Consider the following 245,639-nt stretch of genomic DNA (forward strand, 5'->3'; position numbering starts at 1 on the left):
GGTACAGTGACCACTGAAAACACCTCAGCACTTCCCAAACTGTCCTGTAGGGGTCATTACGATCCCTACTAAGAACCCCTGGTCCCCTAGAGAAAACCTCGACTTGGCCATGTATGTGTTACTCATCCACCCCTCCCAGTAAGCTTAGGAAGTCAGTGTTGTTATTCCCTCTCCTAAACTAAGAAAATCAAGCTCAGAGACGTTAAGCAGTTTGTCCATGTTTACACAACTGGTAACTGGGGGAGAAGGCAAGATTGAACCCAAGTCTGCTTGTCGCCAAAGCCCATGTTCCCCAGGGGACCCCTTGAACTGCTCTGCACCTTCAAAGCTTGGGTGTGCAGACAGAACCACGACCCAGACCCTCTTCCTCAAGTAACACCCCATGAGGCTGTCTGCCCCACACACCACAAACAGACCCCCAGAGACACCAGCAGGTCCAGATCCAGGAGGTGCCAGAGCGTCTCTGCGGGTCCCTCCTCCCTCCATGCCTTCGTCCCAGAAGAGCAGAGAGCGCTGCAGTATCCAGCTGGGATGCCATGCCCTTCACTTGGAATTCACTTGACCTTGAGTAAGACTTTGAAGAACAACCGTTCGGCAGGTACAAATGGGAGCTGACAAGTCACGGAGGGGCCAGCATGGGATCAAGTTCTCAACCAGGAGCTCCCTGGGCTTGGTGGAAGAGGAGGGCGGAGGGGCACTGGCTCTGTGTGCGCCTATGCCCCCTGCTGGTGGAATCGCGGTGGACTTCTTCAGGGAGTTGGGTTCAGCTGCACCTGGGGTTGTATGAGAAAACGCACAGCCCCGTTGCGTTAGTCCCAGATCCCCCAAGAAGCCATCACCAAGGGTTGTGATCAAATGCCCAAGGTCTTTATTTGGGGAAGTGATCATGTGAGAGAAAATAATGAAGGAGCTGGAGACTCTGAGAGTGTCTCCAGGCCACCGTGCAAGTCTGAACCTGAGTGAAGGAGAGAGGGAGAGTGTGAAATGGGGCGTCCTGGACAACCCCCCACCCCGTCCCACCTACCACCTGTCAAGTAGTCCTTGGAAAGTTCGACAAAGCCATCGAGGAATCCTGCAGCCTGTGTCTCTCAGGAGTGGGTTAACATCCCTACCACAGTCAGTCATTGTTTGGGAGTTGGGGGCATCGGGGGCTTTCTGCTCTGACCCCAAGGACCCCTCCTACAACACACACACACACACACACACACACACACATAATCCATTGGGTTTTCTAGGCTCTTCCATCAAGCCTCAGATGGTAAAGATACTGCCTGCAATGCAGGAGACCTGGGTTCAATCCCTGGGTTGGGAAGATCCTTCTGAAGAAGAGCATGGCAATCCACTCCAGTATTCTTGCCTGGAGAATCTCACAGTGGGGCTGGCGGGCTACAGCCCATGGGGTGGCAAGGAATTGGACATGACCAACAGTTTCAGTTTCCATCAACTCAGTGTCTTGACTCTGGCAGATTTTCCTTTTCCCGGTGTTGGTAAGGAGATGACAGGAGTGCGTAGGAGGAGGAGGAAGAAATGAAGGGAAACAGCCCCCCTGTCCAGCAAGAAAAGCACATCCACAAACCAGCAACCCTTTCCCTTGCTAGCGTTGGTGGCCTCCCACTTTGGTGTACTTTGAGTTCAGTGTGCAGTGAGAATGGCGGTCTTGCCCACTGTTTGTGGGTTTAGGAGAAACGTCTGGGCAGGTGTGACTGTGGTCACCCTGGAGGCTGGGGTAGTGCACTATGCAGGGCTGCTCAGCAGAACTGGGTGCCTGGTGATGAGCAAACTGGAGTTAGGGAGCCAGGGGGACGGGGAAGTGATTAGGGAGGAGGCCCCTGCATGGCCCCAGGAAGCAGGTCTGAGGGCTTAGCCATCTTGCTGAGCAGGAAGTGTGCTGATTTGTGACAGATTTGAAGGGGAGGAGAGCATCAGCCAGGATGGAACCCCCCAGGGCAGCCAGCCCTTCTCTCCTCTGGCTGTGTGCACGATGGGACCCCACGTGCAGCTCTGGCCTCAACTAGACCTGCTGGGGCCTCTGTGTTCACCCTAGGACAGCCTGGCCTTGATCATTCCAGAGCAGCCCAAGGGCTATGAGACCTGGAGCTGAGTCCTCGCTGTGCGAAACTTCCTTCTGTCCTCCTCATGACTTCAGCCTCTCTGTCATCCTGTGCTCTCTGAACCCAGTGACTAATGCACAGAAACCTCCCCAGGAAGAGCAAGGCCAGGTGGACTCCGAAATGGAAGCTAAGCCAAAGGCATGTGGTTTGCAATTTGGGTGGCCCCTTGTCACTGCCTGTGGGTGCCAGAAGAGAGAGCTGAGGTCCAGGGAGAAGCAGGAAGGAGTGGGTGAGGAGAGATGGGGAGAGATTTCTCACTAGACTGGGAGATCCAGGAGGGCAGGAACCAGTTTTGCCTCATGTCCCCCTGGCAAGCAGCTGGCATGTAGAAAGCACTTGCTTTAATGTTGATTGATTGATCAATCAATCACTTGATTGATTTTTGGACAAGTTCATCTAGAGGGGCTGTGCAAAAGATGGGGAGAATGGGGTTGGAATGAGAAGAGCTAGTTTTCTTCTCAGGAGAGACATGGTCTCTGGTTGAAAATGACAGGAGAATCTTTGTAGAATGGCTGTTCTTTTGAGAAATCTAAGCAGGGGCGTGGGAGGGATCTAGAGTGGGCACTGCCAGGAGGGACCTCCAGCCAACCTGGCAACGCAGCCAGTCACTAGTGTCCCATACAGCAGTGAAGGACGTGAAGGCTGCTTCTCTGGGGCGTGCTGTGTAGTCATTTCCCTCTGTGTGCTTGCCATGCACACACTCTTCACAGGGGATGCCACACGGTCCAATATGGCAGCCACTAGACTTGAAGCCTGGCTGGACACAGCTGAGAGGTATCAATACAATAACTATACAGTACACCTGGATTTTGGGCTTTCCAGGTGGCTCTGGTGGTAAAGAACTCGCCTGCCAATGCAGGAGAAATAGATGCAAGTTCCTGGGTCAGGAAGAGCCCCTGGAGGAGGGCATGGCAACCCACTCCAGTATTCTTGCCTGGAGAATCCCATGGACAAAGGAGCATGATAGGCTATAGTCCATGGGGTCACAAAGAGTTGGATATGATTTAACGACTAAGCACGTACCCACACCTGAATTTCACTGAGTGGTGGTCTGAGAAAAAACATTAACTGTCAGGTTAATACTTTTTCATATTATGTTGAAATGATATTACTTTAGATATATATTGGGTTAAATAAATTATGTTGTTAAAATTAATTTCACCTGTTTCTTTTTACTTTTAATGTGGCTATTAGAAATTAAAATTATGTGTGTGGCTTGTGTTATATTTCTCCTGGACAGCATTGCCCAGCACACTGCTTCACATCTTGCTTTTTTCCCACGTTGTGGAAATTGTCCCAAGCCAATACATATGAAGCTATCTCATTCTTTCTAATGGTCTCATCGTATGTAATTGCATCCTATACAACTGAATGCAGAGTTCCAAAGAATAGCAAGGAGAGATAAGAAAGCCTTCCTCAGTGATCAAAGCAAAGAAATAGAGGAAACAATAGAATGGGAAAGACTAGAGATCTCTTCAAGAAAATTGGAGATACCAAGCGAACATTTCATACAAAGATGGGCACAATAAAGGACAGAAACAGCAAGGACTTAACAGAAGCAGAAAAGATTAAGAAGAGGTGGCAAGAATACACAGAAGAACCATACAAAAAAGGTCTTAATGACCTGGATAACTACAGTGGTGTGGTAACTCACCTAGAGTCAGACATCCTGGAGTGTGAAGTCAAGCGGGCCTTAGGAAGCATTATTATGAACAAAGTTAGTTGAGGTGATGGAATTGGAATTCCAGCTGAGCTATTTCAAATCCTAAAAGAGAATGCTATTAAAGTGCTGCACTAAATAGATCAGCAAATTTGGAAAACTCAGCAGTGGCCACAGGACTGGAAAAGGTCAGTTTTCATTTCAATCCCAAAGAAGGGCAATGCCAAAGAATGTTCAAACTACCACACAATTACACTCATTCATTTCACAAGCTAGCAAGATAGTACTCAAAATTCTTCAAGCTAGGCTTCAGCAGTATGTGAATTGAGAACTTCCAAATGTACAAGCTGGATTTAGAAAAGGCAGAGAAACCAACATCAAACTACCAAATTCCATTGGATCATAGAAAAAGCAAAAGAATTCCAGAAAAACATCTCCTTTTGCTTCATTGACTACGCTAAAGCCTTTGACTATGTGGATCACAACAAACTGTGGAAAATTCTCAACGAGATGGGGATACCTCACCATCTTACCTTTCTCCTGAGAAACCTGTATGCACATCAAGAAGCAACAGTTAGAACCAGACATGGAACAACAGACTGGTTTAAAATTGGGAAAGGAGTATATCAAGGCTGTACATTGTTACCTTGCTTATTTAACTTACATGCAGTGTACATCATGCGAAATGCCAGGCTGGATGAAGCACAAGATGGAATCAAGATTGATGGGAGAAATATCAATAACGTCAGATATTCAGATGACACCACTCTTAGAGCAGAAATTGAAGAAGAACTAAAGAGCCTCTTGATGAAAGTGAAAGAGGAGAATGAAAGAGTTGGCTTAAAACTCAACAACAAAAAATGAAGATCGTGGCATCTGGTCCATCACTTCATGGCAAATAGATGGGGAAGCAATGGAAACAGTGATAGACTGTATTTTCTTAGGTTCCAAAATCACTGCGGTTAGTGACTGCAGCCATGAAATTGAAAGACGCTTGCTCCTTGGAAGAAAAGCCATGACAAACCTAAACAGTGTATTAAAAAACAGAGACATTACTTTGCCAATAAAGGTCCGTCTAGTCAAGGCTATGGTTTTTTCAGTAGTCATATATGGATGTGAGAGTTGGACTATAAAGAAAGATGAGTGCTGAAGAATTGATGCTTTTGAACTGTGGTGTTGGAGAAGACTCCTGAGAGTCCCTTGGACAGCAAGAAGATCCAACCAGTCCATCCTAAAGGAAATCAACCCTCAATATTCAATGGAGGAACTGATGCTGAAGCTCCAATTCTTTGGCCACCTGATGCAAAGAACCAACTTATTAGAAAAGACCCTGATTCTGGGCAAGATTGAAGGCAGGAGGAGAAGGGGATGACAGAGGACGAGATGGTTGGATGGCACCACCAACTCAATGGGCATGAGTTTGAGCAAACTCAGGGAAATGGTGAACAATGAGGAAACCTGACATGCTGCAGTCCATGAGGTCACAAAGAGTAGGACATGACTGAACGACTGAACAACATGTACAGATGTGAGAGTTGGACCATAAAGAAGGCTGAACGATGAAGAACTGATGCTTTTGACATGTGGTGCTCAAGAAGACTCTTGAGAGTCCCTTGGACAGCAAGGAGTTCAAACCAGTCAATCCTAAAGGAAATCAACCCTAAATATTCATTGGGAGGACTGATGTTGAAGCTGAAGCTCCAATACTTTAACCACCTGATGTGAAGAGCCAACTCATTGGAAAAGACTCTGATGCTGGGAAAGACTGAGGGCAGGAGGAGAAGGTGGTGACAGTGAATGAGACGGTTGAATGGCATCATCGACTCAATAGACATGAGTTTGAGCAAACTCCAGGAGATAGTGAAGGACAGGAAAGCCTGGCATGCTGCAGTCTGTGGGGCCACAAAGAGTCAGACACAACTGAGTGACTGAACAACAATAGAAAGAAATGAAGCACTGATACATGCTACAGTGTGAATGAACCTTGAAAATTTATGCTGAGTGAAAGAAGCCAGATACAGAAGACCACATATTGAGTGGTTCCATTTATGTGAGATGGCCAGAGAATAGGCAAATCCATAGAAATGAATGATTGTTTGGGGTTGGGGGAGAGAGGAATGGGGAGCAACTTCTTAAGGGGTACAGGGTTATTTGGGGAGCTGATAAAATATTTTGGAATTAATGGTGATGGTTGCACAACACGGCAAATCTACTAAAACCACCAAATCGCACACTTTAAAATGGTTAAAATGATGAATTTTATCTCAATAAGAAAAAGAAAAAGAGTAGGTTTGGGATGCAATGCTTGGTTTGGGAGAGGTGAATTTGGAGTGTCTGAAAGATATCCGGGGGAAATGCCCAGGAGAGAGTTGCAGCTTTCAACTCAGGAAAGAGGTCTCAGGTGGTTACCCACACATAGAGCTACAGAGAAGCCATTTCAGCCCCAAGATGCTCTTCTTCTGGCCCATCCTAGGGACCCCGCTCATGGTCCACAGTCTGTGCCCACGGAGACAAAGGTCAGGTTACCCATCATGTTAATCACTAGTCTTCTTTTGATGTAGATTTCTTATTTTCACACGAGGCCAAGTGCATGCACAAAATGACATATCCCCTGCATTGGCAGGTGAATTCTTAACCACTGGGCCACCAGGGAAGTCCCCATCATCAGCATTTTTATACAATACTTTCTGCAAAAGGCACAGTTAGGGTGGTGGTGAAAAGATCAGTGACTGCTAAGGGGAATGGAAAGGAGGGGCAGGAGTTGAGTAGTTGAAACCCTGGGTTTTTTTAGGGCAGTGAGACTGTTTTGTATGATATGGTTTGGATACATGACACCAGCACATGAGAACACACTTTGCAGCACAAAGAGTGAACCTTAATGTGTGCAAATGAAAAAGTAGCCATTCAGGAGGTTAGGAATCCCAGGGCAGAATGCAGAATGTGACAAAACAATCTAAGTGTATTACAAATGTGTGAGACAATCTCAGTAAAGGGGGTGGAGGAAGCGGTGCTGGCATGAGGAACTCTGCAGACGAGTTTAGCACATACAAAAGAAGCTGAATACCAAGTTGTTTCCCGTGAGGGTACAGGTTAACAACTCTGATGCATACTGGCATTGAGCAATAAAGTAAACAGTGATGACAGCAACCAGGTGAGAGGTAGGAATGCGAGGTTACAGGTAAGCAGAGGAAGAAGCTAGATTGATCTGTGGAAATGGATTGGCATTGGAGACATCAGCATGAGTTCATGTTTAGCTTCATATAGATACAGATGATTCTATACAAAATATTTGTATATGTGTATGTATGCGGGTCAGTATATACCCGTATTTGCTTGTTCCTTCAGCTAAGAAATACTATGGTAGCAATGGGAAAATCTAGCATCAAGATCTTGGTTTCTAATGCCATTTTCCAACAAAAAGGAGCTTGGGCTCTTTGGAGAAATGACTAATTCTAGGACTCAGGGAAGAAATACAAAAGATGAACTAGAGCATCTTGTAGAAATGCAGAAAGTGAGGAAGTGCCCCTCAACAGACGGATCAATAAAGAAGATGTGGTGAATACAAACACACACACAAGGTGGAATGTTACTCTGCCATAAAAAAGAATGAGATCTTGTCATTTGTGACAACATGGATGGATCTAGTAGGTATTATATACTAAGTGAAAAAAGTCAGAAAGAGAAAGACAAATATTTTATGATTTCACTTATATGTGGACTCTTAAAAACAAAACAAATCAGCATAACTAAACAGAATCAGAGTCATAAATACAGAGAACAAACGGGTGGCTGCCAGAGGAGAGGGTGGTGGAAAGGGGATAAGAGAAATAGGTGTGGGAGATTAAGGGGCACACATTTCTAGTTACAAAATAAGTGAGTCACGGGGATGAAATGTAAAGTATGGGGAATATAATCAATAATAATGTAGCATCTTTGTATGCTGACAGATGGCAACTAGATTTACAGTGATGATTATTTTGAAGTAATATTGTGCTACATGCCCACCAGGAACTGACATAGTGTTGTGGGTCAACTATACTTCAGAAACAAACTCATAGAAAAAAGATCAGATTTACGTTTACTAGAGGTGAGGGTAGGGATGGAGAAAAGGGGAATTGAAAGAAGGTAGCCAAAAGACACAAACTTCCAGTTATAATACAAAAAAGTACTAGGGGTATAATATGCGTACATGCTAAGTCACTTCAGTTGTGTCTGACTCTTTGCAACCCTATGGACTGCAGTCTGCCAGGCTTCTCTGTCCATGGGGATTCTCCAGGCAAGAATACTGGAGTGGGTTGCCATGCTCTCCTCCAGAGGATCTTCCCAACCCAGGGCTTGAACCCACATCTCTTATGTCTCCTGCATTGGCAGGTGGGTTCTTTACCATTGGTGCCACCTGGGAAGCCATTTACTATATATAAAATAGACAACCAACAAGGACCTACTGTATAGCACAGGGAACAAATTACAAGATACTCACTACCTTGTAATAATCTACAATGGAAGAGAATGTTAAAAAAAAGAAAACAAAAGAAATATTTATATATATGTATAACTGAATCACTTTGCTGTATATTGGAAACCAACACAGCATTGTAAATCAACAATACCTCAGCAAAAATCTAAAAACAAACAGCTTCTCTGTCAAAATGCTGTGAAAAAAGTGAGAGTGTTAGTCGCTGAGTCGTGAGTGACTCTTTGCGACCCCATGGACTGTAGCCATCCAGTCTCCTCTGTCCATGGAGTTCTCCAGGCAAGGACACTGGATGGGTAGCCGTTCCCTTCGCCAGGGGATCTTCCCAACCTAAGGATTGAATCCGAGTCTCCTGCATTGCAGGCAGATTCTTTACCATCTGAGCCACTAGGGAAGCCTATCAGTTCAGTTCAGTCGCTCAGTCGTGTCCGACTCTTTGTGATCCCATGAATCACAGCACGCCAGGCCTCCCTGTCCATCACCAACTCCCAGAGTTCACTCAAACTCACGTCCATCGAGTCGGTGATGCCATCCAGCCATCTCATCCTCTGTCGTCCCCTTCTCCTCCTGCCCCCAATCCCTCCCAGTATCAGAGTCTTTTACAATGAGTCAACTCTTTGCATGAGGAGGCCAAAGTATTAGAGTTTCAGCTTCAGCATCAGTCCTTACAATGAACACCCAGGACTGATCTCCTTTAGAATGGACTGGTTGGATCACCTTGCAGTCCAAGGGACTGTCAAGAGTCTTCTCCAACACCACATTTCAAAGGCATCAATTCTTCGGCACTCAGCCTTCTTCACAGTCCAACTTTCACATTCATACATGACCACTGGAAAAACCATAGCCTTGACTAGACGAACCTTTGTTGGCAAAGTAATATCTCTGCTTTTCAATATACTATCTAGGTTGGTCATAACTTTCCTTCCAAGGAGTTAGCGTCTTTTAATTTCATGGCTGCAATCACCATCTGCAGTGATTTTGGAGCCCAGAAAAATAAAGTCTGACACTGTTTCCACGGTTTCCCCATCTATTTCCCATGAAGTGATGGAACCAGATGCCATGATCTTCGTTTTCTGAATGTTCAGCTTTAAGCCAACTTTTTCACTCTCCACTTTCACTCTCATCAAGAGGCTTTTTAGTTCCTCTTCACTTTCTGCCATAAAGGTGGTGTCATCTGCATGTCTGAGGTTATTGATATTTCTCCCGGCAATCTTGATTCCAGCTTGTGCTTCTTCCAGCCCAGCGTTTCTCATGATGTACTCTGCATATAAGTTAAATAAGCAGGGTGACAATATACAGCCTTGACGAACTCCTTTTCCTATTTGGAACCAGTCTGTTGTTCCATGTCCAGTTCTAACATTTGCTTCCTGACCTGCATATAGGTTTCTCAAGAGGCAGGTCAGGTGGTCTGGTATTCCCATCTCTTTCAGAATTTTCCACAGTTTCTTGTGATCCACACAGTCAAAGGCTTTGGCATAGTCAATAAAGCAGAAATAGATGTTTTTCTGAACTGTCTTGCTTTTTCGATGATCCAGCAGATGTTGGCAGTTTGATCTCTGGTTCCTCTGCCTTTTCTAAAACCAGCTTGAACATCTGGAAGTTCACAGTTCACATATTGCTGAAGCCTGGCTTGGAGAATTTTGAGCATTACTTTACTAGCATGTGAGATGAGTGCAATTGTGCGGTAGTTTGAGCATTCTTTGGCATTGCCTTTCTTTGGGATTGGAATGAAAACTGACCTTTTCCAGTCCTGTGGCCACTGCTGAGCTTTCCAAATTTGTTGGCATATTGTGTGCAGCATTTTCACAGCATCATCTTTCAGGATTTGGAATAGCTCCACTGGAATTCCATCACCTCCACTAGCTTTGTTCGTAGTGATGCTTCCTAAGGCCTGCTTGACTTCACATTCCAGGATGTCTGGCTCTACGTCAGTGATCACACCATCGTGATTATCTGGGTCGTGAAGATCTTTTTTGTACAGTTCTTCTGTGTATTCTTGCCACCTCTTCTTAATATCTTCTGCTTCTGTTAGGTCCATACCATTTCTGCCCTTTATCGAGCCCATTTTTGCATGAAATGTTCCCTTGGTATCTCTAATTTTCCTGAAGAGATCTCTAGTCTTTCCTATTCTGTTGTTTTACTCTATTTCTTTGCATTGATCGCTGAGGAAGTCTTTCTTATCTCTCCTTGCTATTCTTTGGAACTCTGCATTCAGATGCTTATATCTTTACTTTTTGCCTTTGCTTTTCACTTCTTTTCTTTTCACAGCTATTTGTAAGGCCTCCCCAGACAGCCATTTTGCTTTTTTTGCATTTCTTTTCCATGGGGATGGTCTTGATTCCTGTCTCCTGTACAATGTCACGAACCTCCATCCACAGTTCATCAGGCACTCTGTCTATCAGATCTAGTCCCTTAAATCTATTTCTCACTTCCACTGTATAATTATAAGGGATTTGATTTAGGTCATACCTGAATGGTCTAGTGGTTTTCCCTACTTTCTTCAATTTAAGTCTGAATTTGGCAATAAGGAGTTCATGATCTGAGCCACAGTCAGCTCCTGGTCTTGTTTTTGCTGACTGTATAGAGCTTCTCCATCTTTGGCTGCAAAGAATATAATCAATCTGATTTTGGTGTTGGCCATCTGGTGATGTCCATGTGTAGAGTCTTCTCTTGTGTTGTTGGAAGAGGGTATTTGCTATGACCAGTGAGTTCTCTTGGCAAAACTCTATTAGCCTTTGCCCTGCTTCATTCCATATTCCAAGGCCAAATTTGCCTGTTACTCCAGGTGTTTCTTGACTTCCTACTTTTGCATTCCAATCCCCTATAATGAAAAGGACATCTTTTTGGGGAAGCTTATAGAAGTTCCCAAACGCCTCCTCTCAATTCCTGTTTTTACCTCACCGTGAGGAGGAAGAGCTTGTGGACTACATTTTGGGAAGTGCCCATGTAGACCTCTCTGAGCCTCAGTCTCCTCTTGGGTGACATAGGACAGTAATTCCCTTCCCAAGGATTGTCATGAGGGAGGGTTAAGCAGGTTCTCCTGGAGAGCATAAAGCAGGCCCCTAACTAAGGGAGGCTTTCTCTCTCTCTCTTTTAAAAATATTTATCTATAAATTTGGCTGTGCTGGGTCTTTAGTTGGGGCATGTGAGATGTAGGAGTCTTAACCGCTGGACCACCAGGGAGGACCCGAGGGCAGCTTCCTCATGCACTCTGCAGGGCCCTCGAGGAGGCATCCATTCTCTGCCTACATCCCCCAAGCCCTGTAGCTGCTCCCACGCCTCCCACCCTCCAGTTCCCCCTTCCCAGATCCAAGAGGGAGGTTAGGGAAGGGACGCTCCCTCCTGGATGTGATGTGACTCCAAGGTACAAGAACCAGAACACAGAAGCGCCTTGACAACCAGCCCATTTCCAATACTCGTTGCCACCCTGCTCTCACTCTATGTCTTTGCTGTGTCATTTCTCCCTTCTTTCTACCCGTTTCTGCCTCTTCCACCCCATTTCAAAGACTCTGCCATCTCCATAGTTTCCTCCTCTGGTACAGCCTCGAAGCCATCTTTCGTTCCCTCCCTCCTGTCTACTCCCAAGCTTTCTTTAATTGCTGGTTGTCACTCTGGGCACCCAGGATGAGTCAACACTTGTTTTCTGTATACCTGCTCCCATGTGTGGTCCCTCCCAGGGGGACACAGGTGAACGCTCCTGCCAGCCTCTGCTGCTCCCCAGCCTCAGCCCCCACTCACCACCTCCCACATCCCCTCCATTCCTCTTACTTAGTGACTCCCTGGACCTGGGTGCTTTGTGGACGGGTGCTTGTGTGTATCCCTAGCCCCTGGCACCAGAGCTCAATGGACCTCCCAGACTTCCCATCACTTGCAGCCTGCCTTGAGCCACCTTCACTTAACTTCCCAGTCTTTTGTGCATCTTTCCAGCTTCTGCTCTTGAGCCAGCCTCAACTCGCCCCTCAGACCCCATTCTTGGCTCTGCCTCACTAGCTATGAGCATCTGTGTTGCATTGTCCTCCGGGCTGTGCTATGGTCAGGAACACTACCCAAACTGGCCTGAGACTTTTTGCTCCTCTAGGACATGACAAGTGTGTGTCCCTGGTGAAGGGATTTGCAGACTGTCTTGGTTTTCAGGGCTGCACAGGCCTCACTTTGTTCTCTCTCTGCCAGGGAGCCCTCTCCTTTCTTTGCCTGGCTAATCTCTATAGTCTTAAAAGTTTCAGCTAAGGCATCACTTCTTACAGGAAGCCCTCCCGGATATGTGCTTTCCTGTCAGGCTGGCTCTGCTGGGAATGCCGGGAGGACAGAGACCATGTCTTTCCAAGCTAAAGCAGAGCCAAAACTTAGAAAATATTTGTCTGCTGAAGAGAAAATCACTTGCCTGTAGTTTACATGGCCCTTGACCTCACATCTCTCTGGGCCCACCACTCATTATCTTTTGAAGAACAGCTTCTTTGATTACATTTGTGGTCTGTGGGGCGGGGTGGGGACACTTTGGTTTTGTGATAGCCATGAAAATGCATTGCTCAGCTCTCCTGCTGCAAGAGCATAACTGACTCACAACCCAGCTTCTGCCCCTTTGTGCCCACCACCACCTTTGCCCAGAGGCCATTCCTTCCCCCACCCCCAACCCTAAGCTGCTCCCAGCCAATGCCTGAGCACCGTGAGGGTATAACACAGGCACATTTCAGCAAACTATGGGGCTTCTCCAATGGGGGACTCTGACCAGAGGACACCCTATTGGCCTGATGGGAACCTTCTGTGACCTACGACTCTTCCTACTCAGTCCTCCTTCCTTCCCTCTTTCCCTGCCTTGTGGTCTGAAGGCTGTTCTCACCCTCTCTGGTTCCCTGCCTGTGGTAGCCAGTCACCAAGATAGCACCCGATGATCCCCACCTCCCAGGACTGTCGGAAACACAGTCCCTTCCCACACTGTACTAGGGTCGGGCTGTGTGACCAGCAGAATATGGCACAAGTAGGTCATTCCTGAGATAAGGCAATAAAAGGCTCTGAAGTTTCTGTCTTGGTTGTTCTCTCCCTATCTGTCTCTCAAATCACTCACTCTGGGGGATGCCGGCTGCCATGTCATTGAGCAGCTCTAGCCTGAGCAGTGAGGAGTTGAGGCTTCCAGGCAATAGCCACCTGAGTAAACCTGGAAGCCTTCAGCGGACTATGGCCAGGGCTGATAGTTCAAGTTCAACCTTCCGAGAGGCTCTGAGCCAGAACCACCCAGCTAAGTCTCTCCAGATTCCTGACCCTCAGAAATGGTGTGAACTACCACATGCTCATTGTTTTAAGCCACTGAAGGTTAGAATAATCTGATCTGCTGTAATAGATAACTATTATACTCCCCTTCCTTCAGAGGTGTTTCCTCCAATTGGCCTTTTGCATGTCTAATCCTGCCATGGCATTAGCTCTTTACAGGACTAAAGCAACATAGGTGTTGTTGATAATAAAAGCAGGTAACAGTAGTGGACACGTCTAATCATGTATCATTTTAGTTAATCCTCACAACAATCCCATGAGATACTATCACTGTCCCCATTTTACAGATGAGGAAACCGAGGCACTGTGATGTTAACTCTTATGAATGTGGAACGAGAACCTAGAAGAGCAGAAAAGAGCTATGGTTCCTGCAGGGGCCACTATTCTAGGTCAGCTGTGTGACTCTGGACAAGCCAGTTCACATTCTGGGCCTCAGTTTCTTCATGTCAACCACAAGGGTGCAGAAATACCTGGTCTTTGAAGTCCCTTTTAAGAATAACAATAAGGTATCTCTGGAATTCTGAGAGTTAGACTAATAACAAGTATGTGTAATAGGTAAGATCATACTCACAGATACACATACATGTGTACATATACAAATAAATGCGCCCGAATGTCAGCCGGAGCCATCCTCTCCTTGGAGTCTAGAGATGAGGTTGGATCACGTCACATATGCCTCCCGCATCGAGTTCAGCGCTCCACCCAGACACTGAGAACCCTTCAGCGGCTGGGGGTCGGGGCGGATGCTCTTGTGCCAGCCCTGCCACCCTCTGACCCCTGCTCCAACTTCCTGCCTGGTGGCTGTTGGGGCTCTACTCAGCAGTTCTGCTTTTTCCTCTGTCCCTGTGCCAACCCAAATGTGAAACAAAGCCTTCCTCTCCTTGATCCTGGCTTCGTGCCCCACTCTCCATGAGCTCCCCCACCCCCAGCCCAGAACACTGACTGTGGTCTCCAGGCTGCTGGGCTCACTGCGCAGCAGACAGCTGCCTGTCACAGAGGGGTAGGCAGCTTCCTGTCACCTGCCGCAGACCTGCAGCCCACCCCACCCCATCCCCAACCATCCAGGTCTCCCCTTCTTGCTCCACAGATAAAATACACGATGCTCAGTTCAATTTGAATTTCACATGAATGACAAATAATCTGCAGTAGAAGTATGTCCCCAGTACTGCGTGGGGTATAGCAAAAGTTATCTGTTGTTCATGTGAAATTCAAATTTTACTGGACGTTCTGTGTTTCTATTTGTGAAATCTGGCTTCCTCTCCTATTCCAAGGCTTCTCTTTACCCCTCTCTCTAAGATCACTCCTGACACTCCAGATTCTATTCATTATGTAAGTCAGGGCGATTTTGGCGTCCCCATCCTCAGGCTCAGCCCAGGTCCGTATCTGTGTTTCTAAAGCCCTCGAGGACATATGCTCCCTTATTAGCTCAGTGCCGTTTGTGGTTGTTTTTCTTTCCTTGGATTCTTTCAATCTGGTTCTTCTAAACAGCACTTTCACCCCTTGAGTCTGATATAGAAGTCACCTTAAACACAAAAAGGCTTCCCAAGCTGTCATCAGGGTATAAAAGGTCTGTCAGAGCCTTGACAATGCAAACCACACAGATAAAGAAAGAATTTACCAGCAGAAACTGGTCAATAAGGAGAACAAGGAAGCACCCCCATAAATACCTCAAGAAGCTGATTGGGGTGGGGCAGCCTGATGGGGAGGGAAAGGCCCTGTGGGCAGGAACACAGTTCTCTACTTCCTAGAAACCATCACCAGCATTAGCCATCAAATAGTAATAGGGAGTATGGGGGAAACAGTTTCATGGTTAAATAAATTTGGAAAATTTATTGTAAACTTGTTCTTTTCACAGCCTTGAATGGGTCAACACACACTGTGAGTTTCCAGGAAGGGTGTGAAGTATTCAGTTTTCTCCAAATGCAGTTTCTTTACAAGTCCTTTTTGTGAGAGCGTTCTACTTTGGGAAATGCAACCTTACACTCCCCTCTCCCCTAATTCTGATCCAAGGTACTTAATTTGAGTCTTCAGATACCCACAAGTTATGAAGGAAACACCCTCTCATAAGACCCAAGTGTTCTAATCCTTGCAAAGGGACGGCCCCCACTGAAGATGAGCAGATCAGAACAGGGAGAATAAATCAATAGATATCAAGCGTTTAGCCACATTGGGAGTTTTATATTTTCAGTTAACTAAGTGATATTTTGGTTTAAATATCAGGTGTCCTCCAACGGATGTGGTTAGCAGGAATCATTTCCCCAGAGGCTGGGACACTGACAAGACTTCACCCTTGGCTACTGGGCTGGGAGGATAGGTCGGGCCAAAATGACCAGCAGGCTCCTTGTCGCCTCCCATGGAGCACCTTCCAACTCTAGAGCTATGGACTTTGGAAACTGTGGATCTTTCATAACTGTTAAATTTGCTGAGGACCTAGGAATCAACATGGGTGGGCCATCTTAGCAGTGGGCAAAAGGCCAGCTAGTGACTTGAGACATATGAAGGAGAAAAGTGAGAAAAAGGGAAAGGATGGGAAAGAAGAGGAGATATGAGTCAGAGAGGTGCATGATCAGACACAGACAGAAAATTTGGTAGGTGCTTAACACAGCAGGGCAGTGGGGAGAGGAGAGGTGTGGGAAACAGGAGGGCAGAAGAGCCAGGCTGCTGTGAACTGGGCTTCAGAACAGTTTCAGTTTCAAGCCAGGAGAACAAGCCAGGAGGAGACGTGTATCCTAGCCCAGGAAGGCTGAGGCTGTGGGTCTGCACAGCCACATGGCATTCTCCAGGGGTGGATAGAGTGCAGAGGCCCTTCTTGCAGGGAGGCACCTGCTCTGAGCCTCACCAGGGAGAAGGGGCATGTGAGGGCCTGACTGGAGTGCTGAGTGATGGCCAGAAAACAGAACTGAGCAGTCAAAGCCTCCCATGCTCCATCTTCCCTTTCATAGGCCATGGCCCTGGTCCTGTTCTTCTGACCCAACCTGATTATCAGAGAGGAGGGAGCTTCTTATGGGCCTGTGGAGACTGGCAGGACCCCTCTCCAGGGAACCCCCCACTTTTGCCCCCACCGCTGCCAGGATACCATGCTGCCAATTCCATTTCCTCTGCCTGGCCCAGGGGCCTGTGCCCACAGCCACCTCCCTTCTGCTTGTGACATTCCCACCCTGCACCCCATTCCCCACCCAGTTCTCAAGACAGCCCAGATTAAAACTGAATTGGAAACACTCCTTCACTTCCTTGTTCCTCTTGGCACAGGGGTCACTGCTGTCCGAGCTCCAAACACCTGTGATGCCAGCACGCTCCGGAGTCAGGGAGCCGACTCAGAGTCCCACAGCGTCCGAGCTGAAAGGAGCTACAGCAACTGACTAATCCAACCTCGCTTCACAGACAGCAACCTGAGGCACAAGGTGGGAGCAGCTGCCCACAGTGACACAGTGGTGAGACTGTCCAGGTTTCGGTATCTCCACGACCTCCCCGAACCAAAGCAGCACCCCACAGAGAGCTCCTGTCATCAAAATCCAGGGCTTATTTTGTCTAGCCTCCTGCCTCTAAGGCGTTGATGACAACAGGGGTTGCTACTGTGGCATAACCTCTGGTATGTGCAAGGATGACCCTGGCTGCTCATTGACAAATCCCGTCCGATGCTCCCTCCTCAGGCCCTAGCACTGACTTAACGTAGGCCACTGAGTAAATGGTGTTAATCTAAATAAAAAGGTAAAATGAGGTAGGATAAAAATGATCAAAAAGATGAGTTTTTTAAATCATGAGTTTTTTCAAGCAGATGAATTCCAATTCAGGACATTCATGGGCAAGAACATAAAGAAGGGAGAATTCGGTTAGCATTTGTTAAAAAACAAATGGAGACCAACTTTGAAAACTGGAGCAGCAATTTGGAGCAGACAAAATCAGTACAGTCATATAAACAAAGTTCAAGTCAGCTTAGATTGACAAGGTCAGAGGTAAATATTGCTTCCCATTCTATTGGGTTCTTTTGACTAAGATGTTTAAATGATTTGTAAGCATTAAATTAAAGGCCACTTTGGTGGATTCAGTGTCTATAGGGAGTCCAGAATTTTGTTTAAAAACAATTTGGAGTCTGCTGTAGTAATCCTGAACATATTTAGCAGGCTTTTGGATGCATATCTGAATTTTGTTCAAATTTAGAGAAAAGCCCTCAGGGTGTCAAGATGTAACCTTTTGGCTATGGTACAAGCTTGGTCGTATAGAAGAGTTGGTGGTTGACTTAATTGGAATTCTAGAGCTTTTTCAGGGCTTTCCCAATTAGCAATTTTCATGCAATTCTGGACTTGACTTTCTCCATCAAGGATGTGGACTAATTGACAAAGATCAGAGAAGCTAGGCTAATAAATTTGAATTGCAATACTGAATTCTTCAGCAAATCTATGAGAATCCTCAGTTATCTTGGGAAAATCTTTTACTATAGCCCTAAATTCAACTTTGATCCATGGGACTTGAGAAATCCTCAGAAGGATAAATTAAATACTTAAAATTAGACCTTCTGAGTATTTTAATGGAAGTATGATTGATTTACAGGGCTTCCCTTATGGCTCAGCCGGTAAAGAATCCGCCTGCAATGCAGGAGACCTGGGTTAGGTCCCTGGGTTGGGAAGATCCCCTGGAGAAGGAAAAGGCAACCCACTCCAGTATTCTGGCCTGGAGAATTCCATGGACTGGAGAAGTCCACGGGGTCACAAAGAGTCAGACACGACTGACGGACTTTCATTTTACTTCACTTATGTTTGATTTATAATGTTGTGTTAGTTTCAGGTGTGCAGCAAAGTGATTCAGTTATATATACATACTTTCTTCAGATTATTTTCAATTATCAGATCAGATCAGATAAGATCAGTCACTCAGTCGTGTCCGACTCTTTGCGACCCCATGAATCACAGCACGCCAGGCCTCCCTGTCCATCACCAACTCCCGGAGTTCACTCAGACTCACGTCCATCGAGTCAGTGATGCCATCCAACCATCTCAACCTCTGTCATCCCCTTCTCCTCCTGCCCCCAATCCCTCCCAGCATCAGAGTCTTTTCCAATGAGTCAACTCTTCGCATGAGGTGGCCAAAGTACTGGAGTTTCAGCTTTAGCATCATTCCTTCCAAAGAAATCCCAGGGCTGATCTCCTTCAGAATGGACTGCTTGGATCTCCTTGCAGTCCAAGGGACTGTCAAGAGTCTTCTCCAACACCACTGTTCAAAAGCATCAATTCTTCGGCACTCAGCCTTCTTCCCAGTCCAACTCTCACATCCATACATGACCACAGGAAAAACCATAGCCTTGACTAGACGAACCTTTGTTGGCAAAGTAATGTCTCTGCTTTTGAATATGCTATCTAGGTTGATCATAACTTTCCTTCCAAGGAGTAAGCGTCTTTTAATTTTATGCCTGCAGTCACCATCTGCGGTGATTTTGGAGCCCAAAAAAATAAAGTCTGACACTGTTTCCACTGTTTCCCCATCTATTTCCCATGAAGTGATGGGACCGGATGCCATGATCTTTGTTTTCTGAATGTTGAGCTTTAAGCCAACTTTTTCACTCTCCTCTTTCACTTTCATCAAGAGGCTCTTTAGTTCCTCTTCACTTTCTGCCATAAGGGTGATGTCATCTGCATGTCTGAGGTTATTGATATTTCTCCTGGCAATCTTGATTCCAGCTTGTGTTTCTTCCAGTCCAGCGTTTCTCATGATGTACTCTGCATATAAGTTAAATAAGCAGGGTGAAGATATACAGCCTTGACGAACTCCTTTTCCTATTTGGAACCAGTTTGTTGTTCCATGTCCAGTTCTAATTGTTGCTTCCTGACCTGCATATAGGTTTCTCAAGAGGCAGGTCAGGTGGTCTGGTATTCCCATCTCTTTCAGAATTTTCCACAGTTTCTTGTGATCCACACAGTCAAAGGCTTTGGCATAGTCAATAAAGCAGAAAGAGATGTTTTTCTGGAACTCTCTTGCTTTTTCCATGATCCAGCAGATGTTGGCAATTTGATCTCTGGTTCCTCTGCCTTTTCTAAAACCAGCTTGAACATCAGGAAGTTCACGGTTCACGTATTGCTGAAGCCTGGCTTGGAGAATTTTGAGCATTACTTTACTAGCGTGTGAGATGAGTGCAATTGTGCGGTAGTTTGAGCATTCTTTGGCATTGCCTTTCTTTAGGATTGGAATGAAAACTGACCTTTTCCAGTCCTGTGGCCACTGCTGAGTTTTCCAAAGTTGCTGGCATATTGAGTGCAGCGCTTTCACAGCATCATCTTTCAGGATTTGGAATAGCTCCACTGGAATTCCATCACCTCCACTAGCTTTGTTCGTAGTGATGCTTTCTAAGGCCCACTTGACTTCACGTTCCAGGATGTCTGGCTCTAGGTCAGTGATCACACCATCATGATTATCTGGGTCGTGAAGATCTTTTTTGTACAGTTCTTCTGTGTATTCTTGCCATCTCTTCTTAGTATCTTCTGCTTCTGTTAGGTCCATACTATTTCTGTCCTTTATCGAGCCCATCTTTGCATGAAATGTTCCTTTGGTATCTCTGATTTTCTTGAAGAGATCCCTAGTCTTTCCCATTCTGTTGTTTTCCTCTATTTCTTTGCATTGATCACTGAAAAAGGCTTTCTTATCTCTTCTTGCTATTCTTTGGAACTCTGCATTCAGATGTTTATATCTTTCCTTTTCTCCTTTGCTTTTCACTTCTCTTCTTTTCACAGCTATTTGTAAGGCCTCCCCAGACAGCCATTTTGCTTTTTTGCATTTCTTTTCCATGGGGATGGTCTTGATCCCTGTCTCCTGTACAATGTCATGCACCTCATTCCATAGTCATCAGGCACTCTATCTATCGGATCTAGGCCCTTAAATCTATTTCTCACTTCCACTGTCTAATTATAAGGGATTTGATTTAGGTCATACCTGAATGGTCTAGTGGTTTTCCCTACTTTCTTCAATTTCAGTATGAATTTGGCAATAAGGAGTTCATGATCTGAGCCACAGTCAGCTCCTGGTCTTGTTTTTGCTGACTGTATAGAGCTTCTCCATCTTTGGCTGCAAAGAATATAATCAGTCTGATTTCAGTGTTGACCATTTGGTGATGTCCATGTATAGAGTCTTCTCTTGTGTTGTTGGAAGAGGGTGTTTGTTATGATCAGTGCATTTTCTTGGCAAAACTCTACTAGTCTTTGCCCTGCTTCATTCTGTATTCCAAGGCCAAATTTGCCTGTTACTCTAGGTGTTTCTTGACTTCCTACTTTTGCATTCCAGTCCCCAATAATGAAAAGGACATCTTTTTGGGGTGTTAGTTCTAAAAGGTCTTGTAGGTCTTCATAGAACTGTTCAATTTCAGCTTCTTCAGCGTTACTCGTTGGGGCATAGACTTGGATTACTGTGATATTGAATGGTTTGCCTTGGAAACGAACAGAAATCATTCTGTCGTTTTTGAGATTGCATCCAAGTACTGCATTTTGGACTCGTTTGTTGACCATGATGGCCACTCCATTTCTTCTGAGGGATTCCTGCCCGCAGTAGTAGATATAATGGTCATCTGAGTTAAATTCACCCATTCCAGTCCATTTCAGTTCGCTGATTCCTAGAATGTCGACATTCAGTCTTGCCATCTCTTGTTTGACCACTTCCAATTTGCCTTGATTCATGGACCTGACATTCCAGGTTACTATGCTCTTTGCATATTGCTCTTTGCAGCATCGGACCTTGCTTCTATCACCAGTCACATCCACAGCTGGGTATTCTTTTTGCTTTGGCTCCATCCTTTCATTCTTTCTGGAGTTATTTCTCCATTGATCTCCAGTAGCATATTGGGCACCTACTGACCTGGGGAGTTTCTCTTTCAGTATCCTATCATTTTGCCTTTTCATACTGTTCATGGGGTTCTCAAGGCAAGAATACTGAAGTGGTTTGCTATTCCCTTCTCCAGTGGACCACATTCTGTCAGATCTCTCCGCCATGACCCGCCCATCTTGGGTTGCCCCACGGGCATGGCTTAGTTTCATTGAGTTAGACACGGCTGTGGTCCTAGTGTGATTAGACTGACTAGTTTTCTGTGAGTATGGTTTCAGTGTGTTTGCCCTCTGATGCCCTCTTGCAACACCTACCATCTTACTTGGGTTTCTCTTACCTTGGGCGTGGGGTATCTCTTCATGGCTGCTCCAGCAAAGTGCAGCCATTGCTCCTTACCTTGGACGAGGAGTATCTCCTCACCGCCGCCCTTCCTGACCTTCAATGTGGGATAGCTCCTCTAGGCCCTCCTGTGCCCGCACAGCCACGGCTCCTTGGACGTGGGGTTGGTCCTATAAGTCTCCATTATAGGTTTTTACAAGATACTGAATATTGTCCTCTCTGTTATACAGTAAATCTTTGTTGCTTATCTAATTTATGTATAGTAGTTTTTATCTGTTAATCCCATAAGAAAGCCTAATTTAAAAGGGAGAGTTGTAACAGGCTCAGCTGGTTAGTTTTAGCACTAGAGAAGAAAGGGAGCTTGGATAAAGGCAGGAAGTTAGAAGAGGGCAAAGACAGATGCTGAGGAGGTAGAGCAATGGCATTAGGGGAGACTCTGGTTGGTGCTGCTGAGAAAGAGGCCTCAGATGCTTTTTAAAAATCTGTGCTAAGTGAACTAAGTCAGACAGAAAAAGACAAATACTGTATAACATCACTCTTATATATGGAATGCAAAAAACACAACAAACTAGTGAATATTAAAAAAAAAAAGAAAAGAAAAGAAATGGACTCACAGATAAAGAGAATGACGAACTCGTGGTTACCAGGGGTAGACTAGGGGAGGGAGGGCCAAAATAGGGATAGAAGATTAAGAGGTACAAACTATGATGTATAAAATAAATAAGCTACAAAGATATATTGTGCAACACAGGGAATGTAGCCAATATTTTATAATAACTATAAATGACATTCAGTTCAGTTCAGTTGCTCGGTCGTGTCTGACTCTTTGTGAGCCCATGAACCGCAGCATGCCAGGCCTCCCTGTCCATCACCAACTCCCAGAGTTTACCCAAACTCATGTCCATTGAGTTGGTGATGCCATCTAACCATCTCATCCTCTGTCGTCCCCTTCTCCTGCCTTCAATCTTTCCCAACATGAAAGTCTTTTCAAATGAGTCAGCTCTTCACATCAGGTAGCCAAAATATTGGAGTTTCAGCTTCAAAATCAGTCCTTCCAATGAACACCCAGGACTGATTTCCTTTAAGATGGACTGGTTGGATCTCCTTGCAGTCCAAGGGACTCTCAAGAGTCTTCTCCAACACCACGGTTCAAAAGCATCAATTCTTCTGTGCTCAGCTTTCTTTATAGTCCAACTCTCATATTCATACATGACTACTGGAAAAACCATAGCCTTGACTAGACAGACCTTTGCTGACAAAGTAAATGTAGTATACCTTTAAAAATTGTGAATCACTATGTTATATACCTATAACTTACATAATGTTGACATCAATTATCTCAGAAACATAAATCTAAAAAAGTTTTAAAATCTCTGTTCAGTTATTTGCTTCCACTAACTTAGAAATACTATTTTGTAAAGAAGCAATTTTAGAATTCTGAATACTTTAGAAGCCTTTAATTATCAATTAAAATAGCTTTTCCATTCATATTGTTCAGTTCTATTGACAGAGTCAGTCTTCTAATTTAGTCCATGGAAAAACAAGTCTGGGGAGATCTAAGATTCCTCATAATAGTCATTGAAGTTTTAAATTATCTTTAGTAAGTTTGGTCTATTTAGTCAAAAATGGTTCTTGAAGGAGGGCCACCTTCAGAGCGCTCAGGTGAATGGGATCGCATATCTCAGAGGTTTTCTTCAGAGCAAAAGAGCAAAAAAAATTTTCTAAATAGCCTGGAGGGGGTGGTTTCAGCGCTGGGAGTTGTATTTCGTTTCACAGAGTGACTTTCATGGGGTTTTCTCTCTCTCTCTTTTTTCATGCCTGGCAGACAGCTTTTGTCCCAGTTGTTTGACCCGTGACCAGGGGTCCCTTGTTGCATGGAAATTGTCTTGCAATTGGCAGGCCACCCAATGTCAATGTGACCTGCTCATGACCAACTTATCCCCTCATGGAAGTCTTGCTTCAAAATAGATCTCATAACAAGGGGCAGGAATGCTCTAGCAGTTTATTTGCTTGACCTGTTCCCCCTGATTATTTATTTACTTATTCATTCATTTATTCATTCATTTTTGCTCTCAAGAATTCCAAAGGATTATACCAAAATTCTAGTATGCTTCTAGTAAGAAACCAGAGCGTACTCACCAAAAAAGGGCAAAGTATTTAAATAGATCCCAAATAAGATCATAAAGTTGGAGCGCTCAATCAGAAGGAGGGGAGACTCGTCAAACTTGAAGTCACTGGCAACTCTTGGAAATGAGACACGCTTCTAGATTTTGAGGTCATCATCCTTCACAGGTTGTACCCTTTGGGTCTTATTTCTGATGCCAAGGAATGTTGACTTAAATAAAAAGGTAAAACAAGGAAGCTCAAAATTGTCAAACTGTTACTGCTACTGCTAAGTCACTTCAGTCGTGTCAGATTCTGTGCGACCCCATAGATGGCAGCCCACCAGGCTGACCCATCCCTGGGATTCTCCAGGCAAGAACACTGGAGTGGGTTGCCATTTCCTTCTCCAATGCAGGAAAGTTAAAAGTGAAAGTGAAGTCGCTCAGTTGTGTCCGACCCTCAGCGACCCCATGGACTGCAGCCTTCCAGGCTCCTCCATCCATGGGATTTTCCAGGCAAGAGTACAAAATTGTCAAAAGGACGAGTTTACTCCAGAATAGCAGAAGCGTTGCAGTTCAGGACATGTAAACTGTAGCAAGCGGCAATCTGCTGACGGTTTGGAGTAGTCTGTATTTATGGGTAGGGGATGCAGAGAGGGGAATATTCATTTAGAGTTAGCTAAAATAAAAACAGAGACCAGCTTTGAAAATTCCTTGAGCAGACAAAGCCAGTCTAGTCATTCAAAGCTCAGTTCAGCTCATTTTGTGAGACCAGCCTGACCTGGGTCATCTCTTCTTCGGGCCTCAGGAAACCATAAGCAAAATTTCCCAAGGTTGCTATGAGGCAACTCCTGATCAATTCCCTATCATTTAAGAAAAATCCAATATTACCAGCCATCTGTTAATCAGGCACTTATGAAAAATCAGTTTCTTGGTCTTTAAGTTTTATTTTTCTGAGGGCACTTGCATGAGATTTTACATGTTATAGCTTCAGGTTCCATTACATTGATAGATTGAAATTTTCACAATAGATTCACCTTGGTGAGCCGCAGTATATTCATTGAGAAAGGAGAATAGTCTTGACTCTTCCTCTTCACAGTGGTTCAGTATTTGTAAAGTCAAAATGAAATTCAGATGCAAAAGTACTTGGGGAAGGAACATGTGAGGCCCCCATAAGATGATGGGGAAAGGAGATCTGCACTGTGGCTCTGCTCAGGCTCTGTGGCTGCCTGGCCCCATCCACCTCCAACCCACAGATTATGGCTGACCCATTCCCTCATCTGGGGAGTTCTTCCTTCAGCCCTCAGTGAGCCCGCTGGACACCACCTTCCTTTTAGGAAGACGTAACATCAAGGCTGTATACTGTCACCCTGCTTATTTAACTTATATGCAGAGTACATCATGAGAAACGCTGGGCTGGAAGAAGCACAAGCTGGAATCAAGATTGCCAGGAGAAATATCAATAACCTCAGATATGCAGATGACACCATCCTTATGGCAGAAAGTGAAGAGGAACTAAAAAGCCGCTTGATGAAAATGAAAGAGGAGAGTGAAAAAGTTGGCTTAAAGCTCAACATTTAGAAAACGAAGATCATGGCATCTGGTCCCATCACTTCATGTGAAATAGGTGGGGAAACAGTGGAAACAGTGTCAAACTGTATTTATTTGGGTTTCAAAATCACTACAGATGGTGACTGCAGCCATGAAATTAAAAGATGCTTACTCCTTAGAAGGAAAGTTATGACCAACCTAGACAGCATAGTGAAAAGCAGAGACATTACTTTTCCAACAAAGGTCCATCTAGTCAAGGCTATGGTTTTTCCTATGGTCATGTATGGATGTGAGAGTTGGACTGTGAAGAAAGCTAAGCGCCGAAGAATTGATGCTTTTGAACTGTGGTGTTGGAGAAGACTCTTGAGAGTCCCTTGGACTGCAAGGAGATCCAACCAGTCCATTCTAAAGGAGGTCAGTCCTGGGTGTTCTTTGGAAGGAATGATGCTAAAGCTGAAACTCCAGTACTTTGGCCACTTCATGCAAAGAGTTGACTCATTGGAAAAGACTCTGATGGTGGGAAGGACTGGGGGCAGGAGAGAAGGGGATGACAGAGGATGAGATGGCTGGATGGCATCACCGACTCGATGGACGTGAGTTTGAGTGAACTCTGGGAGTTGGTGATGGACAGGGAGGCCTGGCGTGTTGCAATTCATGGGATTGCAAAGAGTCGGACACGACTGAGCGACTAATCTGAACTGAATGTCCCCTGGTTTGGAAATCAGATGGAACTGGGTTCAAATCTGTGCCAGCCAGCCTGCTGCATGGTCTTGGTCTTGGTCTCAACAGCTTCCCCTCCTCTTAGAAGCCCCACATCCTTCAGATGGTGATAGGATCTACATTTGTACTCCTAGAAGTGTCCGCCTCTGGCCACCTTCCTCAGCATCACTCTCGGAAATAGGTAAAAGTGCAGGTGCTTTGGCTGAGACTTGGTGGATGGTGGGCTCCAGAGCCGACCTTGAAATCAGCTCCCCCAGGAAATCCTTATCCCTGTAAAGTTTGAAAACCTGAAGAATCTGATTCCTATCAGTTATCTAGCCTCATTCCACTCATCTTCCTGCCTTGGCCCCAATCCCTTTGGCCTTCTTTCAGATCCTTGATTAGGCCAAGTTTCTATATACCCCAGGGCCTTAGCACATGCCATTGCTCTGCTCACAGCTGTCTTGCCCCACCCCTCCTCTCTGGCTAACTCCTGTTCCTCTTTTAGCTTCTGCCTGCACCCTCCACACCGGCTAAAGTAAGTGCTCCTGCTGTATGTCCCTAGACATTCTTTGTACAAAACACTCTCATTGGTCTTTAATTTTTCCATCTGTAAAACAGGGCAAGAACACCTACTTCAAGAAGTTTCAGTCATTAGAGATAATACATCAAAATGCCAAACACAGTGGATACTCAATAAATCATATCTTTAAAAAATAGGTAAAAATGTTCAGAAAAATTAGATAACCAGCACAAAAGAGCTGGTTACCATCTGCAGATGTCTTCTGCTCAATGCTACTAGTGCCCCTCCAGGAAGAAGGGTGTGCCCCAACTACATTCTTGTAGGCCACACAGAGGTTCCCTCTTCCCTGGACTCTGGCTTATCCAGCTCTGTCCTCTTCACGGCTGCCACCCTGTTGTCCTATCGCTCTGTATCACTCTGTCCTGGCCGTGTCCACCTCTGGCCACCTGCCTCAGCATCACTTTCGGAAATAGGTAAGAGTGCACGTGCTCTGGCTGAGACTTGGTGGATGGTGGGCTCCACCAGCCTGGCTTCTGCACCACTTGCTCAGGGTCCATGGTCTTCACAGGTTGGATCAGGTGGAGAGAGGAGACCTGGGTGGCCTGAAGTGCTCGGAGGGCAGCTGGAGCCCGTGTGCCATGGGGACCCCCTTATGACCCATGAAGCGAGCAACTGAGGTGAAGGCAGTGGCTCAGAGGCTGCAGTTGTAGCTGTGACCAAGTGACTAGACACCAGGGATCTGCCGGGTTTTATTCTCTGGGGGTCTCCCATGCACCCGGCACAGAGCTGGGCACACATTAGGTGTTCCCTTAATGATATTGAATGAATCCATGGATTCATTAATGAGGAAAATGGCCTGGCATGGTGGCCTCAGTCCTGGGAAAGGAGAGTGTGTGTGTGTGTGTGTGTGTGTGTGACATTTTAATGGACCAGGGGGTAGAGAAAGGATGACTTAAGATGGAGGGAAGGCAAGGGCCTCAAAACTGGGAGTGGGGTTTGTTAAGGAGATGAGTAAGGGGAGGCAGGCCTGGACTCAGGATGACTTGGTGGCTGCCTTCAAATGTCTAAAGTACTGCTCGGGAGGAAGGAGCTAGCGGGGTGATGGAGCAGGATGAGAAGCCAAAGTTCATTAACATAAGGAAACTGTCTAAACTTTGTACTGTCAATCACCAGCACAGAGGTAGTGAGTTCCCAGTCACTGGAAGGGCTCAGCCAGGGCTGGGCAGGGCTTGGTGGGGCTACTGGAGAGTAGTGTCTCAAAGCTTTTTCTTTCCAAACAACAACCCACATAAAAGTGTAGTTCATGTTGTAGTCCTCAGCACAAGCACGCACAGTTTTTTAAAATGCTAGTCCCGACCCACTGCACTGGCATGAGGCCCAGTGCTCAGCACAAGCCTTGGGGAAACATCACACTCTTTGGTTGCAGGGTCATGTCAGGTCTGGGATCTGTGGCTGCCTTCTCAAGGAGTTCTAACTCCTGTTAATATCATCAGAGATGAACTCATTTAAGAAGATAAATCTTCATTTTAAAAACTCACAAAACATTGGATTTCCCTGGTGGCACAGTAGATAAGAATCAGCCTGCCAATGCAGGGGACACAGGTTCAATCCCTAATCTGAGAAGATGCCACATGCCCCGGAGCAACTAGGCCGTCCGTGTGCCACAACTGTTGAGCCCATGTGCTGAAAATGCTGAAGACTACGCACCCTAGAGCCTGTGCTCCACAACAAGGAGTAGCCACAACTAGAGAAAGCCTCGTAGCAACGAAGACACAGTTCAGCGCAAAATCAGTCAATCAATAAATTAAAGAAACAAAACAAAAACTCACAAAATGTTTATTCTTTTCTTATAAAAGAAAGCCAGCTTAACTGTTGACTATACCAACAAGCAAAAAGAGTAAAAGTAACCCACTTCTCAGAGAATACCAATGTTAGTATTTGGATGTATTTCATTTCAGGCTTTTTTTCTTCACTGTAGATAGTTCTTTTAAGAAACTTTTGCAATAACATGGCATAAACCATCTTTTTCCCTGATTGCTGTATATTCTTTCACCAGATTATTTTTAAAGACTGCATTATATTCCACTGTACTACTGAGTCATAGGAACTTAACAAAGTTTTCATGGTCATCCATTAGGCAGTTTCCAGTTTTTGCTATGTACGTATGTCTTAGTATCTTTGGCCTGCGATTTCATTTGGATCAATTCCTAGAAGCGAATTTTGAAGAAGAGAAGTAAAGTCTTAAGACTTTCATTATGTATTAACAAATTGCTTTCAAGAAATATATCAATTTATAATCCCAAGAGCAATTATGAATGTGTGTTTCCCCATAAGCGCATCAATCCTGGCTATTGTCATTTATTTCAAATCTTTACGAATGTGATTTTTTTTTTTTAAGTGGTGTCTTATTTTGATTTTGCATGTCTTTAAATACTAGTGGGATTGAAAACCTCTGTGTATTTCTTAGTTTATTCATGCACTTTGTTTCATCTTTATTTTATTTTAAAGTATCATTACTTTGTAATAAATATATTATAAATAATATTTAACATATAAATAGTAAATACATATTTTTATTAACATATATTTTACAACCCATGTATAGGTCAGGAGATTACAGTTTGGGACTTCCAAGATGGTGTAGTGGTAAAGACTCCACCTGCCAGTGTAGGAGACTCAGAGATGTGGGTTTGATCCCTGGGTCAGGAGGATCCCCCCGAAGAAGGAAATGGCAACCCACTCCAGTATTCTTACCTGGAAAATTCCATGGACAGAGGAGTCTGGAGGGCTACAGTCCAAAGGGTCACAAAGAGTCAGACATGCAAAGAATCGAAAACACACACGTACACATTTTAAATGTACAAATATTATGCTTATATTTTAAGGATATCTTTCAAAATGTGCAAATATTTTTCTTTAGTTATTTATAATTGCTTTGCAAATTGATTTATGCTTTTCGTTTTACATACAGGGTTAGCCTTCTGTTAAAATATTGCAAAATGTATTTGAAATCCAAAATGATGATATTTGGGTTTTGCATGTTATTCTTCCATCCTCGCTGCCCCCTCTGCCTCCTCCCTCCCACCATGCACACTCCAGAAGAAAATAAATGAGAACTCCTCATGGTTGGTGAGCTTTATCTCATTTTTTTCTGCCACTCTCCAGGTCATAGTCAGATTATGACCATGCAGTTAAACAGAAGGGTCATGGGAGAAAAGGCAACTGTGGATACTCTATGTCCTGGATTACTTGTCCCTATAATCGCAAACTCACCCATGCTGGCAATTCTGGCCCCATTCCCTTCCTGGGCACAAAGCCTGGCATCCTGACTCTGCCCACGTGGGACCGAGGAACCGAGGGATCGAGGAGCATTGGCCTGCATTCCCCCTGGTGTCCTTCATTGGCTACCCCCATGGGCTCGTCGAGAAGATTCCAGGGTGGAAAGGCCTTTCGGAGCCTTGCCTCTTGGGCCAGGCACAGCCTCTTGTGTCTGGGATCTGGCCTCTCTCAAGCTGCCAATACGCACCTGCCATGCCAGGCTTGACCTCTTCACCGCACGGTTTCTTCCACTCCGAGAAGAAGCTATAGGTGCTTTTGCCATTGGAGGAGGTTAAGTAGCAAAAGTGAAAAGCTGTGGAGAGAGACATACCTGCATTCTAAGTCTGACTCTGGTCCCTGTTAGCTGCAAAATCTTGGACAAGTTGGTTAACCTCCCTACCCAGAGTCACTTATGTAGTGTGTTATTGTTTAGTCACTCAGACTTTTTGCGACCCCATGGACTGTAGCCCACCAGGTTCCTCTGTCCATGGGATTCTCCAGGCAAGAATATTGGAGTGGGTTGCCATGCCCTCCTCCAGGGGATCTTCCAGACCCAGGGACTGAACCTGTATCTCCTGTGGCTCCTGCATTGCAGGTAAATTCTTCTCTGATGAGCCACAAGGGAAGCCCTGGCTGGGCCTTAGAAGGGAGAAGTTTTCATTGTTTATGGATACTCTGGGACACTTGAGAGTTTACCATGTGGGGTACAGGACGGCAGACTCTGGGAGGTCCACCATGCCCCTCAGGTAGGCCAGGTCCTCACTACTTACTCATGGGAATCTCTCCTAGGAACCACCTCCAAGTTAGAACTGTGAAGGTTTTATGAGTTATTACCTTAAACGTTAGAACGGTGCAGCTATAATGTTTGTCTCAGAAATACTCATTTATTTCAGTGCATTGATATATGAGGGAACGAACTGAACCTACTGCAAACTTCACATTTGCAGAGGGATTATTTCATCTTTGGGAAACACTAGGAGAAAGCAGAAAATCACACCCAGATGAACCAAGCCACCTAGGATTATAAAACACACACATGGCCACGCCGCAGACACCTCCAGCTCCCTCAGGTTACCACATCCTTCCCCATCTTGTATCAGATAACTGACACCCTCCACCATTCACTATAACACACAGCGCCATGTCCAGGAGTCAGCATCCCTTCCAACACCTACACCCGGAAGCCAACTTCACATCTTTCTCGAGGAAAAGCGCTGTTCTTATTGTAGTACTAATGAATTTCTTGAGCTTTCCAGGTGGCACAGTGGTAAAGAATCTGCCGGCCAATGCAGGAGATGCAAGAGATGCGGGTTTGATCCCTAGGTCAGGGAGAAGGAAATGGCAACCCGCACTGGGATTCTTGCCTAGAAAATTCCATAAGCAGAAGACCCTGGCTGTCTACAGTCCATGGGGTCACAGAGTCACACACGACTGAGTGACTGAGCACAGTGAATTTCTTAACCATTCAACGTGCAAAACTATCATTTTTACTAGGTGTATTTTTGTGTGTCATTGACAAACTTTTTGAGTGTTGTGCCCCAACCCCATTTCCCCCATAAGCCCTGTGAGTTTTATTCCATGATTTTGCAGAGCACTGTGATTTTTAGTATAGCCAGGACTGACTACATAATTTGTGGAGCTCATTGCAAAATGAAAATGTAGGGCCCTTTGTAAAAAAACTAAGAATTTCAACATGATGGCAGCAGAGCATTCAACCAAGCTTAGTGCCCTCCTAAGCCTGAGGTCCTGTCAGCCTACACAGGGAAATACCCATGAAGCCAGCTCTGGGTGTAATAGAACTGACTATGCTAGCATGTGGCTGTTGTTTAGTTGCTAAGTTGTGCCTGACTTTTGCGACCCAACGGACTGCAGCACACCAGGCTTCCCTGTCTTCCACTGTCTCCCAGAATTTGCACTGACTCATGAATTTGAGTCAGTGATGCTATCTAACCGTCTCATCCTCTGCCACCCTCTTCTCCTTTTGCCCTCAATCTTTCCCAGCATCAGGGTCTTTTCCAATGAGTTAGCTCTTTGCATTAGGTGGCCAAAGTATTGGAGCTTCAGCTTCAGCATCAGTCCTTCCAAAGAGTATTCAGGGTTGACTTCCTTTAGGACTGACTGGTTTGATCTCCTTGCAATCCAAGGGACTCTCAAGAGTCTTCTCCAGGACCACTGTTTGAAAGCCTCAATTCTTTGGCACTTAGCTTTCTTTATGGTCCAACTCTCACATCCATACATGACTACTGGAGAAACCATAGCTTTGACTATATGGACCTTTGCTGGCAAAATGATGTCTCTGCTTTTTAATATGTTGTCTAGGTTTGTCTTAGCTTTCCTTCCAAGGAGCAAGTGTCTTTTAATTTCATGGCTGCAGTCACTGACTGCAGTGGTTTTGGAACCCAAGAAATGAAAATCTGTCACTGCTTCCGATTTTCCCCTTTCTATTCCCCATGAATGATGGGACTCGATGCCATGATCTTAGTTTTTTCAATGTTGAGTTTTAAGCCAACGTTTTCACTCTTTTCTTTCACACTTATCAAGAGGCTCTTTAGTACCTCTTCATTTTCTGCCATTAGAGTAGTATCATCTGCATATCTGAGGTTGTTGATATTTCTCCTGGCAATCTTAATTCCAGCTTGTGATTCATCCAGCCCAGAATTTCTCACAATGCATTCTGCATATAAGTTAAATAAGCAAGGTGACAATATATAGCCTTGATGTACTCCTTTCCCAATTTGGAACCAGTCCATTGTTCATGTCGAGTTCTAACAGTTGCTTCTTGACCTGCATACAGATTTCTCAGGAGGCAGGTAAGGTGATCTGGTATTTTCATCTCTTTAAGAATTTTCCACAGTTTGTTGTGATCCATATAGTCAAAGGCTTTCACATAGTCAGCGAAGCAGAAGTAGATGTTTTTTCTGGAATTCCCTTGCTTTCTTTGTGATCCAACGAATGTTGGCAATTTGCTGTCTGGTTCCTCTGCCTCTTAGAAACCAAGCTTGTACATTTGCAAATTCTCAGTTCATGTACTGCTGAGGCCTAGCTTGAAGGATTTTGAACATTACCTTACTAGAATTAGAAATGAGTGCAATTGTGCAGTAATTCAAACATTCTTTGGCACTGTCCTTCTTTGGGATTGGAATGAAAACTGACCTTTTTCAGTCCTGTGACCACTGCTGAGTTTTCTAAATTTGTTGACATATTGAGTGCAGCACTTTAATAGCATCATCTTTTAAGACTGTAAATAGCTCAGCTGGAATTCCCTCACCTCCACTAATAAGTGGTAAGTGTTCAATAAATGTTGTCATTCCTATCGTGGTTTCTTTAATGTGTAAGCTATTTTCACACTCTGAAGTAGAAATGCTATAAAGACCCAGTCATTTATTCATCCATTTGACAAACATTTATTGAGAATCAGTAGGAGTCAGGCACTGAGACCTGGGGGAACTTGAATGTGTCACCTCACTAAACCCAACGGAATGGAAAGAGCCAACAAGCTGGGCCAGTAGGACTTGGGCTTCCCCTGGTGTTGGGTGTTGGTAGACAATTCTCCATCGGTCTCTCCTGTTTCTGCAGGTCTCAGGAGGAGCAGAGGCGCTAACAGCCTTTTGTCCTACACCAGCGGACCCCAACCTTTTTGGCATCAGGGATGGGTTTCATGGAAGATAATTCTTCCTCAGACCAGATGGGGGGTGGGTGGTTTCAAGAGCATTACAGTTATTGTGCACGTTGTTTTTGTTATTATATCAGCTCCACCTCTGATCATCAGGCATTAGATCTTGGAGGCTGGGGACCCCTGTTCTACACTATCTTTTCAAGGATGTTTACAAAGTGTGAACAGCGTTAGAAGGCAGAGGTAACGTCTCCCTCTGGGAGACTCTTCTGGGACAGAAGCTGTCCAGTATAATCATGAGAAGGTCTGCCACGGGGGAAAGGTTGAGCAGGTTTTCTTGAAGCCCCTAAAGAGACTGGGATTTCCTAAGATTAGAGCCCTCAGCACCCACTCAGGCCTGCCTCTGCATTGCCCTGTGGGACTGTGAGCACAAGGCAAGCAAATGTGAACAGGAAGTTCAGGCTTCCTCCTGCACCTTGAGTCATAGAGTCCTTTGTCTCTGACCCAGGAGTCTCCTGTCTTCTGCCTAAATCCATGAGACTGTGCAGACCAGTCCAGGAGGGACCAAGAGGAGAGACCAGGCTGGGACACGGACTCCTGGGAAATACCTGAGCAGGAGGGCATGTCAGGGAGCTAAGGTTTGCCTGGAAAACAACCTCAGCAAAGATCTGATGAATAAGCTTCAGCTGAATCCTGAGGCACTGTGAGGACCAGCCAGGGGGAGAGGGAAACCGGAGAAGTGGCTGCAGGAAGAGGGGAGCGGGCAGGGATCCCTGGGGCAACTTGAGGAGGGCTTCCTCCTCAGCAGGCAGGCGTGAGCCGCCTGGAGGTGCAGTCAGAGCTTTCTGATTGGGGGTTGGAGATGGCAGCAAAGCCAGTGAGGAAGGGTCTGCGGTCTCAAAGAATCTTTGGGCATCAGAGGGAAGTTGGGAGGGAGTCAGGGCCAAGTCTGTTCCCACGGAAAGCGCCTCCTCCTAGAGATGATGACTTTCACAGCCTGGTCCCCACCCACCATCTCTCTCTCCCTCCTCTTCACGAACTCAAAGTCCTCCATCCCAGGAAGAAAACAAGGAAACCCCCAAACGCAAGCACCTTCTGCACAAACCCCCCTCGCCACCCCAGCTCCCAACATGGGAGATGGTGCTCCTCGCAAAGCTGGCTGCTGAGAGAGTCTTCAGGGCTTCTCAGCAATCCCCCTCCTTCCTCAGAACTTCTCAGCAATCCCCCTTCTTTCTGAACCTCCTCCGATTCAGGGCAGTTATTCCGGGTTCCAGCCAGGTACCCAAAGGACTTCACCTACGTTCTAGGAAATGTGGGTGAGTCAGCTCGAGTACTTCTCACGTTTCTCATAGGACCATGCAGGCTGGCGGCACCAACGGCCAACATCTTGTAGGAGCTCTGGTTTCATTGCCTCATTTATTCTTATTACCACTCTTTTCACCTGCACACCTGGACTGCATCCACAGGGGCTGGACTCCTGATCTGCCTCTGTCAGAGGACCATCTTCCTGTGTGCTGGGGTCTCTCCCCACAGGGGCCCTTCCCCGTGGTTCAGTACTTCAAGGTCTGGCCTCAATGCCAGATGCATCCAACCTGTCCATTTGCTCAGCTCTCCTGCTCTGAGTGAAGTGAAAGTCACTCAGTTATGTCTGACTCTCTGTGACCCCATGGACTATACAGTCCCTGGAATTCTCCAGGCCTTCTGGAGTAGGTAGCCTTTCCCTTCTCCAGGGGATCTTTCCAACCCAGGGATTGAACCCAGGCCTCCCGCATTGAAGGCAGATTCTTTACCAGCTGAGCCACAAGAGAAGCCCAAGAATACTGGAGTGGGTATCCTATCCCTTCTCCAGTGGATCTTGCTGACCCAGGAATCGAACTGTTAGGGGAAGCACACTGACTGAAACCACCCACCCTGCCCAGGCACCATAGTAACTATTTGCATGAGTTGTTTTATGACAGGAGGTTCTGGTAAGGAACACGGAACTAATAAACCACCACCAACCGGAAGAGTTCAGGAAAGGTCAAAAGGAGACACCACCTGTCCGACCACCTCCCAGAATCCTCCTCTCTGGCATCCATCTTGGCTGAACAAGGTGTGCACCACCAGGAAGGACTCTGAGTCAGAATGATTGGCTAAAGACAACCAGGCAACTAATCCCATCACCATAAAACCCGAGCCATGTGGCAGATCTGTTCTCCTGGGTTCCCTTACCCTACTGCTCTCCACCTGGGTGCCCTTTCTCAATAAAATCTCTTGCTTTGTCAGCACATGTGTCTCCTCAGACAATTCATTTCCGAGTGATAGACAAGAGCCCAGTTTTGGGCCCCGGAAGGGGTCCCCCTTCCTGCAACAGAACCGGGGTCTCCTGCATTGCGGGCGGATTCTTTACCAACTGAGCCATCAGGGACACCCTTAAGAAGTACTCCTGCTTTGTCCTCTCCATTGTCTCCTTACTTTCTCCACTGCCGTACTCGTCTGATGAAAGGCTGTCCTTTAGGTCCTGAGTTTGTTTTTAAGGCATTGGTCATTTATACGGAAACACACACTCACAAATATGGATAAAACACAAGTGAATTTTAATTTTGCCTCTCGTTCCTGCCCAGGGCTGGTGGCAAAGGAAGAATAAGGATTTGGGTTTCATGTTCCTTTTTTTTCCCCCTTTGCTTCCTGTTTATTTTGGCATCTATAGTGACAACAGTTATAAAATGTGTTTTAATTAAATACTATAAAGCAATTAGAAAGAAACAACTTGCTTGTTTTACTGGTAGAAAATGCTTCAATCAAAATCTCACCTAAACTCAGACACATATGTTTGTTGTCTGCTTGATCTCTTCACTTGAGTATCGGTACCTCCCACCTCAATACAGGCCCAGACTAGAATGACTGGAGGGCTGATTTGCCAGGTACAGGCTCCATTTATGTTGTTGTCCCAACTGCTGGAGAAGACTCTTGAGAGTCCCTTGGACTGCAAGGAGATTAAATCAGTCAATCTTAAAGGCAATCAACCCTGAATACTCATTGGAAGGACTGATCCTGAAATTGAAGCTCCAGTACTTGGGCCACACGCTGCAAAGAACTGACTCACTGGAAAAGATCCTGATGCTGGGAAGATTGAAGGTAAGAGAAGGGGGCAGCAGAGAAGAAGATGTTTAGATAGCATCACCAACTCAATGGACTTGAATTTGACCAAATTCTGGGAGACAGTGGAGGATAGAGGAGACTGGCGTGCTGTAGTCCATGGAGTTTCAAAGAGTTGGACATGACTGAGCGACTGAACAGCAATTCAGCTGCTCCAATGGTGCCTCCATGTATTTTCACATGTGTGCTGGTCTGAACAATTATAATATGGTCACCCTACAAAAAAAAAACTCATGTTCTCCCCTCTTACAACCTTCCTCCATGCCTCCAACTTACTACTCCACAGATGTTCCAGTTCTCGGTTACTGGCGCCACCCTCCTTCCTGTGGCTCAAAGTGGAGGACAAGAATGACCCTGTCCCAACAAGTCTTGTGGATTCTATCTCTGAAACCTTTCCCCAACGAAGCACTTCCCACCTCCCTGCAACTGTCTCTCTCCATACACCATCATCTCTTGCCTGGGCTCTACCATGAAGCCTCCTCTCTCATCTAGTCTCGCTGCTTCAAAACTTGGTTTCCATACTGTTTGAGTCAAAAGTCTGATCATGTCATCCCTGCCTAAATCCCTGCAATGGCCTCTCATGGGCCTTAGATGAGGAGTACCAAAAGGAGCAGAGGGTTAGGGAGATGAGCCCAGTGAACCGTGAGTTTCAAGTATTTAATCCTTTAGGCAAACTATAGTGATCTTTACTTTGATGACACAGGGTGAGGGGTGCGGTGGGTCCTCTGAAAGCCAAATCCTTGAGTGCCTGCTCTTGGCAGAGGGGCAAAGTAACCAAGGGCAGTGGCCTAACTGTCCAAAGGGACCAGTGGTTAGGGTTTGGCTACCCAGACATGTTAAAAGCAGTCAGATAGGGGCTCGCCAGGCAATAACAGTCATGAAACCTTTTAAAGCATTTTTAGAAAGCCAATCTCACACTTAAATTAGGCTAATAAAATAAGTATAAATAATATACACCATTACATCACATATCATAATAATTTAATGATTAACAATATATATTATTTATCAGAAGACATTGGAGCCTACATTTGAAGTCCCAACATACACGTTGCATCCAGGACCTGCAACGTTTCACTCCTCTGTGAGATAGCCTAGTGTCAGAATAAGAAAGTAACTCTCAAAAATATTCTTCCAGGACTCACCTCTTCCATGCCCTTGCATATTATGCTTCTTAATAGCTGGATTCAATATGATTGCTTCTGATTCTCAGAACCTCATTCTCTCAAACAGGCCCCTCTCTCAGCCTCTAAACCATAGTCCTTGAAGCACTTACTGACTTAAGCATAATCACTGCATAAAATGACCTTATCTGCATATGATGAACACCAACTCACTTGATCTAGCCCAGGTGACCATCTCTCAGTTTACCAGGACCCTGGTGGGGATGATAACCACAGGCTTATAAGCCCTGTGGCTGGGCTTGCCCACCTCCATGCCCCATCTCCCTTCCAGAGCAATTCATACAGAAAGAATCATACTATAGGCCTTTCACTTCCATGAGCTGGCCTCTCCACCCAGATCAACCTCAGACTCTCGCTAGAAACAACCTTTTGACTCTGTTTCTACGTCCACCTGCCCTGTGGGAGACAGTAACATTTGCTGAGAATCTTCTATGTGCTGAGCTCATAGGAATGATTATTATTATTCCCACTGTGCATATGGGGAGACTGAGGTTCAGCTGGGAAGCAGCTTGCAACTCCAAAGTCCTTGCCCTTTCCCCTGGAGCACTCACTCTGCCTTGGGGGGCTCACATCCTCCTTCCTGAAAGGAGAGCAAGCTGGTGAGTAACTCTTCCCTCAGGCTTTTCTCTTGGACCTTGGGTCTTTTGCAGGCCTTGCAGCCACGAGGGGAGCAGACTTATCAATTGCAATCCTCTTGCCTCTCTCTTCCTCCTTTGTCCCAGGGTTTCAGGGCTCCAGAGAGTATGTGTGGGAACTGAAGGCTGGGGAGAGAGAACATTCTAATCACACCTAAAGAAGTAATTGCAAGGGAGCCGGGCAAAGTGGGAAGTTATTGTTCCCCATCAGGGGAGAGTCTGGGTTTGTGTAGGTGAAAGGGAAAGTGTCTGAGTCTAACTCTTCCCCACCCTTGGTGAGCAGGGTGTCTGTGTTGAGGCGTGTGTGGGGGTTACCCTGGGGGATAGGGAGTTGGCTGACTAGCCCAGTTGTGGAATGCCCAAGGACAGGGTACGGTTGTTTTTTTAACATATATTATCCTGTTCCTTGCCCACCCTTATTTTCTTCTTCACGTTCAGGAAGTGTGACAACTTCACTCAGCTGTACCAAGCCCACTTTTAAGAGTGAGCACAAGGCTGAAATTGCGGTATGGAGGAGGGTGTGGTCAGCTCAAGGGGGCCCTGCTCTCCTGCTCGCACCACTTTCCTGGGCAGTGGAGGGTGGTCTTGGCATAGCAGGAGGCGGCCAGACTGGGAGCTCCTGGGGCTACTGCCTGCCCACCCCCTCCCCTGGGAAATTTGATCTGGCAATTAGTCCTGCCCTGCCCATTTCCCTGGGTCACTCAGCCATGGCTCAGTGGCGACAAGAACAGGCATTTGAGGATTTCCTGAGCCAGCCCAGGGGAAGTGGGCTCACCTACCAGGCTTCCCTGCAGAGGCCGTGATCTGTTAAAATGTCCCACACTTACCCTAAGGGCTTCCCTGGTGGCTCAGACAGTAAAGAATCTGCCTGCAAGGCAGGAGACCCGGGTTTGATCCCTGGGTTGGAAAGATCCCCCGGAGAAAGGAATGGCTACCCACTCCAGTACTCTTGCCTGGAAATCCCCTGGACAGAGGAGTCTGGCAGGCTATGGATCTGGATTCTTTAAATCCATGGGATTCCAAAGAGCCAGACGTGACTGAGCGACTAACACTTTCACTTTCACATTTACCCTGGACAAACTTTCTTCAAATAGGTTGTTACTGGACTGGATAAGTGTCCCCTCCCAAACTCAGGTCACCTCACAATGTGACTATACTTGGAAATAGTCTTCGTCTATGACCACACCACCCTTACAGCACTGGATCTCATCTGATCTCAGAAGCTAAGCAGGGTTGGGCCTGGTTAGTACTTGGATGGGAAACAGTCTTCGAAGATGTAATCAGCTAAATTACACTGTGGTCATACTGGATTAGCATGGACAGCACTCCAGTGACTTTTGTTCTTATGAGACGAGAAAACAGAGACACACAGATGGAGATGGCCATGTAATGGCGGAGGCAGAGATTGGGGTGATGCAGCTGCAAACCAAGAAATGCCAAGGATGCCCTCAACCACCAGCTGGCAAGGAAGGATTCTTCCCCAGAGACTTTGGAGGGTGTGTACTCTGGCCAACAACTTGATTCAGGCTTTCTGGACTCCAGAGGCAGGAGAGAATACATTTCTGTTGTTTCAATCCACCAAGTATATGGTCCTTTGTCACGGCAGCCCTGGGAAACTACCGAAAGAAAGAGATCCTCTTGGATCTTTGTGTGGGTGCTAAGTCGCTTCAGTTGTGTCTGATTCCGTGACCCTATGGACTGTAGCCCACTAGGCTCCTCTGTCCCTGGAATTGCCCAACAGACTCCCAGATCTCCAGGCCGCAAACTCAGAAGGCCTGCCAGTAAATGCCCCTCCCCCATGTCTAAACCCTCTAGACTGTGACCCCGTGAGCTAGGGCTGTATCTTGTTCATCTCAGCATCCCCTGTCGCAGGTGCAGTGCCCTCCACACAGGTTCACAGGGTAACAGGGCTGTTGGAGTGCCAGGCTGACCCTGAGTTTTGTTGTTTCCACTGTACCCCAGGGTGAAGGGCTTGCTGGGGTTCCCAGGCTCTGCTCCCCTTCCCTCCCTTTGACCTATCCCTTGAACTTCAGTTAGCTCCTCTCCCCAGGGAGCCAGGGAGGAGAGGACAACACTTCCCAGCTAGATTTTGCTGCAGGACTACTTCCATTTTCTTCTGCTCTGACCCTTGGGTTAATTTCCCCCACCCCATCCCCTGCTTTTTCAAGTTTCTTCTGGATTACTTTCTCTAGAATATCACCTCTGTATCAAGGCTCAGGTATTCATGAGAGGCCCGGCAGCTGGCCCTGAATCAGGGCTGGGAGCTCACCCCAGGAAGGCATCCTTGAGGGACTTTGTGTGTGTGAGTGCTAAGTCGCTTAAGTTGTGTCTGATTCCTTGCAACCCCATGAACTGTAGCCCACCAGGCTCCTCTGTCCCTGGGATTCTTCAGGCAAGAATACTGGAGTGGGTTGTCATGCCCTCCTCTAGGGGATCTTCCTGACTCGGATTGAACCTGCCTCTCCTGCAACTCCTGTATTGCAGGCGATTCTTTACCACTGAGCGACTGGGGAAGCCTGAGGGACTTGACCTGTTTCCCAATCCACCGGCAGAGTCTTTAATCCACCCATGGTTTTAGCTCACCTGAGTAATGATCTTATTTTATGGTTGGTTTTGCCTCTACCATTAAACCCTCAGCATTAGAAATTTAATGGGCCCTGAAGAGTCGGACACGACTGAGCGACTTCCCTTTCACTTTTCACATTCATGCATTGGAGAAGGAAATGGCAACCCACTCCAGTGTTCTTGCCTGGAGAATCCCAGGGGCAGCGCAGCCTGGTGGGCTGCCGTCTATGGGGTCACAGAGAGTCAGACACGACTAAAGTGACTTAGCAGCAGCAGCAGGTGTCCAAGAATTCACTCACACCATGTAGATGTAACTAATTCACACTAATTGAATTCCTGCTGTAGAAAAGGAAGGTCAGAGCAGAGTAGATAAATATACCAGTCCTGATTCTAGTTTAGGGAAATGAGCTTAAGTATGAAATCACACCAGTCAATCTCACAGAAGATCAATCCTGAATACTCACTGGAAGGACTGATGTTGAAGCTGAAGCCCCAACACTTTGGCCACCTGATGCGAAGAGCTGACGCACTGGAAAAGACCCTGATGCTTGGAAAGGGACAGGAGAAGTAGGGGGACAGGGAAGCCCGGTGTGCTGCAGTCCATGGGGTCGCAAAGAGTTGGACACGACTTGGTGACTGACCGACAACAATGAGATCATCTGCATTTCTTGTAATAGGGACAAGTAAATGGCCCAAGTGTCCAACATAATTAAATACATTATATGGCAGTCCACTCAATGAAGTATTATGCAGACATAAACATGTGTGCAAAGTGTTTCATAACAACAAGAGGAAATGCTTAGGTTTAAAGTTGCATGGTCAAATAGAATCCACAATCATCTACGATGTGATAGATTAAAACTATATATATGAGCTATTCCTGGAGAAGCATCCAGAAATGTATCAGTGATTAAGAGGAGTTTTTCAAACATATTGATGATGTTTTTCTTATATTTAAAAAATATTCTCCTTATCTGGTATCATGAGCATATATTACTTTCATAATGGGGGGAAAAAACCCAGCAATGGTAAACTTTATTTTAGAAGTCTTTAAGGCCTGGTGTCTGTGAGAACCATGTGTTGGAGGTCTCTGCGGACCATCCTGTCTGAGAGGCCAGGCCTCCATCATTCAACCCCCATAATGACAGCACTTAGTGCTGCCTGTGGACAGAGGTTTAGGCGAGAGGTAGTGGTTCTGACTGGGGTGCTAGGATTGCACAGGACAATCTAATAACCATGGAGGGCAAAGCGCAGAGCAGAGGAGCAATGGAGCCATGGGGACAAGGCCTGCATCCACCACTGACCAACTGCGTGATCTGGGGCACTCCCTTCTCCCTAGGCCGGCGTCTCTTCCGTGATAGAAGGAGTGTGGACCCCATGTTTGCCAAGGTTCTTCCATTTCTAAAATTATCCTGAGATTCTCTTTTTCTTTCAGAAGTTGAAAGGGGGAGCCTACACATAGGTCTCAGAGAGCAAATCTGGACCCTTGGGTGCTGGCTTTTTGAGCACTGTTGCTAGTTTCCAGGCTGAGTTTTCTTCTCCTTAAAGGTGAGTGAATCGATAAATTTAGATTGAGCCTATGTCACTCCTGCCCCTTCACCCCTGCCTGTGCACTCAGCATGGCCCCTCCTTCTTGGGAATCCCAGGTCCGGAAGACATTACTTGGGGAGGCATTAGTCCCCCTCTGCCTCAGAGGGAAAATGAGAAAGGAGCTAATTAGCATGAAAATGCAGGACACTTTTAGAAAAAGGGACTTGAAACCCAATCCTGGGAGAATGAGAGGGTCCTTTGTGTGGCCCAAACACCAGGGCCCCCGCTTTCATCACGGCCTGGGAGCCACGACCTCATGAGCAGAGCTCCCCTTTCCTCACTTTGCGTCACTCCTCTGCAGTGGACTGACGCTGGCACTTAACGTACTCCCTGTGCGGGTCCAGGCGCGGAGAACTCCTCCCCCGCTCCTCTGCCCCACAACGGCATCAGTCCTCTTGGTCTGTATCTTTTGCGGTGTAAGAATCTTTTCCTTACAAACAGGTTTTGCCCTCCTCTGGAGCAGGACTCAGACCCACTAAGCCCACAACCCCCTCACTGAACTGTTGAGTACAGAGCCGTGGACTAACTTTGAGTTGTGCAGGTCTGGGTTTGAAACCCAGCTGAGATGGTCAGTGTCTATACCTGTAAATGGGCCATCTTCTTTCAAGTGAGTGTCTCAGGTTGGGTCCTTCTGGAAGCAAACGCTGAGATGGAGTGAAATGAAAAAGTTTACTGGGGAATAACAACTGTGAAAGGAAAAGGGAGGAGGCAGGATTGGGTGAGGGAGTCAACACAGCTGACAAAACCACACAGTCCCTGTGGGTTATGTGGGATGCTCCGGGGCGCAGACTGCCTATTAAAGGAAGCAACCTAAATGTCCATCGGCAGAGGAATGCATAAAGATGTAGTACATGTATACAATGGAATATTATTTAGCTGTAAAAAGGAATGAAATTGGGTCATTTGTAGAGATGTGGATGGACCTCGAGACTGTCGTACAGACTAAAGTAAGTCAGAAAGAGAAAAACAATATCATATATTAACTCATATGTGTGTGGAATCTAGAAAAATGGTATAGATGATCCTATTTGCAAAGCAGAAATAGAGACACAAAGAGAACAGATGTATAGATACCAAGGGGGAAAGGAAATGGGAGGAACTGGGAGATTGGGATTGGCACATATACACTAATGATACTGGGTATAAAATAGATGACTAATGAGAATATACTATGTAGGCCAGAAGACTGGAGTGGGTGGCCTATCCCTTCTCCAGGGGTCTTCCCAACCCAGGGTTCGAATCCAGGTCTCCTGCTTTGCAGCCAGATTCTTTACCAGCTGAGCTACCCTGTAGTACAGGGAACTCTGTTTAATGCACTGTGGTGACCTGAATGGGAAGCAAGTCCGAAGGGGAGGGGATCTATGTACATGCATGGCTGATTCATTTTTGCTGTGCGGTAGAAGCTGCTGCTGCTGCTACTAAGTCGCTTCAGTTGTGTCCGACTCTGTGCGACCCCATAGACGGCAGCCCACCAGGCTCCTCTGTCCCTGGGATTCTCCAGGCAAGAACACTGGAGTGGGTTGCCATTTCCTTCTCCAGTGCATGCAAGTGAAAAGTGAAAGTGAAGTTGCTCAGTCATGTCCGACTCTTAGCGACCCCATGGACTGCAGCCTACCAGGCTCCTCTATCCATGGGATTCTCCAGGCAAAAGTACTGGAGTGGGGTGCCATTGCCTTCTCCCTCGGTAGTAGCTAGCACAATACTAAAGCAACTCCAATAAAAATTAATTTTAAAGAAGAGTTTTTTCAATGGGAACTATGTTCTCAATATTTAATGATAAATTGGAAGTATGTGTAAGAATTTTTATTAAGCCTCATAACCATAAAATAAAATAAAGGAATCTTGTGGGGCTGGAACTATCCAATTCCTTGCACCACTGCCTTGCAGCACTGCCCAGTCATTGACCTGGGGGTTGCCATGAGAAGTATGTGGTCTTGGCTTGAATGCTGAGGTGCATCTGAAAGAGCTAACAGCTGGTGTTACCATCTAAACACTCTCCCTGCAGCCAACAGTGAATCCATTCTTAAAGGCGCATCTCTGTGCCTTTGAGGAATAACAGTTCAGTATACAGGTGCCCACCAGGCAGAGGATAAACTCTCAGCTCATGTTTTTTTAGCTTTGGAGCCAGACAGACCTAGGCTTGAATTTCAGCTTTGGGATTTCCTGTGTGACCTGGGCAGGTGTGATTCAGGGCAGCTGGCATTCTGCAGTTCTACTTGACCACACAGCCTGAATCGTGACTCAGTAATGACAAGGGTACATATTCATCTCCTGAACCTCAGTGTTCTCAGATGTGAGATGGGGATGATGACATGTATCTTGCAGGGTTATAGGGACATACACAGGGCCTGGCACTCTAGTTCAAGTCTTAAGACTTAATAAATCAGGTTTAATAAATATCTCACTTCCTTCTCCATCTCAGCCTAGGTGCCTTAAGGCTGACCCAGAGCAACTTTATTAGTAAGAGTAACTTTATTAGTAGTGGGAAATGGCAACCCCCTCCAGTACTCTTGCCTGGAAAATTCCATGGACAGAGGAGCCTGATGGGCTACAGTCCATGGGACTGCAGAGAATCAGACACAACTGAGTGACTAAGCACAGTTTTAATAGCATGAGAGTCTATCAGGGAATCACTTATATGGAGGGAAGCAATTTTAACCCCACCCCCAGATGAGAGTCTCCCATTTGGGTAGCTTAGGAGAAAAATCACCTTTAAAGTTCTTGACAGGGCTGCCCATAACCCAGGCTAAGTCTGTTCAAGCCACATCTGTGTCTTCCTTCTCTGTGAAAACATCATAATCTTATCCTTACTCCAACTCACTTATACCCCAAATCCATAGACTATCAACCTAATCTTGGTTTCAGATTCCTGCCCCCAGTAACGTCTAGCAGTCTCCCGGTCAAGGAGGTCTCCACCAGAAAGACCTCAGGGCATCTACTTGCCTCCTCCCTTTTCACTCACCTCTCTTTGTCCCCATCAGACACCTTGGGAGGGGAGAAGGAAGGACAAGCAGATCAAGAAAGGTATTTGTTATGGAAATCTAGAAGTGTCCCAACTCTGGAAAAGGGGTGAGCTGACAGGTGCCTTGCCATGCTAAGTCACTTTAGTCATGTCTGACTCTTTGCAACCCCATGGGACTTGTAGCCCACCAGGTTCCTCTGCCAATGGGATTCTCCAGGCAAGAATACTGGAGTGGGTTGCTATGCCCTCCTTCAGGGGATCTTCCCAACCCAGGGATCGAACCCACGTCTCTTGTGTGTCTCCTCATTGGCAGGCTGGTTCTTTACCGTTGGTGCCACCTGGGAGGCCCAGCTGACAGGTAGCTGGGCTCAGAGGGAGATGAGACAGGAACTGGAAGCAGGCAGGGAGAAGATGAATTCATACGTGCCAACATCCTAAAACCCAAAGGGAGCACTGGAAAGACCTCAGTAGGCAGATGAGCCTGGAAATTCTTTTCCAGTGTCCTCCTCATGCCCTGCTTCCCTCACTTGTTTCTACCTTCAGGGATGACGTCAGGATGAAATGAGGGGGCAAGTGCCCCCTCTGGATGTCTTCACATTTATAAAGCACGTTTCCATGTTTGGGCTTATTTTATTCTCACAACCTTTTGCGTGCCAAGTTGCTTCAGTCATGTCCGACTCTTTGCAACCCTATGGACTGTAGCCCACCAGATTCTTTTGTCCATGGGATTCTCCAGACAAGAATACTGGAGTAAGTTGCTATGCCATCCTCCAGGGGATCTTCCTGACCCAAGGACTGAATTCACGTCTCTTATGTCTCCAACACTGGCAGTTTGGCAGGCAGATTCTTTACCACTAGTGCCACCTGGGAAGCCCCCACAACCTTTTGCATAGGTGTTATTTGACAAAGACTTTTGCATGACTGAACTGTATTCAGCCTCCTAAACCTCCTTCTAGAGCCATCTGTGCACTTTTCTATAAAATTTAGATTTAGCGAGAGCCCTGCCCAGTCAGTTTAGCAAAAAAAAGGCCCATCTTCAATATCTGGTACTCTCAATGTCTGATCAGCTTCCTTATCCTCCACCATCCCCTCAGGTGATATTTAATTACCCTGGTCTGTCTTTCGCCAAAAATTCTGTTAAGTTGTTTTAGCCAGAATCCACTCACCCTCTGTTTTTTCTTAGTAATTTTCTATCCACTGACCCCCCTCCCTGCTTCTTGGCTGTAGCTTTCCACTTGTCTATGATCATTTGGAGTTAAGCCCAGGTCTATACTGAGGTCCCTTTTCTCATATTGCAAGAGTTCTGAATAAAATCTATTTTTTAATAATGCTTTAACTATAGTTCAGTTCTACTTTTTTTTTTTTTTTGACGTAATATCCCTATTTCACAGATGAAGAAAATAAGCCTCAAAGAGGACATGATTTGCCTTGGGTGGCAGAGCTGGGATTCAGGTTCAGGTGTCCTGAGCCCAGTAGAAGTCTTGACCACCACAGTGGCTTCTGGAGAACTCTCTGCACCTCTAGTGCTCCCTGCACTGAGAAGTGGGAGGTTGGCTGCGTTAGGTTGACAACATATCCAGCTCTTACTTTGGTCTAACTTGAATGCTTTTTTCTCCTCTGTAAGTTGGAAACTGTAGTCCAGAAAAATGTCATCAAACAAAACATGTTATGAGTAAATAGAAAGAACTCCTGAGCAAGAACTGACACAGCAAAATGATCAAGAAGGCCAAGTCAACTTTGGTGTCTGTGTAAATTTGTTTCAGTGATATCTTCCTTATATCCGGTCCCACCATTCTATGCTTAAAATTCCTCCTTACCTTTGTGAATTTCCTTCTCCTGGGAAAGAAAGGGATCAACTGGTCCATACGGAGGTGGGGGGACTGTTGGGGGGACCATGCTACTTCTCTGTAGTATTTACATTATACCTGGATGGTCCAGGCTTTTGACTTTGGCTGTAACTGGAATTTCAGCTTCAGAAAGCAAGTAGCCAGCAGGGCGGTGGAGCCTTCCTGGTCCTCTGAGATGGCACCACAGTGTAGCCCTCCACTCCTCTCTGGATGACTCCAAGTTCTGCCTGGGAATGTGGACATGCCGATTCCTCATCCTGGGCTGTGCAGTGGAAGCCTGAGCTTCCTGCTCAGGGACCAATCACTCCACAGATTCCACGCTCAGGGAATCAAATCTGGAGGAACCAGAAGCAAAGGTTCTAGTTGTGGCAAAGAGCAGGGGAAGATCACCATTGCTGTCCTTTGCAGAACCAACTAGCTACCTTCTCTCACCTTCAGATTCTGCCCGGCACACCCAGCTGAGGCTTTCTCTTCCTTCTTAGTTATGCCTGCGAGTCCCAAGAAGTCAAAATAGGTGACTGGAGTGCCAAGGTCTCCAGAAGCAGCCCCTACTTCCTCTTGGGGTCAAAATTCCTTCTCCCTAGGTTCTACTCTCAACCCCACTACCCGCCTCAGATTCCTCAAGCTTGCTTCCCCAGGCTGCCTCAGACTTTAAAGACCCTGACTCTGTTCCACCCTCTAGTAGAAAGAGGAAATCCACCAAATGGTGAGGGTGGACCCTTTTCCTGACATGAAGCAAATATTAAGATTTTTTTTTTAATGTGGGCCACTTTTAAGTCTTTATTGAATTTGCTGCAATATTGCCTCTGTTTTACGTTTTGGTTTTTTGGCCACGAGGCATGTGGGATCTTAGCTCCCACATCTTCTGCATTGGAACGTGAAGTCTCAACCACAGGATTGCCAGAGATCGCCTGACTGAGCAGATATTCTGAGCCCAACGCTCCACCCCACAAGTTGCATATGGGGTACCTCTAATTCCTGCCTCTCACCCCACTTCTTTCCTCCCACTTTCTATGTTTCTTAGGATCTTCTCAAATTTCATTTCTTTTCCTAGGCATACAGCCCCAAACTCAATCCCTCTTGGCTCCTCTCTTCCCTGTTCTGACCTGTTCTGTCTTCTGAAATGACTTAGCTGCTCCTGCTGTGGCAGTCCAAAGTGCTGGCAAGACATGAGCAGCCCAGGCAGAACACCAGGCAGGAGGGTGGGCTCCTCTGTGGGCCCCTCATTTTCAGGATGTCCAGGTTTCTATTCCCCTACATGCCCCTCCCCACCCTCCCCCTACCTGGCTCAGGCTGCCTAGGAATGCAGAAATGGGTGTATTGGTGTTTTTATTCTTCCCTGGTTGGAGAAGGGGGTGGGGACTGAGGAAAGAAAAGACAAGGCAAGGATGATTGGCATGGGGGCCACACCTTCTTTTGTCCTCTTCTGGTACTCTGGCCCCTCAGTGAAACACACCTATTTAAGGCCAGCAGCCAGTGGGGACAGATTCACCTCTGCTCCTCACACCATCGCTTCTGTGCCAAGGACCTTCCTGGGGGAGCGTGAGGGACTCTTTCCAGAGCCATGAGGGGTACCCACTGGAGGAGGCTCCCCTGCGTGTTCCTGAGCTGCTTGTGTTCCTACATCCTTGGGCCAGCGGTCCTGGGTAAGGGCAGCATTTGGGGTTGGGGGTGGCTGACTTCACTGAGCCTCCGAGGAGCTGCGATCTTTCGTGGGGGGACAAAGAGAGAGGCAGAGAGAAGTGAGTGGGCAGAGATGGCACAAGATGAGGGAGAGAGAAAGAGAATGCTAGACAGAGAGGAAGGAGGAAAGAGTCAGAGAGAAGCAGGGAGACGTTGGGAGGAACAGCCTGGCTTGGGGAAAACCCACAGGGAGAACCAGGAAAGCAGAACTGTGGAAAGAGAGAGAAAGTTAAGGAGAGTGAATGACACAGAAAAACAGGAAAGCTCCATGACCAAGCTGGAAGAAAAACTTATAGAAAGATGAAAGGTCAGAGGGAAAGACAAGGGAGAAACAAACAAATGAATCAAAACAAGGTACATACGGAGGGAGGAGGAGGAGACAAGGAAGTGTTAGTCGCTCAGTTGTGACAGACTCTTTGCGACCCCATGGACTGCAGCCCACCAGGCTCCTCTATCCATAAAATTTTCCAGGCAAGGATACTGGAGTGAGTTGCCATTTCCTTCTCCAGGGGATCTTCCCAATCCAGGGATTGAACTGGGGTCTCCTGCATTGCACGCAGATTCTTTACAATTGAGCCACAGGGGAAGTGGTCAATAGCCCATAGCAAAGATGTAATCACAGCTCCCTTGCCTCCTCAGGAGGCCTGAAAAAGACTTCACCTCACCCGAGGACTCATTCCTCATTAGGTGGGTCAGAGGAACACACTGTCTTAGAGATAATGAGAGGTGCAATGTGAGGGATGTGGAAGATTCCATCTTCCTTGCCACATTTAAGGGCTTGGCTAAGAGCAAATGGAACCCCCACAATCTCTACCACCCTCCCAACCACCGCTCATCCTCACTGCTCATCACAGTGAGGAAACAGAGGCCAGCAGGAGCCTGCAGAGTCTGCAGCTACCAGCCATTCAGGGTGTGTTCCTGGGGGGTAGACTGAGGGGTGTCTGTAGAAGTCATGGCCATGGGCAATGGGGAGAAGATGGATTGGATTTAGGGACCTTGGATGTGGTCTTGGCTTTGCCAATGAGTGATCTGGTCCTGTGACCAGTTCCCATTGTATGTCTTTCCAGGCCTCACTTCCCCATGCAAAAAGCAGGGTGGTGGATGGCATGACCTCTGGATTGCTAAGTCCTTAAGTTTTAGCATTCTGTGATTTAAAATCAACACACAAAGATGCTTAGTACCAGCTCTGCCCTCGGCCTTGCATTAGGGTCATCAAGCTCAAGAGGAGCCAGGAAGTGTGTGGAGAGGAGCCTGAAAGGGCAAGAAGTGGGGTGGGAGTGGGCGAGAGAAGACGGGTGGGGAGTGATGGGATGTGAGTGAGGGGCGGACCTTGAAGGTGGAAGGTTGTCCTGAAGCCGCACACAGGTGCCCTGGATCTGAGTCCTGTGCATTGGGAAAGGGCACAGGATGGAACAGGGCCAGGAAAAGAGGGGGAGTGGGCTGGGAGTTGGCCTCCCAGGCATGTGGTGGCGTATCCAGAGGACCTTGGAGGGAAAAGTAGTCTCCATGGGTTGGGCAGTGAGCCCCCCACATCTGCTGGGGTGGGGGCTTCTGGAGAAGTGGGAACTGGTCAGTCCATTTTCTTGGCTCCCTGAGGGGGTGTCTACAGGTGACCTGCCTATGTCCGAGCCTAGGGTCTGCTTCCATAGGGTGCCAGCACCCTCGTCCAGGCCAGAGTCCTCTCTGGAGCAGGTGTCTGAGCCTCTACCCCAGGTTGGAAGGAGAAACACTGGGATTTCCACTGAAACTGTTACAGTGTAAGGGCTTCTGTAGGAAAAAGCCCTGGCTCTTGAAGGGGAAAGGAGAAGAGAAAGGTGGACAGAGGCCGGCTGGATAGGGAGCCAGCAGAGACTTGGTGTCTACTGATGGCTTCTGGTAGGAATGGCTCAGAAGGAAGCCCAGAAACCCTAATTCCACACCCTCTGGCAAGAAAACTAAGTCAAAATAAGCCTCAGTCTCCCATACTCTCAGTGGTCTAGTAAGCGAAGGGCCACCGCCCTCCACAGCCATTGGGAGGTGATGAGGTCCTGTAGCAAGTGCAGGACAAGGAAGATCCACAGTCACCAAGGGCCCCAGGGAAGGACTCTCCTGTCCCCTTCTCTCTAAGAACCACTAATCTATCTAGGAGAGGCCCACCCAACTTGCCACCAGGGGAATCTGAACCCTCCACTGGGGTCTGCCCCACCTTGGGAAACCCTCCCTGTGCTTGGGCACATTCAAAAGGAGAAAGTCCCTGAATAAGAGGTCCTGATAGGAAAATTCATCAACTTCAGGTCAATAGCTCAGCAAAACGTAGAGCAAAAAGCAGGAAGTTCAAACCGAAAGACCCCATGTCAAGTTTGCCACTTACCAGCCCAGGGGATAGGAGGATAAAATATTTAGCTCACAGACGTCATTGGCAAAGTTAGTGAAATGAAAAGGCTCTATTACTCAGGGTAGTGGTGAAGATAAAATAAGGTTGTATCTAGTACAAAGCAGGGGCTTCCCAGGTGGTGCTAGTGGTAAAGAACCCACCTCCCAGTGCAGGAGACATAAGACACAGGTGCGATCCCTGGGTCTGGAAGATCCCCTGAAGGAGGGCATGGCAACCCACTCCAGTATTCTTACCTGCAGAATCCCATGGACAGAGAATCCTGGCGGGCTACAGTCCATAGAGTTGTAAAGAGCTAGATATGACTGAAGTAACTTAGCACACACAGACACAGTACACAGCAGAAGAGAGAGAGGGACCACTGCATTTTTATTTTATTTTAAAATGTATTAAATTATAGTTGGTTTACAATACTGTGTTAGTTTCAAGTGTACAGCTTCAGATTCTTTTCCATTATAGGTTATTATAAGATATTGAATATAGTTCTATGTGCTTTACGGTAGGTCCTTGTTTATCTATTTTGTATATAGTGGTCCATATTTATTAATCCCATACTCCTAATTTATCGTTGTCCCTCTTTTCCCTTTTGGTAACTATAAGTTTGTTTTCTATGTCTGTGCAGCTATTTTTGTCTTGTATACAGGTTCATTTGTATTATTATTTAGATTCCACATGTAAGTGATATCATGTGATATTTGTCTCTGTCTGATTTATTTCATTTAGTGTGATAATCTCTAGGTCCATTCATGTTGCTGCAAATAGCATTATTCGGGACCACTGTATTTTAGAGCTGGGAGACTAGGGCAGAAGGGGGATAGAGGCAGAATGGAAAGGACATTTCCGTTGGCGTGAAGACATTCCCATTCATCTAAAAGACCTTTGAGCTCTTTAAAAAACACCTCCCATTTTCCTGTAGCTTTGCAAGTGTCCACTTGGTTTATTCAGAATGTGGCTTCTTACATGTAAAAAAAAGGAAATAGACCATTTTTTAACACCACACACAAAAATAAGCTCAAAAAAGATTAAAGACCTAAATGTGAGACTGGGCATTATAAAACTCCTAGAGGAAAAAAAAAACAAACAAAGGAGAAACACTCTCTGACATAAATCACGGCAACATCTTTTTTGATCGACCTCCTAGAATAATAGACATAAAAATAAAAAATTAACAAATGGGATCTATTTAAACTCAAAAGCTTTTTCACAGCAATGGAAACAATAAACAAAGCAAAAAGACAACCCACATATTGGGAGAAAATATTTGCAAATGATGTGACTGATAAAGAATTAGTCTCCAAAATTTACAAACAGTTCATGACACTTAACATAATAATAAGAAACAACCCACTCAAAAAATGGCCAGGAGACCTAAATAGATATTTCTCCAAAGATGGCCAATAGACACATGAAAAGATGCTCAACACCGCTAATTATCAGAGAAATGCAAATCAAAACTACAATGAGATATCACCTTACACCAGCCAGATTGGCTATCATCAAAAAATCCACAAACAATGAATGCTGGAGAGGGTGTGGAGAGAAAGGAATCCTCCTACCCTATTGGTGAGAATGTAAATTGGTACAGCCACTATGGAGAACAGTGTGGAAGCGCCTTAAAAAACTAAAAATAGAGCTAACGTATGACCCTACAATCCTACTCCTGGACATATATCCAGAAAAAAAAACATGGTCCGAAAAGATACATGCACCCCAATGTTCCTTGCAGCACTGTTTACAATAGCCAAGACATGGAAGCAACCTAAACGTCCATCAACAGAGGAATGGATAAAGAAGATGTGATACTTATATACAATGGAATATTACTTGGCCATTAAAAGAATGATATAATGCCATCTGCAGTAACATGGATGGACCTAGAAAGTGTCATATTGAGTGAAGTAAGTCAGAGAATGAGAGATAACATATGACATCCCTCAGATATAGAATCTAAAAAGAAATGATACAAGTGAACTTACAAAACAGAAAGAGACTCACAGAAAACGAACTTACAATTGCCAGAGGGGAAGGGATAGTTAGGGAACACTGCTTAAAAACACTGCTATATTTTAAATAGTTAACCAACAAGGACCTATTGTATAGCACATGGAACTCTGCTCAACGTTATGTGCCAACTTGGATGGGAGCGGAATTTGGGGGAAAATGAATACATGTTTATGTATGGCTGAGTCCCTTCATGGTTCTCCTGAAACTATCACAACACTGTTAATTGGCTATATCAGTTCAGTGGCTCAGTTGTGTCTGATTCTTTACAATCCCATGGACTGAAGCACACCAGGCTTCCCCGTCCATCACCAACTCACAGAGCTTGCTCAAACTCATGTCCATTGAGTTGGTGATGCCATCCAACCATCTCATCCTCTGTCGTCCCCTTCTCCTCCTGCCTTCAATCTTTCCCGGCATCAAGGTCTTTTCCAATGAGTCGGTTCTCATTGGCTATATACCCCAATCCAAGAAGGCAATGGCACCCCACTCCAGTACTCTTGCCTGGAAAATCCCATGGACGGAGGAGCCTGGTAGGCTGTAGTCCATGGGGTCGCTAAGAGTCGGACACGACTGAGCGACTTCTCTTTCACTTTTCACTTTCATGCATTGGAGAAGGAAATGGCAACCCACTCCAGTGTTCTTGCCTGGAGAATCCCAGGGACGGGGGAGCCTGGTGGGCTGCCATCTATGGGGTCGCACAGAGTCGGACACAACTGAAGCGACTTAGCAGCAGAAGCGCAGCAGCAACATATACCCCAATACAAAGTAAAAACTTAAAAAACAAATGAACAAACAAAACCCAAATGACACAGTACACTAAAAAAAAAAAAGAATGTGGCTTGTGGCTGCTCAGTTCCTTGCACAGCAAGCTCCTCCACACCCTTGGTTACTGAGCTCTGTTCCAGATGCAGAGGCTGTCCTTGCAGAGTTTGACATATCAGTAATTTATGTCTCCCTTGTCAGGACAGGCCAAGAAACAGTTGGTCTTTTATGTGCTCAAACATGTGGTTTGCTACCGTGTCTGTTCTCTGGTTTTGTGGCATCTCTGAATGCTTCAGAGAGGCACTGATGGAGCCCACCAAGCCATCTCTCCCAAGGACAGGACTGAAGACTTTCCAGGCCATCTCTCCTTCTAGTTCCCACCTTTCACATTCTACTAGGCTGATTCATGGCAAGCAGACACTTGCTCACCATTATGTCCTCATTCCCAGCATAGCACTAAAGAGTTGAGTTGAAATGAACTCCATTTTTGGCATTTCATAGAGCTTTAAATACTCAACATTTTCCTTGAGATTCCAAAGTGGGCCTAGAAACTAGGTGTCTGTGTTTGCACACGCAGCCTCCAGAGTCATGGCCATGCTCCTAATGGAGGGCACTGGCTTGTGCAACAGGAAGCCAGATTCTCCACATGTGCACTTTTCAGGTCTTCATAGACATCTCTGATCTGTATAGAAGCCCCCAACTAAAATTGCTTGAATTTGATAGTGGGTTTGGGGGAATTCAGAACAGAAAAGAGTGAGGAGTTACTCATTCACTTGCTGAATTTTGACTCATGCCAAATGCTCTAGACACAAGGATAATGAAGTCATGGTTTCTACCTCCAAAGCTTGTGTGAGGTCATGCAGCCATAAATCGGGGAGCTGGGCCTAGAAGATGGGCCACTGCTTTAGCACTGTGACACACAAGCTCTGTAAACCAGCCCTGCTCATCAATGGAGGGTCAACAGAAGCACCCACACCTCATGCTGAGATATTCATTCATTCATTCATTCATTCATACATTTGCTAGTTAAACAACTATTTAAGAAGTTGTGCCTGACATTGTTCTAGGGCAGCACTGTGTGAACACAGAGAAGAATGAAACAGCCAAGGCCCAGCCTCCTGGAGCTAAGATCTAGTGTGCAGAGAGTTACAAAATAATTACAGAAAAATTCCTCAAATGCGGTATTATGTTGAACAAGTATTATGATGAGAGCAAAGTAGGGAAACTTCATTTAGATTAATAAGTCCATGAAGCCCTCTCTGAGGAAGTGCTGTGCGTATGAGCTGAAACCCAAGTCTAAGTAATAAAATGAGGTGGAAATTGTGGGAGAGGAGGGGGGAGGAGGAGGAGAAGGGAGCATGAGCCAGGCAGGGGAAGACGTGCAGAGTAAGGAGAGACCTTGGCCCTTAGGAGTACTTGAAAGAGGTGGGCAGATTTGGATGAGGTAAGACCTTGTAAACAGTGAAATGGAGTGTGGATTTTAAGGAACTAAGATGGGCAGACATGGGATTCCCAGGTGGTGCTAGTGGTAAAGATCCTGCCTGCCAATGCAGGAGACGTAAGAGATTCGGGTTTGATTCCTGTGTTGGGAAGATACCCTGGGGGAGAGCATGGCAACCCACTCCAGTATTCTTGCCTGCAGAATCCCACGGACAATGGAGCCTGGCAGGCTACAGTCCATAGGGTTGCAACGAGTTGGACATGACTGAGGTGACTTAGCACTTAGCACAAGATGGGCAGACAGTACAGGGTTGCAGGTAAAGCAGTGATATGATCAGGTTTGAACTTTGTAATGGCTGCTCTGGATTCCTGGAAGGAAATGGATTGGAAGAGGGCAAGGGTGAATTGGAAACCAGTTAGGAACTGGCTGTAGGAGTCCCAGCAGAAAGTGCTATGGCTTGGCCTGCTGGTAGCAGCAAAGATCTGGGAAGGGAGTGGGTAATTATAAAATCATCAGCAAGCTGACCTTCTGCCCTAATAAGGACATGGTCACAAGGACTGCTGCCTTTGCCAGGCTCTCAGGGCTTCCCAGGTGGCACCAGTGGTAAAGAACCCTCCTGCCATTGCAGGAGATGCAAGAGATTGGGTTTGCTCCCTGGGTCAGAAAGACTTCCTGGAGGAGGGCATGGCAACCCATTCCAGTATTCTTGCCTAGAAAATCCCATGGACAGAGGAGCCCGGTGGGCTATAGTCCACGGGGTTTAAAAGAGTCAGACATGACTGAAGTGACTGAGCACGCACGCGGGACTTTGTAGAGACCAGGACAGCAGGCAGTGCAGAGTGCCTTTTATTGAGTTTAGATACTGGGCTAACTATTTTACATACAGTACCCTTTGGTATTACTAGCATCTACCCTCATCCCACTTTTAAAAATAAGGACCTCAAGACTCAGAGAGGTCAAGTAACTTGCCCAAGTCACATTGTGAATGTTGGTCAGTTTGACTCTGAAACTGACACTTTATACATATATATGTATATTTATATTCATGCTCTTTTTATTATGGTTAATTGAAAGATCATTGACCATAATTTCCTGTGCTATTCAGTAGGATCTAGTTGTTTATCTATTTTGTATGTAGTAGTATGTATCTGTTCGTCTAGTCAAAGCTATGGTTTTTCCAGTGGTCATGTATGGATGTGACAATTGGACTGTAAAAAAGCTGAGCACCGAAGAGTTGACGCTTTTGAACTGTGGCATTGGAGAAGACTCTTGAGAGTCCCTTGGACTACAAGGAGATCCAACCTGTCCATCCTAAAGGAGATCAGTTCTGGGTGTTCATTGGAAGGACTGATGTTGAAGCTGAAACTCCAATACTTTGGCCACCTGATGCAAAGAACTGACTCATTGGAAAAGACCCTGATGCTGGGAAAGATTGAAGGTGGGAGGAAAAGGGTACGACAGAGGATGAGATGATTGGATGGCATCACCAACTCAATGGACATGAGTTTGAGTAAACTCCAGGAGTTGGTGATGGAGGGAGGCCTGACATGATGGAGTCCATGAGGTCTCAAAGAGTTGGACATGACTAAGCAACTGAACTGAACTGAAGGTGTATCTGTTAGGCTTCTCTCAGTCTTCGCTCAGTCAGTAAAGAATCTGCCTACAATGCAGTAATTTGCCTGCAATGCAGGAGAACCAGGTTTGATTCCCGGGTCCAGAAGATCCCCTGGAGAAGGAAATGGCAACCCACTCCAGTATTCTTGCCTGAAAAATCTCATGGACAGAAGAGCCTGACGGGCTACAGTCCGCGGGGTCACAAGAGTCGGACACAACTTAGCCACTAAACCACCACCAGTGTATACCTGTTCATCCTAGATTCCTAATTTATCCCTCCCCTCTTCCCCTTTGGAGACCATAAGTTTGTTTCCATGTCTGTGAATCTGTGGAACCCACACTCTTAAGTACTCTGTGGCCTTGTCTCCATTGACTTGTCACTGTCAGCCTCAGAAAGGACCTTGTTAGGGGGCATCAGAGGTACCGTGTTTGTCTGGAATCACAGCTAAAACAACCAAACACTGAATCATAATAGCTACTACCATATCATTTTCCCACTTCATTCTCTATTCCTTCAAGTCAAAGACCAGATTTCTTAAGCCTTTCTTCCCTTTCCTCATCAGTAAATGGAGCCACCTTCTTAGAGCTGACTGAAAAAAAATTATGTCAATAACATCAAATAGAATCATTTAGAATTCATCATTATAGCTGGCTTCAAAGCAAGAACTTTGTCTCTCCTTTCCAACTATACTCACTGAAGTCATATCCCAAACAATGCCTATTGACCACCATTTCTTCACCTTGGATATCACCACAAGTTATTTAATCTAATGTCTCCCAGCATCTGGTGTGGCAATACCAAGTTTACCCTGATGATAATTCCAGAAGCTCTGGAACCAAGTCAAAAATTGTCACAATCCAGCTTTGACCATCAGCTTACCAGCACCACTCCAGCTTTCTTTTTCCCCAATGCCCCCATCTCCAGCTTCCACCATCTTGGTCTTGGAGCTCATCTCTCCCTGACCCCCACTAAGGCAGGCACAGCTTCCTAGCCTACGGAAGCCTCAGGAGTCTGGCTACCTTTTGCCACAGCCGTGTTCACACTTCCCGGACTGTGGCCATTGTATTGTTCTCCTCCTGGCTCCTGGACCACTGTGACAGTCACAGGAGAAATAGGTGCCGTTTAACCCTCTCTCCAACCTCAGCTGAAGGAACCAACCAAGGGATGAGGATACCTTGAGTTCATCCATTCAACAGAAGTCTGTGAAGTAATTCCTGTACACCAGGCATCATTCCAGGCCCTGGCTCTATCATGAGCTCAGTCATCCTAAGGGCATTTGGAATTAGCATCTTTCCTCATCGAATTCTAGGAACAATGGAGGAAAAATACCCAGCAGACACAATAGTGGCCACAGTTTCTGTTTCCTCTAAGATAACAGCAAGAACACGAACCACAGCCACCAGTTCCACGGCCACAGTTCCTAGAGCAGGGATTCCAGTGGCCTTCACATCCTTCATCTAACACCAACCCATCACCTCTGAGGGACAGCTTTGGAAAGTCTTCAGCTATCAAATCCTGACCACAGAGGGGCAGAAGCCTGAAATCACCCCCAACAAAGAAGGCTCTCAGAAATTTCAGCCTTTAGTCGCCAAGAATGTCTGAGAGGACAACATCCTCATCCTTGACCTGGGAAGCGCAGACCCAGCTCTCTGTGAGCAACAAGTCATACATCCTCGTTTCTCCTCTGTGAGAGGGACTGCGGCTGCGTCCGCATGAGCACGGGGGCTGTGCCCCTTCTAGAGACTGACACACGCACAGATGGCCCAGGCTCCCTGCACAGGACAGCAAGGCGAATGGTTCTGTCTCTTTCCTCCAGCTTCTACACACCTTTCAGGGCACTGCTGCCCATCGGTGAGTCAATTTTCTCTTCAGGGTGAATCTTGCCATTGGGTGATTTCCTTGGCTCTCCACTGCCCTAGGCATAGCTGGCAAAGATCCCCACAAATCAGGAAACAAGAGCAGAAAACTGAAACTTTGTGGGTGACACGCTGGAACAGGAGACTCTAATCAACTCACCTCATAGTTAGCAAGTTTTCTAAAGGTTCAAAAGGACACAGCCCTGTTTGACAAGATTTTTCTCAAAGGAAGAATATATTGGGCCGTTCTCGCTCATCCACTGCCAACGGGACTATACTTTGGCATGACTTTTCTGCAAAGAAATTTGGCAGTATGTATTAATGACATGGGGCTTCCGTGATGGCTCAGACGGTAAAGAATCTGCCTGCAACGCAGGAGACCCTGGGTTCAATTCCTGGGTCTGGAAGATCCCCTGGAGAAGGAAATGATTACCCACTCCAGTATTCATGCCTGGAGAATTCCATGGACAGAGGAGCCTAGCAGGCTACAGTCCATGGGGTTGACACGACTGAGTGACTAACTCTTTCAGCTTTCATTAATGACATGAAGACTTTTATAAGCATTAACCAGTCATTCTACTTACAGAAATTTATGTTGAGGAAATGAGCTGAACAAAGAAAACAAAACAAAATGTCATTCAGAAAGATTGTCATCAAAACTTTGTTTATAATAGCAATACACTGGAAACAGGCTAAGTGTCCAACAATAAGTTAATATGGGAATATTATTTGATATAAAAATGATGTCCAGTGTTCCACAAGGGACGCAGACTCTCTCTCTCTCTTCCCTCCCCCTCCACTCCCAACACACTAGTAACACATGGAAAGAACACAAAGTAAGGTTTATTAAGGAAAAACTTACAAGCAAAGGGTACATGATCCTTGAGCTCCCATTATTTCACAGAGAGGTTGTTATTGCAGGACACAATGGAGGAAGTGCTCTAGGAGAGAGACCTGCCCCAGTGCTACTGCTCTTTGTAGGGAGATGGGAATGGTAATAATGCAGGTATTCAGGTTGATGGAGTGGCTTTGTTAGTAAAGGGAAGCCTCCAGAGCCTAGTCAGTGTTTACCTACTACATCCAAGATCTTGCTGTTGACCTTAGCTGGCCCAATCCCCCTGAGCCAGCTTTTCCAGGCCTACAAACAGAGGAAGACAAAGAACTGCCATCCAAGATAAAAAAGGTCTGTCTTTCTTCAGGGTGTCTGCACAAAGAATAAAAGCATGAAGAAATGCTTATTATATCAGATGAAATTTTTTAAAAGAATGCAGTTATATATACTAGGTAACTATGTATTTTTTAAAGCATAACAATAATTATAGAAGGACACATAACAATGTGATTGTCTAAAGATTATGAGGTTTGGTCTTTGAAAGATTTGTATTTTATAATTTTTATATAATGAGTATGTCTTCTTTAATATATTTCAATATCATTTAACTTTGTCCATAAAGATTAGCCACATCATTTGTTAGATTTACTCTTCGGTACTTTATATTTGTCACTAAAAAAACACTACCACCAAAAAACTTTTTTTTTGCTGATGTATGGGTCTTCCTTACTGGATCATATGGTAATTCTATTTTTATTATTTTTAAGGAACTGCCATACTGTTCCTGCCATACTGACTATATCATTTTATGTTCCCACCAACAGAGAACAAGGGTTCCAATCGTCCCACATCTTCATCTGCAAACAGGGATAATTTTACTTATTTCTCATTCCAATTTGGATGACTTTTAATTTATTTTTTTTTCTTGTGTAATTGATTTGGCTTGAACTCCCAGTACTTATCTTGGACAAGTTACTTATTAAGATTGAGTCTCAGTCTCTAATTTGTAAAAGGAGGGCACTTAACTAGATCTCTAACATAGCCTGTTTCTTTATAATTTCTTCCCTTTCTAGAAGTACTTTTAATAGAACAAGTTTTCTATATGATAATCTTTTATTTACACAAAAGTAGATACTGGCTAGAATTTTATTCTATTAACTGTTGGATTCTTCTCAATATTTATTAAATTTTGTATTGCTTGACCTTTGGGCTATAATTTTTTGTATTATACACCTTCCTTGCAGGTTCAAATGGTAAAGAATCCACCTGCAATACAGGAGACCCAGATTCGATCTCTGGGTGAGGAAGATCCCTTGGAGAAGGGAATGGCAATCCGCTCCAGTATTCTTGCCTAAACAATCCCATGAACAGAGGAGTCTGGAGGGCTATAGTCCATGGGGTTGAAAGAGTCAGACACGACTGAATGACTAATACTAATATCCAGTACTGTGTTGAATAGAAGTGGCGAAAACAGGCACCCTTGCCTTGTTCTTGATCTTGGAGAGAAACACTGCAGTGTTTCACCATTGAGGATGATATTTGCTATGGCATTTTCATATATGACTTTCATTATAATGATGTAGTTTCCCTCTACTTCTAGTTTGTTGAGGCTTTTTATCATGAAAGAGTGTCAAATTTTATCAAATGCTTTTTCTGCATCAGTTTAGATGATCATGTCATTTCCCACCTTCATTTTGTTAATATGATATATCACATTGATCAAGTTTCTTATGTTGAATCAATATTGCTTTTCAGAAATAAATCTCATTTGGTCATGGTGTATAATCCTTTTAATATACTGCTGAATTCAGCTTGCTATTGTTTTGTTGAGGATTTTTACATCAATGTTTATAAGCAATATTGTCATAAGGGATATCATTTTCTTTTCCTATAGTGTCTTTGCCTGGGTTTAGTATCAAGGTAATGCTGGATGTTAGAAAGTAGTCCTTCCTCTTCGATTTATTGGAAAAGTGTGAGAAGGATTGGCGTTCTTCTTCAAGTGTTTGGTAGAATTTACTAGTGAAGCCATCAGGTCCAGTGCTTTTCTTTGTTTGTTCAATCTCCTTACAAGTTGTATGTCTATTTAGATTTTCTATTTGTCCATAATTTAGTCTTGATAGATTTTGTGTTTCTAGGAGACACATTGATCATTTTATTTAGGTTATCCAGTTTGCTGGTATATAATTGTTCATAGTAATCGCTTATAATCCTTCAAATTTCTCTAGAATTGGTAATAATGCCCCCATTCTTATTTAGTTTTAGTTTTAGTAATTTGAGTTTTCTTTCTTTTTTTCCCTTTAGTCAGTCTAGGTAAAAGTTTATCAATATTGGATCTTTCCAAAGAACCAACTTTTAGTTTAATTAATTCTCTCTATTGTTTTTCTATTCTCTATCTCATTTGTTTGCTCTGATCTTTATTATATCTTTCCTTGTGTGCTTATTTTATCTTCCAAAAAACCAAGTTTTGGCCTTATTAATTCTGTTTTCAACTGTTTTTCTATCACTAAACTCTGTTCTTAATTATATTGTTCATTCAGCTTTCTTTTTCTTTTTTATCTTTCTGGTTTTTCTAGGCCATCTTTTCACTGAGGATTTCAGGTTATGCAGAAGATACTCAATTTATAGAAAACATTTCTTATACATTATCTGGCATTTGCAGGTTTTGTAAAGGCTTATCTCTTCTGTCATTTTGCTGGAAATGGAGCTGCACTACTTCAATGAACAAACAAAAACCTTTACTTAAGAATTTGGGTTGTGCAATCATAAAACTTTTGCTACTGATATTGATTTTAACAGAGGTGATGCAGGTTCTGAAAAGGTTTAATTGCTGCTAAGTTGCTTCAGTTGCGTCCGACTCTGTGTGACCCCATAGACAGCAGCCCACCAGGCTTCCCTGTCACTGGGATTCTCCAGGTAAGAACACTGGAGTGGGTTGCCATTTCCTTCTCCAATGCATGAAAATGAAAAGTGAAAGTGAAGTCGCTCAGTCATGTCTGACTCAGAGACCCCATGGACTGCAGCCTACTAGGCTCCTCCGTCCATGGGATTTTCCAGGCAAGAGTACTGGAGTGGGTTGCCATTGCCTTCTCTTAATTGCTGAGAATCTATAATAAGTTTAGTAAGTTTGGTATGTAAATAGCTTCTGTCTGGTGACTCAAAGCCAAATGACAGAGTATTGCTTTTGTTTATGTTCTTAGGGAAATATAATGTCTGATGATAATTGCAGAGGTATGTCTTCCAATCCAAACTAGAGAAACGGAGTTTTGCAAATTTACTGAGGAGAGAGCAAGTATAGAATATGGAGTCCTATAAGCAAGTCTACTCATTATTCTGAATAAAGGAAGTCCCTTTTTACTTATTTATTTTTTTTAATTTTATTTTATTTTTAAACTTTACATAATTGTATTAGTTTTGCCAAATATCAAAATGAATCCGCCACAGGTATACATGTGTTCCCTATCCTGAACCCTCCTCCCTCCTCCCTCCCCATACCATCCCTCTGGGTCGTCCCAGTGCACTAGCCCCAAGCATCCAGTATCGTGCATCGAACCTGGACTGGCATCTCGTTTCTTACATGATATTTTACATGTTTCAATGCCATTCTCCCAAATCTTCCCACCCTCTCCCTCTCCCACAGAGTCCATAAGACTGTTCTATACATCACTGTCTCTTTTGTTGTCTCGTACACAGGGTTATTGTTACCATCTTTCTAAATTCCATATATATGCGTTAGTATACTGTATTGGTGTTTTTCCTTCTGGATTACTTCACTCTGTATAATAGGCTCCAGTTTCATCCACCTCATTAGAACTGATTCAAATGTATTCTTTTTAATGGCTGAGTAATACTCCATTGTGTATATGTACCACTGCTTTCTTATCCATTCCTCTGCTGATGGACATCTAGGTTGCTTCCATGTCCTGGCTATTATAAACAGTGCTGCGATGAACATTGGGGTACACGTGTCTCTTTCCCTTCTGGTTTCCTCAGTGTGTATGCCCAGCAGTGGGATTGCTGGATCATAAGGCAGTTCTATTTCCAGTTTTTTAAGGAATCTCCACACTGTTCTCCATAGTGGCTGTACTAGTTTGCATTCCCACCAACAGTGTAAGAGGGTTCCCTTTTCTCCACACTCTCTCCAGCATTTATTATTTGTAGACTTTTGGATCACAGCCATTCTGACTGGTGTGAAATGGTACCTCATAGTGGTTTTGATTTGCATTTCTCTGATAATGAGTGATGTTGAGCATCTTTTCATGTGTTTGTGGAAGTCCCCTTTTAAAGTTGAAGCAGATTGCTCAGATAAGTGCTTAATAAATACTTGTGGAACTGAAAAAAAAGAAAATTGAAGCAGAGTCATTTTGGGTGAAGTAGAAACCCAAGGACTTTCTAACACAGGTCTGCAGCTCAATCTGTGCATTTATCCATACCAGCTTAGAAGCATGTCACCTGTAATTAGTTACTATTAATAAATAGTAGGTGAGTCACTTTCAACAAATTAGAGCTACAGGGTGAGTCACTTTTTAATTAATTAGAGCTGATTCATAGTCACTCTCCCTCACTTGAAAGTCAAAGTTTTATTGAAGTATAGTGGACTTAACGATGTTGTATAAACTTCTGCTGTACAGTAAAGTGCCTCAGCTACACATATATATCCTTTGCCATTATGGTTATCACAGGATATTGAATATACTTCCATTTACTATACTGTAGGAACTTGTTTATCCATCAAATCGCTTTTTTAAGAAGAGAAAGTGGGGAAGATCTCCTGGAGAAGGGAGTGGCAACCCATTCCAGTGTTCTTGCCTGGAGAATCCCATGGACAGAGGAGCCTTTCAGGCTACCACCATGGTGTTGCAAGAGTCAAACACAACTGAGTGACTGAGCACAAACACACATTCACAGTTGACAAAATTACTTCTGAAGCCTTGAATGAATGTCAGAGCACTCAGCACCTAGAGGAGTGTTTTGAGAGGGCCGAATCCTAACCACTAGACCACCAGGGAGCGTCTAGAGGAGTGTTTTGAATCTGGCTAATCATGAAAAATCCGTCCCCTTCTCGTAAGTATTTTAAAAAAACAGCTATTCAAAAGGGAGAGGATATATATAGATATCTATGGCTGATTCATGTTGATGTTTGACAGAAAACAACAAAATTCTGTAAAGCAATTATCCTTCAATAAAAAAATTATTAATTAAAAAAAAAAAAAACTGGCTATTTTCCCCTTGGAGAAAAGAGCTCTTTTCAAAGAAAGAGTAGTGTCTTAGCCTTAATGTTCATGTTTCTTAAGAGAACATCTCCTGATTAATGGGAAAAGTATTTCTGTAAAGAACTAAATACTGCAAATTTACTAAAACTGGATTCATTGTTGTATACAACAAATTGTATTGGAAAAAATTTATTGTCCACCTAAGGGTTAAATCAAAAAGATGTTAGCTCTGTGTTTTTTAAAAGAAAATTTTTTTTTAAGTTAAAGGTAGTTTGGGTGAAAAAATCAGATAATGTACCTGAACTAATGTAAAATATAAAATGAAATTACATTGTCATCAATAAACTGCTACTATTATTCCTCTGTCTTTAACACTGGGTATAGACTTTTGTTGAGAGTATCTATAAAAAGGGCCATCCAATGACTTTTATGGGCCCTAGGCACTTTTGTCTTCCTGGGCTTCTTCCTCTGATTAAAAAAAAACAACATTAAAAGCTATATTTTATGACTGTGTTGGACTAATGCAATCAAAGGTGGATCATTATTACATATTCATTATTATTATATTGATTTTTCCCCCTTCTGATTGAAAAAGAAAGTAACAGGAATGTATCCAAAAGTAGCTTAGGCCCGGCTCTGTGCCTCACCTACTTGCCCGCCTGCTGGCAATTGTAAGGCAATGGTGCCTTGAGAAACAGCTTGCTGAGGTTGGTCTGTTTTCAGGACCTCCCACGTGATTTTACAAATAACCAGAACTCATATTACTCCCAGTTAAAAAGAAAAGTAGGGACAGTTCTGGATTGTAGGAAGAGGGACCACCCAAAAAGATGACAGTAAAATGAAATAAAAAATATATATCTGAATATAAGAGAGTCCTCCCCCCGAAAAAAAAAAATATTCCAGAGAAGAGCGAGTCACTTATACACTTGAGTCCTCATAAATTCTCTTGTATTATTAGGTGCACTCCCAAATGATTTGGGCTTCCCTGGTAGCTCAGTTGGTAAAGTATTTGCCTGCAATGCAGGAGACCCTGATTTGATTCCTGGGTCAGGACGATCCTCTGGAGAAGGGATAGGCTACCCACTCCAGTATTCTTGGGCTTCCCTGGTGGCTTCCCAAATACTTTATACTGGTAAACAAAGTCATGTGAGACAGTACAAGTAATTGACGTGTGCTGTCAGCAGTACATATATCTAGTCATATTAGGTATTCAAATACACAAGTTCATAATGTTTCCCTTTTCTTGCTTTTTGAAGAAGGTCCTGATGGGTCAGCAAAATTCTTGGGTGTTTGAGATGAGATACAAGAGAGAAAGGCTTCCCTGGTGGCTCAATGACAAAGAATCCTCCTGCCAATGCAGGAGACATGGGTTCGATTCCTGAGTTGGGAAGATACCCAGGAGAAGGAAATGACAACCCACTCCAGAATTCTTGCCTAGGAAATCCCATGGATGGAGGATCCTGGCAGGCTACAGTCAAAGGGATCCCAAAGAGCTGGACATGACTTAGCAACTAAACAACAACAATGAGAGAGAAAGAAAAGAACTCAAGATTGTCGCTGGTGGGGGGGGTGGGTGGAGGCGGGGAGTGAAAACTTTTTAGAGATGGGATTAGGAGACAGGTGGGAAGGAAAACTGAGAGATGAACACTAGGTTAAGGAAAAGAAAAAGAGGCTATGAAAAATACAGAAGGCTATTCATTTCCTTTATCATGTTTGAACAATATTTGTATAAGATATGCAAAATTTTGAAATTTTGTGATTGAATAAACAGTGTGTGTATTTTAATTAAAACACTGTTCTAGGATGGAAGCTCATGTAGCTTGGCTTCCATATAAGCCTTATATGGGGAAAGTTGGAGTGTATTGAGCCAATTTCAATGAGCAAACCCAGAAAATTTATGGTAATGGAGAAAATGTTAGCACAAAGACATTCGTTGCAGTATTATTTATGACTAGGTGGCACAGTATTGGTAGAAATCTTGTTGTTTGTTGTTTAGTTGCTAAATCATGTCAAACTCTTTATGACCTTGTGGACTGCAGTCCACCAGGCCTCCCTGTCCTTCATTATCTCTCGAAGTTTGCTCAAACTCATATCCATTGAGTCAGCGATGCCATCCAACCATTTCATCCTCTGTTGCCTCCTTCTCCCCTGCCCTCAAACTTCCCCATATCCAAGTCTTTTCTAATGAGTCACCTCTTTTCATCAGGTGACCAAAATATTGGAGCCCCAGCTTCAGCAACGGTACTTCTAATGAGTATTCAGGATTGATTTCCTTTAGGACTGACTGGTTTGATCTCCTTGCAGTCCAAGGGAGTCTTAAGAGTCTTCTCCAACACCACAGTTTGAGAGCATCAGTTCTTTGTCACTCAGCATTCTTTATGGACCAGCTCTCACATCCATATATGACTACTGGAAGGACCATAGCTTTGACTCTATGGACCTTTGTCTGCAAAGCGATGTCTCTGCTTTTTAATATATTGTCTAGGTTTGTCATAGCTTTCCTTCTAAGAAGCAAGAGTCTTTTAATTTCATGGCTGCAGTCACTGCTGCCAATGATTTTGGAGCCCAAGAAAATAAGATCTGTGATTTTGGAGCACGAGAAAAGAAATCTTAGACATGGTTTAATAATTAATTCTGCAGCCATTCATTATGAAGCACTGTGATATAGAGTGCTACATGTGAAAAATAATTGTATTATAAACTCCAACATCACAGAAGGAAACTCTCTTGTCTCATGAGTCCTTGTATCTTATATTTACAGGCACTGCCCAAACCCAGTGGGCATCTTTGACAAGCAGAAACTGTCTGACAAGCAGTGTTACTGAGGACCTGTCCCCTTCCAGCATCAGCCACACACCTCCCACATCATCAGAACTGATGACAGGAACAACCTCAGCCAACATCACTGTAGGTCAAGCAAAGGAAATATCACCCTCTGATACTAGCAGCTTTGATCCAGTCACCTCAGCAGTCTCAATAGCAGCTGGAGGAAAGAGACAATCAAAGGCATTTTATTCCAGTTCCACTACTCAAAACTATCAGGCTCAGCTCAGAAAGACCAAGGAAGAATCCCAAACCACCACCACCACAGAAGTGAGGCAGTCATTACCTTCATCCACTTCATGTGGACATGCAACACAATTGAAAACTACCCATGGCAAAACAATCTCTTCAGTCTCATCTGGCATGAGTCACACGCTTACAACAAAATCAAAAATGTTGACAGCACCAACCTCAACAGACAGAACGTTCTCCCCATCAAATGTAAGCAATACATCTCCAATGACATCAGCATCTTCTCAGAACCACCAGACCCCGAGCATGAACACCACCAGAGGAAAACAAACCACCACCATCACAGCTGTGAGAACATCAACTGTCTCATCATCAACACGTGCACACAGATCTACAGAAGGCACTTCCCAGAGGATATCTCCTTCAGGTACAACAACCACTTCATTCCTACCCCATGTGAGGTATACACCTACAGTAACATCAAAAATATGGAGAACAAAGTCCTCAGCAGACACCACTGTAGGAAGCCCGAGGAACACATCACCAACTCTACCGAGACATATCCATCCAGTCTCCACAGTGTCAATGACAACTGGACCAGAGAAACAATCAACCTTACCCCCTTCCACCACTTCTACTGGGAAAACATCAGCATCTTCTCAGAACCACCAGACTCCGAGCATGAAGACCACCAGAGGAACACAAACCACCACTATCACAGCAGTGAGAATATCAACTGTCTCATCATCGACACATGCACTCAAATCTACAGAAGACACTTCCCAGAGGACATCTCCTTCAGGTACAACAATCACTTCATTCCCACCCTATGTGAGGCATACACCTACAGTAACATCAAAAATATGGAGAACAAAAACCTCAGCAGATAACCACTGTAGGAAACCCGAGGACCACATCACCAACTCTACCGAGACATATCCATCCAGTCTCCACAGTGTCAATGACAACTGGACCAGAGAAACAATCAACTTTACCCCCTTTCACCACTTCTACTGGGAAAATATCAATGTCTCCTCAGAACCACCAGACTCCAAGCATGAAAACCACCAGTGGAACTCAAACCACCACCATCACAGCTGTGAGAACATCAACTGTCTCATCATCAACACATGCACACAGATCTACAGAAGGCACTTCCCAGAGGACATCTCCTTCAGGTACAACCACCACTTCATTCCCACCCCATGTGAGGCAAACACCTACAGTAACATCAAAAATATGGAGAACAAAAACCTCAGCAGACACCACTGTAGGAAACCCGAGGAACACATCACCAACTCTACCGAGACATATCCATCCAGTCTCCACAGTGTCAATGACAACTGGACCAGAGAAACAATCAACTTTACCCCCTTTCACCACTTCTACTGGGAAAACATCAGCATCTTCTCAGAACCACCAGACTCCGAGCATGAAGACCACCAGAGGAACACAAACCACCACTATCACAGCAGTGAGAATATCAACTGTCTCATCATCGACACGTGCACTCAAATCTACAGAAGACACTTCCCAGAGGACATCTCCTTCAGGTACAACAATCACTTCATTCCCACCCTATGTGAGGCATACACCTACAGTAACATCAAAAATATGGAGAACAAAAACCTCAGCAGATACCACTGTAGGAAACCCGAGGAACACATCACCAACTCTACCGAGACATATCCATCCAGTCTCCACAGTGTCAATGACAACTGGACCAGAGAAACAATCAACCTTACCCCCTTTCACCACTTCTACTGGGAAAACATCAATGTCTCCTCAGAACCACCAGACTCCAAGCATGAAAACCACCAGTGGAACTCAAACCACCACCATCACAGCTGTGAGAACATCAACTGTCTCATCATCAACACATGCACACAGATCTACAGAAGGCACTTCCCAGAGGACATCTCCTTCAGGTACAACCACCACTTCATTCCCACCCCATGTGAGGCAAACACCTACAGTAACATCAAAAATATGGAGAACAAAAACCTCAGCAGACACCACTGTAGGAAACCCGAGGAACACATCACCAACTCTACCGAGACATATCCATCCAGTCTCCACAGTGTCAATGACAACTGGACCAGAGAAACAATCAACCTTACCCCCTTCCACCACTTCTACTGGGAAAACATCAGCATCTTCTCAGAACCACCAGACTCCGAGCATGAAGACCACCAGAGGAACACAAACCACCACTATCACAGCAGTGAGAATATCAACTGTCTCATCATCGACACGTGCACTCAAATCTACAGAAGACACTTCCCAGAGGACATCTCCTTCAGGTACAACAATCACTTCATTCCCACCCTATGTGAGGCATACACCTACAGTAACATCAAAAATATGGAGAACAAAAACCTCAGCAGACACCACTGTAGGAAACCCGAGGAACACATCACCAACTCTACCGAGACATATCCATCCAGTCTCCACAGTGTCAATGACAAGTGGACCAGAGAAACAATCAACCTTACCCCCTTTCACCACTTCTACTGGGAAAACATCAATGTCTCCTCAGAACCACCAGACTCCAAGCATGAAAACCACCAGTGGAACTCAAACCACCACCATCACAGCTGTGAGAACATCAACTGTCTCATCATCAACACATGCACACAGATCTACAGAAGGCACTTCCCAGAGGACATCTCCTTCAGGTACAACAACCACTTCATTCCCACCCCATGTGAGGCATACACCTACAGTAACATCAAAAATATGGAGAACAAAAACCTCAGCAGACACCACTGTAGGAAACCCGAGGAACACATCACCAACTCTACCGAGACATATCCATCCAGTCTCCACAGTGTCAATGACAACTGGACCAGAGAAACAATCAACCTTACCCCCTTCCACCACTTCTACTGGGAAAACATCAGCATCTTCTCAGAACCACCAGACTCCGAGCATGAAGACCACCAGAGGAACACAAACCACCACTATCACAGCAGTGAGAATATCAACTGTCTCATCATCGACACGTGCACTCAAATCTACAGAAGACACTTCCCAGAGGACATCTCCTTCAGGTACAACAATCACTTCATTCCCACCCTATGTGAGGCATACACCTACAGTAACATCAAAAATATGGAGAACAAAAACCTCAGCAGACACCACTGTAGGAAACCCGAGGAACACATCACCAACTCTACCGAGACATATCCATCCAGTCTCCACAGTGTCAATGACAAGTGGACCAGAGAAACAATCAACCTTACCCCCTTTCACCACTTCTACTGGGAAAACATCAATGTCTCCTCAGAACCACCAGACTCCAAGCATGAAAACCACCAGTGGAATTCAAACCACCACCATCACAGCTGTGAGAACATCAACTCTCTCATCATCGACACATGCACACAAGTCTACAGAAGGTACTTCCCAGAGGACATCCCCTTCAGGTACAACAACCACTTCATTCCCACCCCATGTGAGGTATACACCTACAGTAACATCAAAAATATTAGGAACAAAAAGGCCAACAGACAACACTGTAAGAAACACAATAGACAAATCCCCTTTTGTAACTGGAAGTTCTTCTCCATTCACTCCCAAAGCTTCTACACCATGGCAGTCATCAGTACAATCTACTCCTTTCTACCAGTTCTTCAACTCCACAAACATCTATGGTTTTCCATCCTCACTAAAGCAAAGACACAAAGACCACAGGATGGCCCTATACTAAAAGTTCAATCTCTACAGATGTTTCTTATGAGATATTTACTCCAGATAAAACAATAACACTCACTTCTCCATCCTTCAGTGACAGCCACACAACTCAGTCAGAAAAAGAACCATTGTCAACACCAGTAGCTGCCAGTACATTGATCACAGAAAGAGCATCCACCTCCCCTGCTAGTATTTCTTGAGTTACATCTGAAGTCTCAACAGTAGAAAACAGGAAGAACTAACCACATACTGCTGTCTGAGAATATCTCAGTTAGCATTTTCCCAGACTCACTGGACACGAGGGACAGAGACCACTGGGGGTATTCTTATCAGCAGCTCAAGCTCCAGTATGACTCAAACCTTCAAAACAGTCATGTTTGTATCTCCTTCATCCAAACTGTAATAGTCCCAACAAGGCAGTCAACCCCACTGTCTACCAGCATCTCTCCTCAGGAAGCATCAGCTATTTCTCAAATAGTTTCCACACAAGGCACACAGACCACACAAGAACCCCAAACCATGAATTTATTCTCCCCCATGATGAGCACAATCAAAATAGCCTCATCTGCAACTTCATTCAAACCAAGTGGACACTCAACCTCCAAAAGTGTTCTTCAGGGTACATCCACTGCAGATGAAGTGACAACCTTCACCCCAGCACCCTCCAGGGACAGTCACACAACTCAGTCTACCACCACTATCACAGGACTGTGCACAGCACCAACCCACCACGACACCGCCCTGGGAACCTCAGTTGGCACCTCACTTTCCATAACAAGCACCACTAATTCTTTATTCTCTCAATCAGCCCCTGACCCTGCAGTCACCTGGAGCTCCGCCACCCGATTCACAAGTCACCCCACTCCTCTGTCTGTTACCAGCACTTCTCCAACAGTCACAGGCTCCACCATGAAGGCTGAGACATCAGGTAGGGGGACTCTGGGGTCTTGGTCTCTTACAGTAGCCCAGTTAGCTCAATTCAGCTCAGAGGAGTGCCTGAGAGAGGACGTGAGCTAGCACTCCCAGCTGGAAGTCAGGTCCATGAGAAGATGAAGTCAGTGGCAGGTATGGTGAGTCACAGGCTCACCATCCCCTCTACCCCAGGAGATAACTGCTTTTCTGCAGGGGGTGGTTTGGGGATGACCAGAACACAGGTTTCTAGCTGTCTCTCCCAGCTCCTAAAGTCTGTGACTCTCTTAAATTTTACTACTCTCTGACTGTCACACCCACTCCAGTCTTCTTTCCTTGCCTGCCCAGAAAAAAGCACAACCTCACAGAGGGCAGACTGTGGGGGAAGCACAGCATCACTACCCTCAACAACCTCCCAGACCCTTACCACCTCCACTCCTGGGACTTCTACAGGTACCCACTCCACAGCTGCATCAGTCCCTGTTAACCCTGGGAAAGGCAAGTGATTCCATAGAGCTAGAGCCTCTCTGCCCTGGGAGGAAGAGGATGGAGCTAGACGTGGTGGTTGTAGTTGTGGCAGCTGGATTGTATCTGCCAATGACGGCCCTTGTGAGTTGTTGGGGGTTCTGTGGATCTCTCCACTGCTCCATCTGGGTCATGGGAAGTCCAGCTGCTCTCCCTATCCCCTTGATAGGGATGGGTAACTGAGTGTTTAGTCTCATCCTGCTTGCTCACAGACTATGTTGTTTCAAATCAGAAGAGCCCTACAGCGGACAATGCAAGAGCATCAGAGTTGGGTGCTGAGGGCTGGCTTTGCACATGGTGCTGGGCTAGGAGCTAGAGATACAGAAATGACCAAGGGGCTGTTTAGAGAGAGACATATCTTCTGCCTCAGTAGATGCCATTAGAGGAACAAACCCAGGATATTAGGTGCACTTATTGGAAGGCCCTAAGGGAATGTCAGGGGTGGATTCAAGGTGAAGAGGAGGCTTCCTGGAAAGAGTAAATAGGAACTGGGGAGAGGAAGTGCCCCATGCAGACAGGAGGGCCTAAACAGCTGGAATAAAGGCATGGACAGGAAAAGCAGTCCTGGTGTCACCTGGGGAGGAGATCCCCAAAGAATTTGGGGTTACCAGAAATAAGGTGAAAAGTGCCGAGAAGCAAGGCTGATGTGTGAGGGAATCTTGTAGATAACAGATCCTGTAGATGCCATCACAGCTGGGGTCAGGAGAGCGGTGTAGGGCTTCCCAGGTGGCTCAGTGGTAAAGAATCTGCCTGCCAATGCAGGAGATGCAAGAGACTTTGGTTCAATCCCTGGGTCGGGGACATCTCCTAGAGTAGGGAATGGCAACCCACTCTAAGGTTCTTGCCCGGAAAATCCCATGGACAGAGGAGCCTGGCAGGCTACAGTCCATGGGGTCATGACCCCATGGGGTCATGGCAGCCTACAGTCCATGGGGTCAGGGAAGGCTTCTTGGAGGTGAAATGCCCTACCAGCCTTAATGACTTTGGGGCCCTTGAGAACTTCCTGCTCCTCTTTGTACCGGCCCAGGTGTTCTCCTCTTCCCCTACGGGCCAAGTGCTGGAGACCGGGAGTTTGTCAGGAGGACCGTGGACTTCACCTCACCACTCTTCAAGCCCCAGATCGGCTTCCCCCTTGGCTCCTTGCTCTGGGATTCCCTCTACGTGAGTCCCCAACTGCAACCCAAAGGACAGGACTCACGACCTGCATTCCACAGGCCCTGCTTCCCCTCCAGGACTCAAAGATGGCCCTGTGCCCATGAGCAGCTATGACTATGAGGCTTGTCAGGACCTCCTATGTCTCTGCTGCTGGCTCTGTTTACACACACTATCTTTAATGACAAGGCACCAGCTGAGGAAGACAAGGAGTGAGGCTATACCCTGCCCCCTGCCCCCTGCCCCTGCCACACACACACATGTGGACAGAGTGTTGTCACCTCAGTAGAGAGGTCCTGGGGCCCAGTAATCTCTCCACCGTTTTCATGGCCCCCCACCCCTGCCCTTTTTTTTTTTTTTTTTTGAGTAGGAAGCCCTACTTGGGGAAACTTGACTGATGCTGTTCAAATTTTCTGTAATTATTTTCCTGGTTCCTTGGTCCAAGTACTTCATGTCTCATAGAAGAGGGCTGAATGGCAGTTTTGGCCCTCGACGAGGGGGCTGAGCCAGGACACACTGAGAGAGCCACACGGTGATGCAGTGAGAGTATAAATTCTTTCAGCTCTAACTGATATGGCACAAGCTTCAGGGGCGGGGCCCAAGGGGATTTACCCAGAGGCCTCTGCTCTTTGGTGGGCTGGTCTATGGATGGGTCTGCCACTGAAGCAGGACAAAACCTACCACCTTAGGAAGCTCTTAAGATGTGAGGACTGGCCTAAGAATGAAGAGTTTTTGTGGGAAAACTATGTACCGGGGCTCTCCCAGCAGGCAGGGGGATGAGACCATCCATTTCCAGGGGTTGTTGACATCTCCAAGTTCTACCCTCACGAATCCCAGGAGCTGGCCCAAGTCTGGGATGCTCTCTCCCTGAATGCTAATCGGAGGAACCTTTGTGCTCAGTTCACAGATAATGGCCAAATCATTTTCCCGAAGTCAGACTACCAGATTTTCTCCTACCCCAACCCTCCCCTTAGAGGCTTTTCAGACTGGGACTCTGTGGCCATGGTGGCTCCATTCTGGGATGATGCTGATTTCTCCAGCAGCCGGGGAACCATATTTTACCAGGTGGGCCTTTCAAAGCTCAGCACACAGGGTTCTCCAGCAGCCAGCAAGGAGAGACAAAGGCCTGTGTGGAGGGCCTTGCAAGTGTTCCTGCTGTCAGAACCTCCTATCAGGGGGTGGGAACTGAAGCTTATATGAGGGTGGGGAGGAAACAGATTAGGACACAACCATGGGAAGGCTGCATTGGGTGGGTTGGCCATCCACTGTTGGAATGAGGTTGCAGGGGGTTCCTCCTAATAAGGCCGAGTCAAGCACAGCCCCTGCGTGTGCTCCTGGGTTGGGTTAATGATTCCACTCAGAGAGAGCTCTCAGTGTAGTGAAAGCTACTGCAGGCAAATGCTGATCGTGCCCTGGCCATGGACAAGACACTGTAGAAGGTCCAAATGTGGAGAAGCACACACGTGTCTTAAAGAGCCTCTTGTTGGACCCAGAGAGGTACAAGTGGATGCAGGTGGTTGCACCATCAGAGCCAGTTTATGCTAAGAGATGCACAAGTTCAAGTTAGAAGACTTGGGTTTCTGGCTCTTGACTATCCACTTCATAACACCCCATGTTTCCCTGCAGATTGATCTTCAGGTCACTAACTGAAAACACAAGCCTGGGAGGGGGAAGGATGGGAGACATGGGTGGACTAAAGTGAGCAGAAAATGGGGGTCCCTCAGGAGTACTGAGATGGGATCCTTATTTCCTTTTCCATATCTGCCTTCTTTTCCTAGGAATATGAGACTCTCTATGATGACTACAACACACTAGTGCAGAAGGTGGAGTCTTCAATTAACACGTTAACAAAAACCGGAAACTACAAAGCCAGATGGACGCTAAAGATCACTTGGGTTCATGTCCCTGCCTATCCTGCCCAGGTGACCATCGGGGTGAGTGGACCAGTGGGCAATGTCCTGTGAACCACCTGGAAGTCAGGCATCCTAGAATCCTAAGCAGGGACCACTTGTCTAAACTCCTCTCTGAGTCAAGGACAGATGGCTGATTAGAGCACTTCCCTCCCAGCCCACCTCTTTGCCTCCCTATCCCCCATCCCCACCACCTCCAAAACCCCCTGCTCTGTCTCCTGAGCACTTACCACATGGCAGGGGTGCTTCGGGGCTTTGCTTACATGCCTCACAGCAGCCAAAGCACTGGGTATTAGAAGACTGAAACATGGAGCATGCAATAAGTAAAAAGTGGCTGTGCTAAGTCACTTCAGTAATGTCCGACTATTTGCGACCCTATGGACTGTAGCCTGCCAGGTTCCTCTGTCCATGGGAGTCTCCAGGTAAGAATGCTGGACTGGGTTACCATGCTCTCCTCCAGGGAATCTTCCTGATACAGGGATGGAACCCATGTTTCTTATGGCTTCTGTATTGGCAGGCAGGTTCTTTACCACTAGCGCCACCTGGGAAGCCCCCCAAATGGCTGGCTATTGGCAATATTATATGGCTCAATCTAATGTAATTATCCACATATTAGAGATGAGAAAGATGATGGTTAGAGAGGTTAAGCAACTGCTCGAGGTCATCCAGCTAGCAGATGACAAAGCCAGGCCTGGAACCAAGGTTTTTCTGTCTCCAGACTCTGGCTCATGACAGAAAAGCATCCAGTGGAGAGGGGCCATGCCTCGTGCTCCCCCTAGCCTTCCCTCTGGGGCCTCACCACTCTGACAGTCACAGAGTTCTTCCTTGTGTCTGGTCTGAAGTCACCCATTTCTTCATTGGCTCAGCAAGTTCATTGCTTACTCACTGTGTAGAAGCACAGTGCTCGAAATTTGCCTTCAGAGAATCTCCAGTCTCACCTGCATAGTTCCTCTGTGCTATTCAGGATGATGGGACATTTGGACGATATCCTTAAATATCCCAAAGGAAGCTCAGCAGGCCTCTCTCAGCTCTCTGAGGTCTTGGCTAATCTCTCTGGTTGCTGAAGCTTTCTCAGACAGACCCTCTTCTAACAGGATTCCAGCCCAGAATCCTTTACCTTTCCTCACTGGAAAGAAGTCACAAAGAAGGCAAATCCACCACAGCAGGTGCTTTGACAGTCAGAGTGCAATCTCTGCAAAATTCCAAACTTGCCTGTATTTAAGCCCATGCCTTTGCTCTCAGAGGTCAGGAAAAGGTGATGTGGGTGTCAGAGTGGGGGTGTGGGATGGGTGATGGGACATCCCAGATCTCTCACAGGCATCCCTGTTTGTCTCCAACCAACCCCCAGACCAACACCTACCAAGCCATCCTTTCCACGGACGGGAGCAGGTCCTACGCCCTGTTTCTCTACCAAAGTGGTGGTATGCAGTGGACTGTGACCGGGCGACCAGGCAACCCTGTCCTGATGGGCTTTTCCAGGTAGGACAGGGATGGGCTGGCAGCCATGAGCAAATAATGGGAGGTGGTGCAGAGCAGGGCTTGCACTGCACACACACTCTGTCCCCCAGAACTGGGCAGGACTCTTCCTCGCCAATGCTTCTGACTCACGCTGATTCTGGTTTCCACTTCTTTTTGTTTCAAATGCAAAGATCCCGCTTCACCCTGCCATTCCCTTTCCTATCCCAGTTCCGTGCATGGTGATAATAAATCCCAGAGCTTTGACTTCTAGGATTTCCATTGACATTAGCTGACCACTCTTGACTTGTCAAGTATCAGTCAACATTTATTACACCAAGTACTTCAGTTCAGTTCATTTCACTCGCTCAGTCGTGTCTGACTCTTGGCGACCCCATGAATTGCAGCACGCCAGGCCTCCTTGTCCATCACCAACACCAAGTACTTAACAGGCATTATTTCATTTGACAATCACAACCACCCCATGAAGGAGATACTATTTATTATCCATTCTGCAGGTAAGGAAACTGAGGTACAAATGGATGAGTCATTGCCCAAAGAGCTGGAAAGTAAGTGGCAAAGCAGAAAGTTGAATACAAAATATAAGGCTGAAATCTGCCTTTCTGACTTTATTAAAACTTTTTATTTTATATTGGAATATAGCCAATTAACAATATTGTGGTAGTTTCAGGTAGACAGCAAAGGGACTCAGCCATACATATACATGTATCCATTCTCCCCTAAACTCCCTTCCCATCCAGGAACTCCCATCTAGAGTTCCCTGTGCTATACAGTAGGTCCTCATTGGTTATCCATCTTATATATACCAATGTGTACATGTCGATCCCAAACTCCCTAACGATCCCTTCTCCCCATTCTTCTTCCCTAGTAACCGTAAGTTTGTTCTCTAAGTCTGTGAGTCTGTTTCTGTTTTGTAAATAAGTTCATTTATATCATTTCTTTTTAGATTCCACGTACAAGTGATATCACACAATATTTTTCTTTCTCTGAATTATTTCACTCAGTATGACAATTTCTAGTTTCTGATGGGCTGAGAATTAACCTCTCACCCAATGGCACCAACAGCTTGTGTGGTCAGTGGCAAAGAGGGAAAGCAGAGAGATGGATGAGCTGTGGTTTCGGACATGGGTTCCCAAGTGTGGGAATGGCTCATTCTCTAACACAATAGTTTTCAACCATGATGCATGTGCAGTTGGTTGTGAAGGTCCCATGTAAACTGTTACTGGTAATTGCTGTAGATGCCTTTCTCCTAGAATGTGTTTGGGATTGTCCCTGTAATTACACTGCTTTCACTTGCTTTTGAACATGCCCTGAAGGAGAAAGGACTGGAATTATCTAACTAGCTAGGAATTTCCCACCATTCTGAGGGCACCCATGGAAGGTGTCATGCCCATGTGCGTCATCTGTCCCATGTCAAAGAGGAGAAAGGATCCGAGTGGCTGCTCTGAGGCATGACCCAGAGTCTGCAGGCCCCACTCTGGGGTTTCCTCCTTCCTGGAGCAGGGTTTAAACACCGTCCCCTGGGCAGGGGGGTGGGGTGGGGTGGGGGTGGGGTGGCACACACATTGTCCGGATCCTCCTAACTCGAAGACTAGCTCTTAACCTGCACCACCAACCGTCCCCTATACCACCGCCTCTCCGACACCTAGTTGAAGGGAAACTAACAGGAAAGAGGCCTGAGATGTTGCTTTCAACCCATGTCTCAGGACCAGTTCACTGCAGTTTGTGCTCAGATATGAGATAAATTAGGTCCTCCCACCCCTCCCCCATCTGCCTCCTCCCCAATCCTGCTTAGCACAGGGGATCAGTGATTCTGGCTGGCTGCCTGACCAGCTGGCTCGATAGCTGACGGGCCAACTGATAACTAATGACTGGCTGGACCGAGGGGGTGGCTGGCTGATTGACTCGCTGGATGAATGAGCAACTTGCCAACTAAGGGGAAGGACTCTGTGTGTGATGAAGGTCAGATATTCTTTTCTTTGCCCACAGTGGAGATGGGTATTTCAAAAACAGCCAGTTGACATTCCATCCAGTATGGGAGAAGTATCGTCCAGACCAATTCCTGGATTCCAACTCAGGTAAAAGCACCACTTATCAGACTGGAGGGACTCAAGTCCTCTTCTGTCTCCCACTCCGTATGCCGTGACAGTCCTCAAAGGGCAACTCCCGTGCATGTCCACAAAAGGGTGTTTCCATACCATCTGACCTCCCACAGCTGGGATCTGGCCTGGGCACTGCCCAGGGAGCAGCATGCCTTCTGCACCCTCTTGCAGTGCAGAGTGTCCTCCCTGGAATCAGCCCAAAGCCAGCAGGACTGAGTGGGGGCCCAGATCCTGGAAGTGAGGACATGGGTATGGCAGGAGGCGGGGACATGAATGGGCAGTTAGGACAAGTCTCCAACTGTCCTGTCCCAGAGCTGGATGAGAACCCACATGAGATCTCTTAATGGATCTACAGAGAGGAATTCCAGGGGGTCTGACATCCATTCAGTCACCATTTATCGAGTACCTGCTGTGTGCTGAACACTGTGCTAAGAGCCAGAAGTATGAAAACATTTTTAAAAAGAGCAACTCTGTTTGCTCTCAAAGAGCTCTCACTTTGGTAAGAAGGCCAGTACTTTAGGCTCCAAGGGCCTCCTCCATGACTTGCACTGCCTGGGGGCGCCAAAGGGAAAGAAATGACAGTTTCCAAAGTGTGATAGAACAGAAGATATTTTAGCATTAGAAATTAGCCATGTGGACCATGAAGCATAAATCCAGTTCTGTTTGTTCTGTGGCAAGAAAGTCTGGTAAACATAAGCCAAGTCAGATCATTGGTGCCACCTGGTGGAGAAAGCTGTACTATGAGCTTGGTGGTGATTTAATCTCTCAGTGGTGTCTGACTCTTTGTGATCCCATGGACTGTAGCCGCCAGGCTCCTCTGTCCATGGGATTCTCCAGGCAAGAATACTGGAGGGGGTTGCCATTTCCTTTTCCAGGGGATCTTCCTGACTCAGGGATTGAACCTGGGTTTCCTGCATTGCAGGAGGATTCTTTACTGACTGAGCTATGAGGGAAGCTCCATCCTATCAGATTAAGGCCCATCTATCCAGATGCCTCTGCTTGTGACATAAGGGGTGCAGTGTGATTGTGTGTGTGTGTGTGTGTGTGTGTGTTGGGGGATAGTATCTGGTGTGTTTCTCCTGATTGCGGAGAAAACACACAAACAGATATCATAAAATGACTATCCTTTTCAAAACCTTATCAAACTATAGTCATCTTGATGATTTCTTCTTTTGTGTGGGAATAAGACCAAAATCTAATACATTATGTCCTATTGAATTCTGCTGTATTCTGGAGCCCTGTTTCTCACTCATGGCAGCTAGGGGGGCAGTAAATAACTTACAGTTAATTACATGTCTGGACTTCCCATGTAGCGCTAGTGGTAAAGAGTCCGCCTTCAATGCAGGAGACGTAAGAGACTCGAGTTCAGTCCCTGGGTTGGAAAGATCCCCTGGAGGAGGACATGGCAACCCACTCCAGTATTCTTGCCTGGAGAGTCCCGTGGACAAAGGAGCCTGGCGGGCTACAGCGCTTAGGGTCGCAAAGAATTGGGCACAACTAAAGTGGCTTAGCACTCATGCCCACAATTAAAGGTCTATTTAAATTTCAAACGCTCTTCAGGGGTTCTTCTCCCAGTTACCTCCCCCCTTTCCAAGGATGGCATCTGGGCACAGGGGAAGCTCCCCCAGTTTCATATTGTTGGAGCAGGTGTCTGTTTCACATGCCACCTTCCCTGTGGCTCCCCAGCTGGCCTCTGAACATTGGCCTCTGTCCTGGCTGCTTTAGCCACTGGTATGTCTGTGCAAGTGTCTGAGCGTGTGGCTGGTGGCATCACTCACTGAGATACAGGGTACATAAGGAAGAGCTGGTCTGGGGGGACTGGAAGAACTGGAGCTTAGAGTAGCAGGCAGGAGGGCGGAGAATGGAATACACTGAAGCTTGGGCCAGGGTTTGGCTCTGAGTTGGGTACAGATGAGGTCTCCCTGCCCAGCACTTGTCCCAGGATCTCACCCTAAGATCCAAGTTTAGGGTTCTGAAGCGCACGTCAGAGGGACCTTTGGGGGGAATCACAGCCAATCTGCATTGGGCCCATCCCTGGAAGACTGTCCAGAGTGCAGGAAGTGGCACACAGAGGATGCACTGATGAGTTTTGCTTGTCCCTAAAGCTAAATAAGAGCCTGTGGCCCCATGTCCTGGGATATCCCCTACTTCCATTGCTTCCCCAGGCCTCCGGGGGCTACAGATCTACAAGCTGCACAGAGAGGAAAAGCCCAATTACCGTCTCCGGTGTCTGCAGTGGTTGAAGAGACAGCCTCAGTGGCCCAGCTGGGGCTGGAACCAGATCTCCTGCCCTTGCTCCTGGAACCAGGGAGTATTGGATTTAAGATTCCAGTCCATCAGCAGAGGTAACAGATCCTTCTGGTCTCTGGCGACACTCCCACCATCCCTATAAGCCCACTCACTCTCCCTCTGGCCGTGCCTGACCTTTCCCTTTTGGGACTCCCTCCGTCCCTCCTCAGAAACACCCCCGCGCAATGGCTGCTGCCACCACTGACAGCCCAGGCCTGAGAGTGTCTGGGCTTGTTGCAGGCAGCAGGCAGCTGTGCAGCTTCTCCTCCTGGCGTGGGGGTGTGTGCTGCCGCTATGGACCCTGGGGAGAGCTACTCCAAGGCTGGAGAGTGCAGAGTCCTTGGCAACTTGGTAAGTGTGTTGGCAGACAACTTGAGCCCGCGTTTTCTGGAGCTCTCTGTCCTTCTCTGTCAGGGACCGGCTTGGGCTCCACACCAGCAGTGGGACCAGCAGCATGAAGCCTCTCGTCCCTGTTTTCTCCCAGCTGCCTCCCCTCCATTTCCTGACCTTGTAAAAACAGGAAGTTTCCAGCATCCCTTCCAGCTGGCATCCTAGGGATTCCTGATTGAGCTCCTCTTGCCCCGTCTCCACTTGGCCCATAGCCCCAGCTGATAGGGGCATCTTTCTAGCGAAGTGGCAGAGGCCTGGTCTGACCTCGTCAACCTGGACCCAGATTAGCAGGCTGTCTGGGGGAAGACATGAGTCATCTCTTGCAGAGACCCTCCAAAGGAGCTAGAGGGGATGGAACGGGGGATGGGGATGGGCCCAGGGGAACATCTGTTCCCTGTAAAGGCAGCAGCCTCCTAGTCCCCAGACCACCAGCCACAGCCTCTTGCTCCCAGCACTTTGAGAGTGGTGGGTCTCAGCCCTCAGCCTTCAAGAAAGGAAGGACCCTGTGCCTGCCCACCAGGGGCTTTGCTGCCCATGTCTCCACCAAGCCCACAAGGGAGACAGTAACTGGTCCATGGCCTAAGGTCGTTGAGCAGAGTGGGATCTGAACTCATGTGGGTCTGACTTCCAAATCACATCCTTGCTGCCCTTATCATCCTGCCCAAACCTCCCAGCTACATCCTGCAGGTCCTCCATCTCTACTAACATGCTGCTCTTCTGCACAGACCAAGAACTGGAGCTGCAAAACTGGTGTTGCCATTTCAACAGCAACCCTTCCTTCTGCGCCCTGTACCAGCTAAGGAGGCCCCCGGTCAGCTGCGCCGGGTACCAGCCCTCAAGTCTTGGTGAGGCTGCTGGGACCTGGCCCTTCCACTTCCAGAGCCCAAGTGGAAGACCAAGGGATCGATACACTCTTGGGGTTTGAACGGGGACAGCACAAGCTTCCTGGGGCAGGACTGTAGTCACAAGGGAAGATGGAGGTGTGTGCAGAGTGTGGCAGAGGAGGGACTTCACCCATGGCCTTGGGGGAGGGGAAGGTGTGGTGGATCAGGGGCTAATGAGGAAGTGGATGGGGTGGGGGCACACAAGTGCAAGAGGAATTTTGGGGAGGGTTAAATGCTCCCTGAGCACCTCCCCAGGCTGAAGTCTCCCAGGCCCTTCTTTCCCTGGTCTGCCCTGCCAATGTGTTAGTTGCTCAGTCGAGTCTGACTCTTTGTGACCCCACGGACTGTAGCCTGCTAGGCTCCTCTGTCCATGGGATTCTCCAGGCAAGAATACTGGAGTGGGTAGCCAATCCCTTCTCCAGGGGGATCTTCCTGACCCAGGGATCGAACCCAGGTCTCCTGAGTGGCAGGCAGATTGTTTATCGCCCTGCCAATGTGGTACCTCCTTTTTTCTAGCCTGGATGGTCGGGGACCCTCACATCACCACCTTGGATGGTGTCAATTACACCTTCAATGGGCTGGGAGACTTCCTGTTGGTCCGGACCCAGGACAGAAACTCCTCCTTCCTGCTGCAGGGCCGCACTGCACAGACACGCTCAGCAAATGCCACCAACTTCATTGGCTTTGCTGCTGAATACCGCTCCAGCAGCCTGCACCCTATCACAGTGAGTTGGAGGTGGGGGCACTCCCCTCACACAATGCCTTTAGCTCAGGGACCTTCAGCTGGAGACTAAGGCCCAGGTGGAAAAAGAGAAGGAGGAAGGGAAGGGGCTAGAGGCAGTGAGGAAGCGTCCTGCCAGAGCAGTGGTTCAAATCAGGAGTTTGGGATTAACAAATACACACTACTATAAATAACATAGGCCTTCCCCAGGTGGCTCAGCGGTAAAGAATCCACCTGCAATGCAAGAGCCACAGGAGACGTGGGTTCGATCCCAGGGTTGGGAAGATCCCTTGCAGGAAGGCATGGCAACCTACTCCAGTATTCTTGCCTGGAGAATTCCATGGACAGAGGAGCCTGGCGGGGCTATAAAAAGTTAGACACAACTGAAGTGACATAGATAACCAACAAGGACCTACTGTATAGTACAGGGAACTCTACTCAGTATTTTGTAATAACCTATAAGAGAAGAGAATCTGAAGAATTACATATATATATATTCTATGTATGTATGTATGTTTGAATTGCTGTGCTGTACACCTGAAACTAACATGATTTTGTAAATCAACTGTATTTTAATATACATAAAGAGTCAACCCTGGAGACACTGGCTTAAGGTCCTGTGAGATTGAGGAAACAACATCCAGCACCTTGTATTCCTTAGAGTAAAATAGGGATAATAATATTACCTACCTCACAAGGCTGCTGTGAGATTTAAAAGCTAATCTCTGAAACGTATCTTGCTCAGAGCCTGGCCCAGGCCAAACACCCTCATGCATGGTAGCTAGCATCACCTCATGGTCACACGCCCCATCACTTTCACCATCGTCCAAGCCCCAGGCTCCTTCCTCTGTTTCCAGCCCTGTGCAGGTTGGGCTGAGGTCTCTGCCAACTCCCTTCCAGGTTCAATGGCTCCTTAAGCCCAATAACACAATCCATGTTCAGCTCAATAACCAGACCATAGCATTTGAGACTAACGGTGAAGATACAAAAGGTAGGCTGGGCCTCTCCTGCCTCCCTGGGCCAGGGTCGGCGGGGTGCCCAGCACTGGGGAGCAGGGTGCTGGGGTGGAAAGGCAGTGGTCTTGGGGCGGAGCAGCATGGTCGTCACCCCACGGTCCCTCCAGCAGCTGTGCCGGAGCAACTTCTTCACTGGAGCCAGGCCTTAAACTTCCCTCTTCATGTCTCTCCTTTCTCTGGGGCCTCCTCCTCAGTCCCCAGGGAGAAGAGGGTGGGATGGGCCGCAAGCATGTCCTGTGAGTGTGCTTCTCCAGTGGGAGAAGGACCGTGCCGGGCATCTCCCAGCTGCTTTCAGTCTCTTCTCTGCATCTTTAAACTTTACTGCTGACAAGTCCTGGGCCTCCAGGGCTCCAACGCTGGCTTTTTCCTCATTTGTCTCCCAACATTCTAGACCAGGAGATCTTCAACAGCTCTGGAGTCATAATGACCCACCACGGCTCCACGGTATCAGCCAGTTTCGATGGTGCTGTGGCCATCTCCGTGCTCGCTATCTCCAACATCCTCCACATCTCCTGCAGCCTTTCGAAGGGGTATCAGAACCACACTGAAGGCCTCATGGGTAAGGAGTGGGCAGCACTCTGCCTCTGGAGCAGAGCTCAGATCCCCAGCCCACAGGCAGCTTCCCATCCAGTGCACCTGCGGACATCCCGAGTACAGTTTTCTTTTCTCAGCGGAGGAGGAGGTGGGACCTCTTCAGCGGCCTTTGAGGCTCACTTCCCAGCCTCCCTAAGCTGCAGGCCTGGGCAGCCGAGGGGCCACTGAGGATGGGCTCTGGAGAACATGGGGCCCAGCAGCCGCCCTTCCCCCACCTCCCTCCCTCCCTTGGGCTTCACACCCTCCTTTCATCCCCACGTTCCCTCCCTTCTTTCTCCACTTCCTCCTTTCCCTGAAGCAGAGGGTAGGCTCTGAGGTTATAGTCCTCTCCCCTCCTCCTGAGCAGAGAGCAGATGCCACCGAAAGAGGCTTCCCAGGCCCCCTACTCCTCCCCACATCTCCCTGTGCCCTGTTGGATACTCCCTGGGGAAGGGAGGGCCACCTCCCAGGGTGGCTGAGTCCTGCTTTGTCCCCCAGGCTTCTGGAACGGCAACCCAGACGATGACTTCAGGATGCCCAATGGCTCCACCATACCGAAAAGGAGCTCCGAGGAGATGCTTTTCCACTATGGAATGACCTGTGAGTCTGGGCCTCAGGGTCTTTGAGCAGATGGGGCAGGTCCCGGGTGAAGGAAGCTGCTGTTCTGTCCCCCTCAGGCCTATGGGAGCGAGACCTCTGTCCTTCATGAGAGAGGAGTAGAAAGGAAGAGATCTGGGGATGCTGGTGCCACCTCAGCTTTGTCCCCTCCACCCCAGATTTGTCCCCTCCATTCCCATCCCACCCACAGTGCTTCAACCTGGAAGAGAAGATGAGGGAGGTGGGTGGCCCTCACTCCCTAGAGCGGGGGTTTCCAGACGTAGAATCTGGAAGTCACTCTGTCCTCCCCAATCCCAAACTATATAAAGCAAGGGTAAGGGGTGGACACAGGTGGCACTAGAGATAAAGAATCTGCCTGCCAATTCAGAAGACTTAAGATACAGGGGTTCCATCCCTGGGTTGGGAGGATTCCCCTGGAGGAGGGCATGGCAACCCATTTCAGTATTCTTGCCTAGAGAATCCCATGGACAGAGGATGAGCTTTAGTCCATAGGGCCACAAAGAGTCAGACATGACTGAAGTGACTTAGCACACAGCACACACAAGTGGTAGACACAACAGAATATAGCTGGAGCCCCACCCTGGTGCCACCATCATTGCATCAAATAATGTGTTTTAGGGAAAATCAACGGAACAAGCCTTTTTGGCAAGAGGGACGACCATTTGCCTTCCAGCTTCACCCCTGTCTTCCTTTCACAACTGCTGCGAAACACATCCCTGAATAAAAATTTGACCTCTTCTTGTCATGGAGATGATCAATGCATCTTTGATGTCCTGGCTACAGGAAGCGAAAAGCTCGGAAATGACACTAGGGCGATATTTAGAATCTACCAGCAGATGAACACTACCCTGAGTAAGTGGTGTGAGGCCTGGGGAGGCGTGTGCAGAGTTAGGCCACAGATAAGGAGATGGCCTTCCATGACACTCCTTTGAGCTACACATTTGTAAAATTTAACAGATTGTTTTGCTCAAGCTATTGCTCTACTCAAACCTTCCCATGACTTCCCAGCTCACTCTGTTCTTAATGATGACCTTCAAAGCCCTATCCAGTCTGACCCCATTGCCTCTCCAAACTCTTCTCCTAGGACTTCCAGCCCCACTCCCTCCACACCACCCCCACTGGCTTCTTTGTATTCCTCAGACATGCCTGGCTCCCTACCAACTCAGACTGCACATGCAGTTCTTTTTGCCTGCTATGCTTTGCCCTAGGCTGCCTGGCAGGCTACCCCAGGTGCCTGGCGCCCCTTACCTCCTTCCAGTTTCTATTCAAATGTCACCTTCTCAGCAGTGTCTTTCTTGGCTAACCTGTCTAAAATTTCACATTCACCCACACTTCCTATTTGCCTTCCCTGTTTTGTTTTTCCTCCTTAGCCTCTATAACTATCTGTTAACAACATATTTTCTAATTTTCGTAGGTATCTTTTTTTATTATTTGTCTGTTGCTGCATCCTCACTACGTAGAACAGTGCCAGCCATAGAGTAGGTGCTCAATAAATATTTGTTAAGTGACTGGCTGAATGAATGAATGAACAATGAAATGGAAATAGCAGGGCTCCAAAACACAGAGGCCAGTGAAAAGGTTACACTCCCTCTCTATTCCTGACAAACACAATGCCGATGACGTTACCCTCGTGGTTTTCAGTCCTCTTCCAAATGTAAAACTCCTCAATAGTCTGAACAACGCTGTCCTCTGATTCACTTCACATTACACCCAGCATAGCACTCTGATCAGGAAAGAACTTGAAATAAATTCTGTCTGGGAAGAAGGTTGGGCAAACAACCACAGCCTGATTTTTCATGGGTTTGTGAGCTGGTGCACAGACTAACTCCTGTTTCTGGAGATGGGTCCCAGCCTGAGGAACGCCTCCTGCAAGCTAGAGGACTGAAAAGAGATGGCCCAGAAGGTAAGGGAGTATCCTGCCTTAAACCCCACATCCCTTCTTTGTGTCTCAGATCAGTACCCACCCTCTATCAAGGGTCCTGATGTGATAAAAGCCTACATGGGACAGACCACAGTGGTTAATTACACCAGCGACGCTAAGGACATCACATTCACCCTCAGAGAAAACTGCACGGACTTCAAGCTCTTTGGTAAGAACACTTGGCTGGGGGTTAGCGGATAAAGTCAGAGTCAAACTTTGGGTAATTTTGCATTATTATATCCTGTGCAACTTCATGTCACTTCTTCACTGGAATATCCAGGACCAGCATTTCTTAGGCATGATCACTATAATTCAAGTGTACACCCGTGGTGGATTCATGTTGATGTATGGCAAAATCAATACAATATTGTAAAGTAATTAGCCTCCAATTAAAATAAATAAATTTTAAAAATAAATAAATTAATTAAAATGATTTCAAGTTTGGAAAAAAAAAAATAGGTGCCCCGCCCCCCATCGCCAGTGAATAGCAGTGATGGGCTTATGGAGATTTGGCCAACTAGCTAGATTGCCTCTGGGCATATACAACTTATTCAAAGATTCATTTCATCTCAGTCTTGAAATATGTTACTAAATTTAAAACATTGCCTATCTATTAAGAGAAGGATATCACATGGAACAAGATTTAAGGAAATACAAAACCTTTATTTGGTCCATTTCTCACTATTTTTCTGTTTGTCAACCGTGTTTACCTCACTTTGTCTCTCCTTGTCTGCTTTTCTGTGCTTGGGCCAAGGAAAGCTTCATCTTTCTTTCGCAGGAAATGGTGTGAAGACTCCAGTTCAGGCCTGTAACCATGATCCGGCTCAAGAGTCAAAGCCCAGAGAACTCCCTGGCAGTCCAGTGTTTAAGACTCAGCTCTTACACTTTCACTGCCATGGGGCTGGGTTCAAACCTGGGTGGGGAACTAAGATCCCACAAGCTGTGCAGCGTGGCCAAAGGAAAAAAAAAAAGAGTCAAAGCTCACAGCAAGTAGCTTGCCTTCTGTTGCCAGCACTAGTTAAGCTGGTGACTGTTCTTTGCTAAACCAAAGCCCTTAGGGACCTTATTCTGAACTCCGAACACGTCTCTGACTCATTTTCTTTCTCTGCACATAAGAAGGGATGCTTTGGCTGCACCCTGTTGCTCTACATGGCATCCTCCCAGGTGTCAAATTAATGGCACCAGGAAATTTTCCCATCCACCTGGCTCCTATCCTGAAGAGCGACGACCTGGAAGTTACACTCATCTGTTCCCTACTATCAGCTCTTCTCAATCTGCTGTTTTCAGGAGACGTTCTTAAAAACACAAGACAGGCTGGATCAGAAGAGTACTTATTGATAAGTAGCAGTGTTTCACTGTAGTCTGCTGTCTGAAGCAGGCTGGCCAAAATTCTAGGAGATGAGGGCAGTGAAATCAGGGCGAGGGTGGGGCTGTTGTGAAGCTGAAGTCAGTTTGGGCTGCAGTTTAGCCTGGGGAAGTGTTGGGAGGTTGGGAGCAAGTGTTGGAAGGATCCTGGCCTTCATCCTCCGTCCCCCTCCTGATGAACCATTCTGGTGCAAGACCAGGCGTCTCTTCAAGGGGCGGGGCAACACCTTCTGCTTGTGGAGTGCTGCCCCACAACCACTGAGTTGGGCTGGTGCCACCTCCAGTTTGGAGTGTAATCAGGACCACCCCAGGAAACTAACCTTGCTCAAGGAAACGCCAGAGAAGATCAGAGGGGTGGTCTGAGAGGGGTGGGGGAAATCCAGCATCCACACCTGAGTTATCAGGCAGCAGAGCAGATGGGGCTCCCAACTCTCAACAGTCTCGTCTTCCTCGGGACAGAGAATGGGACATTGCTATGGACACCAAAGCTGCTGGAACCATTTACTCTGGAGATTCTAGCAAGCAGTGACCAGGGAAGCTTGTCATCTGTACTCAAGCCAAGGACAGTGGTCTGTGAGTGCAAGGCAGAGAGCCAGTGTTTGTACAACCAGACCAGCTGGGTGAACAACTCCTCCCTGGAGGTGAGTGTTAGACAACAGAATAGGGGCGGTTTCCCTGTGGGGGGGAAAGGAAGTAGGAATGGAAAGAATGTTGTCCTTCAGCCCCTTTGTGTCAGGTGTGTGTTGGGAGTGGGGTAGTGAATGGAGCAGATACCAATCTCGGGTCACAAACGTACGAAAGTATAAGAAAGAACTTTCTTTAATGCTTGTAGCTCAACTGAATTTTTATCTCCCAGCTCCCATTCAGCCAGGTTGGTAGGAAACTTCCACCTCAGGCTTTCTTGGAGTTTCCCAGTTGTTTCCAGCTCCATGGTTCTGGAATAAGACAGAGAAGCGTGGGGTAGGAAGGTGCCTATGCAGTCCCTGGGCCTGAGTCTACACAGATCCCAGCTCCAAGGGCCCTCCCCTCAGGCTCCGTGGCTTCTGTGCTTTGTTCAGACAAAAGAAATCTCCTGTAAGTTGGCTTAGGGTCCCATCTGCATAGAAACACTGCATAGCCACTGTTTTTTGGGGGTGGGTCATTTTCACGGTATTGGGAGGAGAAGTACAGATCCCCTCTGATCTTAGTCCCCCTCCAAACCCTTTTTTTCCCCCTCTTCCTCCAACTGAAAGAAGCATCTCTTTAGCAGTTTGGAGAAAATCCTTCTCCATTCAAGTTTCTAGCCAAGATACCTGGCCTAAGTCACGAATTTGGCCCCATCTCTTTTGTTTTTTCTTGTCACTTTTGAGGGGAGCCAGAAAGGAAAGTGTTTGGCTGGCAATACTCCACCACCCACCACCTCTTTCACGTCTTACACATACACACCCTCCTCCTGAGGCATGAGCAGAGAATCCCCACTTGAAGGGACGGAGGTAGAGGAGTCCAGAAGGCAGAAAATGAAAAAAATACAGATTGGGGGAGGCGGGGTGGGAAGGGGGAGAGATTGAAATCCATACAGTATTTTAGATAATCCAAGATACCTAGTCTTGACAGTAGAAAGTATTGAAAAGTTCCATTTCAGGGAGCTTTCGAGCATCATCTAGTAGGGGAGATAGAAAGAGAGACGTGAACTTGCTGAGAATCTGGTTGGTTCCCCTCCCTGTGCCCTTGTTCTAGTTACCGCTTGCTCTCACCGTGCTCAGCACCAAGTCTCCTTCTTGGGTGGGAGTCAGCAAGGGAAGGGAGAGCAGCAAACTGGGGCTTATGTGGGATCCAGTATTCCAGAGATGGGAGAATATTTTTTTAGCCACCATCTTACCCTAGAAAGGATTTCAGGCAAGGGAATTTGCTGTGAGAGGGAAGAGGCTGGGACCCCGGGGCAGGGGCTGGGCACAGAGCTCAGGATGGCCCAGGGAGGCCACATGGCCTGGAGGACAGCCTGCCCTTGACAGGGTCGGGTGGGCCCAGGGCCTGTTGGAGAAGGTGGTCAGTGGATACCAACATAATTAAGACAAGGACTTGGGATCCATGGGTTTTAAGACCAACAGGGTGGGTTACAGCAACACCCCAGAAACCCTTAATGGTCCAGCTCCTTGGCCGCCCAGTGATGAGCAACCCATTCTAGGCAGCGGACTGCAAGTGCGATGGGAATACCTTCGGCCGCTACTGCAACTACTCCAAGGACCCCTGTGACGAGCAGTGCTTCCCGAATGTGAAGTGCATTTCCGGAAAGGGCTGCGAAGCCTGCCCCCCGCACCTTACTGGGGATGGACGTCACTGTGCATGTGAGCTGGGAACAAGGCCTTGGCAGGAGGAGGTTCTGGGGACAAGTGACATCTCGAGGGAGGGCCTAACCATTTCTCCCCACTTTCCAGTGAGTCTTTAGAATGTTCAGTGCAGGTAGGTATGATAAGGAGGTGAGGTGGGTATCATAGGTGTGAAGCTGAAGAAGAGGTTGTACAAGCCTGGGGGAGGGGTCAGAGCAGAGCAGCCTTGAGGCACTGTTGGGAGAAACCCAGGGCAAGAGACTGAAGACGGCCTGGAGAAGGGAGGAGACTTCCAGCAGCATCCGGGGAACCAGAAGCCAGTGGCAGTGGGCCCTCAGGCTCCTGGGGATTTTCAGATATGCTGGGCCCAGGGTCTCTGCATTTCCCCAGTCAGGACATTTGGGGGCAGGGGCTGCTGTGGGCATCTGGCAGCATGGGTGCCTCATCTTCCCTTTGAGTCCTCCTCCCACCATCTGTTCCTTGACCTCTGAGCCACCAGAGTCACTGGGGACATCACAGTGAGGCGTCCACTAAGCCCCTGAAGCGCCCCAGTGAAATCTAGAGACCACTACATATTCAGAGCAGAGACCAGAGAGGGTAAAACCACAGCCTCATAAATGCAGAAAAGGGGACGGAAGTGAAGAAAACGGGCTGGTGGGTTTTCCTGGAAGAGGGTCCTTTCCTGATGGGGAGGGTCTGATAAACACTCCATTCCCTCAGTGGAAGTGAGAGAACCCTTACCTAGCAGAGAAAAAAAGGGTCGCCTGGCAAAGAAATGTCTGGAAAAAGAAGAAGGATAGTTTGGGGTTCAGAGTGGCCCACAGATGGAACATAGTTTAAGTGGGCTTTGTGAGAAAGAAACCTAGCCTGTCCTGGGAGCAGCTTTCCCTGGGCTGGGGCATGCCCGCTGGTGCCTAGTGTGGTGCTGCTGACCTCTTGGCTCCCCCTGCAGCTCTGGAGAAACCCTTCCTCTGTCAGAATAAGTCCTGCCCTGAGGACTACTGCTACAACAACGGCTTCTGCTCCGTCTCCCACACTCTGGGCTGCCAGCCCGTCTGCACCTGCCCCTCGGCCTTCACCGACGCCCGCTGCTTCCTGGCTGGGAACAATTTCACTCCAACCGTCCATCAAGGTTAAGACCAGATCCTCTGCCATCCCCACTTCTCTCGTCTTGGGTGAAGTTGGGGGACTCCAGGGGCCAGGCTAAATCCCTCAAACCCACAGGACAGAGCTCCAGATTTCCCTCAGGTGGTGGTAGATTGTAGGCTATGAGAGCGAGTGGGCGGCAACTGTCACAGCGGGAATCGCTGGCCTGAGCCGTCTGCTGAGAAAAGATTGAAGGTGACCTCACAGCTCAGCACAAGTCAGGGGACCCTTGACCGTAGTCCAGGGTGCACTAGGGTGAGGGTCAGCAGACTTAGCCACTTCTTCTGTGACCTTCTGTCAGCGTAGGATAGTGTGGTCTCTCTGAGCTGGGTAAACCTGTGAGGTGATTATGAATCTGCTTTTCCCATCTCCAGAGCTTCCTTTAAGGATCATCCAGCTCTCGCTCACTGAAGACGAAAATGCCTCCCAAGCAGATGTCAATGCCTCGGTCAGTGCTGCAGGCCAGCTCTGGGTGGAGGGCGGGCCTTGGCAGGTTTAGGCAAGGTTTTAGCCCTGGCTTCTGCCTTCTGAGTTTCAACATCCATCTGGATTCTACTGCCAGAGGAGGCAGGAGCCTCTTGCTCCAGGGAAGGCTGAGGATGAGGAAGGCAGGAAGGCCCAGGATGAAGATTTCCAAGTGGGGTGGAATGGCCAACTCTCAACAAACAGAGTCCGAGGTGACTGGGTCAACACAGCCTCTCCTCCTGAGCATCACTTGGGACCTGCACTTGGATATTATATGGAAGAAACAGAGAGGGTGTTTCACATCAAGGAAACCTTCCTTGACTTCCCCGAGGGACGTCCTCTTCCTGGCTCCCATGCCCTAGTCATTGCCTCACAGGCACAGTAGCACAGTAGTTGTTACTGAGGCTCTCGAGTCCTGCTGCTACTGCTGCTCAGTCACTTCTGTTGTGTCCGACTCTGTGCGACCCCCGTGGACTGCAGCCCGCCAGGCTCCTCTGTCCATGGGATTCTCCAGGCAAGAATGCTGGAATGGGTTGCCATTCCCTTCTCCAGATGATCTTCCCAACCCAGAGATCGAACCTGGGTCTCCTGCATTGGCAGATGGATTCTTTACCACTAAGCCACCAGGGAAGCCCACATAGAATCCTAGCTGGGCTCAAATCCTGGTACTACCACTCACTAGAGCAGGTATAATGATTAGACAAGTTATTTGATCTTCCATCTGTAAAAACAGAAATGATGATAGTTCTTAGGTCAATGGTTTGTATGAAGGTTTAAATGATTATGTAAAGTGCTCGGTTCAGTGCCTAGAACACAATGTGTTAAAAAAGATTGTCCAAATAATTATTACTGCTGCTATTACTACTACAGCACTCTACACTCTGTTTAGTAAAATCTGTTGACATTTGTATACTGAGCCACACTATGGCCTTTGAGAATGGACTGTTCCTAAGTCATACTGATATCCCCTGCACCTGACTGTCCCCTAGGTCTGGCTAAATATAATTGATGTTCATTATACACATGGGGACAGAATGAATGGGTAAGTCAGGAATTAGAGGCAAGTTAGGAGCTATTCACTGAAAGTCCGTCACTCACCAACAAACTTCTATTAAGCAGGGATTGTGTGCCAGTCACCAGACTAAGCTGGGGTGTGGGGATGAAGAAATGATAAGAAACATTCTGGCGGTCCAGTGTCCTCATATTCAAAGAAGGAAATAGGGAGTTCCCTGGTGGCTTAGTGGTTAGGATTCCGAGTTTTCACACCTGTGACCTGGGTTCAATCCCTGGTCAAGGAACTGAGTTCCTGCAAGCCGAGGGGCTCTGCAAAAAAAGAGACAGATATAGAGAGAGACAGGGATGAATAAGTTCATTGAAGTGGGAAGGGTCTCCTCTGTGGACTGGGCCTCACCCTTGCTTCCACTCCCCACCCAACCCCCATCTCTGCTCTAGGTGGCCTATAGACTGAAGAACCTGGAATTGTGGGCCTTTCTCTGGAACAGACAAGTGGATCAAACGTAAGCGGGACTGTCCCTGCCTGGTCCCCAGGTCCTCCCCCAAACTCCTCTCCCCTTGGCCCCTCACTGTGCCCCTCCCGTACAGTAAACCCTCAACGGCACCAGCCTCAGGAACCTCCCTTCGCCACTGGAACATCATCTCTGAGTTCCAGTACCGCCCTGAGGGCCCTGTCATTGACTTCCTGAACAACCGGCTGCTGGACGCAGTGGTGAAGGCGTTCTTACCCCCGGCTCCCCAGATGAGGGCGAAGAGAAGTGGGGGGCCCAGGAACAACGTGGCCTTCCATTCCATCTCCAGGAAGGACGTGAACAGTGTGATGGCTCGTGAGTCACTATCTGGGGGATAGCTCCTGGGATAGGTGAGGGGGTAGGTAGGCAGTGAGAGCCTGTCAGAGGTCTGCAGCCCACACAAACCCATAGCTGAAATGTATTCTACAGTGGGCCACAGATAAGAAGCAAGTCAATTTAGTTTTTTTGTTGTTGTTGTTGTTTGTAATTTTTGAGAGAAATTGTGAACATTTTACCCACTAGCCTTCTAGATTCAAGAACAGGAGCACAAAGTACTATTTGGTGAGTCCCCATGTGTATAATCCCCAGCTGCTGCTTTCCATCGCTGCCAAGGTTTTTCTCTCTCTAAAACTGTTAATGATTTGGTTAAAAGGCCATTGCACTTCATAAATATAAACAAAGACATTCCTTCTGGCTTTGGCCCCCAACTGGAGATAGTAAGTTGAAAGCTGGAGACCTGGCCCATGGGCAGAGACTCCCTTCCTGAAAAAGTGTGACCCTCTGCAAAAGCCATCCCTAATCCAGGTCTGAGTACCCCCACCTGGAAAATGAGATGGGATTTCCGAGGTCCCTTTCAACTCTGACAGCCCCTAATTATGCTGGAACAGGAATAAGATAGGTTGGCAAACTTGCCAGAGAAGGAAAGAAATAGCTCACTCTATTTTTTGAAGTCAGGCAGAGAACTGCCAGGGACTATGCCAAACCCAAGAGAAGCTGCTGTTACTTGGATCAAACAAGAACTTCTTTTAAAATCCAGGCTAAGCCTCTTCCCTCCCAGCGGCAAAAATTTGAAATCCTCCAAACTACTATGTGTGTGTGTGTGTGTTTGGGGATGGGGAGAAGTAGGGTTGGGGATAAGGCAATAACTACTCCAGACCTGATTGAATTTTAGTAGCAAAAACAAAACCCCCACAATTTTTATGATACAAGTACAATATGTTTATTATAGAAACTTCAGGAAACACAGATTAACAAAAAGAAAAAAAACTCACCTATAACCCCAAACCCCAGAGACAAACCCATTTTGTGCATATTCTTTTGAACTTTCTTGTCTGCATAGGAACCTTCACATAAATAAATATCAATTTATTTATTTTTTTATGATAAAAGGATCAAGTCATGCCTAATGTTTGATAACCTCCTCGTTACTCAAATAATTGTGAACATAATGGTTGGATGGCTTCACCGACTGTATGGACATGAGTTTGGGTAGACTCCAGGAGTTGGTGATGGACAGGGAGGCCTGGCGTGCTGCAGTTCATGGGGTCACAAAGAGTTGGACACGACTGAGCAACTGAACTGAACTGAATGCCTTGTCTATTGTATACACATTCCATTTGGTATTTTATAACATACATGCTATATTTTAAACAGAATGTTATACTAATAGTGACCATTTATTGAGGGTTACTGTGTCAGGCACGTACTGAGTACTCTGCATATATTGTCTCATTTAAACATCTAAGCAAGGTAGTTTCCTTTTAAAAATAAGGAAACTGAGGTTGAAAGAGTTAAGAAATTTCTCCTAAATCACACAACTAGTTAGCAGTAGAGTTTGAGTTTCAGTTCAGTCTGGCTGACTTCAAAGCATACGCTCTTAACCAATGCATATCTGGAGCTTATCAGTTGCAAAATATGCTTTGTTTTTGTTAAACAAAGCACCCTTTTTGTTAAACAACTCCATCCTCATGAAACATTGCTGCTCTTATAAACCATGCTGCTCTGAACCTTCATGAACACATGTAGTTTTCCTGTGAGTTCTAAGTATGTCTCAGGATAAGTGCCTGAACATGCAATTCCTCACCGAAAAGGTATAGGCTTGCTGTTAATCGGTTGTTTCCATGTTCACTTGTGTCCTACCCGACAGTGAATGTGAGCATGCTGGCAACTTACTTGCAATGCAATGGCTACAAGGACTACCACCTGGTCTACAGCCCCCAGGGTGGCTTCACCTGCGTGTCCCCCTGCAGTCAGGGCTACTGTAAGCATGGAGGCCAGTGCCAGCACCTGCCGGATGGGCCCCGCTGCAGGTACCTCATGGTGTCTGAAAATTAGGACAATTCCCTTTGCCACTGAGAGAACGGGGATCAGAGAAAAGGGGAGATGGGAAAAAATGTGTGAGTGCCCATGCTGGGTGGAGAATAAAGATAATATATTACCTCTGCAACTCAGACCAGCTACTTGGGGGCAGGGGGGTATTATGCCCATTTTAAAGATGAGAAAACTGCAGCTTAGAGAGCATAAGAAACCCAGTAAGTTAAGTAGCAGGATCCGGGCTCCAAAGCTAAACCCTTACACATGATCTTACTTCTTGGGTGGACAGCCTGCTATCTCCTGGTAGAAATGGAACCCTCTGTCTTGGGTCTAGACCCGGCCCTCCTTAAGATTACCACTCAAGGGTGGTCCTCTCAAACTGGCGCCCTTTGCCCTGTTACTTCATCACCAGTAGTGAGGGGAGCGCACTGAGCCAAAGGCCTGCTAAGGAGAAGGGCAGCGCCACCCGGGCCCTCTTGTCACAAGAGCGCCCTCCCTCTTCGCTCGTCCCCACTGGCAGACACACCCAGCCCGCTCCGCGTCTGCTCCATGGAGAGTTAGGGGCAGGGCTGGGTTTGTGTCTGCGCATGCTCACCTGCGGCCAACCTTTGCAGGAGAGGAGGGATGGGGAGGATCAGCGCTAGCCTCCTCCCCTGCTGACCGCGTCCCCTCCTCTGTCCCCAGCTGTGTGCCCTTCTCCATCTACACGCCCTGGGGCAAGCGCTGTGAGCAACTGAGCATGAAACTCGGAGCCTTCTTCGGGATCCTCTTCGGGACCCTGGGCGCCATCTTGTTGCTGGGGGTCACGGTGTTTGTGATCCTGCGTTTCTGGGGCTCCCGGGCCCGTTTATCCTACCGGCTGGACTCCGAGAGCTGAGGCCTCGCCCCGAACACGAACACGGGCTGCTGTGGCCTAGGATACCTCCGGACCCACCCCAGCTTCACCTGCACACACTTTCAGGCATCGTGCTTTTGGGATACTGGAAAAAGGATGATGACTGATGACGATTCATTATTCTTCAAGAATGATTAATGGGAATGAATAATAAAGTCAAGAGCACACCTTGTCAGTACAGAAGACACAGAGGCTGACAGGAAGAGGTCATAAAGATCTATTATAAAAATAGATGGGTTCTCACACAGACCTACCCACAGAGAGGACACCGACCTACAGAAACATGGCAGTCACATATCAAAGTTGATGAGGTGATGGCTCGAAATTTAAAACCAAAATGCATTTGCGTACAAAACTCTCCAGTTCACTTCTAATTAAAGCCTATTTAAAAAAAATCCCTCTGGCTTTTTGTGTTTCCAAAGTCATGGATTTCATTCATGATTTTCCTCTGATGGCTGAAGGCCTTGGCACAGAAGGTGGAGGGAGCAGAGGTCAACTGGACTCAGTCCTGCTTCAGCCCTCAGTTACTCCATGTTGGGAAGTTGGGTTGCTCCAGCCCAGACTTGGATCTTTTCTTCAGCTTCCACATCACTTTCTTCCCCTCCCCACAACACAAGCCAAGGCCTGGCCCTCTGAGGAGGATGGTGAAGATACCCCAACAAGGAGTATCCCCAACTCTCTCCGAGGACCCCTCCCTGCCTTTCTGGTCTGCTGCTGACTGTGTTCCCTGGAGGAAGGATTGAATCATGACAGCTCCCTTTCCAGGAGCCACTCCATCCTTAGATCTAGGGTCCCCAACCCATGATACCCATTTCTCTTTCCTTTCCTGGGTCCCAGTCAGAGCTTTTGAGCTGCTCCATCCCATAGTTCCTTAGCTTCATTCTGCTTGTTCCCAGGAACCTGATCAATTTCCACCCCATCCTTCTCTCTTAGCAGGCAAAATTTTATCCATATCTGATAGAACAAATCCAGCAACAACCGGTCCACACCTCCTGTGTCTAGAGCACCTCAGTTCCAGCTCTATGCAGACACTAGATAGTTGCCTTTTGGTCTTATCCCAAACCCATAGAGAGAGAGAGAATCTGATTGGTCCAGCTTATGTCAGTTGTCCATCCCTGATCCGAGCAAGTGTAGCCATAGGGTATAAAAGGTGATCACATGATACAAACTTGATGTTCAAGCTCAGACTTGTAGATGTGTGTGAGTGATGTTGAAGGAAGTTCCCAGAGAAGCTAGATCTCTGATCTAAGCAGAGCCTCCAAACTGCTTTTCATTAGAGAATGACTTCTCCCAGCAGATGAAGCTCCTGCCAATATGTACAACGCTGTTGTTTTACCTTCAAATGCCCCATAGTGTAATCAAGTTTCCATATAGAATCACATTCATTTAATCACAGCATTCATGTGTCAAGAATTAAGCACACTGGAATTTCCTAGTAGTCCAGTGGTTAGGACTCTGCACTTCTGCTACCTCCACTAGAAGGGGCATGGATTCAATCCTTGATTGGGGAACTAAGATCCTTTATGTTGCATGGTGCAGTCAACAAAAGAAAAAAAGAATTAAGCACATAGCTCAAATGGGTTCACTGGTGAAATCTATTTAACTTTTCAGGAAGAAATTCTACCAACTCTAAAATCTCTTTCAGAAGATTGAACCAGAGGAAGTCTTCCTAACTCATTCTGTAAGATCAGCATTTTCCTAACAATAAAACCAGAAAAACACATCAGAAGAAAATAAAGTTATACATCAATCTCTCATAAACATAGATGTAAAATTTTCAACAAAATAGTAGCAAATCAAATCCAACTATGAATAAAAGTATTATACACCACAACTGAGTGGCATTTATCCCAGGTCTGCAAGGTTGGTTCAACATTTTTAAATAAATTAATGTAATTTATCATGTCAAAAGACTGAGAAAGAAATCATATGATCATATCCATGCTGCTGCTGCTGCTGCTAAGTTGCTTCAGTCATGTCCGACTCTGTGTGACCCCAAAGACGGCAGCCCACCAGGCTCCCCCGTCCCTGGGATTCTCCAGGCAAGAACACTGGAGTGGGTTGCCATTGCCTTCTCCAATGCATGAAAGTGAAAAGTGAAAGTGAAGTCGTTCAGTTGTGTCCAACTGCTAGTGACGCCATGAACTGCAGGCCTCCAGGCTCCTCCATCCATGGGATTTTCCAGGCAAGAGTACTGGAGTGGGTTGCCATTGCCTTCTCCGATCATATCCATAGATGCAGAAAAAGCATTCAATGAAATTTACCACCTTTTTATGGACTTCCCAGGTGGCTCAAGAGGTAAAGAACCCACCTGCCAACATGGCAGGCATAAGAGGTGTGGGATCCATCCCTGGGTCGGGAAGATCCCCTGGAGGAGGGCAGGGCAACCCACTCCAGTATTCTTGCCTGGAGAATCCCATGGACAGAGGAACCTAGCGGGCTACAGTCCATGGGGTCTTGCAGAGTCGGACACAACTGAAGTGACTTAGCACAGCGCAGCACACAGCATAACACCATTTTATGACCAAAACTTTCAGCACAATAGGTCCTTAGCTTGATAAAACCTTCTTTCTCTTTCTCTCCAAAAAACCCTACAGCTAACATCAAGCTTAATGCTGAGAAACTCAAAACTTTTCAGCTAAGATCTGAAATAAGACAAGGATGTCCCCCTCTAGCTTCTCTCACCTCTAAGGCAAGAATGTCCAAAATCACTGCAGATGGTGACTGCAGCCATGAAATTAAAAAATGCTTGCTCCTTGGAAGAAAAGCTATGACCAACCTAGACAGCATATTAAAAAGCAGAGACATTACTTTGCCAACAAAGGTCCATCTAGTCAAAGCTATAGTTTTTCTATTATAGGTTTTCTATTTTCATATCACATGTGTGGATGTGAAAGTTGGACTATAAAGAAAGCTGAGCACTGAAAAACTGATGCGTTTGAGCTGTGGTGTTGGAGAAGACTCTTGAGAGTCCCTTGGACTCCAAGGAGATCCAACCAGTCCATCCTAAAAGAAATCAGTCCTGAATATTCATTGGAAGGACTGATGCTGAAGCTGAAACTCCAATACTTTGGCCACCTGATATGAAGAACTGACTCATTTGAAAAGACCCTGATGCTTGGAAAGATTGAGGGCAGGAGGAAAAGGGGACGACAGAGGATGAGATGGTTGGATGGCATCACCAACTAGATGGACATGAGTTTGAGCAAGCTCCCGGAATTGGTGATGGACAGGGAAGCCTGGTGTGCTGCTGTCCATGGGGTCACAAAGAGTTGGACATGACTGAGAGACTGAACTGAACTGTCCACCTCTTACCACTACTTTTCAACATTGTACTGGAAGTCCTAATTCAGTAAGACACACACAAAAAAATTTTAAGGTATACAGATTGGAAAGGAAGAAATGAAACTATCATTGCTCGTAAATGACATGATTGTCTATATAGAAAATTTGAAAGAATTTTTTTTAATCTTCTAAAACTATTAACAATAACAAGATTGTAGTATACAAGATGCACAAAAGTCAATTATTTTCCTATATACCAACAACGAATAAACAAAATTAGAAATTAAAAGCACATTATCATGTATATTAGCAACCAGTAGAATTAAAGACTTAGGTATAAATCTAACTAAATATGTTGTTGTTGTTGTTGTTTTAGTCATTGAGTCACGTCTGACTCTTTTGTGACCCCATAGTCTGTAGCTCACCAGGATCCTCTGTCCATGGGACGTCCCAGGCGAGAATACTGGAGTGGGCTGTCATTTCCTTCTCCAGTGAATCCTCCCAACCCAGGGATGGAACCCGCATCTCCTGCATTGACAGGCAGATTCTTTATCACTGAGCCACTAGGGAAGCCCAATAAAATAAGTACAATATCTACATATGGAAAACTATAAAAACTGATGAAAGATATCACAGAACTAAATAAATGGAGAGATACTCCATGTCCATGGATCAGAAGACTCAGTATTGTCAAGAAGTTCTTAATAGCTCTTCCCAGCTCAATCTATAGATTCAATGCAATCCCAATCAAAACCCCAGCAAGATTTTCTATAGATAATGACAAACTGATTCTAAAGTTTCTGTGGAGAGGCAAAAGACCTAGAATAGCCCATTCAATACTGAAGGACAAGAACAGAGGACCTATATTACTCAACTTCGAGGCTTTTAAGCTAAGTACTTTATAAACTACAGTAATCAAGACAGTATGCTATTATTAAAGGAACAGACAAACAAATCAACGGAACAGAATAAAAAACCTTACAAATAGACTCACATGAATACAGTCAACTGATCTTTGACTAAGGAGCAAAGGCAACACAATGAAACAAGATAGCTTTTTAAGATAACAAGATAGCTGGAACAACTGAACATTCACATGCAAAAATATGAATCTAGACACAGGCTTTACACCCTTGACAAAAATTAACTCAAAATGGATCAAGATATAATGTAAAACACAGAGCTGTAAAACTGGACATTAACATAGGAGAAAACCTAGATGACTTTGAGTATGGTAATGACTTTTCAGGTACAACACCCAAGGCATGATCCATGAAAGAAAGAATTGATAAGCTGGACTTCGTTAAAATTAAAAACTTCTGTGACAATATCAAAAGAATGAGAAGGCAAGCCACAGACTAGGCAAAATATTTCAAAAGATAACATCTGATAAATAACTGTCATCCAAAATATACAAAGAACTCTTAAAACTCAGGAACAAGAAAACAATCTAATAGGCAAAAGACCTGAGCATAGACCTCACTGAATAAAATACATGGATGGCAAGTAAGCTATGAAAAGATGTTCAACATCACACATCATTGCTGCTGCTGCTGCTGCTGCTAAGTCGCTTCAGTCGTGTCTGACTCTGTGAGACCCCATAGACGGCAGCCCACCAGGCTCCCCTGTCCCTGGGATTCTCCAGGCAAGAACACTGGAGTGGGTTGCCATTTCCTTCTCCAATGCAGGAAAGTGAAAAGTGAAAGTGAAGTCGCTTAGTCGTGTCTGACTCTTAGCGACCCCATGGACTGCAGCCCACCAGGCTCCTCCATCCATGGGATTTTCCAGGCAAGAGTCCTGGAGTGGGGTGCCATCACCTTCTCTGTCACACATCATTAGAAAACTGTAAATTAAGACAATAAGATTCCACTCCACATGAGAGGCTTCCCTGGTGGCTCAGTGGTAAAGAATCCTACTGCCAATGCAGGAGATGTAGGTTTGATCCCTGGGTTGGAAAGATCCCCTGGAGAAGGAAATGGCAACCCATTCCAGTATTCTCGCCTGGGAAATCCCATGGACAGAGGAGCCTGGCAGGCAATAGTCCATGAGGTCACAAAAGAGTCAGACATGGCTGAGCGACTAAACAACACACACCCATGAGAGTGGCCAAGATCCAGAACACTGACAACACCAAATGCCATAAGGATGCGGAGCAAAAGGGATTCTCATTCACTGCTTTGGGGAATTGCAAAATTGTGCAGCCACCTTGGAAGACAGTTTGACAGTTTCTTACAGAACTAAACATACTCTCACCATATGATCCAGCAGCTGCACTCCTTGGTATTTACCCAAATGAACTGAAAACTTACATCCACTACAAAAACCTATACATGTACATTTATGGTAACTTTATTCATAATTACAAAATTTGGAAGCCACAAATTTGTCTTTTGGTATCAGTTCAGTTCAGTTCAGTCACTCAGTCGTGTCTGACTCTTTGCAACCCCATGGCCTGCAACACACAACGCTTCCCTGTCCATCACCAACTCCTGGACCTTGTTCAAACTCATGTCCATCGAGTCATGATGCCATCCAACCATCTCATCCTCTGTCGTCCCCTTCTCCTCCTGCCTTCAATCTTTCCCAGCATCAGGGTCTTTTCAAATGAGTCAGCTCTTCGCATCAGGTGGCCAAAGTTTTGGAGTTTCAGCTTCAACATCAGTCCTACCAGTGAACACCCAGGACTGATCTCCTTTAGGATGGACTGGTTGGATCTCCTTGGAGTCCAAGGGACTCTCAAGTCTTCTCCAACACCACAGTTCAAAAGCATCAGTTCTTTGGCACTCAGCTTTCTTTATAGTCCAACTCTCACATCCATACATGACTACTGAAAAAAGCCATAGCTTTGACTAGACAGACCTTTGTTGGTAAAGTAATGTCTCTGCTTTTTAATATGCTGTCTAGATTGGTCATAGCTTTTCTTCCAAGGAGGAAGCATCTTTTAATTTCACGGCTATGATACTTGAGACAATGAAATACTATTCAGCACTAAAAAGATATAAGCTACTAAGCCATGAGAAGACAAGAAGGAAAGTTTACGTACCTTATGATTCCTTATGATGTTCTGGATAAAGCAAAACTATGGCATTGGTTTAAAAAAAAAAAAAATCAGTGGTGGCCAGGGACTTAAGAGGGAGGGAAGGATGAATCAGCAGAGCACAGAGGATATTTAAGGCAGGAAAATTACTCTGTACATCACTGTGATGGCAAATGCATGTTATAATACATTTGTCAAAACCCATAAAATATACAACACCAAGAGTGAACGTTAACATAAACAATGGACTTTGGGTGCTAATAATATATTATCATAGGTTCATCAGTTGTAACAAATGCACTCTGATGGGGGATGTCAATGGTGGGGGAGATTGTAAGGTGTTGGGGAAAGGGGCTATATGGGAATTCTCTGTACTTTTGGCTCATTTTTACTATGAACATAAAACTACTCTAAAAAAATAAAATGTATTAACTAAAAAACAGTAAAAATTCATGTTCAGACACCAAACTTCTTCTCCCATTGAGAGATGAAGAAGGAGCAGAAAGACAGAATGTGCATGATGGATGATCCTATCAGAAGCAGCAGCGTTGTCCAAAGCCTAAGAGAAGGTTGGGGGTTTGCCACAGCAGAAGGAAACTCACAGACTGGGAAAAGGGAAGAAGTGGGGACACTGGTAGGAGAGGAGGCATTAAAAGTAGGGTTGCCAGATTTAGCAATAAAATTACAGGAAGCCCAGTTAAATTTGAATTATTTACAAATGAAATTTCAGCATAAAATTCCTGTGAACTATTTTGGACATCCATATATTTTAAAAAGAATTCATTGTTTATCTGAAATTTTACTCTAACTGGTTGTCTTATATTTTATCTGGCAACCTGGTCAAAACGGCTGGGATGCTGTGCATGTAGAGAGAGGGTGTCACGGCAAAGGAGGATGACACCTGGGAAGAACAGGCTTAAATCAAGGACACAGCTGCACGTTTCCATCAACTCCCTGGCTCTGTGATTCTGTCACTTATACACCTGAAATAAAGAACTGATGGGCTCTTCTTCAGGGCTGCAGGCAGAGAAGAAGGAGCAGATCATTTATCCCCACCTCTGGTTGGTGACAGGTGGCTGAGACACTCTCAGTGGGCACTGGGGGTCAAAGGAAGCTGTTTGGGGAGAGGTTTGAACACAGATACCCCTGCCCAGCCTTCCCTGCTCTCAGGAACCTTCCAAAAACTCCCTGTGGGCCTGAGAAAAGCAGCTTTTAATGACCAGGGTGACGCATAATTGATCACTGACAGGATATACCAATGTACTTATTTATTGATACCAAAAACATGCCCACTCATTGGAATTTGGGGTGCATCCATGGGATTAGTTACCATTCACTGCTTTCTGCTGCCTGGTGGCTGGTCCCCCTCACAAGGGATGAAGGAAGGACAGGCCGAGGCAGAGGCTTCAGTTAAAGTCTATCATCAGAAAAGTTCCACCTGCTGTTGTCCTCACCACGCATTGCATTTTTGCCTTCTGAGTCTGCGCTGAGTCACAGGCGACTTTAGACAGGCTGTCTTGTTTAGTCCCCACCCACCTTTGTCTTCATGAAATATGTGGCGTCTTCATCTCGCATATACACACCTTTGAATCTTAAATAATTGGAGAATTTTCTCCAAGCACTGATGGTTCTTGCTGGTTTGGTAACTTCTGCTAACTTTGGTCATTTCCAGTAATTCTCTCTCCTTCCCTCTTTCTCTCTCTTTCACACACACACACAGAAGCATAATTAAACTCTTACACCTTAATTCCTAAATACTTCTATCAATAGTTGATGTAGCCCATATTTTACAGATTTTTTTAGCTTCCGATATTAGAAATCACCACTGTATGTACATGTATGTCCTTATATGTATGTAATTAAGATTAAATTATCCACTGTAATAGGTATCATCTGTTTCAAAGAAAGGAAGAAAAACGATTTTAAAATTGGATTTATACAACAGCAGTGTTATATAAGCTGCTCTCCATTCATGCCTAACTATAGTGCAGCTTAATTATATATTTTTTTCAAATATATCATTAAATTTATCAAATTTAAGAAATTAAATATACATTCTATTACTTCAACACTGAATGCCATTTTCTTACCTTTTAAAGCCCAGTGCTCATATTTCAAGGTCATCTGCTCACATGGCCCATCACCTAAGTCATTCAGCAAATATCTAAGTGCTCTCCATGGCTCTGTGCTAGGTTCTGTGGCTACAGAGATGGGTATTATATGGTGCTTTGTCCTGATTTAACAAAACTGTAAATAAGTAAATCAAGACATAGCATGTTAAGCGTAAAGAACAAATGAAGAGACTAAGAAATTAACTCCTCTTTAGGGAATTTGAGAAAAGCCATCGTGAGAAGGTGCTGGATGGACTGGGCTTCTAAGCATGAATAGGAGTTTTCCTCTCTCTGCTAACTTTAAACCATGTGGGAAGAGACATCTTTGAATTCCCCAAGGTGCACAACACGGTCTTTCTTCTGTTGTTGGTGTTGAACAAATACACTGAGATGAAAGTTTACATTATTTTTGTCCAATCTACTTTGTAAAACTCCACTCTGCAAAAGGAAGCGGGTCAATTAAATACACATACTCCCCTTATTCAGAGTCATATCCTAGTTGTTATATTTCCTTCTTTTACTTAACAAATATTTACTGAGACCCTTTTATGTGCCAGGCACTGTCCTAGACACAGGGATACTGCAATGTATAAACTCTTCATTCTAGTTGAAGAAGACGTAATAAACAAGACAAATAAAGTATGTGTTATGTCAGGTTGTGGTCAGTGTTACAGAGATAAAGCAGAGGAGAGTGGTCAGTTAGACCCACTGAGAAGGTGGGAGAGGCGGAGGAGTTAACCATGTGGATGTCTGGAGGAGAAGCGTTCTAAGCAGACTGAGCATGCATTCAGGACCTGACACATTTGAGGAACAGCAGGTAAGTCAGTGGGGCTCATGTGCAGTGAGCAAGTTCAAAAGGCTGGTGTGCGGCTCATGTACAGTTTTGCAGGCCACTGTAAGAGTGTGGTTTCTTCTGTGAATAACGTGAGGGTTAAGAGCGAAGGAGTGGCAGAGTCTGCCATACCTTATAGAAGGACAGCTCTGGCTGATGTTCCAGGACTAGACAAGGGGTGAAGGGTAAAGGTAGAGACAGGGAGACCTGTTAGGAAGATACTAGTCACCCAGGTGAGAGATGATGTCAACTTGGGCCAGGGTGAGAGCAGTGAAGATGGGATCACATGCTGAGCATATTTTGATGACACTAGAACCAACAGAATTTCTTCATGAACTGGATTTATAATGTGAAAGAAAAAAAAAACCCAGAGAAATAAGAAAGAGTTCCTTGCAATTGACATTAACTGAGATGAGGAAGATGTAGGCAGAGCAGGTTTAGGGGTAAGCTGAGTACTTTGATCTTGGAAATATTGAATATAAGGTGCCCCTTGGTGGAGATCCACTCAGAACCACGCACAAGGAGAGGCTGAACATATACATTAACAATGGTTTTGTTAGATACAACTAGACAACTCCAGACAACCAGAGGTGGGATTTTAGACATGTCTTTCTCCTCCCCTCCTCTTCTCAATTCTTTTTTCTCCTTCCTCGGTCCTTTTGAATTTCTCTAAGCTTTAAAAGCAAGTTTTACTTCTATAATAGAAAAAAAGTCCACATTTAATTTTTAAAAGACAATATGACTTGTGAGTTATGGGGAAGGAATGATTGAGCACTGCTTGTCAAGAACTTGAAATTCAAGTCAATTTACCAAGCATTCTCTGTGATCCTACTCCAGCCCAGGTGTTCTTCCGGGTTCAAGGAATCCTGAGATAAATAGATGTGGGTCCTGATCTGAAGGAGCTCACAGTTCAGCAGGCCTCAGGACCAGTGCTGTAATCAAATTTCAACCCAAGAACCAGAGAAGCATGAAGAAGGGAGGTAGCGGTGAAGGTGCACAAAATTCCTGTACATATAAAGTTATCCCTGAGCCACCCTGAGTATACTTTTAACGCCGGATGCAAGCACACAACAGGTGAAAGATGGGGGATCAGCTCACTCTTTACTGAAGTACAACACATATGCCAGCGGAAGCCCAAGGTCATCTGTGCAACAAGGGGCAGACCCCACCCCCTCCCTACACACTACCCCCAGGCATATGTGAGCCAGGGTCCCACTATTGGGTCTGGGTAAGGCCGTGATCTGCTGATCTACATGGGAACCTTCCAGGTACATGTCTTCACAGTCACATGGCTCCAGATGTGGTGGGGCCCAGGTCACAGGCAGCACTTCTCCCTTCCGCACGCAGCCGTGATGGTTGCAGCTGGTGTTCTTCAGCCACTCCTGACACGCAGCAGGGAGACTTGGACAGGAAACGCAAGCATGTCCAGTTTATGGCTGATCTGGTAGGCAAAAGGAAAAGGTGGTACTTCCAGCCCTTGTGGCCTGTGAGCTCACCACAGGCCAAGGACAGGAAGGGACAGAGGACGTTTGAAGAGGCCAGTAGCACTTCCTGAGCTTCCTGCAGGCTGGACACAGGCTCTGTCATTCCTACCATTTAAATCCCACAGTAACATATATAAAGCAGGGACTTCTCTGGGAGCTCCTGCCTGTCAATGCAGGAGACGCGGTTCCATCCCTAGCTCAGGGAGAAACCTTGGAGAAGGGAATGGCAACCCACTCCAGGATTCTTGCCTGGGAAAATCCCATGGACAAAGAAGCCTGGTGGGCTATAGTCCAGGGGGTTGCAAGAGAGTAGGACATGATTTAGAGATTGAACAACAAAAAACCTTATAAAGCAAGTTATGTGTGTGCGTGGGTGTGTGTATGCACACATGTGTGTGTGCTCAGTAATGTCCAGCTCTGTGCAAACCTTTGGACTGTAGCCCACCAGGCTCCTGTTTCCATACAATATTTCAGACAAGAATACTGGAGTGGGTTGCCATTTCCTCCTCCAGGGGATTTTCCCATCCCAGGGATTGAACCTGCGTCTCTTGTGTCTGCTACATTGCTGGGGGATTCTTTACTGCTGAGTCATCGGGGAAGCCCCATAAAGCAGGTAGTACTAGCCTCATTTTACAAGGGAGGAAAGTAATACGGAGTAACTTACAGAAGTTCACACAGTTAGGAACTGGAGCTCATACTCAGATCTACCTAACTGCAAAGCTTCTTGTTTGACCTCTGAGCTTTCACCAGTAACCAGCTCACAGCAGAAACTGATACCCAACACCTGCATGGCCTGGTTCCTACACCTCAACTGATCTGCTCCCATCTCCACACCTTCTTTCTGACCTCTGAAATAGTTTCCAGTTTGAGGGGTTCAAATCTGACATAACTTTAGCTGATTCACACTTGCTACTTGGATTATCATGTGCCCTGGGAATCTGTCATTTATTTGGCTGTCCCTCTTCAAAACCCCATGCTGTGTTCGTTGTTTAGTTGCTAAGTCATGTGTGACTCTTCTGAGACCCCATGGACCCCATGGACTGTAGCCTGCCAGGCTACACTGGAGTGGGTTGCTGTTTCCTTCTCCAGGGGATCTTCCCCACCCAGGGTTCAAACCTGCATCTCCTGCATTGGCAGGCAGATTTTTCACCACAGACCACCAGGGAAGCCATGTTCAGAGACTTTCTTATGGGAGTCCTAAGGCCCCCCTTCCACTAACAGACCTGCTGCTAAGTCACTTCAGTCATGTCTGACTCTGTGCAACCCCACAGATGGCAACCCACCAGGCTCCCCCGTCCCTGGGATTCTCCAGGCAAGAACACTGGAGTGGGTTGCCATTTCCTTCTCCAATGCATGAAAGTGAAAAGTGAAAGTGAAGTCACTCAGTTGTGTCCAACTCTTCACAACCCCATGGACTGCAGCCTACCAGGCTCCTCCACCCATGGGATTTTCCAGGCAAGAGTACTGGAGTGGGGTGCCATTGCCTTCTCCAACTATTGGGCCCAAATATTCCCTCTTCCCATCATTCCTTGGCAGCAAGATGTGGACATAAGAGTTAGGCTGAGCTGACTCATTCTAACCTTCCAGTGACTCACACCATCCCCCCAAAATACAATCCCAGAATTCCAGCACTAGAAGCTTTGTCCAGGGATCTGGGTTTTAGGAGAATTTTCCCAGCTTCTACAAATACAATCTTGATGTCCATCTAGAGCATACATCTATGGTTTTTTTCCCCTTCTGTCTAGCATGCCTACTTCCTTTGTAGTCTCTCATTCCATTCCATGTGGTTCAGGTCAGGCTGTCGGTTGTGGTAGCCCTTCCACGTCCATGAGCTCAGGCCTTCCTTAGGAGGCACTTGGCAAAGACAAGTGCCTTGTGAATCTGGCGCTGTCACAGCTGCCTTTCCTTACATATGAAAGACTCTGAGGAATGAAGGGAGCAGAGCTAAGAGGGGAAAAGAAAAGGAAAATCCTGATGATTCTGTTTGAACTTCTGGATCCAGCCAGAGCTGAAGCTGGACAGCCACTTCTAGGTTTTTTAGCCAATTCCCTGCCTTTTAAATAAGCTCCCATGCATTAGGTTGCTGCCACGTGCAACTAAAGTCCTGACTATCTGTCCATTAATAACATTAACCTTCTCCCAGGGGCCAGAAAGCCTGATCTTCCTAGGGCCTAAGGAAATTGGGATGAGGGAAAGAATTTTTTTTTTTTTTTAATATAGCAGAGAGGGGAGTTTAGTACTCAGACAAAAACAGGCAGAAACAAAGCCAGGGAGAGATTCTTAGATTTCATTCCTAACACTCCACAAGAAACTGCTGCTGCTGCTGCTGCTGCTGCTAAATCGCTTCAGTCGTGTCCGACTCTGTGCGACCCCATAGACAGCAGCCCACCAGGCTCCCCCGTCCCTGGGATTCTCCAGGCAAGAACACTGGAGTGGGTTGACATTTCCTTCTCCAATGCATGAAAGTGAAAAGTGAAAGTGAAGTCGTTTAGTCGTGTCCGACTCTATCGACCCCATGGACTGCAGCCTACCAGGCTCCTCCGCCCATGGGATTTTCCAGGCAAGAGTCCTGGAGTGGGGTGCCATTGCCTTCTCCACCACAAGAAACTAGACCCTCCCTAATGTAGCAGCAGCTCTTCTGTATCCTGCAGATCTTCCCCAGCATCTCCAAGAACCTCTCGCTCTCCTCCACTCCCCGGCACAAAGAGTGCCTGCTCACCTGATGCATCAGCCTCTCTGCCACGCTGGGATCAGTGAGGTCTTCAGGGGAGGCCACGTTCAGCCTCAGGAGGAGGAAGCCTCCATCTGCGCCTGCAAGTTGAGAACCGTGAGAAGACAAAAGCATGGGTAAGTCATTTCCTGAATCAGGATGTGAGCTGTGGTCTCCAGCTTCTGTCCCTACTCTGTAGATGTGCGCCTATGCTCATGTATAAGTGTGTCTATGTTCACACAGAGTGTTCCCTCTCTTCACTGCAGAGAAAAGATGCCTTCTCTCCAGTAACTGGACCCATCATAATGTCCTCCCAACAAGAGGGAAGAAATGAGCAGTAAAGGCCCCCTCCACATGTGGAGAAGTCAAAAGAGTAGTATGAGGAAGGAGAAATGAAAGTGGATCTAGAATATTCTGAAGGCCTGGGGGCCTTGGATGAAGCTGTTGGGAACGGGGCCAGCCAGAGAAAGGCTGCAGAGAAGCTGGTCTCTGAGGGGGTGTGCTTGGCCAGTTCTTCCAGCTCTAAGGTGGCAGCTGTCTTTCAATCCAGCCTTCCTGACTTAGAGGCCTTGTAGACAACTTCATTCTTTCCTTGAGCCTTAAGCTTTACCTGCCACCTTTTAGTCAATTCTTCCTATCAGAATACTATTGGAATTAATCCAGCAATTGCACTTCTAGAAGTTTATCCTACAGAAAATAACACAACTGAAAAATGTATTATTTACTGCAGCACTGTTTATGATAACAAAAATACTGGAAATGACCTAAATGTCCATCCAGAAAACATGGGTTAAAAAATTATGGTAAAACAAAATACTGAGAAGCCATGCCAAAAGATAGCTTTGTATCAAGAGATCTGTGTTTATCACATGTCGCATTTGCATAAAAAAGAAGATAGATATTGTCTATAGCTATATGATATAGTATCAATATCTATATTATATTGCTGTAATAAAAGGTATCTTCCCTCTTCCTTTTTATGCTTCCGTGTGCATACTGCATGTCCAGAAGAGGATTCACAACAAAGTGATACCATCAGCTATGTATGAAGGGCAAACTGGGTAATGAGGGGACAGCAATATAAGAAAGCCATTTTAAGATGTAATCTATGTACTTATTGAAATTTTAAATCATGTCAATGTATCATCTAATCAACACATAATACATGAAATCTTTTTAAAAGAAAAATATTAATACATTAAGCTTTAAAAATCAAAGCACAACAGGAGACTCTCAGTTTTGGAATCAAACAGACTTTCATTTGGAATTCCACTGCTACTTTTTTAACCATCTTTAAATGTATTTCCTCACTTGTCAGGTAGAGTAAGAACACCCACTCCATAAAATGGTTTGGAAGGTTTAGTTAGAGGAGATAACATGCAAAGCCTGCCGTCAGAGAGAACCTTCAGCTGCTGCCATGCTTACTGGCTGTGAAATGTTTTTATATCACCTCTGCCTGAAATTCAAAAGATATTCAGTAAGGTGGTTGTGATTAATATTTTTATTTCACCTTCCCCAAAAGGCCTGGCAAGCAGAAGATACTGCTGGGATGAGGCATGAGGAAAGATGATGAGAAGTGAAGGTGAAGTCTCCATGCTGACCAGAAGCTTTGCTGACTGCTGATAAGGGACTTCTTCCCTAAAGAAGTTGTTTCAAGGTATAGCTTTCAATTCCCAAATCTTTGTCCAATTTATTAATTGATTTTTAAGCCACTATTTACACTTGCAAGTGCTATTTAATTGCTGTCAGGTCCGACTTTTTGCAACCCCATAGACTGTAGCCCGACAGCCTCCTCTGTCTGTGGGATTTCCCAGGCAAGAATACTGGAGTGGGTTGCATTTCCTTCTCCAGGGGATCTTCCTGACCCAGGGGCTGAACCTGCTTCTCCTGCTTGACACCTGGGAAGCCCCCACCATTTATGTTACCAATCCCATAAACTGCATCCTGCGAGCTAAACTCTCATGGGGTCCCAGCTGCTCAGAGGGCAGCCCCTTGGGCCTTATTTCCACTTGGAGTAGCTCTGGCTGAACCAGAGGCTTTCAGAGCATGAAGGCTATGTCTTTTAAATAAAATTTGGCCCCTTCCTGGTGCACAGTAGTTACTCAACAGTTAACCTCATAGAATGGCAGAACTGGAAAGGACCTCACTGCAACCCCCTCCAGCTACTGGCAGTGAAACTGAGGCTCAGAGGGGAAAAGCCAGGCCGGGACCTGTCCTACATCACTCAGGGCAAAGACAGGATTCCAAACCATTTCTCCACACTTCCAGCACTGAACTTTCTCCATACCCTACCTTAATTCTGCTTCTTACTGGTTTTGTTACTAGAACATCATGAAGAGGTGACATCTGAGACAGGGCTCAGAGGAAGCCTCCAGATTCATTTTTCCTTTCTCCCATCTCCTTAAACACACAGATGCCAAACTTCAAATTCCCGAAGATTACACACGGGGGAGCCACTCACCTGGGGTAATATCTGTCCACCTTGTCCGAGCAGTGCTGGCCGAGGTTGTTGAGGGCTTCCCTCCACCTGCGCTGGCTGTTTTCAAGGTCTTTGCTGAGTCTGTGGTCTTGGCTGAGGTGACGCTTGTTTCTGAGCTACTGTTGGTCGAGGCTGTGATCTTGCTTGAGGAGACACTTGTTTCTGGGCTGCTCTTGGCTGAGGCTGTGGGGCTGCTGTTGGCTGAGGCTGTGATCTCGGTTGAGGAGACACTTGTTTCTGGGGTGCTGTCGGCTGAGGCTGTGGGGCTGCTGTTGGCTGAGGCTGTGGTCTTGGCTGAGGTGACGCTTGTTTCTGAGCTACTGTTGGTCGAGGCTGTGATCTTGCTTGAGGAGACACTTGTTTCTGGGCTGCTCTTGGCTGAGGCTGTGGGGCTGCTGTTGGCTGAGGCTGTGATCTCGGTTGAGGAGACACTTGTTTCTGGGGTGCTGTCGGCTGAGGCTGTGGGGCTGCTGTTGGCTGAGGCTGTGGTCTTGGCTGAGGTGACGCTTGTTTCTGAGCTACTGTTGGTCGAGGCTGTGATCTTGCTTGAGGAGACACTTGTTTCTGGGCTGCTCTTGGCTGAGGCTGTGGGGCTGCTGTTGGCTGAGGCTGTGATCTTGCTTGAGGAGACACTTGTTTCTGGGGTGCTGTCAGCTGAGGCTGTGGGGCTGCTGTTGGCTGAGGCTGTGGTCTTGGCTGAGGTAACACTTGTTTCTGGGATGCTGTCAACCATAGACAGATGGAAAGAAGGAAGAGAGCTCCTGCTGATAGGGGGAATGGGCCCACTGGGTGTGGTGTGTGTGGCAGAAGTCTCTGAGGAGGTGGAACTCGTGGTGGAGGTTTCTTCGGAGAAGCTGTAGACCATAGCTGAGAACCCAGCAGGGGAAGTCACTTTGCTTACTATTGTCGCATCCTCTGTGAAGACTGGAATTATCCCTGAGATACTGATGTCGCTTGTTGTCTCAACAGAGAGGGCTGAGCTTTCTTCCAAGAGGTTCTTGCTGACTGTCACCAAGGTTCCACTTGGGGTGGTAGCCTTGGCTGCTGTCGTTTCCTTTTCTGGGGTGCTACTGAGGATGACTGTGACCACAGGTGTGACTAATTCCGTGGCGTGGGCTATTGTCCAGGTCTCAGCAGAGGTTGTATTCCTAGTAAGGTGTGATTTTGCTTCAGTGGAGTCAGGCAAGGCTGACCTCTCAGTGGGGGACAGGGCCTGTCCTCCTGAGGAGCTGTAATCTATGTGTGAGGTCCCAGGGATGGCAGCAGTTGGTTCTGTTTCCATAACTCTGCAGTTGATCACCTTGATGTTGGTGATGTAGGTAACCAAGGCTTTCGTCAGAGCAGTGATGTCCGCTGACAGGGCTTGTGAGGTGGTGATGGCTGGAACTGAGCTCTCAGAGGAGGCACTGCTCTCTGAGGATAGGGCCTCGGTTTCTCCAGAAGTGTGAATGAATTTCAAGATTCTCTTTGCTTCTTCAGAGCTGTCAAAAGTGCAAAGGTTCTCAAAGACAACTTTCCAGAGCTCACTGCCTGTGACAGTGTCCACTGTGGTCCTTACACGTCCTGCGGGGCTGCCACCTGTGGATGACGTCACCGTGGGAGTAGTGATCACAGCCGTGAACTTGGAAGGCTTTCTTGTCATGAGAGCCATGGTCTTGTCTTCCCTGGCCTCTGCTTCTGAAATGGTGCCGCCTCTGATGAAGGTCTTATCAGAGGTCTGGGTGCTCAGGGTTTGAGTTTCCCAAGAGATGTGGTTTGACACAGAGGGCTCAATGAGGTCAGTAGCCTGAAAGCCTTCCTCTGAGCTTGTCCAGACCTCCGGAGTCACAGCAGGCAGCTCTGTGTGGCCTGATCCACTGGGGCCTGTGTTGGGTAAGAGCAACTCTGTGAGCTGTGAATCCCAGGGCACTAACTTGACACAGGCTCTTAGATTTATCCCTGGGCACTGCTGGGAGGAAGCAGGGAGGAGGGATCATTTGACCTTATTTTTCAACTATATTTTCAAGGAAGAGGAAGCGATATTGGGAACACAGCCCCATGTAGCAGGCATGGAACTGGGATTGCCCTGGCTGAGGTCCTCTGATGGCCCACTTGAGGCAAAGAAGTATGAAGTGAAGTCGCTCAGTCATGTCAGACTCTTTGCGACCCCATGGAGGGTAGCCTACCAGGCTCTGTGATCCATGGGATTTTCCAGGCAAGAATATTGGAGTGGGCTGCCATTTCCTTCTCCAGGGGATTGAACCCGGGTCTCCTGCATTGCAGACAGACGCTTTACCGTCTGAGACACTAGGGAAGCCCTTTAGGGAAGCACTTGAGGCAAGCCAGCCCCCAAATCGAGACGCTTATTGGTCTGAAGCCATCAAAGTGAATGTGTGGCCAGGATCCCAATTCAAGGGGGAGCAAAGAAAAGCAGAAGATCCAAGTGAGCCAAGAACTGTGGAGCAGGAACCAAAACTCTCAGAACTTTCTGAAAGAATCCTTGTTAGCTTCCTATAGAATTTTTTTAGCAAACTTCAGGAGTAGTGGAGGACAGAGACACCTGGCCAATCGTAGTCCATGGGGTCACAAAGAGTCAGACACGATTTAGTGACTGAACAACAACTCCATAGGGCAGAACGTCTCTGCTCGCTTGAATGACCCTCTGAGGTCCTGTGAGTGGAGGGCCAGCAGCCGTTTGTTCCCCAGGGGAGGCTGCAGCAGAATTATTTATGAGCTGATAGATGCCTCTCCTGTCTGTCGAGGGGGAGGGGCCGAGGTATCTCTTGAGGCTGCTGCTGCTGCTAAGTCGCTTCAGTCATGTCTGACTCTGTGCGACCCCATAGGCGGCAGCCCACCAGGCTCCTCTGACCCTGGGATTCTCCAGGCAAGAATACTGGAGTGGGTTGCCATTTCCTTCTCCAATGCATGCATGCATGTTAAGTCGCTTCAGTCGTGTCCGACTCTATGCGACCCTACAGACAGCAGCCCACCAGGCTCCTCTGTCCACAGGATTTTCTAGGCAAGAATATTGGAGTGGGTTGCTATTTCCTTCTCTGATCTCTTGAGGAGGGTTGCCAAATTTAGCAAATAAAAATACAGGCTGCCCAGTTAAATTTGTCAGATAAATAAAGAATAATGCTAATGATAAATATTTTTTAGTATGTGTATTTCTCAGGTAATATTTATTGTTCAGTCCCTCAGTTATGTCTGACTCTTTTCGACCCCGTGGACTGCAGCACGCCAGGCTTCCCTGTCCTTAACCATCTCCCAGAGCTCGTTCAAACTTACATCCATTGAGTCAGTGATGACATCCAACCATCTTGTCTTCTGGTGTCCCCTTCTCCTCCTGCCTTCAATCTTTCCCAGCATTGGGGTCCTTTCTAATGAGTTGGCTCTTTGCATCAGGTGGCCAAAGTTTTGGAGCTTCAGCTTCAGCATCAGTCCTTCCAATGAATATTCAGGGTTGATTTCCTTTATGATTGACTGGTTGGATCTCCTTGCTGTCCAAAGGACTCTCAAGAGTCTTCTCCAACACCACAGTTCAAAAGCATCCGTTCTTTGGCACTCGGCCTCCTTTATGGTCTCTCACATCCATACGTGACTACTGGAAAAACCAAAGCTTTGACTATACAGACCTTGATAGGCAAAGCAATGTCTCTGCTCTTTAATATGTTGTCTAGGTTTGTCACAGCTTTTCTTTCAAGGAGCAAGCACCTTTTAATTTCATGGCTGCAGTCACCATCTGCAGTGATTTTGGAGCCCCTAAAAATAAATTCTGTCATTGTTTCCATTGTTTCCCTATCTATTTGCCATAAAGCGATGGGACTGGATGCCATGATCTTCATTTTTTGAATGTTGAGTTTTAAATCAGATTTTTCACTCTCCTCTTTCACCTTCATCAAGAGACTCTTTAATTCCTCTTTGCTTTCTGCCATAAGGGTGGTGTAATCTGCATATCTGAGGTTATTGATAGTCCTCCTGGGAATCTTGATTCCAGCTTGTACTTCATTCAGCCTGGCATTTCGCATGATGCACTCTGCATAAAAGTTAAGTAAGCAGGATGACAATATACAGCCTTGATGTACTCCTTTCCTAATTTTGAACCAGTCTATTGTTCCATGTCTGGTTCTAACTGTTGCTTCCTGACCTGCATACAGGTTTCTCAGGAGGCAGGTAAGGTGGTCTGGTATTCCTATCTCTTTAAGAATTTTCCACAGTTTGTTGTGATCCACACAGTCAAAGGCTTTAGCGTAATCAATGGAGCAGAAGTAGATGTTTTTCTGGAATTCTGTTGCTTTTTCTATGTTCCAATGGATGTTGGCAATTTGATCTCTGGTTCCTCTGCCTTTTCTGACTCCAGCTTGAACATCTGGGAGTTCATGTTCACTTACTGTTGAAGCCTAGCTTGGAGAATTTTGAGCATTATTTTGCTAGCGTGTAAAATGAGTGCAATTGTGTGGTAGTTTGAACATTCTTTGGTATTGCCCTTCTTTGGGACTGGAATGAAAACTGACCTTTTCCAGTTGTGTGGCCACTGCCGAGTTTTCCAAATTTGCTGGCATAGTGAGTGCAGCACTTTCACAGCATCATCTTTAAAGATTTGAAATAGCTCAGCTGAAATTCCATCATCTCCACTAGCTTTGTTTGTAGTGATGCTTCCTAAAGCCACTTGATTTTGCACTCCAAGATGTCTGGCTCTAGGTCTGTGATCACACCATTGTGGTTATCTGGGTCATTAAGATCTTTTTTGTATAGTTCTTCTGTGTATTCTCGCCAACTCTTCTTAATATTTTCTGCTTCTGTTAGGTCCATACCATTTCTGTCCTTTATTGTGCCCATCTTTGCATGAAATGTTTCCATGGTATCTCTAATTTTCTTAAAGAGATCTCTAGTCTTTCCCATTCTATTGTTTTCCTCTATTTCTTTGCATTGTTCACTCAGGAAGGCTTTCTTATCTCTCCTTGCTATTCTTTGAAACTCTGCATTCAGATGGTATATCTTTCCTTTTCTCCTTTGCCTTTTGCTTCTATTCTTTTCTCAGCTATTTGTAAGGCCTCGTCAGAGAACCATTTTACCTTTTTCCATTTCTTTTTCTTGGGGATGGTTTTGATCACCGCCTCCTGTACATGTAATATGTAAGACATACTGAAAAAGTCATTACCTGAAATTCAAATTTACCAAGTGTTTTATCTAGTAACCCTACTCTCAGAAGGAAAAAGACAAAAGTATATGCACACTTTTGGGGGGTTCTGATGGTTTAAGATGGCCTTTTCTGAGACCTACTGTCCCAGAAGTACCCAAGGACCCTCAGGAGGGCCAGCGCCATTCGGTCATCTCTCCCCAGGATATCAGAACAGGCCCTTGGCTTGTCCTCTTGTGTCTCCCCCTGGATGATGAAGGAACACTGGGCTGAGAGGCAAGAGACTGCGTTCTAGTCATAGCTGTGTTGCCTGCTAGCTGGAGTCTGATGATTTACTGGTGCAAATCCTGACTCTGTCTCCTACCAGTGAGCGTCTCCTACCTGCCTTGTCATGGGGGTGAGCACCAGAGAGGAAGGGGAATACGGAAGCGCTTCCATTGCTAAGCCTTCCGGGGGTCGTTAAGCATCCCTCCCCGAGCATGTCCTCTCAAGGAGTCACCTGAGAGCTCGCGACCTGCTTTCATACAGCGAGAGTTCCAGGCTGTGCCCACGTGCTGCTTATGCGGTCATGGCCCTTGTTCTCACTGCCCATTCGGTGTTGTCTACCTACACACACAAATCACAGTTTTCCAGGGATATACTTGCTTCTCCTCACTTCAGTTTCTCTGAGGCTCCTCAGTCCCCACAGCTGGAGGCAGAGCTTCTCTGCGGCAGCCCACACAGCCCGAAACCCAACCATGGGGTCTGATGCTGACCTCCCCTGACACATTTTCTTCCTTTCTTGGGAGCCCCGTGGTGTTATCCTGGTGTGGAACCTCCTCAGGCTTCTCAAACCCATCACCTGTTTGTCTTCGGGGCTCTTACGACCCCCAAACCAACTCTCTTACCTGCCCAGGGTCTTCTCAAACAGAGCAAAGCCCATCCTGGCCCTTGATAGCTCTAGAGTGCTACAGCTCTCCTGAACCATTTCCTCAAATCAAACTTGGGGAGAGGAAAGCATGTAGACTTTGGACCCAGAATTCGAGTCCCCTCTCCTCTGTTTGCTTGCCGCTTACCAAACTTGTGACCTGGCCAGGTCTCCTGGCTCCATGCCTGCGTTGTCCCATCTGTAGAATGGAGCTTGAGATACCTAATTCACTTGGTTGGGAACACTACATTAAATGTGTAGCACACGCCTGGGAGATAATGAGTGCAGGAGGCAGTGTGGTCCAGTTTAGGCATGATGTGTGGAATAAAATCCTGGCTCTGCAGAGTTACTTCATGCTGGTAAGAAGCCTCAGTCTCCTCGCTTAGGCGGCAGGGGGTAGATGAGGGTAAGAATGTATCTCTCACAGGGTTATTGTGAGGATTAAAAAGCTAGTGACAGGGGTATATACGAAATCTCTGTACCTTCCTTTCCATTTTGCTGTGAAACTAAAACTGCTCTAAAAAAATTAAGTTTCAAAAGACAATGTGTGATAATGATGTGTCACTGTAGATTTCTCAGTTGTAATGCATGTATATTTCTGGTGAGAGATGTTGATAATGGAGGGGGTGGTGAGAAGGTGGGAGACAAGGCTTCTTTAGGAATCATTGCACTTTCTGCTCAGTTTTGTTGTGAACCTAAAACTTCTCTAAAAAACACAGTGTATTTTTACAAAAGATAATGCATGTGACAAGCTTGGCACCATTTCTGTTACAGGTCAAGGTTCGTTCTTTTCTTTCATAAAAGCCCTGCCTCTCTCGGAATCCACCCTCCACAAGCCGCCTGTGACAGTCAGACTTTTCAAACAAAAACACGTTTTTACAATAAGCACCTACTGTATAACACAGGGAACTCTGATGAACGAACATCATGTGACAGCTTGGATAGGAGGGGAGTTTGGGGAGAATGGGTACGTGTATGTGTGTGGCTGGGTCATTTTGCTGTGCACCGGAAGCTATCACAACATTCTCAATCAGCTACACTCCAATATAAAATTTTTTTAAATTTAATGGACTTTTAAAGGAAATCTGTGCTAAAACATTAACTTGAAGGAGAAAGAATCTTGTCAAGCCACATTCTTTGGCTTTAATCAGATTTATCACCAGCCTGCACCTGCTGACTCCCTATTCTTCCCTCCACACATACTCACACCCCACAGGCATAAAGACAAACCCATAGCAACCTCACATTTGCATGGACTGCAGCCTCACACGCACTTAAGCTGACCCTTTGCCACTGTGTACTCTTTATCAATGACAGTCATACTTCAAGTGGGGCAGCCCAGGTGGCTCAGTGTTAAGAATCCATCTGCCAAGGTAGGAGCCGAAGGAGATGTGAGTTCGATCCCTGGGTTGAGAAGATGCTCTGGAGAAGGAAATGGCAAACCACCCTGGTATTCTTGCCAGGATAATCCTATGGACAGAGGAGTCCATGGGGTCACAAAAAACCAGATATGACTGAGAACACACGCACGCAATACTTCAAGTATAGTTTTATGCGTGCTCAGTCGCTTCAGTCATGTCCAACTCTTTGCCACCCTAGGGACTGAAGCCCACCAAGCTCCTCTGTCCATGGGATTCTCCAGACAAGAATACTGGAGTGGGTTGCCATGTCCTCCTCCAGGGGATCTTCCTGACTCAGGGATCAAACCCACATCTCTTATGTCTCCTGCATTGGCAGGCAGGTTCTTTACCACTAGCACCACCTGGGAAGGCTGTATAGCTTTTTGATTGATTGTAACTAACCCAAGAGAGCTACTTTCCCCCACAAAGAGCTGTAGTATAGAAACTCCCACCCAGAGTCAGGAGAGAAGCCTACAGGCACCCTCTCACCTCCTTACCTGCAGAGCTCCTGTGGGCCCCAGCCTCCCAGCAGCAGAAGAAAAGGGGCAGAGCCAGGCACCAGAGAAAGCTCATCGTAGCTGGGATTCTGGCCACCATTGCCAGCAGTTCTGCCCACTCCTCTCACTGCCACCTTTTCCTGCTTCCTCAACCCACGGAGGATGGGCGGGCCACCTGCTTAGGTGTGACTAGCTAGTTTCCAGGATGCAACCAGGTGATCACAAGTGCACAGGCTGAGAGCTGGCAGGCTGTGTGTCAGGACTGACAAGGAGCCAACCCTCCTGCCCCCCTTGACCACTGACTCCTCCTCCCTAAGTTTGAAGATACGGAATCCTTTCTACAGTGACATTCACCCCCTGGTTCCTGCAACCAGGGAAACCATGGCACAAAGTGTTTCATACATGCTCCCCCTTCCCACAAGCTTCCCCCACCACCCTGCCCCCTGTGCATGGGATTTTGACTTCTAGTTAGAGAGACTTGGGTTTTATTCCTAATTCTGGACTTATTACCTCTATGAACATGAAAGTGAAAGTCTCGCGCAATAGTGTCCGACTCTTTGAGATCCCATGGACAGTCCATGGAATTCTCCAGGCCAGAATACTGGAGTGGGTAGCCTTTCCCTTCTCCAGGGGATCTTCCCACATTGGAAGCGGATTCTTTACCAGCTGAGCCTCAGGGAAGCCTTATTACCTCTATGGTCAAGGGCAAACTAAAGAGCTTTCTGAACCTCAACCTCCTGATCTGTAAAATGGGCCTAATCCTTACTTTACTGGGCTGTTTTTTGAGGATCACATGCAATAAAAAGGCTCTAACATAGCACCTACATACTTGGTGTTTATTGAAAACATATACATTTTAAGTGCTCAATAAATGAACCCTGATGTCCACTCGGATCCTCAAGTCATATAGGGAACAGCCCCCTGAGGTTTGCAGGAGACAACTGTCTAGTGTAGGGAAGGACTCTGATCCCTAACATCCTTCTGTCTTTACATCCTGGGATCCTCCATACCAGCCAGAGGCAGGATCCTGTCCTGGGCCAGCCTGTAGGTGCAGGGCAGGGAGCACACACCTTGAAGAAGGGAAAGGGTAAGTGTGCTGGTCTGAGTCCCCAGGCCTGGGAAGGGGGATACTGAGGGTAATAAATGAGGGAAGTTTAGGGATTTGGCCACAAGAAGGGGAATGAGGCTGCAGAATATATTTCCAAATGCCCCAGTGAAGAATCTTATCCCCTCAAAGGGCCCAGGACGTAGGCTGTTATGGCCATAGCCAGAGGCCAGACAAGGTACCTTGGGGGTCTTAGGGCCAGAGTTTTGTGGAGAAAGCAGTTCTAGAGCAGAGGAAAGCTTGTTGGACAAGCATCAAGAAGACAAGCATCAAGAAACCACAAAAATCTCATGGCGGGAAGGAACTTTAAAGTGGAATCCAGAAGGTCTAGGCTCTGTTTCCAGCTCCTTCCTTAATTATGGCCTAGGGGCTGTGTGATCTTGCACAAGTTATTTGGCTTCTATGGGCCTCTGTCATGGCCTCTGAGGTCATCTTGGCCCTGACGGCTGAGGATCTGCTTCCTGTAAGACACTGGCTTCTAGAATTTCACCCTGGGGACTTCCCTCGCAGTCCAGTGGTTAAGACTCCTCAGTTACAATGCAGAGCGTTTGGGTTGGATCTGTGACTGGGGAATAAGATCCCACAAGCCACAAAGGATGGCCAAAATATTTTTAAAAGTAAACTAAAAACAGAACCTCCCCTGTGTTGGGATAAAGGGCTCTGTGGCCTGGAAGGAGAAGGAAGTCATTCTAGGGCACGGGGTGGGGGTGAGGGGGGTGGGCAAGAAGACTCAATGAGAGGAGAGGGGGTCTGTCTGGGACTCAGCCCAGCACTTGGGATCAGGGATCCTGGACCCCAGTTCCAACCACACTGTTAATCTGTAGAGGCTTCCTGCCAGGCTGAGCCCTTCCACCATCCTGCTCAACCTCAGTCCTTCACTTTATAAAATGGGAGAAATGAATTTCCCTTTGGGGGAGTTTAGGGGGCCCTGGGCACAGCAAAGACCTGAATTCTATTTGATCAGATCTAGTAATGGGTCTAGCGGTCTGCAGTCCATGGTGTCTCAGAGTCAGACTCGACTGAGTGACTGAGCATGCACACAGTAATGAGTGAATGATTTAGTATGAAGTTTCACCCTTGAGAAAGCAGGAGAAATTCAGCAAGAATGTGCTACTTTCTGCCACCTCCCTCTCCTCCTGACCCACCTGTCTGCCCCACCCCAGCGAGGAGAGAGACTTCCTCATTCCAGCAGCTGGTGGCTTAAACTACAGACCGAGGTACTCCAGGTACCCTTTTCACCCCCCACCATGGGATTTCCTTCTCTATTTCCTTTTTCTTTTCATCATCTAGTAATCAACAGCTCAGCTCCAGCCCAGTTGCCTATCATGGGATCTAACCAGGAATCTACTAGAAGGGAAGCCTGACTGAATGCTTTCCTGGGTTTTGCTGAATTTTGTCAGTCCATCTTCCTCTGTACCTGGGGGAATTTCCAAGGCTGGACACATGACTGTTGACCTTGAGGCCATAACAGTCTTAACCAGAAAGCTCCTGAGCATTTTATTCAGCCCATTTCAGGTCTCACCCTGAATAAGCATAGGAGGCTAGTTTTATTAGTTTAGCAAACATGTGTGGAACACCTTACTAGATGTCAGACACTGTTTTCGGCACCCAGGATACATCACTGAGTAAAACAGATCCCTGCCCTTGTGGAACTAACTCCCTGGTGAACCAAGAGAGTTCAAACAATAAACATAATAAGTAAGGAATGGTATAGGGATGAATATTATGGAAAAAAGGGGGGGCAAGATAGGTAAGAAGAACCTGGTGTGTGTGGCATGCAGAGATGAGGGGCAGGTTGCAGTATTAAATAACACTATGGGACCTGAGCCATGACTCCAAGTTGGTGAGAAAGTTAGTCAAGTGGATACATGGGGAAGAACACTCTAGACAGCAGAACTGATAGAGAAAGATCCAGAGACTAAGGCAGGACCTAGATCAAGAAACAGCAAAGAGCCCATGTGACTGGAGCCTCATGAGAGAGCAGAGTTGGGGGTCAGGGGAGTAGGTGATAAGGCATGGGTGATAAAGGGCCTTGCCAGCCTTGGGGGCTGTTCTCTGAGTGAGCTGGGAGCAGCCCCTGGGGAGTTTTGAGCTGTGGAGTGATGAAATCTGACTTGGGATTTGGAAGGACCACTCTAACAGCCCTGTGCTGAAACAGAAACTGGGAGTTAGGAGGTTTTGCCCTAGTCCAGGTGAAAGAGGAGGGTGGCTCTGACCATGATGGTATCAGAGGAGGTAGTGAGAGTCAATCAGATTCTGGATATGTTTTGAAAGTAGAGCTGACATGATTTCCTGCTAGATTGATGTGGGCTGTCAAAGGAAGAGAGAAGTCAAGAAAACTACAGATTTCTCAACCTGAACCAATGGAAGGATGCAGTTGTCATTTGGGTCTGGCTTTCTCATCAAGAATATTTAGAACTCCCTCCCTCTCAATAAGCCAGTGCACATTTTAGGGATGAATTCGACTCAAGACAAGGGTATCCAGTAAAGCCTAAGCACTGGCCTGCAAAGGGTCTGATAAAAGAGTTAACCCAGTAAAATGTTCTTGAAATATAAGGTTCTAGACCTGCTAGGCCACTGAGCTATAGCATAGCCCCACAGGCCGCAGCAAACAAGTTCTGTGTTTGTTGGGAGGCAAAGCTTTTTCCTCATCCAACCTGGGTGCAGTGACTGGAGGCCAGTTAACTGAGAAAAGACAGATGAACAGAAGAAAAGACAAAGTTTACTTACACGTGCACCACGAAGCTGTTCTCACCGAAAAACCAGAGATAAAGATTTCTACATCGCCTTTAACAAAGGCACAGAGCTTAGCACTTCTGTGGGAAAACATGGAAGGTACCATTGGCAGTCTATCTCCATGTCAGCTGAAATTGGCTGGAAAGTCCCTTGGACAGGGATTAATGGCAGCTGTATTTTTAGAAGGCTCTGCTTTAGTCAGACAAGAGAAGTTCAGATAACATTTCTTTCTGCATCTTTTGTAGGTCAAATGCTTCCTCTTTCAAATAATCTTTATACTTCTCTGGTGGTCTAGTGGCTAAGACTCCAAGTTCCCAATGCAGGGGCCCAAGGTTCGACCCCTGGTCAGGGGAGTAAATCCCTGCAACTAAGAGTTCCAATACCAAAACTTAAGATCCTGACTCAGTGCAGCCAAATAAATGAATTTTAAAAATATTAATATTTATACCAGCTCTGTGGGTCTGAGTGAGTCCCTGCAGGTACCAAATGTGTAGATAAAGAGAGGTGGGAGGAAGCATCTAAATTTGCAAAGCCCTGAGAACAGACCCCTCTATACCCTAACCCCTATTTCCTTGGGTTATAGCATGGAAACCTCTGTTTCTGGGGAGCCCTCTCTTCCTTCATTTCTTTTATTAGGATACAGTCCACATAGAGTTAGCTCTGCCAATCTCAAGTAGTATACAGCTTGGTGAATTCTTAAAACTCAGCATTCAAAAAACTAAGATCATGTCATTCAGTCCCATCACTTCATAGCAAATAGATGAGGGGAAAAAATGGAAACAGTGACAGACTTTATTTTCTTGGGCTCAAAAATCACTGTGGACAGTGACTGCAGCCATGAAATTAAAACATACTTTCTCCATGGAAGGAAAGCTATGACAAACCTAGACATTGTATTAAGAGGCAGAGACATTCCTTTGCCAACAAAGGTCCATATAGTCAAAGCTATGGTTTTTCCAGTAGTCAAGTACAGATGTGAGAGTTGGACCATAAAGAAGGCTGAGTGCCAAACAACTGATGCTTTCAAACTGCAGTGCTGGAGAAGACTCTTGAGAATCCCTTGAAAAGCAAGGAGATCAAACCACTCAATCCTAAAGGAAATCAATCCTGAATATCCTTTGGAAGGACTTACGCTGAAGCTCCAATAACTTTGGCCACCTGATGTGAAGAGCCGACTCATTGGAAAAGACCTTGATGTTGGGAAAGATTAAGGGTAGGAGGAGAAAGGAGCGACAGAATATGAGATGGTCGGATGGCATCACCAACTCAATGGACATGAGTTTGAGCAAACTTCAGGAGATAGTGAAGGACAGGGAATCCTGGTGTGCTCCAATCCATGGGGTTGCAAAGAGTTGGACATGACTGAACTGAACTGAACACCCAGGATGCATTCACTACTCAGATCAGGATATAGGATGTTGTCAGCATCTCAGTAGGCTCCCTTGTGTCCATTTCCAGTCAATATCCCTCCAAGAACCACCATTCTCACCTCTATCACCATAAAGTATTTCTGCCTATTTTTGAACTTCAAATAAATGGGACTATGCATACATAATTTCTTGCATCTGACTTCTTAACTTTATTCCTGGGAAATTCACCCATGTTGTTGTATATAACAGTGGTTCATTCTTTTTTTGTTTTAAGGTAGTATCCATTGTAGAAATATACCACAATTAATTTTTTCTATTTTCCTATTGATGGATTTCTGGGTTATTTCTAGTCTTTCACTATTCTGAATAATACCACTATCAACAATCTTGTATATATCTCAGGTATGTATACATACACCCAGGAATGAAATTGCTGGGTCACATGTCTAGCTTTAATATACAGCATCAAACAGTTTTCTAAATTAATTGTGCCCACTTATACTACACCAGCAACATATGAGAGTTCCAGTCTCCATATTCTCATCAACACTGGTCTCACTGGTCCTTTTAATTTTAGACATTTTTGTGGACCTGAATTTCTCATTGTGATTTTGACTTACATTACAGGGAGCCCTCTGCTTTCTCAGGGCTTTGCCCAGGTTGTATGCCACTGCCAGGGAAATGACTTTCATGAGAAAGATACTAGAGGGACACAGGGAGGAATGATGGAGGGCTGGGTAGAAATCAAATTTGCATGCACACGTGCACCACCTGTACACTCAACTAACGCGGAGCCTGTGCCGGTACTGGAACATCTGTGGGGACCCTGGCTGGGGTGAGGGATAATGAAGGAGAGACAGGAAAGAATGGGATGGAGTTTCTAGGCATTTGGAAGGAATGAGCACTGACTCAAGAAAGGAGAAAGGGCCTGCAAATCAGCACTGTTGGGCTGTCTATGAGGCCCACAGCCTGATCCCCACTGGAGAGGTCACATTCCATATTGCCCTGAAAAACTCTTCCTGGCAAGGAAAGGACATCTCAGGCTCTGGAGGTGTGGGTGGGGCTCTCCCAAACAGGGTCCAGGGCTGTCTCTCCCTCAGGTTCCTACATCCCTGGGCAGGAAAAGACATCTGTAGCTGGAAGAGCTGAGGCATAAAGCATGTGCTCCATAGAGCCAGGAGGTGGGACAGCTTTCATGCACCATTTCAAGTCCTCTTTGCCTTGCTGCCTATTTCAGCCACTGCTGCAGGGACCAACTTCCCACCAGTGAGCAGGCAGAGCCTTGCCACGTGCCATCTGGCCTCTGTTCCAGGACCTCCCTGATACTGAGGCTTGGGATGCTTCTGGGGGCTATTCAGCTCTCACACTCAGCAGTGAAGAAATGGGAAAATTGGGCCCTGGGGAGCAACTCACGAGCCAAGGGGAATGGGGGCCCACAGACAGATGCTCCCTGTTTCATTGCTGGGACAGATGGTTCTCAGACATGCTTCTTGGAAGGTCCCAAGGATGGAGCAGCCATCAGCCATAGCAGGGGCCAACTGGCTAACACCTTTTGACTGGCTCTCCCTTCTGCTCTGTGCCATTTCTCCTTTCCCCACTACTCTGGATCATGTCCCTAAATAACTCATTCAGGCTCTGCTTTCAGAGAAACTAAACTAAAACAGAGCCACTACCCAATAACTAGGCTCTGTGCTGACAGGGCATCCTATGCTATTATCATTTTCTAGAAGCCAATGTTCGGATTAGCAAAGGTCTAGAGCGAGCCTTGGATGGGGATGACCAGTCATTCTGTCTAGCTGGAACCAAGGTGTGGGAGAGGGACCAGCAGGAGATAAGGCCAGAAGCGTGCCTTGGGTCCATAGAGTAGAGGACTCAGCAGGTCACGCACGGGCAGTTAGCCTTATTCTGGAGACAGTGGGAGGCCAGTGGTGGTTTCTGAGTGAGGGGAACTGACAACACCAGAGTTCTGCTTTGCGGGGTGCGATGTGGTACAATGTGGGCTGGGACCAGTAAGGGCGAGAGGCCCAGTAAGGGGCTGTGACGTAGGACTTGGGCAGTGGCATATGAAGGGGGCAGATGTGAACTGTGTTGTGAGGTAGAATTCAAAATACTTGGCACCTTGCAGAAGAAAACCAGGGCATAGAGATGTGAAAAATGCTCCTGAGCTTTGGAGTCCAGGAGGCTGGCAGGAAGGGCACCAGGCACAGAGCAGGAGGAAAAGCAGATCCAGGAGGAAAAGACAGCTTCAGTGGACCCCAAAGCCAGCGGCATCATTTTTTCTAGTGCTTTGAAATCCTGCTCAAGGAGGCCACTCCCAGTACACCAGAGGAAGGTCCCCTGCCACTTTTGGCGCCGTGGGAAGAGAAGGGGGTGGGCAAGAGGTCACAGGCCTCAGGCCAGGCTATGTCAGGACTCACAGGCAGTACTACAGAGCCCGGGAAGGAGTACTGAGGAGAGAGGCAAGAATTATTCAGTCACAGCACCGCTAGGGTTTTACTTCCTGCTTTCAAGATACACATTTACTATATTTACTGTAACCATCACAAAACAATAAATATCATGAGCCAAATTTCTGTTTTATAACTTCTTGTACTGATTTTATGCACATTTAAACATGTTTAGGACAACAGCAGGTTTCTGTCTTCCTCTGGTTGAACCAACGGGGAAGCAGACAGGGGGGTGGCAGCGGGGAGAGCTGCAGTGCCACTGGGCCCAGTGTTGCAGCCCTGGAGGGCCCAGGGCGGGAGGCTGAGCTCTGCTCCAGGGGCCCTGCTGGTAGAGGGCAGGGGAGGAGTTCCAGGCAGGCATCAGGCTCTCTTCTTGAGTCCCTTCACGGTGATCGAGAGGGGCAGCCCCGGGAGGTTGGTTTGGAGAAACTGCCGGACCTGAGTGAGCAGTAAGTGAAGGCCTGTTCCATTAGGTTTCCCCAAATCACAGTGCTGTCTTGTCCATCTGCCAAGAAGCAGACCTTTGCACAAGAACCCTACAAGGCAAGCTCTAGGATACAGATGAGGAAAGGAAGGCTCAGAAAAGTTAAGAAGGCTGAGGGCTTAAAGTTAGCCAGGATCTGAACCCAGGTCTATCTGGATTCAGATGGACCTGTCCAAGCTCTTTCCATTGTCCTGGATGCCTTTCTTTCTGCCCAATGCTGTAACATGCCAGGGTGGGGGCCAAGAGCTTTCCTCCAATGCTGAGCACAGCTGGACAGATCAGGGCTGAAGCCAAGACTCAAAAGGAAAATAAAGGACAGAGGATGATTTAAGGCAGAAAACGGCAAACCACAATCTGTGGACCAAATCTGTCTTTCTGCCTGTTTTTTTGTATAAATCACAAGTTGAGAATTTTTTTTTTACGTTTTTAAATGGTTGAAAAAAGTCAAAATAAGAATGGTATTTCATGACACATGAGAATCATATGAAATTAAGTGTCAGTGTTCATGGGCAGGAACCCTGGCTTCTACCATAAATCCGTGGTTGCCATGGTGCCCCACCCACCTCAGGCCCTTTGCCCTCTTTGGTAATTGCTCCTTAACTTTGGGTTCTAGAGGCCAGGGAGGCAGGAGCAGCTTGCTGGCCACCCCTTCTAAGGGCATCTCCAGGGCACTCACCATGCTCTGCATCCAGCTTACATCACTTCTGACAGCCTTGGATGGGTTCTCCATCCTCAGCACCATTTGCAGCATCATGCTGGTAGTTTGAGGAGCTGAGAAAACACGGTGAAAGCTCCTGTCCTCATCCCTGCCTCCCACCCACTCCTGTCTGCCCTCAGAAGTCTACCCAGGAAGGGTCAAGAGGCATCTATACTGTAGGAGAAGCAGGGACCGTTAAGGGGAGCCAAGCCACCCTTATTTCCCCACCCTGTTCCCCAACCACCAACAGCTGAACCTCTCCTTGTGGGACCCAGAAAAGTAGCTCAGGGAAGAGCAGCAGGTAGCGAGGAACAGTGGGCAAAGAAAGCTGGGAGGAATGTATAGGCCCTTTTGACATGAAATGGACAAAATGTCAGGATCTTGGGAATGTCAGGGACCTTAGGAATCACCCAGTCCACACCCTGGCCTTGGCCTGAAGTATAGGCAAGGGCTTGCCTCTGTCAGTCACAGCCTCTAGCTCTCCTGGGGGTGGAAAGGAGCCTGCATGTGCGTTCCTGGGCTTGCAGAGGGCATGGTGGTCTGGGCAGCAGTCTGGTACCACATGGAAGAATTCATCACAGTAACAGCTTCCTCTCCTGCACTGATGATCCATTCCAATGCGGCAGAGGGGCTGGGATTGGAAGCAGCTGCCTGGAGAAAAAGGGATGTTAAAAAGAGACAGATTGGGCTTCCCTGGTGGCTCCGTGGTAAAGAATCCACCTGCCACTGCAGGAGACACAGGTTCGATCCCTGGTCTGGAAAGATCCCACATGCAGTGGAACAACTAAGCCCGTGTGCCACAACTATTGAGCCTGTGCTCCAAAGCTGGGGAATCACAACTACTGAAGCCTGTGCACCCTAGGGCCTGTGCTCCACAACAAGAGAAGCCACCACAATGAGAAACCTGTGCACCACAACTAGAGAGCAGCCACCACTCACCATGAGTGAAATCCAGTGTAGCAATGAAGAGAAAAGCCAGTGTGGCAATGAAGAGAGAAGCCAGTGTAGCAATGAAGAGAGAAGCCAGTGTAGCAATGAAGACCCAGCCCAGCCAAAAATCAATCAATAAAAAAATATTTTAAAGAAATAGATTTAACAAATAGTGCTGGGACACTGGATATTCATATGCAAAAGAATGAATTTGGACCTCTACCTCATACCATATACAAATGTTAACTCAACATGGATCACAGACCTAAATGTAAGAGTTAAAACTATAAAACTCTGCATGTTGTCATGAGCTTGGATTAAGCAGTAGTTTCTTAGATGTGGACTTCCCTGGTGGCTCAGATGGTAAAGAATGTGCCTGCAATGCAAGAGACCCGGCCAGGTTTGACCCTGGGTTGGGAAGATCCCCTGGAGAAGGCAATGGCAATCCACTCCAGTATTCTTGCCTGGAGAATTCCACCAAAACCACAGTGACAAAAGAAAGAATAAAGTAGACTTGATCAAAATTTAGAAGATTTGTGCTTCTAGGGATACTGTCAAAAAAGTGAAAGGACAACCCATGGGATGAGAAAACATCTGCAAATCATATAGGTGATAAGAGAATTTTATTCAGAGTATGTAAGAACTCTCACAAACTCTATAACAACAAAGACAAATAACCCAATTTAAAAATGAACAAAGGATAGAGGCTCAAGAGGGAGGGGATACATGTATACATGTGGCTGATTCATATTGATGTATGGCAGAAGCCAACACAATATTGTAAAGCAATTATCCTTCAACAATACGTGAATTATGTACATGAATTATGCTTCAACAGTATGTGAGCCGAGAACGTCCAGATGTCCAAGCTGGATTTAGAAAAGGAAAAGGAAAAGGATCCAGAGATCAAATCGCCAAATTCCACTGGATCATAGAAAAAGCAAGAGAATTGCAGAAAAACATCTACTTCTACTCCATTGACTACACTAAAGCCTTTGACTGTGTGGATGACAACAAAATGTGGAAAATTCTTAAAGAGATGGGAATACCAGACCACCTTACCTGCCTCCTGAGAAATCTGTATGCAGGTCAGGAAGCAACAGTTAAAACCAGACATGGAACAACACACTGGTTCCAAATTGGGAAAGGAGTATGTCAAGGCTGTATATTGTCATCCTGCTTATTTAACTTACATGCAGATTACATCATGAGAAATGCCTGGCTTGACGAAGCACAAGCTGGAATCAAGATTCCAAGGAGAACTATCAATAACCTCAGATATGCAGATTACACCATCCTTATGGCAGAAAGTGAAGAGAAATTAAAGAGCCTCTTGATGAGGTGAAAGAAGAGAGTGAAAAAAGCTGGCTTAAAGCTCAACATTCAAAAAACAAAAATCATGGCATCTGGTCCCATCACTTCATAGCAAGTTGATGGGGAAACAATCAAAACAATGATATATTTTATTTTGGGGGGCTCCAAAATCACTGCAGATGGTGACCGCAGCCATGAAATTAAAAGATGCTTTCCCCTTGGAAGAAAAGCTATGACAAACCTAGACAGCATATTAAAAAGAAGAGACATTACCAACAAAGGCCTGTCTAGTCAATGCTATAGTCCAGTAGTCATGTATGGATGTGAGAGTTGGACCATAAAGAAAGCTGAGCGCCAAAGCATTGATGCTTTTGAGCTGTGGTGTTGAAGGCTCTTGAGAGTTCCTTGAACTTCAAGGAAATCAAATCAGTCAATCTTAAAGGCAATCAGTCCCGAATATTCATTGGATGGACTGATGCTGAAGCTGAAGCTCCAATACTTTAGCCACCTGATGGGAAGAGCCAACTCACTGGAAAAGACCCCAATGCTGGGAAAGAGTGAAGGCAGGAGGAGAAGGGGACAACAAAGGATGAAATGGTTAGATGGCATCACCAACTAGATGAACATGAGTTTGAGCAAGCTCCCGGAGTTGGTGATGGACAGGGAAGCCTGGTGTGCTGCAGTCCATGGGGTCACAAAGAGTCGGACACAACTGAGTGACTGAACTGAACTGAATTTCAATTAAAAATAAATAAATTTTTTTTAATGAACAAAAAATTTATCCAAAGAGGATATACAAATGGCCTATAAGCACATAATTATCAGGAAAATGAAAATTTGAGTCACAATGAGTTACCACTTCACTACCTCTAGGTTAAAATGAAAAAGAAAACAAGTATTGGTAAGGATGTGGAGAAATTGGAACCCCTTACATTGCTGGTGGAAATGTAAAAGGGTGCAGCTACTTTGCAAAACTGTTCGTCAGTCTCTCAGAATGTTAAATGTAGAGTTACCAAACGACCCAGCAAATCCACTTCTGGGTATATACTGAAAAGAACTGAAAATATATGTTCACATAAAAACATGTCCAAAAATGTTCAGAGAAGCATTATTCATAATGGCCAAAAAGTGGAACTAATTCAAATGTTCACCTGATGAGCAGATAAAACTGTTAGGTAGGTAGAATAGGGAAAAGGAGTCCAAAATGGTGGTGGCTAAAAGACAAGGAAGGTCAAAGGAAGGTCCGAGGACCAGAGTGAAGACTTCAGGCAGAACAAACAGAACAAACAGCACTCCTGGCTAAGCCCAATTTGCATAGGGCAGGCCCAGGTGGAGGAAAAAACATATAAGCGCTTTCTCACGGACTCTCTCTCTCCCGCGTGCGTGCCCTCTTTTCTTTCTCTCTCTCTCACTCTCTCTCTCTCTCCCTCCCCACGCACTCCTCCACTCTCTTCTCTTCAAGTCTTGGATTCTCCTGCTATCTTCTAAATAAAATGGAGCTGTAACACTGATTTGCCTAAGAGCTGTAGCACGGTTTGTCCAAGACCTGAGAGCGCCGAGGGCTTTAATGTCCGTTGCTCCAAATCTTTGCTGTGACGAGACAAAGAACCGAGGAACATACACTCGCGCGACAAAACAAAACATGGTATTTCTACACAATGGAATGCTATTCAGCCACAAAAATTGATGAAATGCTGATACATGCTACAGCAGGGAGGTACCTTGAACATATAGTACTAAATGAAAGAAGTCAGCCGTGAAATGTCACATGTTGTATGAGTCTGTTTATGTGAAATGTCTGGAATAGGCAAATCCACAGAGACAGAAAGTAGATTAATGGTAGCTAGGGGTGGGAAGGTGTAGGTAATAGAGGGGTGATTGTCAATGATACAGCATTTCTTTCCAAGGTGATGAAATGTTCTAAACTTAGGTAACAGTGTTGGTTGCACCACTCTGTGAATATGCTAAAAACCATTGAATTGTATATTTTAAAAGGATGTCTTTCACATTATGTGAACTATATCTCAATAAAATTGTTACTAAAAAGAGACTCAGAGAGAAGAGTGACAAAACAAGAGCGACAGGAGTGACAGCAAGGAAAAAAGAGGCAACAGAGAGAACAGGGAAGAGCTGTGACAAGGGGGCAGAGAGAAACCCGCACAGTTAGAAGCAGGTCTCCAAGGTCCTGTTCACAAAACACTTCACCAACCCCAGTTCCTGCTAATTCCCCAAGGCCTTCAATGCAATTATTATCACAGTGGGAAAGAATTCACACAGGAGACGCCAGTTCAATCCCTGGGATGGGAAGATCCACTGGAGAAGGAAATGGCAACTCACTCCCATATTCTAGCCTGGAAAATTGCATGGACAGAGGAGCCTGGTGGGCTATAGTCCTTGGGATCTCAGAGTCAGACACGACTGAGCGACTGAGCACATGAACACACGCTTATCACTACAAGATGAGGGGGTTATTTTCTGTAAGACGAGGAAGACAAGGCGCTGGCAGGTGGGGACCATGGCCCAAGTAACTTGGTGAGTCTGTGGCTCAGGTTGAAAGGTGCCCCAGGTGCTCTCATGCCCAGAACTCAATGTTGTTTTCCCTTTCCCTTGACCTTCTCATTGCCTTGACCTTTCCAGTCCTCCACAGGACTGGAAAGGTCAGTTTTCATTCCAATCCCAAAGAAAGGCAATGCCAAAGAATGCTCAAACTACCGCACAATTGCACTCATCTCACACGCTACTAAAGTAATGCTCAAAATTCTCCAAGCCAGGCTTCAGCAATGTGTGAACCGTGAACTTCCTGATGTTCAAGCTGGTTTTAGAAAAGTCAGAGGAACCAGAGATCAAATTGCCAACATCTGCTGGATCATGGAAAAAGCAAGAGAGTTCCAGAAAAACATCTATTTCTGCTTTATTGACTATACCAAAGCCTTTGACTGCATGGATCACAATAAACTGTGGAAAATTCTGAAAGAGATGGGAATACCAGACCACCTGACCTGCCTCTTGAGAAATTTGTATGCAGGTCAGGAAGCAACAGTTAGAACTGGACATGGAACAACAGACCAGTTCCAAATAGGAAAAGGAATACGTCAAGGCTGTATAATGTCACCCTGCTTATTTAACTTATATGCAGAGTACATCATGAGAAACACTGGGCTGGAAGAAGCACAAGCTGGAATCAAGATTGCCGGGAGAAATATCAATAACCTCAGATATGCAGATGACACCACCCTTATGGCAGAAAGTGAAGAGGAACTAAAAAGCCTCTTGATGAAGGTGAAAGAGGAGAGTGAAAAAGTTGGCTTAAAGCTCAACATTCAGAAAACGAAGATCATGGCATCTGGTCCCATCACTTCATGGCAAATAGATGGGGAAACAGTGGAAACAGTGTCAGACTTTATTTTTTTGGGCTCCAAAATCACTGCAGATGGTGACTGCAGCCATGAAACTAAAAGATGCTTACTCCTTGGAAGGAAAGTTATGACCAACCTAGATAGCAAATTGAAAAGCAGAGACATTACTTTGCCAACAAAAGTCCACGTAGTCAAGGCTATGGTTTTTCCTGTGGTCATGTATGGATGCGAGAGTTGGACTGTGAAGAAGGCTGAGCGCCGAAGAATTGATGCTTTTGAACTGTGGTGTTGGAGAAGACTCTTGACAGTCCCTTGGACTGCAAGGAGATTCAACCAGTCCATCCTAAAGGAGATCAGCCCTGAGTGTTCTTTGGAAGGAATGATGCTAAAGCTGAAACTCCAGTACATTGGCCACCTCATGCGAAGAGTTGACTCATTGGAAATGACTCTGATGCTGGGAGGGATTGAGGGCAGGAGGAGAAGGGGACGACAGAGGATGAAATGGCTGGACGGCATCACTGACTCGATGGACGTGAGTCTGAGTGAACTTCGGGAGTTGGTGATGGACAGGGAGGCTTGGCGTGTTGCGATTCATGGGGTCGCAAAGAGTCGGACACGACTGAGTGACTGAACTGAACTGACCTTCTCATTAGGTTCGCACTTGCCTGGGGCTTTGTTTAGGGATAAGCTGGAGGACATTCCAGAGCTGACAAGATCAACAGGGAGCAAGCCACACAGAGGATGTGGGGCCAGGTGTGGCTAACCCACTCTGTTGTGGAAACAGAGGCCAGCAGATAGGTGTCTGGTGAAAAGGGAGCCAAAGACCAACCCACTCTCAAGGTGATGGTGGAAGGGGCTGGAGTGCTGACCTCTGAGTTTGGTCTGGCTTCTGCCTCATGTTCTGGTCAGCAGCCTCCTGCTAATGATCAGTTTCCCTTCTCACACCAGCCCCCTTCCCGAACGCCTGGTTCAGGGTCAGGTTGTCACCAAGACCAGGAATCAATCAAAAGATTGTCCCAGGAGGGACTTCCGTGGTGGTCCAGTGGATAAAACTCCATGCTCCCAATGCAGAGGGCCCAGGTTCGATCCCTGGTTGGGGAACTAAGATCTCACATGCTACAACTAAGCACAAATGGCTTAACAACTGAGCCCACGCACTATAAGGCTCATACACCACAACTAGATAAGCCCATGTGTTGTAATGAAGACCCAGAACCACCTAAACAAATTTTTTTTTTTTTTAAATCACTCATTTCAAAGATAGGAGCAGTCCCAGGGACCATACAAATGAGGACCATAGCGCACGTGGGAGTCAGAGATCAAGTCAGTGGTCTAGTGATATCAGCATTTATTTTAACAGTTTGGGATGGAATGGAGTGGAGTGGAGTGGAATAGAATAGGAAATATCCACATATATTGTATATGTAAGTGTAAGTTTCTTGGACTTCTTTTTGAAAATTTTGTTTGCTGTTATATACATGTATTTAAGTACTGGATCAAAGGATGAAATATATTTCTTAATGTGGATTATGGCCAGAGAAGTTTGAAAGACACTGATCTAAAAATGGAAAAGCCATGTTCTTAAGGTCATGCTTGAGTGGGTGATAGAGCTGAGAGAGGAACTAGCAATCCTGACTGTTTCCCTGTTTTCCCCACAACATCCAGGCACAAGGTTCTCCTTCAAAAAGCCTCCGGATGCACTGGCCACTGCCCTCTGGCACTCTCTAAACACACCGCACACTCCTGCTTTTGAGCCTTTGTTCAAGCTGCTTCCTCTGCTTGGAAGGCCCTTCCCTCTCACACCCAGTAGAAGAAAACATTCTTATCCTTCAAGGTCACGATTAAATTCAGTCTTCCCAGGGTTGCTAAGGAACTAGCTCATTATTTTGAGAGTGATAAATGAAGACTCATTTATCCAGTTTTTCCACACAAACCAAATAGTTGAAGAGGGAAAGGTCTTCTTTATAGAAGAACTCCAGCTAACAAATGCAGAAGGAATGACAGAAGTAGAAAACCACCATTTGTCAATTCCCAAGCCCCTTTTATGAATGAAAAAATGGATCTAGGTGACAATCATCACTGGAAGTTAAAATCATTAGAGAAAGATCGAGGGGGACCTTTTTTGAACAGACCTACGTATGAACGCACCTGGCTGATGAAGTTTAACATCAGTAAAAGTGAGATGACCAGACATTGCTCATCTCCTTCACGATACAGTGGGAAGCACACAGCGTCACCTGCAGAACATTCTCACCAAAAGATATGAGCCTTAACTACCAGATTTCAGGTAATGTAACGGACAGAGGAGCACCCACAAACATCAGATCAGACAAATCCAGAATGCAGGGCTATCTACAAGACAAATGGCGTGGTTTCTTCAATAAATAAACAGCATAAAAAAGAAAAAGGGCTGGTATAGATTTAAAGAGACTTAAGAATATAACAACTAAATGTAATGTGTAGACCTTGTTTAGATCCTGATTCAAATAAGCCAATTGCACAAAGGCCTTTTTTGACAGCTGGAGAAATATGCAAACTGATAGGTATTAAGTGGTAGTAGTTATTTTCATTATTTCAGCTCTGATAAGGTATTGTGGTTATATTATTTTAATATGGTAGATAAGAATTTGGGCAAAGTGTTGATAATTTTCAAGCTAGCCAATAGGTCCACTGGGTTCGTTAAACTATCAAATTTAATGAATACATTTTCATAATAAAAAAATTTTAAAATAAATATGATCTATCCTGAGAGGACTTCCTACATCCCCTAGCTGGGATGTAGAGTTTAAGTTTTTCCTTTTACCCTTAAAACCTATTGATTTCATTATGTTAACATTAACATAGCATTAATCCCTGTCTCAATCATTGTTACCATCTTCTTTCCAGAAGTGTGTATCTGTCATCCTACCAGCTCATCAAAGGCAGAAAATGAATCTCTGTAGTTTCATTATCAAGTAATTTATATTTAGTTCAAAAGATCTGAATTGAACTTGGGCTCACACTTGCGCTCCCAGGGGCATCCAAATGTCAGGACAGATTTACATTTCCTAACAGCGCTGACCAGTCCCATCAGAAAAATGACAGCACAGTAAAAGGGAGAGGAAGTCCACCCCATGGTGAGCAAGCACTCATTCATTCACTCATTTATTCCTTTTATTCTATTCAGTGACTCTCTGAGCCGGGTACTGTGGTGGATCATGGAGGTACATTCCACTGCCCTGCCCTACCCGACAGTCCAGAGAAACACCTTCCAGGAGCTCAGTCTAGTGAAAGGAGAGGCATCCCACTACAGGTAACCAAAGCATCGCCATACTGCATGGTAAGTGCTACACCACAGGTAAGAGGAGAGGGCTGTGGGGTTGGCGGAGAGGCAGTGCACCCATCAGGAAACAGTTTTCTGGTGGGGAGGTGACAGCTCAGGGACTCCTCTGTGACCATCCCATTGGCTTCAGATGAAGAGGCTTATAGCAGTAACAAGCTGAGAGGCCAGGAAGAGCCCCAAGTAAGGTGAGGTGAAGAACCCAATGCTAATAGTTTGCAGCCCTTCAGAATAATATTCTTTAAATATGTTTGACAGTATTATAGAGAAGAGGGTAAGCATGGCCAGGGAAAGGTGTGGAAAGGGGGCATGAGGCAGACTCCTCCTCCCTTTACAGTTTTTACAAGCAACGTATTAAGACATCTTTTGTTGCTTACGCACATCTTAAGGCTCCCATCCTTGCAAAAAGTATTCCTACCAGTGATACCCAGTTTCCTCCCAAAAGATATTCTAGCAGATATAGCTTTCTCCATCCCACTGCATTTCCAGGAATATTTTAGCAAACCACATGGGTTGGTACCCAGTGAGTCTGCCTCTGAATCCAGATCTGGGCTTGTCACACCACCTTCACTCCTAGCCCTCTGACAGGGCACATTCTAGAGCTTTGTGCTGCCTCCACTCATAAGAACCTCTTCTAGACATTCCTCTGGACTCTCCAACCAAAATGGACCTTTTCAAGTGAACCACGCAAAGACATCTTATAAATATGGATGTGGTACATAGAGAAGCCACTTTAAGCACTGGTAGATGCTTAGTAAATGTCTGAACAAATGAATTATTTCATTAATAAATTAGCAAACATAAAAGGATCATGCCAGGGACAAAAATGGTTGAGTAAATGAATGAATGAATGAATAAGAAAGAGACGAGAGGCCAGGTCCCTTTGACCTGCTAGCTTGGCTCCTCACCTGTCTCCTGGTTTGGGGCCACAGGGCTCAGCCACAGTAGGAGGAGGAGAATCAGCCCCATGGCTGCAGGCATCAAGCAGAGACAGTGTTTCAGGGACCAAGAACAGGACTTTTAATACCTACTCTTTCCAATCAGGTCATTTGGCAACCTCACAGGGAGGAGCCCGCTGACACCTGGGCCATCACTGGCAGAGGGCAGGGGTGTCACACCGAGACAGGGGCACAGGTGTTCCAGCTGCTTGGAATAGCTTGGTCAAGCAGAGGTAATGTGCCAAGAAGAAATTTCCTATCTCCTGGTGTTTCCAGGCCTTTGGGAAGAGCAGAATCAGAGAAACCAGAGTGATTGCTGCCAGGGACTATGGAGATCATCTGGTCTGACCAGCCCATTCTATATAGATAAGGTTCTATCTTATCTTATAAGGCCCAGAGAAGACAAGAGGTAACCCAAGTTCACACAGCTCAGTTATTATAGAGCTGAGGTGTAGAGCTTGGTCTCCTGGCTCACTCCAATGTTCTTTAAACCAAATGTAGTAGAGGAATTCAGAAATGCCCCTGGAAGGGCCCATCAGCCTGGAAAATCAGCAGGGCAGCTCTATTTCCCCCTAGCTGGTGTAAGTTGTCTACACCACAGGAATGCTGACAGAACAGGAGGAGGTTGAGACATAGAAATTTGAGGAGACTGTCTACTATAGGAAAATGTGAAAAGTAAGGTGACTCCAAAATCCTTTAAGCTAGGCTTCAGCAGTATGTGAACCGAGAACTTCCGGATGTACAAGCTGGGTTTAGAAAAGGCTGAGAAATCAGAGATCAAAGTGCCAGCATTCACTGAATCATGGAGAAAGCAAGGGAATGGATGGATAGATGAATGAATACATAAATGAATGATTGCTGGGCTGCAGTGGCCCCTTTCCCCTCCCCTGTTGAATAGTCTTCTCACTCTTGGCCTGTGAAGATCTCACATCTAAGTTAAATATTGTGAAGAGAAGCTTAGGGCTTCCCAGGTGGCTCAGTGGTAAAGAATCCACCTGCCCATGCAGGAGATGTGAGTTTGATCCTTGGGTTAGGAAGATCCCCTGGAGGAGGGCATAGCAACCCACTCCAGTATTCTTGCCTGGAGAATTCCATGGACAAAGGAGCCTGGAGAGCTACAGTCCATAGGGTCACAGAGAGTCAGACACGATTGAACAACTAAGCATGTAAAGAGAAGCTTGAGAACTTGCTGAAAATCAAGTTTTGGCTTCCTGTGAATCACATCTAGTTTGTAACAATAAACAAAGAACCTCAGAACAAGTAAAAATTTTGTACTGTAGCTTCTCTCTCTGGTTGGAAAACATTTGGATATTCTATCAACTTCAGCAGTCTTTTGCATGTCTTCAGCATTCTTCTCTCAGCTTACCTTATAGACATAACAATTTTTAAATACCTAGTATATTTTTAGGGCATGTAAATATCATCGTATCTCCTGGCAAGAAAAAGCTGGCAGTTTAATAATAAAGTGAGTGAAGGACATTTGGAATGTTATCTACTCTGATAATGACTGTTGAACAAAACAGAAACAGTTACAGACAAAGTTGAGGGAGGAGAAGGGAGATGAAGACATTTTCATCACTTCAAGATTTGGGAAAGCAATCACTGCAGATATTTGCTGGCATGAGAAAAGACAAGAGAGCTGAGAAGGGAGGTAATCAGACGCAAGGTCAGAACAATCCCATCCCCCGTCTTACAATGTCCTTTTTGTTGGTTCTTGTCCCCACTGACAGGCAGAGGGAAAACATTCAAAGACAGAGGGGTGGGCACCCACAGAACTTGTCTGTAGGAGAGTCCCCTGGAGATCTCTGATCTGGGGAAAACCAGCAGGGACACCTTAAAGACAAGTAGTGCAGACAGACTAGAGAGCCCCAGGGTCAGCTGGCTTTATAGTCATCTCAGATTTGGACGAGTTTGGGCTCTTTGGTTGGAAGAAATCAGACCTGCTCCTGCTGGTAGTAAAGAGGTAGAGAGAAAACAGTCATTACAGAGATCCATGTGGCAAAGGGGAAAACTGATCACATTCACCTGACTATAGGACCCAAACGTGGGCTGACCCTGTTAGGGTCTCCTCTAAGACCTCAGCATAGGTTCTTCTGGCTTAATTTGGAAGGCCATGTGTGGCGTCTTTGGGGATATCACTAGGATTTTGCAGAGGAAATGCTGCTGAGCTCAGGGTGATTAAAGAAGACAGGAAAGACCATTGCTGCTGCAAAGGAGATCCTTGTCAGGAAAGATCCTTGAAGCGGCACTTCATGTCTGCTTGCCTCGACATAGAACAGGCGATTCCTTACACTCATTCATTTCATTCAGTTACTTGTTTATTTGTTCTATTTGGGAAAATACTAAATAACAACATTGTGTGACAAGTGCTCTAACAGGAGGTTGAGAGAGAGTGCCAAGGGCTCACAGTGGGCAGGTAGCGTAGAATGCAGGCAGGGGACACTGTGATGTAGCTGAGCGAGCTCTCAATAGAGGACAGATGAAAGTGCAGTTTGGAAACAGCCAATAGTTCAGGGAATGGCAGGAGCTCAGGCTATGAAGCTGAAGTGTGGTCATGGATTAAAGGTCCTTTATGTGCCAGCAGAAGAAACCCAACTTTACCTTGTGGGGAGAGAACTGTTGGTGAGTTTTAGGTAGGGGAGTAAGACCCCATGGTAATGCTTTCTTCCTTCCCACTGCTCCAATCTCCTTATTCCCACCTTGGAGGGCAATTGGCAATATTTATCAAAATTACAAACGCACAAATCTTTTGTGCCAGTCATTCCTCTTTGGAGAATTTACCTGACAGATATGCCTGCACCCATGTGAATGACACAGGACCAGGTTTTCATGGCAGCATCATTTGTATTAATAAAAGATGGAAACAACTTCAATGTCTCTCAATAGATAAATGGTTGAATCAATTATATTCCACCCATACAATGGAAAATGTATGAGTGAGTGAGTGAGTGAAAGTCGCTCAGTCGTGACCCCCATGGATTCTAAAAAAAGAATAAGAGAAACTTTTATTGAGTGATGTAGGAAATTCTCTAAGATACACCGTTAGGGGGAAAAAAAGCAAGGCACAGAAATGTGTATACAGTATGCTAGTTTTTAAAGAAGTGTGAAGAATTTTATATATATATATATATAATTTGCTTTTATTTGCATAAAGAAACTCTGTATGGATGAAAAAAAAAGTCACAAGTGACTATCAAAGGGGATAAGGCAGAAACTGGACACATGGCTACAGAAATGGAAGAGACTTCACTGTATTCTTTTCTGTGGATTTTAATCATGTGAATGTATTACAAAAGTACATTTAAATATTATTAAGTAACCAAGAAAGAGAGAGTGAGGGAGGGAAAGAAAGGTAGGGGTGGGGGGCTCTATCATTCCCTTTCCCCTCTGCAGGCTTCATTTCTGCTTTCGTATTGCCAGAACTTTCTTTCGGTGAGCTCAGTGGCTAAGGGCTTCCAGTGGTTAAGGGAAACGCACAACTTTTCTTTCAGACCTTGGTGTAGAGAGATCTATCGTTGGCATCTGGGCTGAATTTCTTTCTTTCGATTCTAAGTAGAGAAAGGCAGGGAGGTGAGGAGGGAGAGAAGAGGAAGGTACCTTTTACTTTCCTCTCTTTCCCTCACCGCTGCTAGTGTTGAAGCAGTTTTGTGCTTGCTGTGGAACAGGAGTTTGCTGGAGAGGCCAGGAGTCTGTTCCTGCAGTGGGCCAGGGGGAATGGGGAAATAAAGCCATTCAGGAACCACAGGCATCACTAGAAAACAGGTGAGAAATTGCAGAGGCTGAGAAAAGGACAGGACTTCCCTTGGGTTTGTTTCCTAATGATTACAGGTCACCTGTGCTGCGCTGTTTCAGACTTGAGTCTTAGAGGTCTGCTGTAGCTGCTTTCTTGGCAGGGGACGGTCACTAGTACTCCCAACATCCTAAGAAACTCCCAACCATGCAAGGCTTCTTTTAACCCAGGAACTCTCATCTCGCTGGTCTGGTGTTAAGTTTACCTCCAAAACCAGAGCGCAGCTCTCTGCTTTCTGTTCCTCCCCCAGAAGCAGTTCACAGAACTGAGGAAGGCAAGGGTGTATGCCAAGCACACCCTCGTGTTCTCCACGCTCCTAGAATAGTAGCTCTAAGTAGATTCTCTTTCCTTTTTAATCACATTCATCTTTGATCCCAGGAACATCAAGCTCACAGTGGGAATGCCTGGGCCATCTGGCAGCTGCTTCACCTAAGTTTTATAAGCGGTTTGATACCCTGGAGATTAGAAGTGGGAGAGGACTCTGACTGGCAGAAGAGCCAGCAGGATATGGTGGGCATGGTGATCCCTTGCTCCCATCCTCTAAGTCAAACGTTCCAAGGAAAAAGGAAGTTGGGCTGGGCCTCGCTTTAACCAGGGTGCTATAAAAACTAAGCCCTCTCTTTATACCATTAGAGGGTAAAGTAAACCTACACACATTTGGGGCCACAGAAAATGATGACTAACATAGTGCCCCAAAGGATGACTGCCTGGCTCACAGTTCCCCTTTGTGGTGTACTCCCAGTCCTCAAGAGGGAGTCCCCAGCAGAGGCTCAGGAGGTCTGCAAATCCTGCATTTGAGGTTCCAGAGCTGCTCCAGTCTCTGCCCTTTCTATTCCTGGTTGCTCATTTTCCTTGGATTCTGTAATGTATACAAACATTTTTCTAATATCTTGCCCTACCCACCTCACCCACCCCCATTTTTTACTCCCTATTTTAAAATGTCAGAGTTAGAACAAAGCATTTAGAATTTATCTTGTTTTTTAGAGGGTTTGGTGAGATGACAGTGACAATGGTATGTCATTCTAGTCTGGACGAACATAATTTCTTTCTCTCCCATCTCCCTGGGATAGCCACAGCTTCTACTCTTGTTTTGCTCTATTTTCTGCAAAAGTGGACGCTGATATTTTTAACCAGATCAGTCACTCCTCTGATTAAAACTCTTCAGTAACTTTCCAATGTTCTTAGAATAAAATTTAAAATCTTTGGTGCCCAATACAATAAAACCTGAAATTCTTAGTAAGTTCTTTTTGCAGTTCCTTGCCCAAACTCCTTCTATCTTAGGACCATCATATATGCTAGTCCCAGTCTGGAGCCCTTTTCTCCCTACTCTGAGTCTCATTTTGAGGGTCTTGGTTAAAGCATCACCTTCTCAGGGCCCCCCTTGTTATTTTTTAACAGCATCTACCCTTTTCCTTCACAGCTCTTATTTATTACAGCTCATAATTACACATTCATTTTGGTAACTCTGGGCAATGTCTGTCTTCCCCACAAGACTCGAAGTCCCTGAGGAGGGAGGGCCTATGTCTGTTTCAGTCCCTGTGACAGCCCCTGAACCCAGTACAGACACCAGCAAACAGTAGGTACCCACATATTTGATGGATGATTAAATAGGGAGAGACTGGCATGGCTGGATAAGGTTGAGATTTAAGATAAGAACCTGAATTTGTGTGCTAGTGGTAGAAAAGGAATGAGATTTAAAGAGAAAAATCACCACAACATGACAACAGGTGGTGAGGAGACACTGCTTTCCTAGTCAGAAATGCCACCTGACTCAGAGGAGGAAATGAATTTGCAAACCAGGGTGACTAATGGTTAGGTTTGAGGAAATATGATATTTATGTTGGCTTTAGACATACTGGCTGGAGCTGACCAAAGGACACTGAAGGGGAAATGTTCAGAAAGCTGCAGGGTGTAACTGGAGCTCCAGCAGGCCAGAAGCATGAAAGAGAAACTCAGAGAGGGTTGTTCACAGAAGTGGGGACTGAAGCATCTAAGACAACTCAGACTCTGTGGAGAGGAAGATTTGCCTCGCTTCAGGGGGCCGTTACACCAAGGGGACTGGTAGTGGGCACACCCCATGCATCGTAAAGTGCTACAAAGTACTTTATACACAAAGACATAGACGTCTAGAACGGTGAACTGATCTGCTCAAGGTCATGTGGCAAGTCAGTGACAAAGCATTCCAACCCACTTTTCCTGACTTGTAAGGTCCAATTTTCTTTGCATCATAACAGAAATTTCCTGAATTTTCCAACACGTCCACTTTACAGTGGACACTCAATACCACTTCCTGATAGTCAAGATAGGCAAGTAAAAAGCAGAATTTCATTTCCTTAGTTTATTAAAGGTGACAATGATATGTTAGGCTGTGTATGAATTACAGCAAGTAGAAACTCAGTTTGGAACACGAGTTGTACACACACGAGAACATCTCTATTTAGACTCTTGCTCCTTTTATGTGAATTCAACAAAAGCTCTAAAGTCTTGGTAGACAGAGTTAATAACAGCCTCATTTAAGTGGAAAATATCTGCCTTCCACTCTTCTGCTATGTCTTGAATCTTGTCTCCACCTTGCAAGCAAACTCTTTTTTCCCTTTATTTATAGAAAAGAACACATCTCCCCTCCTATTTCTCTCAGAAGGAACTCTCTTCAGTGCATTCAAAGCTTCTCCCCACAACAGTGGGGATTTTCAGATACTGATAAGTTGCAAAGTGCTTTCAAAAACACCCCATCCTCTTTCCACTCTCCCCCTACTCTCAAATAAATAAATAAATGGTATCTGGACAGTGAGGAGAGCAATGTCAAGGTCACTAAAACAGATATGCAGCCTAGAGGGACAGGGTTGGGGAGCTGGAGGAAAAAAAAAAAAAGTGAAAACCCAGGAGCACACTGCTGAGCTCAGCTTTAGAAAGTGTCAGCGTCTTCCATCCTTTCATCCTGTGCTACATGAAACACGCACGACAGTAACGAGAGGATATCTTTCCTCCAGTGTAGTGACTTGGAGTAAGGAGCTGGATTTTCAATTTAAACCAGGACTGGAAGTAGAGCTCACCATTTTCACAAACATCTCAGTCTGAATCTGAGGCCTAATTCTCAGCGAAGCTAGAGTTTCACAATGTCATTCCGAAGCTCCTTGATGGACCAGGGAGTTTCTAGTCTGCCCTTCAACACTGGGCTGGGCTGGAGCGCTTTCACAGCCCCTCTGCCCCTGCCATGAACTGAAGGGAGAACAGCCTCAGGGTCTTCCAGCCTGACGTGGCCTTCAGATCCCAAGTCTGAGGCAAAGGGACCAATGCCAGGCATCAACTTCTTCCCACTCCCTCCTGTCCTGGGGGAGCCTCAGCTCTGTTACTTTACCGCCCCTACTACTTCCAGTGACACTCCTGGTTGCCTCCGACTCAGACACTCAGCAGCTTCCACCAACCATGTGCAACTTTCTGTTCAGCTTCCCGGGGCAGCGCCCACAGCAGGTTTTTCCCTACTAGCAACCAACTATGGAAAGACAGGCACCCAGGAAGAAGTCAGCCCCAGAACTAAAATGCTGTGGGCTTTAGTTCACAGAGCTGCCAGTCCTTGGAGCTGTGACCCTGACCAGTGCTTTACAGACAGGTCAGGAGCTACAGCAACTTAAAGAATGCCACAAACATATACACAGTCCCTTCAAAAACTTTTCCCATCAAAACACACATTAACAAAGGGTGTGGGTGTGTGTTAAAATTAGTAATAAGGATGACTGCGTATACTACTGTCACCAGGCTAAAGAGTTAAGTGCATAATTGGCATAAGGTTCTTGTTATCATAAGAACACAGGAACATTCATGCTCACAGCCACAAACTATCAAGTCTTTTAACACCACTAATAGCAGGAAGCTTTCACCTCAACTTTGACAAAAGAAACTAAGCCAGGAGCTCAACCACTGGGGAGGGTCCCAGCCCCACTGCAGGAGGGAAGGGAGAGCATGGAGTTGGGCCAGGCTTCTACTCAGAACTGCAGTGACCTCCTAACAGAGGACAGAGTGGCAAGAGACTCACGGATGAGATGCTGGATGGGGCTTCTGTCCTCAGTTTAAGATGGCACCAGGGATTTGTCTGAGCTTGAAAGGTCAAACCTGCACCAGAGCTATGTTGACTAAAAGGGACCTTATCACCCAAGAGGAGGCCAACAGCTCCTCTGACTGAACAAATGCTCCTTAAACAAGAGTTGTGGCCTCACTTATGCTTGAAATAGTCCTGGTCTAAGTATCAATTCTGGTCTGTGTCAAGTCCCCCAGGGTAGATAAAGAAAGCCAGCCTGTGGTATCATCTATGCCTAAAATACAAGAAAGTTATTACTGCCTCTTCGAGGTGTCTGAAGAGTCCAAGGTAGCAGTAACACTGTTTTTATGGCCTCAGAAGCACCTACATAAGAATGCCCATGACTCAGTCCCATTCTCTGATGCTTCTCCTCAGGGTGTGACCCTGTTCCAGGACTGGGAGAGAGAAAACTCCACACTCCTGTTTCAGCAGCAAAGGAGAAGTGAGTTCGCTGAGAAAGGCCTGGCTCAGAAGCTCCAGAATTAAAACAAAATAAAACTGGAAATGATTCTTGAGATGCAGCTGAAACCAGATCTGGTCCAAGTGGAGAAGGCCATGGATATTGGAAGAACTGGGTCTCACTGTCCACTCCCCTAACAGAGGCACTGGAAGCTTCACTTAGGGACCCATATGTCAGCTCTGATGGAAATGCTTGGTACCTGCAAATTGTCACAACAGACTGGACCCCACCAACCTATATAAGGTTGAATACACATGACATTAGACAGATAATAAAAATTAATAATTATGATAACAGTTAAAAAAAAAAGATAAAACCAAGTGGGGAAAGTCCTTAGGAGGGTGGCTCAGTTCCGCACTATGTGTGACCCTCGCCCCTAGGAAGAGCGCTTTCCATGCTTTCTCAGGTGGTCTCCAGGTCAGTGGCCTCCAGGGCCAAGGCCTCGGTGGGCTCCTCCTCGTAGTCTGACATGTAGGACTCCAGGCTCTGCTTGGCCAGCAGCTCCCTCCGGGCCTGCAGCCGCTCACAGCGGGGACAGCTCCCAGACTTGAAACAAGTTTTATGGTAGCATGCTTTACACTCTGTTCAGGTTGGGAAGGGGAGAGAGAAGAGAACAATCTGTGTCATCTCAGGCTGGAAGCAAGTCACTGCCAGGACCCTTCTTACAGCCGTGGCTTAGTGTACCTGTGGTAAGACACAGGGAGCTGCTGAACCAAACCCAGCTTCTGTTAAGAGGGGCAACTGACAGGAAATTAATAAGCCCTTGTGCTCTGTCCTTATGGCCGACATGCTGGGCACCAGCTCTCACCTTCACAGATCCGGCACTTGTGGAGCTCAAAGGGGAAGATGATGTCATCTTCATTCTGGCAGAACTCACAGATGAAGCCCTTGGCTTGGCAGAGCTGGGGAGGAAACAGACAGGCAGAAAAGGGAGGCAAAGTTCACCAGGAACTGGCCAAGAGGGTGAACACAAGCAGGGCAAGGAGCAAAATATAAATAAGACTTGAGGGGCTCCAAGGGCTTCCCCGGTGGCTCAGTGGTAAGGAATCCATCTGCAGTGCAGGAGACACAGGAGAAACGGGTTCAATCCCTGGGTCGGGAAGGCCCCTGGAAGAGGGCATGGCAACCCACTCCAGTATTCTTGCTGGGAAAATCCCATGGGGTCTCAAAGAGTTGGATACGACTGGAGCAACTGAGCACACACGCACGAGGAGCTCCAAAGTGTTCTCCAACCTTCAGGAAAGAGACTGGAGCTGGACTTAGCATGACAGCCAAACTGGGCCCAGGCTGGGCAGTGTCAGACACAGTCTTAAGATGGAGACCAAGAAAGGTACGAGTTTGAGAAACTCCAGCCACAAGAGTGGTTCTCAAAGGAGAGATGACAAGAAGGAAGGAATGGGGCCACAAAGGGCTTCCTAAAGTAAAAATTCCAGTGTGGGTAATGATTTGAAATGGGAACCACAACCAATTAAGATGAAATGTAAAAGCAAGGACAGTTTTCCAAAATAATATCCAGCCTTGGGCCAGGTTATAGTGAAATCTTTCCAATTCTCCCTGCTACACAGGAGCTCTACATGTGCCCCATTTTAAGCTCTAATTCTGGGACTGTTACAGCAACACAGCCTGGACATATTCTAAGACAGGGAATTCTAAAAATGGAATTTCTGGTATGTTGGATAGATCAGGAACAATAATAACTTGCATCTACAGAATATTTAAGTTTGCACAGTGGTGGTGGTGGTTTAGTAGCTAAGTTGTGTCCAATTCTTGCCACCCCATGGACTGTAGCCCACCAGGCTCCTCTGCCCATGGCATGCTCCAGGCAAGAATACTGGAGTGAATTCCCTTCTCCAGGGGATCTTCCTGTGGTATTTCCTGTGGTCACAGTGACTGAAAATGCTAAGACAAGACCCTGTCCTTCTCTGAGTCTAATCTAATCCAGGGTCCTCCTCCCACATCATGGCAACTCTTTAGTGAAGACCCACTTAGTCCTGTCCGTTTCCCAGGAGAAATGCCAACACCACATCCTCTTCTAATTTTAGACTCCTTAGATCTGGATGATTTAGCTGTTCATCAACCCTGGGGAGAGCAAGCCTGTGCAATTGCTCTCACAGTGTTAACAGGCCAATTCAACTTCCTGGAACTCAACAGCATGAACCCTGGACCCATGCTTCTCTTCACAACCCTAAGTAAGGGCCCTGCATCGTGCTAGAGCGAGACTTTCTTACCACACATCGCTCTACATGGGCAGCCCCGGCCCTGGTGAGCTCAGCAAGCCGGGGCCCTAGCTCCCCCTTCCTGGTGGCAGTCAGGTCATTCAGCGAGTACAGGTGGAGATCCTCCGTCAGGTGGCCTGGAACGGTGTCAAAGGCATCCAGAAGCCTGCAGGAAATGAGGGGAAGTGGGCAGAAGCAGAGAATGAATCCTTTGTGTGGCCCATGAGAGAAGAAGGATTTCTATCCAGAAGCTGGTTAGGGATGAGAAGGGTCCTAGAGATAATGAGGGTGGGTAACACCCAGCCCACCCAGGCTACCCCACCCTCCCCACAACCAGGCATCTGGAGGGTGAAGTGACTTCTACACCCTTCTGCAGAGTGACTTGGGTCAGCTTGCCAAGAGTGGTGGGCTGACCCTGGATGGAATAACCAGAGAGAAGGATACATAGTTACTGTTGTAGGCTTCTTGTTTACTATTTCTAGAATTTTCTGCATGATCCCCCTACTCTCCTGCTTTACATAACAAGGGCCAACTGCTGGGACACGTTTCTTCCAGAGACACTGACTGAGCCAGAGGTCTGTGGCCTCCATCAAGACTTACTCTTTGGCCAGTCGGCACGTCTTAAACATGTTCTTCATGTGATAGAGCTGGATCCGCAGCAGCTGAAGAGAAGGGCATTGTGGGGGTGGATGGAGGGGTTGGAGGGGGTATGAAGGAGAGGGAAACAACCATTAGAAAGAAAGTGCCTTTAAACCATTCAGGTCTAGAAAGCTTGCATGCAGTAACCAGAGCCAGGCCTTTCTCTATACCTTTAACTCAACAATACGCTTCAAAGTGACCCCCAGTCAGGGAAGGTCCTTTGCTAGGTCTGCCCCAATCACATACACAGCTGGGAGCCGCTGAAAAATCCAGAATCCAAACTTTTGGCCTGATACCCTCTTCTCTGTTCACTTAATATTTTCAGTGAAGGGGAGAAACACTGCTTTTGCCATCAAGTGTTATCTATAACTCTAGAGCTGCCTTGCCAGGTTTGAGACTAACTAGACGCTTTGGAAATGGCAAGAGAAAGTGCATAGAGAGAGCGAGAATGATAAGATGGTTACAGCTCTGCATGGCAACAGAGAGGATTGTGGTGATCTTGGGAAACCGCTAAGAACAGGGGTAATTTATGCCGTCACCTTTCCGAGGGTCTCACCCGGACATGATTGAGCAGCTTGACCTTCCTATAGAGGGCACTGTTGATGTCCTGCACGTTGAAGAGAGGGTCGTTCCAGATCTTAATGAGCAGGTCCTTGGAGAAATTGCTGACGTAGTACTTGCTGAAATCCCACTTGCGCAGAATGCGGCTGGGGATAACCATCTGGGCATTCTCGTGGCAGCACTGACAGAAGTACTTGCCCAAGTACTCACAGTACCGCAGCCGCTTGATGTAGTCTGAAAAAACAGAAGGTCAACAGGTCAGAGGCGGCTTTCCCAATTATAAGCTGGTGAGGCGGCCTTGCCGTTCCTTTTGAATTAGAAGGAGGGCTGGTCAGTGGACTCCAGCCACCTCTGTCTGAGTTGGTTGAAAGCCAACAGAAACCCATACAGTGAGGCCTGTGGTTTCTGTGTCCCAGACTGGAGGCCACTGAGGAAACAAACGCTGCCAAGTTGGGAAGATCCAGTCTCCAAGAACCTGGCTGAGAGTACAGTAAGTCCCCTACATACAAACGAGTTCCATTCTGACAGCATGGTCGTTAAGTCCAGCTTGTTCACAAGCTCAACAAAGTTAGCCAAGGTATCCAACTAACACAATCAGCTATATACTGCTGCTTTTACGCTTGCTTCTGGACATCCTGGGCTCGAAGTAAAGACACTGTACTGCTGTACTCTATACAGTTGTTGTTGTTGAGTCACTCAGTCACATCCAACTCTTGTGACCCCACTCACTTAGCCCACCAGGCTCCTCTGTCCCTGAGATTTCCCAGGCAAGAATACTGGAGTGAGCTGCCATTCCCTTCAGGGGATCTTCCCAACCCAAGGATCAAGGCCGCGTCTCCTGCATTGGCAGTCGGATTCTTTACTGCTGAGGCACCAGGGAAACTCACTCTATACAGTACTGAGCAGTAAAGCACACAAAAGCACAGCCACTTGCAGAGGGTGCACGCATGTGACAATGTACACCAGACACGTGAACTTCCGTGCTTGGACATGTGAACATGTGTTCATACCTAAGTTCACAGCTCAAAGGCTTCTATGTAGGGGACTTACTGTACACAATTTTCTCTGGTAATGGGCTTCTAGAAACCATTTTCCTCTGATTACCAGTGTTCTTGCCTGGTCCTACCCCTTCCCTCTTCCAGGCCCCTTTTTTTCCTTTCCCCAGTTCTGTGCTGTTAGCTCCTCTTACTGCCTCTCTGACCAGCTCCCTTGCCCATGTGTGTGAGAGGGGGAAGCCCCTGGAGGCAGCATGAGGGTCAGAGAAGACACTCACCAGGATCAGTCCGGATGCCGCAACCTGCGCAGCGGTAATTCTGCTTGGCCACAGCGATTTTCCTCCTGAAGGAAGGGGAAGGAAAGGGGTTGGGAGATACCAGCTTTATGAGGGCTCTGAGATGTACAGGGTGAGGACACAAACACTGGGCTCCCGGAAGCTGGGAAGGGAGGGGAATTCACCTATTTTTTTTTTTAAGAGTTGGACAAAACAAGCCTATTGGGAGAGCCAATTCAAAGCAAGGATGGCAAGGTTAGAATTTAGGCCTAGGCAGTGACCCTCCCCAATAATGAGCCATAGTTTCTGAACAAATATAAGAGATGACAAATAAAGAGAAGAGAAAAGGAAAGAAAAGCATCCATCCCTCTTAAGAGGAAGGGGAAGAAAACAGCTCATAAAACTATGGGTGGAAGGCAACAGGTTGGGAGACCAGTGATAAACGACCTCTTTTCCAGTTAGCTCTGGGAAAGAATGGGAGGTCTAAGAGTAAAACTTGCAGACAAGAAGGATAATCCTCTCCCTCGGCCTTTTAGAACTGTGTGGGAGGTACAGCTGCAGATAGAGAGATGAGGGTAAGGAGACAGTTCTGACAATCCACAGAGAAAGTATCTGTTTTCCAAAGGGCACAGCCCCTGACTACTCACGTTGGGGCTGGATGAACATTAAAAATTATCTGTGGCCGGGGTGGCGCCCACTCCAGGTTGCCACGAACGCGGATACGCAGTTTGTAGATGTCAGCATGCTGCCCATCATCTGGGGAGATGGGCAGTGAGTCAGGGATGGGCAGGAGCTGCAGGAGAAAAGCACAGGTGATCTTCCATGGACAGTCTGGGGAATACACACACTTGACCCTTCTGACCACAACAGAAACATAATGGATCAAAGACTTCTCAGAAACACCTGAGCAAGGGCTTCATGGAACCTCGGCCTCAAAATAAATAAGGGACCAAGCTATTAGAAGTGAGGGCCTTGGGTTTCAAGAATCAAAAGGAACGGAAACAGCACCCCAGTTGGTGGCGCCTCTCGCTAACACTGTCCCTGAGCCCACCCTGGGCCTCTTGGTGCGCCAGGATGCGTCATGCCTTATTCAACTGTAGAGCAAAGAAGAACCTTTTTTTCAGTTCTTTCAGATACTCTTCCAGGGTCTCAAGGTGGTCACAGCTCAGGTGTGCTGCCCCCAGGTCTAGTGAGCAGTCATGTGGGGTAAAGACAGTGAAGGAGCTGCCACCTACATGCACAGGCATGTAGGCAGGCATGCACATGAGTTAAGTCTCTTCAGTCATGTCTTGGGTCTTTAAGACCCTAGGGACTGCAGCCCTCCAGGCTCCTCTGTCCATGGAATTCTCCAGGTAAGAATTCTGGAGTGGGTTGCCGTGCCCTCCTCCAGGGGATCTTCCTGACCCAGGGATCAAACCTGTGTCTCTTATGTCTTCTGTATTGGCAGGTGGCTTCTTTACCACTAGTGCCACCCTGGGAAGCCCAAGACAAGCATGCACACATGCCTTCATTTATTCATTTCACACATTTGCAGTGAAGGGCTTCTACAAGTCAGGAAGGAAACACGTACATTCATGCTAAACAGTGGATGTATGACAAAGAAGAACAATATCGGGAAGGCTCACAGCCTTCTGGGGCTGGGCGGTGGGTAGAGAAGTAGAGCTGAAGAACCTACCTTCTGAGGGGCATCGTGCTCTGGAACGAGCCACTCCAGCTCCGAGGCGGCGGGCAGCTGCATCCCCTCAAACTGCTTCAGGAGCCCCATGGCCACTGCCTCAGCAGACGTGGAGTGCAGGAAGCAGTGGGAGCTTAAGTGGAGAGAGTCAAGGAAGGCTGAACAGGGAAGACAGGAGGACAGGAGCCCTCCCTTTGGGACCCGACAACTTACGCAGTGATTTCCAGGCTGAGAGAACACTCACAGCCACCCCAGGCTACAAAGCTTTCTTTCTCATCATTTTCAGACTTCTGTGCACAGTGGGAAACACAGTGGTCCACACAGGGTTCTAAGACTTAGGCTCAGGTACCATTTACTAGCATTCATGACAATGCTGGTTAAGAATTCTGTGTCAAATCCTTTCTCTAAACTTTTCTTTTTTGGAGGCCACACCACACAGCCTATGGGATTTAAGTTTCCTGACCAGGGATCAAACCCATGCCCTCTGCATTGGAAGCGCGGAGTCTTAACCACTGGACCTCCAGGGAAGCCCTAAACTTCAATTTCTTTAACTGCAAAATGGGAATGACAACACCTGTTTACAAAGTTGAGAGAGTCAAACTGCTCTGTGGACTCTAAAGACTATTGCTGCTCCCATGTGAGCTTCTGTCTCCTCTAGCTGAGTCTACTATGGGGAATCTGTTCAATTTGATTTCATAGTCAGAAATCATGATCACTGTTCTCTCTTTCGAGACCTCATTTTCTAGGGGTCTCTGATATAATCAGACTTATCAGAGAAGGAATAATCCACACTGAAAGCTTCACTTCCACCAGAGTCCACCCTGTTTGAACCCATAATCTTCTCTCTCTTTCCCTGGCTCACCACCACCAGGCAGGCTGGTCACATTAACTTTGCTTCTTTGTGGATTCAGATGGTGCCACCCCATCCATATGCCAAGAACTGGGTTTATTTCTCCACCCATCCCAAAGTTCTATTTAAAAAAAAAAAAACTACTTACAAGGACTGAGAGGAAATGAAGGATTTGCTGTTGGAGGGCGTGCTCCTTCTGATGTCAGCATCTAAATGGAAACAACAGTTAAGGGGGACGGGAAACAGAAAGGGAGGAGGTAAGGATAATAATGGACACCAGTCTAAGCTACTGCCAGCTAAGCACTCAGGGCGGCAGCAAGGTGCCACATTCTACGCAGGATAAGGAGCAGAGTCCAGGTGAAGGTCTATATACGATTTATAGTTTGGCTCTGTTCAGGTCACACCAGGCTGAATTAGTGACATTACACACAGCATTGAGAAGGTCAAAGTGGCTACAAATCCAGGTGGAAACACAAACTCTGATTTGGTTTAAAGCAGTGAAGGAAAAAATGAAGCATCCTAAAGGCAAGCAGGGACATACTCTGTACCAAGCAGTGACAAACTACTCTAATTTCTCTCTCATCATTTAACCTCAAGCCCTCTTAAATTATAAATTCTCAGAAGTAAGAACTCTATCGAGCTCTTTTTTAATTTCAGAATCAGTACCCAGCACAGAATTTAGATCATAGAGGTTACTCATTAAATGTACATGGGATTGAAACTTTGCTTCTAATATCTGACTGCTAGTGGTATCAGCCCTGAATGTGAGAAGTCTTCCATGTCCTTAACAAAGTTTCATGGAAAGACTCCCTTCCTGTCTGGTGGCACAGGGAAGAAAAGAACTTCCCTATGGCTTGGCAACTCCCTGGAGATGCCTGGTAAACAACACATTTTTATGGAGCTATTTAACATGATCTTTACTAGAGAACTTGCAAACACAGTCTTGGGAAATTATGGCAGACTTTCCAAAGCCTGTTTACAATAAAGAATTTGAAGAGGGTTTCTAATAATGATATGATTAAATCTCTAGAGATCTCATCTACCCAAATAATTTTAATAGAGAGAAGGAAATATAGCATTCATGTTCCAGAAAGGCAGACAGAGCCTGTTCAAGTCATGGAAATAGGACTATTCTGATAAGTCTCATCCCTCACTTCCTTTGATGCCTCATGAAAAGACTTTTTCCTAATTAAACCTACACAGTGACCAATCTACTGCATTTAAGCCCCTAAATAGAGCACCAGGCTTAAATGACATCACTCTGCACTTGGCCATGGGTTGCTCAATTGTTCTTCATGTTTCCTCTGTACACATATATATTTGTATGGATCACTAGATTATAATATCTCCTTGTGAGGAAATGAGATCATGTCTAATTCTTCTGTTTAGCCCCCAAATACTTAATACAGTGGTCTGTATACAAGCATATACTCAAATAATATTCCTGGCCTTGAGGGCCAGGCTTCAAAGCTGTAAGTACAAGAGAGGAAAACTGAAACCTCTCAGCTTTCATATGCTCTTTAAGCATAGAAAACCTTAAGACAGCAACAAAATCTTTGACTAGTAAATAATGAATCCTATTTAACAAGTAAGTTCATGTATATCATATGCTCTGAATTTGCACCACCAAAATCCAGTTCCCAAGATACTGCTAGTCTGTATTCCATTCTAAATAGTGCTGTATTTCATTCTAAATAAAGCCCAAGAATACTGGAGTGGGTAGCCTATCCCTTCTCCAACAGATCTTCTTGACCCAGGAATTGAACCAGGGTCTCCTGCATTGCAGGCAAATTCTTTACCAATTGAGCTATCAAGGATGCCCTCTAAATAGTGCTATTGGAGGGGAAAAAATTCTAGGTAATAACAGATCTCAATAGACCACTGGGTTTGCAGTGCTGATCTGAGTAACACTAAACTGCCTTGGATTGTACGTAAGTCTTGCCTTGTCCTTAAAACCCTCAAAGAGCTTTGTACATGACAGGTTTTCAAAAAATATTTCCTAAATAATTGGCTCAAAGCAAAAAGCAAATTTCAGCCTGTTTAGGATAGAAAAGGAAAAAGAAGAGACAACCTTAGATATCCTTGAGTAAAGAGCTAACAGTTATTGCTGAGGGCCAGGCTACTAAGGAAAACATGGCATGCCAGAGAGGAGAGGTGGTGGACAATCCAAGGTTGCTGAAAACTACCCTCTTCATAAAAGCTAGTTAGCAGTTCTTCATCCTCATGTTCTTTGAGAGAAAAAAAGTCTTTGGAAAATAAAGTGAAGTCATACTTTATCCTGTTTCTTCATTTTTACCAGAGGTATAGTAACGTCCTAGCTAATCATGAATATTTCCAAGAGTGCAGAAGGTTACACAAGTTTGGAAGTGAGGATCTTACCCCAAGAGTGGAGAGAGAGAGGCAGTGCCTGATACCAGAGGGACATCACACCTGTCACTGGTCAGTGCCATGAAAGCCTTGTGGATACTAGGCCTCTGCTGCATCCTGCTCACTCTCCAGTCAATTCAAGCAGATGATAGCTTAGTGTGGTTGGAACACTAGCTGAAGATCTGGGTAAAAGTAGATCAGGGTCTAAGATAATTCAGGAGTAAAGAGAGAGAAGAAAGCTACTCAACTGAATGAGTTAAACGTACCCCAAATGAGAGCACTTTAGAAAGAAGTCTGAGAAGCTCTCCTTCCAAATGGAAGTTAACATAATTATGAAATATTTTATCAATTATTTAAGGATAATTGATAAATTCTTTAATGATTTCAAGTGTTTCTGATGCTTTAGATAGGATAAAGCTATTATTATGGACTGGGTAAGTTAAACGATATAAAAACAAACAACAACAAAATAATGACATGTTATAAGAATTTTTGTATGTCCAGACATGGGCATTGGAATGATCAGGGAAGAACTGGTTAAAATCCTGTACGCTAGCAAAATCTGCACATTTTTAAATAAAACAAGCAAGGCAGAAGAAGAGAGTCAACTTCAGAATTTACTGGGCAATCTGATGGGGGGGTTCAACCTGTTTTCCCTTCAGCAGATAAGGGGATATCCAACATTCAGAAATCCAACTCTAATGAATTTTCTGCAACTGCTGATTCAAGAGGAAACACTTTAAAATGGAGAACCACAATTACTCTTGTCTTAGAAGGAGAAAAAAATATATTATTAAAAGAGGGAGGGTGGGGAGGAGCAATTGATTACCTTGAATTGGATATAATTTTTAAACTTGCCAAAAATATAGTTCATGAACTTTCTTCATTATAAATTGTAACAATTATCAATTTATTGCCTTTCGGCTCCAAACCTGCCCTTCTTTTTGTCTGCTCTGTGATAATGGAGTTGGATTGAAAACACTCATCTTTTGCCAGCTGGCACACTGCTAAGCTTTGCCAGCAGAGGGCACTGGAGAAACACTGGAGGAGGAAAGGGATTCTCTCGCTGCTTCTGGTATGCTCCCCTAAGCAGACTCCTGTAGTGCAAGTGACTCCCCAGGGTAAGCATGGCTTCAGAAGGCTGTGCAGCAGAGTGCCACTGGTGGTAGTTTTCATAAATGGCTTCCCTTGCACCTCCTGGGAAAGCTTCAGAGCAGGTGCTGCAGGCCTGGTACCTCCCAAGAACCACTTCCCCTTCCCCCAACACCCCTTGAGTTCTGAGGAACAACACTCCCTGGGGGCAGCCTCCCCCAGCACCCCAGAGAATGGTTTCCTGGTGAGGGTTGTTGGCATGGCAGCTTTCATGAACAACATCACCTGACACTCTCAGGGCAGCTCTGTAGCTTCAGAGAACTTCTCCACCATCCAGTGAGCAAGGAGGCCTGGACCTCAGCCTTGTGGGTATGGCCCTCTTCTACATTCCCTCCCTGTGGCCTCTACTTCGGCCCTAGAGATGGTGACTACTGCTTATATATGCTATTCTTGTATTCTTTAGAGTTCTCTTTACTCCTTTTGAGCCAGTCTCCCACTACTTCAATCTCCCACTAGAGTTAATGATTCTTTATATTAAATTTTCCCTATTCAAATTGTCATGTGGTGTCTGTCTCCTGAATGGACCCTGACTAGGTACATCTATGTGGAAGACTGAAATTCTAGAGAAAGGAAGATTAAAGAACTGATGAAATTGCAGTGGAAAAGGAAGAAGGAAGGAAAAAACGGAACTACAAAACCTAAAAAACCAAAGAAATTGAGAAAATTGCCTGGGATCAGGAGCCTGTGAAAGATATTGTATCGATTTGGCAGATACCATCAGAAGAAACAGATGACGTTAAAGAAGCCAGACACAAAAGATCACATACTGTATGACTGCATTTATATAAAATGTCCAGAAAAGGCAACTCTATAGAGATAGATTAGTGGTGGACTGGGGCTTGGGGTGTGAATGTAAAGTAACTATAAATGGTAAATTAACTATAAATGGGCATGAGAGGGATCTTACTGAGGATGATGGAAATGTTCTAAAACTAGAATATGGTGGTGGCTGACAACTTGGTACATTTACTAAAACTCAGTGAATTGTACACTTAAAGTAAGTGGATTTTGATATGTAATTATTCCTTAGTAAGATTGTTTTTTAAAAATGGAATAGATGTTAATGAATACTAAGCTTTCTATGATTACAAGTTTATATCCACTTTACTGCAAGGAAGAAGTAACTTTCAAATCTATTTCCTTCACAAACACTTCTGGCTCCATAAGGTCTACTTGCTGAAATAGGATCTAAGAAAGTGATCATTTTAATCAAAGTATTATAATTATGCAGAGTATTTATCATAGATGATGTCTACAGTATGATGCTTAAGTAACCTTCCTTTGATAGAATCCAAAGAGACCCTTCAATAGCATATATTACCCAAGGTGATCAAAAAGAAACCTCTAGACGTGATCAGAAAGATTGCTAATGAGAACTATACTGACATTTTTTAGAAAGACTTTTGTACTAGTGATAAACTTGCTTAAAGATCAGAAACAAATAAGAAAGAACAGAGAGCAATAAGGAAACCTAGAGCAGAGAAAAATGAACTGCAAATTATGCTTTCATAATTGGGAATCTGTGTGTAGAAAGTTAAATCACTACTTTGGAGACACTTTCCCACCAAGCCCTCAAAATGTGTGGGATAGTGGGTCACAAGAAAAAGTAGTACTTTAGTTGAAAAATAGTTCATATTCTTGGTTTATAAAAAATACTTTAAAGCACCCAAAATGGGGGAAGAAAGGATGCTAGGAAGACCAAATAAAAGTATGCTTGATGGCTAAAGCAGATTGAGTATGCTCCAATTAAGAAGTAGCTGACAGTCAGTAAATGCACATGCAACGGACTTTGGTTGTAAACATATCAGAAACCACTTTTTTTGTTTGATTTTTGGTTCTTTTTGTCACCCGGCATGTGGGGTCCTAGTTCCCCAACTGTCCCCAACCAGGGATTGAAACCATGTGAAATCTTAACCACTTGACCGCCAGGGAAGTCCCAGAAACCAGTTTAAAAGTGAGTTAGGGGAATTCCCTGGCAGTCCAGTGGTTAGGACTCAGAATTTTCACTGCTGGGGCTTAAGTGCCATCCCTTTCAGGTAACTAAGAGGCCACAAGCCACAGGTGTGGCCAAAAAAAAAAAAAATGTGGCTTAGGATTGTTACTTCTCAAGTAAGACTATATTAGGATAAATTATAACAGTTTAGAAGTAAAAGGTCCCTAATTCCTTTTATTTCTCTAAATCTTAATTTAATCTTATACATATAATTATTTCAAATGCAAGTGGCTGACAATATTAAACTGCTAATTAAAATTTTAAATTAATAAAATAATTAACTATTAATTAAATTAATAAAAGCCTGAATTTTGTTGTTTGTGTGTTTTAAAGCCACTTTGAACATCCAACTGCTACTTGTTTTCGGTTAACCCCATCTACAGAAAGTCTACTTGTTTGGATCATAAGGCAGTTATTAAGACCAAACATTTGCAGCAGTAAGTCCTAATTGTAAACAAAGTAGGAGAAGAGGTAGCTTTCTGAAAGTTGGCTCTGCAAATTCAAAACTCTGAAGACTCGAAGCTTCTTCTATAGCATTCTATCTGACTTTTGCTGTCTAAATGTGTGTCAGTAACTTAGCTATAGGTTTGAATTATAATTTCTTCACCTGACCACTTCTTTCTACACTGTCCATTACCTCCATCAGCCACAATGACCATTAATCTAAAAGAATCTCTATAGAGAAGGATCAGCAAGGACAATCTCAGAGAAGAGGACTGTTGGACTCATATGAGGAAGAAGAAAAGGAGTATCTGAAAAAATGGGACAAATGAACTTATTTATAAAACAGAAACAGAGTCACAGATGTAGAAAACAAACTTATGGTAACTGGGAGGAAAGGGGTAGAGGGATTACCTGGGAGGTTGAGACTGACATATATACAGTACTATATATAAAATAGATAACTAATAAGGCCCTATTGTGCAGCACAGGGAACTCAGTATTCTGTAATAACCTATATGGGAAAACAATCTAAAAAAGAGCAGCTATTGTATATGTATAGCTGATTCACTCTGCTGTACAGCAGAAACTAACACAATGCTTTTAAGTCAACTATACTCCAATAAAAATTAAAGAAAAAGAAAAGAAGTGAATCATTTCTGGTTGGCTTAAGTTCGGTTTTCCCCAGACACTTCTCTATACCTTTTGGTTCTCATAACACTGACAAGTCACAGGTATGTACAAAAGCTGGTGCAAACATTCACATACATGCATGTATGAGCACACCCACGCTTCTAACACAGGCTACCTGAAAACAGCGAGGCCACTGACACTGAGAGTCCATTCTTTGACATGTGAGTCAGGTTAGATCCTTCACTACCATCTGTGTAATAATGATTATAAAAGGGGGTCTTTTAGTATTCAGACAGGAAGTAAATTGATGAGAATGACAGTTCTATACCACATGTTCCTGGAATCAGGACTTGACTTTTGCTCCAAATGCTAGCTGACACTGTTTTTAGAAATCTACATCCACAGTTAAGTTTTATATACATATATAAATTGTTATATATTATATTGTTATTATTGTTATATATTATAAATATATATATATATATACACACACACACACACACACACACACACACACACACACATTGGTCTCTGTTCAGTTTCTGGCATAGAGCTCTTAGAAACTTTGAAATTTCCTAAGTGATAGGAATGTCTATTATTCATAATGAGCCCTTTCCATTAAATCTGAGTTTAAGTTAATCAGATGACTCCTGGGGCCACATAGACAACTTCAGGAAGGGGCTGGTTGCCAGAAGAAAAAAGTAATTATAATATTAGAATTTTTAGCCCCACCTCAGGAACTCAGTCACCAATGGCCAATGATTTAATCACCCATGCTTACTTAATGAACTTTGATAATGATGAGGTTTGGGAGAGCTTCCTGGTTGGTGAACAGGTCGATGTACTGGGAGAGTGGCATACCCTGACTCCATGGAGACAGAGGTTCCTGTCTCCATGGAGACACTGAGGACAGTGTCTCAGTGTCTGAGACACTGAGGAGCTGAGGACACTTTGGGACCTTGCCCTGTGAACTTCCCCTTCACATGACAACTCATTTGTATCCTTTATAATAAACTATAATCATAGAGTGCTTCCCCGAGTTCTACGAGTCATTCTACTTAATTATCAAAACTGAGCGGGGAGTTGTAGGAACTCCCCTAGGAGTTTGCAGCTGTAGGAACCCTGGGGGTTGCAGTTGGTCACAGAGAAGTACAGGCAGCCTGGTGACCCCACTGGCAGCTAGCATCTAAAGATGGAGCCGCCCCATGGGATTGAACCCTAGATCTGTGGGCTCTGTGCTAACTCCAGGAATTAGTGTCAGAACTGAAATGTAGGCCATTCAGTTGGCGTACAGAAAACTGGAGAATTGTTGGAAAACCACATACCAAAAAAAAAAAGTTTTAAGGGACTATCTATTATTGTTATAAAGAGAAATCAGAGGCATTAAGGAGAACAAAGAAGGAAGACTTTCCAAAGACCTGGAAAAATATACGTAAAAACTGTATTTCTGAATGGGGGAGAAACCCAGCTACCACACCTGCAGTTGAATGGGTTCTCAAAATTGGTATAAACAGGAAGTCAGAGCCTCATGCAATAAAAGATCTATTCATCATGTTACAATGGAGATCTATAGACACAATTCACCTCTATAAGAAAATTACTCTTGGTTCCAGTCATAGGGTGAGAGCTTATGTCCCTGAACTGTTTGGTTTTCTGTTTGTTCATTTGTTGGTTGCACTGATAGGAAGATGAAGAAATTTATGATTTTCAGGTATGGATTAACCCACTAATCATGGGTCAACCTGATTTAACACAACTGCCTTTCCAGATAAGAGCCCCTCCTCTTCTCTAAGCAGAAGCTCATAAGAATCTGTGATTCTGCTATGCAAATTAGCATGGCCAGGACAGAAAATAAAGCTCTACTTTGAAAAAAAAACTTGACATTTTCCCTCCATTTTGCTTTTTCCCTGCCATGGACTCTTTTTTACCTTTTCTCTTATGATTATAATAAAGCTCCTTTTAAACACTTTGAAACAATTTCATTTGTATTATGGGGCACAAGAGAATAGGAATCTAATTTCACGTAGGTGTGGGCCAGCTTTGGACTGCTAGGAGGAGAAATTAGAGCAAGAGTCTGACAGAAAGCTGCAATTGAGGAAGAAACTCCAGGGTGACATCAACAGCCAGCCCACTTCACTGGAACACTTCCTTTCAGTGTTCTTTTCTGCTTAAATGTTAAATAGGTTTTGTTTTTTTAACAAGAGAAGTTATCCCTTACAACAGCTGACAACATTCCATAATGAACTATACTGAAGACTCCCTATTTAGGGAAAGCTTCTCGGTCTATGATTCCAAACTGAAAGAAAGAGTTAATGAAAGCTCCCTTGAAAAGTGTTAAATCATACCTTGGATTTCAAATTCATCAACCTCATCATCAGCAGAGCCAGAGTCAGAGAACTGTGCTGAATCACGTGAACTGAACTGGGAGCTGCTGGAAGTGAGCCGAAAGCCTGTTAACATTAAAAAAAAAAAACAAAAAACAACAAAACAGTAATGAACAGGACAGAAAGAAGTGTCCGACACTTTCTAGGGTCACAGGAAAAGCAAACTGGTAGGACTTCAATAGAAAAGTAAACAGAAGCTTGACTGGCAGTTATGCTGGGGAAATGGAAACCAGCTCTCGTTTCCCTTTCTTGTTTCATCTCCTTAAAAGTTTCACATAAGCAGGAAGTACTGCTCTCTGGGAAGGGAATCTGCAACCAGTGGCCTCAGTTCTCCTCCTATCAGAAATCTATTTTTTGGAAGCTATGTCTGAGGTAGAACATAGATGAACTCCAGGACTCTGGTCTAGTAGAAAAAAAAAATCAGAACAACACAGAAAATCTTTCTGACAGCAGAGGAACCCTTGGCTTGGGTATAACATCTCATATGAACATATAAAGACAGAAAAGGAAGCCCACGAGGTACTATGTCTTATCCAGAAGCCCTCAAGGGGCAGGAACAGGCATTCACAGCCTCACTCACTTCCATGCTCCATCTCCTGGTACCCAGGGAGCAGGTTCTTGGTGCGGATCTGCTGGCGACGAAGGCGGATCTTTTGCTTCAGTTCCTGGATCTCCCTGTCACTGTCCTCCTCCCCTTCCTCCTCTTCTAGGCACTGGCTCATCATGTTGCACTTCATCAGCTCGATGGCAGCGATCAAGGACTCTGATATGCTGAAGTGGGCATTCTCCTGGGGAAGGAGAGCGCCAACAAGGGGACACCTCAGTGACTGGTCTCTTGGAAAGGAACTTCCAAGATGTGCACTGCTTCCATTCGAAACACCCAGAGGAAATGTACACTGCCACCAGAAAGAAAGCTGATGGCCAGAAAATCTGTTCCAGATTCTCTTTGCTCTTGTATCTGGCCATGCCCAGCCTTCCTGTCCCACTTTTCGCATAAAAATATGACAGAGAAGTCAAGTTTTTCCTAAACTGGCAGGCAGGTTCTTTACCAATAGTATCACCTGGGAAGCCCATAAAATGCTACAGGGACATTTTCTTTATTACATATCTGAGCCTTAGAACAAAATAGAGAAGCTGATTTCAGGGACAGTCTTTATCTAAGGTTCCAGGGTCAAGGTCATGTGACTAAAATTCAATGTTTCTTTCCCAAGGGAGTTTTTAAGGCAAGATCAGTAGTATTTTTGGACTCAGTGAGGAGCATAAGCTCCCTGAAGAGTTATCCAAGGATAGAACTTGTTGAGCTTATCTTTATGGTGACTTCTCTGTATTGTAGTCTACATGCATGTTATTGCTGTGCGCCCAAATCCTGTTTAGGACAAAAGACACCATACCCCTCTGGCTAGATCTCCCTGCTGCTGCTGCTGCTAAGTCGCTTCAGTCGTATCTGACTCTGTGCGACCCCATAGACGGCAGCCCATCAGGCTTCCCCGTCCTTGGGATTTTCCAGGCAAGAACACTAGAATGGGTTGCCATTTCCTTCTCCAATGCATGTAAGTGAAAAGTGAAAGTGAAGTCCCTCAGTCGTGTCTGACTCTTCTCGACCCCATGGACTGCAGCCTACCAGGCTCCTCCGTCCATGGGATTTTCTAGGCAAGAGTACTGGAGTGGGGTGCCATTGTCTTCATGGGCTTTTCAGTGGCTCCTTAGTGTCCTCACCTTTTCCAGGTCTGCACAACTGCCGAAGTCCTGCTCAGATAGGTAGCTGATAAGGGACTGTCCTTCTGATGGTCTTCGGAACATGCCTTCTCCTGAACACAGGTACTGACTGCCCTCTGTGGGAAAATGGAATGTGGATGTCAAAAGCTCTGGCTCTGAAAAGCAAATCTTCTTTACAGCCAAGCTTCTTTGAGAAATTTGATGATTTTACTGCTAAAGATGCTCACAAGTCTTTCCCAATAATAGGTTAGAAAGATGTCTACCTTCTAAAGCAGTTTCTCTGAATCTCAGAATCCCAAAGCACTAAGTGCCTAGGTTAGAGAATGGCAGAATAAATGGAGAGAGCCTGGAGACCATCCTTTGACCACCTAAATTTAAAGATGACTTACACATCCTCCTACCCACAAAAAAAACAAAAAAACAAAAAACCTGTGCTGCGAATCAGACAAGGAAACAAATGTCTTCTTCCTATGGATAATTTCAATGTGGAGTTTATCTTCTGGTCATTAGGCTCAGACACTCAAAGGCCTCTTTTCAAGGTCTCTCTCACCCACTCAGAGAGCCACTGTAGCTGGCTCACCAGACATTCACGGTGGTAGCACCCACAGCATGAGACGGTGGGACTCCTACAGCAGAGAGGAGCAAGAAAAAATGGTGGGGCCGTGTGATTTCTAGCACAGGGTTTGAAAATGATGAAGGGGAGGGTGAGACTGTATGGTGTGCGCCCTCCACAGAGCTAAGATGAGCCATACAGCTCAGAGCGTGGCAGGCACGGGGGGAGCACAGCAAAGACACGACTGCAGCCTGGCCTTCCTAGTGCTCACTTACCATACTCCATGTACAGAGAGCTGGGTGTGCTGACTTCACTGCTTTGACCAGAGTAGGACAAGGGGCCTCTCAACTTCGACTTATCACTGCAGGATTCTAGTGTCAGTGGCCACCAGGGAGTAAAAACACACATACGAGGTGAGCAACACATATATTCCCAACCTTGGAGTTTCAACATCTAACAGCTCCCATTCCCCACGCCCTCCCGGACAGGAGAGAGGGGCACACCAATAGGACACAATCCAAGAATGCAGGAACACACGGAGGAAGGGAGGTGGGAAGTCAGTGTATTCTAAGGAGAAAAGAGAGAAAACGAGACCCGGAAGGCAGCAACACAGGCGAAAAAGAAATCAACATGGATTCATGATCGGTTCTTTCCTCTTCCATCTTCTTACCAAGTGTTTCAGGAATATCAGCCAATGTCTGCCCTCTTGATTAACCAGTTTAGAAAACAGTCCTCACAAACACATTGCAACTTTTCTGATCCCTTGACACCAGACTTTAGAACAATATCAAAGGGTTAAAGTCTCTAAAAAAAATACTAGGATATGGCCTCTCTTGAGCCTGAAATATAAATTTGTCATACTTACAAATTGAACCTATTTTTGAACTGGCAGAACAACAAAATAACACCCAGCAATACCCTTAAAAGAAGCATCAAAACAATGCTAGAGAAGCCAAGGATGATGGCCCTGTAACCAAGGGGCTCAGCCCCAGGGCTGTGGACTCAGCCTTCCTGGAAAAGGAAGGGAGGGGTTTCAAAAGAAGGTTACAAGGTAGGAAGTGTCTGGGTAGAAGTTTTCAAGGAATGTTGAGAACTGAAAGGGGAGGAACAGCTGCAGGCATGGTTTGCAGGAAATGGAAACTGATCTTCTCCAAAGGGAAACACAAAATTTCCCAGCGCCACAGAAGGACGAGCAGGCAGAAAAGCAGGTGGGTGCCTGAGAAATGAGCAGGATGTGCTGGGAGAATGAATGACTGAGCAGCATCCAACCCATTTCCCTGACAGATGGTGCCAATCTGTCAACTGCTCCTCTCACAAAAAATGCTCCTACATGGTAAGCAATAACTCCGTGTTCCCCTGGTGGCCCTGGCAGTGGGCTCTGCTCCTCACTACACACCAGCAGTGACCGTGATGTCATGGTGAGAAATCATGACAGAGACAACCTCTGAGGTCCCTAGTCAAAATCAGTGCACAACACACACTCCAATACCAGCACCCTGTTCATTTACCAGGAAAACCCTAGTACAGAGGGAAGGATGATGTATGCGAGAAGCTGCATATGAAAAGGCTGTCCAGCTTTGCTCACTGACCTCACTACCTCCTGATGCTGCCCATTCAACTGATTAGCTCTAATTCTCAGAACTTCCTCATACTGACTTGAAATCTGTCATCTCACAGTTTCTCATCTCCTTAAGGGCAATGCTCTTCTAAACAAAAGTCTTGCAGGCTTGTCTCTCTTTACCCTCTTTGCCAGTGTCTTCAGCCATTCATCATTTTCAGTTCACCCTCACCACTCTGCCTTGCAGACACATTCCAGCATCAGTATCTCCATGCATTATGTACCCAGAATGGAACACACATGCAGTTTGAATACCACTGTGAAAACCAAAGACACAGACTTAAGTCACTAGAAAAATCTTGTGCAATGGCTGGAATGAAGGGGTAGGGCTGGGGGAGATGGAATTTACAGGGGAAGGAAGACAGATAAAAGAAAAAGGAAACAGGGGAATCCAGGCGAGGCAAAAACGTGCACTCATATCCAAGATCACAGAAAGAGGAGAAAACATATTCTGGTGTTAATTCAAGGAAAATAAAGTAATTCATAATAAATATTCAGTTATAAGAAAAATTCTGCCATTGATTCATCATGATGTCTTAACAAATAGCAGGCCTCAGTTTCACCTCTAGGCAATACGGGATTGACAAGTATGAATTCTACCTCCCAAAAGCTGCTGAGAGAAGGAACAAGGCATTTGGAAGTCATAAGCAGAAAACATATCACATAAAAATATTGGTATCATTTTACGACCAGGTCCAAGCATCACAGCAGGACCAGACTAGCCAGGCTTGATTGACACCAGAATGGAAAAGGAAGCTCTGCACTAGGCAAGATGGTCACAGAGGAGCAAAAGGAGACAGGGGGTGGTGGACAGAGAGGAGGAGGACTGGCTCCCAAACCTGCAATGGGATCTTCAACTATAATGGTGATATTCCTGGGGCCTCCTGTATGTAGACAGACAGGTGCAGAGGAGAGTCCAGAAAACAAGAACAGAGAGTGAGAAAAAGAGTGTCTTTTTATCCAGCAAAGGTGGGGGTGTAACTCCTGAGAGGGAACCCTAGTACAGACAGAGTGATGGCACGTATGAGAAGATGCACAGGACCCATACTCCCTCAGACCCTCCTGCTTAGGTTTTCTCTGGCTCCCTTTTCCAATGCAGGTTACTGTGGTTTCTGGAATCCACATGGATTCAAGAATGGGGAGAGGGGAGTTTTACATGCTCAAAGGCCAGCAACCTGCAGTACAGCAGACACCGCATCTGCTCTAGGAGATGTGAAGTAAGGGTCTAACCTATGCAGTCTTCACATCTAAGAAGGCTCATGGGAAGACAGACTTTGAATTGGAGGTTTCTTGGTTTCTGAACCAGTTCCAATGAGCCAACCCACATTCTTGAGGGGAAAACAGAGACAAAAGTTTGCAATTCAGAAGTTTCAGATGAGGGCCTTAGCTCTTACCTTTTAGAAATTATAAACAGAAATCAACAGCAGCTCTAGTTGTAAAGAATATCTTCCTTTTATGCTCTTAATTTTTTCTGCTTTATTTTGATATTTTATATCCAAAGCTTTTCCACCCAGAAATGGATTTCAGCACAAAGGTCCATGTTCCACTTGCTTTTATGGAGATGTTCTTACAAATGAAACCTAACCAAAGACTGCCAGATACCAACAACCTAGGAAAGATGATGGCAGGGAAACACTAAAAGCAGTGACACCCCCCTTGGCCGTGCCTGGGGTGCTCTCTGCTAGCAGCTGGTGTTTGTGTGAGGGTGGTCCCAGGAGCCAAGGCCTCCTTATCCAACTGCCTTTCAGCCTGAATTACTGATGCAGCGGTCAGCGCACCTACTTGTTTACTAGGTCCTGTCACCGGACACTCACTACATCTCTAGTGTTAATCAGGGAACCCTAGTATCAGTTTGCCTCTCTCTTATTGTTATTATATTCTGACCAAACTTCTCAGGGAAGGAATTTAACAGGATTATTTTTAAAGCTCATTAGTACTTCCCCTCTGTCTGAGAGACACATTTAAAACTTAGACTATGATTAGTCACATTATCCTCTGATGCTAAAGAATTATGAAAGAATCCAAGAAAACACTTACTATTTAGCAATGTATAAACGAACAAACGTAAGTATCCTCAGAGAGATTCTGGATTTAGATATCCACATTATATTACAAACTTCTCTTTTTCACTATAAGCAGGATACTCTTCATATCTTCAGAAACATAACTTCTCTTCCTGCCATTTGAAGACCCTTAAGAACAAATCTCCCTTCCACCGGAAATTCCGGAGGCCACCTTTCTGACATGCGGTTGGTGGTTCTCATTACCTGGGGCTCCTCTGGAGGCAATGTTGGTGTCCGAATGGGAGCGAGTATGGCTCTTCTTTGTTCCTCCGGTGACAGTGAGCGTTTGCCCCTCTGAGAAGCTAGATCTGCGAAGGACACTGGACAACTGGCTCTGCCTACCTCCCTCCTGGTCCCCTAGAGAAGAAGCAGCAGAGTCTGGCTTCTGAGAGCTGCTGGAGGAGAACAAATTGGAGCTGCTGCTCTCAGTATTGCTGCTGTGACTCTGACAGCTGGCGGTCCGACCCCGGGGGTCCTGGTTGCCAATGGCCAGGTACTCAGGCCCCTCGCTGGCATCACTTGGGGAGTCATTCTGGCTGCTGACCCAGGATGCTTCCAAGGGGCTGGTCAGAGTGCTGGAGCTCATCTCATTGGGGGTCGAGGGGGAGTCCTTGGCTAATGCAGTGATTGGAAGGAGAGGGTCTAGGACGGTTTGATCCTCTGCTGCTGAGACAGGCCCTCTGCTTTCTTGAGGTTTTCGGGGCGGGCCAGAGAGTGAAAAGGAAGTAGATCTTCTTTCTAGGATATGAAAAGAAAGAGAAGGGAAAGGTGAGCTGGGAGCTTTTGAGCTGGTATGTATGAAGGGCTTCTCCATAGCTAAGGACTGAACTCCCTAAATTGGGGTGCCCAGGACATATGATGTCACCTCAAAAAAGGTTAAGTCATTCAAAGTAAGTAAAAATTCACTGAGAAGCAGCTAAGCCAAAAGCATGAGCTCTTGAGACAGTGGCTTCTTTGCCTACCAGTATGCATTCCCCATCTATAAAATGAGCAATAATAATAATACCTACCTCATAGGACTGTTTTGAGGATTAAATGAGATAATATACACAAACTGCTGGCAACAGAGCCTGACATGTGGCAGGAACTGAAGAAATGTTAGCTATTATTATTGAAATGCCTTCTTGGTGATGTGGATTAGAAACCCAGGGGAAACTAAAAACATCTCTTTTCTCTGTTACTTTAATGATTCTACTGTATTATCTTAGGCTAGTTGCTATATCCTCTTTAAGACTTCCATACTGAGACATGAAGTGTGACAAACTGCACTGACCAGAGGTTCTATTATAGCCAGTGGGTGAGCAACCACTATGTCCTCTGTTTTCCAAGGCTGGAGATACATGTCTTCACAATCCCTCACTGCCCTCATACCTAAGCTGTGGTGGGGGATTTGGTGGAGACTGGAGAAGGACCCAAAGTAGGAATGCTGACCACTGTTGGTTGAAGGAGTATATGCGGAACCAGGCAGAGCTGTCAGGCTCTGGCTCTTTGTCACCAGGAGTGGGCTCTCATGCTTTCTGGCAAACTATGGAAAAAAAAAAAAGTGTCAGAATCAAGGATAGTGGCCCTCAGAGGAAAAGCACAGTATTACAGAAACACTGGCAGAAACTGGCCTTTGGCAGCAGGTTTGAACTGCAGCCAGGACCTGTAGAGACAGCACAGGTACCCTCTACCACAGCACACAACTTTGAAATCTCAAAGTCTTGGCAAACATCACGGCTTCTGCAGCTGGAATCCTAGGTGATCAGACCAGAAGTGCTTTATCATGAAGGCAATATAGTAAAGGGCTTAAGTCTATGAACGAGAAGTCAGAAGTCAGACACACTGGGGCTCAAAGCCAGGCCCTATCACAAATTATTTGGTCCAAACTTTGGGCAAATGATTTACCTACTCTGTCCCTCAGTGGCCTCCTTTATAAAATGAGATTAATGTCTACTTTACAGAGTTGTGAGGATTAAATGAGATGACACATGTATTGTGCATAGCACCATGACTGGCATGTAGAGAATATTCAATAGGTGGCAAGCAAGAATCAAAATTTTAAAACCAGGAGAGATAGGGGATCCCTCCACAAGAGAAAGAGGGCTTGTGACTCCATTCTAGCCGAGGCACTGATATTAGTGATGGGACGAGTGACCTGGAGAGTGAAAAATAAGCAACACAAAATAACAAAATTTCCTTGGAGAAAATGATTCTACGTTACATTAGGCTGCACTACATCTGATGCTCTAGCTACAGTCAGCTTGATTCACCATCATCCCTCTGCCGTTTTCTCAAGCCTGCCCTTCAGGAGGTGCTTACTCAAACTAAAGATTTTTTAAGGATGAAAAAAAAAAAAAAACAGACAACTCCCTCCTCAAACAGACCTAAGCTTACTTACAAATAGGCTTTTCACTGCAACATATACTTAATGGTACCTCCTCTTCTTTTCTAAGTTTTCTGTTTGTTTTTAATGAGAGCCTTGCAGCTCATAATTGCCCGAGTGAAGTAGTTTGCTACACAGGGTTATATTATGGTGAGGTCTAGGAGGCCAGAAGACAGACACTGATAATTCCTTGCCCCCTTTACCATAGAAGCATCGATCTGAGCCAGCAGGCGAGGGTTGTTCTGTTCCACTGCTTCCAGGCACTGGAGCATGGCCGTGACATGGGCATCGCTTAGCAGGAAAGCAGTATCTGGGGAGAGAAAACTACTGCAGTGACAGAGCCCCTTAGGGAGAACTTCAGCCTCCCTATGTGGCCCTGGGAGAAGGTCAGGGAAGGAGAGAGGGAAAAGGCAAAGATAAGGAGAATCATATCACTGTGGGTAGAGGGAAACCAGGGACAAATAAAGTACAGGAGAGGCTAAGTCATGTGCAGTATAGCAAAGAGGCCATGACAAGAGGCTACAAAATCAGAAAGACCCAGATATGATCTCTGGCTTTGGGTGATTCTGGCCAATCACCTGACCTCCTTTGAGCTCTGCTTCTCTGATTAGAAAACAGGGGTATTAATACCCAACTCTCAGGGTTACTGTTAAGTGCGTATGTATAAAAAAATAGATAACACTGACTAGAACATAGAAAACTCTCAGTAAATAGTATAAATTCTTTTATTAATGCTTTTTATTGTGGTAAAAGCCACATAATATAAAACTTACTATTTAACCATATTTAACTATCCAGGCCAGGGGCACTAAATACATTCACATTGTTGTGCAACTCTCACCATCATCTCTCTCCCCTATCACTTTCCTAAATTGAAACTCTGTCCACATTAAGACACTCTAAGTCCTCATTCTCCCTTCCTACCCGCCATAGTAGTTATTCTTATTGATCTGTGTGTATAAGAGTAGGGAAATACCTTAACATAGAGCGTGACTGTATTTTACATAAGATGTTAGAGAGAAGACTAGATACATATTTCTGATTAGAATCTCTGTGATATCAAGTAAAAGTATGAGACCCCAGGGTAAGAGTGGGTCTATAAAGAATAGTAAAGTGAAGGAGAATGAGGAAGTCCATGCAGCAATCCTGGAGAGGTAACCTCTACCTACCTGTGTAGAATTTTCTGATGTACTGCCTGTCCCCCAGCAGAGGTCGGAGCTGGGCTGAGAGGCAGTGGCACTGCAGGCTGTGCTGCAGCCACAGCTCAGCCACGGCACGCTCACTCACACCATCCGTGCTGCTCTGGCCATTCTCGTGCAAGCTGATAAACTGAGAGCAAAGAAGCATGAGTCAAAATATACATCCTGATCAATCCAGCAAAGTTGAGGCCTAATGGCATGAAAACTAAACTGAGCAAGGTCAGAGGAGTTAATCAGAGGTATTTACCCTCCAGCTAGCATCTAGATGTTGTAGAGGAAGGAGAAGGAGGGAAGAGATTAATGGCCCTGCTGCTGGTGTGGACCACTGGAAAGGGACTAAGCAGTTAAGACATAATATGCAGCTCCAGGAGAGGACAAAGCTGCTACATCTGTCTCTTTATGTTCTAACTCCAAAGAGGCATCTATTCCGGGATATTCAGAGGAAAAATGAACTTGACCCCCAGGGTTCTCTCATAGAGTCTTCTATTTCAGGTATCCAGGTCAACAAACAACAGTTAGAACTAGACACGGAACAATGGACTGGTTCCAAATTAGGAAAGGAAGACATCAAGGCTGCACACTGTCACCCTGCTTATTTAACTTATATGCAGAATGATGCCAGGCTGGATGAAGTACAAGCTGGAATCAAGATTGCTGGGAAAAATATCAATAACCTTAGATATGCAGACACCACCCTTATGGCAGAAAGCGAAGAAGAACTAAAGAGCCTCTTGATGAAGGTGAAAGAGGAGAGGAAGAAAGCTGACTTAAAACTCAACATTCAAAAAACGAATATCGTGGCATTCGGTCCCATCACTTCATGGCAAATAGATGGGGGAAAAAATGTAAACAGTAACAGACTTATTTTCTTGGGCTCCAAAATCACTGTAGATGGTGACTGCAGCCATGAAATTAAAAGATGCTTGCTCCTTGGAAGAAAAGTTATGACCAACCTAGACATCATATTAAAAAGCAGAGACATTACTTTGCCAACAAAGGTCCATCTAGTCAAAGCTATGGTTTTTCCAGTAGTCATGTATGGATGTAAGCTAGACTATAAAGAAAGCTGGGCGCCAAAGATTTGATGCTTTTGAACTGTGGTGTTGGAGAAGACTCTTGAGAGTCTCTTGGACTGCAAGGAGATCCAAACAGTCAATCCTAAAAGAAATCAGTCCTGAATACTCTTTTAAAGGACTGATGCTGAAACTGAAACTCCAATACTTTGGCCACCTGATGCAAAGAACTGACTCATTGGAAAAGACCCTGATGCTGGAAAAGATTGAAGGCAGGAGGAGAAGGGGACAACAGAGGATGAGATGGTTGGACGGCATCACTGACTCAATGGACATGAGTTTGAGCAAGCTCCAGGAGATGGTGAAAGCCAGGGAAGCCTGTGTGCTGTAGTCCACAGGGTCACAAAGAGTCAGACACGACTTAGTGACTGAACAACAACAACCAGAAAAGAAGGCAAGAAAAACCTGGGGTAAGAAATCCAGGAAAAATGCCCCCAAAGATTCTTTACCAAAGAGAAACCACCTGAGCACCTCTTACTGGCTCTCACCACAGCATTCTCTGTTTGAAACATACTTCTATTGGCTATTTCTAAAAGCAAGGTTTCATAGCCCACAGTCAGTGCAAAAAAAAAAAAGTATGGATGGCACTTTCAGGTAGCTTCTAAGAGGAAATGATTATAGCAACACATTTTAGAAAAGAAAGTTAGAGAGAGGGGTTTGGTGCGGAAAATAAAGTGATAAGGACCAAAAAAAAAAAAATCCATGTAAGAAAATCACTGTGCTCTGGTCTTTTCTCAGAAAAGTGGCCAGAGTGACCACCCTGTTATTTGGTTCCCTAATCATTTAAAAATAAGTTACTTTTCCAGACATCGCCTCAGCAATGAACCTGGCAGTAAGTGTAATATACATGAAACAAGACTGGCCATGAAAAAAAAAAACAAGACTGGCCATGAATCAGTAAGTATTGGAGACGGGTGATGGATATTTTGGGTTCATTTCACTAATCTAATTTTGACTATGCTTGAAAATTTCCACAACCAAGGGTTAAATAAATAAACATATATATTTGACAGTGATTGCTGTGGACTAGTTTTGTAACTCTGGCCAAGTTACCTAACCTCCTGGAGCTCTAGCTCTGTCCCTGGCTGGGAATCAGAGCTACTATACTGAGCTGAGAGAACAAGAGAGTAAAGGGCTATAACGGAAGCTAAAGTTGTTGGGGATGTATTAGGTTCCATTTGACACTGGCCTCCAGGAACCTCACATTTTTTTGTATTTGGTGTATCCTCTTCTTCTTAAGCAGTTACCACATATCAGTCCTACTTACCCCGAACCATTCAGAAAACTTCTTGCCATTTGCTCTGGATTCTGAAAAGCTTCATTCTGGTCCCATATATGCAAATCTTTTGAAAATAACAAAACTTTATACCCCTTCCCTAGAGGAGGGAAAGTGGCCTAGAGCAAGGAGTGTGTAAGGCTTATTTTTTTTTTTAAAGCATCCTCCTCTCCAAATCAATCTGACAGGGATAATTTCCTCTCCTTGCCATATGCCAAACCTCTAGCCTAGGAGACTCTGCATACAGAACATCAAACAATGAAGCCTTGTGGTTGCCTTTACTTACCTTCTCCACATGAAGGGCTGAGTGGGGACTGAGCCACCGAATGTCTTTCACAAACTGCCAGTAATCAGTCTGGCGGCAACACACCTGTTTCAGGAACACATAAGGTAAACAAATCATTACCATTGTGAACCACATCTAGTTCTCATATCCATATTCCAAGAGAGGAAAAAGAAAAGCCTAACTTTTCCTTGCCACAATAAAGGTTCTCAACAGCAATCAAAGGAACACATACAGATAGTCACCCTTTTAAAGATCAGCTGTTAAAAACTATTCTAATTGTTCTTTAAAGGAGGTAATATATGCATATGATATAGAAGGTTATACAGCTGACCCTTGAAAAACATAGGTTTGAACTGTGTGGGTGCTCTTCTACGTGGAATTTTTTCAATAAATATATTGGAAAAAAATTTTGAAGGTTTGTAACAATTTGAAAATAACCCATAGATAAACTGCATAGCTTGGAAATATTGAAAAAAAATTAGGAAAGTTAGATATCTCATGAATGCATAAAATATATGTAGATGCTAGCCTATTTTATCATTTACTACCATAAAATGTATACACACCTATTATGAAAAGTTAAAGTTTATGAAAACTTACACACAAACACTTAGGGGCCATAGACGGTGCCATTTGCAGTCACAAGAAATGTAAACAAATATATAGAAGAACATCAAATCATAATTGCACAGTTAATTTTATGTAATTATGTACTACTATAATAATTTTGTAGCCACCTCCTGTTATTGTTTGAGCTCAAATGTTGCAAGTGTCCACTCAAAATGCCATGTGACACTAATCATCTCTGTATGAAATGTTCGGCTCTTCAGTAAAATACATATTGTGGTAAAAAGTGACCTCTCCCAGTTCTCATGTATTTTCCATTGTGTTTAATGTAATAGCAAAAATTCTGAATAACACTCTGGGACCCAGACGAAGTGCCGCTAGCAATGTTGGGAGTGCTTCCAAGAAGCAGAGAAAAGTCACGGCATTATAAGAAAAAGTCGAATCTACACCATAGATTGAGGCCTGCAGGTGCAGTTAGGTCCACCATTTCAAGATAAATGAATCCAGTATAAGGACTATGGTAAAAAAAAAAAAAGGAAATTTGTGAAGCTGTTGCTGTAGCTACTCCAGCAGGCACAAAAATCTTGTACTATTTGAGAAATAACTTTAATCACATATTGAAAACTCAGCTTTTATGTGGGTACAGGATTGCTATAGGGAAGACATCCCTAAAGACTCTAATATGATTCATGAAAAAGCAAAGTCATTATGTGACAACTGAAAGCAAAAAAGGTGGAGGATCTAAAGCTGGAGAATTTAATGCCAACGAAGGATGGTTTAAAATGTTTAGAAAGAGGTTTGGAGAAGCGGCTTCTGCTGACCAAGAAGCAGCAGACAAATTCACAGACACTGTTAAGAAAATAATTGAGGAGGAAAGAAAAAAATGAAAAGAACTGAGGAGAAAGGATATCTGCTACAGGTTTTTAATGAAGATGAAAGTACCCTATTCTGGGGAGAGGGGAGAAAATGACACAAAGGACATTAACTGATAAGGAAGAAAAGTGAGCATGAGGATTTAGGACAGAAAGGGACAGGCTTACTCCTCTGTTCTGCACAAACGCAGTCAGATTTATAATCAGGGCTGCCCTTATCTACAGGGTAATAACCTACTTTCTTCTAAATGCTTCGATAATTTTTAAATTTTCAGCAAATAAAAACATATGTTATTTACATATTCAGAAAAGAAATAAACAGGGACTTCCCTGGTGGTTCAATGGTTAAGACTCCATGATCCCAAAGAGGGGGCACATGTTTGATCCCTGGTCAGAGAACTAAGATTCCACATGCCGCAGAGTACAGCCAAATACATACATACACATACACAAGAGGTCTTTTTTGTTATTATTGTTATTTTTAAATTGGAACATCTATATGTCAACTACAGGTTTCTTCTTAGTGGTGGAAAAGGGGGGATCTCTGTACTTATAGTCAGCTCAGAAACTCGGGGGTTAAGCATCTCCACATTTCCAAGCGGCAGAAAAGGGGTTATCAAATACACCATGCCTTGTGGAAAGACTAAAAGGTAGTCCAGATGCAGGATGTCAAGGAAAATGAGATTCCTTTAAGAACAGGGTTATGATGTTATAGCTTCCTAAGGCCCTGAGTGATTAAAAAAAAACATAGTTCACATTCCATAACACATCCCTAGAAAAGCACAAAAGAGATATGCCCAGCATGAATCATTGTATCCCTTCCCCCTCCAAGGGCACAACACCCAGAATAGCTTCCTGATGACACAGCAGCTAGAAGCCTTTGAAAGCCTTAATCTTTAGAGAGGAAATGAGAGGGAAAAAACAAGTCCTTGACACAGACTTTAATTTTTAGATCTTTACAAGGCATAACAGAGCAGCAGTGAAGGTAGTATGGATCTTTTGTATTTAATTCTTCTCACTTGAGCCTGTAGTTGCTAATTTGTATGTGGATGATAGATTTGTCTGGTCTGCTCTGCTTCCACCGACTAACACTACTGCTATTTTGTAGGTGACCATATACGTTAATAGTGTTCATTCTGGTGACTAAGTGCCTTCACAGATCTTATTACTTATTCATAACAATAATATTGTGTTGCATTTACCAAGCATCTTTCACTCAGGAATTTCACTTCACTATTTCATCATGACACATTTTCTCTTTCTGGCACAGATGGTAAAACTGTCTTGTGATTACAGTAAAATGATTACTCCAGATGATGATGTAAAATTAGTAACAGAGCCAAGAAAAGAACTTTTTTACTATCAAGATGCAAGTATGTGAACCACTAAATGATGGAGCCTCTAATCTGGTAGGTCCTCAGTCTGGGAAATCTGTATTGGGTTTTTATAAAACCTTTTGGTACAGTTCCCAACTCTGGCTTTGGGAGACTGAGGAGCTGGCAATGCCACAGACTAGTATTTTAAACATCAGGAGGAAGGGCAATCTTATGAGAGAAGCTGGCAATGCCACAGACTAGTATTTTAAACATCAGGAGGAAGGGCAATCTTATGAGAGAAGATAAGTTTGTTTGGGGTCATGCTGTGTTTGGCCTGTAGGACAGCCAGCCAGATGATAATGTATAGCAGATAGGTAGTTTTGCAGATCTAAAATTCAGCACAGAGGTTTGAGCTGGGGATTGTTAGTGAACACGTGATGGTTAAAACAATGCAAGTGAATGAGACTGTTTCAGGAAAATGTACAAAGTAAGAGGAGATAAGGACATAGGACTGGACTCTATTAAAAACTAAAGTAATGCTCAAAATTCTCCAAGCCAGGCTTCAACAGCACATGAACTGTGAACTTCCAGATGTTCAAGCTGGATTTAGAAAAGGCAGAGGAACCAGAGATCAAATTGCCAACACCCACTGGATCATCAAAAAAGCAAGAGAGTTCCAGAAAAACATCTACTTCCACTTTATTAACTACACCAAAGCCTTTGACTGTGTGGATCACAATAAACTGTGAAAATTCTTAAAGAGATGGGAATATCAGACCACCTGACCTACCTCCTGAGAAATCTGTATGCAGATAGGTAGTCTTACGGATCTAAAATTCAGCATAGAGGTCTGAGCTGGGGATTGTTAGTGTACAGGTGATGGTTAAAACAATGCAAGTGAATGAGACTGTTGTTGTCAAGAAGCAACAGTTAGAACTGGACATGGAACAACAGACTGGTTCCAGATAGGGAAAGGAGTACGTCAAGGCTGTATACTGTCACCCTGATTATTTAACTTCTATGCAGAGTATATCATGCGAAATGCCAGGGTGGATGAAGCAAAGCTGGAATCAGGATTGCTGGGAGAAATATCAATAACCTCAGATATGCAGATAACACTACCCTTATGGCAGAAAGCAAAGAACTAAAGAGCCTCTTGATGAAAGTGAAAGAGGAGAGTGAAAAAGTTGGCTTAAGACTCAACATTCAGAAAACTAAGATTATGGCATCCAGTCCCATCAGTTCACGGCAAATAGATGGGAAAACAACGGAAACAGTGACAGACTTTTATTTTGGAGGGCTCCAAAATTACTCAAGATGGTGACTGCAGCCATGAAATTAAAAGATGCTTGCTCCTTGGAAGGAAAGCTGTGACAAACCTAGACAGCATATTAAAAAGCAGAGACATTACTTTGCCAACAAAGGTCCATCTAGTCAAAGCTATGGTTTTCCCAGTAGTCATGTATGGATGTGAAAGTTAGACTAAAAATAAAGCTGAGTGCCAAAGAATTGATGCTTTTGAACTGTGGTGTTGGAGAAGACTCTTGAGTCTCTTGGACTGCAAGGAGATCCAACCAGTCAACCCTAAAGGAAATCAGTCCTGAATATTCACTGGTAGGACTGAGGCTGAAGCTGAAACTCCAGTACTTAGGCCACCTGATGCAAAGAACTGACTCACTGAAAAAGACCCTGATGCTGGGAAAGACTGAAGGCAGGAGGAGAAGGGGACAGAGAATGAGATGGTTGGATGGCATCACTGACTCGATGGACATGAGTCTGACTAAGCTCTGGGAGTTGATGATGGACAGGGAAGCCTGGCATGCTGCAGTCCATGGGGTCGCAAAAAGTTGGACACGACTGAGCAACTGAACTGAACTGAAAATCTGAGAGGAAGAAATTCCAGGGAAAGAAACTAAGAAAGACTGGTCATAGGGGTAGAAGAGGTCTCTATGAGACTGGAAGATAATGCAACATGAGTCAAGGTCTGATGATGTTCAACAGTGAAGAACACAAGACAGTGTTCAGAGGGAAGATGTGCACTGGATTTGGTAACACGAACTTACTTAAACTCCAGTAGCAAGAACAACAATGGTAAGGGCAGAAGCAAGATTGTGGTGGGTTAAATTATTTGTTCTATAGATTCCGATGTTCATATTTTTTTTCACAGGACAACATGTAACTTGAAACTTAAAAAAAAAATGAAAGGAATATTTATCAATTACTTCCTATGTACCATGAACTGTGTTAGGCCAATTTGTATGCTGTTTCATTTAATCTTTCTATCAAACATTATGACATAAATAATATTATCATTATTTCGACAGATAAGAAAAAGCTCAAAAAAGATAACATCACCTAATAGTTAAGACTGACAGACAACTTATTACACTTTCTAAAGCTTTTTCAGGTATTATCTCATTTAATTCTCACAACAATCCTATGAGATACATACCAGTGTAACCGCCTCATTTTACAAATGAGGAAACAGAAGTACTAACAGTCATGTAACTTACTCACTACCACACAGTGGTGAAACTGAGATTAAAAGAAGAGCAGTCTGACTCAGAGATCCATAATTATTACTACTGTCATTTTTTTCCCCAAGGACCTGAGCAATTTCAATCCAGGTTCTGTCTGACTCTGAAGATGTCTGTCAATCTACTATACAATGTTGCATCCAAACTCCTTGAGTGAGAGTTTAATAATGATGACCACTGAGAAGAATTCAGTTCTTTAAAGGATAAAAATTGTCCTCAGATCTTCAAAATTCTTTAGAAAGAGGGCCTCACTTTCAGAACTTACTCTGAATAAAGAGAATCTAACATAAGCCAACTTTTCCAGTGAATTCTGAAAAAACAAGAAAACTGGTTTAAAGAGTTTGTTTAGAGGTAATACACACTATTTTGGAAGGGAAGGTAGCACATTAAATCCTATCAACTATGAATATCTTAATACCAATTCATTTTTTCCCATTGTGACTGCTAGTTGAGAATAAACTCTGATTAAAAAAGAAAGACAAGCTGGGCTCAGAAAAAGATTTCAGGAAAGAAGACTAGGCCCTGACTAGGGAAGTATTTGAGTGTTTGGGAACACAAATTATGCACATATATATATGAGGTTTGATTTTTAAAAAGTAGAGGATCAGATCCAATGACCCACTTGACCGTTCTACCCAGAACCAAACCTTATTTAAAACACTGCAAATGGAGTAACTGCTACTGAGAATTGAAGCAGAAACCACTGAGATTTAACTCATTTTTAATACTCAAAGCTAGTGTTTGAGGATATAAGGAAAAGAAGTTCAACATCAACAAAGTTTATACAGAAAAAAAGTAAGCTATAACTAAAAACTATCATTCATAAGCATCAACCAGTTATCTACAAAATGATGTTCAGAGGATAGTCTAAAAAGGACAATATCCTGTAAATATTTCTCAGATATATCCTAGGATACTCTAAAGAGGAAAACCTTAATGATTCATCACGACATTGTCCTTCTCCTCCTCATTATCATCATATTACAGTCCTGATCCCAAGGGCTCACACACGCAGTTGCCTTCATCTTCTCTCTGCCAAGGACTTAATGCAAATGTTTCTTTCCAACAAGTGATCTGGCCAATCTGGCAAACAGTATACATACCTGGTCATGGATGAGCCCATGATGGAGGATGCTCTGCATGTCTCTGCACAGCCGCTCCAGGCCACCATACTTGGACCAGACATTGGGGCTGTTGGCTGACACTAAACCCTCCACAGTAGTCTTCAAATTACCCAGCAGCTGCCAATGCTCCCTCCTGCAAGGCCACCAATTATACCAATGGTTAGTTTCTTTGTTGTACTTGATCATACCATGTCAAAGAAAGTCTAAGACAAGAAGCCTCCTGTCCCACATCCTAACATTCTCTCCCTATTAATTTTTTACTTGGCAGAAAGTGAAGAGGAACTAAAAAGCCTCTTGATGAAAGTGAAAGAGGAGAGTGAAAAAGTTGGCTTAAGGCTCAACATTCAGAAAACGAAGATCATGGCATCTGGTCCCATCACTTCATGGGAAATAGATGGGGAAACAGTGACAGACTTTATTTTTTGGGGCTCCAAAATCACTGTAGATGGTGATTGCAGCCATGAAATTAAAAGACGCTTACTCCTTGGAAGAAAAGTTATGACCAACCTAGATAGCATATTGAAAAGCAGAGACATTACTTTGCCAACAAAGATCCATCTAGTCAAGGCTATGGTTTTTCCAGTGGTCATGTATGGATGTGAGAGTTGGACTGTGAAGAAAGCTGAGCGCCGAAGAATTGATGCTTTTGAACTGTGGTGTTGGAGAAGACTCTTGAGAGTCCCTTGGGCTGCAAGGAGATCCAACCAGTCCATTCTGAAGGAGATCAGCCCTGGGGTTTCTTTGGAAGGAATGATGCTGAAGCTGAAACTCTAGTACTTTGGCCACCTCATGCGAAGAGTTGACTCATTGGAAAAGACTCTGATGCTGGGAGGGATTGGGGCCAGGAGGAGAAGGGGATGACAGAGGATGAGATGGCTGGATGGCATCACTGACTCGATGGACGTGAGTCTGAGTGAACTCCAGGAGTTGGTGATGGACAGGGAGGCCTGGTGTGCTGTGATTCATGGGGTCGCAAAGAGTCGGACACGACTGAGTGACTGAACTGAACTGAACTGAAGACCCAATTCTGAGAGGACTGAAGCTGCAAAGAACACTAAGTTTTTAAAATTAAAAAAAAAAAAGCCCTCATATTTACATAGCATATTGTTCTTTGTAAGGTGATCTTCATCTACTATCATTTTATCCTCATACAAGTAGCCCATAACCCTGTGTTTCTTGGCTTGTGAGCCATTAAGATCCATTTCTGGGCTTCCCCAGTGGCTCAGTTGGTAAAGATCCATTTCTGGGCAATGACATTATGTGAGCACTATATAAAGAGATGAAGGACATTTGCTGAAAACCAGAAACCTTTGCCTGAACAAAAAAGTCAAAAAACAACTTTTTATTAACTGTATTTCCAGTACTAAGTATATATATCTGTACACAAATATTATAGATAAGAATAAAAATTGCCCATGATTTTCTCCCATGATTTTTTAAGCTAAAATTGAGGCAAAAATGTCCTAAGCTTGCACTAAGCCACTTAGGACACGTCCCCAAGTCAATCAACTATTGGCTTATTCTCCTGGATCATCTGAAGTACTTCAGTGGAAAAGTCTAAAAATTGCTGCCCTAGATGATATTCAAGGTTCCTCCCAAATTCCCAGCATTTTCTCAATACAGCTTCCTACCCAATAAAAATTCAAAACCAGCTGCAATTGAATAAAAAGAATTGGATGCACAGAATCAAATGGATAAGGAAAACATGAGGAGATGCGGTATCAAACTCCTCCTCTTGGGCCCCCGACTGCTATGCTGTACACTTTGCCTAGCTTTTTCATATCTTTTTAGAATGCTGCTCTTTCCTTTTCAAGGACAGTCCTGGGGATGGTTATAATTTCTTCAAGGGACTTTTACCATTACCCGTTTAGCAACATTTAAATAGCTACAAGGGTAGGAGGGTTCTGAATTGAAATCCTTTCTAACTCCATCAGTGCTCAAAACTAACCTCTCCTACATTTTGTACACTTTCTAAGCCATTCTTGAAAAGCGGATGAATAGAGTAATGGCAGACAAATAAAATGAATGAAGCTAGGTCTGGTACAGGAGTATTATCTAAAAAGGAAAAGCCAGATGGCTGCCACTGTGATCTACTCTAGAGCCCTTGAGATCAAGAATTTATTCAAATGGGGAGACACCAGGGTTTTTTTACCCTTATGTCATTAAACATTCGAGTCACCAGGCTCCCCTGTTCTATTTCTCCCCCCACCGAGTTTTACTAAGATGTAACTGACATATAACATTATATTAGTTTAAGGCATACAACATAATGATTTATGTATATACTGTGAAATGATTACCACAATAAGTTCAGTGAACATCTATCGCCTCACACCGTTATAACTTTGTTCCTTGTGATGAGAACATTTAAGATCTACTCTTTTAGCAACTTTCAAATATATTACCACAATACAGAACTGTTAACTATGGTCACCATGCTGTACATTATGCCCCTAAAACTGACTTATAACTTTGTACCTTTGGGCCATTTCACCCATTTCCCCCACCCCCTCATCCCTTGCCTCTGGCAATCAATCTGTTCTCTGTTTCTACGCATTTGGGGTTTGGGGGATTTCACATATAAGTGAGATAATACTTATTTGCCATTCTCTGTCTGATTTATTTCATTTAGCTTAATGCCTACCACTCATGCTGTTAAAAATGGCTAGATTTTCTTCTTTATGGCTGAATAATATTCCCATGTGTGTGTCTGTGTGTATGGCATTTTCTTTATCAATTCATCTACCAGTGGACACTTAGGTTGCTTCCATGTCTTGGCTATTTTAAATAATACTGCAATGAAAATGGGGGTGCAGATTCTTTAAGAAATAGTGATTTTGTTTCCTTGGGATACATATACTCAGAAGGAGAACTGCTGGATCATATGCCAATTCTATCTTTAATATCCTGAAGGATCTCCATACTGTTTTTCAAAGTGGTTGCCCCAGACTACAATCCCACCAACAATGCCCTAGGGTCCCTTTTTCTCCACATCCTCACCAACACTTGTTGTCTCTTGCCTTTTAAATGCTAGCCCTTCTAACAGGTGTGAGATGACACTCTGGTTTTGATTTGCATTTCCCTCATGACTGGTCTTGTGGAGCACTTTCTCATGTACCTGTTGGTCATTTCCCTGTTCTATTTCTAAACCAGTCCTGAAAGATATTTCAAGGTAACCAAGATGCACACAGGACTGAAGTGGTCATTAAAAGGCCATTTACTGTTGTACTGTAAGAAACTGCCATCACAGGGGCCAACTGACTGCCAACTTTTGCTTCCGTGACTCTCCATCTCCTATGCTTCCTCAGGGTTAATCTGGCCTGTTCTGACACAATTCCAATAGGTTACAATCAAGTTGTGCAGGCCTGAGAGCCAGTCTGGTTCCTCAAGTGACTCTGCATATCTGTGTTCTGATTCATTCTATATTGATCTTACTAGTTTAAACATCAAAGAACATCATCATAAATCCTGCATGTAGACACTAAGTACCCTAAATCCTAGGGCTTTGATCCCAAAATTTTACAAAGAGCACTGAAACTCTAGAAACCTTGAGCATTCAGATTTATTAACAACTTCTGGATGAACTAAAGAACTTTTCTTCCCCAACATGAATTGTCACTGAGATACCAAAGCTAAAGAATGTGGCTCTTACTCTAAGATGTACCAAATCATCTATATTTGGTACATGCTCAAGGAAATGGCAACCCACTCCAGTACTCTTGCCTGGAGAATCCCAGGGACGGGGGAGCCTGTTGGGCTGCCATCTATGGGGTTGCACACAGTCGGACAAGACTGAAGCGACTTAGCAGCAGCAGCAGCAGCAACAGCAGCAGCAGCATGTAGAGGTAAAAGTAAACTTTAAAAAAATTTTTTATTTATATAATCAGTCTCTTCAGTGTCTTTGCCTTTTTTAGGATCCTTTTCCCTAATAATATTGTTTTCATTTTCAGAGAGTTAAAATACTAAATTCAACTGAAGCCCATACATAGTGGCTAGATTAATCCATTCATATTTGAATCTTAGATGTCAATAGATCACCATAGGAAGTAAAATATTCCTCCTCATCGTTGACCCAGATTGTTAGCAACTGAGGTCAGTCTTTCCTAAGCTAAACCTGTTTGGTAATAATTATTTGAATGGTATCCTGCATTCACATGTAACCTCATCTGGGCACAGGCAAGGACTAGATTAGGCTCAAAGCAGTCCTTTGTAGAGCCACTTCTGCAAGTATACTGAGTGCTCTTCTTCTTATTATTTTTTTTAAAAATTTATTTATTTGGCTGCATCGGGTCTCAGTTGCAGTGTGCAGGGCTTAGTGTGCAGGCCCCAAGGCATGAGGGATCTTAGTTCCCTGAGTCTCCTGCATTGCAAGGGGGATTCTTAACCACTGGATCACCAGGAAAGTCCCACAAAGTGCTCTTCTTTAATCACCATAAATTAAAAGCAGGTCTTTCTAAGCATCTCACCATATGTCAAGGAAGAACTAGGCCCAAGTGGCAAGGGACAGTATAATCCATCTCTACTTGAATTATTTTTATCAACAAACAGCAAAGCCAATTGCAGAATAAAGTTCTATCTATTTTCTTTTCAGAGGATTTTGACTACATTCTTTGAAAAGGGAACAGGAATTACTTAAGCAACTCAAATAAGGATACCCAAGAAAAACAGTTTCCCTAAATGCCAACTTAGTCTTAAGCATGCCAAATCACAATTAAAAGTGACACTCAGGTTAAAACAGTAAAGTTATAAGTAAATGCTATTTTTTAAAGAAGTGTTATACCATATACCAATATAAAACTAATCACTAAAAATAAGTGAAATCAATAGTAAATAGTGAGTACCGTGCAACTGTAAAATGAGATTCAATGCAAGAAATATATATTGGTATATCTTCTACATTCAGTGCTCTTTTTAGTGGTAAAAAGAAACAGCTTCAACTTATTAGCATATCCCATCTACAACATGCCAGTTGTCTGGATTGGCATGTGGTATCTACCTGAGACCAGAGTTGAAGGGCAGGCTGTCCCAAGTCAGATAATGATCTGATCCCTGAAATGTGAGGAGAGGTATGTGACATCCATGTGTGGAACATCATGAAACCAGTAAAACATTTTATTAGGAAGAGTTTCCAAAGCTAATGAAAGTATGTAAAAGTATAAAAAGCAGAATGTAAAATTATATTTGTGATCTCAACATACATATACTAAGAGAAATAGTGATATGTTAATCGTGTTTACTTTTGGTTTCATAAAGGAACGTAGAGAAGAGAGGAGCTATTTCCGCCTTCGGTCAGGCTAGCAATTAATGAAAGGTCAATAATATGTACCAAGTTTGCAAACAAGAAGCTGGAAAGTACCATAAAGGGTTTTTTAAATACTTAAGTATCAAAGGTATCTTATGCTGACAGACTGTGGTCAGGCAAGCACCTAGGACTTTTAATGCCAGAAAGCATTTCCTGGAAAGAAGTAATGGATTCATTCTTAAAATAAGGAAAAACATAATTAGGGAAATAAGTATCATAACACTGAGGTAGCAAGAAACTACAATGTTTAATTTGTAGTTAACTTTCTTATTTGGCTCTATATTTTCTGTTTTTAATTATATAGTATTTAACTTGTAGAGTATGTAGTTAAATATTTATATGATGCTTTTTAAATAAATAATATGCTTACAGAAAAAACACATTTGACTTTATTATACACCTCTCAGCTCTAAGGATGGAGAAGGAAATGGCACCCCACTCCAGTACTCTTGCCTGGAAAATCCCATGGACGGAAGAGCCTGGTGGGCTGCAGTCCATGGGGTCGCTAAGAGTCAGACACGACTGAGCGACTTCACTTTCACTTTTCACTTTTCACTTTCATGTATTGGAGAAGGCAATGGCAACCCACTCCAGTGTTCTTGCCTGGAGAATCCCAGGGACGGGGGAGCCTAGTGGGCTGCCGTCTATGGGGTCACACAGAGTCGGACACAACTGAAGTGACTTAGCATAGCATAGCATAGCATAGCTCTGCACAAACCAGCTGTGCAAGTCACTAAACTCCTTAGGTTTCAGTTCCCTTATCTGTAAAACAGATAAAATAGCTGATTAATAAAGAATAACCTACAGAAAGTACTACCATCATGCAGATAATAGTAGAATTACTTTCCTTTTCCTTTGAACTTCCATTGCATAAATCTCATGTTAATGTTCAGCTGCTAAGTGGTGTCCAACTTTTTGCAACCCCCATGGACTGAAGCATGCCAGGGTTCTCTGCCCTTCACTATCTCCCAGAGTTTGCTCAAACTCATGTCCATTGAGTTGGTGATGCCATCCAACCATCTCATCCTCTGTTGTCCCCTTCTCCTCCTGCCTTCAATCTTTCCCAGCATCAGGGTCTTTTCCACTGAGTCAGTTCTTTGCATCAGGTGGCCAAAGTATTGGAGTTTCAGTTTCAGTATCAGTCCTTCCAATAAATATTCAGGACTGATTTCCTTTAGGATTGACTGGTTGGATCTCCTTGCAGTCCAAGAGATTCAAAAGTCTTCTCCAACACCACAGTTCAAAAGCATCAAATCTTTGGTGCTCAGCTTTCTTAATGGTCCAACTCTCACATTCATACGTGACTACTGGAAAAAATCATAGCTTTGACGAGATGGACCTTTGTTAGCAAGGTAATGTCTCTGCTTTTTAATATGCTGTCTATGTTTGTCATAGCTTTTCTTCCAAGGAGCAAGCATCTTTTAATTTCATGCAGTGATTTTGGAGCCCCCCAAAATAAAGTCTCTTGCTGTTTCCATTGTTCCTCCTTCTATTTGCCACAATAAGCCTTCTTAGCATAAATCTAATAAACCCAATTTTTTAAATCAGAAGGGGTACCTAGTACAAAGCTTTCTTACCCATTCTGCTTCAGAGAAAATTCTGGGATTGGACAGTTTGTGATAATTAGGACCAATTACAGTGCTCAATGCCCAACGAATATCTTAACTGCATTTAAACCAGGGCCGAATCTCTTCCAGCACAGATTCCAAAGCCCTGTTTATGTTCATGGTGCTCTCACTGAAGCAGGATAGCCAGAAAGACTTCCTCAATATTGGATGATCCTGTATACAAGAGACTCAAATCTGCTTACTGAATAGAATGAAAGACAACAGAGTTCATTTTGTGAGTCACATAAGAAAGCCAAACTCATTACCCTACAGTTACATCTTAGGTTGTCTGAGTAGAAGAGTGCTTTACAAGTAAGATACACCAGTGCATACACGAGCGCTCCAATAGCAAAGGCAAAGGAGGAAAGATACTGCCTCAGTCACCTCAGTTTTAGGGAGTTTTAAAGTATATTGAAAAGCAGAGACATTAGTTTGCCAACAAAGGTCCATCTAGTCAAGGCTATGGTTTTTCCTGTGGTCATGTATGGATGTGAGAGTTGGACTGTGAAGAAAGCCGAGCGCTGAAGAATTGATGCTTTTGAACTGTGGTGTTGGACAAGACTCTTGAGAGTCCCTTGACTGCAAGGAGATCCAACCAGTCCATTCTGAAGGAGATCAGCCCTGGGATATCTTTGGAAGGAATGATGCTAAAGCTGAAACTCCAGTACTTGGGCCACCTCATGCGAAGAGTTGACTCATTGGAAAAGACTCTGATGCTGGGAGGGGTTGGGGGCAGAAGGAGAAGGGGATAACAGATGATGAGATGGCTGGATGGCATCACTGACTCAATGGATGTGAGTATGAGTGAACTCCAGGAGTTGGTGATGGACAGGGAGGCCTGGCGTGCTGCGACTCATGGGGTCGCAGAGTCAGACATGACTGAGTGACTGAACTGAACTGAAATGAACTCAAAGTAAAAGATAACCATCATTAGAACTAAAACTGGTGCTTCCAAGGTGGCATTAGTGGTAAAGCATCCACCTGCCAAGAGTCTTGGAGAGTCTCTCTTTTGTCTCTCTTGACCCCTGGATCAGGAAGATCCCCTGGAGTAGGAAATGGCACTCTACTCCAGTATTCTTGCCTGAAAAATTCCATGCGCAGAGGAGCCTGGTGGGCTACAGTTCATGGGGTTGCAAAGAGTAAACACGACTGAGCATGAGCATGAGAACTAAAACTAAACTATTTCAAAAAGTGCTAAGGAAAGAAAACAGCAGGAGAACATTATAAAAATCAGTTTTAAAAAATGACAGAATTAAGACTTGAGATGAGATAAAAATAACTATCAATGGAATAAACTCAACTATTTCAAATAAAACAGCCAATCAAACAAAAAAGTAGGAGGAAACTATATTAATATCTAGGTTGAATTCAAGGCAAGAATATTTAAAAAGACAAAGAAGGAATAACAAAGATACAGCTCTCATTAGTTCTTATGTATCGAATAACATGGCCTCAAAACATATCAAGCAAAACAACACACACAAAAAACAAAAACTGCAGAAAAGAAAAAGAAAAATGGAAATAGAAAAGAAAAAACAACGGTAATGGAAGATCATGAAAACTAAAAGTAAAAAAGTGATTAGAAGAGCTGAATAATCTACGATGAATAAAGTTGTTCTATTACATCTGGAAAACTACATCCTTAAGAACACTGTTTTAAAGGACATACAGAACAGTCACAGAAACTAGCCTTGTACTAAGGCACACACGAAAAAGTCAACAGATTCTCAAAAGTAGACATAGTATAAATATATTCTTTGACTAGAAAACAATAAAACATTGAACAAATAACAAAAATAGAACAAACCGGGGTGGGGGGGACCCTTGGAAAATTTTAAACTCTCAAAGGACTCTCTAGGAGGTTAGGAGGCAAAAATAAAATAATCTTAAAGTGATTAAAGAGGTGAAGGTGGTAAAGAGGAATGGCATTATGACTCTTACTGCTTTCTTCTCAAAAGTATCTTATGATAAAATTTTTTTCTTCTCCTAATCAACTGTAGGTTATACTACAAGTGAGCCTGATCCAGAGGAACTAAAAACATGTAAGCATGCTGCAGTTCATTCCTGAAAAAAACGCAGATTTAAATCCACAGCAGCACTGTTCAACTGAACTTTCTGTGATGCTGAAAATGTTCTCTATCTATGCTGTCCAGTATGGCAGCCACCAGCCACTGTGGCCATTAACCACTTGAAGTCTGTGCAGTATGACTAAAAAACCAAAATTTTAAAATTTTATTTTATTTTAACTAATTTAGATATAAATCACCTCAGTGGCTATCATGTTGGACAGAGCTGGTCTATAAACACCAAGGTAGGTTGTTTCTGGAGGAAAGATTACAAAACAAAATAAAAAAACAGAAAAAAACTCCATTTATGGAAGAAGCGATAAAGTAGCTGTAAAAAGCAGAAACAGCTGTGGGGATGGTAGATACTGAGAAAAGCTTTAGCTTATGGTCCATGCTGTCAGCTGATACACCTCCAGCTCCCGGGTTCTGACAATAGAATTTTCCCCCAAAGCTTCAGAGTTATGTTTCTGTGGGGTAGAGATGTGTACAAATAATTGGACTAGCAGTATGGATCGCCCCCGAATCATGTGATCCACTTGCTTTACCATCAGTGCTATATAAACTTTCAGAGCATGGTCAAAGGAAAAATGGAAAGAAAGGGAAGAAATAGAAAACGAAAACTAACGTGAAAATGTGAAAAATGAACAAAGAGGAAGGGGGAAAAAAAAGAGGCCCTTTCAATAGCAACAGTGCCAATAACAACTGCCCGACCATAAGAAGCCGGACCGAATTGCTACTGTTTTCATTCCTTGTGCAAATATTCAATGAATACCAATTATATGCCAGGCACTGTGCTAGGCACCACGCTTATGATAGTTAAAAAAGAACAGTCCTCAGCTCTCAGGGTATTCAGAGTGCAATGGGGGAAATGGGCACTCATTTAAAAAAAAATGCTATAGAGTGAGAAGTACTGTAATAAGAGAGATGGAAAAGGTCAGGTCAACGATGCCTTCTAAAGGAGCATTATTTAAAGGACGACTAAGAGCTCTCCAGGCAGAGGAGGTAACGCAGGAAATGTAGAGGAGCAGGAATCAGAATGATGAGAGAGGAGATGTAAGAGTGAGTGAATGTCACGGTTTTGTAACTGGAAACTTCATATTGAATACCAGAAAAAGTTTTGACTTTCTATTTTCAGTGAGGAATCACTTAACATTTCTGAGCAAAATACTATAGTAACTTTGCTTCTGGAAAAATTACGTTGGTAGCAATGTGGAGGCCATTTGGAATTGAGGGACTGGGTTCAGACTGGGAGCTTAGTCAGGAGGCTACTGGGAGAGTCCACAATGAGAAATAATAAAGGCCTTATTTTGTTTACATCTGCCCAGAATTCATGCCTCTTTCTTTTGGTATCAGAATACTGATTTTTCACAGGGAAATCACCCTTCTGGCACTTGACCCGGCCCATGAAGTACCACAAAAGAATCACCCTATGCCAGGATCCAAGGTTGGGCATATAACTGAGGCCTGATGGAGCAACATATTTCATACCCTGATTACAAGAACAGTAACATTTTAAAAAAAAACAGTAACATAAGTCAGTTCAAAAATTTTCACTTTTGCTATACCTATTGGCATTGCTCTTTTCCTTTTTTGGATGGATTGTTAAACTTGAAGTTGCCAAGGGTTATCCTGTAGAAAAAACTGCGGAGAATGAAGCCGACACATCAGAAAAAAACAGCACAGAGACAGGGAAAAATTTTTGTTTAAGCACCTACATTTGGCCATTCCTAAAACAATATAAGCCAATATATTTGGAAATGGAGGGGAAAAAAGCTTCAGGAGAAAAATCAGAAACAGAACTCACTCAACTACTTGGATATGGGAAATGAAGGAGAAGAAGTATCAAATTTCACTTAGGTTTCTGGCTTGGCTGACTGAATGGAAAACCCTATTAACTGAGACAGAAGACAGAGGAGGAACAGGTTTTGGTCAATGAAATGAGCTCAGTTTGGAGATACTAAAAAGTATCTTACTACTTGAATTCTGACTATCTGAATCACTAAACCAGGAAAACTTTGTAAGTAGTTGCATTCCAAGATCAGATGGAGATGGCATAGTCCAAGCCAGCTGAGGGTAACACAGCAGTGCTAGAAGAACCATCCCTTCTACGGTTCAGTCGTTTCATCAGACACCCTCCAAACAATCGGTATTTAGGAAAGCCTAGGAAAAGTGAAGCATCATCCCTAAGCACTAGGGCACTTTTCCAGTGATTACTAGCTAGATGGAAAGCAATAGGGGAATCTATGACATTCCACTCCAAGGATGAAGTTAAAAGCTGGGCCAAGTGACTTCCCTGGTGGTCCAGTGGTTAAGAATTCGCTTTGCAATGCAGGGGACTTGAGTTCTATTCCTGGTCGGGGAACTAAGATCCCACATGCCACTGAGCAACTAAACTTGGGCGCTGCAACTACTGAGCCCAGGTGCCACAACTAGAGAGTCTGTGCATCACAATGAAAGATCCCACATGCTGCAACTAAGATTGGATGCAGTCAAATAAATAAATATTAAAAAAAAAAATTCTAGGCCAACACCCCAGTCCCCAGTTTGTTCAATTTGGATAGAGAAACCACGGAAGGAGGAAGCACAAGCAATAATATCATTGCAAACAGCAAGTGGAAGAACACATGCTCATCTTATTTCAAGAAAACTGGGGAGGGGAAGGAAGTAGACATTTTCTGCACTCAGTACATATCAGCACTCTCTGAGGAGCTTTTTGCACATTATCTTACTGAATCCTCACCAGTCAGGAAGGTATCACTCTTCCCATTCAGGCTGGATAAGTCAAGTTAAGCAGTAGAGCTAGAATTCAAATGCAGCTCTACCTGGCTATAAAGCTCATGCACATTTCACTCCATCAACTGCTTTCAGAATATAATTTTATTATATTAAATATATTTAATATATTAAATATATCTTTCATATATTTAAAAAAATGATGCCATCTCATCAAGAAGATGTCTTCTGAATTGGGTGTTTTATTGGCCAAAGAAAGGTTAGGTTTGCAGTGATCCAGCCACAATGCCTCAATTCTCAGGCACGAGTCATGTATTTTATTTACCATTTGACTACCCAGAACTAAAGAGGCCATCGGCGTCACAAAGTCCCATTAAATAAATTATTCTAAGTTAACTAGTCACCAACAGAGAGTAGACCATGTTAACATTAAGAGTGATTTCGTAGGGATAATCCCACTACTGAAATTAAGTTTTGACTAAAGTTCCTTGGTAAAGAAGCAAGCATGGAAAGAATAATAGAAAAAGATATCTGCAAAGGAGAAGCCTTAGTAACATTAATGACAGACAAAGAATGCTATAAATTTATTACCTCATACATTTCTTTGTCCCAGCATATTAGCACAGTGAGAGGTAGTATAGCATAGATATTAGAAGTAGAGCCTGCCTGAATCCCAGTTCCACCAAGGATTTACTGTATGACCTTGGCAAATTATTTATCCTGTCTATGTCTTAGCTTCCTCACCTGTCAAATGGTAATAATATAGTACCTATCTCACCCAGCTGTTATGAGGATTTAATAACACTCGTAAGGCTCTTAAGCAATGCCTGGCATGTAGTAAATAAGTATTTGTTAAATACATTAAATAAATAAATAACTCAGCTGGGAGGAAATCTGAATTTCCAACTTAGCCTCTCCCACATGAACTGGTAGTGGAAAATAAAAATAATCCTAAAATTTGTTAATAAAGTATATAGGACTTTTTACAGGAAGCATTTCACAGACATCTGGAGGAAGAATAAAGAGCCAAATATACATAAGCAGAAACTGAAACATGGAAAAGGGAAGTAGGCTCTTCAGTTTCACTGAACACATCATTCACAGATCTCATGCAGTAACCCCAAGTCCTGTCATCCTTGGTTTTGTACAGCAAGCCACAGGCTAACCGTGCACATAAAAGAGGAGTCACTCTTTAAAATAGCCAGGTCTTCACTCATGTACAAAATCTCATTAATTTTCCCCTGTTGATATTTTTTCAGAGGTAAGTATTCCAGTCTTTGGATTCTAGCTGCTCCGGAGACTCTAACTACATCTGAATGTTTTTAAAAGTCAAGAAGGACTTCCTTAAGCCACATTCCTGCTCTATCCTGTCCATTCCAGATTCTTAAGAGGTTAAGACCACAGTTATTAATGAAGCAACACCTACACAGAAGTACAGCTGGAGTCCAAGCCAACATTCAGCTTTTCTAATTTCTAGAAGGTAAGAACTCGATAGCAGTTTCATATAAATAAATGGGAAATCGCTTAGCTGCAATGTGGGTAAGGAGTGACGGGTTTAAATACAGGGGGTTCCTGTCACTGTCTGACAGGGATCCAGCATTGACAAAGGGCACGCACGCAATTGCTAGTCTCATTAGCAAGCACTCCCATTCCACTGCTAGTCTCATTAGCAAGCACTCCCATTCCACTGCCTTTACAATCGCCCACTTTCACCCACAGGCCCTCCTTCACGCCTTCTTCCTCACACTCATTTTGCCTAAGCTTCTGTCTAGGCCACTCACAATGCCCAACCTTTGCTCCCAGAAATTCTTACTTCAGCCTTCTTAATACTGGCCTGAACTGCTGTCACCGCAAGTTTCAGTCGGGGCACCCACCTTGTCCCCTACTGATATCTGTAGTCTCTGGCCTATGAAATCTCACCACAGCACCTCTCAATGTCCACCTCCTGTCCAGCAGCAGCCCTGGGTCTGAATTTTACCCACTACTGCACACCCTCCACCGCCCCCCGCCCTCAGCATAGCCTACCCTTCCTCCTCTCTCCCTAAGCCCGTTCCCTCGTCCGCCCGATCTAACCTCCCCGTCTCTCCTTTCAGAATTTCTTCCCAAACAAGTCGCCCACAACAGCAGTCCTCCTGTCCGTCTCCTCGTGCTCTGGGAGCCTTCCCAAGCCTCTCCCGGCTTCAGCGCATCCATCCGCGCGCGACTTTTCCGAGCTCACCTGCTCTCCTCCGGCAAGCCCTTCTCGCAGCCGCCAAGCTCCATTCCCGCGCCCTCTGGCCGCATCCGGGGCTGCGACGTCGCCTCTTGAGAGGCGTCCCTGTCGCTTCGCCCCTCAGGGCTCCCAGAGCCCCTCGGGAATCAAGGAGGCACCCACGGCGGGTGGGCTCAGAGTGATGCACTACGGCCGGGTGACGGCAGCAGCATTGATTGCTGCCTCAGCTGCGGATTCTTTCCCTGCCACCCCCTACTTCCGGCTCTGAGAACTACAACTCCCAGCAAGCACTTCGAAGGCCCAGCCGCTACCGGCATGCACCGCCCTATCCAATCCGAAGCTGCGCTCGCCGCGGACTTCAGACCCTGGCTGCTAGCTTTCCCTACTGCACCTCACGGGCAGTAGGGGCCTCAAAAGTAAAGCTGCCGTAGTCTCCAGAGTTCCTACTGGAGTGGACCCTTACACACGCCTGTCACACTTCACCTTTGGGGCCAAACTCGGTCAGAGGTCTAGACTCGAAAATAACGCTGGTCTTAATCCAAGAACGGTTAACCCCACTTCAGCCTACCCAGGTTTAACATCTGTTGGTGGTGTTTGGGGTCCTCAACAATTTTAATAAAGAACTCACAAACTCAGAAGAGCTCAGGTTGCTTTGGTGTCACAAAGGAAGAGCAGGAGGGAAAGGCTTTGGGGAAAGCTTTCCTGGAGGACTGATGTCAGAACAGTTTTTTTTATGATGAGTATGACAACCTAGAGAAAGGAAGAAAAGGTGAGAGGAAGCACAGACATGAGGAAGTTGGTTTGGGAACAGCTGATCCTGAGTAGTAATCAGAGGTGGGACGAGGTGAGGAACAGAATGGTGTGAGTGAGCAGGCAGACAAGATCATGAAGCCATTCTGAGTTTGGATTTTATCCTGAGAACAATGAGCAAATCAAGAAGTGATTCGATCAAACCGGCTTCAGTTCAGTTCAGTTCAGTTCAGTCGCTCAGTCGTGTCCGACTCTTTGCGACCCCATGAATTGCAGCACGCCAGGTCTCCCTGTCCATCACCAACTCCCGGAGTTCACCCAGACTCACGTCCATTGAGTCAGTGATGCCATCCAGCCATCTCATCCTCTGTCGTCCTCTTCTCCTCCTGCCCCTAATCCCTCCCAGCATCAGAGTCTTTTCCAATGAGTCAACTCTTCGCATGAGGTGGCCCAAGTACTGGAGTTTCAGCTTTAGCATCATTCCTTCCAAAGATATCCCAGGGCTGATCTCCTTCAGAATGGACTGGTTGGATCTCCTTGCAGTCCAAGGGACTCTCAAGAGTCTTCTCCAACACCACAGTTCAAAAGCATCAATTCTTCGGCGCTCAGCCTTCTTCACAGTCCAACTCTCACATCCATACATGACCACTGGAAAAACCATAGCCTTGACTAGACGGACCTTTGTTGGCAAAGTAATGTCTCCGCTTTTGAATATGCTATCTAGGTTGGTCATAACTTTCCTTCCAAGGAGTAAGCGTCTTTTAATTTCATGGCTGCAGTCACCATCTGCAGTGATTTTGGAGCCCCCCAAAATAAAGTCTGACACTGTTTCCACTGTTTCCCCATCTATTTCCCATGAAGTGATGGGGCCAGATGCCATGATCTTCGTTTTCTGAATGTTGAGCTTTAAGCCAACTTTTGCACTCTCCACTTTCACTTTCATCAAGAGGCTTTTTAGTTTCTCTTCACTTTCTATTTTTTGACAATGTGGAGAAGTAATGGGTATGTACTATGTTGGCTAATGCTATGCTAAGTCACTTCAGTCGTGTCCGACTGTGCGACCCTGTAGACGGCAGCCCACCAGGCTCCCCCGTCCCTGGGATTCTCCAGGCAAGAACATTGGAGTGGGCTGCTATTTCCTTCTCCAATGCATGAAAGTGAAAAGTGAAAGTGAACTCGCTCAGTCGTGTCCGACTCTTAGCGACCCCATGGATTGCAGCCTAACAGGCTCCTCCGTCCATGGGATTTTCCAAGCAAGAGTACTATGTTGGAGGGAAGGGCAAAAGAAGGGATATGAGAAGAGGTTGGACGTCCCTAGAGAGGCCAAGCAGGTAATGCCTGTGAGTGAAGTGAGCCAGTTGTAGAAGAATGGCTGAAACTCTGAACTGGACTGTCCATACTGCCTTCAAGAAGGAAAGTCTCAGCTATGGTTGAATGTTTGAAAATATTCTGAGCTTTTAGTAAAACTGGAATCCGCCTTTTAAGTAAAATTTCCGATTTTTAAACTATTGGCCACATTTTTTTTTTTTAAGTGTGAAAGTTGTTTGTCGGCTAAGTCATATCTTATTCTTGTGACCCCATGGACTATATAGCCTGCAAGGGTCCTCTGTTCATGAGATTTCTCAGGCAAGAATACCAGAGTGGGTTGCTATTTTGTTCTGCAGGTGATCTTTCCAACCCAAGGATGGAACCTGGGTCTTCAGCATTGCAGGTGGAGTCTTTACCTCTATGCCACCAAGGAAGCCAATGTAAATAATACACAGGCCAAGAAAAAAAAAAAGCCCATAGAATAAATGTACCCTTTGTGTTACTAGTTTGCAAATCCAGGCCTAAACTTGGGCAGTAGCTGTAGCAAACAAGGAGGCTGGGATTAGAGCCATGGAAAGGCAACAGAATCAGCATTACTCTGCTAGGGAGGGATCTAATTTAACTACATAAAGACTAGTTGCTCTATTAAAAATCATACATGACTTTTAGGAATTTTCAAACTTAAGAAAACTTCTGTGAATTAAAAGGGGAAGAGAATTTTAATGCAAAATGTGCTTTCCAACTTCCATTTATATAAAAAATACTATTTGTTCAAACTTTCTCATATCTTCCTTATAAAGGGTTATACTTTTTAAGAAAGGGGCAGTGTTAGTCATTGGGGTTTCAGAACCTTCTATGTCTACAAATGTATGAACTTCATTTCTTGGCATATGGTATAATCCCAAATTAATGCCACCTGGATTTTAACATATATTTACACGAAAGTCAGCTTTATCAAGAAATTCTAGAGCTAAAATTGTGGTAAAAGTTCTAGAAAATAGGAATTTCCTCATATGTCCCAAACTGGGTTTACACTTTTTTTTTGGTCCACATGGAACAACTCACAGGAACCAGGGGTTGAGCCTGGGCACCTTGCAGTGATAGCACTAGTGACAGCGATAGTGCAGTGATGGTGTAGTGCAGTGATAGTGTAGTGCAGTGACAGTGCAGTGACGGTGACAGTGCAGTGATGGTGGCAGTGCAGTGACGGTGTAGTGCAGTGATGGTGACAGTGCAGTGATGGTGACAGTGCAGTGACAGTGTAGTGCAGTGACAGTGTAGTGCAGTGACGGTGACAGTGCAGTGACGGTGACAGTGCAGTGACAGTGTAGTGCAGTGACAGTGTAGTGCAGTGACGGTGACAGTGCAGTGATGGTGACAGTGCAGTGATGGTGACAGTGCAGTGACAGTGTAGTGCAGTGACGGTGACAGTGCCATTACGGTGACAGTGCAGTGATGGTGTAGTGCAGTGATGGTGTAGTTCAGTGCTAGTGCTAGTGCAGTGATAGTGATAGTGCAGTGACGGTGTAGTGCAGTGACGGTGACAGTGCGGTGACAGTGATAGTGCAGTGACGGTGTAGTGCAGTGATGGTGACAGTGCACTGATGGTGAGAGTGCAGTGATGGTGATAGCAGGGAGGCCCAGCCATTGGACTGCCAGGGAATTCCCTACACTTATGTTCTTTAAAGCAGTCAATTAATAAACGTGACAACCTTTAGCCATGTGCCCACTGCCCAATCCCATCATTTTGCTTTCCCTCACCCCAGGTAGCCATATTCTGAATTCCTTGTTTATAATTCCACTGCTTCTCTTTTTAAATAGTTTCTTTGAATCTATCCATAACATTTTTGTGTTCTAACTTTATAAAAATGATATTAAGCTGTATTTATTCTTTGAGGGCTTTTTCTGCTTAATATTACATTGATAAGATTTGTTTATAACGTGTATCGCTATAGCTCATTGATTTTGACTGCAATATAAGAGTTCATTGTGTGAATGAACTGGTTTATTCATGTTTTCTTCCACTGATAGGCATTTGGTTTGTTTCAAAGTTTTTGCTATTGTAAACAGTGCTGCTATGAATATTCTTTTACATGTCACCTCTTATACATAAGCAAGGGTTTCTCATGGGTACATACCTAGAAGTGAAATTGCCAAGTCATAGAGATATTGTCTGTACTAGCTTTTGTTTTGAGTGATAGGTTTGTAGGTACACAATTTCAAAAATATCTAATTAGTTATGAAGCCATAACTAATTATAATAAATTATTTAAAATAATTAACTAACCAAATGAAAATGGGCCATGCATGGAAAATGATGAGCATATACCATGAACCAAGGATTATGATTAACAAACCTTTATGCATCGCATCTGAGACCCAAATGCAAAAATTCAAATATGCAAGAATATCTAGCATTAGGGTTCAGTAACTGTCACATAAATGTAATGGCCTTATTTCCTGGAGAAGGGAATGGCAACCCACTCCAGTACTCTTGCCTGGAGAGTCCCATGGAAAGAGGAGCCTGGTGGGCTACAGTTCATGGAGTCATAAAGATTAGGACACAACTAAGCAACTAACACCTTACTTAGCAACTGCTTGCTGGGTTAATATTTTAAAGTTCAAAAAATCTGAAGAACTATATTGATCCTGATTAATCTGTTTTAAAGATTACTAGGCAATAACCTCAGATATGCAGATAACACCACCCTTATGGCAGAAAGTGAAGAGGAACCCAAAAGCCTCTTGATGAAAGTGAAAGTGGAGAGTGAAAAAGTTGGCTTAAAGCTCAACATTCAGAAAACGAAGATCATGGCATCTGGCCCCATCACTTCATGGCAAATAGATGGGGAAACAGTGGAAACAGTGTCAAACTGTATTTATTTGGGCTCCGAAATCGCTGCAGATGGTGACTGCAGCCATGAAATTAAAAGACGCTTACTCCTTGGAAGGAAAGTTATGACCAACCTAGATAGCATATTCAAAAGCAGAGACATTACTTTGCCAACAAAGATCCATCTAGTCAAGGCTATGGTTTTTCCAGTGGTCATGTATGGATGTGAGAGTTGGACTGTGAAGAAAGCTGAGCGCCGAAGAATTGATGCTTTTGAACTGTGGTGTTGGAGAAGACTCTTGAGAGTCCCTTGGACTGCAAGGAGATCCAACCAGTCCATCCTAAAGGAGATCAGATCTGGGTGTTCATTGGAAGGACTGATGCTGAAGCTGAAACTTCAATACTTTGGCCACCTCATGTGAAGAGCTGACTCATTGGAAAAGACCCTGATGCTGGGAGGGATTGGGGGCAGGAGGAGAAGGGGACGACAGAGGATGAGATGGCTGGATGGCATCACTGACTCAATGGACATGGGTTTGGGTGAACTCTGGGAGTTAGTGATGGACAGGGAGGCCTGGCGTGCTGCAATTCATGGCAAAGAGTCAGACACGACTGAGCAACTGGACTGAACTGAACTGAACTGAACTGAGGATGCAATTTTTATAGAATGGTAGTTGGCCGTAGAGTACCATTTGTTGTTGTTTGGTCACTAAATTGTGTCCACCTCTTTTGCACTCCCATAGGCTATATAGCCTGCCAGGCTTCTCTGTCCATGGGATGTCCTAGGCAGAAATACCAGAGTTAGTTGCCATTTCCTTCTCCAGGGGATCTTCCTGACCCAAAGATTGAACACGTCTCCACTGGAAGAAAGCAAAATTCACTCAAGAATCATTTATTCAAATAACAGGTTTTTAAAGCTTATTACAGTTACCTATTTGCCAAAAAAATTGGTTTTAAGAAATAGTCTTCTTGAATATATTCAACAAATATCAAAGTCATGAATATTTTATTCTTATTGTATTCACTAAAATTATTCTTAGCATTTTTTTAAATATTCAAAATTTAAAAGCTAAGGGATGTTGTCTACTTGCCAAGTCTAAAGCAATTTGAGCATCAAAATGAGTTAATTCATGATATGTGTACATATCTACATTCTTTTCAAAGGTAAGCAGAACCCTTACACTCTGCACCCCTTTCCTTTTCAAAAGAGTTACTGAACATGAGATGAGTCTGTGAACTTCTTTGGAACTTATATGTATATATAAGTAAGTATGCAAATAGATAAATAAATAGAAAAAGGAAGGAAGAAAGGGATGTAAAAGCTCTTTTCACCACTGAATGTCAGCTTATGAATGTGGAGGAATGACAGTGAGAACATTATTGTTTTGTAGCCACCATCATAATAATTGATTCAGGCAAGAATCATCAATGGATGCTAAAGCTGTTAGTAAAATTTGTTCTGAAACAGATTATTTACACAGTCGCAAACCATCTCCTCAAAGATTACTTATTCATTGTATATAGGGGGAAAAGAGTATCTTCACAATGAAGAAATGTGGCAGATATCACCTTAACCAAGTGACCAAAGATCACCAATAAGAAAATAACATCATGTGTCTCCTGATGTTAAGTACTGAGAAGGACCCAACATCATCTATGTATTAATAGTATTTCTTACAAGAGTGAATAACCAAATCTAATCATACGGTGGCAATAAGAAAACGAAACTGAAGGAAAATCTTTGCACTGATTACCTTCAACCTTCAAAAACGTAAATATCATAAAAGACTAAGAAAGGCTGATAAACTTTTTCTGATGGAAGGAGATAGAAGATAGAATTATCCTTGTTATAAAGGATAATTATTTATTAGGATAATTGGCAAAATTTAGAATATGGACTATAGTCAGAGAATAGAATTGCATCAATGTTAAGTTTCTTGAATTTGATCATTTTGGCATGGTTTTATAAAAGAATATCCTTAGATATACATTCTGTAGTGTCATGTTGTCTACAGCTTACTGAGATTTCTTGGACTACCAATTTATCTATTGAGGAAACTGAAGAAATATTTTTTAAAATAAACAATCTTTACGTAACTAAGGGGGAATTGTGTGATTTATGTAAATTTGTGTAGCTTCAGAAAGTTCCACAGTTAGTCATTCAGTGAACTGACCTAGAATCTTTGGTTGAAAGAACCCCTGTCCTGCCCAGAGAAGACAAGGCCTAATAAGGAGAAGGCTACAGCTCCAACCCCTGAGTGCAGGAAGAATTCCCCTTCAAGTTCCCCTATCTATCCAAGCAGGTTACCTAGTCAGAGAAAACTGATGCCCAGGGAACTGGAGACTAGTAATTTCTCCAGCCACGCCTGCTATCCTGCCTGTCCTGTTCTCGGCTGTAACGCTGTACTGTGTAGCAGAGTGTCTTGCCCAGAGTAGGGACTCAAATTCTGAATAAATGAATGAATAAATCTGAGATTAAAAGGCAGAAGACTAGAACAGCTAGAAACACTTAGAACAAAAGAAAAGGGCAATACAAAAGAGAAAAAGGAAGCTGTGCCAAGGTGGCAAAGAAAAGGTACTGCAGCGGAAAAGAAAAGGAAAACCATACTGTACATACAAGAGCTTAAGGGAGTTGTGTGCATGCTAAGTTGCTTCATCATGTCTGACTCTTTGCCACCCTGTGGACTGTAACTTGTCAGGCTCCTCTGTCCATGGGATTCTCTAGGCAAAATACCATGGTTGCCATGCCCTCCTCCAGGGGATCTCCCCCATCCAGGGATCGAATCCATGTCTCTTGTGTCTCCTGCATTGGCAGGCAGGTTCTTTACCACTAGCACCACCTGGGAAGCCCCACGGAGTTAGGTATAATATTAATAGTCATACCTAACTGATACATACTTAATACATACTGTATCTACATAGAATACAAACTATATCTATTAACAGTTCCCTTATTTCAGTATAATACAAATTACATCAACATATGAATTCTAAAGAGAAGGAAATGGTAACCCATTCCAGTATTCTTGCCTGGAGAATCTTGTGGACAGAGGAGCCTGGAGGGCTGCTGTCCATAGGGTTGCACAGAGTCGGACACGACTGAAGCGACTTAGCATGCATGCATGCATTGGAGAAGGAAATGGCAACCCACTCCAGTATTCTTGCCTGGAGAATCTTATGGACAGAGGAGCCTAGAGGGCTGCTGTCCATAGGGTCGCACAGAGTTACAGGGACTTCCCTGATATGAAGTTGTGGCTCAGACGGTAAAGCATCTGCCTGCAATGCAGGAGACCCGGATTCGATCCCTGGGTAAGGAAGATCCTGTGGAGAAGGAAATGGCAACCCACTCCCGTATTCTTGCCTAGAAAATCCCATGTATGGAGGAGCGTGGTAGGCTACAATTCATGAGGTCGAAAAGAGTTGGACACAACTGAGCGACTTCACTTTCACTTTCCTGGTAATCCAGTGGTTAAGAAGCTGCCTGAGAAGGCAGGGGACATAGGTTCAATCTCTGGTCTGAGATCCCACGTGCCATGGAGCAACTAAGCCCAAGCACCACAACTATTGAGCCCCACACCTAGATCCTGTGTTCCACAAGAAGAGAAGCCACCACAATGAGAGGCCAGTGCCCCACCACTAAGAGTAGCCTCCACTTGCAGCAACTAGAGAAAGCCCGCATGCAGCACTGAAGACTCAGTGCAGCCAAAATAAAGATTTTTTTTTTTAAAGGATAATACACAATGACCATGTAGGTTTATCCTAGAAATGCAAGGATGGTTTAACATTTGAAAAGCAGCCAATATAATTTGCCATATTAATAAACTTAGAAAAACCATTTGGTTATCTCAGATGCAGAAAAAGCACTAGATAAAATTCACCATTCACTTATAACTAAAACTCTCAGCAAACCAGGAGTAGAAGGGAACTTCTTCAACCTGATAAAGGGCATCAACAAGAACAAAAAAATCTAACGTCATACTTAATGGTGAAAGACTGAATGCTTTCCCCTTGGTGTTGGGAACGAGTCAAAGATGTCCACTTTCTCCATTGTTATTTAACATGGTACTAGAGTCCCCAGTCAGTGTAATAATGCAAGAAAGATAATAAAAAGCATACAGATTGGAAACAATTATGCCGAGTGAATGATCTAGATATAAAAAAGAGTTTATACTGTGTGATTCCACTTATATAAAATTCTAAAAATGCAAATTAATCTTTAGTGACAGAAAACATATCAGTGGTTGCTTAGGTAGAGGTTGGGGGGAGGGATTACCAAGGAGCACAGGAAATCTTTGGGAGATGATAGATAAATTTATTATCCTGATTATGGTGGTATTTTCACAGGTATGTATTTCACACGTCTACAAACTGCACACTTTAAATATATCTTTTATTGTCTGTCAGTTATACCTCAATAAAGTTGAAAAAAGGAGGGGACTTAAAATATATATCAAACTAATAAAACTGAGTTAAATATATGAGTTGTGCTTACCTTTGAAGAGAATATAGATCTCTATGCACATTGTGAAAAGAGAGCTAGCACATGTTAATAGGTATGGTGTTGTTAAGGTTGCCAGATTAGCAAATAAAAATATAAGACTCCTTGTTAAATTTTAATTTCAGATAAACAACAAATAATTGCTTAATATAAATATATCCTAAATATTACTGCAATATTTTGTGGTAAAAAAAATTGCTGTTTATCTGAAACCTGGAACAAAACTGATACTAAACAATTATTGATTGTTTACCTGAAAATCAGATTTCACTGGTTCTGTATTTTGTCTGGCAAGCCTAGACATTGTCTTATCTACACTGTATGAAATTAAGCCTCCAAAAGGGGCAGTTGCTTGAATTCTGTTTATTTTGACTCAGGTCTGAAGACTTAACTGCTGAACTGAAGACAAACGCTGTCTGCTCAGTGTCCAGCACATGCTGAGAAAATGTTCACAGTACACGCTCAGAAAATGTTTTTTTCTTTGCAAGCTACATGAAGATAGGGACAACATCTGTCTTGCTCAGCATTTTACCCTCGGGCCTATTATAATGCCACTGCTCAATGAATATATGATTAAATGAACATCTGCCCCTTGTGCCCCAGCAAATTGCAGGGTTGACCTTTTATCTCCAGCCCTGTAACGGGCTGGTCAACTTCTTGGACGTGCACCGGTTTTGCTTTCTTGGCTTTTCTTCCTCCTCTCTGTTGCTGTGTATGTCTCAGGTTGCTGTTTTGTTTTGTATGGCTTTGTGTGTGGCTGATCTACCCTTAACTACAATGCCTCTCGTCTCCTTGTTTTTCCCTTTGGAATAGGGGTGATTGCTCTGAGACTCTGAAACCCTCAGCCCTTGGAGAAACACAACAGCTAGAATTGCTTCATGAAACCCCAGAGCATGTTCCCTTTTAGAACTAAAGAGATTTGGTATGGGGCTTCAGTTTGGAGGAGAAGACCAGGATAAAAGGGAATCTTTATAAATTGGTGTGGGAAGAATTTTACACATTTGAGACTTTTATTTTCTGTCCTGTATTGCCTGAAATACAAAATGTATTCATACTCTAAATACATTAATTTTCTTCCATAAAATTAAGAAATCAATCCAGTGTTCCTCCCTGTAGTTTGCTCCTACCAATAAGTAGTGATTGCAGAAGTTATTTCTAGTGAGAGAAGGATAGTATGTAGAAAAATGTCTTGTGTTTAGAATATTTTAGAACTGTAAGGAATCTTAGAGATAATAAAGATTAACATATATTAAGTATAACTACTTCTTGTTTTGAAGATGATTATGAAGCCCAGACACTCTCCCAAGTTCACAAGGTGAATGACTGAAGTGAGTGAAAACATTCAATAAAACCTAGGCTCTCTTGTACTTCTCTACAATACAGTTGCCTAGTTCTTAGCAGTTGGGAAAGAGGTGGTAGCTGCAGAGTAGAACAGTAGTAATATCAAGCACATTGTGCTAGGAGCATACATGTTATTCTCCTTGACGTGCTGAATATTGTTCTTGGATCTTTTTGAGTCCAAACCTTCCTCCACCATTTAAGTTTCTTGTATCCCTTCATAGGTGTGTCTTCACCTGATTCACTCTACTCTTATGGTTGTATTTTTTGTCTTGGGGAAAAATAAGTAAGGCTATTGTGGGTTTGAGACACTTTAGATCACTGGTTGGTTTCTATGCAAAGAGAAATTTTAGGAAGTGCAGAGGGGGAAGGTGGCAGAGATTTCTAAATGAACAGAATACCTGTCCCTGATTTTTTTCTTACATGCAAATGTGTTACATAGTTTAAGCTGCAATGAGGATGATATAACTTAAATGCTTCCACACAAGCGCAGTTACTTTGGAGGAGGAGAAGGAGGTAAGAAGAGAGGGAATATCACGTTTTGTAAATAGGAAAAAAAAAGTTCTTATGCAGAAGTTAATCAAATATTAAGAAGTTTTCCCACAGGGATGATTAGAAAGAAATCGAATCCCCCTATCAATTTCCAACGCAAGTGAATTAGAGAAAAATGCAGCCAAATAAGCAGAGGTACTTACCCCTCTTCCAAAGGAAGGTGAGGTTTTAAGGTAGCTAGTACCGTGAAAAATGTTTTGAGTGTGCCGGCTGAGAAGTGGTACAGAGACGGGGAACGTTAGCATATACTTTTATTAGTATGGTGACGCAAGGATTATCAGTGCAGGCTTTGCTTTGCGTCCAGACGTGGCGATTCCGCATGCTGCAGGTGGAGGAGCTGACCAGGGAGAGGGGAGCTGAGGCACAGTTCTGCAATCCACGCTCGTAGGGTCGGCCCTGCCTCTGCGGCTGCATTGCAGTGGGCTGTGAAAGGTTCGTGTGTACCAAAGCTTACGGGGCCTTTCTGTAGCAGAGGGGACTCGAAGGGCACGGAGGAACATGATCTCACTTTAGGCATGTGATTCTGAGGTGTTCACGGTCCAGCATAATTCCGGCAGAAAGGCGAACTGCTAAAACGGTGGCTCTCACTAGCAGCCAGAGCGGCGGGTGAAATGTTTTCTCCTGTCCAGCAAGGGGCGCTAGGACCCAGTCCCTGAAAGGGGGTGGGGCCACTCTCGCAGGCCGCTCGTCTCTATGGTCCCCACCTCCCTCGCCGTCAGACGCGCGTGGGGGGAGGAGGGGGGGGCACGGACTCCGTCAGCACGCGTGCGCGCTCTCGCGGTGCGGATAGTCTGCGTGCGTGAGTGGGAGGTGGCAGGCCTCAGCCTCTGGCCTTCTCGTCTGACTGTTCCAGCTCGACGTCTCCAGCCATGAACCGGTTTAGTACCCGGTTAATGGGAGCCACCGCAACCCCGCCGCCTGCGCCGCCGAAAGCCCGCAGCAATGAAAACCTGGACAAAATTGATATGTCTTTGGGTGAGGAGCCGAGTCGGACCGAGTTGGAGTGGGAGGAGGTGTGGGTGGAACCAAATACCGTGGTTTGTGGGGGAAGGGGCGGTTGGGTGCTGGAGTTTTCTTGCGGGTGGGCGGAACCAAGCGAGGGCCGGTGGGGACGTGGGGGCGGGGGAGAGCTCGCAGGTGTCGGGGTCAAGTCGGAGGGCCTCGGGGATCCCCTCGGCCGGACTGTATCTGAGGGGGCGGAGGGCGCTTTGGGTTGGGACTTTGGGGGGGATCTAGGAGTGCGGACCCTCTTTCCTCTCGAAGGGCGCCACCACACGGGTGACCCCGGCTCTTTGTGAGGAAAACTCCGCGCGTTTCACCTCAGGCGTGTTCGGTGTGGGCGTTATCGAGGGAGCTAGGGCACGGATCGGACGGAGCCAACCTTTCTAAGGAAAGCTCTTCGAGAGCCGGGCTGGTTCGGTTAAATCCGTGGTTCCAGGGAAGGGCTAGTTGGACGTTTTGCGCGCTTGGGCCTGTGCCTGGCGCCGCGCAGAAGCGTCAAGAAGCCCCTAGAGTTGGCCATTTCTGACGGGCAGCAGACGGCAAGGCCACCGCGGGGCGCTTGACAGAAAAGATACTTAGAGAGGACTTCATGGAATGGTGGTGTATTAGGTGCTGCCCAGAAAAGCACTTTCTCCTCATCCAGTCCTTCAAGTTAGCAAATTAGAACAAAACGAAGCGAAAAGCGAAGGATGGTTTATGTGGATTGATAGGAAGACAAGTAAAGCATAGGACCTAGAAGAGTTGGAGTGGTTTGGTGACAACTAGGTAAAAAGCAGGAAGATGGGCGATTCAGTTAAAAATTCAGACCCAGCACCACGGAGGCACTAGTCTGTTTGGCTTGGTTGGTTTAAAAGTAATGCTGTTTTTATCGGGATTTAGGTTATGACATTAGATATGGTTAGCTCTGGCTGAGGCCTACAAGTTTTCGGATATTTAAAAAGTTCTGGGGACATATAGAGGGGCTTCCCTGGTACCTCAACTGGTGAAGAATCCACCTGCAATGCAGGAGACCCCGGTTCGATTCCTGGGTCGGGAAGATTCCCTGGAGAAGGGATAGGCTACCCACTTCAGTATCATTGGGCTTCCTGGGTTTGATCCCTGGGTTGGGAAGATTCCCCTGGAGGAGGGCATGGCAACCCATTCCAGTATTCTTGCCTGGAGAATCCTCATGGACAGAGGAGCTTGGCGGGATACTGTCCATGGGGTTGCAAAGAGTTGGACACGACTTAGCAGCTGACTAATAAGCACAGCACAGGGCATATAGAAGTGTAACTTTTCCAAGGATGATATTTTTCATTTTTGTTGTGTTTCTTTTTTTTTTTGCAAGATTTTTAGTCATTAAGAACTCTTGCTTTCTGTTGTTGCCATAAGTTAGAACCCAAGACATGAATTAAGCAGATCATCAGAAGATCATAGTTTTGCAAAGACATGAGGCATCTTTTGAACTAAGGCCAAGAAAAAGTATAGTAAATATTTATTGAGTGCTTACTACCTGCCAGGCACTGGACTAAGCATTTTTATATGTGTTAAATTATCCCAGTGATAACCCTATAAGGTATATAACTGCTTGTAAAGAGCATGGAATCTGGAATCCCAAACTGTCTCAGTTCAAATCCTGTCTCTGCCGCTTATTAGCCATTTGATCTTGGGCAAATTGCTTCTTAGTGCCTCATCTGTAAAAAGGTGAGGCCCTACCTCAGAGGGTTGCTGTAAGTGTTAAAAAGTCAATAAGCATGGATAAACTGCTCAGAACTGTACCTGGTACACCGTAAGCACCATATTTACAAACACACACACACTGTATAAGCCATTGTTATTTCTGTTTTACAAAACCTGAGGCATAGAGAAATTAAGTAACTTTGCCCAAGTTGTACAGCAAGTTAATGATGGAATCAGTATTTCAGAGCACCATGATATAGATGTAGAAAGTGTTAAACGTGTGTTTTCTAACCAATACATTTCTTAAGTTTCTGAGTTTTTTTGTATGCATTTTCCTTTGGTAATTAGGGTGTTCAAGTGAAGAAAACTGAGGGATAATTCTCTTTGAAGGTAGAGATGAAGTGCAGTAGATAGCTAAACTAGAACTTGGTCTCTCTATTCTCTTAAGAACATACAGCATTCTGTCAGGTGCCTTTTTTTTTTTTTAAGTGAATTTCATGTAGATGTGATGAAGAGACAGATATTTTAAGTAATTATTATGTTTTGTGAATATCCCACTTTATCCCTGATAAAATGAATATCCCATTTTATCAGGCTTGCATAGGTTTTAGAATTTAATTTTTTGTTTTATTTCTAACTGTGGCTCTTTCGGGTTTATGTGACTATTCATATAGAATTATCTACCAAGGTTATTAGTAGTTGACCTCATTGTGACTCAGTTTCTTAATTTGAAAATGGGGATTAAAATAGTTACTTCATGGAATTATTGTGAGAATTGAATGAATGCATGCTTTAAGAACCATCTTATTAGTACTCAGTTACTATCTCTCCTTGATTAGGAGAAAACCATTTTCTTCTTTAGATTAGAAGACTCTTCTGTGTCATTGTAGCTCCATTTAACTTGAGGATTTAGGTAATAAAATGCTTAAATATAAAACATAATTTTATATTTGATATGCTTTGCTACTTTTAATTTTTAGTTTTACTCTGTAATGCCCTATTTTTAAATCAACCTAATTAGGCAGATTTATACTCTACTGTTTCTTGTTTTATGGTTTCCAGACCAAATTAATTTTGGAGGGGGAATACTCTCCTGAACTCTGAGATTTCAGACTTTTGGTGAAGACTAAGTAGCACCTTGTTAAAAGAACGTAGTGCTTCGAAAGTAGTGGCTTTCTAACTATATTTTCTTTCTGCTTACTGGGAATTTAACATGTTCATGCCTCTGAGATTTGTGAAATCTTTGTATTTTATAAAAACTGTTTTTGAGTCCCTTTAACTTTGATGAATTTTTCTGTAGCTGAAAGATTTATCTCTTCTTGAGGAGATTTGAATTATTTTATATGACTATTTGTTTGAATGTGATTTAAAGTCTTAAATGTGAAAGACGGGTGAGATAGAGTAGTGCTATATGAGAAAAGATCCCTGTATATCTTTCTTTGACTTTAGAAAAGATTATGGTCATATTGATACAGTTGTTAAATTATTTGTATTTAGAGCAGTTTGGAAAAAAATAACTGAGGTTTGTTAGTTTCATTAATTTTATTTAGAAGTGTTGACAGTGTTCAGTTTATTTGGTTTATTTGCTGTAGTTTCAATTCAGAATTGGAGTTGGAACTTCAGAGAAATTGTTTGAATATTTTTAAATAGGTATTTTTTGTCTGCTAGTAATCTCCTTTTAACATATGTAAATAGGATCTGGAGTACATTTAGTTTCCTGATCTTCACATTGTTCTTTTTTGATATTAGAGCAGTGTGTTGTTTGTGAATTACCTTGGGACAGTTTGAAAGTGTTTTTGGAGATAATGAGACTTAGAACAGTGCAGAGGGAATTCCCTAGAGGTTCAGTGGTTAGGATTCCAAGCTTCCACTTGGGTCACGGTTTCCATCCCTAGTCCAGGAATTAGATCCCACAATCCCATGTGCCCCTTGGCATGACCAAAAAAAAAAAAGAGAGAACTGTGTAGAAAGAAAAATAGATAACCCTGAATTGCTGTGCTAAACAAGCAAAGAACGAGTAGTGTTTTCTTTTTGTACTGTACAAAAAGTACTTGTTTACTTGTTTGGTACTTGTTTACTTATATGTACTTGTTTACTTATATGTCTTTTATGTTCATTATTTACATGTCTGTTTCGTTCACTAATTTTAAATTTATTGAGAGTAGTCATATTTTACTTTTGTTTGTTTCTATTACGGCACAGCCTGCCACATATATTCATCGCACCATAATATATACTCAGTAAAGATTTGCTAACTTGAGATGAACTTAGAAATTTGGTTTATAGATGATTTATTATTTGACTGCCAATGGTTTTATTGAAAGTTGGTCATCTTTAAAACTGAAGACTTCTGTGTTTATAGAAGATAAATACAGATAATTTTTGTAAACAGGTTTTGCTTATTTACATTCATTAGGAAAAGAAATACTGTGAATAATAGAAATTTGACTTCAGCTTTTCCTATGAAACTTTCCTTCACTGCTCCAAACATATTGGCTGATTTGAGCTTTTATGTTCTTAGGATTATTATCCTTTTAAGGAAGTGCTTCCAAAGTAGAAAAGTAGTTAGGGACATAGGAAATCTGTCAACTAGAAAATGAGACTGAGTAATTGAGTCATTAAGTTAAAATGAAGATAATCATCACATTTTGTCTATCACAGATGATATCATCAAGTTGAATCGAAAGGAAGGAAAGAAGCAGAATTTCCCGAGATTAAATAGAAGACTTCAGCAAAGTAGTGCCAGGCAATTCAGGATGAGAGTAAGATGGGGTATTCAACAGAATTCTGGTAAGTTTTGCAAGTAAGCTTTAATAAAATGCCAATTATTTATGGGTTCATAGTATACTATCTTTGATACATACTTAAAACATGGAGGAAATACATCAGTGATTTATGTTTTTCCTTCTCTCAGTGTTTTGTTTTATCTTACAATCTGGTAGCAATTCAGGTTTCCTTAAATAGGTGATTAACCGTGTGTCTTAAAAACATTAAGTCATTTTAAAGTAACCTCAGTATATAAAGTCTTTGTTATTTTTAGGGATATAGATTTGTAAAGGATCTTACATACCATAAAGTCTCAGTCTTCTTTGCAGTTAGATGTTAGTTTGTCTGATGGATGACTGTGTAACTCTAGCTTAAATACATTCAGTGGGAGAACGTACCACCTCACAAGATAACTTATTCCATTATTGGAGACACACTGTTTACTAGAAGATTCTCTTAATTTGAATTAAATCATGCCTTCCTGTTAATTCTATAGAGTTATAGGAAACAAATTATCTTTCTTATATGAAAACCTTTTAAATACATGGAGACTGCTATTTTGCATAGAAAATTATTTCTACGTTACTTATCTTATGCAGGATCTTTAACATTTGTTAAATTCTCCAAAGGTAACACAGAATTGAATGCTTTAGATGTGGTCTATTATTTTGGAACTCTACATATACAGTTATTTTTAGTAATCTAGAAGCTTATTTATTTATAACATCTTGTTCCAAAATGGACTTACGGTTGTAAGGGAATACTATTAATTATATGTGACTCATTAACTTTTTTAGCAGTTACATCAGCATTTCAGAATAAACATTTGTTCAGATTTTTAAAACTCAAGATCTTTTTTACACATGTGAAAAAATGTTTGATAAACTAATTCCTAAGGTGATTTTTGTCCTATATGTTAAAAAATGTAACAAGTAATCTCCAGTAGATTGAACATAATTAATCCTACGTTTAATTTAACAGCTGATATGCCAACATATCCTCAACATATACCTATAACTAAAATTAGACTGTACAGAAAAATTTATTCTTCCCTAATAATTTTCTTGGATAGCTGGACTCAAGAGAATAAATCTTGTGACAGGTATTTAGCTATAGAAAATTAATATTTAATTCCAGTGATTTATATTTCAAGATTTCTTATGTTACTCAACATACCATATTTAAATATGATTTATATTAAAATAATTTTAGAGTTCATAGAAGCCAGAAATACATTTGTTTATGCTAATCATTTGTTAAATACCTGATAAATGCTCTGAACTGACCAGCTTGTTGGGGTTTGTAAAGATGCAGTCTTTTACTTCAGGGAGCTTCAGGTGACAGATAAGGTGAAAAACACTTGAGAAATATCATAAGAGAAATTCTGATAGTACTATAGGATTTTAGATAGGCATTTTGTGCTAAGATAATCGGTGGTAATTTAATCAATAAGGTGAAATAGGATCTTGTTCATGAAGGATCAGAAAAGCTTTCCTTTTACAGAGATTATGATCTCAGCGTTGAGCTAAAGATCTGCAAGTGCCTTAGGATCTTTTAAGATTGAATTTGCGCTTGTATATTCTTCACTTCCATGTGACAGGGCCTAAAATAGAACAGCTGCTCCTGTCACTGAATGTTCAGAGAGAGATGGGATTTTCTTAAGCTCTGATTGGTTTGGATAAGTTCAGATTTCCACATTGTAATGTCAGTGAGAATGTTAGCTTGAGGTAACAGAATAAGCAGAGAGCCCTTAGCAAATAATCATTTATTTTTGATGACTGAACACATAAGAGAATAAAGTTTTCCCAATTCTATTCCTGAAATGTAATTTAGTCCCTCAATGCATATTTGTACAAACAACCTAAATGTTCTTCAGGGATGGAATACTATGCAACAGCGATTATCAAAGTGTTGTCCAGAGATCCTAGGGAATCCCCAGGACTCAAGGGGTGTAAACAGTCAAAGTTATTTCTATAATAATAGTAAGACATTAATTGTTTCAGTCTTATTCTCTCATGAATGTACAGTGGACTTTTCCAAAATCTACACAGCATGTGATCAAACAGATTGGATGCAGAAACAGAAAATTTCCTATTAAGCCATACAGTAAAAAGATTTGCAAAAATGCAAATCAGTGCTTCTCTTTTTATTAAATATTTTTGTTTAGGAAAATAATAGTTGTTTTTCGTTAAAAAATGTTTTTTGCCCTACATTTAGTGAACTTTAAAATAGCATCGTTATTAAATGTTTTAGTTTTCGTTTGTAGTATGGCTTGTTGTTATTTTTAGTCCCTAAGAGTTTTGCAACTCCATGGACTATATCCCACCAAGCTCCTCTGTCCATGGGAGTTCCCAGGCGAGAATACTAGAGCCGTTTGCCATTTCCTTTTCCAGGCTGTCTTCCAGACCCATGGATTGAGCCCTTATCTCCTGCATTGGCAGGCGGATTCTTTACCACTGAGCCAACAGCATACCACCCTTATAGTATGCTAAATATCAGTAAACATAAACTCATGAAAAGAAAAGCTCTTTGGGGTCCTCAGTAATTTTTTAAGAGTATGAAGAGGTCCTGAGACCAAAAAGGTTGAGAATGCTGTCTCTTTTAGATGCAGAAGAGGCAGGGAGAAGTTTGTGTGCTGATTTGAAAAGGAGCCAGTAATACGATTGCATACACTTTGTGATACGATATTTTCTAGAAAATCCCTCAAGTCTTCGTGTAAGTGATCTGACTGCAGAAATTAAGCAACTGGATGTGTCTGTGAAAGAAATTCATGAAGGAATTGGGCTGTAGATTCAAAAGAAAGATGAAAATTCCTATGTCTAGTTTTCATTCTCAACATTAGTTGAACCTGTGGAGCTTTATAAATTAGACTTATAGTCTGGCTGCACTCCATTGCTACTGAACCAGAATCTGCAGAAGTATGATCTGGGTATTTTTAAAGTTCCATATGTCCCTCTAACACATGACTAGTGTTCAACTGCTGCTCTGGTGAAGCTTAAAATGTGGAAGGATCTTCATAGAGGTAGTAGTTGAAGTAATGAGAATGAAGGTACTCTGGAAAGACAAGAGAACTTTCTAAAGGGGCTAAATGAGTGAAAACTGAGAAAAGACTATTGCATGAAACATGACAAGGAAAGGGTGAAAAATAGAACTGTTGCTAAAACTGAGATAGAGCTAGTGAAGTTTGTTCAAAGGTAGAAAAGGAAGGAGAAGAAAGGGATGATCTAGGCTTTTTAGAAGGTAAAGGAGAAGCTGTTGATAAATAAGAGATTGTAGAAAGAAAGGGTGATGAGAATGGGAACAGTAACTATAATAGAAAGCACCTAGAAATAGAATTTCCTTTTATTTGTGTGTTTTTTTAAATTTTATTGAAGTATAGTTGATTTACAATGTTGTGTTAATTTCTTCTGTACAGCAAAGTGACTCAGTGATATATATATGTGTGTGTGTGTGTGTGTGTGTGTGTGTGTATAGTTTTTCATATTCTTTTCTATTATGGCTTACCCCGGATATTGAATATAGTTCCCTGTGCTATATAGTAGTGTACCTTGTTGTTTATCCATCCTATATATACTAGTTTGTATTTACTAATCCCAAATTCCCAATCCTTCCCTCTCCACCTCTTTTTATTCTTGTTGATGAGATTTTTTTTCATGAGTCTTTCTCATCTAAGCCTCAAACTTTGGTATAATAATGGATTCCTGCTCTCTTTAAACTTTCTCTTTGTTCTACTAATTCACTCATTCTTTTGGAATACATTCAGATTTCCTTGTTCCTCTCCCAGTCCCTTATCATGTTATGTTTTAATATTGCAATAGCATCCAGAATGGTTTCACTGTCTTCTGTCTTCCATTCAGTATAAGATACTGCTTCAAAACTGATATAATCTAATCATGAATTCCATGACCCCCTCAATTCCTATTCAAGTATAGTCTTTATCCCCACTTAGAGCCCTCTTATTTGTGCCTACCACATCCATTCACTTTCTGTCCTTTTCTCTAGACTCTCAGTACACTGTGCTTGCCTATGTCTTTGAATTGTACTTGTCACTGTTTGCCTTATTCCTTATTCACATCGTTTGTGTTTTGTAGCTAGCTCAGAGCCTGCCTTTTCTGTCATAGCTGTTTTTTTTCTCTTTGGAAATGTACCAGATTATATTCTGCCTTTTATTATTCTTTAATCGTTTGGAAAAGTGTTCAATTTTTCGAGCCACAGAAACTTGCACTTAGGTCATGGCTCTGCCATTTTCTAACTATGACCTCTGGGTAGTCACTATTCTTTGCCTCATTTTACTTGCAAAATTGAGAAGTTAGCATCAGCTTCATCAAGTTCTCATTTAAAGTACTCAGAACAGTGCCTAGCACAGTAGTAGATCCTTCATTATTTAATACAAATAAAAATAGCAAGTTGTTACAGATTTAATTTGAACTAGAGGCTTTCCCATCATGCTTGATTTTCATTTGGTTGCAATTCTAGAAGGAAATCACACAAAGAGTAGCAACAATTTGATCCTAATATTTTAAAAAGTTATATCTCTATTGTTTTTTTGATGATTATAAAACTAATAAGATCATTACTTTTAGTCCTAAGGCAGAGCACCCAAAAAAGGAACAAATCTACATGAATTCCCTACCATACAGAGTTGCCATGCAGATAGAATTCACTGGGAAGTGATCTGTAGGGATGCTGCTGCTGCTGCTAAGTCGCTTCAGTCGTGTCCGACTCTGTACGACCCCATAGACGGCAGCCCACCAGGCTCTCACGTCCCTGGGATTCTCCAGGCAAGAATACTGGAGTGGCTTGCCATTTCCTTCTCCAGTGCATGAAAGTGAAAAGTGAAAATGAAGTCACTCAGTTGTGTCCAACTCTTAGCGACCCCATGGACTGCAGCCTACCAGGCTCCTCAGTCCATGGGAGTTTCCAAGCAAGAGTACTGGAGTAGGGTGCCATTGCCTTCTCCCACTGTAGGGATGAGGGGGCTTTAATTTACTGGAGGATGAGCAGGGTCAGAATTAGAGTGATACCTAGGACTAGATCTAGATAGATACCTTGGGCCTAAAATTTAAGGTGTCATTCATTCTCAAATTTTGTGCCTTAGGCACCTCTCTTACCTCACCAGAGTCTTAGCTTGAGGGGAGGGGATAATGATTGCCATTGACTGTCCTATGCCACAGAAACAAACCTTGAGTTGCACACTAGAACTTGAAAGAAAAGCTTCTAGAGTCCCTGCAGCTCCCTCTGCTGACAAAGCCTAATATTAAGCCAACTGGTAAGAGACATGTTCCAGTAACAGAAGTGGGGCAGTAAAGGCAATGAATTCATAAATGGTTCAACCATCATAACAGGTTTTTTCTAACTGCCTTGTTGAATTCTGGTCTCAAAATTGGTACACCACAAAAAAGCATTATGGAATTATATATTTGAGAATGACATATACATGATTATGACTTAAGAGATTCATCACACACATTAGTCCTGAGAAATCCTACAGTAAACTATTTTATTTAGTTTGACTGTGAAGCAAGTTGTTAGACCTGTTACCACATTGAAGGTGTATAGTATTACACAGGATTCCATTCTAAAGACATTCCCCCACAAATTAAAATTAAGAATAGCCAGTATCACAATTGTTACTTAGCATAGTCCTCTGGAATTTCTGGCCATTGCATTAAGAAGTAAAAGAATTCGAGGTGTAATTATTGGAAGGAAGAAGATAGCATTATTTGTGAGTAATATGATTGTCACTCAGAAATCCCAATAAAATAATTTGAAAAACTATTAGAACTAATAAGTGAATTCAGTGATAGCTGATTAGAAGCTATTGAAAGCTCAATAGCTTTCTATAATCCCAGGAATGACAATATGAAAATTATTAATAGGGATCTTTTTTGAGATTAATAACATATGAAATACCTTTAATAAATTTAATGAGAACTGTACAGGACCTATGGGGGAAAAACCTTGAAACTTTACTGTGCCAATTTAGTGACCAAAGAAGACTTGAATGAGTGGAAAGACAGCACATTCCTGGATATTGTAAAGATATCAATCCTTGAAAAATTAATTATAAATTTAAAGTAATTCTTAGAGCATCAAAGAAAATTAGAACTTGATCCTGAAAGACTGATTATGAACATGGCAGTTTGGGAATGAAAGATAAAAAAAAAAAAACACATGGAAAGTGTTCATTATTGCTAGTAAACTACCAAATGTGATGAGATTTTTTTTTTAATTTCAAACATAAAGTGATAATGATTAAAAAGAATAATAGTCAAAGTAGTCAATGATGTGGAAAAATGGGCACCCTTATGTTCCTGGAAATATACATAAATACAGTCATTCTGGAGGAGATTTTTTACCAAAAGAATCAAAATCCTTAAGAATTTGCTTTACTCTTTGATACAGCATTTTGACCTTTGGAAATTTATATATTGAAGAAATGATCATGGCTGTGTATAAAAATGTGTTATCTATAGTGTTATTGTAATCTTTATGGTAGAGTAATGGTAGAAGTAACTGAAATGGTTTAGTGTGAATATTAAAGACATTAGAATTAAGGATGGTCAATATCACAGTTGTTACCTAGTGTAGTTCACAATATTCACAATACAGTGTTAACATAGACTACAAAGTAGTATTTTGAGTGTGAAATATGCTTGCTGGAAGATTGACTTGGCCTGCTTTCTCAGCCCACAGTACTACAAAATTGTAAATTACCTCATGTGATACAGTCTTTTGTGTTGCTTAAAAACAGTTGATTCTAAAAGTGTTAACTTGAAATATATGTGTATAAGTAAAATACTAGAAAAATGTAAAATGTTAGTAGTTGTTATCTCTAAGTGGTGACCTAATAATGGTGGTGACTTTTATATTCTTATTTATACTTTATATATTTTTAAGATTTATGCAGTTGAACATGTTTACTTTTCCATAATTAGAAAATGAATGTTTAAATAGATAAGACATATAATGGAAGAGTGAAGTAAGTAATGTCATGTGCCGCAGAGATTAAAATATTCATTGGAGTTTACTGCAGACTTTAGCAAAACCAGTTGGAATACAGTAAGACTGAAAACAAAGAACCCAGATTGCAGCATAGTAAGTAAATAGGAGATAATGATTCCACTCTAAATCAGTTGCCACCAAACAAATAAAGTGTGAGGCACCTGTTAATAATGTATTTTATCTAACCCAATACATCTGAGATATCTTTATAATGTATGATTAATATGAAATTATTAATGAAATATTATATTTTCTTTTGTTACATCTCAATTCAGATTAGTCATATTTCAAGTACTCAATAAGCATATGTGATTAGCAGCTGCACAGGGAAAGTTGAGACTGTTCTCTTTGTTGAGAGTAATTCTGAAGAGAAGATAGCTAGGAGGAAATGTGAGAATCCTCTAGTCCTTTGCAGTCCATTACCAGTAGCAGAACCCTTTTCAGTGCAGCTTATACAATATAGTAAAAGAAATATTATATAATAATAAGTGAAAAACTCTCATGTCCTCCACCCTGCTTAAGAAAGACAGTATCCTATTGATTCTGAGATTGTTTTTTCCTCTTCTCCTTACAGGTTTTGGTAAGAATAGTCTGAGCCGTAGAGGAAGAGTGATGCCTGGGAAGAGACGTCCTTATGGAGTTATCACTGGCCTTGCAGCTAGGAAAGCAACTGGAATTCGAAAAGGAATTAGTCCTATGAATCGACCACCTCTAAGTGACAAGGTAGGATGATAGTTAATCCTGAATCAGAAACTCTGGGACAAATGAATCTGTATTCAAAACAGAAATAAGACTCACAGACATAGAAAATAAACTTTCAGTTACCAAAGGGAATGAGGGGAGGAGGGATGAATTAGGAGTATGGGATTAACAGATACAAGCTACTATACATAAAATGGATAAGCAACAAGGATTTACTGTATATCACAGGAAACTATATTCAGTATCTTATAATAACCTATAATAAAAAATAATCTGAAAAAGATATATATTTACAACTGAATTACTTTGCTGTACACCTGAAACTAATGCAATATGTAAATCAACTATATTTCAACTAAGGAAAAAAAATAAAATTTTATTTGTACTAGTATTTTTGTGAATGAGCTTGAGAGAACATTTTATTTGAATATTTTGGTTTTTTAATGTAGTACTTTAGGGCTTATATAAAAAATTTAATAATTAAATAAAAATGATTGTCATTCATGAAGAATACCTAAACTTCCACATTATCAAATATAAACTTTTTTTTTAATAGGTTCTTAATTTTGCTTGTACATGTGCCCCCGTGTGTGTGTATACAGTTTTTAACAGATGTGTGTCTGCAGTTATTAATAGGTTATTGATGTATAATTTTATACTATAAAATTCATTTAAGTGTACAGTTCAGTGAATTTTAGAAAATTTAGAGTTGAACAATCATCACAATAATTAATTTTAGAAAAACATTTCTATCACTCTAAAGAGAAATCTCATGTCCATTCACAGTCATACCCCATCATATGCCCCCAAGCAACCACTAATCTACTTGCTGTAAATATATTATAAATTTGTCTTTCCCACGCATTTCATATACAGGCATACCTTGTTTTATTACACTTCACTTTATTATGCTTCACAGATACTGCGTTTTTTACAAATTGAAGATTTGTGGCAACCCTGCATTGAGCATGTCTGTTGGTGCCTTATTTTCAACAGCCTTTGCTCAGTTTCTGTCTCTGTGTTACATTTTGGTAATCCTCACAATATTTTAAACTCTTTCATCATTGTATTTGTTATGGTGATCCATAATCTTTGATGGTACTATTGAAAAAAGATCAAAACTCACAGAAGACTGAGATGATGGTTAGCATTTTTTTAGCAATAAAGTATTTTTAAAGTAAGGTATGTACATTCTTTTTTTAGGCATAATACTGTGGCACACTTAAAGACTACATTATAGTGTAAATATAATTTTTTATATGTACTGGGAAACCAAAAATTCTTGTGACTGAGTTTTTTGTGGTATTTATTTTACTGCAGTGGTCTGGAACCAAATCCCCAGTAACTCCAAGGTATCCCTGTAAATGGAATCATACAGTAGTATATGGGCTGGCAGTTAGCTGTATACTTTTGAGGTTTATCATGTTGTAGCAAGTCTCAGTACTTCATCTCTTTTTATTGTTGAATAATATTCCATTATATGGATATACTATATTTTGTGTATCCATTCACCAGTTGATGGACAACATTTTCATTGTTTTCACTTTTTTGGGTATTGTAAATACTGTTGTTTACATCCCTGTAAGTCTGTAGGGACACAGGTTTTCATTTCTCTTGGGTGGATAACTGTTTCCTCTAGTTTATATTTTTAATTAGAGTTATATTTATTTACCCACTGTAAATTAACTACTTTTCAAATCTTAATTGACTTTTTATTTACATCTCAATGGAGTAAATTTCGAATTGGCTAAATAAAGCACTACTTAAAATAGTTTCACACATGGTTTTTCTTTAATTTCTTATGTTTAGTAAGTCTGAACCACCAAGGAATGTAATGTTCTACTCTTCTATTTTTTAACCTGTTTGGTTTCTCTGATTATGAAAGTAAGACATTTTAATTGAAAAATTCAGGACATGAATCATTTCTTAAAATATCTTTAAGAATGTATTCTGGTTAACCACAACTCTCTTTACACCTTAACTTTTCAGTTCTGCTATCACCAACAGCTGTCTCTAAAACTTCATCACAGAACTTGCTCCAGCAAAAATTTTAGATTGCAACATATGGTATAGTCTTTTGAGTTGTTTAAAAATAGTGAAAATTGAAAGTGTTAAATTATAGAATACTTACAAGCTCTATAAATTATAGAATAATGTACTGAATGTTTTTATTCAAAGACTGAATGATTTTAGAAAAGGTATGGTTTGAAATTTTCTGGTACTTAAGAACCTTTCTCTCAACCTGAATGTAGATTAATATCTGAACAGGAATGACTGTGGTACTTGTGAAGCAGATCATTTTCTAGCAATTTATGAAATTTCTTTTTACATATAAATAACTTATACCATCCTTTTATATTCATTAAATGAATTACCCAAATACTTTAATATACTTAGAAATTTTATACCTTAAAAAAAATTCCTGACCGTAATTAGACATTTTGTTACTTTATCTCTTCCTTTCCACAGTTTATATGCAATAGTAAGATTTTATTTCAATAAAAATGTACATTTTCTTACAGATGAAGTGAAATACTAAGTGGGATGTGCTATGACTAGCAAATGACTGTGTTAGGAGGGGAATGAACATCTCTAAGAATGAATTTTTTTCTTTTATTTAGAGAAAGCTTAAAGTATCTGCCAAGTGAAAGTTCTTAAGGAATTTTTTGACTGGAATATATTACCTTGTCAGTGTCAGTTCTATAACATTTTCCTTTTAGATTCACAATTTCCTAAAACTGAGGGTATGTTATGTTTTGTAGAACTTTTAACTGGACTGTAATAGCACTAAACTATTTAGTACTTCTGTAAACTTAAAAAAATAACTGCATAAATAGCAGTTATATTCTGCTAATGGGTAGTTTTGATCATTTGTCTGATTTTGATAGTTTATTAATACCTTATCTTCATACTGTGGAATTCAACAGTAAAATAGGAATAAATGTTAATGTGCAAGACAGTGTGGATACATCTCAAAACATCGTGCTGAGCAGAAGAATTCAAACACAAAATACTATGTACTATGATCCTGTTTCTTTGAAATTGTATAAAAGGCTGAACTAACTATAGTGACAGATCAGGCATTGCCTGGGGTTAGAGTCATGTGAGGGAAGGAAATTGCAGGGGGCATAAGGAAACATTTAAGGTTAAAGGTACTGTTTTATATCTTGGTTATGATGTGTTACATGACTACATGTAGTTACCCAAATTCATCAAACTGTACACTTAAAATTTTATTACTTTTAATACTTAAGTAATAAAATACTACTTTAATAGAAAAACATTCAAATAGACTACCTTAATTTCTTTCCCTCAAGGAATAATTTTTGATATCAAAATTCTGTAGGGAAAACTTACTGCTAGATATTCTTTGTAAACACTTTTGTACACATATACAAACCTTAGATTCATGAACACAAATTTCCCAATACATTATTGGACTATTGACAGTTCTTGACCATGTATCATCATTTAATTCATGTTGACTGAATACTCAGTATGTCCTAGATGCAAGGGATTCTGTATTAAAATCCCTGTCCTCATGGAGAACTCAAATAAATATTAAATAATTTATCACACAGATAACTAAATGATTATCATATGGCAGGTATTTTGAAGGAAAATGACATGTGACAGTAACATTATAGAAGGAACTTTTACATTTACCTATAAAATGGTCTTTGGTATTTTTATTAAAGACAAAATATTAAGCTCAGAATGGGCTATCATTAGTCTGATTTCATAGCATTTCTTCTGTATGGTTGATATTCTTTATTCCTGCTTTTACATTTACTTCTTCTCTAAATGTTCATGAAAATGAAGACTATTGTAATTTTTGTGTTTTTTAATCTGTATCTTTGGGATACTTCTCATATTTTTAAAATACAAGGGAATCTACATTAAGTAAAATATACAGTTCATATTGTCAAAGACTTTTGAAAAGCCTTCATGGAAAATATGGAAACCTGAATTAGGCTTTAATGATGGACTGAATTTATGTGGAGAGAGAAAAAGTGGACATTTCATGTGCTAATATTCTATGACATTGAATTTTTTAAATTTCTATATTTCTATTCAGGTTTCTTTGCTATCACAACCTCCCTTTTTTTCTTCTCACACATTTGTTTTGGAAATTAGCTCTCTCTTTTTTTTAAAACTATTTGTATTGATATATAGTTAATTTATAATGTATTAATTTCAGGTGTAGCAAGTGATTCAGATATATGTTTTCAGATTATTTTTCATTATAGGTTATTACAAGATATTGACTATAATTCCCTGTGCCATACAGTAGATCCATGTTTCTTATCTTTTTTATATATCATAGTGTATATATATTAATCCCAAACTCTTCATTTATCTCTCTTCCCCTTACTTGCTATCCATTTGATAACCATAAGTTTGTTTTTCTATGTCTGTGAGCCCATTTCTGTTCTGTAAATAAGTTCATATATATCATTTTTTTATATTCCACATATAAATGATACCATATATTTGTCTTTCTCTGATTTATATCACATAATATGTTTTAAATCTTTCAAGGATTCTAAATTGTTGATTTTATTTAGCATGGAATGCAGTATTTGTATTTGGCCTATGTCCACCTTTAAACCTACATTCCACACCATTACCTTCACCCCCTCCTCTCCGCCATAAACATACCTCAACATTCCAAGAATCTAAAGTCATAGTTTCCTCTTTCATATCTCTTTCTCTTTGTGCATATGCAAATCTCTCTCTGTTATAATGTTATTACCGTACTTCCCATATCCTATTACATAACTTACCACAGTATATTATAATTACCCATTAATATGCATCTGTCTGTTAGACTGGATTACTTGAAGATGAGGACTATACTTAGATATCTTTGTATATCTGACTAATATACCTGTCCCATTATAGATACCTGATAGATATTTGTTGAATGTCCTCAAGAGACAGAGCTGCTCTAAACATTTTGTAACGTGTCAAATTCTTTATATAATGGAATTCTCAACTCGAGTTTAAGCTGTGCCCACTGCAGGATTTCAGTCTTTAGTTGTTAAGATAGATTTCAGAGAAGCCTATTGGCAAGGGGTCTAAGAGCCTCTTGTGAAACAGCTCAAGTTATGCCACTGCTGAGTCTGAGACATGTCTGGAAATTAACCAGTCTTTTTAAACTTGGTGGATGCCCTGACAGGTGACTCTTTGCAGGGGTCCTGGGAGGGAGCTAATTAAAAGGAAGACTGACTCTAAATGCTGGAGGGAAAGAGTGATTGTGAGCACACTGTAATACACTTTGTTCCCACAAAAGTCTTTAGACATCTCATAGAAACAAATAGACACCAAACAAAGCTTAACACAAATTCACTAAAAACACTAGAATCATAGAAGCACAAGCCACACTGCTTAGGACCCTCTAAGAGAGCAAGAGACAAAGGAGAGATAACATATCTCTTCTACTTCTCCTCTGACTTAAAGATCAACTTCAGTCCAGTCAAAGTCAAGGAAACCATCAGAGATTGCTTGGCTAGCACGATGGCGCTGCACCTGCATCAGGAATTTGGCTCTCTTACACCTTCACTTGACATCAAAATCATATTTATATGAAAGATTCCCAGATTTTCATTTCAGGCTCTCTCGATTCTTCTCTTGAGCTCCAAAGCCATGTTTCCTCATCACCTGTGTATCCCTCAGAGTATCTCAAACTGAACATAACCAAAATAGAAAAAATTCCTTCTTCTGTTTGAATTCTTCTTTAGTTGCAAGTATTTTAAGTATAATGTGGTTATCTTTTTGGTCACTTAGACTGGAAATATTCAGGTTGTTTTAGCTTCTCTGTCTCTCTAATCTGTACATCTTAAGTAGTGGTCAGTCCCTGTCCATTCTGCTTCAGAAATGTTTATATGGTAGGTTATAGAGCATGAAGCAATCTAATTAACATAATTTCTTGCTTTCTAAAAGAATATAGAACGATATTTTCCAGCATTAAAAAGGAAGGCAAACCTTCTGAGACAAAATGAAGTGCAGAGAAAACCAGTTGCAGCTCTCAAGAGACCTAACCAGTTAAATAGAAAGTAAGTACTCAAATATAAGACAGTATTATGTTATCCTTCATAAATAAAGATGGACTTCTTATACTGAGAGTTCAAATCAATGAATTTGCAGTGATGTTGTAGTTGTCTGGTCATTTTTGAGACAGGTCATTTGGGATGTCTGTTTGAATACTCAGTATGGAAGCATTTAGTTACAGCTTCCTTATTTTTTAGAACCAGTGTTGTTGATGAATTTAATTATAGACTTCTTAAGAAAAACATCACTCTGTTTCTTTGTTTCTCTTGACATATAGAAAAAGACTGAAAAAGGTGATTGTTTTGGTAAAAACACCTCAGCCAGAATTATTCAAAATTCTGAAAGCTGAATTTGTTACATACTCTCAGTGGCTCTTAACAAAATAGTGTATGTTATTTGTGGGAAAAGCAAACCTGAAAGGATTTTTCATGAATACTTCTTAAGCTTAAATTATTTATTTGTCTATGTCCAGTCTTAGTTGTAGCATGCGGGATCATTCATTGATTGTAGTGCTTGGGCTTCTCTCTAGTTGTGGCATGTGGGTTCAATAATTGTGGTGCACAGGCTTAGTTACCCAGGAGTATGTGGATCTTAGTTTCCTGATCAGGGATTGAACCTGTGTGCCCTGCATTGAAAGGTGGATTCTCAACTGCTGGACCACCAGGGAAGTCCCTAGCTGAAATTATTTTGGTATTAAATTAAAAAGGGTATGTCCTGTGATTCCACTCTTGCAAGGTCCCCAGAGCAATCAGATTCACAGAGACAGGCAGCGGAGGGGTGGGGGCTGGGGGCTGGGCGGAGGTGGGCAGTGAGTTGGAAGGGGAACAGGTTTAGTCTGTGAAGGTGAATGTTTCTGGAAATGGTGGTGGTGGTGGTACGACGTGAATGCACTGAATGCCACTGAACTGGCCGAAGCGGTAAACTTCACATGTATTTTACCAATTAAGGATATTTAAAATGTTAAAAAGACCATTGTTTAAAATGTGACCTACTATTATAGTACTTCTGCTTTATTGACTATGCCAAAGCCTTTGACTGTGTGGATCACAACAAACTGTGGAGAATTCTTAAATAGATGGGAATACCACACCACGTGACCTGCCTCCTGAGAAATCTATATATGCAGGTCAAGAAGCAACAATTAGAACTGGACATGGAATGGCAAACTGGTTCCAAATCAGGAAAGGAGTATGTCAAGGCTGTGTATTGTCACCCTGTTTAACTTATATGCTGAGTACATAATGCAAAATGCCAGGCTGGATGAAGCACAAGCTGGAATCAAGATTGCTGGGAGAAATATCAGTAACCTCAGATATGCAGGTGACACCACCCTTATGGCAGAAAGCGAAGAAGAACTAAAGAGCCTCTTGATGAAAGTGCAAGGAGAGTGAAAAAGTTGGCTTAAAACTCAACATTCAGAAAACTAAGATCATGGCATCTGGTCCCATCACTTCATGGCAATAGACAAGGGAACAATGGAAACAGTGACAGACTTTATTTTGGGGGGCTCCAAAATCACTGGAAATTGTGACTGCAGCTGTGAAATTAAAAGACACTTGCTCCTTGGAAGAAAAGTTATGACCAACCTAGACAGCATATTCAAAAGCAGAGGCATTACTTTGCCAACAAAGTTCCATCTAGTCAAAGCTGTGGTTTTACCAGTAGTCATGTATGGATGTGAGAGTTGGACTATAAAGAAAGCTGAGTGCAAAAGAATTGATGCTTTTGAAGTGTGGTGTTGGAGAAGACTCTTGAGAGTCCCTTGGACTGCAAGGAGATCCAACCAGTCCATCCTAAAGGAAATCAGTCCTAAATATTCATTGGAAGGACTGATGCTGAGGCTGAAACTCCAATATTTTGGCCACCTGATGGGAAGAATTGATTCATTTGAAAAGACCCTGATGTTGGGAAAGATTGAAGGCAGGAGGAGAAGGGATCGACAGAGGATGAGATGGTTGGATGGCATCACCAACTTGATGGACATGATTTTGAGTAAACTCCGGAATGGACAGGGTGATGGTGATGGACAGGGAAGCCTGGTGTTCTGCAGTCCATGGGGTCGCAAAGAGTTAGACATGACTGAGGATTGAACTGAACTGAACTGATTATGGTACTCTGTTCTCTGTAAGGATAAAGTAGAAGTTGACAAGCTGTGAAGTTTTATTATTTCAGTTTCAAATACCATTTATTCATCTCTTATAAAAGACAATTCAAAGCAAAAAAACCCAAAAAAACCCTGAAATGAAGTTTTTGTATATGTGGAATGGCTATAATTGTAACTTTACTCAACTATCATCTCTTTGTTTTGAGAATCAATTGGGAGTACTTTTTTTTTGGAAAAGAGGAACTTCTCAAAAATTTGTCAATTACCTGAGCCATTAATGAGTCCTTGTTAATTGAGATGGCCAGGGAAATTATGCATTTGAGCCTCTATAAGGTTGGAGGTAAGATGAGGTGACATGTTAAACATTTATTTATAGAAATAAGCAGATAAGTATGAAAAGTTGTCTTTTACCAACTTGCTATAGAAATTAGAAATTGGTGAAAGTAAAGTCAAACATAATTAAGGTTACAGTATTCTATGCAGGAGAGAGCAAACAGTGGAACAGTATGAGTTTTTGTGTGATTTATATTAATATAATACGTATTATGAGTGAAGGAGAGCAATACATATGAGTGAAGGAGAGAGATTTGGAGAATATGTTATATTTCAATATTTTCTCTTTATTGTTGATTTTTAGCAGTTTGACAGTGATGTACCTAGGTATGATTTTCTTTGTACTAATTCTTTTAGACAGTTGAATATTTGTAAGATAAATTAGCTCCAGAATTAACCAGATTGTTATATGATATCTGTAAATCAGATCTCAATAGCTTCATGTAAACAAGAACATAATTGAATCTTTGTGTTTAGTATACCTCAGTATTTTCGCCTATGCATTTAACTATTTTTGCTTATTTTTTCAAGATGTTTCAGAGTTGTTAAGTGGCCCAGACTTTTCATGGTACATGTGTTTTTTTTGTTGTTGCAGAAATAACATTCCAAATAATTTTACCAGGAGTGGAAATAAATTAAGTCATCAGAAAGACACTCGTCAGGCAACTTTTCTTTTCAGAAGAGGCCTGAAGGTATAAAAAACCCTTGACAGTGTTTTCTTTTTACACAAAGGATCCTGACCATCCACCTTTAGTAATCATCAATTATAGACATGACCCATGATCAAGGTAGGGTTTGGGTTTAGGATATGGAGAACATGACATTAGATTAATTTTTTTCCCTCTTTTCTCTTTTGTTGTCATCAATGCAGTGTCCTATAAGAATTCAACATGTTATTTAGGAATAAATTTGTTTTTACTACTTATTCTGATACAGGAACCTCAAGAAAGAGGTGTTGTCAGAATAGGCACATGCTCCTCTCTTGCATTCAAACCCACCACACAGGGTTCTAAAGTTACAGAGCAGGATAGCTCTTTGGATTCAAATCCTCTGCTTTCTATGGCATCTACTGCTTTTTTTTTCCCCTTCAGGTTCAGGCCCAGTTGAACTCAGAACAACTGCTAGACGATGTAGTAGCAAAGAGAACTCGTCAGTAAGTTTCAATTTGTTTTTCAAGATGTCATTTCAAAACTCCCAGAATAGTAGTGACCTAAATTACTTTGTGCTGCAGTTTAAAAGAAATTAAATGAGACCCAGAGTGAATTAACCATTGAGCCTGAAATAAGTAAATCCTGTTTTGTTTTTGTTGATTTCCCCCCCAAAACATTTGGTTTTTCACATGTCAGTGTTACACGTTTTAGCAGCAAATGCATTACTCTGTATTTTTTTTCCTGTTTATTCCATTTTAATGAAATAGCTCTTTATTTTTTTATAATCACTTTATACAAATGAACCAGTTCAGGGAATAAGTAGAAGAAAATCCAGTAGAGCTTTTAGAATATTTATAAATTTTTAAAAACAATACAGTGTTTTCTTCTTATATTGCTTTTTTCCTCCTTACCCCATGAAGGTATTTTAAGAATATATTTTTGTCTCTTAGAATTGCACTGCAAGTGTGAGTTGTAACATTCCATCAGTATGACCAGAGTTTAAAACTAAATCATTTAAAATTATGGCTGCTACTTAGAAAACAAAGCATATATCACATGATCGCGGTTCAGATATGATACCTTCTAGAATGGGCATGATTTTGAGCAGTTGGAGTATAAGAATGGCAACTATTTGAACTTCATGCTGATAGTATTCTTTTGCACTGGAGTTTGAGGATCAATGTATAGAACAAAGCACAAGATACTTAATTTGGTAACAATGTAATATAAATGTCAGACTTTGACCTATATAAATATAAAAGTAAAGCTGATAAAAAGTGGGTGAAGAGGTAGAGGGAAGGAATTAGAAATACTATTGTCCTTTCTTTTAAAGGAGGTAGGGGAAAATGTCAAGAGATACTACTGGAAAAAGAAATTCAAGTGTATTTATAAAATTAATGAAAATAAAATAGTGATACAGCCATCAAAATGTTTCAAACTAGGAAGAGAAACTAGAGGATAGTGTGATGAGCTGAATCCTTATGATAGCAAGATATTATTACCTAAGTATCTTGTTTAGTGAACTGGAGGTAACTAACAAGCAGAAAATCAGGAAGTTAAAAGTGCTGCCTCTGGGGAGCAGGAAGGGAGAACAGTGGAGTAAAGGATTGTTGCTTTTTATTAGAAGCTTTTCTGAATTATTTGATTTTTTTATGTGCATATATCTGTTACATGGAAAAATATTTATAAATTCATGTGTCCAGTTCTTATAACCAATATGCTGATTAATTATATCATGTCGGGGCTCAGATATCTAGAATTTCTGAAAACTTAGAAAAAGTAATGGCTACTTTAAAATATGTTTTATATAAAACACACAGTAGGATTTGTAAACTTTCGTTTTAATGAAATTTTTGGTTTTTTGAAACTAGATGGCGAACTTCCACCACAAATGGAGGAATTTTGACTGTATCCATTGATAATCCAGGAGCAGTGCAGTGCCCAGTGTAAGTCTTTTTTTTCTTTTTGGAAAAAATTATAACCTCTCATTATGTAAGATAATAGAAAAATATTTGACTCTGCTCAGGAGTATGATGTCCAGGCTAGGATAAACTGAGACAAGGAAACAATACAAAGTGTAAGTTAAAAGTAGAGAATTCCTTGGTGGTTCATTGGTTAGGCGGAGAAGGCAATGGCACCCCACTCCAGTACTCTAGCCTGGAAAATCCTATGGACGGAGGAGCCTGGTGGGATGCAGTCCATGGGGTGGCGAAGAGTCAGACACGACTGAGCGACTTCATTTTCACTTTCACTTTCAGTGGTTAGGACTCAGTACTTTGAGTGCTATGGCCCAGATTCAATCCCTGATTGGACAGGGCACTAGGATTCCACAAGCCACACAGCATGCCAAAGCAAACAAGCAAACAAACAAAAAAGCCAAAACAACTAAAAAAGTTACATGTTTTGGACTTCATTACATACACATCTGCCTTTTTTTTAAAGACTTCATAGTATATTCTTTTATTTTTGTTGTTTAGTTGCTAATTCATGTCTGTGACCCTATCAACTATAGCCTCCAGGCTTCTCTGTCCATGGAATTTCCCAGGCAGGAATACTGGAGTGGGTTGCTATTTCCTCCTCCATGGATCTTCTTGACCCAGGGATCAAACCCAAGTCTCCGGCATCGGCAGGTGGATTCTTTACCACTGAGCCACCAGGGAAGCCCATTCTTTAATTTAAATGACCTTAATTAACTTCACCATTCCATTATATTTATTGCATTATAAACTTTCTAGGTTGAAGCTGGAAGTGATATTGCCTGGGGTGGGGGTTGAGCTGAACCCTGAGTTCACAGGCAAGATGTGAGACTTGTAGCACTGGGCTGGAGGTAAAGGATCCATTTCAAGAAAGTTCTAAAACCATATTATCAAATTCAACCTGATAATTGACCTAGCCGTGGAAAAGCCTCATTGGATCCTCACTAGACCACACGGTAACTCTCACTCTTAAATTTTTCCCATCAAAAAGTATCAGGAATGAAAATCTACGTTGTGTACTTAGAATTGAAAGAAAGTCCCGTATCAGCCAGTGGTCTAGCAGATTGGCTAATTTCTTGGAACTTCATGCAGACGTACTCAAGCTAACACAGCAGAGGAAAATGTCTGTGTCGATGTGTGTAACCCATTAGTAGGTTATGAAGTCAATTATGTGAGTTGTGATGAACATATTTTTAAAATAATAAATTTTTTTTTTAATTCCTAGGTTTACAGAGTTTTTGTTTTGCCTATACATCCATTTTAATAATTGAGATGAAAACATCAGATGAGTCTCGAGGTTTTAGAGGTTGCTTTATTTTAGTAGAAGATTAAGACTTGGAAATGACCAATTATTCCAAATTGTTGAAAAGTTTGTAGTTCTACTTACAGAGGTATTCTGTGAGCAATTTATAAATTTTAGTCTCTAGATTAGTCTGTCAAGAACCAAGTTGTTTTTTTTTTTTTTTGATTCAGCAAGGTTGCAGGATACAAGATTAATATCTGTTTTTATATACTAATAATGAAATATCAGAAAGAGAAAGTAAAAAAGAAAACTGATTTAAAATTGTATTTACAAAATGCCTATGAATAAACTTAACCAAGGAGGTGAAGGACCTGTATGTTGAAAACTGCGAGATATTGATGAAGGAAATTTTAGATGATTCAAAGAAATGGAAAGATAATCCCATGCTCTTGGATTGGGAGAATTAATATCATTAAAATGACCATATAACTGAGTAATCTATAGAGTTAACGCAATCCCTATCAAAATACCCAGGGCATTTTTCACAGAACTAGAGCAGATAAAATTTACATGGAACCCCAGGTGACCCCCAAATTACCAAAGCAATTCTGAAAAAAAAAAAAAAAAAACGAAGGTGGGAGGTCACACCCTGACATAAATCTTAGCAGTATTTTCTTGGATCAGTCTCCAAAGGCAAAAGATACAACAAAAGTAAACAAATGGGACTTTTAATTAAACTTTAAAGCTTTTACACAGCCAAGGAAACCATCAACAAAATCAGAAGACAGCCTACAGAATGCAAGAAAGTATTTGCAAATGATGCAACCAACAATGGGTTAAAATCCAAAATATACAAACAGCTTATACAAGTCAGTATGAAAACAGTTCAGTCAAAAGGTGAGAAGAAGACCTAAACAGACATTTTTCCAAAGAAGACATACAGATGGCTAGCAGGCACATGAAAAGATACTTAACACCACTAATTGTTAAAGAAATGCAAATCAGAACCCCAATGAGGTATCACTTCACCTGTCAGAATAGCTCTCATCAAAAAGTCTACAAATAATAAATGTAAGAGAGGATGTGGAGAAAAGGGAACCCATGTACACTGTTGGTGAGAATGTAAATTGGTTCATCCACTGTGGAAAACAGTATAGAGGTTTCTTAAAAATAGAACTAACTACCAATTCCACTCCTGGGTATATATCTAGAAAAAAATGAAAACACTAAATCAAAAAGATATGTGCACCCCAGTGTTTTTCATAACAGCACTGTTTACAATAGTCAAGACATGGAAGCAACCTAAGTATACATCAAGAGATGAATGGATAAATCAGATGTGGCATATATATATGCATATATATGTATATATACAATGGAATGTTACTCAGCTATAAAAAGAATGAAATACTGTTATTTGCAGCAACATGGATGGACCGAGAGAATGTTATACTTAAATAAGTCAGAGAAAGACAAATACTATATATTACTTATATATGGAATCTAAAAAAATAATACAAATGAATGTATATAGAAAGCAGAAACAGACTTGTAGACATAGAAAACAAATTTGTGGTTACACAGAGGGGAGAGAAGGCAGAAGGAAAAAATCAGGTGTATGGAATTAACAGATACAAATTACTATATATAAAATAGATAAGCAACAAGGATTTACTGTATAGCATAGGGAATTAGACCCATTATCATATAACAACCTATAATGAAATATCTGCAAAAATACTGAATCACTATGCTGTATACCTGAAACACACAATATTGTAAATTAACTATACTTCAAAAAATAGAGGAGGGGGACCTACTGGATGATGATGATAATGAAGATCGGGGGATGACCAGCTGGAGTTGATCAAGGATGATGAAAAAGAGGCTGAGGAAGGAGAGGATGACAGAGACAGCGCCAATGGCGAGGATGACTCTTAAGCACATAGCGGGGTTTAGAAATCTTGTCCCATTATTTCTTTACCTAGGTGCTTGTCTAAGATCAAAATTTTCACCAGATCCTCTCCCCTAGTATCTTCAGCACATGCTCACGGTTCTCCCCATCCTTGTCCTTCCCATGTTCATTAATTCATATTGCCCTGCGCCTAGTCCCATTTTCACTTCTTTGACCCTCCTAGTAGTTACGTTAAGTCTTACCCTGTAATTTTTGCTTTTAATTTTGATACCTCTTTATGACTTAACAATAAAAAGGATGTATGGTTTTTATCAACTGTCTCCAAAATAATCTCTTGTTACACAGGGAGTACAGTTCTTTCCATTCATACAATAGTTGCTTCCCTGACAACAAAGGCAGTCCTCATTAGTTGAGTGGAACCTGAGAGCAGCTTTGAGTTAGAGGTATGTGTGTTAAACCCCACATAAGAGTGCTGTGTGGGGCTCTTCAACACAAATGTAACAATGTATTTTTGTGAATGAGAGTTGGCATGTTAAATGCATCCTCTAGAAAAATAACTAGTGTAATAGTCTTAAGATTTGTTTTCTAAAGTTGATACTGTGGGTTATTTTTGTGAACAGCCTGATGTTTGGGACCTTTTTTCTCAAAATAAACAAGACTTTATTAAACCAGGAATTTGGAGAAAAAATAAAAAATAAAAAAATAAAAACTGGGTTGGCGGGGTTATTGAGAATGTAAATAAAGTAGCCTTCATACAGTTGAACATGTATACAAGTCAAAATGTCTTAATGAACCAAGTGATTTATTTCTCTTCTTTTGATTGTTTAATTGATCTTATTTTAATTTTTTTCTAATAGAACTCAGAAACCACGATTAACTCGTACTGCTGTGCCCTCATTCTTGACAAAACGGGATCAATCTGATATAAAGAAAGTTCCTAAAGGTGTCCCCCTACAATTTGACATAAACAGTGTTGGAAAACAGGTAAATTTCCCCCCCTGTATTTCTCTGGCCATTGACTGAAAATATTTTAATTAACAAAACTAATGTTGTATAATAAATAGGATGTCCTAACTATCCTTAACCCTAGGAAACTACTGGTCTACCTGTTTTCTGTCTCTGGATTTGCTTATTTTGGACATTTCATGTGAATGGGATCATATAATGTGTGAACCTTTTTTCACTTACCATAATTTTTTCATGGTTTATCCATTGTGTATATCAATATTTTATTTCTTTTTATTCCTGAATAATATTCCACCATATGGATATACTTGTATTTTATTTGTCAGTTGATGGACATTTGGATTGTTTCCATTCTTTGGCTATTGTGAATAATGCTCCTCTGAACATTCATGTACATATGCTCACACAAAAACCTGTGCATTCATGTTTTTGTGTGCGTGTATTTTATTTCTCCTCGGTAAATACCTAAGAATGGAATTGCTAGATCATATTATAATTCTGGGTTTATCTTTTGGGGGAGTACGAAATTGTTTTCCAGAGAAGTAGCTGCGGTACCATTCCTTCCAACATGTAAGAGTTCTGAATTTTTCCATGGCCTTACCGGCATTTGTTATTATCTGTCATTTGATTTTAGACATTCTGATGCATGTCAAGTGGTATATCTCACCATGGTTTTGGCAGTTTTTGTATTATTAACCTTGTAATCTTGCTAAAATACACTTTCTGCTTTTAATAATTTTATAGATTACTTAGGATTTTCTTTGTAAGCAATCATGTCATTCTTTGAATTTCTTGCCAATCTTTAAATCTTTTCGTTTTCTTCATTATGATGGCTAGGACATTCAGTTCTATGTTGAGAGCATGTTTGCTTGCTTTGTCTCCAGACTTGAGAAGGCATTGTTTTTCACCATTAAGTTTGATGTTAGCAGTAGGCTGTTTTTATCAGATTGAGGAAGTTCCCTTCTATTTGTAATTTGCTGAGAATTTTTATCATGAATGAGTGTTACATTTTAAAATGTCAACTGTGGCATGAAGATAAAATTTTCTGTATAGACAGAAATTTGACCAAATTTATTTTGCTTATTTTGTCTGTTGTTACTTTCCTTTCAGCCTGGTATTTCCATCTCGTTAAGAATTTTCTAAGTTAGTTGTGATCCACACAAAGGCTTTAGTGTAGTCAATGAAGCAGAAGTAGATGTTTTTTCTGGAATTCCCTGTTTTTTTCCTATGATCCAGTGGATGTTGGTAGTTTGACCTCTGGTTCTTCTGCCTTTTCAAATCCAGCTTGAACATCTGGAGGTTCTCAATTCATATACTATTGAAGCCTGGCTTGAAGGATTTTGAGCATTCCTTTGCTAGCATGTGAGATGAGCTTAGTTGTGTGGTAGTTTGAACATTCTTTCATTGCCCTTTTAGGGATTCTGACTCTAGGTTTCAATTCTAGACCTCCAAGTGGACAACTGACTTCCCTAAACTTCACTAAATTCACCTATTTCATATGGGTGTTTCCCTCATATATATACACACACACACACACACACACACACACACACATATTTATTTATTTATATATGAATGTTAAGTATTGTTACTGTGAATTACCATTATGATCACATTGTTGTTCCAAAGCAAATGTAGCTTACAGTCAAGTTGTTAATTTTTGTTTTGTTTTGTTTTCTCCAGACAGGGATGACTTTGAATGAGCGATTTGGGATCCTGAAGGAACAAAGAGCCACTCTCACTTTCAACAAAGGAGGAAGCCGCTTTGTAACCGTGGGATAGATCCCATGTCACAGGAACTTTTCAGTGATGACTCTTAAAAATTTAATTGCTTGAAGAGTTCATCACAGAAATTCAAGAAACTTTATTTCAAAATATTCACAAGGCTAAATAACTCTTATTTTTATTTTTGAAGTTTTTTTTAAACATGTATAAATAATGCCCTGAAAGAATAACAGGGAATATGCCTATGTGTTCTTAAAGATTTCATGGTTGGCCCAGACAGAACAATTCTCTATTTGACTTTTTTGATTCCTCATGCAGCAGAAAGAATGTGGAAAGATAGAAATTGATTATTTTATGATAGTGGTATTTAGGATCTCATCACCTTTGCCCATTTTTTACACCTTGCCATTGTAAATCTTGGTCTTCAAGATTTGAAATAGGTCCCTTTGTTGCTGTCACTTATACTTTAATAGTGTTGGTGTAATAAGTGCAGTTGACTTTTCTGCATTAGGGATATAAAAAATTATTAGAATTTCAGTTTGGGGGTTTAAGATTTATGGGGATATCTGGAACTTGGTTCATTTTTCAAATAACATTAAGTTAATCCTCCAGAGTTGTAAATCTTTAATGCTGAACTTTTTTTTAATGAGAAATGTGACTCCGGGCATTAGCTTCTGTTTAAAATGTTGGTGTTTAAAGGCTGTAAATGGGTGTTTACAAAGTTATCTGATAGAGCCTAATTGGAGGAAAGTCCAGAGTAAAAATCTGGTAATTTGTGTGGAGAGAAAGTAGCAGGTGGAAGATGGTAACTGAGATGAAGACTTTAAAAGCTAGGTCATAGGTATACTGTTTGAATTTAGTGTAGTTTTGAGTCTAGTGTGCACAAAGTATTCTTCAGATGATATTTGGAATAATTATAATTAAAATGGATTGAGTTCTATAGATATTTTGATAGGAAAATTAGCCATAAAGTCCTGGACTTCTTATTTGAAAAAGTTAAATTTTAAGTTTACTAAGTTGAACAGTATACATACAGCTCTTAAAAAAATATATATGTCACAAGGTAAAAGGTGCAAAATTATAATAGAGTTAACATTATTATGACCTTGTTCTGTACCTTTGCTTCTGATTTCTTGTGTAAAGTTCAGGCATTTGTGGTGAGAAAAGGATTCCCCCCCTCATACTCTGGAGGGTTAGGAGGAGTTAATTTGTTGTGCCAAGCTAGTGCTGAAAGTCCTCAGATGGTTGTAAATTTTAAGTTACGATATAATAGCAAAATGCAGCAAAATATTCAAACTACAGGTTACGAGTTTGGTCATTTTGAAGCTTAACTTTTTGATTTGCTGTAATGTTAAAACCTCTAAGTAGGTGTTAGTTTTCCCTTCAGTGTATAATTTGTGTTGATTTTCCCTGTTAAAACACAAAACATTGTTATGGCTCCTGCCTGCGTTGCAGGGTATACTAGATTTCATTGTTGTTTCTCATGGTCCTTTGGTTACTTGGTTTATGCTAGCCACGGAAAGCTATCAATAACAGTTTCATGCTTATACCAAAGAATTAAATCTGATCCTTAATATCTGGTATTTTGCTTGTAAGTCTACTGATAAGGGATTATTGGAAGCCAGTCATACAATTTGAAAGTAAACTCCAGTCTCTCTGTAGGCCAAGGACTCACTGCAAAACATTTTTGCAAGTATGAATGCTTAGATTTGATTCATGAACAATACATTTTAGACTGGTTTAGAATTATTGATAACTTATTTTAAAACAAAGGAAAAACAACTGAGCACGAGTTTGCTGTCTTTAGAGCAGTTTGTGAAAATACGGTCTAAAGATGTTTTCATTTTCTTGTTCTTTTAAATATTATTGTACAGAGCTATTATTAATGCCTTCTTTTTAAATCTTAAAAATCCCTCCAAATATTGATATTAAGTGCATCAAACAAAATGTCTTTGGTATATTAAACTTTTGCTCTTCATGCATCTGTAATTTCATTTTCTTTTTAAATATAAAATCTTGCCTTTGTTACAGCCAAATTATAATTCTTGAGTGCTAACATGTTGTATAAAAACAAAGGAATATGCTCTTTTGGAGGAAATTTTTCCTTTCTTAGAATGTGGTTGTAGTCATCCTATTTCAGTTATTAAAAGTTTTTTTTTTTTTTAAACAAGATGCAACTTAAATTTCCCTTTGCATCAAGGTGTGTAAAAAACATTGATGCAGTGCATCACAAAATGAACGTTTGTATTTAATGAGGAGATGCTTTACACTGTACTTTTTGGTGTTTTTTGGAAAAGTTACCTTTAGATCTGAAGCTGTTCATTTTTAACAAATAAAATATTACAGGTCTCTCATGATTTATTCTTAGCTAAAAAGATTGAGTTGTGGTTTTTAGATTGTTTTGTGTTACAAAGAACTTTGTAGTGACTATAACATTTAGGATTTGAAAAGCTGCCAAACAATTAAATTGGTAAATCAATTTAGACTCATATTGACATCCCATTAACTCTCTTTTGACTGCTTCAATTATAGCTCCAACAAGAACTAGTCAGGGGGAATTAGAATAGAAAATCAAATTTTCTTAGACTGCAATATATTAGACTGAATGAACCTTTAGAGATCATCCATTTTTGTTTTTTTTTTTTTTTTACATCTTGGTTCAGTGATACTCAGCTTTTCAACACCTGTGTGTGATCCAGTTACTTTTTAAGCTTAGATCTTTAATTCTCCATGAATGGAACACCCACAGAAAGTAGTGGAATGGTGTGTGGCTTGTCAGATATCTAAGAAATGGTAATACCATGCTCTAGCATTTGTAACATGGTAAGTAAATACACTCTGCCAGTGATAATTATGAGATTTCATCACTTTTCATTCCAGTTAGGTAGACCTATTAGAAAAGGCCAGTGTTCCTTGTCAAACATTATGTATTTTTTTCTAATAGGTATAAACTTCACCACAATTTTAATTATAAGCAAATCATAAAATACTGTAAGTATGAAGAAACTTTGAATTTATTGCCCAGTGGTTATTTTTTGTTATAATAGATAGATATATCATATTTTGCTGTCAATAGCTTTGTAATTCACAGTGTAACATAAACAGTGTTGGGGTACCTTTTGATTTCTGTTACTCTAAGGAAGTAAGAGTGAAAAGAAATAGCGGACAGAGAATGAATACACTGCAGAGAATGAATGCCATACATTCTAAATGCAGGCAACATTAGGGCAGAAAATGATTTCTTCATTTCTGTTCACTAAATCTTTGAAGTCTCATCAGAATTATATGATTATTTGTTTTTTGCCACTGTGAAAAAAAAAGGAAGCATGAGATTTAAGCTTTCCTTAAGTTAAAAGCAAGTTATTTTTGCATAGATCAGTTTGAAGTTAACCCCTGTTTAAAAATGACACCAATAAACTCCAAGCATTTACAACAAGAATTTTGGACTACTGTGAACCATTAAGAGGGATTTTCCATGTGGCTCATATGGTAAAGTGACTACCCGCAATGCGGGAGACCCGGGTTTGATCCCTGGGTCAAAAATATCCCCTAGAGAAGGAAATGGCAACCCACTCCAGTACTCTTGCCTGGAAAATTCCATGGACGGAGGAGCCTGGGCTACAGTCCATGGGGTTGCAGAGTTGGACACAACTGAGCGATTTCACTTTCTAAGAGGGATTTAAAGATTTGTTTATAAATTGTTGACTTTGAATGTCTCTTTTTTTCCCTGCCCTTACAGTTTACTTTCTACCTAAAAATCTATCCAACTAAAAGCTTGATAAAACAAAGAAATGTGATACCATTCTGGAACTGAAATTCCTTTTTCTCAATATATTCTGATGAGGTTTATCAATGTTTAAAGAAAAATAAGAGGGACTTCGCTGGCGGCCCAGTGGTTAAAACTTCACCTTCCAATGCAGGGGGTGCAGTTCCGTCTCTGCTTGGGGAACTAAGAACTCACATGCCTTGCAGGCAAAAACCCAAAACATAAAATAGAAGCAATATTTTAACAAGTTCAATAAAGACTTTTAAAAGGTCCACATCAAAAAAAATTAAAAACAGATAAATAGGAAATTATTTCCCTAGCCTATATGTTTAATTTCTATTTCCACTTTTCCTGAGAAGAAAATCACAGTCTAAATTTTCTTGTAAAATTTTTTAAAAAGTCAATTCTTTTTTTTTTTTTTTCCCCCACTAAAGCAGTCAGAAAGGGTAGAACCAAACATTTGTTGAACATATTCAACAAACCAGTTTCTGTGCTTTGTATTTTTAGAAAAGGGGATTGGCCAAGATTTTAATCCTACTGCTCTGAGTTTATAAAGTAGAATCTTGAGTAGCCATAATATATTTCTAATGAGTAAAACTAGGGAAAGAACTTTATTTCTGCGTGATATGAGATGCAGAGGTGGAGAGAGTTACTAAGGTTGGAGTGAAACTTTTGCCACTAGTGTTCAGTGAGTAACCTTTCAGCCTATAAAATACACAGGGAGAAGCAGGGAGGTTCTTTGTGTTAATTCCTAACATTTGGTAAACCCGCATTGACTTTTCACCTGCTTCCAGACCATAGAGCAGTAGTGGAACAAGTTAGAGATCCCTGAAGCCCTTTTACTCAGCCCTTTTGCAACTGTTTCTCATCACTTCTTTTGTTCATCACTAGACTCTGGTGAATTCCCTACAATGACTCCCATTTCCCATACCTTATTTTCTCAAGATGATTTTGTCCCTTCCTTTATGGAGAAGATTGAGGGAGAAGGATGAGAATTCCCTCATTCTACCTTTACTTTATAGATAAAACTTCAAATCCTTAGAGGTCTCAAAATTAACTTCTGATTTATCTTTTCTTCCAGCCTTTCTTTATGTAGGACTAGTTCTTATAGTGTATATATAGCATCTTAATTTTTACTGTATCCACAGGCTTCTGTTTTGACCATGGTAGACTTAATATCTACAGATATTTTGGACTTAATGAGACCCTGTTCTCAAATATTGTAATTCTTTTTTCTCCTAACCTCTGATGTATTAGCACATAACTTCTACTGTGTTAGTACTTAACAGCATCTTTGTTTCTTTCCACTTACTCTATTTTTAAACTATTGATATACTCAGCCAGGATATTGAAGATAACTATAAAGTTTAACATATTAAGGACCTTAAAATCTAGTTGACTAGACAAAGTATAATCTATGTATAAACTTGGTCAGAACTTCAAAGGCCGGAATTAGCATGCTGCTACTGCTAAGTCACTTCAGTCGTGTCCGACTCTGTGCGACCCCATAGATGGCAGCCCACCAGGCTCTCCCGTCCCTGGGATTCTCCAGGCAAGAACACTGGAGTGGGTTGCTATTTCCTTCTCCAATGCATGAAAGTGAAAAGTGAAAGTGAAGTCTCCTGGTCGTGTCTGACTCTTTGCAACCCCATGGACTGCAGCCTACTAGGCTCCTCCATCCATAGGATTTTCCAGGCAAGAGCACTGGAGTGGGTTGCCATTGCCTTCTCCATTGTATGTTGTAATTATAATGATATGTGCAGGTGGATAGGAAGAATGAGGCCATATAAGGAGAATTTGTCAGGAATTCAAATGTGGAAGGTAATTGGTAATCAAATATAGATGATATCTGTGCATTTAAAAAAGTCTATAGCATTGTAGCATTAATATGGAATATATGGTTCTGCTTTTGTGGTTGAAATAGCTCTAAAAAAATTAAAATGAGGACCTGCTTTTTGTATAGCTTAAAGTCTTTCTAAGAGTAACAATTTTAGAAGTCTAGAGTAACAAAAACCAATTCATACATTGGATAGATGATACCTGCCAGGGATAACAGATCACTTGCTATTTGGGTGACCCATGTTCATTAGAGACACTGATCATGGAACCTGTCGCTGAAGAACCTAGAACACAATTTACAGAACAACTCTCTGAGCAATTGATACTAATGAACTTTGGCACTGAGATTAAACATTTTCACAGTCTCTTCTATTTAGGAGTTGGGGAAATGCTAATCAACGTTTCATTGTAAAGCTGGACCTTGAGTGATGGACAGCATCTCTCCAACCTTACTTTCTTTTGCTCTCTGACATGAACTTTTTGGCCTGTGGCAATGTTCTCCACATGAACCATTATAAATCGTACCTGGATGTGTTCATGCTGATATTCCTTTCAATTTGGGATGTTACTTTCCCCTTCCAGCCTATTGCACTTCAGAATCCTTCAGATTTGTTTCAGAATTTGACATACTAGATTCCTTTTCTTTGAATTCTGATGGTTAATTCCCACTACCCCCACTCAGCCCTTTTTTTGTGGTTTTAATCTCTATTGGGGTCGCAAAGAGTCGGACACGACTGAGCGACT

The 245,639-nt window shown here is 43.5% G+C and overlaps 4 protein-coding genes, 1 long non-coding RNA gene and 1 pseudogene across 42 annotated transcripts; 3 read left to right on the forward strand and 3 right to left on the reverse strand.

The window, feature by feature from the left end:
* The first annotated feature begins 48,833 nt into the window (after window positions 1–48,833).
* MUC4 (mucin 4, cell surface associated) lies at window positions 48,834–98,760 on the forward strand. Of its 24 annotated transcripts, none has more exons than XM_086401117.1 (25): window positions 69,028–71,593; window positions 72,670–72,789; window positions 73,119–73,223; window positions 74,323–74,456; window positions 75,348–75,512; window positions 76,226–76,381; window positions 77,706–77,836; window positions 79,823–79,911; window positions 82,101–82,280; window positions 82,465–82,575; window positions 83,340–83,459; window positions 84,015–84,223; window positions 85,120–85,210; window positions 85,627–85,794; window positions 86,307–86,408; window positions 87,045–87,278; window positions 88,379–88,516; window positions 90,172–90,353; window positions 91,877–92,036; window positions 92,971–93,150; window positions 93,539–93,612; window positions 95,082–95,146; window positions 95,232–95,470; window positions 97,302–97,464; window positions 98,153–98,760. In XM_086401117.1, exons 1-25 carry the CDS (start codon window positions 69,127–69,129, stop codon window positions 98,343–98,345), a joined length of 5,976 nt encoding a protein of 1,991 aa, XP_086257243.1. In that variant the 5' UTR covers window positions 69,028–69,126; the 3' UTR covers window positions 98,346–98,760. The 24 variants fall into 24 exon arrangements, 14 of the variants coding, with proteins under 14 accessions (XP_086257324.1, XP_086257353.1, XP_086257383.1 ...); XM_086401126.1 differs by having other exon boundaries at window positions 69,028–71,566; XM_086401151.1 differs by having other exon boundaries at window positions 69,028–71,218.
* On the forward strand, window positions 71,599–72,662 carry LOC147379836 (mucin-4-like; annotated as a pseudogene).
* A 9,950-nt stretch (window positions 98,761–108,710) lies between the features above and the next one.
* Window positions 108,711–122,482, reverse strand: MUC20 (mucin 20, cell surface associated). 2 transcript variants are annotated; one of them, XM_086401295.1, is made up of 5 exons: window positions 122,225–122,482; window positions 117,569–119,400; window positions 114,284–116,164; window positions 111,832–111,923; window positions 108,711–109,069 (listed from the first exon to the last, which is right to left on the reverse strand). In XM_086401295.1, exons 3-5 carry the CDS (start codon window positions 115,950–115,952, stop codon window positions 109,001–109,003), a joined length of 1,830 nt encoding a protein of 609 aa, XP_086257421.1. In that variant the 5' UTR covers window positions 115,953–116,164; window positions 117,569–119,400; window positions 122,225–122,482; the 3' UTR covers window positions 108,711–109,000. The 2 variants fall into 2 exon arrangements, with proteins under 2 accessions (XP_086257421.1, XP_086257410.1); XM_086401284.1 differs by lacking the exon at window positions 117,569–119,400.
* Window positions 122,483–130,004: 7,522 nt separating this feature from the next.
* Window positions 130,005–131,139, reverse strand: LOC147379838 (uncharacterized). The gene is made up of 2 exons (XR_015164192.1): window positions 131,043–131,139; window positions 130,005–130,320 (listed from the first exon to the last, which is right to left on the reverse strand). It is a non-coding gene; the product is annotated as an uncharacterized LOC147379838 (long non-coding RNA).
* A 15,894-nt stretch (window positions 131,140–147,033) lies between these two features.
* On the reverse strand, window positions 147,034–209,860 carry RUBCN (rubicon autophagy regulator). 13 transcript variants are annotated; one of them, XM_086401398.1, is made up of 22 exons: window positions 197,918–198,198; window positions 183,971–184,124; window positions 177,576–177,659; window positions 174,911–175,070; window positions 173,945–174,051; window positions 172,748–172,901; window positions 171,581–172,114; window positions 170,153–170,197; window positions 167,971–168,066; window positions 167,143–167,258; window positions 166,007–166,214; window positions 165,388–165,492; window positions 163,218–163,292; window positions 156,605–156,665; window positions 155,607–155,739; window positions 154,579–154,724; window positions 153,935–153,999; window positions 152,657–152,895; window positions 152,062–152,123; window positions 151,474–151,627; window positions 150,054–150,147; window positions 147,037–149,826 (listed from the first exon to the last, which is right to left on the reverse strand). In XM_086401398.1, exons 1-22 carry the CDS (start codon window positions 197,980–197,982, stop codon window positions 149,648–149,650), a joined length of 3,036 nt encoding a protein of 1,011 aa, XP_086257524.1. In that variant the 5' UTR covers window positions 197,983–198,198; the 3' UTR covers window positions 147,037–149,647. The 13 variants fall into 13 exon arrangements, 11 of the variants coding, with proteins under 11 accessions (XP_086257478.1, XP_086257440.1, XP_086257431.1 ...); XM_086401352.1 differs by lacking the exons at window positions 170,153–170,197; window positions 197,918–198,198 and adding an exon at window positions 209,334–209,615 and having other exon boundaries at window positions 147,034–149,826; XM_086401314.1 differs by lacking the exon at window positions 170,153–170,197 and having other exon boundaries at window positions 147,034–149,826; window positions 172,808–172,901.
* Window positions 209,861–209,972: 112 nt separating this feature from the next.
* FYTTD1 (forty-two-three domain containing 1) lies at window positions 209,973–241,665 on the forward strand. Of its 2 annotated transcripts, XM_086401675.1 has the most exons (9): window positions 209,973–210,165; window positions 214,513–214,641; window positions 222,197–222,345; window positions 228,271–228,383; window positions 231,411–231,507; window positions 231,907–231,968; window positions 233,337–233,411; window positions 237,457–237,583; window positions 239,249–241,665. In XM_086401675.1, the coding sequence occupies exons 1-9, from the start codon at window positions 210,060–210,062 to the stop codon at window positions 239,345–239,347; spliced, it is 957 nt and encodes a 318-aa protein (XP_086257801.1). In that variant the 5' UTR covers window positions 209,973–210,059; the 3' UTR covers window positions 239,348–241,665. The 2 variants fall into 2 exon arrangements, 1 of the variants encoding a protein (XP_086257801.1); XR_015164166.1 differs by lacking the exon at window positions 231,907–231,968.
* Window positions 241,666–245,639: the final 3,974 nt, after the last annotated feature.

This window comes from Bos grunniens, chromosome 1, assembly GCF_055505025.1.
Source record: "Bos grunniens cultivar Pamir isolate PY7600 chromosome 1, Bosgru_T2T1.0, whole genome shotgun sequence".
NCBI classification, from domain to species: Eukaryota; Metazoa; Chordata; class Mammalia; order Artiodactyla; family Bovidae; genus Bos; species Bos grunniens.

What these genes read in the sequence shown, in the direction of transcription:
- MUC20 (XM_086401284.1), bottom strand. Translation starts at nt 122,324, where the DNA reads ATGGTGGCCAGAATCCCAGCTACGATGAGCTTTCTCTGGTGCCTGGCT. An exon ending in GGCCCACAGGAGCTCTGCAG is followed by an intron (nt 116,165 to 122,224) that starts GTAAGGAGGTGA and finishes TACCCAACACAG; the next exon opens with GCCCCAGTGGATCAGGCCAC. An exon ending in GTGGACAGATATTACCCCAG is followed by an intron (nt 111,924 to 114,283) that starts GTGAGTGGCTCC and finishes CTCAACTTGCAG; the next exon opens with GCGCAGATGGAGGCTTCCTC.
- FYTTD1 (XM_086401675.1), top strand. Translation starts at nt 210,060, where the DNA reads ATGAACCGGTTTAGTACCCGGTTAATGGGAGCCACCGCAACCCCGCCG. An exon ending in CCTAACCAGTTAAATAGAAA is followed by an intron (nt 228,384 to 231,410) that starts GTAAGTACTCAA and finishes TTGTTGTTGCAG; the next exon opens with AAATAACATTCCAAATAATT. An exon ending in GGAGCAGTGCAGTGCCCAGT is followed by an intron (nt 233,412 to 237,456) that starts GTAAGTCTTTTT and finishes TTTTTCTAATAG; the next exon opens with AACTCAGAAACCACGATTAA.
- MUC4 (XM_086401117.1), top strand. Translation starts at nt 69,127, where the DNA reads ATGACAACTGGACCAGAGAAACAATCAACTTTACCCCCTTTCACCACT. An exon ending in GCAGATGAACACTACCCTGA is followed by an intron (nt 87,279 to 88,378) that starts GTAAGTGGTGTG and finishes TTTGTGTCTCAG; the next exon opens with ATCAGTACCCACCCTCTATC. An exon ending in AAGCAGATGTCAATGCCTCG is followed by an intron (nt 93,613 to 95,081) that starts GTCAGTGCTGCA and finishes TCTCTGCTCTAG; the next exon opens with GTGGCCTATAGACTGAAGAA.
- RUBCN (XM_086401398.1), bottom strand. Translation starts at nt 197,982, where the DNA reads ATGCGGCCAGAGGGCGCGGGAATGGAGCTTGGCGGCTGCGAGAAGGGC. An exon ending in CATCAGAAAATTCTACACAG is followed by an intron (nt 174,052 to 174,910) that starts GTAGGTAGAGGT and finishes TTCTCTCCCCAG; the next exon opens with ATACTGCTTTCCTGCTAAGC. An exon ending in AATCCCCCACCACAGCTTAG is followed by an intron (nt 172,115 to 172,747) that starts GTATGAGGGCAG and finishes TTCATATCCTAG; the next exon opens with AAAGAAGATCTACTTCCTTT.